Source organism: Taudactylus pleione, unplaced genomic scaffold, assembly GCF_031769625.1.
Source record: "Taudactylus pleione unplaced genomic scaffold, aTauple2 ptg000109l, whole genome shotgun sequence".
NCBI classification, from domain to species: domain Eukaryota; kingdom Metazoa; phylum Chordata; class Amphibia; order Anura; family Myobatrachidae; genus Taudactylus; species Taudactylus pleione.
Genome location: NW_028284511.1, coordinates 3,756,694 through 4,019,494, shown reverse-complemented (window position 1 = coordinate 4,019,494; position 262,801 = coordinate 3,756,694). Strand labels below are relative to the sequence as shown.

General features: G+C 42.5%; 1 protein-coding gene across 1 annotated transcript; it reads right to left on the bottom strand.

Moving 5' to 3' along the window:
* Positions 1 to 19,895: 19,895 nt before the first annotated feature.
* Positions 19,896 to 261,800, bottom strand: LOC148525218 (uncharacterized). Its single transcript, XM_088471028.1, has 14 exons — positions 261,321 to 261,800; positions 251,835 to 252,413; positions 242,349 to 242,927; positions 232,269 to 232,847; positions 229,868 to 229,905; positions 221,852 to 222,380; positions 203,120 to 203,704; positions 193,576 to 194,160; positions 183,090 to 183,656; positions 146,896 to 147,261; positions 89,115 to 89,146; positions 49,862 to 50,027; positions 27,609 to 27,732; positions 19,896 to 20,813 (listed from the first exon to the last, which is right to left on the bottom strand). Exons 1-14 carry the CDS (start codon positions 261,523 to 261,525, stop codon positions 20,636 to 20,638), a joined length of 5,112 nt encoding a protein of 1,703 aa, XP_088327154.1. The 5' UTR covers positions 261,526 to 261,800; the 3' UTR covers positions 19,896 to 20,635.
* Between the last annotated feature and the right edge of the window lie 1,001 nt (positions 261,801 to 262,801).

Sequence of the window (262,801 nt, the reverse complement as noted above, 5' to 3'; positions counted from 1 at the left end):
GAAACTAGAATATCATCAGTGTCAGGTCATGTGTCCAAACATGATGGGATATCAGTGTGCAGTGTATCATACTCGCAGTTAATGGGAATGGAATCATATTGTTCAAACACTTAATTTTCAGCTATTGTGCACATTTATTCTGTCTGCTAATGAACACATAATGATTGATCATGCCAATATAGAAACATGTTTGTAATGAAAAATACAATATACTTTAAAGCAACTATTTCATTGTCTCTGTCTTTTTAAATTGTGTAACTTTCACTACATGTATTTCATATTCTCTGAAATTGGGGTTAAACACATGTACTGTATTAATAGTGGCTTCAGCGGTGAGCTCAGGGCCTTATTCAGCAGTGCACATTAGTGATTAGGAATCTGCTAAGCACGCATGACCCATTCTGCGCATGTGCAGTACGGGTCTGCGATCCCGCACGGAGACTGGCAGCAGACTGTCAGTGATTGACAGTCTGCTGCCATTTGTGGGTGAGCAGGGTGCGGCATGCCCTCCGTTTTCCAAAACAGAGGCGTGTAGCTGCTGTTGGGGGGGTGGGAAGAAGCCAGGATCTCCATCGGCTGATGGAGATTTCCTGGCAATTTCCTTTCATCTGCGGTGGCTGGCTACGTGACCCCATGGGTCACCTTAGCCGGCCGATGTTCCGCAGAGTATCCAATGCTGCGTTGGACAATGCAGCTCGGATATGTAATGCAGCAGGAGGTGTGATGCCTCATGCCTCATGACCATATCTGCACAGACCAAATTGCAAAACTGCTTGCGAGCAGCTTTGCATTTCCGTCTGAAGCTGAATTAGGCCCTCAGTTGGATTCTCTGGCTCACAAGTAGATAGGCTATAAATAACGTTTTACATATGTTTATATTTCCAACAGAAGTCAGCCTATCATTGTATTATATATAGGAGATATACTGTTATTACAAATATTTGTGTGTATTTCTATGTTAATGGTACCAATGACATTGCATGATTGGGATCTATAGAAAAAGGGCAGTAACATCCACAAAAAGTATGTTTCCTTTTAATAAAATTACCTCAACATATTTATTCCAAATTCATTGGAACATAATTTACATACATGACCTCATACTAACATGTTGTCAATACAAGTGTGAAATGTATTCACTTTCGAAATGTAATTGAAGATTTAAAATATGAAAATAGGAAATGCAAAGGCATCAATAACCTGCTAGTAATATGCTAGATAAGAAAGAAAGACATCTAGGGGTAAATATACTAAAGTGAGAGTTATTAGAAGTGATGTTGCCCATAGCAACCAATCAGATTCTAGCTATTATCTTCTAGAAGGTGCTAGTTAAATGTTAAGTAGAATCTGATTGGTTGCTATGGGCAACATCACTTTTAAAACTCACTTCTAAAAACTCTCACTTTTGTAAATGTACCCCCTAGACATGAATGGGGCAGTTGAACTATCTGTGATGTGGGGTGTGCAAATTGGATCATTACTCTAGGTCAGGGGTAGCCAACCTCGGTCCTCGTGAGCTACCCACAGTTCACGTTTTCCAGATGACCTAGCAGGTGCACAGGTGTATTCATTACTACCTAACACATTTGAAAAGATCCACAGGTAGAGCTAATTATATCACTTGTGATTCTGTGAGGAGACCTACAAAACATGCAAAGTTGAAAGCTCTTGAGGACCAGGGTTGGCTACCACTGCTCTAGGTTGATTCTGCTCTAAGGCCAGGACATGTGGGGACTGGGGGTAGAGGCCCCACATGGCTGAATATTCTCTTTGAGAGTTGCCAGTGATGTCAAATCCTTCCATCCAGGAGGCTGCATATGACATCAGGTGCACAGGTTAGTTGAAATAAAAGAATCAGCAAACTGGCCTGGAAGCTCCTGCAGATGGAGGAAAAAACTAAATACTGGTAATTGGTGACCAAAAGAAAGCTCTGTTCTGCATGCAAATTCTAGAACTCATTTATTACAGCAAATGCTACTACTTACTTATCTGTTTTACCCTATGAAAATTTTACCACTGTAAATAGAAGCATTTAAACAGGGCTGGAATAAGATTTATGGATCCCCTACCAATACAATTGTAAACATTATATACTGGTGATGCTATTAACAAATAAAATATGTCAATCAAAGAATTCTTACCTTCTGTTTGCTGGCTGTCAATGCTCCATTGCTGCCCAGGGACAGACAAAGTATTCATAGAGGCGGGTTTTCCAAATGTTAGATTTAAAGAAAATAAAAGCAATCTCGACACAATCAGCCAGTAAAAGACACTTTTATTGTGGTGATCTGTTTGAGTCCCTTGAATATGTATTATGCACTTATTCAAAGTCGATTGGCAAGTAATGTAATAGGATGCGAGTTTTAAAAATGTGCGTGTATAGAGCTATACTCTCCCATTTTTAAAACTTAACCTATGAGATAGGGTGCAATAACATGCAAACTTATATGTTTTTCACACCCCAGCAACTCGCAATGGCAAAACATGCATCCAGATGTTTTGCCATTGTGAGGCTATAACTCAGGCAATGTAATAAAGTGCAAGTGTTTAACTTGCAAACTACTACTGTCTGAAAACTTGAAAAAAACCAGACCTGCTTCAGGATAGCGAATCTAGCCTGAGTAGGTCCGAGGTACACAGAAACATGCACAGATCCGTGAGATCTGTACATGTTCCTGTGTGTAAAAAAAAGTAAACAGTTAAAAAATATGACTTGAGCATTCCCCCCACAAGGATAACCAGTCCCGGGCTCTGTTTAGCCTTTAATGTTTATTAAAATAAGGGTAAAAAATGCGTAGGGTTCCCTTATATTTTAAGAACCAGCGCCAGGTTCTGTTGAGCCAATAATGGTTGTGGAAATACAGGGTACAAAATGAGTGGGGGTCCCCTGTATTCCTGTATTTTCCACAACAAGCACCGGACTCTTTCTAGCAGGAGTGTAAAGCCACAGCCAGGGAACCCATTCAACTGGTCCCCTGGCCAAAGCATTATCTTGACTGCTAGTCAGACCAGGCCAGGGCTCCCTGGGGAGGTGAAGACCCCCAATAAAGGGGTTCCCCCTCTTCAGGGCAAACCAGGCCTGGGCTCATAGCCCGGGACTATCCCCGGCACCCCTGGTCGGTAGGTGTCGGGTTGATTGTGTAAATGTGTGTGTAAAAAAAAGTAAGAATAATATTGTTGTTTACTGTAGATTTAGAGGTCCCAGCAAGCCTCACCCACATGCTGGTACTTGGAGAACAAGTACCGGAATTAGGGGCACTGTTGTTACCTCTAGTTCACCTGCAAAATAAATATAAAAATAACTGCAAGACTCACACACTGTGAAAACAAGAAAATAAAATTTTATTTACACATACATGCACACTCATATTAAAACTCACATTTACACATACTCACCTAAAATCATTTTAGCCATTCACGTCCATTTGTACAGTAACATCAATGACACCTAAAAAAAAAAATCCATACTCACCAATTCCTAGTGTATACCACATCCTCTTTAGTCCAAGTTGGCATCCAATGGGTTCAAATCAAAAGACGGCCACACAAAACCAGGTCAGACAGGAGGAAGTGTATGTGTTTACACATACACTCTCTCCACTTGAATGACCAGGACCAGAGTGACTCCTGTCAATACAGGAGCTCCCAACCAATCAGCGGGTGCCTTTGTATGAGCTGCCTGCTGATTGACTCTGTACGGTCAGCCTGTCAGTCAAACTTCCCCCATAGACTTCGATGGTGGGAAAGCGCCATTAAAGTCTATGGTGGGAACCGCTACATTGTAGCCTATGATGGGGACAGCAAGGTTCACCTCTATTAACCCAACTATTGTGGGGATCCCCGCCACCCAGGTATCCTTGGCTTGGGCTGACTAGTGGTCAGGTATAATGCTTTGGCTGGGGGACCTGGTGAAAGGATACCCTGGCTGTGGCATTACACCCCCGCTAGAAAGAGTCTGTTGCTAATTGACAAAAATATGTGGGACTCCTCATTTGTCTCCCATATTTCCACAACCAGGACCTGCTCACTGAGGCTGGTGATGGCTGATGATTTTACGAGGGATCCCCATATTTTGTCAATCAGGACTGGCTCAACAGAGCCTGCTGCTGGTTCTTGAATACAGGGGAACCCTATACATTATTTCTTCTGTATTTGAAGAACTAGGACAGGCTTAAAAGAGCTCAGGGCTGGTTAAGCTGTTACGGGGGAACCCCACGTCATTTTTTTTTACTGTTTACTATTTTTTTAACACAGTAGCCTTCAAGGATCTCACTGATCTGTGAAGGTTTCTGTATAACTCAGACTTTCTAGTGCTAGTGCATTAAAAGGTTAGAGTTTCCATAGGAGAAAACACACTCGCACAATGTAATAGTCTAAAACTCACAAGTTCCCAGGCTATTACATTTGGCGAGTTATGGGACAAACTCAGACCTTTAAATGTGCAAGAAGGTCCGTGTTTGTTTCATACAAAAGACTCAGACCCTTTTACATCTCATCTGATGTGTTTATTTTAATCAAAGAAAAAAGTAAGACCTGAAAACATGAAAATCTCCATTAGTTTTCTCCTCACATGCCCTCCTGCCTGCTAGCTGTTCTCTGACATGCCCCTTAACTTAAAAAAGCAGAAGCTTTGAATCCGCACTAGATACCTGATAGGTGCCAGCCTTGAGCACAAATGCGTGGGCTCAATATTCGGCAAACAGAAAATCATAGAGAATACCAACTATGGAGAATACTGGAAAATGTAGCATGCGTCTGTAATACCAGTTGGCGGTGCTCCCCTGAGTCAGAATTTACAAGGCATGTATACAAGATAAGAGAAGACTCTTTATTTGGGGCATTCTTATGTGTTAAATGATTTACCTAAAATGTAACTTTTATTAGCTTATTAATAAAAATAGATGAGTCAAAATATTGTGAATCCTTAGTTTAAAATTGCTCAATACACAAGATTGAGTATAGTTTTTACACTTATATCTCCTATGTAGTAGAGATGTGCAGGCTCGGATCGGGTTCAGATTATCTCGCCAAATTTTGGGTCTCAGAAATTAGGCAAAACATCATGTTTCATGGAGAAATATCATCTTTCATGGACTTTTTGCCTCCCGAAATTTGGCAGGAAATATTAATCCTTAAACTCTGTGAGGCTAGTGTATGGAACAATGTATTTATCATAGAGCTTGTTCAACAGTAAACCAACATCATCATATCTCATTAACCTGGATATGTATTAATTTTTCATGAAACATACTAATAGCCATGGAACATATTTGTGGATGATAAGAGTACCTCATATACTGTATGTCATTCTATCTTCTGAAATCAACTGGTTAGTAATAGTCCCTCAATGGTGTGTAATTAGGGATGGTTCAGAGTAAAGAACCAGCAATTCTACCCTCTTCAGAGTGATGCCACATGTATACAGTATACCGTGTATCAGCAGTTAACTTGATATTTCCAACTGCTAGATAATATCCATTAGCTAGCACTGAGGTTTACTGGTCATAAATCTGAGCTTTTAACATATGTCACAGTCAGACAAGCAGGTAATTACTAGGGGTGTGCACCGACCACTTTTCGTGTTTTGGTTTTGGATCTGGATCTTTCTTCGTGTTTTGGATCTGGATTGGTTTTGCCAAAACCACCCTTCCGTGTTTTGGGTTCTGGGTTTTGTGTTTTGGATCTGTATTTTTTTTTAAAAAAAAGCATAAAAACAGCTAAAATCACAGAATTTGTGGGTTTTTCTGCTCCTATGCTATTATTAACCTCAATAACCTTAATTTCCACTCATTTCCAGTCTATTCTGAACACCTCACAATAGTGTTTTTATGTCCAAAAGGTTGCACCGAGGTAGCTGGATGACTATGCTAAGAGATACGAGTGGGCGGCACAAACACGTCGTCCATCTAGGAGTGGCACTGCAGTGGCAGACAGGATGGCAGTTTGAAAAACTAGGCCCCAAACTATACATAATGCAAAGAAAAAAAAGAGGGGCAAGATGGAATTGTCCTTGGGCCCTCCCACCCACCCTTATGTTGTATAAACAGGACATGCACACTTTAACAAACCAAACATTTCAGCGCCAGGGTCTGCCACACGACTGTGGCTGAAATGATTGGTTCGTTTGGGCCCCCACAAAACAAGCTGGCAATTAATCTGTCCCTGCACAAACTGGCTCTACGGAGGCAAGATGTCGTCCTCATCCTCCTCATCCACCGATTCCTCACCCTCTTCAGTGTTGTTTACATCCTCATCCTCACAGAGTATTAATTCGTCCCCCCTGGAATCCACAACCACAGGTCCCTCTGTACGTCCTGGAGGCTGGTCTCCATGGAAGAGTTGATAATTCATTTTATGAACATCATCTTCTCCACATTTTGTGGAAGCAACCTCCTACGCCTTTCGCTGACAAGGTTCCCGGCTGCACTAAACACTCTTTCGGAGTACACACTGGAGGGGGGGCAACTCAGGTAAAATAGAGCCAGTTTGTACAGGGACCTCCAAATTGCTTCTTTTTCCTGCCAGTACAGGTACGGACTGTCTGACATGCCTACTTGGATACTGTCACCGATGTAATCCTTTAACAGACAGACGCACGCTTGTCGCTGCTGCTTTGAGGATGCAAGTACGGCTACAGCCCACACAATTCACAAAGACAGAAAAAAAAGAAGAATATTTTTATTGTTTGTGGAGCGCACTTTGAGGGTGTCACCACCCTTTAACAGACAGACGCACGCTTGTCGCTGCTGCTTTGAGGATGCAGGTGGAATCTAGACGGGATTTGGAACCGGGGACACACTACCTCCATCAATTGTCTAAATCCCACTGCACTAATGGCGGATACCGGACGCACGTCTAACACCAACATAGCAGTCAAGGCCTCAGTTATACGTTTTGCTTCAGGATGACTGCTGTCGTACTTCATCCTCATCGCTAGGGACTGTTGGAGGGTCAATTGTTTAGTAAAAGTAGTGATGTTCCTACTTCCTCTCTGGGATGATGAACAACTCCCAGCAGCAGCAACAGCACTAGGAGGAAGTGGTTCTTGATCTTTCCCTATTTTATTTTTATCGGAGAAAGTTTGGTCCTCCATTTATGTTATATTGATATATATACGTGCGGCTAAAGCGCACACAAACACAGAAAATATTTTTTTATTTTTGCTGGAGAGTAGTGCACTTTGTGGGTTACATCACCCTTTAAGAAATGAGCCAGCCGGCTCTTTACTTATGGGACACAGGCGCACGCTTGGCGCTGCTCCTTTGTTGATGCACGTGCAGCCACAGCGAACACAATTCACAAACACAGAAAATAATATTTTTTTTGGTTTGGACTGGAGTGTACTTTGGGGGTTACAGCACCCTTTAACGGTCAAGCCAGCCGGCCCTTTACTTATGACACAGGCGCACGCTTGGCACTACTTTGTTAATGCACGTGTGGCTACTGCGCACACAATTCACAAACACAGAAAATAATTTTTTTTTTGGTTTGGACTGGAGTGTACTTTGGGGGTTACAGCACCCTTTAACGGTCAAGCCAGCCGGCCCTTTACTTATGACACAGGCGCACGCTTGGCACTACTTTGTTGATGCACGTGCGGCTACTGCGCACACAATTCACAAACACAGAAAATATTATTTTTTTGGTTTGGAGTGTACTTTGGGGGTTACAGCACCCTTTAACGGTCAAGCTAGCCGGCCCTTTACTTATGACACAGGCGCACGCTTGGCACTACTTTGTTGATGCACGTGCGGCTACTGCGCACACAATTCACAAACACAGAAAATATATATTTTTTTAGCACTTGGGGGGAGCACCCCTGATGGACAGAGCACCCCCTGGACAACACTACAGCACCCCTTTAGGACTGGGACACTGCACAGGACTTTGGAGTGGACACAGCCCCTATGGACAACTGACTGCACAACACAGTCCAGCCAGCCCCTATGGACTTTGAAGTAGTGGACACAGCCCCTATTAACAACAGCAGCACAGCACAACACAGCCAGCCCCTATGGACTTTGAAGTAGTGGACAACAGCAGCACAGCACAGCACAACACTACTCTGCACTACACTACACTACACAGCCCAGCCAGCCCTAACTCCCACCCTCCCTCTTCACTGTCTACAGCCGAGTGAGAAAATGGCGCCGACGCGGGTACCTTATATAGGATCCAAAACCCGCGAGACTCGGAAGGCGGGATGATGACGTTTTGCCTCGATTTCAGATCCGAGTCAGGCGGGAAAAGTCGAACCTGACTCGGATCTGCCTCGGATCGGGGGGGCTCGGGGGGGTTCGGATTTCAGAAATCTGAACCCGCTCACCCCTAGTAATTACCTGTATCCATATATAGTTACATTTGGCTTAGGCAGTCTTTTATGGTCTTATAATCCAGTCCTCAAGGTTAATAAGGCAGCCTGATCCTTAGATCATACTGGAGAAGCATGTTAATATATATCAATTGGTATAGTAAATATTCAGTGTACTCACAGGTTTTTTTCAGACCCACATGGAATTTTGCTGCTTCACACTCCTGGCCAGACAATGTGTAGATTAGAGAGCGTAATGTTCGTAACTCAGTCTGGATGTGCTGGCAGGTGGGGAAATGCATTAAGGCTGTATGGTATAAAGGATACTTGGCTGACACTTTTGCCGAATTTTATGACACACCAGCTGGATCATTAAATGTAAGAAACCACAATAGGTTTTTTTCACGTGGACTTACAGAGCACGCACGGTGAGGATAAAAAGTGCTCCGTATTCTCAGTTTTTTTATTCAGACATCCAGACTGATTTACGAGCATTACGCTCTCTAATCTAAGAGTCTTCTTTTCTCTTGTATACATGCCCCTTAACTTGCCAACCTTCCAATTTTTACCCTCTGCCTAGTTCATTTTAACCCACATGCCTCCTTCCCACCAGTTTTACTGCATTCTAGTTGTTCTCTCACATGCCCCTTAGCCTCTCAGTTTATACTCTTTGTCTAGTAACCAGAGCTGTCTTAACAGCAGTGTGGGCCCTGGGCAAAGCAATGCACTGGGGCCCCTACCCACCCATTCACAGGAAAAAAATGTAAATGGTCAATAAAATTAAACCTTTAAATTTAGTAGTACTTTATCAACAAAATCAAACAAAAATGTTAAATAATTGGTGTAAGAATTACATATATGCACAATTTACTTGATCTTAATTTACTAATTATTTTAGTAATTTGTCAGAAACATTTGGCCTAAGGGTGCTGTGAAAAAAATGCTTATACAGTACTCTAGGACACTGTGGGCACGATTCAATTAAACGTGAAGTGAATAGCGCAGGAAATGAGCTCCCGGAGCTATTTAATTCTGCGAGAAATTAGGTCGGGGAAGGCTTGTTCTCACGCCTTAAGCAGGGTGTTTAAGCACGAGAACGGGCATTCTCCAACTAAACTTCCCGGCGCGATGCTGTTTTACCAACGCTAAGGGCAGAAAACAGCATCGTGCCTAGACTTTTGTCGAATTTCTGCTCACATCCCCGGAGGGATGTGAGAAGAAATCCTTAGTCGGGCTTAGCAGCGCAAATAATTTAATAGGTCCGGGAGCTGATTCCCGCCGATTTTCACTTCGCGTTGAATAGAATCGAGCCCTGTGATTCACAAAAGTTTTGGAACCACCGGATTAGTGCAGCACAAATTCTATTAAGAATGAGAGAAATGTTAACACCCAAACAAAAACTCCATACCATTGCTGCTAATATCTATATTCAGGACAATGATGACTAATCCAAGCCAAAACAGCAATATATATAAAATATATATGTTATCAAAACCAAATGCCTTTTTCTTGTGCTAATGTTAATCACACAAAGCTGCACCTCTAGATAAAACCCCCTGTCAGCTAGGGTCAAATGCAATACATACAATATCACAATCACACTCTGTTGTTTGTGAGATATATATAGATAGATAGGTAGATAGATAGATATATCAGGACCGGCGCTGTCCTGTGTTGCTGCCCCTTTCCTCCCCCGCTCCCTCCCTGTGAGTTTACATTATCCAACTAGTGCCGGGAGGCAGGGTGGGCTTTTCCTGCATCCACCGGCTACAATAGTGTTCCGGGCGACAACCTGGCTTGCCTGTGCCTGGAGCCGCCACTGATATATATATATATATATATATATATATATAAATTTTATATACAAAAAAGATACAGGTATTGTGAAATGCGATTTCACACCACTCATTATGGGGACCCCACTCATAAATATGGCTGGCTGCTCATTATGACTATGACTATTAGGACATTTTTGATAATGTAATGTAAGTTACATTACATTATCAAAAATGTCCTAGTCATGACTCATGACATGACAGGTTCACAGTAAGCTGGAAGGTTGCATTCCCATCCCCCTCCCCCATTACCCCATGCATATTAAGAGGAGTCTCCTGATCTGTCACCTGAGTACTGACTCCTGAGAGGAAGCTGAGACCTGACCCCGGGATGACGACGGACGGATTCTCGACTCGTAACTATGCATAGAGTGGAGAAATAACATCATGTGACCTGTTGTCAGGACTGCATCTATAAACCTATAGATAAGGTAACCCTATCAAAGGGGCAGCCTATAAATGGATTTATGATAGTAGTGTTTTAAATGACATAATTACCACCTTTTTTTCACCATTTACCTACATTATTTAACTCCTTAACAGTGCATTCACTGGTTTGATTAACTCTAGTAGAGTTCATCTACCTGACCTGATCCTTGTTTTTTTCTGGATGGGAAAGGTGCTACATGAGGACTAGATTTGTGTTCCCACCCCGTTTTGCGCATCATCAGCTTAATATAAGCACTGACCTGCTGCAGACTGGGGCCTCACCACCTGTCTGACTGACCGGCACTAGAGAGAAAGAGCCGGACTACGTGGCAATCGGCGGTAGCGGCTGAGCGGGACAAGGTGGCGCAGCCAGTAGCAGCTGGTCCGGGCCTGGGCGGAGCTGCTGCGTCTTGCGTATGACGCATGAAGTGACGTCTACATGCGGCATGCGGACTAGTGAGTCAACCGCAGGCAGGGGGCGGGGACGGGTGCCGGTGCCGAGGGGGATCCTTGGTATTGCGGATGGTAATCGTTCGCCACCTGCTGCAGGGGGGAGGCAATCGGGAAGCCGACTGCCTAAATACCGGCAGCCAGCTTCCCGACTGTCTTATCCCGGCAAGGGTGAAATGCCGGGCGTCTAGATGTAGACGCCCGCATTTCCCCGATGCCGGGAGACCGGCGCCCGGCATCACAATCGTAGTGATGCCGGGCGCCACGAGCGGACAGCCGCAGGGGGGGAGGGCTAGGTTTAGGGCTCCCGGGAGGGCTTTAGGGTTAGGCACCCCCCGGGAGGGTTAGGGTTAGGCTAGGGGGAGGGAGGGTTAGGGTTAGGCACCCCCGGGGGGGACTTAGGGTTAGGCACCACCCCGGGGGACTTAGGTTTAGGCAGCGGGGAAGGGGGTGGTTAGGGTTAGGAACTTAGAGGGGGGATTAGGGTTAGGCACTTGGGGGGGAAGTTAGGGTTAGGCACCCCTAAGGAGGGTTAGGGGGGTTATGTTAGGTTAGTATATACTTACCTATCCACGATCGGGATTTCCAGCGTAGTCGGGCTTCCGCTGCGTCGCACTCTGCTCCTGTCGGGCTACCACTGACGGGAATCGAACCGCCGGCCGCATGGCCGGCGGTATTTCATACCGATTCCCTGCGGGGGCGGAAGGGGTATTGCGGATGGTAATCGCTCGTCACCCGCTGGTTGGAGCAATATGCACAGTGCTAAAAAAAAGAAAAAAAACATGTTTACTAACAGGCCAGGGATGGAGGGCCCGTTGAATCTTCGGGCCCTTGGGCAACTGCCCATCAAGCCCAATGAAAGAGACGGCCCTGCTAGTAACTTTTACTCTGCATGCTCCCTTCCCACTAGCTTTGCCCTCACATTCCTCTGTTTACCTAAATATTACAAATTCAGGATGTTTCCTGGATTTATGATCATATTAACTTCATCTCTTTATTACTTTCTACAAAATATGTTTTGACCATATTTGCAATCTCTCAAAAGGTCAAACAGAGTGTTGTTTTGCATAGACCAGTGGTTCCCAAACTTTTTTAAATCACGGCAACCTAGAGTATCGGCATTGTTTTCACGGCACCTCTAAGCCAAAAGTTTGTTATTGAGAAATTCAGAAAAATATGTAGTAAAGTGAAGTAAATTGTGCTAACCTGTTATTCTTAGGCTCAAATATATGGACTAGAAACCTGTCCAAAACCACGTAACTACATTAGATTGACCATAAATAATTTGACTTGGGGCTGGACCAACAACCTGAGGCACCCCTGCAAGTGTCCCGAGGCACCCCAGGGTGCCTAGGTGCATAGTTTGGGAACCACTGGTATGGTATAGACCACAGGTTCTCAAACTCGGTCCTCAGGACCCCAAACAGTGCATGTTTTCCACGTCTCCTCACAGAATCGCAAGTGAAATAATTAGCTCCACCTGTGGATCTTTTAAAATGTGTCAGTGAGTAAGGAAAACACATGTGCACCTACCAGGTGACCTGCAAAACGTGACCTGTGTGGGGTTCTGAGGACCGAGTTTGAGAGCCACTGGTATAGACTATCCTGAAAAGTGGTCTTTAGCATTGTAACATGTTAGATGGACAAAGGACTATTTGGGCTTGCGTGTCACCTGGTCTGCGACTTGTATTTGTCCAGTTACCTGTACTGGGTCTTGGAAGGCAGTATGCTGAAAAAAATGGGTGCTCTCACCAGAACAAAGCAATGTTTTATTGAGCAAGTCCCATCAAGTAAGCATCAATGTTTCAGCCATCTTAGGACCAAAATATTGATGCTTATAACTTGCATGATGGGACTTGCTAAATAAAATATTGATTAATTCAAGACTGGTGAGTGCACCCATTTTTTTCAACTTTGTACTCGGACCATGTTTTTTGGATCTTGGCTAATTTTTTTTACATTTCATTTATTTTGTTTTATTAATTTATCGTATTTTGTGTACTGTTAATAATACATTTTATTAGTGTGTAACCTCCGGCACTGCTTCCGGCATCACTAGCAGCTGGGAGGTTATAAAACAGGAGCTGTGGTGTGCTGGAGGCAGCAGGTAGGGAGAAGAGATAGAAGAGCCTGAGCTGCGCATAGACCACGTGTGCACCAGCAAGACATACAGCGCTCCCCTGTGGCTGAAGCTGCCGACTACAAACAAAGAAAAGTCTAAAACACAGGCGTGTCATCAGTGTTTGGGGGTCTGCCAGCAATTGTGTCTCCTGATGCAAATTCACTGGCCTCGGCAGCTAATTTGCAGTGTACATTCTGAGCAATGTTTGGGGTGGTCAGATGTCCGATGTTCTTTACGATGTTGCCAGTGGTGACCTGATGCTGTGTCTTCCGACGCAGGTAGTGAATCAGAGAAACAAATAGACAAAGTGTTAGCAAACTGCAGACCAATCACAGGTCAGCCTGGGAAGAAGTTACTGGACTGGACCAAGGAGAGAGGGCAGCAAGGGCCAGAGCCAACAGGGAGCCATGGTGGTAGGGGCAGTGTGAGTGAGGAGATGAAAAGGGACAGTCACACTAGTTAGAGACTTACCTTTAGGTGACTGTTTGTCATTAAATATTTGCAGTTTCGAGGGATAACAACAAATATTAAGTATCAACTCCATGTGTTAACCAGTGACCGCAGCATATATCTCCAATATCTGCTACGGTCCTCCAATTTCCAACAGCAGCTGCTAAAGGGGTTGCAAGCTGTCAGATTTACCAAGCTCCTGAATGCAAAGGAATGGAGTTTGGCCCTGAAGATGGTGTTAGCTGTTATAGCCTATGGGCTACACTTTGCAAAATTTACTAGCAGACAACAAAGGTGCTGGAGTCCCAATAGAGGAGTGTAGATACTACTGATGTGGTCACTTCACTCTGAGCATGTTGCAGAGACGTGCTCCTTTCGGTGCCCCTGTCTTTCATGTGCAATTTTATACATGCCAGCTGTATTCTTGCTACGGAGCTTACAGTCAGTGACAGGACTGTAGGAGCATTGAGGGAGAAAGCAGATAGTGGAGGCAGCTGTGAGGGGCAAGCTTCATTCAGTCAGAGTAACTCAGTGTGGAAATCCCTTCAAGCTCATAACCCAGAGCTGAGATAGACTGAAAGCCAGGAGTGGATATCCTCTTTGGGGTCTGCTGGAGGTGCTTGCTGGACCTTCATGACCAATTGGAAAATTGTAATTTGACTAACCTAGCATTGTGTTCTTCCTGCTTGATGAAAGTATAATAAGGGAAATTAGAGATGTGCAGTTTAGTTCCACAGAAATCCGAATCCACACGAATTACATGAATCCGGACAAATCCGAGTCATGGTTCTAATATCCTGAGGAGATCGGATAAGTTGTGGTTCTGATCTTCCAGTGGTTCAGAATTCGGATTTTAAATATGAGTTTCGGGTTTTGGATTGCAAAAATTACATGATGTTTTTGAAAACTTTTTATCATTTTTTTTTTTAAATCCAGATCTAAAAACTAAAACTGAAAATAAAACACGAAGATAAATTCAGATCCAAAATGAAAACATGGGAGTCAGCGCACATCTCTAAGGGAAAAGGGAGGGGTGGTAGGACTGTGTAATTGTGTATATGCCCAATTTGGGTGAACAGGGAGGTTAGGTTTTGGATTGACATCAGTAGAGAGATTACTCAGAGGTTTCTATTTGTTAAACCATTCTCCACCTTATATTCTGCCATCAGCAGGAGCCCATCTATTGGCTATTATATTCATATTCAAAAGCTAAGAGGATCCTGCAGTTTTTTTTAGTGTGTCTTAAAAAGGAAAGGTATAGTGTAATTGCATGGTGAGGGTTATTGCCAGTGTCGGACTGGGGCATGAAGGGCTCACCGGGGGTTTCCCCTGTGGCATAGTCCGACCCTGGTTATTGCCCCAACTTTGCAGGATCTGACTAACTGAAGGAAGTGTATCACCATTCCTGGTTACCCTCTAACAGCGATGGTTATTTATAAAGTGTTACTGCCATGTAATTATTGTTTTACTGTAAGTAGAAATATTGTATGGTTTTATTCTGGTCTCTAAGTTATTGACTCAATAATTTAATTCAAGTGCAGAACCAAAACAAAACAATAAAAATACTAGCATGGTTTCTGTGTGTTAAGATCATTTATTGTGTCTGTATGAGTCGATAACAACTTGGGCAGGGTGTTACTCGAATCTCTCCCTGGCGATTACAAATCCCAGCACTACCAAGGAGACCCACACTTAGAGTAAAGATTTAGGTGAAGGATCCGAATAGTGAAGATGTAAGGGGTACTTACATTAAAAGCTAAAAGGACCCTGCAGGTTTTTAAGTGTGTTTTAAAAAATAAAGGTATACTGTAAATGGATGGTGAGGGTTACATCACTTATTGTACACATCCCACACCAACAGAGACGCAAGGGCTGCTACAATGATTAGTCACAGATTTGTATATTAATTTCTAAGTCTTTTAATGGGATTATTTTGTGTTTATTAGTGGTGCCTACACTTTATTTCAGTCAAAGTGTGAGTATTTAAAGAGAGCGCAAATTCACACTGACTTCTAAGGGGAGATGTTTAGAGAGCATTCTTTGCAAAGTAGGCACACTGACGCACTACGTTTGCGGGGTAGCTTGTAAAGGCATCTGCACACACAGGAGAGTAGTTGAGCACTTTAATGTGTACCTGTTAGACCACCTAGATGCACTGGTGCAAATTCTTACCAATATATAGAATTTTTCTTGTGAGTTTTTCCAGGAACTTATATTTTGAGCAACATCAGTAAATAGATAGATGCCTTTATTTTGTACATGTCTGTCCACATTTTCATTTGTGTTGTTGGTGTATCAGATATGCTTAATACAATTATCTGATAGTCAATATTACACAGTATTCTTAATTACTAGCCAAAGACCATTTTAAATACATTGCATAGTGTTCATATGTTTATTAAGTATTGATGTAACAGAGAATTTTATCTTCTACTTAGGCAATTATAGTATCACTTTTACATTCATCTTTTTGATTTTATTTTTACTTTATTACTCACTGGACACATAAGGGGCAATTCAATTAGACACCAGGGGAGGCAAGTTGCCATTGTAGCAGTGTGGAAAAGCTGATGCATAAGGCATAATGCCATTGGCAGTTGGTAATATACTACATATACAGTCAGGTGCATAAATATTGGGACATTGACAGAATTTTCATATTTTGGCCTCTATTCACCACCACAATGGCTTTGAAATGAAACAAACAAGATGTGCTTTAACTGCAGACGTTCAGATTTAATATGAGGGTAATTACATCCAAATCAGATGAACAGTGTAGGAATTACAACGGTTTCTATATGTGCCTCGCACTTTTTAAGGGGCCAAAAGTAATGGGACTATCAACTCAAAAGCTATTTCATGGACAGGTGTGAGCTATTCCCTCATTATTTCATTATCAATTAAGCAGGTAAAAGGTCTGGAGTTGATTCTAGGTGTGACATTTGCATTTGGAATCAGTTGCTGTCGACTCTCAATATGAGATCCAAAGAGCTATCACTATCAGTGAAGCAAGCCATCATTAGGCTGAAAAATCAAAACAAACACATCAGAGAGATAGCAAAAACATTAGGTGTGGCCAAATCAACTGTTTGGAACATTCTTAAAAAGGAAGAACGCACCGAAGAGCTCAGCAGCACCAAAAGACCCGGAAGACCACGGAAAACAACTGTGGTGGATGACAGAAGAGTAATTTCCCTGGTGAACAAAAACCCCTTCACAACAGTTGGCCAAATCAAGAACACTCTCCAGGAGGTAGGTGTATATGTGTCAAAGTCAACAATCAAGAGGAGACTTCACAAGAGTGAATATAGAGGGTTCACTACAAGATGTAAACCATTGATGAGCCACAATAACAGGAAGACCAGATTAGAGTTTGCCAAACAACATCTAAAAAAGCCATTACAGTTCTGGAACAACATCCTATGGACAGATGAGACAAAGATCAACTTGTACCAGAGTGATGGGAAGAGAAGAGTATGAAGAAGGAAAGGAACAGTTCATGATCCAAAACATACCACCTCATCAGTGAAGCATGGTGGTGGTAGTGTCATGGTGTGGGCATGTATGGCTGCCAATGGAACTGGTTCCCTTGTATTTATTGATGATGTGACTGCTGACAAAAGCAGCAGAATTAATTCTGAAGTGTTTCGGGCAATATTATATGCTCATATTCAGTCAAATGCTTCAGAACTCATTGGACGGCGCTTCACAGTGCAGATGGACAATGACCCGAAGCATACTGCAAAAGCAACCAAAGAGTTTTTTAAGGCTAAAAAGTGGAATGTTATGCAATGGCCAAGTCAATCCCCTGACCTGAATCCAATTGAGCATGCATTTCACTTGATGAAGACAAAACTGAAGGGAAAATGCCCCAAGAACAAGCAGGAACTGAAGATATTTGCAGTAGAGGCCTGGCAGAGCATCACCAGGGATGAAACCCAGTGTCTGGTGATGTCTATGCGTTCCAGACTTCAGGCTGTAATTGCCTGCAAAGGATTTGCAAGAAAGTATTAAAAAGTGAAAGTTAGATTTAGGATTGTTTAGTTTGTCCCATTACTTTTGGCCCCTTAAAAAGTGGGAGGCACATATAGAAACCGTTGTAATTCCTACACCGTTCACCTGATTTGGATGTAATTACCCTCAAATTAAATCTGAAAGTCTGCAGTTAAAGCACATTTTGTTTGTTTCATTTCAAAGCCATTGTGGTGGTGAATAGAGGCCAAAATATGAAAATTCTGTCAATGTCCCAATATTTATGCACCTGACTGTAACTCAATAATGGGGTTTTTCCCTGGGGTTCTATTTCTCTGTATAAAGTTTAATTGCTATTGATTTTAAACCTTCTCAAAAGAACTGGGGGATATAGCTACTAAACAATGGGTTTGGATTTTCCATTGGTTTTGCAATCCACTGATTTACTGAAGCCTAACTGGATGCAAAACTGTCAGAAAGCAACACTTTAGAATAGAATAGAACATCAACATCAATGTTCATAACACTACAAGTATAGAAACACTGTAATTACTAAGCATCGGCTTTTGAAACTGATGAAAAACTGCCTCTTTGATTCCTGAATTTCCTTCCCTCCATTCCCTATTTTGGTATGTAATTTTGTAGGCTTTGTGATTGATTGGTGGGAAAGAACAGCAGTCCAGTAGCCATCTTGGTGCACTGGTGAGATATGCTCTCCTTCAATACACTGGGTAGGCTGATTTCACCCTACTGGTGTCAACAGCTCCACCTGGCCGGGTGGTCTTTGTGTGTGTTATTGGTATGGGAGTTTAAAACCTCTCACTTCTCTGCTGTTGTTGTTAGGGTAATTGGCCCATGCAGATCATGTTCCAAGTGACCTTGCATTAAGTCATGTGGCACCACTTATCAGCTTGCTGTTCTTTTTTCCACCACCATACTATTGTATTTAAATAGTAGAGCTGACCAAATTTCACACCAATTATGTCTAGTGCCGTTAGGGCATTTATGGTGAGGTTGGTAAGCTCTGCAAAACCCAATTTGATCTGAGCACACTGTGGCATAGAGGAAGTTCTTCCCAGATGAGAAACACTACTACTCAGGTATAGGGGGTTGGTATATAATTAATATTTTTATTTTCTGTAAAGGTGAAACTGTTTATAAATGAAAATCAAATTTGGAAAAACAGTTTTTTAATGGTACAATATCTAGAATTGTTTAATTACTTGAAAGAATAGTAGATGATTTCAGTGTGTTCTTACAAAATAACCCCCCCCCCTCTTTTTTTTTAAAGAAAGTATTACATTAATTATATAGAAGCTGAGAGAAAGTGTGAGATTGTTCAGATGCAAAAGAAGAGTTTACTATACTGGCTGTAGTTATACTGTATTAGCAAAACCACTTAGCAATGTGAAAATTAATGACAAGAGACGATCTTAAAATATGTAAAAAATAAATAAACAAGCTCTATGAGTCTGGGATTTAAAGCTTCACTTTATCAGCCTTTATATAGTGGAGGCAAGCAATAGGTTAATGCAGTGTTACCCAACTCACATCCTCAGGAAACCCTAACAGTGCATGTTTTCCATATCTACTTTCTGGAGCACAGGTGTATTTATTATTGACTGACACACTTAAAAAAATCACAAATGGTACTGATTATTTATTTAACTTGAGATTATGTGGAGAAGACCTGGTAAACTTGCACTGTTAAGGTGCATACACACTTAACGGTATCACTCATGGAGCGAATTGTTAAGTGTTTGCCGGGCTCAATGTCGTTAACGTCATTGAGCCTATACACTGAACAATATCGTTAACAATATCATTCAGTGACATTACCAGCAACATCCCTGAACATGCACAACCTAACGATATCGTCAGGATGGCCTGCATGTTCAGGCAATGAAAGATATCTTTAATGATCTTTGGGAGCGCGCATCATAAACAATATCTTGCATACACACTTGTCGATATTGTGAATGATTGAACGATAATGATATAGTTATCTTCAATCGTTCACAATATTGACAAGTGTGTACGTGGCATTAGGGTTCCATGAGGACTGGAGTTGGGAAACTGGATTAATACTTTTTACATTTGGGTCACTTGCTGAAAGGTTACTAATCAGTATTGTCAAAAGCAAAAAGTAATTAAAATAAAAATGACAAGACATAGCTTGAATATCAATATGAATGGTAAATAAAATGAAATGTATTCAATTAGAGGCTTTTATTTGGATTGTGCAATTTACCGTGGATAAAAAGTAGCTAGATAATAACTGAATATAACGTTTACTTTAAATTACATAAAGGAAAACAAGATTACAGTAAACTCAAAACATAAGATAAAACAAAATATATGCTGAGAACCAAGCACATTAGATGGATGATTAAGTGAATTTGAGTTTCCTGTTGAGTGTTGTTAAAGCTTTATGCTACAGTACATTCAAAGCCACAGGGTTGTGTAGTCACACACACTAATACAGTGATAAAAGAACACACCTCGTTCCATGTGCCATTTTAGAATGGAAAGCAATAATAGTTCTATGGCTAACCAAGAGTGCAACTTTAAATATCTTCATAAGGCATTAGGATGTGAAGCTTTATTATTAAATGGAAAACTCTAAGTCCTCTCCACACAATGCAGACAAATAGTGGGATAGAGCAATTTTCATGAGAATATACTGTAGATGTAAGAAACCCCAGGAATCTGTCAATCACTAAAGTGGCTGTCTGTAATATTTAGGTGGCATGTAAGCTTTAAATGATTTCATTTGTTAACCTTGTATAATCGTTGCAGGAACATTACAGTAAAATTATCTTGCAATATGTGCATTTTATTTCTTTAATTAAAAATGTTTTTTTATCAGTTGAATATTAAAGTTTTGTAAGTAGAATTACTACATTATAAGGTGTTTGAAGTGAACATCCTATTCTACGTATACTATTTTTTAGACTAATACCACTGACATAGGAAATAGGTTACTGCAATACATAAGAAATTCAACTTTTCTTGTTTTTACATCATAATCTTTAACTTCATAAGAACAAAATTGTACATGACACATTAAATTATTGGTTTATTTACGCATTTAGGGTCTAAGCAGTCACAATTCTCTATATGAGTGTATGTGTGAGTTATAGCATTGCCATCAACGCATTTCATTTGCACTCGTTTTTCGCTGGTCTTACTTGGTATGCAGCATTTACAATTCTGCTCCAACACATGATGTATTACAGAGTACCTGTGTGAAGTAAAGAATATATATATATTAATATCTTGGATGCATTTTGTCTCAACATGCCATTACTGTACTTTAGCAGCATCTATTTACCCCTTTCAACAACTGTCTCGGCCCCCTTGGTGCCAGGAACCAAAAGTGCAACTGTGACTGGATCACCAGGGCAAAAAAATACACATTAGGAAGCTGTTCTCCTTCTGGTGGCAGAGCCTCCTCCCGTGGAATCACTGCTCTGGGGTGGGACTAGTACAGGGCGATTCATATTAGCCGATATATAATGTATAGTGTATTGCTTTCTAACATATTAGTACCTATTATTATTATCCTTTATTTATATGGCACCACAAGGGTTCTGCAGCACCTTACAAAGTACATAATCAAATGAGCGAACAAGAAAATAGATACTTACAGTACAATACAATGCAGGACAAGGACATGGTTTATAAACATTGCTGCATCAGCGATCATAACGCTAAAATAAGCAGCAGGACGTTAGCAACCAAGTGCTAGGTGCACTTGTGGGGAGTTAGGAGTAGACGATAGTATGAGTAAGTGAAGTAGAAGCACATGAGGGGAGAAGGCCCTACCATGGAGCCTTCAGTACGTATGTATCTGTAATGTTGTTTCTACCTTATACAAGGGATGTCGTTTTTGCACTTTATGGGGGCAATTCAATTGTTGTGTGGGCGGCGATTATAAATGAGCACAGAGTTTTGGAATCAATTGTTCTAGGTGCCCATTAATTATCACAATCTGTACGCCCTGTTAGACCGGGTTTAGTTGTGTAAAATATATGCGATAAACCCGTGGTTAGGGTGCCGAAACAGCAGTTTGGACCCCTAACCATTGGATTATTGCACATTTTTGCTCACACCCTCATGAGGGTGTGAGCAGAAATCAAAATGTTAGGGAAAAGGGGGAAAGTGGGGAGGAATTAAATTCATTGTATGATAGTGTAAAGAAAACCAACAGTAATATAATAACCAAGATAAGAGATCTATCTTTAATCCAATATGGTTGGTGGTGCACCCAGGGGTCAAAAAAAGGTCAATGTATACAAAAAATTCTTGTCAATACAAGAAAAAAAGCTGACTCCATTGTGGGGCACTCCTAATCAAAAATAATTCTGTATTGAGAAATGATGATAATCATGATGATTATTATTTCTGTTTGTAATTAGATATAAAATATCAGGGAGTCCACAATTGACTCTAAATTGCTGATAAATGAGGCGAAAATAATCATAAATGAATACTTCTACAGAAAAACACAATTACTTAATTCCCCAGTGGGATATGTAAGGAGTAATAACTCTCTGTTAAGCACTTGTCAGGTATCACCACTCACAGATTCTTCAACAATGTCATTCAAATGTACAGTTATATAGGAATTATGTAACACATAAGGCACCATCGTGGTTTCATTATATGTGAAGTCATGTAATAATAACCACTAGTACATTATAATTAAACTGAATAATGGTTCAGCTCATAAAACTACAAATGGCTTTCATTTAGCTTTCTAGAATAGTGAATGAAAATGATTTCTTTGCAAGATAAGCTCAGAATTTGATCAATTCAAGGAAGCAAATGGCAACATCAATTATATTGTAACATAACTGTCACAATAAATGGGTACATATGTAACAAGCAATCTAAAATAATTTGAGACAGTTGTTCCCTTCCAGACAGAAGAATGTCAGCATATGATAAACAGTTCCTGACCGTTACTTTCCACAGTATTAAATGAAAAGCCTTTCTTTGTAAGATATTAAGTCAATTCAAGGATGTAATTGGCAACATGAAGTACATTGAAACAGAAATTGTTATAGTAAATACACACAAATATGAACAACGATCTGAAATAATTTTGAAACAATTGTTCCCTTCAGACCGGGAAAGTATAAACATATAACAGATTAAACTGTCAATATGTGGCAGACACTTCAATGACAGAATTGGCAACATGGAATATATTGAATCAGGAATTGTCACAGTAAATATGCACACATGTAACAGCAATCTGAGATAATTTAGAGACAATTGTCCCCTTCAAACTAGTACAATATTACCATGTAACATATTAAACTGTCAATATGTGGCAGACAGTCCTTGATAGTTTGACATACTTGTCCCTGTAATAACCAAAATTACATGAATATATTACCTTGTGTTTAAGTCTTAATCATCATCAAAACTGCAATCATCATGTCTCAATTTATCTGTTATCACATGAGATTGCAGGCAAAGGTATCCCCCATCCTATTGTGGGTATGTTTTAGTTCAAATTGATGTGGACAGTGGGCCTGATTCAGACCCTCTCGCGAGCGCTGAGCACTCGCAAGCGGGTCGATGCTGCCCTAGTGCGCATGCGCACGATGGAGAGAGCTCCGTCGTGCGCATGCGCGAGACCCGGATGGCGACAGCCAAAGGGGGCATGCTGTCGATGGTGAGTGACAGCGCGCCCCCTTTGGTGGACATGCCGGGGGCGTTGCTGCCCAGTCGGAGGCGTTCCCATGGGAACGCCTACCATCTGGGGCCGGCCCCACTGACATCACTAGTGATGTCAGTGGGAGTGCTTTTGGCTCTGATAGAGCCAAAAGCACTCCTGGGCTTGCGGCAGCGAGACCCTACCGCAGGGTCTCGCCGCAAGCCCGATGGTCGCGATGGTCTTGACCATCGCGACCATCTTTTTGGCTGCTCGCATAAGCTGTGGGTGGTCACCCACAGCTATGCGAGTGGCCAGGAGGCCGCTCCAATAATAGGTAGGACGGCCCTGATTCAGAGCGAGCGCTCTTGTCAGAGCGTCCGGCTCTGAATCAGGCCCAGTATTCATTAGGATGGAGTGGATAGAGTACAGTGATTCACAAAGATGTCTCCCCACTTCTGCTATCACTCCCTAAATGGGGTGATGAGAGAGTGAGAGGAACTCATGAGACAACAGAAAAGTGTGGTGACTGTTAAAGATTTCCAAGGTGTTAGGTTGACTCTGTTACCAGAAGCATTGCAGAGTCAAAATGCGCCCAAATCAGTCAGCCTGAACACCTTGAGTGAAAGAAAAGGTGTGTGCTTGTTAGTATGTCGCTTCCAATGGATTAATCCCAGCAGTGGAGGGGTTACTGCAGTGCTATGCTGAGAGTAGGGTTTCCTGATAGGGCTGTAATGTCATCTGTGATCTGAGCTTCCTATGGACACTATATATCAATCAATCAATCAATCAAAGGAGTGTGTCAGGAGCTCAGTGGACATAAAGCCCTTGTGGCTGGGTATACTCATGGACCCGAATCTCATTAATCAGTCAGCCTGGGAGCTGGCGCCGTGATCAGCTGGTCTGCCCGGGGATAGCCGAGCCAACTAGTATAGTCTCCTCAGTTATGTGGTGCTGTATCACACTGGTCAATCAGTGGGGCCGCAATCAGTCAGTCTGCCTGGAGGGAGGGAAGTCGATCAGCACGGCATGGAGACAACCTCCGTCCCACATGTAGTCACAGGTGTCAGCGTGTAACTGCAAGTCAGTATGTGAGTCAGCTGACCCAGCCAACAAGGGTATGCTTGATGCGCGTTTTGCCTATAGCTTGGTCACAAGGAAGGATGCCCAGTGTAGGCAGAAATGTCTGCGCTGGCAGCTATTGCACCCAAATAAAAAAATCAGTTGAATTGCTCCATCGGGTCCCCTAAAAAACTAGCCACCTAAAAAAACAATTGAATTGTCCCCTATGTGACTGTCCTATATGTTAAAGATTGTTTGGAACTATTCCATGAACTGGGAAAATTGTAAATACTGTTATTTAAATTCCTTCATTACTACAAATAAAACTTTGAAGGTTTGTCTCGTTTCAAGTGAAGGAGCTTCAGTTTTCCTGTTAATATTATGTAGCTTGGTTTTGCTACAGTATATGGACAATTATAAGTGTAGCCTTTTTAAATCTCTTCTAGGGAAATTATTACTCTTTTTATGCATGAAACAAAGATGCTTGCTTGGCCTCTTAGCTGTTATTCTAAAGTGAAACATATACTGTATGTTATTATAAAAATTTTGTAGTGCCCTCTTATGTTCTAGAGCACAGGTTCTCAAACTCGGTCCTCGGGACCCCAAACGGTGCATGTTTTGCAGGTCTCCTCACATAATTACTAGTGAAATAGTTTGGTGCACCTGTAGATCTTTTAAAATGTGTCAGTGAGTAATGAATACACCTGTGCACCTGCTGAGTGACCTGCAAAAAGTGAACTGCGTGGGGCCCTGAGGACCGAGTTTGAGAACCACTGTTCTAGAGACACAACAATTAATTTTAATTGTTGTCATAATAATCTATGTAATATATGTACACACAGCAATGATCTCTGACAAAGCCAGCTTTTTACATGAAAGGGAGAAAAAATGAAAAAATAGGCACCTCATGCCCAGGTGTTTCAGTATTCAAATATCTTCATATGAATGAATTTTTTGTATCAAAGTGTCATCATTAATTACCCCCAATATTACACTAATACCTCAACACACGTGCACTACATAAAAAGTATGAAACAATACAGCCAGAGCTCAGTGACCGCCATTAAGCAAACAAACCATCCCAGTGATTGCCATACAAGACAGAGGCCCTGATTCAGAGCCAGACGCTCTGACGGAGCGCTCGCTCTGAATCAGGGCCGGGCTATTTTTTTTTTAGAATGGCCTCCTGGCCGCTGGCATAGCTGTGGGTGACCACCCACAGCTATAGCGAGCGGCCAGGAAGATGGTCGCGATGGTCAAGACCATCACGACCATCGGGCTTGTGACGAGACCCTTGTAGTAGGGTCTCGTTGCCGCAAGGCCCAGAGAGCTTTCGGCTCAAACAGAGCCGAAAGCTCTCCCACTGACATCACTTGTGATGTCAGTGGGGCCGCCCCCAAACGGAGGCGTTCACATGGGAACACCTCCGTTTGGGCAGCCACTCCCCCGGCCTGCCCACCAAAGGGGGCGTACTGTCACTCAACATCGACAACACGCCCCCTTTGGTACGAGACCCGGAGCGACAGATTGCATGTCGCTATCTGGGTCTTGCGCATGCGCACGAAGGAGCATCGACCCGGTTGCGAGCGCACAGCGCTTGCGACTGGGTCAGAATCAGGCCCCGAGTCCACCACACACAATACATGGAGAACTCTAGTTACTGCCATACAATACAAAGAGCACCCTAGTTAGCACAATACAATACAGACTATATTCTAGTGAAAGATATACAATACAGAGAGAATTTTTGTGATGGTCATAAAATACAAAGCACATTTTTGTGACCGTAATACAAAACTGACAGCAGTTTGAGACCACAATACAATACAGTGGTAATTTCTTTTAACGCCACACAAATTGTTCCCAGATCACTCATTAACCCCTCTTGAAAAATCATTAACCTTTTCAGTATCACTGTAACAACTCAATTTTACATAATTAGCCTCTTAAATCATTAACACCCACATCTTAATCATGAATTACTCCTTGCATCGTCAATTAAATTAAAATTCATTAACAACCTCATTACCTCATACATACTAATAAAAAGCATAATAATTAATTCAACTTAATTAACTCTATTAAAGCATTGATACATTTACTCTCATATTAAAGCCTACCATAGCTTCCCCCTCTTAATTATTAACTTCCCTCACCTATACAGCAAAGTAGCAGACAGAGAGACGGAGGGGCAGTACAGAGCAGGGGGTGGGGTGGAACAGCGGGCAAACACTGATGTGACCCGGCATACTAGTACTTAAAAAGTCACATAGTTTCAAACATTTATTTTCATCCAGACTTTTGAGTTTAGGGCTGGGGTGAAGCTAAGCTTTTCTTCCAAGGACAAAGACTAATATTAGCACTCACATCCCCTCTTTCCATCTAGTATATTGTAGTCACCTGTGGCTTGCTTGAATTTAGATGATAACATTGTAAATACTGAAATGTTTTGTATAGTGAGGACAAAACCCATTTCATTAAGGTGACTGCTCAGTTTATTCTGTGGTTATAGGGTGTCTTCACTTTTACATGCAACATACAGGCTTCAGTGTCTCAAGACTTAAATAAGTATTGTTGCCTATTCTGCACAATCTCACCCACCAGAGGTACAGCAGGAGTCAGGGCCAAACCTAGGGTGGTGGATATGTGCCATGGCACAGGGCACTGCAGGACAGGGGGCACCATTCGGTCATGTAAATTTTCTGGTTATAATCATTCTCACTTGTAGCTTCCTCTTTTTTATCCCGGTCATCTCCTCGCCGGCCCTCTCTCCTCCCTGGATGACCTCCTTACATCTGGCCACCTCCCCAAGCACCTTTAGTCACATCACATCAAATACTGATAATATAGGGGAAGGGTTAAGGTACCTATCGACAGGTGTTGGTACCTTAACCCTGTAGGGATGCCAGCATCAGGATTTTGACCCTTGGGATCCTGAGCGCCGGCATCCTGTACCCAACCCAGCTGGAGAGCAGAAAAAGTGTTAGACATGCCCTCTGCAGGTTGACTATCCTCCTGTTGGCACGCTATGTCATAGGACTCTGCTTTCCCTAGAGGGCCCTATAAAATCCTATTTGACACTACTACTCCTGCCAGGTGCTAGTCTTCCATAAACCATGATAATTAATATGAATGGTGATAAAGTGTATAGCAAAAGTTTTCATCTTATATCTACCACAATAATGCCTTAGCTATTGCCCCTTTAGAGATGGCAACAAAAGAGGGATGCAAATGTCATCCTTTAATTACATCCAACCAGAACTTTGCTGTGTCAGCTGTCCACCTAGAAGTTGTTCCTCTGATACTGACCTGGTTGAAGACTTGCATAATCCGCTGCAATAATTCATTATCACAGGCTTCTCAGATGTACATCCGTCAAACGCAATGGTGAGTGCCACTTTCAATAGGGAACAGTGTTTCCTTGTCTTTTTAACTATAAAAAATATATATATTTAAAACAAGGTTTCTCAATTTTTTATACTTTTTCATCCCAAAGTCCTGTACATCAGACATATTCATGGGCTACCTCTGCCAGTTACTGTACATTAAACTCTAAATAACATTTTAGTATATAAGTAATAAAACATAGTCAAAATAAAAATGTTTAGACATTTTAAAGACATAAAAGGAAAATATGTATATATTTGAAATGTGGAAAAAATATAGCTTTTGGGAGTAATTGAAATAAATTCATAAACAATGGGAGATTGTAAAAATAATATTGGTATAAGGGGTTAAATCAGTGTTTCCCAACCTCGGTCCTCAAGGCACACTAACAGTCCAGGTTTTAATGATATCCATGCTTGAACACAGATGGTCAAATCAAAATAACTGCAGTACTAATTAAGACACTTGTGCTCAAGTATGGCTATCTTTAAAACCTTGACTGTTGGTGTGCCTTGAGGACCGTGGTTGGGAACCCCTGGGTTAAATGATACCAAAAAGGTTCAGGAACACCTGTGTAAATTGTACAAAAGGAATAACTGCTGTACTTCATACAGTACCATAATTGCCAACTGTGAATTATCATATTCATCACGATCTGAGACTAAATACACTGAAGTGTGTAAAGGAAAGCACAACCTGCTCTTCTACAGATTACTCCAGGCACAAAGGGTTGTAAGATATACAAAAAGGTGGAGAATCAAGTGTAAAGCTGCATACACACACAACGATTTAGTAAATGAATGATTTTAGTAAACGATTTTCGTTCATTTTTTCAAGGGAAAAATGAACAAAAATCGTTTACTGAAACCGTTCATTTACTAAATGTAATGAACAATATTTTTGAACTACAAACGATTTTTGCATATTCCATTACTGAAAATCGTTGAGTTGGGCAGTCTGACTGAACTACAAACTACAAACTACAAACGTGAACGCGCATGAACGATAATCGTTTTAACTCAGAAAGTGAACGATTTTTTCAACGATTGAACGATAAACAAAATCGTTATCGATAATCGCTCAAAAAATCATTGTGTGGGTATGCACCTTAAATATTAAATAATCAGGGAGCCAGCGGACAAATTATTGCAGTTCTGCTAGTTGGGCAATGGGGCTTGGGATACATTTTCTCATGAGACTGTCATTGTACTTTAATGAAAGGTACAATGGATCATATATAGGAGTAACTGTAATCGCCTTCAGACTGTAGGCATCAGCGAGGTCCGGTGTTTTAAAGTAGAAGTAATTTAAAAGGCAAAACCAAGTTGATTTTACCTTTTTAAATGACTTTAAAACATTGGGCAGTCTCACATGGAAATCACCTATACGCTGTGAATCGCAGTGAGAAATTGTTGTCAATTGTTACAAAACAGGAAAACGATTTTTTTTTAAATGTGTGTGTGTTCACTGGGCCTGATTCAGAGCCGCTCGTAAGCGGCCGCTCGTTCGTTCCGAGCGATGTTCGCACATCTGCGCATGCGTATGGGTTTTAGTACGCATGCGCAAACCAGTCAGTGCGGTCAGAAATCGGGTGCTCGCAATATAGCGAATGCCTGCTAATTTGAGTGACAGAGTGAGGCGTTTGTGGGTGGTAACAGGGGAAGGTGCTTGAAAACGGGGAGTGGAGATCCGAACGCAGGCGTGCCAAATGGTCAAAACGGGCGTTTAATGGGTGTGCATAATTAACAAAGCAGCGTCATCGACCACGTCAGTTGGGTGTCTTTTAGCCAGAACTACTCGCATGATTGCGGTAGGAAAATGCAACCACAAGAATAGCAAGCAGTTCATTCACCTTTCGATGTACTCGATTAATCTAATAAATAGCGGAGATGACGTACAGTATGATGCGAGCGGCCAGGGGGCGTTTTTTACAAAAAAACGTCCGCATGTTTTGTTCGCTCGGTCAGACCTAGAGGCGTCAACAGACCGCAAAGAGCGAACGGTCAATTTAAATAGCCAGCCCCTTTTTCTGAACGAGTGAGCGCAAATAGCGTCCGGCTCTGAATCAGACCCACTGGGCAGTGCGGTGTATACATTATAAAATAACATATAGTAGGTGCAGCCCATCGTTAATATCAATGATGTGTGTAAAAAAAAAAACATAAAAAAATATTTTTTTTGTAAAACTTGTATGTGTTCACTGGGCAAAATGTTATCCAATGGCATATAGTAGGTGCAGTCCACCATTAATATCAGTGCTGTGTCATTTCTTCCAAAATGTTAAAAATAAAACATTTTTATGTATAATATGGGGGGGGGGCCTGCACAACACACCTTCCAACCATATTATACATATGTTTTCGGAGTCCCACGTAGGCGCCAGTATCAGCTCTGTAAAAATACCTGGAAAATGGCAGCCGCGGCCATTTTCCCATCGTTTTACACATGCACAGTACTGGGAAAATCTGCTGTGGCCATAATTTCCTAGTGACCTGCGCATATGTTATAGACTCAGGGCACACTCTAGTGCCCAGAGTCTATCAGTGTGGCCCTGGCAGCGCTGCGCTCAATGCACTGCCGGCCGCCGGACTGAGAGGAGGGGGTCCATGATGGAGACTGCACACGGGCTCTCTCCTCTCATGAAATGCCCCTGGCTCAGTAAGTGCCTTACTACCGTGTTAATAATATAAGTGCTGTGTGACTCGCAGTGTGAAGTGGTTGCAAAATAATTGCAAGCTTGTACTGTAGATCATGGATAGGAAGAACATCTTCCTGCTTGAGGACTAGATTTAAGAGAAAAAACATGGTATTATCCCTCATAGTCAGGCTCTTTGGTGCACCTCATAAATGTACTACAGTGGTGTGTTACCCAATTGGGTTGGGGGAGTAGTAGTAGCCAGCAGGTCAGTCTTCTATTATTAGTTAGTATAAGATTTGGAGTTTGCTGTTCTGAAGTGCAACTATTAATTTTCTTGGCTTCTATTTCAACCCTTGTGGGGAGTCCTTGGCTATTAGCATTGTTTTTTTATGGCCTTAAATGTAATCAATTATAATTAGTTAGTTAATCATTGAATCAATCAGTCAATTAATTAATGCACCACTTTTATTCATTTTGGATGCGTTTTTTAATAGTATTTTCCACTTCTCTGATCATTTGTTTATTAGTACTATAAAAAAAATCAATCAATCAAACAACTCTCTTGAACTACATACTCCACCTCCATTTCCCTGCACTGCCCTCGGGCCTCTGATCTAGTTATTGACTAATGAAAACATTCTATAGCATTGTGTAGATTATTTTAAACTGCTGGCGCTGCAATGATAGGTAGCAGTGCAATGGTAGGAATTGATTAATCTGCTGCCGATGCAGGCCAGGCCAGAGACAGCAGCAGCTAGTGAGTGTGCTTTGGAGATTAACCTCGCTTCAGAGAATCAAAACTAATCTCTTGGATCTTTTCCGGAACAGACCTTTAGCTCAAGGTCTTTTCTGGAATGAAGTTTGATTTAAATAGAGAAAAAATATGGAGATATGCTGTGAAAACAAGCGGTATATATCAAATTATTTTCACATGTTTTACTAAATACAGCCCATTGTCTAAACACATCAATGAGCACATCCCATGCTAAAATAGGGTTCTTTTATCAACATGTTACATTCCATTATACTTTACAAAACACCAAAGGTTTTTGTATTTTCAGTTCAGTCTTTAAACAGTTCATGTTTTCAGGATTTATTTAATCATGTACAAGTGGGATAAATATTGTTTCTGGGTCAGAACATATTTCATTGACATAATTCCAGAACACTATTGAGGGTACTTGAGGACTGGAGTTTAAAACAACTGGAACTCACTATACAACCTAGAGGTATAGTGTTTGGTGTATTCTTTTGAAATGTCAAACTTTAATACAACTTATTAAACTTTTTACTTTTAATGCTTCACAAAGGTGAGTCAATTTATTATCAAAATATATCTCTGTTGTTCTATAGAAAGAATATTATATATATTCATACTATGGGGTATATGTACTAAGCCTTGGAGACAGATAGAGTGGACCAACCAATCATATCCTGTCACTTTACAGGCTGTGTTTGAAAAAGTGACAGTTAGGGGCTGATTGTTTGGTACTATATGTGGTGGTTAGTGTCACCTCTCAGGTCTTAGGGTCATGTTAGGTTGGTCTCCAGATGGTATTTAGAGACGCAACTGTATTGCGTAGATAGGTGTATCCAAAGCTCTGCCAGGGCATACATAAGCTATCTCTGTGTGGGACCGAGCCATTCCAAAATTCTCTACTACTCCAGACAAGGGCCTGCTTATTCTGCATCTGTACCTGTAATTGTCATTGCAGGCACCAAGGTAGTGTTCTCCAGTTTGTTAAAGCCAGATCATCACATACACTTCTCTACTACTCCACACAAGGGCCTGCTAATTCTGTATATGTATATGTACCTATGAATGCAATTGCATGCTCGATAGGGACTTCCTATTGTATTAACACCATCGCTGCAAAGTCAATTTCTAACTGCCCTTTAATTCTTAAACCTGTATTATGTGTCCTACTGTAACTTGCCAGATGAGGTCATAAATAAATTGCAGGTTCTTCAACAATCTCTAAAGATTTGTACCTTCTAGACCCTTCTTCATACAAGGGTTTATTATTAGTTCTGCTTTGTATTCCTATAGTGCTTCCCAGTAGGTAAATTGCATAATGTGCAGGGGTGAGGCAGAGGCGGACAGGAAGGTCGTCCAGGGGCCCCCACACTGCTGCAAATATTTGCCAGAACATGGCCACTCTGGAATCTCCTTGGCTGGCTCCACCTGGCAGCATTACTTACAGGCTCACAGCACAGAAGCACACTCGCTCCCTGCTGGACACACCGTGGTTGCAATGCTGACTGTGGAAGCTCCGCCCCCTGCTCACATAATGCCACGGTTCGCGGCATTATATGAGCGAGGGGGTGAAGCCTAATGATGTGAAGTGCCCGTCCCCATCAGAAAGCTGATGCTGCAGCTGTAACAGCAGTTACTGTGTACGTGTTCTCTGTCCTTTTTTCTACTCTCTCCCTCCATTTTTCTCTCTCCCTCTCTCTCTCTCCCTCTCCCTCAATGTCCCTTCCTCACTCTCTCACACTTCCCCTTTATCTATCTGTCTATAGCTCTATCTATCTATATTGCTATCTATCTATCTCTCTCTATCTATTGTCTGATGGGCGATATCGTCAGCGGGAGCCATGCTGCCGAATGTAGCTTGAGCCCCCACCCTCTCGCTGTCACTCCTGGTATCGGCAATTGTGTATATATTTTCCGAATCTGGAACCCCCGCCTGGTCCCGCCGCATGATAGATCATCTGGGTACACATTGTTAAGTGTGTACCCAGCTTAAGAAGCATAGTAGTCACTATGTGAGGCCGTGGATATGTAGCAAATGGGGTCCACACAATTTAAATGCCCTTTATTATTTCTTTTAAAATTATATTATAAGGGATTGGTGAAATATATATGTAAAATATAAATGTTGTGTCAGGGACTGATATACGGATGAAACTAAGGGATCAAAGAAAATGGTCTAATGGTGCCCTATCCAGTCAGTCTGAGTGTTCTATTTATAAACAACTGGTATCTATTCCGCAAATATTAGTTACATTGAATTCTATTAAAACTGGCAACTATTTTAAAACCCTGCAGGCTAGATTCTACATGGAAACACATTCGTCCATTTATGTATACACAATTCTTTCCAGTAGTCTGTTCATTTAAAAGGACTACAGATCAATAATTTTCCAGTAATACACAGCTCTTAAAGTCGTCTTATGGAAAATGCTGCTGGCTGATACTCAGCCAATATTAAGCAGCATGAATATGTTATTTGGAGCTGTGCTGTGAATATTTACTATATATTCATTGGTTGAGAATACTGTATGTGCTTGAGTTCAGATTGAGACCATCTCTTATGTTAGAACAATATCCTATTCCAAATGCTGCACTGATAATTAGCAGTAAGATAGTCTGTATATCCAAATTAATTCTTAAGCTTAAGATTAACTTATGAAACAGTGACTTCTTCAGTTATCACGTCACCTATCATGACCTCATAAGAGAATACATTCAGCTCTACTGGTTTATAATATACAGTATAATGTATCCAATTGTTTCTGGGTTAACATTGCAATTTATAGCAGATATAATTCATTTACTAGTAACACATGTAGATCCGGGTTACAATTTTCACTAACATTAAATAGATATCTTTTATTTCATTCTCTCTCCACGCAGTGCTGTTATTTCTAAAATTATTATTAATTCTCTCATTAATAGTCTGTCTCTTGACATGGGCATACACTCAGCCCACAGACAATTGTGCAGCAGTAGATGGAGAATGAGTCAAATATCTGACAGGCACTTTCTGCTGCTATGCTGTTAGTTAGCTGGCCACGAGTTAATTGCTGTTGATCTAACTCTGCCACTGACATACAGTAAGCCCATTAATGATATACGGCAGTAAGTTGAACTCTAAATATGATAAAACAAGTAGCAACAGTGGTTATATGGGCATACACTCAGCCCACAGACAATTGTTCAGCAGTAGACGGAGAACGAATCATATATCTGACAAGCACTATCTGCAGCTATGTTGTAAATGAGCTGGTTCAAAAGGTAACTACTGGTGATCTAAATCTGCCACGGGCATACAGTTAGCCCGTTACTTATGTATGGCAGTAGGTGGAACTCTAGTTAGAATAAAACAAGTAGGAACAGCAGCTGTGTTGGTATTTACAAACTGATCGTCTCCTCACACCAATGATCCATCTGTGCTACTGGCATGAAATCAGCCCAGAATGTGTAGCACTAGGTAGAACAAATGTATTGCACAGACAATTAAACAGTATAGGGGCAGCAAATATGCTAGATGGAGAATGTCCCTGGCACACTCTGATGTACTTTTCACCTAAAGCTTATTCATGGTGTGAACCGGAAGAGCGGGTCCAGAAGGATTTTATTTGGTAAACTTCTCCCACTAGTATGTCATATCCCTGCTATTCACATACAGATAAGGATCAAAATTCGAGTGTAGAGAAAAAGAAGAACAAGGATACCAATGAGCATTTAATATTAGGAATGGAATAAAATAATAAATGGAAAATCATAGAAACAATGAAATATATATATTAGTATAAAAACATCATATTATCTTCTATACACACTTATAAATTTGTGATACATTATATAATATCCAATAATATTAATAATCAAATTTATATAATAAAAACCTATTAACACTTAAAAATATAAATCGTGAAATTATTTTATAGTAATGTACATGTAAATACATATGTGATAATTGGATTGTGTAAAAATCATGATTAAATAGAATATAGGAATAGTAAAATTTATATATGTACTGTGTATTATAAATGAATTTAGTAGTGAAAAACATAAGTAAAAAAATATATATGCATAGGGATGTAACAAATATATATTATGTGAAAAATATAAAGTGACAACAATGACAAATTAATATACTGTGGTGAATTAATATACAGTGATGAATTAGTAGAATGATACATAATCTTTAAAATTTGAAAAATATATATTATCTTGATAATCAGTGAATGTAAAAAGTTAATCATTTAAGACAAATATTACTAAAATGTTGTGATTATATAATATTATCATCTATATATAAAAATAATATACAACTCATAATTTCCTAATCTACATATATATTCCCAAAGGTGTACCTCTTAACTGAACAATAATTGAAGAGATATTGCAATCATGTTTTTCATATTTATAAAAGTACCAAATAATCATTCCTATCATTAAATCCACATTATTAAATGATACCTAAAAGAAAATATATAAATACTATTATCTGAAGCAAATAATATTGGAAAAATGTTATATTCCTTATAAAATAAAATTACAATCATTATCAATTATTCTAATCTGGGTACATATTCCTAACAGTTCAACTGTTACCTGATTAATAATAACAGGAATATTACTTAAAAAAGAGTATATTTATAAAAATGCTGAGTAATTATTACTTTAATTTAATAAAAATAGTTGAGTGCTACCCATAAGAAAAATCATATGTGCTTCTCTTCTCAAAAACTGGTTGTTTAAATCTCCACCACAAAAATCATTTTACATTTTTTTCCATTGAACACTTTTAAATATTATGGATTACTCTGATGGTAGGATAGAAAGTGTCTGGCAACTGTTGAAAGGGTTTTAAACTGTTTGCTGATCTGATTCTGCATTGCGTATATTCCCCACATGTTCAAGAAGGCATTTTTTGAATTGTTTACTGGTCATTCCAATATATTTCAAATTGCATGGGCATGTTAAACAAAAAATTACCCCTTGAAATTTATAGTTTCAAATTCCTCGGATTGGTCATTTATGATAATATTTGTCAGTGATTTTTTTAGTTTTAACATGAACTAACAAGCTTTACAATGTCCACAACTAAAGCTGCCTATAATAGATGTTTTTGTTTGGACTCTGGTCTATAATGACTATGAACTATAATGTCCTTTATGTTTTTGGATCTCCTCCAACACACCTCATCTCCCCAAATATTTGCCAAATCTGGATCCAATCTCAGAATATGCCAATGATTTAGTAATATTTGTCTTATCTTATTACCTTCTTTGCAAAATGTACCTACAAATCTAATTGTTTGGCTATCCAGTGTGTTTTCTTTGGGTTTTTGATCTGGATGAATTAATGACTCTCATGTTCTTTTTCTATTCTTGGAAATGGAAACATATTTTGATTTCAATCACTTTCTTCTACAACTATTTGAAATTGTTCTAACCAAGAATTTTTTTTACATTTAATGGAGCCTTTTTCTAACAATTAAGAGGAACAGCTATGGGAATAATGTGTGAGCCAACTTATGCAAATTTGTACATGGGTTGGTGGGAGAAGGAGCAATCTTTACAGAAACAAATGAAAGATACAGTACACCAACAGGCTCAGATTTATAGATGATTTATTTATCATATGGGATGGGGAAACAGAACTCTTTTCTGAATTCATTACATCATTGAATTCCAAAAAATTATTCATTTTCGTGATTTGTCGATTTGTATCACAGATGAAGGGCGTCTTATTTCCCACATTTACAGGAATAAGAGTGCCACCAATAGTATCATTTGTGCAACTAACTCACATCCTCAACCAGTGATTACTGGTATCCCTAAAGGCAAATACTTCAGAACATGCAACAACTATTCGGAGCACAACATCTTTGAGAAATGAGGGTTGAATTAAACATCAAATTAGTAGCTAAGGGATACAATATGAGGTCCATGAACAAGGCTAAGAGAAGAACACGAGAGTCATTAATTCATCCAAAACCCAAAGAAAACACACTAATTTATTATTTGACATGCCCATGCAATTTGAGAGTTGTTGTAATGACCAGTAGACCATTCAACGATGCCTTCTTGAAAAAGTGGGGAATATACACAATGCGGAATCGGATCAGCAAAAAGTTTAAACCTTTACAACAGTTGCCAGACACTTTCTATCCTACCATCAGAGAAAGCCACAATATTTAAAAGAGTTCATAATGGAACAAGTAAAAATAACTTTTGCGGTGGAGATTTAAACAACCAGTTTTTGAGAAGAGAAGCACATATCATTTTTCTTATGGGTAGCACTCAACCATTTGGATTAAATGAAAGGAATAATTACTCAGAATTTTTATAAATATAAAAGTTTTTTTAAATGTAATATTCCTGTTATTATTAGTCAGATAACAATTGAACTGCTAGGAATATGTGCCCAGATTAGAATAACTGCTAATGATTGTCCTTTTATTTTATAAAGAATATAACATTTTTCCAATATTATTTGCTTCAGATCATAGTACTTATATATTTTCTTTTAGTTATCATTTAATTATGTGGAATTAATGATAGGAACTAGGGGTGAGCGGGTTCGGATTTCTGAAATCCGAACCCCCCCGAGCCCCCCCGATCCGAGTCCGATCCGAGTCAGGCTCGACTTTTCCCGCCTGACTCGGATCTGAAATCGAGGCAAAACGTCATCATTCCGCCTTCCGAGTCTCGCGGGTTTTGGATCCTATATAAGGTACCCGCGTCGGCGCCATTTTCTCACTCGGCTGTGGACAGTGAAGAGGGAGGGTGGGAGTTAGGGCTGTGTAGTGTAGTGTAGTGTAGTGCTGCTGTTGTCCACTACTTCAAAGTCCATAGGGGCTGGCTGTGTTGTGCTGTGCTGCTGTTGTTAATAGGGGCTGTGTCCACTACTTCAAAGTCCATAGGGGCTGGCTGGACTGTGTTGTGCAGTCAGTTCTCCATAGGGGCTGTGTCCACTCCAAAGTCCTGTGCAGTGTCCCAGTCCTAAAGGGGTGCTGTAGTGTTGTCCAGGGGGTGCTCTGTCCATCAGGGGTGCTCCCCCAAGTGCTAAAAAAATAATATATTTTCTGTGTTTGTGAATTGTGTGCGCAGTAGCCGCACGTGCATCAACAAAGTAGTGCCAAGCGTGCGCCTGTGTCATAAGTAAAGGGCCGGCTGGCTTGACCGTTAAAGGGTGCTGTAACCCCCAAAGTACACTCCAGTCCAAACCAAAAAAAAAATTATTTTCTGTGTTTGTGAATTGTGTGCGCAGTAGCCGCACGTGCATCAGCAAAGTAGTGCCAAGCATGCGCCTGTGTCATAAGTAAAGGGCCGGCTGGCTTGACCGTTAAAGGGTGCTGTAACCCCCGAAAGTACACTCCAGTCCAAACCAAAAAAAAAATTATTTTCTGTGTTTGTGAATTGTGTGCGCAGTAGCCGCACGTGCATCAACAAAGTAGTGCCAAGCGTGCGCCTGTGTCATAAGTAAAGGGCCGGCTGGCTTGACCGTTAAGGGTGCTGTAACCCCTGAAAGTACACTCCAGTCCAAACCAAAAAAAATAAAATTTTCTGTGTTTGTGAATTGTGTGCGCAGTAGCCGCACGTGCATCAACAAAGTAGTGCCAAGCGTGCGCCTGTGTCATAAGTAAAGGGCCGGCTGGCTTGACCGTTAAAGGGTGCTGTAACCCCCAAAGTACACTCCAGTCCAAACCAAAAAAAAAATTATTTTCTGTGTTTGTGAATTGTGTGCGCAGTAGCCGCACGTGCATCAACAAAGTAGTGCCAAGTGTGCGCCTGTGTCATAAGTAAAGGGCCGGCTGGCTTGACCGTTATGGGTGCTGTAACCCTCGAAAGTACACTCCAGTCCAAACCAAAAAAATATATATTTTCTGTGTTTGGGAATTGTGTGCGCAGTAGCCGCACGTGCATCAACAAAGTAGTGCCAAGCGTGCGCCTGTGTCATAAGTAAAGGGCCGGCTGGCTTGACCGTTAAAGGGTTCTGTAACCCCCAAAGTACACTCCAGTCCAAACCAAAAAAAAAATTATTTTCTGTGTTTGTGAATTGTGTGCGCAGTAGCCGCACGTGCATCAACAAAGTAGTGCCAAGCGTGCGCCTGTGTCATAAGTAAAGGGCTGGCTGGCTTGACCGTTAAAGGGTGCTGTAACCCCCAAAGTACACTCCAGTCCAAACCAAAAAAAAAATTATTTTCTGTGTTTAGCCGCACGTATATATCAAATCGATATAACATAAATGGAGGACCAAACTTTCTCCGATTATAATAAAATAGAGAAAGATCAAGAACCACTTCCTCCTAGTGCTGAAGCTGCTGCCACTAGTCATGACATAGACGATAACATGCCATCAACCTCGTCTGCCAAGGCCGATGCCCAATGTCATAGTAGAGAGCACATACAATCCCAAATGGCAAAGTTCAGGAAAATGACCTTGAAAAAGACATTTAAATCAGCTGAAGAGAAACGTAAACTTGCCAATATGCCATTTACGACACGGAGTGGCAAGGAACGGCTAAGGTCGATCCCTAGTATGTTCATGACTAGTGGTTCAGCTTCACATGATGATGGAAGCCCTCCTCCCACTAAAAAAATCAAAAGAGTTAAGCTGGCAAAAGCACAGCGAAGAACTGTGCTTTCTAAGAAGATATCACAAATCCCCAAGGAGAGTCCAAGTGTGGTGGTGGTTGCGATGCCTGACCTTCCCAGCACTGGACGGGAAGAGGTGGCTCTTTCCACCATTTGCACGCCCCCTGCAAGTGCTGAAAGGAGCACCCACAGTCCACTTGCTGATATGCAAATTGAAGATGTCACTGTTGAAGTACAACAGGATGAAGATACTGGTGTAGCTGGCGCTGAGGAGGAAGTTGGCGAGGAGGATTCTGATGGTGATGTGGTTTGTTTAAATCAGGCTCCGGGGGAGACAGTTGTTGTCCATGGGATGAAAAAGCCCATCACGGTCATGCCTGGGCAGAAGACCAAACATTCCACCTCTTTGTTCTGGCAATATTTCTATCCAAATCCGGACAACAACTGTCTTGCCATATGTACCATATGTAAAGGTGAAATAAGTAGGGGTAGGGACGTCAACCACCTAGGAACATCCTCCCTTATACGGCACCTGCAGCGCGTTCATAAAAAGTTACTGTCAAGTTCAGAAACTTTGGCTAAGACCGTAAGCAGTCCAGGGACACCTAAATCCCGTTGTCCTGTTGTATCCAAGCGCCTGCAAACCACACCGTCAACTCCCTCCTCGTCAATTTCCTCCTTAGTCAGGATCGGAAGTAGTCCTGCAGGCCATGTCACTGGCATGACTGACTCTCCTATCCGGGATTCCTCCGGAGGATCCTGCATTGCTACGCCTACTGCTGCCGCTGCTGCTGTTGCTGCTGCTGGGAGTCATTCATCATCCCAGAGAGGAAGTAGGAACACCACTACTTTTACTAAACAATTGACCCTCCAACAGTCCTTAGCGAGGAGGATGAAGTACGACAGCAGTCATCCTGAAGCAAAACGTATAACTGAGGCCTTGACTGCTATGTTGGTGTTAGACGTGCGTCCGGTATCTGCCATTAGTGCAGTGGGATTTAGACAATTGATGGAGGTAGTGTGTCCCCGGCTCCAAATCCCGTCTAGATTCCACTTCACTAGGCAGGCGATACCGAGACTGTACAGAAACGTCAGAAAAAGTGTCCTCAGTCTCCTGAAAAATGCCGATGTACACAATGTCCACTTAACCACGGACATGTGGACAAGTGGAACAGGGCAGACTAAGGACTATATGACTGTGACAGCCCACTGGGTAGATGTATCACCTTACGCAGCAACAGCAGCAGCGTCACCAGTAGCAGCATCTCAGAAATGCCAGCTCGTTACAAGGCAGGCTACGCTGTGTATCACCGGTTTCAGTAAGAGGCACAACGCCGACAACCTCTTAGAGAAACTGAGGGAAATCATCGCCCAGTGGCTTACCCCACTTAGACTCTCCTGGGGATTTGTGATATCTGACAACGCCACCAATATTGTGCGGGCATTACATCTGGGCAAATTCCAGCACGTCCCATGTTTTGCTCACACAATAAACTTGGTGGTGCAGAATTTTCTGAAAAGCGACAGGGGCGTGCAGGAGACGCTTTGGGTGGCCCGAAAAATTTCTGGCCACTTTCGCCATTCAGCGACTGCGTGCCGAAGACTGGAGCGCCAGCAAACACTCTTGAACCTGCCCCGCCATCACCTGAAGCAAGAGGTAGTGACGCGGTGGAACTCAACCCTCTATATGCTTCAGAGGATGGAGGAGCAGCAAAAGGCCATACAAGCCTATACATCCACCTATGACATAGGCAAAGGAGGGGGTATGCACCTGACTCAAGTGCAGTGGAGAATGATTTCCGTGTTGTGCAAGGTTCTCCAGCCCTTCGAACTTGCCACACGTGAAGTCAGTTCAGACACTGCCAGCTTGAGTCAGGTCATTCCCCTCATCAGGCTTTTGCAGAAGCAGCTGGAGAAAGTGAAGGAGGAGCTAAGATGGAGCGATTCCGCTCGGCATGTGGGACTTGTGGATGAAGCCCTTCATTCGCTTTGCAAGGATTCCAGGGTGGTCAATCTGTTGAAATCAGACCACTACATTTTGGCCACAGTGCTCGATCCTAGGTTTAAAGCCTATGTGGTGTCTCTCTTTCTGGCCGACACAAACCTGCAGAGGTGCAAAGACCTGCTGGTGAACACACTGTCAGCTGAAGCGGAACGTGACACGTCAACGGCTCCTTCTTCATTTTCTCCCGCAACTGCGGCTGCCAGGAAAAAACTTAGGTATCCTAAGCAACCCGCTGGCGGTGATGCAGGGCAGGCAGGACCAAGTTTGGACATCTGGTCCGGACTGAAGGACCTGGCAACAATTTCTGACATGTCTACTGTCACTGCATATGATACTGTCACCATTGACAGAATGGTGGAGGATTACATCGGTGACAGCATCCAAGTAGGCATGTCAGACAGTCCATACCTGTACTGGCAGGAAAAAGAGGCAATTTGGAGGCCCCTGTACAAACTGGCTCTATTTTACCTGAGTTGCCCCCCCTCCAATGTGTACTCCGAAAGAGTGTTTAGTGCAGCCGGGAACCTTGTCAGCGAAAGGCGTAGGAGGTTGCTTCCACAGAATGTGGAGAAGATGATGTTCATCAAAATGAATTATCAGCTCTTCCAGGGAGACCAGCCTCCAGAAGGTACAGAGGGACCTGTGGTGGTGGATTCAAGTGGGGACGAGTTAATACTTTGTGAGGATGAGGATGTACACACTGAAGAGGGTGAGGAATCGGTGGATGAGGAGGATGAGGATGACATCTTGCCTCCGTAGAGCCAGTTTGTGCAGGGACACATTAATTGCCAGCTTGTTTTGTGGGGGCCCAAACGAACCAATCATTTCAGCCACAGTTGTGTGGCAGACCCTGGCGCTGAAATGATTGATTTGTTAAAGTGTGCATGTCCTATTTATACAACATAAGGGTGGGTGGGAGGGCCCAAGGACAATTCCATCTTGCACCTCTTTTTTTTCTTTGCATTATGTACAGTTTGGGGCCTAGTTTTTCTAACTGCCATCCTGTCTGCCACTGCAGTGTCACTCCTAGATGGGTCACGTGTTTGTGCCGCCCACTCGTGTCGCTTAGCATAGTCATCCAGCTACCTCGGTGCAACCTTTTGGACATAAAAACACTATTGTGAGGTGTGAGGTGTTCAGAAAAGACTGGAAATGAGTGGAAATTAAGGTTATTGAGGTTAATAATAGCATAGGAGCAGAAAAACCTACAAATTCTGTGATTTTAGCTGTTTTTATGCTTTTTTTCAAAAAAATACAGATCCAAAACACAAAACCCAGAACCCAAAACACGGAAGGGTGGTTTTGGCAAAACCAATCCAGATCCAAAACACGAAGAAAGATCCAGATCCAAAACCAAAACACAAAACACGAAAAGTGGCCGGTGCACACCCCTAATAGGAACAATTATTTGGTACTTTCATAAATTTGAAACCATGATTGCAATATCTCTTCAATAATTTTTCGGTTAGGATGTACACCATTGGGAATATATATGTAGATTAGGAAATTATGAATTGTATATTCTTTTTATATACAGATTATATTATTATATAATCACAACATTTTAGTATTATTTGTATTCAATTATTAACTTTTTACATTCACTGATCAAGAGACTATATATTATTTTTAACATTTCAAGGATTATTATGTATCATTCTATTAATTCATCACAGTATATTAATTTGTCACTATTGTCACATGTGTTTTTCACTAAATTAATTTATAATATACATATATAAATTTTACTATTTCTATATATTCACGATATTTCACAATCCAATTATCACATATGTATGTACATTACTATTAATATTGGATATTATATAATGTATCACTAAATTATAAGTGTGTATATAAGATAATATGACATTTTATAATAATATATAATTCATTGTTTATATAATTTTTCCATTTATTATTTTATTCCTTTCCTAATATTAAATGCTATGCTTCTTTTTCTCTACATTAAATTTTTGATCCTTATCTGTATGAGATTAGCAGGGATAATACACCTTACATTGAATTCAATGGGTTGGCTAGGACATACTAGTGGGAGGAGTTTAACAAATAAAATCCTTGTGGAGCCTCTCATTGGGTTCGCACCATGAATAAGTTGAATGTGACATGTACGACGGAGCGTGCTGGGGCCGTTCTACATCTAGCATATTAGCGTCCCCTATACTGTTTAACTGTCTGTGCAATACATTTGTTCCACCTAGTGCTACATGTTCTGGGCTTACTGTATGCCTGTAGCACAGATGGATCAGTGGTGTAAGGAATTGATCAGCTTGTAATTACCAACACAGCTGCTGTTCCTACTTGTTTTATTATAACAATAGTTCTACCTACTGCCATACATCATTAACGGGCTGACTGTATGCACGCGGCAGAGTTAGACCACCAGTAGTTAACTTGCATCCATCTTATTTACACCATAGCCGCAGATAGTGCTTGGCAGATATATGACTCATTCTCCGTCTACTGCTGCACAATTGTCTGTGGGCTGAGTGTATGCCCCTGGCTAGAGATGGACTATTTATTCAGTAAGACAATTAGTATTAATTTTAGAAATTACAGCACAGCTGTGGAGAGCATTCTTTGGTGTTGAACTGTATTCCATCTAATGCTGCACATTTTTATAACGGCTGATTGTATGCCCGGAGCGTAGATTTTCACTGTTTTTTTAGAAAATCAGAGGCGGATTTGAACATAACCATTGCAGATATTAACTGATTGTAGATAGAACTACTCTGACACTCTCTATTTTAGTATTGTGATCATCTCTAACTTGATATAGATTATTGCCACACTGATATTATTAGGATATTCAAAGTGATTAACAATGAAATAAAGTTATAGAGGCTCTCTTACAGAACTCACCCAGGGGGTTACATAAGGACAGTGATACTATTAGTGGCGATTAATATAATAATAAAGTTGTAAGCCACAATGATTATGTACACCTATATCTTATGATTATTGAGAATGAAATCAAAGATATCTATATAATGTTAGTGAAAATTGTTACCCGGATCTACATGTGTTACTAGTAAAGGAATTATACCTGCTATAAATTGCAATGTTAAACCAGAAACAATTGGATACATTATATATTATAAACCAGTAGAGCTGAATGTATTCTCTTATGAGGTCATGATAGGTGCCGTGATTACTGAAGAAATCACTGTTTCATAAGCTAATTTCAAGCTTAAGAATTAATTTGGATATGCAGACTAGCTTACTGCTAATTATCAGTGCAGCATTTGGAATAGAATATTGTTCTAACATAAGAGATGGTCTCAATCTGAATCAATAAAATATTAATGCTGCTTAACATTGGCTGAGTTTCAACCAGCAACAATTTCAATGAGAGGACTTTAAGGGCTGTGTATTACTTATTAATTATTGATCTATTGTCCTTTTAAATGAACAGACTACTATAAAGAATGGTGTATACATAAATGGTTTTCAGTGCTGCTAAATAAAGATACAGCCACTACATTATGTACTTTATGGATATGTGGGATTGCTTATTTTGGGCTAATATATATGTCTGCAGTCAGCCTACACAGAGTGATTGTCTGCATTATAACTTCAAATTAAAATGATCAATTGACATCAGTCACTCTAACATATCACGGCACTTGAGAAAAAGACATAACAAGAGTAACCATTAGTGAATACTCCCTAGTACATATTTAATGGAGCAGGGTATTTAAATTAAATGATCTATGGGCAATTATCCCAAGTAACTACCCCCACACCTAGAGATGTTCAAGAAATTTCACAGACTATACAAATATTTATTTCCATATATATTTTTATTATAATAATATAGGAAACGAAGTGCAGAGAATTAATACAGTTCAAATGATAATATAGGGATAAAGAAATACACTCAGCAAAGATGTTGCAACACTATCATTAGTATTTACTGGTTGTCACTCTTGTGAGGACACAGTGATCATAGGAACTAGACTCTGCAACATTGTAGAGTCTAGCCTGCAGTGTTTTGAAACAGTTGCCATTTTTAACAGTGGCCCTCATTCAGAGCCGTACGCTCTGAGCAGAGCGCACGCTCTGCATGAGGGCCGGGCTCCTTTTTCATGGAGCGTCCTCCTGGACGCTCGTATAGCTGTGGGTCACCACCCACAGGCTATACGAGCGTGCATTTTGATGGCCGCGATGGTCGTGACCATCGCAACCATCGAAATTGCGAGCCGGAGCCTGCGGTTGAGGTTTTCAACCGCAAGCTCCGGAGTGATTTTGGCTCTATCAGAGCCAAAATCACTCCCACTGACATCGCTAGTGATGTCAGTGGGCCGGCTTCTGACGGGAGGCGTTCCCGTGGGAACGCCCCCGTCAGGGAGGCACGCCCCCGGCACGCCCACCAAAGGGGGCGTGCTGTCAATCAACATTGACAGCACGCCCCCTTTGATCGGACACAACGAGCGAAGGAAAGTCCTTCGCTCGTCGTGTCTGGCGCATGCGCACGACGGAGCTCCCTCCGTCGTGCCCATGCTCAGTGCAGACCATCGACCCACTTGCGAGCGTACAGCCGCTCGCGAGTGGGTCTGAATCAGGCCCAGAATTCAATGTAACTAATAATTGCAGAATATATACCAAATGTTTATATATAGAATACTCAGACTGACTGGCTTAGGGCACCATTAGAGCATTTTCCTTGATCCCTTAGTTTCTTCCCTATATCAGTCCCCGTCACATAATTTATATTTTACCAAGATATTTCAACAATCCCTTGTAATATAATTTAAAAATAAATAATAAAGGTTATATTTTAAGTAATCTATGTGACCTGTGCACCATATCACTATCCTTTCTCTGTGTGATACCTTGCAAAAGTTCACATGTTACCAAAACTGTATCTGATCAACCACCTGCTCTTAAGCTGGGTGCCCACTAACAGATATATTGGCCGATCAATTTGGTCAGCCAATATATCTGGTGCCCGTCAGCCAGTGTGTACTAACGATATGTCTATGAACGTCGTAGTTCACAGACATATCATGTTGGCTGTGCTGCACAGCTGATGGCAGATTTATCTGCAGATATAGCTGTCCATCGGGCAGCGTGTATGGGCGGTCTACCGACTGCCCAGATACATGCAGCAGAGCCTGCATGGAGGAGGGCTGGATATGCCCCCTGGCTAGCGGGACCCACGGCTGGAGCAGAAGATGGTTGTTCAGTGTTTATGAATGACCATCATTTGCAGATATATCTGTCTAGTGTGTACCCACCTTAAGGGTACTGTTGTTCAATAACTGCATTGTTGTTGATACTATAAAAATAGTCAACTGTACAACTAAACTTTTCAACAAATAAAACAATCTTTGTTTTTGAAGAACAACAAGTCCAGTCGTGTGTCTGTTCACATGGGAAAATATTGCATTTAGGCTTGCCTCACTGTCATAGGTGGGAATTCAATTCAGTGCAATGTTGAATAGCTGTGGGAGGGAGCTCCTGAAGATATTCAATTTACCACGCTGTTTGGGCAGGCAAAGGATTTCTTCTCACACCCCCCTGGGGATGCAAGGAGAAATCTGACAAAAGTGTTGGGCGCGCAGCTGTTTTACTGCTTAGCACAGCGCTAACAGCTGTGTGCCTGGCACTTTAGTCAGAGAATGACGGTTCTTGTGCCTTAACTCCCTTGTTGTGTCGTGAGAACGGGCACTCTCCGACATAACAGCAAACTGAATTTAACAGCTCTGGGAGCTCCCTCCCGGGGCTATTCAATTCGTGTTGAATTGAATTCCCCCCATAGTGTGCTAAATCGAAGAAGATAGGAGGACCCATCCTCAAAGTATAACTAAACCACACCTGAACCTCACCCTTAGTGGTGCATGTCTGACATAGAGAGGCCATTACATTTATCTCCATCCACTTTATCTCTCTCCTGCCACACAAAAGGGGCTATTTATTAGAGTGCTCCTGTCCAGAACAGTACATAGGCAGGATGATCAGACCTCTCAAAGTGCAAATCGGGGAACATATCAGGAATATAAGGAAAGGATCTTCTGAACACCCACTCTCACTACACTACAAAGAGCACCACAACTGTGATCCTGCCTCTCTGAAATTCACAGGCATAATATTCAATTAATATTATTGTGGCCATAGGCCTTATATGCTATTTCCATCTGCTTACCATGGTATTGCATTATTTTAATGTATTTGATTGTTTGTTGAATAAATTGTTTACTGTTTTTCAAACCAGCAGCTGTGAAAAAGCGCTCACATTTATTTTTCTAAGATCACATGATCGCCTCACCACAGCCAACCATTAACTAGCCACAACCACCAACCAATCAGAGAAGCACTCCCTGAATGACAAGTTCACCAACAAATCAGATACCTGTAACTGACAGCCAAGTAAACGCTGACACCAGATCCAAGATGGCTTCTTAACCCCTTTCTTGGCCAGATCCAAGATGGCTTCTTAAGTTTTTTCATTGTTTGTTCTGTTTACATTATGCATGATCACATGATTGCCTGCACACAGCCAACCATTACCTAGCCACAACCACCACCCAATCAGAGAAACACTCCCTAAGTGACAAGATCACCAAACAGATACCCAAAACTGATAGCCAATCTAACGTTGACACTGGATCCAAGATGACTTCTTAACCCCTTTCTTGACTGGCCCACACCACTCATACTTCCTGAGGAAAGCCCGCACAGGGCAGAAATGCTTTGGAGTCACATCCACATCTTCCATACCAAGCACTACACTTTACCACAGCTAGCATGAACACCCACAGTGGGCCATACAACCCACATCCACTGGTCTGAACTGATATCAATGCAGAGCACCACCTATACCAACACCCAGTAGGAATCAACCCACAAAACTTTAGGAATGGGGATTTGTGCCTCATCACACTGTACCATCAATGTACTCAAGAAGGATCAATGCACCATGGTCAGTCTATATTTCAACAAAAAGTATGGTGGTCGCTCACATCAACTTAATGACATTGCACAGGTGCAATAATGTTAGGGACGCTGGTATAGAGGAGCCTTGACGTTTGGCCCAGCGCTTATTCATATATTTGCAAATGTATGTAAACCAATACCTCTGAATTTCTATTATCATGTAGGATTCAAGTATTTTTGTTTTTGCTGCAGTGTGCTGGAGGGAAAATCCCCTTTTTTTCTGTAGCTCAGTCTATATTTCAACTGTTGGAGAAAATATCTTTTGAAGGTCCCCATTGTGTGAAATCAACGTCCAATGCCCACATCTCTCTGCCACACAACCACAAGCATCCAGGCACCAACCACAAGCAACCAGGATGACTAGGCAAGTAAGCAGGATGCCGCCCCTAACTCTGAAAAGTTTACAACACTAGGGGGAAATTAGACCCTGCTTAACCACGTATTAGACTCTCTGAATACCGGAATAGACCATCCTGGGTACTGATAATACCCACTACACCTTCCACTTTACAGCAAACACCTGCAGGACTAACATTGTTACTGGACATTGCCACATTCACTTGTTTTGTTTCAGTTTGTTTTGCATTTGATTTTGTTTTGCTGCATCGTGCATGTCCAAGATTGCCCCAATTGTGTAACTTTGCACATTACAATATTTGTTCATACCAATTAGCCCACAATCTATGATTGCTACATTTCTCTATACAAGCACCAATATTTTGTTTACTGTTGTTGTCTATTGAGACCAGTAAACTATTATCTCTCAACATTTTGTATCCATTCTTCTTTACACATCACCCAATCATTTGAAATAATACCACTTAGCAATAGGTCTGAGAGCTATACATCCCAATTTTCTAGTATACCCAGTGGGGACAGGTATCCTCACTCGTGGCAGCAGCACTTACCTTAGTTACACAAGCACACACTCTGGGCCTGATTCATACACGGCCGATGTTTAGCGACCACGCATGCGCACGCTTCGTACTATCAGAATCTGATCGCAAAAGCAAAGACAGACAAAGTGGGCGTGCTTATGACTTTCCGAGCGAGCGCCTGCCATACCGTCACTTTGCAAAATTTGCATACGCTGGGGGCGAGCGATCGCAACTAGCGAGCGGCTCTGAATCAGGCCCTCTGTGCACAAAGATATCCATCCCAATCACTTATCTCGCTCCAAGACTTAGCATATAGACCCCTATATGTACTATACCATAAAAAAGGTTAACTTACTACACATTTTCTGTTTACAACAAGTATTTTTTGGATCAATGACTTCTTTAATAGTGCCTTCTGTGCAGTTTAGTACTACAGGTGCCGGACAATGGATTGGCAAACATAATGCACCGTAGTCCTCACAGGTGCAGTTTTGACACTTGTCAAACCAGGTATCTCCATGCTGTGAACAGTGAATACAAAACATTTTGTGAGCTTCAACACAATATACAGTAGCATCAAATAAAGTAATGTATTGTTATGGTGTGTGTTTGTATGTGCTGATGCGCGTCTATGTGATATAAACTCATATAATTATTTTCCACCAAAAAAAATAGTTGCAGTAATAATTGCATGAACAAAATGAACACAGTGATAATTCTTGTGTATTTACTGTAATCAATGAATCTAGTAAACATTATAAACTTTGTGTCCAGCAAGATCAGTATCTAAAAACAAAAACAAGTTGTGCACTATAAATTCTGGAAAGAAAAAACATTTGATTTGAGCAAACTTGAAAGAATCATTGACTCTCATGTTTAATTTATAAACACTCAACAAACCTTTCAGCCACATAAATGCTGAATCATGGTAATCTGATGTTTTGTACCATGTTCTGTTTGCTGGAAACTAGCAACTGATAAAATAGAATGTAATGACAGATCTAATTCTGATATCTAGTAAACATAGCATAGCAAACATAGCATAATCTAGACTCTCGTACATACCTTTCCCATAACTCTAACTCACTTATAAGGTTATATTTACTAAAGTGCAGGTTTTCAGAAGTGGAGTTGTTGCCCATAGCAACATATCAGATTCTACCTATTATTTAGCACCTTCTAGAAGATAATAGCTAGAATTTGATTGGTTGCTATGGGAAACAACTCCAGTTCTAAAAATCTGCACATTATTATTATTATTATTATTATTATTATTATTATTATTTATATGGTGCCACAAGTGTTCTGCAGCGCCTTGCAATGTATGTAAAACAAATAAGTAACCAAAGACTTACAGTCAGTGCCAGATTAATGTCCACATGGGCCTGGAGCTGAAATTTATGAAGGGCCTAATGTGTGTCGCCAGGGCGGTGTGACCAGTGTTGTGTGGGTGTGGTCTACACAGGTGGTGTGGCCTGTGCTCCTGAGTGCCGCCTTCGTTTGCCTCATGTATGTATAACTTTATATATATATATATATATATATATATATACACACAGTATATACGCACACATGGTGGAAGCTAGGCTTTCTGTCACCTGAGGCAAAGACTCAGCTTGGCATCCCCACCCATTGGATAGTAGTCACTTCACTGCTTGAATACAGACGTCAGCATTGTAATCTAATACCTCTTTTCCACTGCCCAAAATACCTGGGTTATTGCCGTGTCAACCCGGGCAGCGGCTCAGAGGAAAAGGGTCCTAGGAGGCTGTAATCTCTCTCTGCCCGGTGACAGCTGTCACAGACAGCCTCCCAAATGACTGCCCCCACCAGGAAGGACCCCCTCCCCTGGTGCCTGGTTCGCTCCGGTCCGACATTCAGGGTGGAGTTTCCGGGACTTAGTGATGCCGTCATCGCCAAGTGCCAGCACAGCACCCGGGTGCAGTGTGAACGGAATCGACCGGGTCAACGCCGTAATGGAGAAGGGGTAAATCCCGCATCTGACCCGGCTTGGAACCATGTTCCAAATCCCGTTTCAGACCCAGGATTTTTGTTGGGGTATAAGTTCCTAGTGCATAACCAGAACTACTTCTGCTAATAGAGTATAAATTTAGATGGATATGCTTTAAAAATAAACTAATATAACACTAAGGGGTCTATTTGCTAAGCTGTTTTAAGAGATAAAGTGAAGTGTGATAAGGTACCAGCCAATCAGCTCCTAACTGCCATGTCACAGGTTGTGTTTGAAAAATGGCAGGTAGGAGCTGGTTGTCTGGTACCTTTTCACCGTTCACTTTATCTCTTAACACAGCTTAGTAAATAGACCCCTAAATAGGTAAATTATGAGTAGTTTATCAAATGATGTAGGGGCTTACTTTTCAAATAATATTTGGAGGATATTCCCCGAATACACTAGTTTTTGGGAACTACCCCAAAATATTAAGGATCCCTTGAATGTATGAAGGTTCTTCCATTTCCGACAGCAGCTGCAGCCCCCATATGTTTCTATGGGGCTGTGAAGCTCAGATGAACCTTTCACATCTCGGAGCTTGCCCCGATAGGATAACGGCATCTCCAGATGGCGTTATCCTATAGTAGCCTATGGCCAAAAATTACAGGGAGAGGCCACCTCAGAATTGGCCTCCGCACATGCGTGGTCTGCTGACAGTGCATGCGCAGGACGGCCCCGGATATAGAAGGGAAATTATTCATTTTGCGATCATTTCCCTTCTTTACACATCGCAGGGACGAGCTCCTTTTGGAGTCCCTGTTCCTGCAGTTTACTTTTTTGTACATTTGGGGGAAAGTTAATTTCTTATTGCCGCAAATAGTGGCGATAAGAAATTCTAATTATTGGGTCTGAAACCTGATATGCCCCATAGAAATAATTGTAGATCTTATAGTTAAATAAAAATTAGAAATGTATGTTGTGATGGCCTGATACTGGTATATAAATTACACACTTACGACACAACATATAAGATTCATACAAAATAGTCAAATAAAAAAAATTAAAATATAGTTAAAAAAAGGAAAAGTCCACACACTCAGCCACTCAATAGGATTAGGCAGTGTAGACAGTGCTTAGAAGCTCCTGTAGAACCCTGTTAGTGAATTATACCCTTCTCACAGGTCCCTAATGTATATGTAAAGTGCTCTGTAACTCTGGGCCTGATTCAGAGCTGCTCGTAAGCGGCCGCTCGTTCGTTCCGAGCGATGTTCGCACATCTGCACATGCGTATGGGTTGTAATACGCATGCGCGAACCAGTCAGTGCTGTCGGAAATCATGTGCTCGCAAAATAGCGAATGCCTGCTAATTTGAGTGACAGGGTGAGGCGTATGTGGGTGGTAACAGGGGAAGGTGCTTGAAAACGGGGAGTGGAATTCCGAACGCAGGCGTGCCAAAAGGTCAAAACGGGTGTTTTAAGGGTGTGCATAATTAACAAAGCAGCGTCATCGACCACGTCAGTTGGTTGTCTTTTAGTCTGAACTGCTCGCATGATTGCGGTAGGAAAATGCAACCACAAGAATAGCGAGCAGTTCATACGCCTTTCGATGTACTCGATTAATCTTATAAATAGCGGAGATGATGTATGATGCGAGCGGCCAGGGGGCGTTTTTAACAAAATAACGACCTCATGTTTTGTTTGCTCGTTCAGACATGGAGGCGTCAACAGACCGCAAAGAGCGAACGGTCACTTTAAATAGCCAGCCCCTTTTCCTGAACGAGCGAGCGCAAATAGCGTCCGGCTCTGAATCAGGCCCTCTGGCCCTGATTCAGAGCCGGACGCTCTGACAGAACGCTCGCTCTGAATCAGGGCCAGCCTTCTTGTTTTTTAGAGCGGCCTCCTGGCTGCTCGTATAGCTGTGGGTGACCACCCACAGCTATAGCGAGCGGCCAGGAAGATGGTCGCGATGGTCAAGAGTGGACGATGCCTTTGCCGGCCTGGAGGATAATGTGCTGGGCTGCTGGTGGTGACAGGAAAAACTGTTTCTGTCACCACTGTTACTGTGCACTGCAGGGGATCCTGTGTGGGCCTATTTTCATGGGAGGCTTGGAGCTGAAGCTCCACCCGCCCCATTGTTAATCCGGTCCTGCTTACAGTACAATACAATACAGGACAAGGACATGGATAATATACATTGCCACATTAGCGACCATAACACCTATATAAGCAGCAGAGCTTAAGCAACCAAGGTCAGTATTCAATTTTAGTAAATATACCCTATGGAGTTCAAAATATAGAAACATAGTATAGAAATAATTTTGGCCCTGCTATGTATTTTGGTTTAAACACGTGCACCCAGTGGCGTATCTATAATGGGTGCAGTGTGTGCGGGTCCAGGGGGGCCCCGCACTGCACACCCTGCACCCATATTATTTTAAACTTACCTGTCCGTGGTCCCACGGCGGGTGTCAGCGCTGCTCAGAACAAGAGAAAATGTCCGCGGCGGCCATTTTTCAGGTGTTCTGCGCATGCGCAGTAGACTCTGGGCACACTCTAGTGCCCAGAGTTTACTGTGCATGCACAGATTGCCAGAAAATGGCCGCGGTGGCCATTTTCCTGGCTTTCTGCGCATGCGCAGTAGACTCCAGGCACACTTTAGTGTCCGGAGTCTACTAATGCTCCGGTGGCTGGCCAGCTGCGTTAGTCGGCTGCTGGCCACCAGGAAGAGAGGAGGGGGCCCCGCACGGGCAGTGCATACGGGCCCCCTCCTCTCTTAAGACACCCCTGCGTGCACCTAGAATTCCTACAAGGCTAGGGGTGCCCAGATCTTGGAAGGAGGGGGTATTAATTGCCTTGGCTTGTTGAAGGGGCCCAGGTATTTAGTGATGGCACAGATTACGCCTCCCCATTGATCTGTCCCTTGCTGAGGGGCGCATTATTACTATGTCATACTCTTTTGTAGGGGGTGTGGCCATGTTTGTATGGTTTGGCTCTGCCCCCTACAGCACCGAGACCAGCACCTTTCTCTATAACCCTGCCAAAGGCAGCACATAGTTTAAGAAGAAAAGGCATTTCTAATAGAGTAGATATTTGCACAAGACAAGTTGATGACTGGGTCTGATACAGAGTTATGTTTGCTTGTTTGATTGTTTGCTGTCCTGAGTGAGTCTATAGTCCCACAGAATGGCCGTGAGAATTAAGATGCTGAAACCATACTCCTTGCACATGGACTCGCAGTGACAGGGTGAGACACACCTGCATTCCTTACTACCACTCCCTGTTACCTCCCCCAAATGCTCCCTGCCTGTCAATCACACTGCAAATAAATAGGCACCACAAGTGACTATGGTAACGAACCTTGACACGTAAACATTGCAACTCAGATGTATGCACAGATGGACGAATAATCGCTCAACTGCAAAAACATCGGCATAGTGTACATCTCTGAATCAGGCCCTTGGATGGAGTAAAGGTCTTGCTTGCATAGTATCTATCTACACAGTGCTATTTTCCCAGGGAAGTGCATGTGCCACCTTCCTGAATATAATTACCAGAGATGGTAGGGTGTTGGGGCCTGCTGTTCATAGGTCGGAGATAATATAGAAGAGAAAGAAATGCCCGAAGTGGTGCACGAGAATAATTAAAATATAGCTTTTATTAATTCTATTAATATTGTCAAACAAGACAAGTAAACAGCGAAAAATTAAAACATTGAAAGAGTGAAAAGTAAGGAATTCAGTGAAATAAAATATATGCAGCGCCCCTGTATTTTCGCATAAGCTAATATTAGATCAAAAACTTTTATATATGGCACCTATCTTATATACGTTGTGCCGTATACGCTGATCTTAAATTTCTGTTGTTGATTTTAATCCAACTCTGTATATATTAATGTGTATAGTTTATATACAATAATTAGTTGTAAATACCAATCCTTAAATAGGTACTGTAATTATAATTGAACCATTGAAATCTGTTTTTAAACAGATGGACACAATTGAAGATTAATGAGTATTGTTGAATGATTGCTTGTATAATTATGGTGGTCAAAGAAGATATTTATTAAATTAATTAATGTGTCTCTCCTGTGTCACGTTTATTTGTCCCCGGTTGCGAATACACATATATTAAGCTTGTCACATAAAGCATAAGACTGATTTTGTATGGACTAATTCTTCAGTCTCATAAAGGTGCTCCTGGGAAATATATGTAAATTCTGTGCACAGTATTGGTTCTGATCTCCTTGCTCCTTACACATTCATTAACCAACCCTCCCGGGTGTTTATTAAGAAGCAATGGAGAAATGGCTTTCAGTGTATAGTTACTGAGCCATTACATCCCATACGTTCTATTTTCCGTACTTATTTAGGTGGTTACAAATGGAGTCATGTAAAAAAGAGAACCTTGGATAGTCGATCCAATTATACAACATCAGATATAGACTCTTCCGAAAATGAATCTGTACATGAACGAAACTCTTTTTTAGGCCAACAGAGAGATTTTTTAGGAGGTACTCTCAAAAATATCAGAGACACCCCATGATCAAACCTAAAAGGATCAGAAGGGGAAAGAAGAAGAAAAAGAGAAACGAGGGGATGGAGGGAAGAACCGAGAGACAGGAGACAATACAGAAAGTAGATGAGGCAGATTCTCTAAGGATAATAAATTTGACAGACAGGATCTTAACATCATCACAAACTGAAATTCTCAACAAAGGATTATCCTTTTCACCTACATCATCCTTTGATAGATTTGAATTTGAGAAAGATGTAAATCTTTCTGCTCGTAAATTACTCCTAAAAAATTTTTTTATTCACAAAGAAGATGGTGCAAATAGTCATGAAAATTTCTCCTCTGAAGACAGAATAGCAATAGCTACGTTGGAAGAGTTGAGGGGAACACCAACATCACAAGGAAATCCTGAAATTACTTCTAACACACCAGAAGTTTCAAAAACTCAATGCATCCCACTTAAAAAGAAATCCACATTTACACCAGACTTCTCGATATGTCCACAAGTCAAGATCTATGTGGACTTAGGGCCTGATTCAGACCCACTCGCGAGCGGCTGTCCGCTCGCAAGTGGGTCGATGTTATGGACTGAGCATGCGCACGACGGAGGGAGCTCCGTCGTGCGCATGCGCCAGACGCAACGAGCGAAGGAAAGTCCTTCGCTCGTTGTGTCCGATCAAAGGGGGCGTGCTGTCAATGTTGATTGACAGCATGCCCCCTTTGGAGGGCGTGCCGGGGGCGTGCCTCCTAGACGGGGGCGTTCCCACGGGAACGCCTCCCGTCAAAAGCCGGCCCACTGACATCACTAGTGATGTCAGTGGGAGTGATTTTGGCTCTGATAGAGCCAAAATCACTCCGGAGCTTGCAGTTGAAAACCTCAACCGCAGGCTCCGGCTCGCAATTTCGATGGTCGCGATTGTCACGACCATCGCGGCCATCACAATGCACGCTCGTATAGCCTGTGGGTGGTGACCCACAGCTATACGAGTGTCCAGGAGGACGCTCCATTTTCATGGAGCCCGGTCCTCATTCAGAGCGTGCGCTCTGCTCAGAGCGTACGGCTCTGAATGAGGGCCTTAGTGAGTAAAGATTTGGACCAATTATATAAGAATAAAAAAAGAATACAAGAACATGAATATAACCTCAACAGAGATGAGAGAGAAGCACTTAATATAATGCAAAAATGGGATGACACAATTTTCAAACCTTCAGACAATGGAGGCAATGTGGTTTTGTGGCCTCGTGAAAAATATATCAATGAACTCAATCGACAATTGGATGACAAAGCTTGTTATAAAAAACTAACATTCAATCCCACCAAAGACTTTCTGGAAATGTATAATAAAATTATTGGTGAAGCCAGGAGAAATGGAGTAATATTGAAGAGAGATTTTGAATTCTTGCAAACAGAGAATCCAAAAATTCCTACCCTATATCTTCTGCCTAAAATCCACAAAAATGAGACTAACCCACCCGGAAGACCAATAGTCTCCGGAATGGGTAGTCTCACAGAAAATGCGAGTAAACTTTTGGATTTTTATCTGAGAGATTATGTCCAAGAATTACCATCATATGTAAGGGACACCTCGGATGTGTTAACCAAGATCCAGGATATTATCCTAAATGACAACACCTGGCTGATAACATGCGACGTGGAAAGTTTGTATATGAGCATTTCCCATGAATATGGAATTAGAGCAGTCGAGTATTTTTTGAGTATGAACCGTAATAATGATTTTAACACCTTTCTCATCTCCCTCCTAAGATTTGTACTTACTAAAAATTACTTTGTTTGCAACAACAACTTTTATCTCCAGGTACGAGGAACAGCTATGGGGACTACGTGTGCCCCCACGTATGCTGGTCTCTACCTAGGATGGTGGGAGAGGGAGTGGGTGTTTAATGAGATGAATGATTCCTACACAAACCACATCCTTTTGTGGTTGAGATATATCGACGATCTTCTGATAATTTGGGAAGGGGGAATTAAGCTCTTTGAAGAATTCTTGATGAGACTTAATACTAATGAGTTTAATTTGAAACTAACTCATGAAGCAAGCCAAGAAAAAATACACTTTCTTGATATCACAGACAAATCTCACATTTTCCACCAGTGTTGAAAGGATTACCAAGAGGAGAATTACTCCGTATGAAACGGAATTGCTCGGAGGAAGATACATTCCAAATAAGATCAAAACAACTGAGTACGAGATTAAAATCTCGTGGATATAGTGGAAGAGCTATTAAGAAGGCATATGAAGAAACAAGACCATATACTAGAGATCAACTCTTAGTACCTAAGAAGAAAGATAAAGAACAAGAATGTATCAGGTTTGTGGGAACATTCTGTTATGAATGGAAGAATATCCAAGAAATACTACACAAACACCTGGATATTTTACGTACGGATCAGGATCTAGCTGAGATGGTCGGAGACAAAATCCAAATGAGTTGGAGGAGATCGAAGAATCTGAGGGATATTTTGGTGAATAGTCATTTGGAATCACCAAAAAAACAGCTATACTTTAAAAATGGTTCTAGGAAGTGTGGAACATGTAAAGCATGTCCAACCATGATCACAACCACTACCTTTAGTGACAGATTTAATAAGATCTGGCACATTAAAGAACATATCAATTGTGACACTGCAGGGATTATTTATAATCTTCAATGTCCCTGTAAGAAAATCTATATTGGAAAGACTAAAAGACCATTTAAAGTAAGAGTTCTGGAGCATATAGGAAGCATAAAGAATGCGGAACAAGATCATCAGAAGTTCAGATCTCTGACCCCTATAGCCAGACATTTTCTGAAGTATCATGATGGAAACCCCAGAGGTTTGCAAGCTTTTGGATTAAAAAGAATTAACATGAATATCAGGGGGGGAGATGTGGATATTGAACTCCTAAAACAGGAAACCAAATTCATTTTCCTACTAGATTCATTAAAACCTAAGGGTCTAAATGAAGAAAATAGTTACTCAGCTTTCCTGAGATAATATCATCTATATTATGGACCTTTGATGAATAGTGATTATTACATATCATGTCATATATTAATGGTTGATTATCCAGATATATTGTGACATTTTTTGGAACATTTAATATTATTTACTTGTTGACTGATTAATAATCAAATAATAACAATAACATCTTGAAAGTATTGCTATATTATTCCATTCAATGATATGTAATATCGAATTGATATATCTAATGTAATGATTATGGTTATATCTATAATTATTGCAACTATTAGGGTAAATATTTTATCTCTAAAAACAATCTATACACAATTTACACTTATCATCACATATTTTTTTTTTTTTCACATGATGAGTTTTAATTTTTTCTTTATTTTGACACAATCAATTTAGGATGTAATTGTGCACAATAACACTGATAATTCTAATGACACTTAATTATTTATGTATTTATTATTATATTTCTAATGTTTATAATATAAACTTCACATCACATTTCTCAACATGGATTATTATCAACACTATATTTAGGTTTTCACAATATCTATTATGGGTAATTCAATACATAAAAAATCTTTTTTGGGGTATCACTAAATACTTATCCTATAGATACAAATTTCAGTTTCAGAGAACTTTATCCATAATATGGGTGATAGATTATTGATGTCTTGTTAGGAGCAAATCCTTGATTGTCTATCCATTAGATAAACCTGAATAGACTCCAACCTGATACTATAGAACGATCACGTGATCGCTCTAGACGATCTCTAATGATTCTCTATTTAAATATCTCTAATAGAACATCCTAAATCCATTAACATAAATCCTTAGAGGGATTATGATTGAAAAGACTGGTGAGAAATACTGTCCTTTCTTTATAAAAAAAGATAACAGAGATACCGATCTCTGAGATCGATTACTTCAGCCTGTTAATTATCAGGCTGATTGGAAAGCGATTGATAATTCTTAGACAATCACGTCACCGGCCCTAGTATCAGTGCGAGCTGGAGGGCGGAACTTAGTGACGTAATGTGATGTTATAGGCTCCTTTAGCGTGATTGACATCCCGCTTACCAATGACACGATCGTGGGTATATAAGGGAGTTCCGGTAAGCGGCTCGGCTTACCTTGATAAAGCCTTTAAAGCGAAACGCCGCGTTGGTCAGCGACGCACCCTGTTGCTGCTTATTATGATATACAATATTTCTGTTGGTCCTCATGTGTAAACCCGAGAGGGTCTGTTGTTATTGAACCACCTAAATAAGTACGGAAAATAGAACGTATGGGATGTAATGGCTCAGTAACTATACACTGAAAGCCATTTCTCCATTGCTTCTTAATAAACACCCGGGAGGGTTGGTTAATGAATGTGTAAGGAGCAAGGAGATCAGAACCAATACTGTGCACAGAATTTACATATATTTCCCAGGAGCACCTTTATGAGACTGAAGAATTAGTCCATACAAAATCAGTCTTATGCTTTATGTGACAAGCTTAATATATGTGTATTCGCAACCGGGGACAAATAAACGTGACACAGGAGAGACACATTAATTAATTTAATGAATATCAACTTTGACCACCATAATTATACAAGCAATCATTCAACAATACTCATTAATCTTCAATTGTGTCCATCTGTTTAAAAACAGATTTCAATGGTTCAATTATAATTACAGTACCTATTTAAGGATTGGTATTTACAACTAATTATTGTATATAAACTATACACATTAATATATACAGAGTTGGATTAAAATCAACAACAGAAATTTAAGATCAGCGTATACGGCACAACGTATATAAGATAGGTGCCATATATAAAAGTTTTTGATCTAATATTAGCTTATGCGAAAATACAGGGGCGCTGCATATATTTTATTTCACTGAATTCCTTACTTTTCACTCTTTCAATGTTTTAATTTTTCGCTGTTTACTTGTCTTGTTTGACAATATTAATAGAATTAATAAAAGCTATATTTTAATTATTCTCGTGCACCACTTCGGGCATTTCTTTCTCTTCTATATTATCTTTGATCATTATCCATTGCCCGTGGTAGCACCCCCCAAAAAAAGATTATAAACAATATCGGGGGTTATCATTGTCCTTTATTGAGAGGTACAATGTTTTTCTGGTGCGACTAGTAAACCCTCATCCATGTTCATAGGTCGGGCCAGCTATGCAATGGGCCACTGACGGAGTCAGTGCACTGACTTTTGAAGAGCAAAGTCAACATTAGATTACATTGTACAATGCAACTTAGAGCACATCTATCACATGACCTTCCCATATCTAGGTCACTCTGCACATTTTAAATCTGCCCCATCTGTAGTGCAACATGGTTTTTGAAGCTGCAAATGAGCCCCTTTTTATTACTTTGCTCCCAATTTTGGCAACTAATTGTGTACATTGAGGTGTCCAGGATGGACCATCTACAGTGTATACATAATAATGAGAACACAAGACCTTTATCAGAGTGCATCCCCTACTAGTGTTATTGCGCAGTTTTTTGTCCACGAGTAAATAAAGTACCTGACATACAGTAGGAGCGATTGAGCACTGCATTCTGAATAAAGACAGCACAGACATAAACACTGTACTACTTGGTCCTTAGATACCAAAACAGGTATACAAAATATATACTTTATATAACATATCTGAATGAAAATGTTCGACCCACTGGCTGATAAAACTTATGGATAAAAGTTACTTGAGATCTTACAGCTTTAGCCTCACAAATGCAGGATGGTTATCTTTGTATCTTTAGTGCCATCCGCAAACACTGCTCAGCCAGTCAAAATGATCATATTCATATTCCATGGCAGCCTTGACTCCCAAAGAGGCAGAAAGTACAACACAGAGCAAGCATTGTTTTAAAATAATAAATAAAATATTACAACTAGGAAATATACTCACAGAGGAAGATGGAATACTAGCAATAAATGTACAAAGTAGAAACCAGTTTTGTCTGACTTCACAAATACCTCAGCCTAAACCTGGTGTGATAGAAAGCACATAGTGTTACCTTGGTTTGGCAGTACAAGATTTAGGGCAAAATTTACTAAGCGGCGGGTTCTAAACTCCGGCAGTTTGATGGCGGGTTCTAAATGCCAGGGGGTTTAGGGCGGTTTGGCGGCAGTTTCTAAATGATAGCCCTCCTCTATTATATTCTAGAATTTTTTGATGGCGGTTTTGCAGCAGTTTTGGCCTTAGTAAATCTGTGGATAGCAAAACCGCTGCCAAACCGCCGGGATTTAGAACCCACCACTTAGTGAATTTTGCCCTTAGAGGCAGAGGTCCTTATGGATTCATCAAATAGAGTTGCAGTTTAAATGTTCTCCTTTACAAATGGAAAAGAATCACACTTCATTAATTACTAGTTACAATTACAATGACTAGTTTGAAAATTATAGAACTATTCTCATGAATTACTTTACAGTTGAATTATGGGTCCTGTTTTACCCTGAACTCCTCCATTTTTTTAAATAATTTATCTCAATCCCATCCAAAACTGTGAGAGTGGATAACAACCCTAAATACTCCTTACCACTGCTGTATTCATATGGCAAATTGTATATATTACTTAGATTGGTATTAAGGTGAAGGAAGGGCACCATATGAAATAATTTACTAGATGGTAGTGCCGTTTTTAAATTCTACTTGTGAAATAACTTAACAAAACTATTGTAATTTAACATAACCAATATCTGTACACAAAACTGAACATGTCTCATGAGGGTGTAGTAGGTATTAATCCCGACAGCGGAAGCCCGGCAGAGGTGAAGATCCAGACTGCTAATTAGCTAAGTATTGCTAACTTAATTCCCTACCCTAACCCTCCTTTAGGGGTGCCTAACCCTACCCTCCCCCCCAAGTGCCTAACCCTAACCCCCGTCTAAGTGCCTAAACCTAACCCCCCATCACCGCAGCCTAAACCTAAGTCTCTGGGGGGGGTGTCTAACCCTAACCTCCCCCCGGGGGTGCCGAACCCTAACCCCCACTCCCCCTAGCCTAAACATAACCCTCCCGTGGTGGTGCCTAACCCTAAGTCGCCCCCAGGAGCAATAAAACCTAACCCTCCCCCCTGCGGCTGTCCGCGCCCGGCTTGCCTTCATTCGGTATGCTGGACGTGGGGCTCCCCGTGTAGGTCTTATGACAGGCGTCAGGATTTTGACACTTGTCATTAGTACCTTGCTGGGATTAGACAGTCGGGACGCCGGCGGTCGGCATTCAGACTGTCGGCTTCCTGACTACATCCCACCTCATGATACTATTCAATATCCGAAAATACATTCTGAACAAAGGGCCTGATTCAGCATGGATTGCTAACGCGATTGCGGCTGCGATTACGCATGCAGATCTGCTGCATAAACATGCTGATGTCTGCAATCGCAAATCCGACGCAGACCAGCACTTAGCTCACATCGGTATTACCTTGCAAGTCTGCAAAAACATCAGTACCATCAAGAAACATCGGAGCCTCACACACAATTACAACAGGTCTGCACGCAGTGAATACTCAAGCTGAATTTGCCGTCACAGTGACTAATTTATGCACACCCATGAAACGCCATTCAAGCAGACAGGCATGCCTGCGTTTCTCCGACCCCCCTGCAGTCACCACCCACAAACAATGACTACCTGTCACTCACTCTTCAATTGCATCCATACTCTGCGATCATGCAGTGCGATCGAAGTTCTGTGGTCACACGCGCGCACTGTGATGCATACGCATGCACTGTACGTAACAATCAGCTGTCTGCATACATTGTACATCAATCCGTGCTGACTCGGACCCAATGTTAATATAAACATTTTCACATAAGAACATTGGATAGTAGGTAAAATTGCAAATGTTTCATATATTTATCAAAAGATTTATAAGTAGTCTATATACTAATAACAAGAAAAATTTATTGGGCCTGTTTCAAAGTTGTACACAATGCCGATATTTTCGCAGTAAGTGATTTTCGGTAAACTGCGCAGTCGCAATGTGATTAACAGTTAGGGAGAGTTTGGGGGAGGTAACGAGGAGTGGCGGCAAAAAACAGGGGGCATGTTGTGATCATTTCAGGTGTGTGTCACATCCCGCGCCTGCGATCCCATTTGCAGAAACCATGGCTCTGGGATCTCAGTACACTCAGGAGGCTGACTATCTAAGGATCTGCAACAGATCCAGCAGATTTGTATGCATATACTTGGATCTGTGAAGCCGTAGATGGGCGTCTCAATAAATTTTTTGGCATCTGCAACATTTGCATATTTTCACATAGCAGCTGCATACACAAACAGGCATTAGTGTACAACTCTGAATTAGACCCTTTCTTAAGATTGTGGATGCTCATAATCATTTTAGGAGTATCAATCAGTATAAGACAGACCCCTCAGTGGTGCTGGAACAGGTAGAGGCACAACAGGAAATTAACTTGGTCTCAAATGGAAACCTGAATGGACCTTAGATTCTGTGCTGGATTCCTCCGACACTTTGAGAGCAGTGACCATGAAGTTCCGAAAGGGTAAGGGACATAGAGCCTGATTCAGGTTGGATCGCAAGGCTGAGTTTGCATGCACCCACTCGCTGCAAAAATACGCTAATGAATGCAATTGCACGGCAACCGCAGCACTATACCAAGACACCCACCACTGTATAAAGCCGCCCATTTCCCATGACATGCATCCGCAAGTCAGCAAAAATGGTAACATCAAGAAAACATCGAACCCAAATGCACAGTTGTGGTTGTAACCTGCCGCACAAACTGCTAAACTTCCTGTCGCCAACTAGATCTCTGGCTACATATACAATCACCCCTGTAACGGCATTCAAACGCACAGGCACACCTGCCTTCCATCAACCGCCCCCCCTCTCTTTCCCAAAATGGTCACTTCCTGTCAATCACTGTACACTGGGACTGCCTGCTTACTGCGATCGATTCCTGATCTCAGTGGTCGGTTCGCGCACGTGCACTGGAATGCATCGGAACCTAGCGAACCAACGTGAAACAGGCCCATACTACAAACACCCAGTAGGTAGAGACTAAAGGGCATATTTACAAAAGTGACAGTTATTAGAAGTGGAGATAGTGCCCATAGCAACCAATCAAATTCTAGCTATTATCTTCTAGAAGGTGCTAGTTAAATCTGATTGGTTGCTATGGGCAACATCTCCTCTTCTAAAAACTCTCACTTTAGCAATTATACCCCTAAACATTTTATTTTACATGCACACTCTACCTATTCACATATACAGTAGTCTAATATTGGCCAAGTTACCAACTTACATGCCCTCACATAGTAGCAGTTTCTTGTCTACAGTGTAAACCCCTGGCAGAACAGAGAGTGTAATATTGGAGACACAATAAACTAGATAATACAAATCACTCACAGTTGGTTGTTGAAATGTCCAGGAACTGAGGAAATGCTGACTGATGGTGATGGTCATACAGAAAGTACAGTAGCAAGCAGTAGAAAACAAATCCACATGCAAAGAAGAGGTAAGTGGTAGGCATATAGCACTATCAGTGGCTTGCACTGGCACATGATAGCACCATGCAATCAATGAGCAGCACTTCACTAGAAGTTGGTGTAGTGTGTGTGGGTGGGGCAGGGGGGCAGGAAGGAAACAGGTTGACAGGCAGTGAGGAGGGCGTCTCATGAAAGTGCATTTCCTGAGGGCCAGTGCCTGAGTGGCAGGCTGACTCAAGCAGTACAGAAAGGGAAGGATGAGATATCTGTACCCGTCCGCACACTGATCAGTGAAATAATCCAGGAGGTGATAACCGACACACCACAGATTGGAGAAGGTATAATGAAGAGGCTGCAGCTGCTGCTGGACTACTGGAGCAGGTAAACAGAGCAAATCTGGTGGTGAGCGGGGGTTGACATGTTTGTCACCAGAAAACACAGAGGGGTTGAAATAAAGAAAGGATATTGAGGACAGTGCAAAAAAGGAAAACCATCAGAATGGGGTACAGATAGACAAGGGTGGATTTAGCCACCATGAAAGTGTGGCAGTTCCGACTGGGCTATCTCCCAGTTATCTCCCTTTGAGATAACCTCTTTTCCCTATCTCCTCCTCTTTCACTAAGCTGTACATTTTCTATTGCTTTAAATTTCAGTCCTACTGGATCAGTGTTATGATACCTGCAAAAACATTTTGGTACGGTATGATTATCAACCTTATTTCTAATGCCCCTCACCAGAGCCGGATTAAAGGGGGGGCATAGGAGGCTAGTACCCCCGGGCCCCCCTTTCTTAGGGGGCCCCCTTCCCAGCCATACTCAGAGATACCTTGACCGAGTACTTGCACTGCTGTTCGATGGGACACACTCCTTTTCACACTGGCTGGGGACTGTCACTGCGCTGCCTGCGGTGCTTGCTCGGCACTGCTGCGCATGCGTGGCAGGCGGCAGCTCCTCAGAGCAGAGCTCTCTGACTTGAATCATGTAACCAGGGGCGGATGTGACTTTTCTGCCTTCCACTCAGCTCCCAATCACAGCGAGCTCCTGAGCACCACTGATGGTTAGGTTGGATAGATTCTACTATCAACCCACTGCGGATGCCAGTTCCTCTGTTTCTACCCTGCAGAGACTGTGACTCGCATGCAGCAGCCCCTGCAAGTTAGCAGCCAGTGTCGGTGGGAGACGGTACACTACACAATGCCATTGCTATTGACGTCAGGAGGTGAGTAGTGTGGGCACCTTGCTCCACTGTCTGTCTGGGAGGCGGATTTCCCTCCAGGGTAATGGCTGCAGCATTGTGCACTACCTACAATATGTTCCATAATTCTTCTCCTGTCTCTCAATGAGGTATGTGCTGCTGAATTCCCAATATCATCAAAACCGACCTGATTGGCTACAAGGTAAAAGATAATGTATTTAGCTGCAATCAGTGTGCATGACTTTTCATGTACAGTGTGTGTGTGTGTATATATATATATATAAAATATATATATATATATATATATATATATAATTTATAGGAACCCTCCCCTTCCTGTGTTTGCTTTGCCACAGGTCCAAGGACGATTCTACTCCTTTCCAGCCTCAGCTGCCAGCAGCAGCTCTCCCAGCAGCAACACGACAAAATGGCACGCTGCTGCTGGTGATGGAACCTGGAGGAGGTTTCCAAGTCTGCCCCCGGTGCAGGTAGCACCTGCGCTGCTGCCTCATGAAAGTGTTTGGGGGAGGAGGCACACAGCAGGCAAAGCCAGGGGGCAGTGCTGAGAAGAGGGGGAGGGCCCCTCTGTATTAAATGCCCCGGGCCCCCCAAGGGCTTAATCCGGCCCTGCCCCTCACATGTTCTTGTATTCTCAATTTAATGTTTCTTTTGGTTCTGCCCACATATTTGAGATGACATGGACACTCAATCATATAAATTACCCATGTACAGTTCATTAGACTCTTAATTTTGAAAAGTGTTATTATAATTCGATAATTTACCATTATCGCTGTGAACAAATTTACATGCGTTGCAGCTATTGCACTTAAAAAAGCCTTTACTTTGTTGAATCCATTGCTGTGGTTTCAGTTCTAGGGATTTTAGATTGCTAGGGGCCAAATGATTTTTTAGATTTCTCGCTTTTCTAAAAGCTATTCTTGGTCTGCCTTGAAGCACTTGACCCAGGTTTCCATCTGTTCTTAATATATCCCAGTTTTTATTAAAAATTATCCTTATTTCTTTTTCTCTATGATTATATTGTGTTACAAAGATCACTTAATCATTCTTCATCTCTCTGGTTTTGTATGTTAATAGATCTTTTCTCTCCAGACCCTTGAATTTATTAACTGCTGTTTGTATAGTAGCCTCTGGATATTTCCTGTCCTGGAATCTTCCTGAATACACTTCCAATTGTTCTTTAAATATTTTATCCATACTGCAATTTCTTTGTACATGACAAAATTGTGAAAACGGAATATTAGTCTTCCATCTTTTTATGTGACCACTATTAAAGTGTACATAACTGTTTGTGTCCACATTTTTAATGAAGTATGGCTTACAATTCCATGGTCATCGCTTCCTATAGTTAAATCTAGATATTCAATTTCTGTGTCACTGAATTTATATGTAAAGGATAAATTAAAATCATTTATCTTAAGATAATTCATAAATACCCAAAATTCTTCTTTTGTACCATTACAAATGATTAACATGCCATCTATATATCTAGCATATAAAATTAAGTGATCTTTAAAAAGATAACTTCCATATATATATATTTATGCTCCCAACTTCCCATATGGAGACTGATGAAGCTGGGAGCAAACACAGTACCCATAGCCATGCCCTGTATTTGGATATAAAAGGTATCCTTTAACTTAAAATAATTATGACTCAATATAAAATTTATTAGGTGGCATATAACATTTTTATGTTGTGTATTCAGTGTTTCGTCCTGGTCCAGGAATTCACGACAACTAGAAATCCCCTTATCATGCAGGATGGAGGTATATAATGACTGAACATCGATAGTTGCCCATTTGTATGTATCATTCCATTGGATTTAATTTAAGAACTGGAGAATAGATGTAGTGTCCTTCACAAGGGATCTTTTTCCACATATTCTGAGCATCCAGATGTAAGGGAGTCTATACATGTCACAATGAGACACCCTGGGGGATTGACCAATCCCTTATGGATTTTTGGCAAGAAGTAAAAGGTGAGGATCACTGTATTATTCTTAATTAGAATACCAGTTTCTAATTAAGAAACTGAGGGCATCCGATTGTGGCAGGTATAGACTCCCTTACATCTGGATGCTCAGAATATGTGGAAACATTTCTTAATAATTACGTCAGCACTTTAAGATCCTTTGTGAAGGACTTTTCATCTTTTCTCCCGATCTTAAATGAAATCCAATGGAATGATACATACAAATGGGCAACTATCAATGTTCAGTCATTATATACCTCCATCCCGCATGATAAGTAGATTTCTAGTTGTCGTGAATTCCTGGACCAGGATGAAACACTGAATACACAACATAAAGATTTTATATGCCACCTAATACATTTTATATTGAGTCATAATTATGTTAAATGATTAGATACCTTTTATATCCAAATAGAGGGCATGGCCATGGGTACTGTGTTTGCTCCCAGCTTCGTCATTCTACATATGGGAAGTTGGGAGCATAAATATATATATAGATGACATTTTAATCATTTGGAATGGTACAAAAGAAGAATTTTTGGTGTTTATGAATTATCTTAAGATAAATGATTTTAATTTGAATATCTAGATTTGATTATAGGAAGCGATGACCATGGAATCGTAAGCCGTAACTTCATTAAAAATGTGGATATGAACAGTTATGTACACTTTAATAGTGGTCACGTAAAAAGATGGAAGACTAATATTCCGTTTTCACAATTTTGTCATGTACAAAGAAATTGCAGTTCAGATTAAATATTTAAAGAACAATTGGAAGTGTATTCAGGAAGATTCCAGGACAGGAAATATCCAGAGGCTACTATACAAACAGCAGTTAATAAATTGAAGGGTCTGGAGAGAAAAGATCTATTACCATAGAAAACCAGAGACGTTGAAGAATGATGAAGTGATCTTTGTAACACAATATATTCATAGAGAAAAAGAAATAAGGACAATTTTTAATAAACACTGGGATATATTAAATACAGACAGAATTCTGGGTCAAGTGTCTCAAGACAGACCAAGAATAGCTTTTAGAAAAGTGAGAAATCTCAAAAATCATTTGGCCCTTAGCATACTAAAATCCCTAGATGTGAAACCACAGCAATGAATTAAATAAAGTAAAGGCTTTTTTAAGTGCAATAGCTGCAACGCATGTAAATTTGTTCACACGATAATAGTAAATTTTCGAATTATAATAACACAACATTTTTCAAAATTAAGAGTCTAATGAACTGTATGACGACATGGGTAATTTATATAATTGAGTGTCCGTGTCATCTCAAATATGTTGGCAGAACCAAAGGAAACATTAAATTGAGAATACAAGAACATGTGAGGGGCATTAGAAATAAGGTTGATAATCATTCCATACCGAAATGTTTTTGCAGGTATAATGCTGATCCAGTAGGACTGAAATTTAAAGCAATAGAAAATGTACAGCTTAGTGAAAGAGGAGGGGATAGGGAAAAGAGGTTATCTCAAAGGGAGATGTATTGGATTTTTACTCTTAATACTATGGTTCCACATGGTTTAAATGAAATGTACAAAATCACACCCTTTTTATGAATACATTTTAGTCCCTCTATTATCCTACCTGCTTTATGTATGATTGATATTATGGAATTTCATCAAAATTTTCCTTTCTAGTGGTAAAAAAATATATATGTATATATATTTGTAAGCTACTTGGGGGATGGTTATATGCTCAAGGAATTAACATACTATACTATATATACCTCCCTCTTTTTACATATATTTTATACTTGACATTAATTGTATGAGTTCATGTCAGTTTTGGACAGTTTTTATTTATATTTATGGTGCTATTAGTGTACATTTTTATATGTCTCCATCTGTTAAAAATACACAAGTGTGTGTTTTTTAATATTGATAGATTATCTGCTTTTAATAGTTTTAAACCCTGTATTTATTTAGCAATTTTGCACATAAACCTATATTTAGACTTTAAGAAAATGGCCACCGCATGTGAGAGACCACAGCAAAATGGCCACTATTCTGGAGACATATTGCCTCTTTACTGATACATGGGGATAGAAAGGGCTCAGTGAAAGTTATTATTCGGGCAAACAGCAGTTAATAGCAGGGGACCACTGATGTCCATGGACATTACCCCGAAGGTGTGCTCTATTCTCTATGTGGGCACCGACTACATTTGGCGGAGGTCACCACTCTGTATACACAGTGGGACCTCTCGTGATATTTATTGTTCCCACGCATGTGCAGAAATGTCCAAAATGGTGCCCGATGTCCGAAAACCAGATGTGCTGTTTATGGGCAATGTAGGCTAATTGAACAGGGTATATAGGTCTGGAACTGCTCCTGTATAGATATCCTCCTGGTGAAGTCCAGCCATATAGGCATAAGGGACAAAACGCTGTTGTGACCCCCGCTATCTGGGACTGTTATACCCTTTCAGATAAGCTTTTAAATCACTTTAAAATTGTAATTATGCATTCTTTGGTGTTATGTGCTTGTATTTAAAGTATTTTTAATATACTACACTATGCAAGCATTCTTTTCTCCCCATGTATCATCCTACCTGGAGTGAAGTGATATCCCTATGCAATAAAGGAACGCATTATTGCCGACCCAGGATATATCACTTTATGCCTAATTATTAGGCACACATGGTACGCATTGAAATTCATAGAAGTGTGCAGTAAATTTCATAATATATTACACTATAAGGAGCTCTTTCTCACTTTTTGTATTTCATATATATATAAATACTTTTGTCCATATAGTGTAGAGATATTCTACACTATATGGACAAAAGTATTTGGATGCCTAACCGTCACACCAACAGGGACTTACGGACTTTTATTTACTGTACAGGGAAATACTTTTGTCCATATAGTGTGTATATAGATACACATACACAGTGGGTAAAATAAGTATTGTACACATCAACATTTTTCTCAGTAAATATACTTGTAATGGGGCTATTGTAATGAATTTTTCACCAAATGTCAAAAACAACCCATGCAATCCACACATGCAAAGGAATCAAACCATAGAAGCCCATAAATTAAGTTATGTGTAATAATGTGAATGAAACAGGAAAAAAGTATTGAACACATAAAAAAGGGAGGTGCAAAAAGGCATGGAAAGCCAAGACACTAGCTGAAATCTATCAGTAATTAGAAAGCAATCCTGCCCCTTGTCAATGCAAAGTAATATAAGCTGGTTCAGTCCCAACTGATGGCCTATAAAAAGGTGTCTCATTACCAAGGTGTCACACAAGAAACATCTCAAGATGGGTAAAAGCAAAGAGCTCTCTCAAGACCTTCACAACTTTATTGTTGCAAAACATACTGATATCAATAGTTACAGAAGGATTTCTAAACATCTGAATGTTCCAGTGAGCACTGTTGCACTGTTGGGGCCATAATCTGGAAGTGGAAAGAACATAATTTCACCATAAACCAGGCATGACCAGGTGCTCCTCACAAGATTTCTGACAGAGAAGTGAAAAGAAATATCAGAAGAGTTGTCCAACAGCCAAGGACCACTTGTGGAGAGCTTCAGAAAGACCTGGAATTAACAGGTACAATTGTTTAAAAGAAAACAATAAGTAATGCACTCAACCGCCATTGCCTGTATGAACGCTCATCATGCAAGACTCCATTGCTGAAGAAAAAGCATGTTGAAGCTTGTTTAAAGTTTGCTGTACAACATTTGGACAAGCCTGTGAAATACTGGGAGAATATAGTCTGGTCAGATGATACAAAAATGTAACTCTTTGGATGCCATAATACTGTACACACCATGTTTGGAGGAGAAATAGCAGTGCACATCACCCCAAAAACACCATACCAACAGTGAAGTTTGGGGTTGGGAACATCATGGCATGGGGCTGTTTTTCTGCATATGGTACAGGCATACTTCATATGATTGAAGGAAGGATGAGTGAAAAAATGTACCAAAACATTCTTGATAAAAATCTGCTGCCATCTACCAGGATGCTGAAGATGAAATGAGGAAGGACATTTCAGCAAGACAATTATCCCAAACACAAGCCAAGAAAGAATTAGAGATCAGAGTTCATAGAAGAGGCCCACGGAACCTTCAAGATTCGAAGACTGTTTGGAAGAATGGGCCAAAATCACACCTGAACAATGCATGCAACTAGTTTCTCCATACAGGAGGTGCCTTGAAGCTGTCATTACCAACAAAGGCTTTTTTATGAAGTATTAAATAAATTTCAGTAAGCGTGCTCAATACTTTTTCCCTGTGTCATTTCATATTATTACACATAACTTAATTTATGGACATCTATGGTTTGATTTCTTTGCATGTATGGATTGCATGGGCTGTTGCTGACACTTGGTGAAAATGTCATTACCATAGCCCCATTACAAATATATTTACTGAGAAAAATGTAGATGTGTTCAATACTTATATTACCCGCTGTGTATATATATATATATATATATTAGGGGTGTGCACCGGCCACTTTTCGTGTTTTGTGTTTTGGTTTTGGATCTGGATCTTTCTTCGTGTTTTGGATCTGGATTGGTTTTGCCAAAACCACCCTTCCGTGTTTTGGGTTCTGGGTTTTGTGTTTTGGATCTGTATTTTTTTGAAAAAAAGCATAAAAACAGCTAAAATCACAGAATTTGTAGGTTTTTCTGCTCCTATGCTATTATTAACCTCAATAACCTTAATTTCCACTCATTTCCAGTCTATTCTGAACACCTCACACCTCACAATAGTGTTTTTATGTCCAAAAGGTTGCACCGAGGTAGCTGGATGACTATGCTAAGCGACACGAGTGGGCGGCACAAACACGTGACCCATCTAGGAGTGACACTGCAGTGGCAGGCAGGATGGCAGTTAGAAAAACTAGGCCCCAAACTGTACATAATGCAAAGAAAAAAAGAGGTGCAAGATGGAATTGTCCTTGGGCCCTCCCACCCACCCTTATGTTGTATAAACAGGACATGCACACTTTAACAAATCAATCATTTCAGCGCCAGGGTCTGCCACACAACTGTGGCTGAAATGATTGGTTCGTTTGGGCCCCCACAAAACAAGCTGGCAATTAATGTGTCCCTGCACAAACTGGCTCTACGGAGGCAAGATGTCATCCTCATCCTCCTCATCCACCGATTCCTCACCCTCTTCAGTGTGTACATCCTCATCCTCACAAAGTATTAACTCGTCCCCACTTGAATCCACCACCACAGGTCCCTCTGTACCTTCTGGAGGCTGGTCTCCCTGGAAGAGCTGATAATTCATTTTGATGAACATCATCTTCTCCACATTCTGTGGAAGCAACCTCCTACGCCTTTCGCTGACAAGGTTCCCGGCTGCACTAAACACTCTTTCGGAGTACACACTGGAGGGGGGGCAACTCAGGTAAAATAGAGCCAGTTTGTACAGGGGCCTCCAAATTGCCTCTTTTTCCTGCCAGTACAGGTATGGACTGTCTGACATGCCTACTTGGATGCTGTCACCGATGTAATCCTCCACCATTCTGTCAATGGTGACAGTATCATATGCAGTGACAGTAGACATGTCAGAAATTGTTGCCAGGTCCTTCAGTCCGGACCAGATGTCCAAACTTGGTCCTGCCTGCCCTGCATCACCGCCAGCGGGTTGCTTAGGATACCTAAGTTTTTTCCTGGCAGCCCCAGTTGCGGGAGAAAATGAAGAAGGAGCCGTTGACGTGTCACGTTCCGCTTCAGCTGACAGTGTGTTCACCAGCAGGTCTTTGCACCTCTGCAGGCTTGTGTCGGCCGGAAAGAGAGACACCACATAGGCTTTAAACCTAGGATCGAGCACGGTGGCCAAAATGTAGTGGTCTGATTTCAACAGATTGACCACCCTGGAATCCTGGCAAAGCGAATGAAGGGCTTCATCCACAAGTCCCACATGCCGAGCGGAATCGCTCCGTCTTAGCTCCTCCTTCACTTTCTCCAGCTGCTTCTGCAAAAGCCTGATGAGGGGAATGACCTGACTCAAGCTGGCAGTGTCTGAACTGACTTCACGTGTGGCAAGTTCGAAGGGCTGAAGAACCTTGCACAACACGGAAATCATTCTCCACTGCGCTTGAGTCAGGTGCATACCCCCTCCTTTGCCTATGTCATAGGTGGATGTATAGGCTTGTATGGCCTTTTGCTGCTCCTCCATCCTCTGAAGCATATAGAGGGTTGAGTTCCACCGCGTCACAACCTCTTGCTTCAGGTGATGGCGGGGCAGGTTCAAGAGTGTTTGCTGGCGCTCCAGTCTTCGGCACGCAGTCGCTGAATGGCGAAAGTGGCCAGAAATTTTTCGGGCCACCCAAAGCGTCTCCTGCACGCCCCTGTCGCTTTTCAGAAAATTCTGCACCACCAAGTTTATTGTGTGAGCAAAACATGGGACGTGCTGGAATTTGCCCAGATGTAATGCCCGCACAATATTGGTGGCGTTGTCAGATATCACAAATCCCCAGGAGAGTCTAAGTGGGGTAAGCCACTGGGCGATGATTTCCCTCAGTTTCTCTAAGAGGTTGTCGGCGGTGTGCCTCTTACTGAAACCGGTGATACACAGCGTAGCCTGCCTTGTAACGAGCTGGCGTTTCTGAGATGCTGCTACTGGTGACGCTGCTGCTGTTGCTGCGTAAGGTGATACATCTACCCAGTGGGCTGTCACAGTCATATAGTCCTTAGTCTGCCCTGTTCCACTTGTCCACATGTCCGTGGTTAAGTGGACATTGTGTACAACGGCATTTTTCAGGACACTGAGGACACTTTTTCTGACGTTTCTGTACAGTCTCGGTATCGCCTGCCTAGTGAAGTGGAATCTAGACGGGATTTGGAACCGGGGACACACTACCTCCATCAATTGTCTAAATCCCACTGCACTAATGGCGGATACCGGACGCACGTCTAACACCAACATAGCAGTCAAGGCCTCAGTTATACGTTTTGCTTCAGGATGACTGCTGTCGTACTTCATCCTCCTCGCTAAGGACTGTTGGAGGGTCAATTGTTTAGTAAAAGTAGTGGTGTTCCTACTTCCTCTCTGGGATGATGAACGACTCCCAGCAGCAGCAGCAACAGCAGCAGCGGCAGCAGTAGGCGTAGCAATGCAGGATCCTCCGGAGGAATCCCGGATAGGAGAGTCAGTCATGCCAGTGATATGGCCTGCAGGACTACTTCCGATCCTGACTAAGGAGGAAATTGACGAGGAGGGAGTTGACGGTGTGGTTTGCAGGCGCTTGGATACAACAGGACAACGGGATTTAGGTGTCCCTGGACTGCTTACGGTCTGAGCCAAAGTTTCTGAACTTGACAGTAACTTTTTATGAACGCGCTGCAGGTGCCGTATAAGGGAGGATGTTCCTAGGTGGTTGACGTCCCTACCCCTACTTATTTCACCTTTACATATGGTACATATGGCAAGACAGTTGTTGTCCGGATTTGGATAGAAATATTGCCAGACCAAAGAGGTGGAATGTTTGGTCTTCTGCCCAGGCATGACCGTGATGGGCTTTTTCATCCCACGGACAACAACTGTCTCCCCCGGAGCCTGATTTAAACAAACCACATCACCATCAGAATCCTCCTCGCCAACTTCCTCCTCAGCGCCAGCTACACCAGTATCCTCATCCTGTTGTACTTCAACAGTGACATCTTCAATTTGCATATCAGCAAGTGGACTGTGGGTGCTCCTTTCAGCACTTGCAGGGGGCGTGCAAATGGTGGAAAGAGCCACCTCTTCCCGTCCAGTGCTGGGAAGGTCAGGCATCGCAACCACCACCACACTTGGACTCTCTTTGGGGATTTGTGATATCTTCTTAGAAAGCACAGTTCTTCGCTGTGCTTTTGCCAGCTTAACTCTTTTGATTTTTTTAGTGGGAGGAGTGCTTCCATCGTCATGTGAAGCTGAACCACTAGTCATGAACATACTAGGGATCGACCTTAGCCGTTCCTTGCCACTCCGTGTCGTAAATGGCATATTGGCAAGTTTACGTTTCTCTTCAGCTGATTTAAATGTCTTTTTCAAGGTCATTTTCCTGAACTTTGCCATTTGGGATTGTATGTGCCCTCTACTATGACATTGGGCATCGGCCTTGGCAGACGACGTTGATGGCATGTTATCGTCTATGTCATGACTAGTGGCAGCAGCTTCAGCACTAGGAGGAAGTGGTTCTTGATCTTTCTCTATTTTATTTTTATCGGAGAAAGTTTGGTCCTCCATTTATGTTATATCGATTTGATATATACGTGCGGCTAAACACAGAAAATAAATTTTTTTTTGGTTCGGACTGGAGTGTACTTTGTGGGTTACAGCACCCTTTAACGGTCAAGCCAGCCGGCCCTTTACTTATGACACAGGCGCACTCTTGGCACTACTTTGTTGATGCACGTGCGGCTACTGCGCACACAATTCACAAACACAGAAAATAATTTTTTTTTGGTTTGGACTGGAGTGTACTTTGGGGGTTACAGCACCCTTTAACGGTCAAGCCAGCCGGCCCTTTACTTATGACACAGGCGCACGCTTGGCACTACTTTGTTGATGCACGTGCGGCTACTGCGCACACAATTCACAAACACAGAAAATATTTTTTTTTTGGTTTGGACTGGAGTGTACTTTCGGGGGTTACAGCACCCTTTAACGGTCAAGCCAGCCGGCCCTTTACTTATGACACAGGCGCACGCTTGGCACTACTTTGTTGATGCACGTGCGGCTACTGCGCACACAATTCACAAACACAGAAAATAATTTTTTTTTAGGTTTGGACTGGAGTGTACTTTCGGGGGTTACAGCACCCTTAACGGTCAAGCCAGCCGGCCCTTTACTTATGACACAGGCGCACGCTTGGCACTACTTTGTTGATGCACGTGCGGCTACTGCGCACACAATTCACAAACACAGAAAATAATATTTTTTTTGGTTTGGACTGGAGTGTACTTTCGGGGGTTACAGCACCCTTAACGGTCAAGCCAGCCGGCCCTTTACTTATGACACAGGCGCACGCTTGGCACTACTTTGTTGATGCACGTGCGGCTACTGCGCACACAATTCACAAACACAGAAAATAATTTTTTTTTTGGTTTGGACTGGAGTGTACTTTCGGGAGTTACAGCACCCTTAACGGTCAAGCCAGCCGGCCCTTTACTTATGACACAGGCGCACGCTTGGCACTACTTTGTTGATGCACGTGCGGCTACTGCGCACACAATTCACAAACACAGAAAATAATTTTTTTTTGGTTTGGACTGGAGTGTACTTTCAGGGGTTACAGCACCCTTTAACGGTCAAGCCAGCCGGCCCTTTACTTATGACACAGGCGCACGCTTGGCACTACTTTGTTGATGCACGTGCGGCTACTGCGCACACAATTCACAAACACAGAAAATAATTTTTTTTTGGTTTGGACTGGAGTGTACTTTCGGGGGTTACAGCACCCTTTAACGGTCAAGCCAGCCGGCCCTTTACTTATGACACAAGCGCACTCTTGGCACTACTTTGTTGATGCACGTGCGGCTACTGCGCACAAAATTCACAAACACAGAAAATAATTTTTTTTTAGGTTTGGACTGGAGTGTACTTTCGGGGGTTACAGCACCCTTAACGGTCAAGCCAGCCGGCCCTTTACTTATGACACAGGCGCACGCTTGGCACTACTTTGTTGATGCACGTGCGGCTACTGCGCACACAATTCACAACCACAGAAAATAATTTTTTTTTGGTTTGGACTGGAGTGTACTTTCGGGGGTTACAGCACCCTTTAACGGTCAAGCCAGCCGGCCCTTTACTTATGACACAGGCGCACGCTTGGCACTACTTTGTTGATGCACGTGCGGCTACTGCGCACACAATTCACAAACACAGAAAATAATTTTTTTTTTGGTTTGGACTGGAGTGTACTTTCGGGGGTTACAGCACCCTTAACGGTCAAGCCAGCCGGCCCTTTACTTATGACACAGGCGCACGCTTGGCACTACTTTGTTGATGCACGTGCGGCTACTGCGCACACAATTCACAAACACAGAAAATAATTTTTTTTTAGGTTTGGACTGGAGTGTACTTTCGGGGGTTACAGCACCCTTAACGGTCAAGCCAGCCGGCCCTTTACTTATGACACAGGGGCACTCTTGGCACTACTTTGTTGATGCACGTGCGGCTACTGCGCACACAATTCACAAACACAGAAAATAATTTTTTTTTAGGTTTGGACTGGAGTGTACTTTCGGGGGTTACAGCACCCTTAACGGTCAAGCCAGCCGGCCCTTTACTTATGACACAGGCGCACGCTTGGCACTACTTTGTTGATGCACGTGCGGCTACTGCGCACACAATTAACAAACACAGAAAATAATTTTTTTTTGGTTTGGACTGGAGTGTACTTTCGGGGGTTACAGCACCCTTTAACGGTCAAGCCAGCCGGCCCTTTACTTATGACACAGGCGCACGCTTGGCACTACTTTGTTGATGCACGTGCGGCTACTGCGCACACAATTCACAAACACAGAAAATAATTTTTTTTTTGGTTTGGACTGGAGTGTACTTTCGGGGGTTACAGCACCCTTAACGGTCAAGCCAGCCGGCCCTTTACTTATGACACAGGCGCACGCTTGGCACTACTTTGTTGATGCACGTGCGGCTACTGCGCACACAATTCACAAACACAGAAAATATATTATTTTTTTAGCACTTGGGGGGAGCACCCCTGATGGACAGAGCACCCCCTGGACAACACTACAGCACCCCTTTAGGACTGGGACACTGCACAGGACTTTGGAACTGACTGCACAACACAGTCCAGCCAGCCCCTATGGACTTTGAAGTAGTGGACACAGCCCCTATTAACAACAGCAGCACAGCACAACACAGCCAGCCCCTATGGACTTTGAAGTAGTGGACAACAGCAGCACTACACTACACTACACTACACAGCACTAACTCCCACCCTCCCTCTTCACTGTCCACAGCCGAGTGAGAAAATGGCGCCGACGCGGGTACCTTATATAGGATCCAAAACCCGCGAGACTCGGAAGGCGGGATGATGACGTTTTGCCTCGATGTCAGATCCGAGTCAGGCGGGAAAAGTCGAGCCTGACTCGGATCGGACTCGGATCGGGGGGGCTCGGGGGGGTTCGGATTTCAGAAATCCGAACCCGCTCACCCCTAATATATATATATATATATATATATATAAGTCCAGTATTAGTCCACACTCACGTCTGAAAATCCAATTGCTGGGGTAGCCACCCAAATGGGATCACCTGTATCCCTGCATACAAAAAATGAACAAAGGGGGTGCACTCACCAGTCTTCTAAAATGAGCTTTAATTTCATCTTTTTAAAAAGTGGAGCTTTACTATGATGCTGTAAATTTTTTTTAAAAAGATGAAATAAAAACTAATTTTAGAAGACTGGTGAGTGCACCCCCTTTGTTCATTATATATATATATATATATATATAGTATATATATATTACACACAAGAAAGACTTAGAGGGCACAACTTTATTAAATGTGCTTTATAACACCAATTAAATAATGAATAAGAATTCCTCCTAATATTTGAGAATTCAAAATTAGTTCAAATTGGCACCAATGGAATGCCCCAAAGAGGTTCCCACTAACGTGGGCTCAACTTTCCTATTTTCAGTGCAAACTAAGGGCATTATTTATATATATATATATATATATATATATATATATATATATATATATTGTGATAAAAGCACTGGTAAAGTTTCTGACCTATGTGTTCTAAACCTTCAGAAAATGTCTGTGTCTGCTTGATTAGAGTTTGGGTTTTGAGTAAAAGCTGGATAATGGGTCCTTGGGGTGTCAATGTGAGAGAGAAGGGAGGACTCCATCCACAAGCCCATTTTAGGTTTTGGGGCCTTCAGCATGAGAGCAGTCTAATAAAAGCCTGCAGCTGTGAAAGACTAGTAAAGGCTGTGTCAGGGTTTGGCTGAGTGTCTCATACCTGGGGGAGAGCAGGCAGTCAGGCTGGCTTGTTCAGACACTGATGTACTACTTGTAATGGGGCACATCCATTAGCAGACTTTGAAACGACTGCATGATTATGACATTGTAATCGTGCAGCTGTTTCACAGTCTGTTGCTGTGCCTACACTAAACGTTCAGTTGTTCAGTGTAGGCACATCAATCCTCGGCTAACATGCTCAACCTGACGTTATCATCAGGTTGACCAGCATGTTCGGGCGATGATTGATGTTGGAACTGACCAGCGGGCCGTTTCCGACATTAATGTGCCCGATTCATGCACGATTCATGAGCGATTGAACGATAATGATATCAGTGCATATGCCTTTGAGAGAGGGAATTTATTGTTTATTTAGTGCCCAGATGGGCTAGGTTTTATTTTTATGGTTTCCATTTTATACTGCACAATAAAAATTAGATGCGGCTAGCTTGCAAGAAAATCTTGGACTGGTGTGCTGATTCCTGGCTGCTGTGTGTTATACCTTATGTAGTTGTACATCTAAAGTGAAATGAATGAAGTGTTTCCACTTGCCAATGGGGTAACGACAGTATGATTACAACATTGTAATCGTACAGTCGTTCCTCATCCCCTGTAATGCCTACACTGAACAATATGTCGTTCACTGCAGGCACCCTCCCTCATCCTGGAACATGCCCAATCTGTCATTATCAGCAGATTGCCCGGCATGTTCAGGCGATGATTGATGTCGGAAACAACCAGCGGGAGTGCGCATCGCCCAATTTACGCACGATTACTGAGCAATAGAATGATTACGATGTCATAATCATTCAATCGCTCTGTTTAATCGGCAAGTGGATACACGGCTTAAGAACATCCACCTGAGAGGGAATGTGATGCTGGAGTGATGTCATTAGCCTGACCCATATCAAGGGCTGATTTCATGACAACTCACTCTTAAGATAAGTTAAGTAAAGTAAATGTAAAAGACCAAGTGAAAATGAAGGTAGAAATATTACCCAGAAACAACATTAATTCAAGTGTAAGAGATACAGGTAAGAAAAGAAAACACATGAAAACTCTGAAATAAAATAAATGCACCGGATTAAAAAAATGCCAATTTGAAGATTGGCTAAACAGGGAAATCAAGAAAACAAGCTACAGAAGTCTTGGAAAGGAATAATTCCAGAAAAAAAAGAAGTAATAATCTGGTTCATAATAGCAATAGAAGAAAAAAATAGGAAAATAAGTAGGACAAATATATGTAAAATTGCATATGGGCAAAACCAAGGAAATAATAAAAATACTGAAAACAAATATCTAAAAACATTTTTTTATATCAAAAAATATATCCAAAAAACATAAGAAGGAGTCCCCAATGAGTGTCTGTACAGTGGTAATGCAGGATAAAAGCCATAGTAAGCTGCAATGAAACAAATATCCACCCTAGCAAAACTGTAATGATCAGTGTAGAAAAAGACAAAACTATCAAAGAAAATGTATTATCTTGGGAATCCAGCCAGAGGCTGGACACACCAATATAGGTTAACAACCGACAACTTATACAAGAGATGACTGAGGACACAGCCTTCATTGGAGGTCTCCCATCCAGGTACTAATAAGTTTCTACAATGCTTAGCTTCCAAGATCAGATGAGATTGGGCATATCTACCATGGTAAGAACATAGCACATTTTAACGGGATGCAGTCAGGATGCTGACGGTCTAAATGCCAACCATCGGCATCCCGACTGTTTAATCCTGGCAAGTGTCTAATGACCAGCTTCTAAATACCGCCGCCTGTCACTAGACCTAAGCCGGGAGCCCGACACCAGGCTTACTGATTGAAGGTTAGCGGGCACCGGGAGCGGACAGCCGTAGGGGGGTGGTTAGGTTAGGGGCTCCCAGGGGGGACTTAGGGTTAGGCTCCCCGCCGGGAGGTTAGGGTTAGGCTAGGGGAAGGGGGGTTAGGCTTAGGCACCCCTGGGGGGAGGTCAGAGTTAGGAACCCCTCCTGGAGCGTTAGGCTGCGGAGAAGGAGGATTAGGGTTAGGCACTTGGGGGGAGGTTAGGGTTAGTGGGGGGGAGGTTAGGTTAGTAAATAGAAAAAAATACTTACCTGTCGGGATTTCACTGCCGTGCTTCCGCTGTTGGGATTTGAACTGGCGGCAAATCTTTCTGATCCCATTTTAACCCAAGTCTGGAAGAGCAGGTTACCTAGCCTACCTAGTGCGAGTTGTGTGTTTTTAATGGGAAAACATCTGAATGCAACTTTGCACCATGCGAGTAGTGAAAATGCGAGAAACATGCGAGTTTGCATGTTCTCGCAGCCTACGCTATTTTATATTTAATTTATTGTGCTAAATGTAATATGGTGCGAGTACTGAAAAAGTGTGAGTTTTGCGCTAAACTCACACCTTTTTAGAACTCGCACCCTATTACATTTAGCCCAATAAATTAGATATAAAATCTTGTGTATAATGTAGATATCTCACACTGACAATTGAAAGTCCTTACTATATTTTCACCTTTATGCTAGAGAACATATATCGAAAATGGAATCAATACTGATAATTTATAAGTGACTGTTCCTAAAAATAGAATATTTACTATGTTCTCTCTTTTGGACAATATTTTGACAAACATTTGTAAAAAAAATATATGTGTTATGTTTTTCTGTCTTTGTGTTCCTCATATATTTTAATTGAACTACTGTATACTAAATATTATTGTAATACCCCGCTATGGAAGGTATTATGTATGACACTGTGCATCACGCTACAGCACATGTACATACCGTTACACAGGCAGACCACAATTTCCAGCAGCCTCTGCAGCTGCTGAAGAGGTCAGGAGTAGGTCACATGACCTGTGTCAGGTGGTCAGACATGTGGCAGTTGGTCAGGGCAGAGTCTGAGGTAGCGATCAGAGAGGAGGACACCAGCATTGGAAAAAGACTCCCGACAGTAACCAGCAGCTGTGTGACAAACGGCACTGTTAAGGTCCCCACACACAGAACAATATAGCGACCGATCCGACTGATTGGAATGATATAGCAGCTATATCATTCCGTGTGTAAGCTCAATATCATCCACTGTGCACTCCCGTGGGGTCATCCATCGCTCCTCTAGTTCTTTGTGCATGCACAAGAGATCTGGAGAATCAATGAACAATCCCATGCAGGTCTATGAAGGGGGGGCGGAATATTGGGCAGTCAGGCATTGGATTGCTCCTTTGTGTGGGGACCACCCGATATGTTGGCCATCTGATTGTTGGTCCCATCACTGGGTACACATAGTACCGTGTGTAACCAGCTTTAGTGAGCCGGCCCAGGGCAGTGGACAGTGACGCCATAGATCAGTCCCTGAAGGGGACTCCGGAGGTGTCCATTTAATGAACAGGCTTGCCCTGCTGAGGTGACTTCTCCCTGCTGGAGAGTGATTAGTGAGGGGAGGGGCTCGGCTTCTATACACTGACAGCAGGAGCTGCCAACAGAAAGAAGTACTGAACTGCAGTTATAGCATACGGGGTGACAGTGAGTACAGCAGATTAAACAATAATTCATGTCAGATCAATAACAAAGCAGTTAGTAAAATATATTCTCCTCACCCGCCTCTGCTTGGAGCTTATATAAGAACTCAGTCAGTACACAAGGATGACAGGAAGGCAAACTACTAACAAACCTGGGTTTGCACCATTAGAATGTTCATTTTCATGGAGCAGCTGTTAACTAAGTGTCCCCTCTGAAGAAATCAGCTGGGGAAGAAACGCATTAGAGAGAGACATACACCTGCTTTTAAATCAGATGAGTGCTTACTACACCTTGCTGATTACAGGGACAAGCCGCTTTTGAAAACCTCCCATACGGTGATCGCTATTGCTACCAGCCATCCTGTGCATCAGTGCCACCAATTACCGCATTAAAGATTTCTCCTCACATCGGGACTTATATATAGGGACCAGTGCGCTTCTACAGAGGAGATGGGGGAGCGGCGTTTGCTGTCAAATCCTCGCAGTTGGTGAGCCCTGAATACAGCGCTGTTAGTGCTTAATTAAATTTCATCCTGCACATCTCCTCTGTTTAGATATTCCAGGACTGGGTGAGTAACACTATGTCCCCGTAAGAGAGTGCAGAACTATAAGAAATCTGTTGTATACACTCAGCTAAATCAGCAGACACTTAAGCGACACCGAATGGGATACACATCTCTGCTTTTTACATTCACAATCAGTGTGAACAAGGTGGATACTGGCAATTAACGGATTTCTCTTGGGGATTGTTACTGTATAACATTATTTAGTGATCAATTTTAAAATAACCTACTTAGACGGAAGCGGCAAATTGGTTAACATATTCCAAGGTTCTGTGGATTATAGTGCATATAATTCTTCAATTACAATATAAGAACCTATTCCAAGAGAACTTTTATTGTGACACTCAACAATAGGATTTTTAGCAACCAGCTGATACAATGCATTAATATGTGATTATTATTAATTTATTCTGATATTTAGATTAAAATAATTTGAGACAACACTTGTATTAAATTATTTGTTTATATATGCATTAAATTTATATATTTGTACATTAATTGTTAATCAGTGCTGCTGTTTTTACCACATTAGAGTGTGGTTATTGTTTTCTCTTTTTTGTTAACTAAGTGCCTGGAGCATCCCCTCAGTTACTGCTAACAGCCTGCTTCCATTTTACCTCAGCTAAGTAACAGTAGTTATTGTCCTCACTACTGAAAACTAGATACCCACTGCCATAAATACTGTTCCATATTTATTAGACTGCAGAGGTGACTTAGTATTCATGAAAAGGTACAATTCATAAATCTATGTGCATCGACGAAGAGGACTTGGTTAAAGAGTGTACACTCAATTGAAAGGGATATAGTATAAATGCTACCTTATACTTTTAGGGGTCTATTAACTAAGCTGTGTTAGGAGATCAAATTAACGGTGATAAGGTACCAGCCAATCAGCTCCTAACTGCCATTTTTCAAACACAGCCTGTGAGATGGCAGTTAGGAGCTGATTGGCTGGTACCTTATCACCGTTCACTTTATCTCCTAACACAGCTTAGTAAATAGACCCCTATATCTCTAGAGTCATAATAGTGTGATAGGATTTGTTTACTTTAGGGTTATTATAACAGGGTTTGTTGCTAATTGTAATTGATTGCTGGTGCATAGAAAAGGAAATCGATTGCTGTTGAACATTTACTTATTTCTTTTTTTCGCGTTCTATTGAATTTAAATAAAGAAAAATATATTTAAGGATAAAACTTATTTTTATGTGTCTGGGCAAGTGCTGTACCTTAACCTCTCCGCCAGGGAAGGGCAAGAGGTTACTACTGGAAGAAGCTATCCTTTCTGAACCACTGGACACTATTGCTGAGTAACATTTTAGCAGGGAAGTGTCACATTATGTATTAATAACAACTAACTTTTGACATATATAAGTAGTGCCCCCAAAAGGTGTTTTTGTGGTCTATATTGTATAATATTGTATGTGCTTATCAAACCAGCTTATTAATTGCATATAGCATATCCCACAGCTATTATTTGTAGTTGGCATATTTATTTGCTATTGTATCCAGTTCTTGTAAGGTACAAGGATCCCATTGAGGCTCTTGAACTAAGTACCCAAAAATGTCAACTCACAATTTCATAAATATACAACATTGTGATCCATTCAGGCATTAAATGTTGCATTACTGTATGTCCACAGCCGAATAACGGGATGTAGTTATGAGATTGGCGGCTGCAAGGCTGGCGGTCTAAATACTGACATCCCAATCCCAACAAGGGAGTTAAGATAGGTGTCAAAATACTGATGCCTGTCTTAATCCCAAAGCTGGAACGCCGAAGGACACCAGACCGAATGAGGTAAGTCCAGGGCGCCATTAACGTTAGCTGTAGGGGGTCGGAGGGTTAGGTTTGGGGACTGTAGCGGAGTTAGGGTTAGTTTTTTTGGGGGGGAGATTAGCGTTAGGCATCCCTAGGGTTAGGGTTAGCGTTAGGCACCCCTAGGGTTAGGCACCCCCCCAGGAGGGCTAGGTTTAGGGTGCAGTAGGGGGGTTAGGGTTAGTCACCCCAGGGGGGAGGTTAGGGTTAGGCTCTAGTGGGGAGGTTAGGGTTAGGCACCACTAAGGGAGGATTCAGGTTAGGGGGGGAAGAGGGGTAGGGATAGGCTACTTACCTGTAGGCTGACGGTATCAGGTTATGAATCGGCAGCTATTCAGCCACCGGGACTTCATACCCATTCCCCGAATAACAAATGGAGGGAGCTCTAGTGTAGAGCAAATATTTAATAAATGAATATCTCAAAATTAAAACAATGATTATAAAATTCACAGTGGCAATGAATCTAGTGAAACCATAATATATACAGCCCTGACATCTTGATATATGTAAACCTAATTACTACACCAGAAATCTAATATATAATCTACTATACTAATGATGGAAGAACATTGTGTCTGTCTGTTCTAAGTTGGCACAAAAACTGCTGAACCAATTTTCATGCAAACTGCATCATTTTGTAGTGGAAACTCCTAGAAATAACCTGCACTTTGATTTATCTTGACCTGTCAAGTTTTAGCTGAGCAATAACAAAAACAAAATCTATTGACATAATCAATGCAAGAGATAGGTGTGGCACCATGTGTGCGCAGCTGGTAAGGGGTGTGGGGAGAGGTGCTTTAGGCCCATATTCACTTGATTAGGATAGGCAACATAATAGTCTGTGCACAGGGTACACAGTGACATTGGTGTGAGTGGTGGGTAAAGGCTCTGCTGCCACCAGTCTATATAGCACTGCTGGTCACGTGGGCCACTCTCGCGACAGTGCCCCTATGCAAAGCAATACAGCTATAACACCTCAAATAAATTAAAATGTTGGCAGAAGTGATTTCATTGTGGGAAACAGCTAGTATAATATAGTATATAATAAAGATTGAAGCAGTCTGTCTTTACAATTAGATCATTTTGGTTAGTTAAGCGCAGGATCAGAGTCTTATAAAAGTTAATTGCCAGCAAGAAAATTGGATGTTTGTGTAATTTTTGCAAATTGCAACAACCCAGAAATGAGCTGCAGTAAATACAAAGTGCTAAGTAGCAGTGGCTGGGTCACAACGAGAGTATTACCTCATTACAGATCTTTAGGTATTCAATATTCAAAGGGAAAAAGCCACCTGAGCTAAGTGTTATTTATAGTACATAACTACATACAAATCTTGTAGGCACTCTGTCGGAGGAGGAGCAGTGTGTAGCAGCACCACTGCCAGCAGCAGTTTCCAAAACTCTTCTCTGTGTCCTAGAGAGTTGTACGTTGCTCCCAGCAGCTCTCAAGGTACAAGTCAATATCTCCTAAAGGGTGGCGGTTCCTGATGGCTACCAGTAGCTCTGAGTGGATGTACAGTGGCAACCAGCAGCTGATCAGCAACTTGGTTTGTGGTTCCCAGTGGCTCAATATGGCTGTGTGTAATCGCAGTGTGCAGGCCATAGACACGCTGCTTCCCGGCTCCTGGTCCTAGTCAAAACCGATCAGCTGACAGGTTTCCCGACCAATAGATAAGGTAATTTCATTAGAGGCCTCTTGGTTGTGGAGATCGTCACCCCATTTTTAAGGCGTGCGGTAATTGGGGGGGAAAAGGTTTTTGTTTTTTGCTGAGGTTGGACACCTATACACATAAGAGCCTGGATAATTTTCTTCCATGTGATTATTACTGCATTAACAAACAGCAGGGGGTAAATTTACTAAAGTGAGAGGTTTTAGAAGTGGAGATGTTGCCCATAGCAACCAATCAGATTCTAGCTATTATTTACTAGAAGGTGCTAGTTAAATGTTAAGTAGAATCTGATAGGTTGCTATGGGCAACATCTCCACTTCTAAAAACTGTCACCTTAGTAAATTTACCTCCACAGAACTCTACACCCCTCACTTCCCCTTCATTCCTAACTTTGTTAAATTCTTTCAAGAATGTTAGCACTGATATCAAAAATTATGTGAATATCTGAATTGTGATTAATCAACTGCAGACAAAATTGCCATGGTGTCTATAAATTTTTTACTCTAAATAGTCCAAATTATTCCTTATACAGTTTATTTATAAATCATCTCCATTGGTAAAAGTATAAAAAGAGGAGCTGCACTTCCTGATGAAGCCCTGAGGTGAAACTAGAATTTCACAACAGCCTCTTGTACTGCAACACCAAACTTGGGCTCCATCACACATATTAAACATATCTTTTTATATAAAATTGTTACTTTATAAAATTATTAATTGTTTTTGATCAAACTTATTTTTGTATATTTCCTTGTTTTCATCGTAATTTCGTTACACTAGAAAACAGTACTTCATGTATACGTATTATATTAAAAACAATACTTGCAGTATGTATTTTCTGTTACTTCGAATACCATTGCTGAGGTAGAATATGGAAGGACAGTACATAACTACTGTTTGAAGTTCTTTCATGGATTTGTACTGTCCTCAAAGTGCAAGAAGACTAAAATCTGGATCTCACTACAGTACTTTGTGGAACTCATCAAGATTAGACATTTTCTTACCTTTTTAGGTTCACCATTAGGTCCAATACACTCTAAAAGAAAAACAAATAATTATTATATTTAACAGATTCAAACCTTAGGGTCATATAGAATTGTTATAATTACAGTAGACAATATTGATGCCTAAATTGTTTTAACCAACATCCAGATCTCATGTTCCTCACATGTGATAGGAGATAGGGATTTTGAGAAATTATCTCAATGATCAATGATTTTCTGAGTTCAGCAATGTACATCTGTTACTGTATTCTGTTCCTGAAAAAATCACTCAGATAAGCTGATATGAAGTAAATTTATAACTAACTATAGTCGGGTGTTTGATGACTGAAGGATGGAGATTAGAAATCTCACTTACCCCTCCTCAGCTAATGATGTTAACTAGATATTATTTTCCATGAGTAATCATTATTTTTTAAGGCCGCCCATTGATAAACTTACAAAATCCAATCCCAGAAGGGGAAGCAGGAAGTAACCATCAATCTAGAACTATCCACTACAGATAATACACTCTACTAGGTTTGAAGAGATAAGATCGTGATCAGATTTCTGCATCTAAAGAGCACATCAGCAGCTGAAATTCATTGCCAACTTGTGCACGGTAATAATAGTGTCATGTCATTGAAACAGGTTTGGGTTTGGTGAACTGCCTTTGATAATTGCAGGACAGGTGTTCAAGATGCATCTGTCCTTCTGAATCAGACCTTCAATGTGGCACAAATTGTCATCTATAGTGCACATGCTTGGCCGGCCTGACCACTGCTTATCTTGAAGACTGTTGGCGATGAAGTTTAGCTGCTGATGTGCCCTTTAGACACAGAAATCTAATCACACTATGCACCTCAATGTTTGACCATGTTTCTACCAGCCCCGCCATATTACAACTGATGTTGGGAGAGTTTGACAGATATGAGGTGCAGTCTAATTGCCGTAAGGGGAAGCAGTGGTCTACCTACTCTGGCCTGGTGGAAAATTAGAATGAAATAGAGAACATTACACATGATAGGCTATCTACTCTGGCCTGGGGGAAAATTAGAATGAAATAGAGAACATTACACATTATAGGCGATCTACCCTGGCCTGGTGGAAAATTAGAATGAAATAATGAAATAAAGAACATTACACATGACAGGTATTGTTAGAGTACCTTACTTATGGAACCACCCTTGTGAAAAAAAATTACACATATATATAAATATATATATATATATATATATATATATATACAGTGCATCTGGAATGTATTCACAGCACGTCACTTTTTCCACATTTTGTTACGTTACAGCCTTATTCCAAAATTGAATAAATTCATTTTTCTCCTCAAAATTCTACACACAATACCCAATAATGACAATGTGTAAAAAGTATTTTTGAGATTTTTCCAAATTTAGTAAAAAAAAAACTAAGAAATCACATGTATATATAAGTATTCACCCTTTGTCCAGCATTAAATATAGAGTGATTGATCACATCCCCCCTTTAATAAGAGGTGGCGATCGCGCCACCAAATTACTACAATGTGAAGCTCACTGGATAGCCCGGCTAGACGTCATTTCTCCCAGGGGACTTAATGAAAATATCTAATTTAACAGCTTTTTATAGCCTGTTTATGACCAATCAAGTCGTTATTGAGTAAATATACTTATAGTGTGCCGAGTTACCCTGAGATATTTGATATTTATCTGCATAATCTATTTGATATTTTTCTATATAACCTATCCAATATCCCCAGGGATTGGAATTAACTATTAAGATTGATAATAATCTTACAATATTATTTAATGTATAACTTATTAATGCCTGGTGATTACAAATGTGATTGATCCCGCTTGTTATACCTGAAGGTTGTTATATGTCTGTGCTGTTTTATTTTAGTTTTATATTTGTTATTGTTTATATGGTAGCTATGGTGATGGTGACAAGATCGAGGGAGGCTGAGTCCAGATGCTTAGCGTCATGACCTCATCTTCTGGTGCTGTCAGACGGGTGAGTGGTCCCGGCTCTGGCTCCCGGCTTCACATGTGGTGCTTTACATGTATAAAGGTATGTTTGTCATTTGTATTTTTCATCTTGATAAAGTTCAGTAAGGAACTGAAACATTGATAAACAAATGCTACTCACCGTCTGTTTATTGAATCTATGCCGTGAGTGCAGCACCTTGGCATTTTGTATATATATCTGTTTTGTTGGATAAAGAAGAAACTGCTCCCTATTGCCCTCGTGAATAGACTGGAAGCACAGCTCAGAAAAAAATGTAGGCACGGGACAGAGGCAGCACTTGGTATCTTCTGGTCTTTTAATTTATCCGTGAGGAAGATCCTTGAGGAAGGTATAATATACACACTGAAAAGGCATGTATCTTTTTTTTACAAATATGGCTCTGTGCTATGTGTAAAAAAAAAGGATTTAGACTTTTTTTTGCAAATACATTGGTGTGCAGGCCTCTGTTAGCCATCCTGGAGCTGCAGACACAATGTGCTATTAACTCTTTGACGAGAACCCTCCCATATATTGCTGAAGTGTGTGCAGCTGCATTTTCTCTCTCTCTCTCTCTCTCTCTCTCTCTCTCTCTCTCTCTCTATCTGTAAATAATGAAGGCAATGTGCCCAGGTGCATACCTTAAAGTAAATTTGATAGAGACACAGCAGCAGGTGGCACTCAGTGACTGTCCAGCAGCAGGAAAAAGGTTATTAAAACTGAAACATTGAATTGATAACTTATTGGCCTTATTATTATTAGAGATGAGTGGTTCGGTTTTCTCAGAAACCGAACATACCCGAATATAGCAGTTCCGAATATATTCAAGTCCTGGCTCAGATCTTCCCACTAAGTTTGAATCATAAAACGAGGCAAAATAATCTTCCCGTCATTGGATCGAATAGAAAAGTCACTCTCTTATGATTGGGTGCAAATTCACACAAGAAAATGCGGGAAAGGGTGTGGGCTGGAGCACTGTGTTATTAAACAAATGCCATTAGCATGCCATCAGTATGCAATATGGGTGTCATAAGGATTGGGAATTTGTGTAGGAGAAAGACTGTAGTAGTTGGTAGATGGAGTAGGTGTCTGGGAAGAGTTACTGCAGACATCATCAGGGCCGTAACTAGAGTGGTGCGACATATGCCTTGGCACAGGGCACCACAGGTCAGAGGGCACTATTCGGGCCTGTCAATTTTCTGTTAATAATCATTATCACTTGTAGCTAGCTCTTTTTTTTATCTTCGGCATCTCCTTCCTGGCTGACCCCCCTCCATCTGGCCAGAGTAGAGAAGCATGTGTTTTCATGGTTTCATTGGTGGAGTGTAGAGGGATGGAGGGGTTGTAGTCACAATCCCAGCACATGGGATGTCGACACTTAGAAAACCAGCACCGAAATCCTGACACCTGTCAGAATCCTGGTGCCGGCATCTCTAAGGTAAATAGTGGGGAGAGGGGGAGGGTTAGTGTTAGGGATAGGTAGACGTGGAGCTACAGCATCTGCCCCATAATTTCTGATGGCAGCTCATCAGGCTGCACCCCTTTTTTGGGCATGCGACTTATGTCCCTATTTGAAAAACAGGGAAGGAGGGCGCCAATTCTCTTTCTGGCCCAGAACACCAAAAAGTCTAGTTCCAGCTCTGGGCATCATTGTCAGTGTACAGTATGTATGCACTGCTGAATCAGGTCCTGTGTGCGGTGGTATCATCATCATCTGCACCTCAAAACAATTCTCACAAAGGACACCTGTTTCTCCTATAGCATGAAAACAATTGACAGTGTTTGTGTAATTTTTTTTTAAATTGCATAGTGTGTTTTCCTTCCAGTTTATGTGAGAGTGGGCCTGATTCAGAGGTGTACGCTAACCCGATGGTTAGTGCACATCTCCGATGTTTGGAGGACTGCGCATGCACAGCAAGTGTACTGCGCATGTGCAGCCCTCCGACTGCGAGCCCGCTCGCAGTGTGTCCCAGCCACAGCCTGATTGACAGGGGTTTTTTCTGGCAGCATTCCCGGGAAGGGCAAGGCCAGGGTCTGCGTGGATGCATGCAGATTTTCTGCCCTCACAAGCTGCCAGGACCTGGCTAGGCTGTGGGAAGCTTTAGCTCCCGCAGCCTTGCCTATGGAACATCAACAACAATCGCAAACGATGGTCACAATTGTTTTGATGGTGACCCCAGGCTGTGACCTGGGTCGCAGTGCTGGGATCACTCAAATGAAGCAAGGAGGTGTGTGTCCTGTCCTGCTGCTAAAAATAAAACTAATCACGGATCAGTTGATAGAAGAGCAGGAACAGCAACCCAGTACAAGTGCTGCATCTGATTCCAGTCATAGTACAACATCTACTAAAGGTGGTCAAGGGGAAAGAAGGTTTAAGAAAGGGCACCTAAAATCTAAACAATATTTTACAATGTTAAAAAAAACATCACATCTAACAATAAAGTGATGTCAGTGGGAGAGCTTCCAGCTCTATTGGAGCCAGAAGCTCTCTGGGGCTTGCAACCATGAGACCCTACCACAAGGGTCTCGTCGCAAGCCCGATGGTTGTGATGGTCTTGACCATTGCGACCATCATCCTGGCCGCTTGCAATAACTGTGGCTGGTCACCCACTGCTATGCGAGTGTCCAGGAGGCTGCTCCAAAAAAAAAGCGTCTGGCTCTGAATCAGGGCCTGAGTCTACAAGTGTTATCTTTAAACCATGTAAGTCAGTGCACAAAAAGAGCACTAAGGTTGAACAACAAACGTATGTTCACAAACTGAACAGATCCCTGTCTAAGGGTGTCCATGAGTGCTATGTGTGAGTCTAACATTTCTGAAATTGTAATTATAGAGAAGCCTCTTTACACCATTTCTGCACCCTCTGCAAATGTGAGGATGAGTAGTAGTAAAAGTAATACTGGTGATGTAGAAATTGAGGATTCTACTGTGGAAGTGCAACAGGATGAGGGGGTATTTGTGTGCCTAACACTAATGAATATGTTGATGATGAACGTGTTGAACAGGTAGAAGTTGATAAAATTCATGAGACGGATGTTGTTTGTGTCAAAGTAAGTAAGTCAATAGTGGCAGCAGATCTTGCAGTGATAAGTAGTATACTGCCATGCCAGGGCAGAAGATGAAAAAAGCCACCTCTTTCGTGTGGAATTATTTTTATCCAAATCCTGACAACATTTGTCAAGCCTTCTATACAATTTGTGAGGCAAACCATTTAAAAACATCATCCCTGTTGTTTCACTTGCAGTGAGTTCATGCAAATTATTTATCAAAATCTGGAAAATCTTGTAAACTAATAACAAGCATTCCAGATTCAGCTACCATCAGCAGGGATATATCCCAACACATGCAATCTCCACTGCCACCACCTTCATCATCAACCTTCTCATTATTGATCAGAGATATTCTTCCTGCATTCAAATTGCAAAAGCTACCTGACTCCTCCCCTATCCAGGATTCCCAGGAAGAATCCTTGTGCGCTAGGAATCCTGTTGCTGGGGGTGAATCTTCTTCACAGAAGTGGACTAAGAAGACTAGTAATTTAAACAATGTATCTGGTTTTAGACAAATAGTTAAGGCCATGTGTTCATACTACTAAATTCCATCTCAATACTATTTTGCCAGAACAGCAATTCCTTGCCTGTACCAGGACATTAAAAGTTAAAAAGTTATCCATTGGCTACAAAATATCATTGTAGCCACTATCCATTAAAGATATGTCGACAAGTGGTACTGGTACTGTAACAGCCCACTGGGTGAGTGTCTTGCCTTTAGCAGTAGCAGTATCTAACAAACAACTTCAGCTCATTCAGAATCAGGCTACTCTCTTTATCACCAACTTCATTAGAGGCCTACCTATGTCATCTAGTTGAAAAACCTCAGAGATGTGATGACAAAATATCTTATCCTGTTACATTGTACAAGAATTACAACTGGGTGATTTTCAACATGTACCATGTTTTGCACACACAATAAACTTTGTGGTTCAGAATTTCTTAAAAAATTACAGGTGCATGTAGGAGATGGTGACTGCGGCCCAAAAAATGTATGGGCATTTTTGATATTCAGCCAATGCCTGTAGAAGATTGCAGTGGCTGCAAAAACAAGGCCATTTTCCATGCCACCAACTGAAGCAACAGGTATAAACTAGATGAAATTCCACCAACTATATGCTTTAGCTATTGGAGGAAAAGCAACAAGAGATCCAGGTGAATACAACAAGCCATGACATAGGGAAAGGAGGGAGAATGTACCTTAGTCCATCACACTGGAGAGTACTCTCCCTTTTATGCAAGCTACTAAAACCATTTCAAATAGTAACCAATAAAGTCAATTTAGATACTGCCAGCCTGAGTCGGTGTATTCCTTAACTAAACTCCTGGAAAAGCAGCTAGAGAAACTGAAGGATGAAATAAAATTAAGGTATTCTGCAAAGTATGTTGGACTTGTAGATCAAGTTCTTTATATGTTTCACCAGGACCAAAGGGTTTAGAACATCTAGCAATTGGATAACTACATTTTGGCAACCATACTTGATCCTAGGTTTAAGCTGTACGTAATGTCTTTCTTTCCAATTGACACAGATCTTAAAAGATGCAAAGAGGTCCTTGCCAGTAAGTTGTCAGCTCAAGTGGCAAATTACACAACAACATCTGCTTCAGTTTCTCCTGCAAATGTTACTGTCAGGAAAAAAATTATATTTTTCAAGAGATCCACTGGTGATAAGGATGAGTTAACTTAGCACACCATTGTGACATCTAGCCAGTCTTAAAAGAATTGCCCAAAATTATTGACACCTCTACCATGACTCAATTTGATACAGTAAGCATCTATAGAATGGTAGAAGATTATTTTAATGACAGTGTATAATCGTCCATCTGAATACTGGGAGGAAAAAAAGCAATTTTGAGCCCCTTGTACAAACTAGCTTTGCTTTAGCTCAGCTGCCCACCCTCCAGTGTGTATTTGGAAAGAGTGTTTAGCACAGCCCAGGAAAATTGTGATCAATTGGAGGCTACTTCCTAACATTTGTTTGAATATTCATAAAAATTGTAAATAAATGATATGAGGAAGACATTTGCCATCAATTACAACAAAGTACATATACTTCTGTAAGGGTAGATTCCACTTGGGGTGAACTATTATTGTGCGGTGATGATGATGTTAACACTGATGAGGCTGAGGGTTAGGATGATAATAATGACATCTTCAAACTGTACAGATGATTAACAACACTGTTAGGAGGGGGGAGGGGATTGATTCTGCACAATACCATTTTTTTTTCCAAAAAATCTCATATAGGAACATATGTAGAACCAACATCCAATAATTTTTTGGTTTAGATACATAATATCATTGTGTTGGTGGTGCACCCTTAGGAAGTATCTGAATATATAGTCATAGGGTTCCTCCCAAAAAGCCAGGATGGAAAGAAGAAACCTTTTTTGGGGCGCTCTTTAAAGAAAATATAAGTATAGTATAAAATATAACTTTTATTAAAAATGCATTAAGAAGGGGTCAGTAGCACCCTACTAGTCCCATGTGTGTCCAAACAATATAAGTGTAGTGATCTATGAGGTGAAAATATGTATTTAACACTTACTAGGCTGTTACTCTGCCTTGAGTCCTATGGCCTGTGATTTGCTGTTTGGATTCAGGGCATGAGAAGGAACGTATTTGTCCATATGCATGCAATCGGTCAATTAATTTGCATTGCGCATTCATATGCATCGCAGTGCGGATGTGTGAACTAGCAATTGGTATGGGAACTGAGTTTGCAGAGGCTAAGTAAATTCAAAGCAGAGTGATTGACAGGAAGTGCCTTTTGTGGGTGGTGATGGGGGGTGGTCGGGCGAATTCAGGCATGCCAGTGCATTGCAATGCTGTTGCAAGGGCATGCATAAATTAGCCACTTCGTGGCCATATGCAGCCAGACGCCTCATAGTGTTAGCTGAAGTTAGCAATTGCTGAGTGAAGTCTAACCTGACTTAACTGTGCATATGGGTCCGATGTTACTCGATGTTACAGATTATTTCACTATGTTGCCCAAGTATATGGATGTAATGGGAAGTGGGCGTCTTTATGTCAGGTTGTGATCACAATGCGATTGCAAACATTTGCATTTCGCCGCTGATATTAGCAACTGCGTAGCGTGCATATTAGCAGAATAGCAATCCTTGCTGAATCAGGCCCTCAGTTTCCACTTTCAAAATCTCTTTGGGATTTTGGAAACTTGTTTTTTAATAGTTTGTTTCAATGTCTGTCATTTTTTTTTATTATTATTATTACTGCAAACAATCAATCTCATTGGGATTTTGCATGCTTGTTCCTTAGTAGTGTTTTCCAATTCTCTGATTTATTTTTCTATATAGTTTTATTAGTACTGTAATCAATTTATCAATTAATTTGTATTTAGTATGCTTCTCTTTTTCATAATATTTAAATTTCTCTGATTTATTATAGTTATATTAGCACTGTAATCAATCAATCAATGTTTTACCTGGCTTCCACTACATACTCAACCTCTATTTACCTTTGCTGGCTCAGACATCTGATCTATTCTTTACCAATTAAAACATTCTATATGATTGTATAGTTTATTACATATTGGCAGAGAGATGGCTTTCTAAACTAAGTTACAGAACAGTGGCACAAACACATGGCAGTTTAAAAAAAAGCACATCTATGAAACATAGTGGCACTATCAATCAATTAATGGATGAATGAATCAATCAATCGATGCATTACCTGGCTTCCACTAAATACTCTACCTCTATTTGCCTTTGCTGGCCAAGGGCTTCTAATCTGTTCTTGATTAATGAAAACATTCTATAGGATTGTATACTTAATTAAAAATTGGCAGCGAGCTGGCTGGCTAAACTAAATGTTAGAACAGTGGCACAATAAATATAGCAGTTTAAAAACAATAGTATAGCACATCTATGAAACATAGTGGAACAGCAGTGGTAGACAGGATGGCAGTTTAATAAACTATATGACCCTATAGAATGTTTTCATTAGTCAAGAACTAATAGCCTAAATGTAAAAGCCTAATAAAAAATATAATATATTACCAACAAATTTCTCTAAAACTGCTAGCTCAGATGCTGCTAGCAGCAACAAAATTATTAATTTAAATAAAATGTGTGTTGTTACCCCCATATCAATAATCAGCCCCATGGTTCCCCTTTTTTCTGAATAACCAGCACTATGCTGAACCAGCTGTGGGATTAACGCTATAGCAGGGAGCACAACATGGGATCCCACTGTCATCATGTTAACCAGACCCAAACTGATCAGCCCAGGGCAGGAATTCCACAGAAATGTGGGGACCTCCCAAAAATGGGGTACCCATTTCTGAGGCAGAACCAGCCTTTGTCACGAGCAGGGTTTCTAGGCATGGTGGTCGATGGGTAATACCTGCTAGGTCACTGTGGCGGGGGGTGTCTGGCGGTGGCGCTGGTGCTTGGCGTGGGGAAGTGGCTGTGCGTGGTTCTGTGTGGGCACATTGTCACTCTGGCTGGTGAGGCCTGGCGGCGCTTCCGTTCCTTTCAGCATGGGTGCCGCCATCTTGCCTCCGGCCATGTGATTCAGTTGTCCAATCCTGGTGGGTCATATGCTTTCTCCAGCCAGTCATGGCACTGCACTTGTTATTTAGGAAGGTCCAGAGCCTTCCTTCTTTGCCAGTGCAACGTGTTTCTCAGCAGCAGCTGAGAGAGAGTTCCTGAGCTCGTTACCTACCTTCTTGGAAACGCTACCTAGCCTGTTACCCTGCCTGCTCCAACCTGCTGGACTTTCCCTGCACCCTCCATTTACCTTCTCCCTGCCTGAGTTCCTGAGTCTGCTGTCACCCTGCACCTTGCCTCCACTTACAGTCTGCTGGGCTCACTTCAGCCTGCAGATTCACTTCAGCCTCACCACACCTGCATACTGGACTGTTCCTGCCTGTCACTATCTGGATATTCTCCCATTTGCTTCACTACAGTTCTCAAGTGCACTTCAGTGCTAAACCTGGACTATTTCTTTTGCCATATCCATGTCTACTAAGTCACTCATTAAAAGTTCCACATTTTTATTTAAATCTGCTTCTGTGTCTGCTCCTGTCACCACCCCGGGTCCACAACAAAACCAGAAACTCACAGCCCTGGGCTATTTCCTGCACTCCTAGATGGTGGGAATGGGGTCATAGGTAATAAAATAGTTAATAATATTGTTCTTTAAAGGTGGCCTACAAGTCTCAGCAAGCCTGCCCTTGTATGATGGCGCTTGTGAAACATCAAGTGCCAGCATGCTTGGACATTAAGGGCACACTGGCACCTGTTCTCTGCCTGTATAGTAAAGATACATAAAAAATACACTACACACACTGGGCTAAATTTACTAAGTGGCAGGTTTGGTGTCATTTAAAAACTTCCAGAAACCAATGTCAATTAATGGCGGTTTCATTGTCAAATTGACAGCACTGACTACAGGCTATTAGATGAATATATTGAGCATCCTTTGATAAAAATAAAACAATTCTCAATAACAAACATATTTGATTAGTGAATAATGCAGGAATGAAAGCGCTAAATAAGTATTTGTGACCAGAATTCACAATGCAATAAAAACAGCTGCAACTACATATTAAACAAACATATTGGTATAAATGTTTATTGACTTTTTTAGAAACAGTGATGATTGAACTCTCACTTGTGTTTATGTATGAATGCGGGAGCTATCCCTATCTTACCAGAACAGGTCCAATGCATTGGTCCTACTTATCCACTGGTCTTTTGCAGATCTTCTAACTGTGGGGGTCATTCAGACCCGCTCGCGAGTGAAGGTCGCTCGCTAGCGGGTCGATGTTGGGTGAATGCGCATGCGCATGATGGAGGGAGCTCCGTCATGCGCATGCGCGAGACCTGGCGAGCGACGAGGAATATGTCGCTCGGGGTCTCGCACCAGAGGGGGCGTGCTGTCGATGGTGAGTGACAGCACGCTCCCTTTGGTGGGCGTTCCGGGGGCGTGGCTGGCTGACGGAGGCGTTCCCATGGGAACGCCTACCGTCTGAGTCCGGCCCCACTGACATCACTAGTGATGTCAGTGGGAGTGATTTTGGCTCTGATAGAGCCAAAATCACTCCAGGGCTTGCGGCAGCGAGACACAACCGCAGGGTCTCGTAGCAAGCCCGATGGTCGCGATGGTCTTGACCATCGCGACCATCATCATGGACGCTCGCATAAGCTGTGGGTGGTAACCCACAGCTATGCGAGCGTCCATGAGGACGCTCCAAAAACAGGTAGGAGGGCCCTGATTCAGAGCGAGCGCTCTGGTCAGAGGGCCTGATTCAGAGCCGAACGCTCTGACCAGAGTGCTCGCTCTAAATCAGGGCCCTCCTACCTGTTTTTGGAGCGGCCTCATTAACCCTCGTATAGCTGTGGGTTACCACCCACAGCTATAGCGAGCATCCATGTTGATGGTCGCGATGGTCAAAGACCATCGTGACCATCGGGCGTGCGACGAGACCCTGCGGTATGGTCTCGCTTCTGCAAGCCCAGGAGTGATTTTGGCTCATTACTGATGTCAGTGGGGCCGGACTCAGACGGTAGGCGTTCCCATGGGAATGCCTCCGTCTGGCAGCCACGCCCCTGGCACGCCCACCAAAGGGGGCATGCTGTCACTAACCATCGACAGCACGCCCCCTTTGGTGCGAGACCCCGTGCGACGTATTTCTCATCGCTCACCAAGTCTCACGCATGCGCACGACGGAGCTCCCTCCGTCGTGCGCATGCGCTTTCGCCCAACATCAACCCGCTAGCGAGCGACCTTCGCTCGCGAGCGGGTCTGAATGACCCCCACAGTGTTCAGCTCTAAATCAGGCCCAGTGTCCTAGAGATCCTGTTTATACAGCACAAAGGCTGCTATGGAATAAGCTGAGAGACAGAATATGTCTGTGTCCTGGCGATCATGTTACACAGAATGCAGGCTGCCATGGAGCAAAATGACAGGCAGTGTACTGATAGACAACAGTGATAAGATGGAGTACTGGGAGCCAGCAACAAGATGTCACACAGTGGGTATGTGCGCCAAATGGAGCTAGTGATCAAGCACTCATACAGTATAAAGCTTCAACATTTTCATCATTCAATGACAACACACATCGACTGTTAAATACAGTACATTTATTTAAAAACCCTACACATCTATTTTTTGCCAAGTTTTTTCTTACAAACCCTTTGTTCCATACAGCATCCTGACACTTGAAAAAACAAAAATTCCAAACAGACTGGCTCTGTGCACATTGTGCACTCGCAGTGACTCCATAAAAATGATTGGGGAACTGCTGATTGGCTGAGAGAATCGGAGCAAGTGTCGGGATGCTAAATGGAATGAAGAGGATGTGATCCCTGCATATTGTAAAAATTTAATTGGTAAAAGAGAGATATGTGAGGGGCTGGCACTTTCTGAAGAATTCCTGCCCAGGACTGACCAATTTTGGGGCTAGGAAATGTTATGGTGGAGGGACACTATGTTGTGTATCTCACTGCCAAAGCATTTGCCCCCAGTTGGTACAGCCTGGTGCTATCTGATCTGTGCAGTGCTTTCAGCCCACCCACAGAGGCAGAGCTGTTTTAGGGAGGAATAGGAAGTAGCAGTGCAATTTCCAAGCAGAAACAAGTAGGAATTCAGTTCCTGAACCTCTCATTAACTATGACATAATGTCCTGGGCCAAAATATATTTTTCATAAGATAAGTTTTAGTTTAAAGTGTATATATATATATATATATATATATATATATATAATATATATATATTTGAATAATTGTTTCCTGTAGCTTAAGCCCATTAGCTCCAGCACCAGTTACTGAACCTATTTTTCCAGAAAAATAGCCCTGGGGAGTAGGATTGGAAGGGAGGGATTTACCTGTATATGCAATCCAAAACACACTAGAGACATCATTTCTGGGATCATGACATTTGGCCTTATTTTGAGAACTTAATTTGCTGGGAAGAACCAAACCATGCCTCAGTTAGACTCAATACCCCAAAATTCAGTTGTCGGATTTTTCATTCCTACTACAGCTGGAGTTGGTTTCCAGAGTCCCACTCTTTTCTATAGAAAGGTGGTCCAAAAGTTGTGGAGAGGGATCCAATTGTATCTCTCTGCCACATCTGCACTGTATGCCTTGCTGCTGTGCACATGTGTGAACTCAGCTTATGCACAGTCATCGTTAGCAGTGTCTTCAGCCTGAGAAAAGGATAATTAGTACTTGCACTTGTAAGAGGCTGATAGAAGTGTGTCAGGGGTTTTACTCAGGGTCTCACTACCTGGGGAAAGAGGCAGCAGGCCTGTTAAGAGACATTGTGATTTAATGACCGTGAGTACTGAGCATATGCCCATGTTTGCGGTAAGGGCATTAGGTCCTAACACTGATGAGAGAGGGAACATCTGTGTTAGTTAGAGCCCAGACAGGTTAGGATTTTATATATATATATATATATATATATATATATATATATACATATATATACTGGACATACAACATTATATGGAGGATGAGCACCAGGGAAGTTGTATTTAACGTACAGAAGATTGCTGGACATTTACATTATATGATATATATATATATATATATATATATATATATATGAAAAAGGGGGTTAAAAAGACATGCGCCTGATAGTGTAGTAAATTCAGTAAGGTGATAATTGGTGCTCAAAATTAGTGTGCGTACCAAAGAAAAGAACTTTAAAGCTTATCTGGGTTCCAATGATATAGTTCATATATGGATGGGTAAATGGGATGTCATCTACTGGAACACCTTTGAAGAGGGCTAGTTCAAGCCGGGGAAAGAAAAGGTAATATAGCGTAGTTTGTTTTAATACAGAAGTAGCAAGACAGGACTACAATTAGCTGCATACCATATATCGTAGTAAATCAAGCACGTAGTAGGTACCACCAAGGTATCTCCCAGTATTCCTTTTCCTCCTCAATACTCCTTGGAGGAGTAAAAACTGCGCACAAGCTTTGGGATAGATATAGAAATGGTCCCCCATCAGTGCGTTTTATCAAATGATTTATTTGGATATATTTAACATGAGGAAACAACTTAAAGGGAAATACAAAAAGGGGAAAAAAATAAATAAATGCTTATCTTTCAAAATGGTACCCAGTCCTCTTGGATATGAGTGTCTGCTGTCTAGAGAGCCTGGGTCAGGGTGCCTCAATGCGTTTCATCCAGCATGGACTTCTTCAGGAGTGGTACTATGGCTGGGCAATGTCTGTTATTTATACTCTAAGCAGAGGGAAATAATCTCTGCCAAATTGGACCTAAAAATGGGACTTCTGTGCATGCAACATAAAAGGGAGAGTCTAAAAATATTCAAATTATAGACCTACGACCATGCAATCTATAAAAAATGTCAAATTTGATACTGTCAAATATTGGAAATAACATCAATTTTCAGCAGTATGAACGTATTACAGGAACGGTGCTATTTCATAGCTATCATTCATGCCAGAAGGTACCAAAGTATTCAGTTCAAAGATCCAGTACATTTCCCGTTTCGAAAGTTTATTAGCCAGATCTCCACCTCTCGCGCCCAACTTCACGTGTTCAATGCCTTTGAATGTCAGGAGTTCTGGATTTGAATCATGTGTTGTTTTAAAGTGCTTGGATACTGAATGACTCTCAATTTTATTTTTGATGTTCCTTACATGTTCCTGAATGCGGTGCTTTAAATTAGTTTTTCCCACGTATTTTAATCCACATGGGCATTCCAATAAATAAATGACAGAGGTGGTGTTGCAGTTAATAAAGTCTTTGATGTTGTATTGTCTTGAACATTGTACATTAGTGAATGATTTCCTGTTTGGGTGTAAATACTTGCACATGTTGCATTTGCCACATTTGTATGATCCGACACATTTCAAACGATCAATTTTCTTTGTGTCGGTGTGTCTGAGCATACTAGGGGCCAGTATAACTTTTAAGTTTCTTGCTTTCTTAAAAATGATAGTTGGTTTTTCCGGTAAAATATTGCCTAAGACTGGATCCATTTTAAGTATTTCCCAGTGTTTATTCAGAACTTGTCTGATTTTACGCTCATCATTACTGTACTGTGTAATAAAGGGAACCATGTCCTCTTTGTTCTTTTTATTCGTTTACTTCAGAAGGTTCTCTCTTTCTAAGGCTTCCGTTTTCATTAATGCTTTAGAAATGAGTGTTTCAGGGTAGTTGCGATCTTTAAATCTGTCGGCAAAGGTATCTAATTGTTGCGAACATATTTCCTTATTGCTACAATTTATTTTAATGTGATGAAATTGTGAGTAAGGGATATTATTTTTCCAGCTTTTAAGGTGTCCACTGTTGTAATGAAGATAGCTGTTCATATCTTCGGACTTAATAAATGTTCTAGTTGAGATATGATTTTCGGTCCCTTTCAGAATAATGTGTAAAAATTCAATTTCGTTTTTTTGTAGATTTGAGGTGAATTTAAGGTTAAAATCATTAACATTAATAAAATACATAAAATCCTTAAAATCCCCCTCTTTCCCTTTCCATATAATGATAATATCATCAATATAGCGTTTGTATAAAAAAAAAATTCTTTAAAGGGATTTTTTTCATAAATAAATTCAGCCCCCAATTACCCATAAAAACGTTCACATAACTGGGTGTGAATATTGTGCCCATAGCGGTACCGCATATTTGCAAATAAAATTGATCTAGAAATTTTAAATAATTATGAGTTAAAATAAATAAGATCAATTCACAAATAAAATCTTTGTGTTGGGTATCTAACAGTGGGTCTTCGGCAAAGAATTTTTTACATGACTCAATGCCCTTGGGATGCTGAATGCAGGTAGAAAAAGAGATTGTATGTCTATAGTGGCCAATAAAAAATCATCATTCCAGGTAATGCCTTGTACTAAGTTCAAAAGACTAGTGGTGTCTTTTAAATATGATGGAAGCTCCTTAAAATATTTGTTTAAAAAAATATCTATATACTCTGAGATATGTGAGGTCAAGGAGTCAATACCTGCTATAATGGATTGACCTGGTGGGTTATTTAGATTTTTATGAATTTTTGTTAGATGGTAAAAAATTGGGATCACTGGATTCGATTGCATGAGGTATTGGTACTCATCTTTCATTAGAATCCCTTTATGAAGGCCATTGACTAATGTATCTCTTAAGCAATTGACAAACTCTTCAGTGGGGTCTCTAATAAGGGGTTTGTAAGACTTCTGATCTCCTAAGAGCTGTACAGCCTCTTTAATATAATCAGATTTATTCATCACAACCAAACCACCACCTTTGTGTGCCTGTTTTAAAACCAGATCCTTATTATTTTGGAGGGATTTCAAAGCATATTTTTCTTGGTATGTGAAATATATTCTTTATAGGGACATTGGTTTTGGTATCAATTAGGTCCTTCTTTGCCATCTCAAAGAAAATTTTAATATTTCCGCTTTTTGTTTCTAGTGGATAATATTTAGAGGTGGGTTTAAGACCTGATTTGGAAGTGGAACCAGCGTAATTGGAAATTATTGCTGTATCTTTACGGATAAAGTGCCTTTTTAAAGTTAATTTTCTGATGAACTTGTTCAAGTCTATGAAGGTTTGAAATCTATTGCTTTTTTGTATGGGTGCGAAGTTCAGACCTTTGCTAAGGAGAGATTTCTCTGCGTCTGTCAATTGATGGTCAGACATATTAAAGATACCCTGCATGTTATGGTTCTTTACAACCTGTATGGATTCCTTCTTTTTGGTTCTCATTCCATTTCCTGCTCTCCTCCCTCTATGGGAGGAATTCAATTGATTTTTTGGCGGCATCTCCCATCTAAAGTGACAGGAGATCGAGGGCCGCTATTCAATTGTGCCAGCGTTTCATGCTGATCGCACCCAAAGTGGTCGGGTTTAGCCGTGTAAAACGGCTAACCCTGACCAAAGTGCTGGGCGCGATCGCGAAAAGTGATGTTTGGGCGCCCAAACATGTCACTTTTTGCACATTTCAGCTCTCATCCCCCAGGGGCTGCGAGCTGAAATGTAGTGCTTGGAAGCTGATCCCGCCCGACAGGAGCAAGAATAGAATAGCTCCATCGGTCGTGATAGGGGATGAAAATAATTGAATTCTGCCCTATGAGTCTTCTTTTTAGGGGGGATGCTGGGCGTGAAAATTCTTTGAACATGGTTCTCTTTTGCATTCTCCTTTGATACAGGGTGGGGGTGGGGGATAAAAAATCACTGTCACTGTTTGATTCAAGTTTTTCCAGTGCAGTGAACCTGTTCCTAAGGATAGGTCCTTCCCTGAGGATAGGACTGGGTCGATAGTTAAGTGCTCTGTATTTTTTTGATGGTTTAAACCATTCTCTACTATGGTTGGTCTTATAGCTGGGTTTTTGTTGTTGCTGTTATTAAAACAACTAAAATTTTTGATCTTATTAGTCTCATAGTCAATTTTATCTCTAATTAATTTTTTCTCTTTAATTTTGATGACCTCTTCCTCAGTTCTCTCTAATTTTTTCTGTAAAACGGTTTCATTAATTTTGAATTCTTCCTTATCCTTATGGGAAAGGAATGTGTTTTATTTAAGTTTAATCTGTCGTTCCGTTTTCTCTCGATGATCCTTCTTTTCGTTTATAATTAATTTCATGAGGTTTAATGAACATTCATGAAGAATGCTATCCCATCTCTCTATGAATTTTTGGTTATCTTGACCAAAGCTTGGGGTTTTATTTAGTCGTAACCCCCTAGGGATTCTACTGGCTGATATGGAGCATTCTAAGCCCTTTATATCCCACCATATTTTGGTTTATTTAATTAATAATTTTTCGATGTCTGAGAAAATGCTGTCTATCCCAAAGCTTATGCGCAGTTTTTACTCCTCCAAGGAATATTGAGGAGGAAAAGAAATACTGGGAGATACCTTGGTGGTACTTACTACATGCTTGATCTACTACGATATATGGTATGCAGCTAATTGTAGTCCTGTCTCGCTACTTCTGTATAAAAACAAATATTACTTTTTCTTTCCCCGGCTTGAATGAGCCCTCTTCAAAGGTGTTCCAGTAGATGACATCCCATTTACCCATCCTTATATGAACTATATCATTGGAACCCAGATAAGCTTTAAAGTTCTTTTCTTTGGTACACACACTAATTTTGAGCACCAATTATCACCTTACTGAATTTACTACACTATCAGGCGCATGTCTTTTTAACCCCCTTTTTCAGAAATCACCTAATCCGCTGACCAAAATGGATCACTAAGAAGACTGCTGCCGCCTTTTAATGAAGGATCAGTGACTTTTATTATATTATTATATTTTTTTGATTACATCACATTTACATTACCCCTGTCTACATCCCATTGAGGGAACTACTATATTTGTGTGCTGTCCCTACACACAACTTCACTTTAAATACCCCGGCACTTTCTGGGACTAGCTGCCATAAGAAGTTCCCCTACTGATTAAAACTAAAAGTTTGCATCAAACACACATTTTCAACATGTGTCGGACACAGGGCTTAGGCAACAAAAGGTCCGAGGCCTGTAAAAAAATCTTCAATGAAGACTCAGGTCTTAATTCAAATGAACCAAATGATGATAGAGACAGCATTTTCACTGACATCGAAAAATTATTAATTAAATAAACCAAAATATGGTGGGATATAAAGGGCTTAGAATACTCCATATCGGCCAATAGAATCCCTAGGGGGTTATGACTAAATAAAACCCCGAGCTTTGGTCAAGATAACCAAAAATTCAAAGAGAGATGGGATAGCATTCTTCATGAATGTTCATTAAACCTCATGAAATTAATTATAAACGAAAAGAAGGATCATCTAGAGTAAATGGAATGACAGATTAAACTTAAATAAAACACATTCCTTTCCCATAAGGATAAGGAAGAATTCAAAATTAATGGAACAGTTTTACAGAAAAAATTAGAGAGAACTGAGGAAGAGGCCATCAAAATTAAAGAGAAAAAATTCATTAGAGATAAAATTGACTATGAGACTAATAAGATCAAAAATTGGAGTTGTTTTAATAACAGCAATCAACAAAAACCCAGCTATAAGACCAACTAAGGTAGAGAATGGATAAAACCATCAAAAAAATACAGAGCACATAACTATCGACCCAGTCCTATCCTCAGGGAAGGACCAATCCTTAGGAACAGGTTCACTGCACTGGAAAAACTTGAATCAAACAGTGACAGTGATTTTTTATCCCCCACCCCCACCCCATATCAAAGGAGAACACAAAAGCGAACCATGTTCAAAGAATTTTCACGCCCAGCATCCCCCCTATAAAGAAGACTCATAGAGGGAGGAGAGCAGGAAATGGAACGAGAACCAAAAAGAAGGAATCCATGCAGATTGTAAAGAACCATAACATGCAGGGTATCTTTAATATGTCTGACCATCAATTGACAGACACAGAGAAATCTCTACTTAGCAAAGGTCTGAACTTCGCAATCTTACAAAAAAGCAATAGATTTCAAACCTTCATAGACTTGAACAAGTTCATCAGAAAATGAACTTTAAAAAAGCACTTTATCCGTAAAGATACAGCATTAATTCCCAATTACGCTAATTCCACTTCCAAATCAGGTCTTAAACCCACCTCTAAATATTATCCACTAGAAACTAAAAGTGGAAATATTTCAATTTTCTATGAGCTGGCAAAGAAGGACCTAATTGATACCAAAACCAATGTCCCTATAAAGAATAATCTCACATACCAAGAAAAATATGCTTTGAAATCCCTCCAAAATAATAAGGATCTCGTTTTAAAACAGGCACACAAAGGTGGTGGTTTGGTTGTGATGAATAAATCTGATTATATTAAAGAGGCTGTACAGCTCTTAGGAGATCAGAAATCTTACAAACCCCTTACTACAGACCCCACTGAAGAGTTTGTCAGTTGCTTAAGAGATACATTAGTCAATGGCCTTCATAAAGGGATTCTAACAAAAGATGAGTACCAATACCTCATGCAATCGAATCCAGTGATCCCAATTTTTTACCATCTACCAAAAATTCATAAAAATCTAAATAACCCACCTGGTCAACCCATTATAGCAGGTATTGACTCCTTGACCTCACATATCTCAGAGTATATAGATATTTTTTTAAACAAATATGTTAAGGAGCTTCCATCATATTTAAAAGACACCACTAGTCTTTTGAAATTAGTAGAAAGGGATTACCTGGAATGATGATTTTTTATGGGACACTATAGACATGCAATCTCTTTATACCTGCATTCATCATCCCAAGGGCATTGAGTCATGTAAAAAATTCATGGTCGAAGACTCACTTTTAGATACCCAACACAAAGATTTTATTTGCGAATTGATCTTATTTATTTTAACTCATAATTATTTTACATTTTTAGATCAATTTTATTTGCAAATATGTGGTACCGCTATGGGCACAATATTCACACCCAGTTATGCAAACCTTTTTATGGGTAATTGGGAGGCTGAATTTATTTATGAAAAAAATCCCTTTAAAGAATTTTTTTTTTATACAAACGCTATATTGATGATATTATCATTATATGGAAAGGGAAAGAGGGGGATTTTAAGGATTTTATTAATGTTAATGATTTTAACCTAAAATTCACCTCAAATCTACAAAAAAACAAAATTGAATTTTTAGACATTATTCTGAAAGGGACCGAAAATCATATCTCAACTAGAACATTTATTAAGTCCGTAGATATGAACAGCTATCTTCATTACAACAGTGGACATGTTAAAAGCTGGAAAAATAATATCCCTTACTCACAATTTCATCGCATTAAAATAAATTGTAGCAATAAGGAAATATGTTCACAAAAATTAGATACCTTTGCTGAGAGATTTAAAGATCGCAACTACCCTGAAACACTCATTTCTAAAGCATTTATGAAAACGGAAGCCTTAGAAAGAGAGAACCTTCTGAAGTAAACGAATAAAAAGAAAAAGAGGACATGGTTCCCTTTATTACACAGTACAGTAATGATGAGAGTAAAATCAGACAAGTTCTGAATAAACACTGGGAAATACTTAAAATGGACCCAGTCTTAGGCAATATTTTACCGGAAAAACCATCTATCATTTTTAAGAAAGCAAGAAACTTAAAAGATATCCTGGCCCCTAGTATGCTCAGACACACCGACACAAAGAAAATTGATCGTTTGAAATGTGTCAGATCATACAAATGTGGCAAATGCAACATGTGCAAGTATTTACACCCAAACAGGAAATCATTCACTAATGTACAATGTTCAAGACAATACAACATCAAAGACTTTATTAACTGCAACACCACCTCTGTCATTTATTTATTGGAATGCCCATGTGGATTAAAATACGTGGGAAAAACTAATTTAAAGCACCGCATTCAGGAACATGTAAGGAACATCAAAAATAAAATTGAGAGTCATTCAGTATCCAAGCACTTTAAAACAACACATGATTCAAATCCAGAACTCCTGACATTCAAAGGCATTGAACACGTGAAGTTGGGCGCTATAGGTGGAGATCTGGCTAATAAACTTTCGAAACGGGAAATGTACTGGATCTTTGAACTGAATACTTTGGTACCTTCTGGCATGAATGATAGCTATGAAATAGCACCGTTCCTGTAATACTGCTGACAATTGATGTTATTTCCAATATTTGACAGTATCAAATTTGACATTTTTTATAGATTGTATGGTCGTAGTTCTATAATTTGAATATTTTTAGACTCTCCCTTTTATGTTTATAATATCTCGTATGGTTTTACTACTCGTTTTTTAGCATAGCAGTTATATATTTTTATTGTAGTCATAATAGCTAATTTATGTGCTTATGTATTTTATTGTGATGTTGATATATCATGCTGAACCATTCTCTTCATCACTCTCTCTCTCTCTCTCTCTCTCTATATATATATATATATATATATATATATATTAAATGTATTTCTTATTTTTAAATCAATATTATTGTTCAAAGTAATTGTGAATATGTTTTATCTTACAAAGTGGCTGCTATTGTTTTAATTAACTGTCCCAATGTCTGCTTCACAAACAACCAACAAGAAGGCCACTGTTACACTCATTTATTAGTCAACTAGAAACCAACAAAATGGCCACCACCATGCTGGTGCAAGGTTTTTTCAAACCAACAAAATGGCCGCCACCAATTTTAAACAGCGATTCTTCATCTATCGCTGCAGCTGTTAATAGGTACATACATGCAGCTGGACTAGTGGACTAGTTGCCGGTGTATGTATTATAGCATTCTCCAACATCTTCAGCTCCGTAGATAGCGCTTAAAATAAACTAGCGCTGCTGACATAAATGGTGACGTCATCCAAGATGGCCGCTGTACACTGCGCATGCGCGGAAGTCCCGTTTTTTGGCGAAATTTCTCAGAGATCATTTCTCTCTGCTTAGAGTATAAATAACAGGCATTGCCCAGCCATAGTACCACTCCTGAAGAAGTCCATGCTCGACGAAACACATTGAGGCACCCTGGCCCAGGCTCTCTAGACAGTGGGCACTCATTCTATATCTATCCCAAAGCTTGTGCGCAGTTTTTACTCCTCCAAGGAATATTGAGGAGGAAAAGGAATACTGGGAGATACCTTGGTGGTACTTACAACGTGCTTGATTTACTACGATATATGGTACGCAGCTAATTGTAGTCCTGTCTCACTAATTCTGTATTAGAACAAACTACGCTATATTACCTTTTCTTTCCCCGGCTTGAACGAGCCCTCTTCAAAGGTGTTCCAGTAGATGACATCCCATTTACCCATCCATATATGAACTATATCATTGGAACCCAGATAAGCTATAAATTCTTTTCTTTGGTACGCACACTAATTTTGAGCACCAATTATCACCTTACTGAATTTACTACACTATCAGGCGCATGTCTTTTTAACCCCCGTTTTCAGAAATCACCTAATCCGCTGGCCAAAATGGAACACTAAGAAGACTGCTGCTGCCTTTTATTGAAGGATCAGTGACTTATTATATTATTATATGTTTTTGATTACATCACATTTACATTACCCCTGTCTACATCTAATTGTGGGAACCACTATATATGTGCGCTGACCCTACACACAACTTCACTTGATATATATATATATATATAATATGATACCCCCAAACCATTTTTGGATATATCCACAAATATTGAGCAACTCCTGAATGAATGTACATATTGGGGTACCACAGCAGATATTGGTCCCCCACTTTAAATTGCAATTGAAATGTACCTAGCCAAAGCTAATACTGATAGCGAATGTGATTCTGGTTCCACAAGTAAAGTCAGAATGAATGATAATCCACAGCATATGTGGCAGAACTATAAAGAGTGTCAGAGCATTGTCAGTTTTTGACAATGGACATGCTTGTATGGTTGTTTACGATCTGTCACGATCAATGGTTTCTGCATACTTTCATTCATACAGTACGAATGAAAGTATGCAGAAACCGTTGATCATGACAGATCTCATATTTCAGCAACATTTCAACAGTTCAAGTAGCAGAGACCATGGAATTGAATGCCAAATATACCCTAGCACTATAGACAGGAGGCAAAATGGTGTCTCAAACAAACAAAATGGCAGCAATGCCAACTCTGCAGCAGGCAAATAACACCTCACCAGATGTCTGTTTTCACTGTGGTAATGGGGTCCATACACCATGGAAATGCAAGTTTAAAACTGTATTCTGTAGGAACCATTGCAAGAAAGGACACATTCAAAGAGTCTGTCGATCTGAGTCAAGCCAAGCAGTGTCAGCCAATCAAATTGAATTGTTACCTAAGGTACAGTATCAGTGGCAAACACAGGATTTTGAAAGGGGGGTTTCCAATAATTATTTACAAACCCAATGACAAAAATATCTAACCAGAATAAGCCTGCAACATACACTTTATTGTGTGCTTCAAGTGTTTTAATATAATTAAATAACAAGGCATCAGGTGGCTATAGGCTGCTCTGATAGACATGATATACTGTATGTGAAGCAACCTGTGGATATATTTTTTCTGTTTCAAATGTGTAATAGAGAGTAATGTTGATGTTCTAACAATACCCAAGTTCCAAAAAGGTCTGAATGTACTTTTGACACCATAGTCCAGACACCACTCAACCTAGTTTTCATTATCTACTTATTGATTTGTACCCCTTTGTTTAGATATTTTCTACAATTATTATATATAGCTTCCATTATGTTATTATTTATTTTTACCCTTTTCATCTGTATGTTTCTCTCCATGTTAGGTAAATGCCATCATTTATATTGCCTTCGACCTCTGCATTTCATCATCTCTACTTATATCTTACAGCAGCCATTTTGTCCTTTCCTATGCCAGTACTTCTTTCACTATAATTACTGACATGCAGGGCTGCCATCAGAAATGATGGGGCCCGGTACTGACAAATTAGGCAGGGCCCCCCTTACCCCGAGGTATGGGGCAGAAGTGGGCGGAGCTGTGGATGTGGGTGGAGCTACTTTCGGGGTGAGAGACCGGGAGGGCTGGACCTATTGGGGGCACAGATTAATCCTTCGTAAGTTCTATTATATGTTATAGTAATTGCTGTTCTGACATTTTTATTTGCATGTTTTTAATTTAATATATCTAAGCACAAGATATTTTGTGTGTGTATATATATATATATATATATATTATACATACACAAACAAAAGCCTTTGGTGCTTAGCTATATTAAATTAAAAGCATGCAAATGTAAGTGTCAGCACAGCAAATAATATAACAGCACTTACCCACATGTATGTGCGTGATTTTATACATATATATATATATATATATATATATACATACAAAAACACACTATATACTGTATATATACTGTGTATATATGTATATATATATATATATATATAATACATAAATTAGGCACTCCCTCCCTACAACAGAGCCCAAACTTACCTGGACATTCGGCCATTTCCATGACTCTGGGAGCTCAGAAGACAGCCAGCGCAGAGTGATGTGAGGTACCGCGTGTCACTGGTGGAATGCACTGACAGCTGCCAGAGAAGAGGAGAAGAAAAGTCTCAGTGTCATTTAATACATGGAGCCATTCGCAAGCCAATCACAGCTCGCGGAATGGCAGCCATCCTATCAGCAGCGGCCGCTGCTGACTGGCTGAATGCTGTTCCACGAGCTGTGATTGGCTCGCGGAACTGCAGCCAACTAGCAGCGGCCGCTGCTGATTGGCTGGCTGCCGTTCCATGAGCTGCTGTGATTGGCTTTGCGGCCGGCTCCATGTATTAAATGCCACCAAGTCTCTTTACTTCTTTGGCTGCCCCTGGTGCATTCCAGCAGTATTGTGCGGCACCGCACATCACTGCATTTCATGCCTCCGCTACCCTGGCCCCCTCCCTCTCTGGGCCCAGGACTGGAGTCACCGCAGTCCCCCCCTGATGGCAGCCCTGCTGACATGCCGAAATGTTCTCGCTCCCCCCCCTCCCCCTTAGCCTGCACACTACACTGACACAGACAGATACACACAAACACACACATTGATAGAGACAGACACACACACTGACAGACAGACTGACACATGCACTCACCTAAAAAAAACATAAATGCAGAGCCAAAATACATAAAGCAGTGATCAATCATTTATTAAATATTATCTCCCCCCCCCCAAATACATACAGCAGTCATTTGGCATAATTTCATAAATATTGTCGTCCCCCCCACCCCCAAATACATGCAGCAGTCATTTGGCTTCATTTAATAAATATTATTCTCTCCACCCCCCGGCAAATACATACAGCAGTGAATCCTCTGGCATCATTTTGTAAAGATTGTCCTCCCCCCTATCCCCCTGGCACCTAAATATTATCCCTCCCCTAGGCCATCTGGCCCCCTGCAAATATATACAGCAGTGAGTCATCCTCTTGCATCTTATCCTCCGCCACCGCAGCCGTCCTTTCCCCCCCCAATACATATACATACAGAAGTCATCTGGCTTCAATTTATTAATAAAGTTCCCCGCCGGCATCCCCACCTACCTCGTGCGTCTCCTGGACTCGCTGCGCTTGCAGTAAAAGACAAAGAGTCCCAGCAGCAGGCGCTCTCTCACATTGCCGGCCGGTCACAGTACCCCTATAGGAAGTGACTGGGAGGGGCAGCTCCCCCTACAACCAGCCCATGATTTGCAAAAAAAACAAGTAATATTGTTTAGTAGCTCGCCGGGCCGGCGGCGATGGAGCAATGAGCAGGGGGGGTTTCTAGGTACACAGAACCCCCCCCTGTGTGCACGGGTGAGAATACCTTTGAGCTTGAAGAAGGCAAATCAGAATAAGGGCCGTATTCAATTAGCGGCGAAAACAGATGTTTTTTCGCCATAGGTGAAAATGTCTGTTTTTCTAAAAAAAAAAATCTGCAATATTTTCACCAAAAAACAGGCAAAAACACAATTGGCAAAAGAAAACTGGAGAAAGTTTTCTCCATCCCAGACCAGGCGAAATAAAATGCAAAATCCCTATTTTTGGCTAAAATGTGGGGATTTCTTTCAGAACCCTTTGGACATCTCCCCCCTAATGATAAATTACCCCAAAAAGTTTTGTAAGTTGCGCACTTTGGCGAAAAACGACCACACAATTTTGGGTGAAAAAAATAAAAACCGTTAGGAAGGATGCCGGCCCTTAGGCTGTGTAGGGCATAATTATAATAAGTACATAATTTGTAAAAGTGCATTTCTTACCAAATTCGGCATTATACCGGCATTATTAGATGACATCATCAGCTGATATTGACTGAGAACTGACACCTATTTCTTCTTAATTGGCAGGTAACCTCATCATTGTTGCAGAACATCTAATTTTGAATTATTTGCAAAGTGAATAGATTACTAGACCTAGTTCTTAGCTTTGTGGTATTCCCTGTTTGTTTATGTTAGGACATTTATTTCTAGCTATATTAGTGGGAGGGTATTGGGGGTTGATTGGATTCATTGCATACACATGCAAGCACTGACTATTTAAGTTTCATAGGAAGGCTGCAGGCCCTTGGGCTGTGTAGGGCATAATTATTATAAGTGCATAATTTGTAAAAGTGCATTTCTTACCAAATTCAGCATTAAACCGAAGTTATACTGAAGGAGACCACTCTAGCCTTAAACCAGTGGTTCTCAAACTCAGTCCTCAGGACCCCACACAGTTCATGTTTTGCAGGTCACCCAGCAGCTGCACAGGTGTACTCATTACTCACTGACACATTTTAAAAGATCCACAGGTGAAGCTAATTATTTAAATTGTGATTCTGTCAGGAGACCTGCAAAACATGCACTGTGTGGGGGTCCTGAGGACCGAGTTTGAGAACCTGTGCCTTAAACCATTCTTTAACAAGAACATATGGACAAAGTATAATCAAGAAATGTAAGTTCACAATATCTACACTACAAGCAACTGCTGTCTGTATAACCTGGACAATCCTCACTGGCCTCTGTTTGCTCACTATAAGAACTTACACTTGCTATTATTTGTACTGGCTCGTTTCACAAACATTTCAGAGCTTACTACACAGGTTCTCAAACTCGGTCCTCAGGACCCCAAACAGTGCATGTTTTCCAGGTCTCCTCACAGAATCACAAGTGAAATCATTAGCTCCACCTCTGTATCTTTTTAAAATGTGTCAGTGAGTAGTAAATTCACCTGTATAGCTGCTGGCTGACCTGGAAAATGTGAACTGTGTGGGGTCCTGAGGACCGAGTTTGAGAACCACTGGCTTACTGTATTCAGTGCCAAATACAGTTTATTTCTTAGTAATAATGTATTCCCACCTCTTTTCATTCCCTAGCCTGTCATCTGTCTTCTAATTCAGTTTACTTTAATATTCAATTTCTCCTCTTTTCCTCTGGTCAATAATAGTTTGGAATTTTGCAGGCACATTTTCCTCCATTGTACTATTACTTGCTTCTCTGCAAATCTCTTGTACTGTCTCTAACACTCATACTTTCTAGTTCGGATCCCCCTATTCAACTCATCCACACCATTGTCATGTGTACTTACCCCTCCACTCATTGTCTACCTAATCTTCTACTCTACCACATTTTTCCACCTATACCATTTCCCCCTTGTCTCCTCCACCTCCTCCTTTCTTTATCTCCCCTCCTCTGTCTGCCATCGTCCCTCTCCTCTCCCACTACTACACTTTCATTCTCTTCTACCCCTCCTATGTCCTACTACTCCACTGATAATCCCTCCTCCAAACCTCCTCTCCATATCACCCCACCCCACCCAATCATATTAATCTCCCTCCCTGCCAACCACCTACAGGTTCCCTTCCCAGCACTGGTCCCCGCACAATCTCTCCACTGCATTCATCTCGGCCACCATATTAAACTCACCGTCTCACTACAGCAACCCAAATAATCTAATTCACATCTCTCCCACAAACACTGTCCCTCTATCCTGTGCCCTCTGGAATGCCAGATCGGTATGTAACAAACTCGTATCCACCCACGACCTTTTCATCTCTAAAAACTTGTATCTCCTAGCCACTACTGAAACCTGGATTTCACCCTCTGACACCACTTCCCCTGCTGCTCTCTCCTCTGGGGGCCTTAACTTCTCTCATACCCCTTGGCATAGGGGTCGCCATGGTGATGGGGTAGGGGTCCTTCTTTTCCCTGGTTACTCCTACCAACTTCTACCCTCTGAACCATCTCTTACTTTCTCTACATTTGAGTTTCCTGCTATACACCTCTTCCAACCAGTTCACCTTAGAGTCGCTGTCATCTACCATCCCCCTGGCCCTCCTTCCAAATTCATTGACAACATTGCTTCCTGGCTCCCTCACTTTCTCTCCTCTGACCTTCTCTCTATTATCCTAGTTGAGTTCAATATTCCTATTGATATCCCCACAGAAGCCTCGGCCTCCAAACTCTTTACCTTCACATCTTCATTTGGTCTCCCACAATGGACCTCCTCACCCTCCCATGTGAGTGGGCATTTGCTTGACCTGGTCTTCACTCACTGTTGTGATATTTCTGATTACTCCAATTCCCCATTCCCCCTCTCTGACCATCACCTTCTCTCTTTTAACCTATCCCTCTCTCCTTCCCTTCCTCTACCTCCTAAGGCCACCATCACTAAGCGTAACATTGAGGCTAGTGACACCATTTCTTTTTCCTCCCAGCTTGACTCACTTCTCTACCCTATCCTGTCTCTCTCCTGCCCTGAACAAGCCATTTCCTTATACAATACTTCCCTTACTTCTGCTCTGGACTCTGTTGCTCTGGCGATCACTATTCACCCTCGCAGATTTACACCTCAACCCTGGCATTCCAAATGCACCAGATACCTGCAAACGTGTTTGTGAACTGCCGAGCGATAGTAGAGAAGATCACGCTCTAAAGCAGATTTTCTCCATTTCAAATTTATGCTCTCATCATACAGTGCTGCCCTTTCTCTCTCTAAACAATCATATTTCAAGAACCTCATCTCCTCTCAGTCCTCAAATCCCCAAAGTCTCTTCACCACATTCAACTCCCTCCTCCGCCCACCCCCTCCTCGCCTCCCCTCCTTGTTCTCTGCCCTTGACTTTGCTACCTACTTTACATCTAAAATTTACTCCTTACATCAGGACATCATATTCCATCAGTTCCCCTGCTATCCACCTCCTCCATTCCCAGATCACCTCTCTAGTTCCATTTTACCGACTCTAACTTTCTTCTCCCCATATCTGGAGAGGAAGTAATGTCCCTCATCCAGTCCCCCCCCTTCCACCTCCCCCCTTGACCATATCCCTTCACATCTCCTCCACTACCTCTCTTCTTCTGCCTGCTCCCATCTTGCCCACCTCCTTAATCTCTCCCTATCATCAGGCACTGTCACGTCTGTATTCAGACATGCCCTTGTCTCCCCCATACTGAAAAAAACCTACCCTTGCTTCTAACACTCTCTCCAACTACCGTCCCATCTCTCTCCTCCCTTTTGCCTCCAAGCTCCTTGAGCATGTTGTTTACAACTGCCTTACCATCTTTCTTTCCTCCAACTCCCTCCTTGACCCATTTCAATCTGGCTTCCATTCTCTTCACTCCACTAAAACTGCCCTCACAAAAGTCAGCAATGACCTCCTTGCTGCTAAATCCAAGGGCCACTACTCTCTACTCATTCTCCTTGACCTCTCTGCTGCTTTCGACACTGTGGACCACCCTCTCCTTCTGCAAATCCTTCACTCCCTTGGTCTATGTGACACTGCCCTCTCCTGGATATCCTCCTACCTCTATGACCGATCCTTCCTTGTCTCCTCTCATGACTCCTCTTCTCCCCTACATCCTCTTGCAGTAGGTGTTCCCCAAGGTTCTGTTCTTGGACCTCTCCTTTTCTCACTCTATACATCCTCACTAGGTGAACTCATCAGCTCTTTTGATCACCAATATCATCTCTATGCTGATGATGCTCAGATCTACCTTTCCTCCCCTGACCTCTCTCCCTCTCTCCTAACTCGTGCCTCCAACTGTCTCTCTGCCATCTCTTCCTGGATGTCCCAACGATTTCTTAAACTTAATATGTCTAAGACTGAGCTAATCATCTTCCCACCCCCCTACATAACCACAATTCCCACCATTTCTTTATCAATTGATGGCACAACTATCTAATCTAGCCCCAAAGTGCGCTGTCTTGGAGTTATCCTGGACTCCTCCCTCTCCTTCAAACCACATATGCAGAATCTTTCACAGTCATGTCATTTCATCTTAAAAATATTTCCAAGATTAGACCCTTTCTCACCCAGGATGCCACGAAAACCCTCATACACTCATTGGTCATCTCCAGATTGGACTACTGTAACCTCCTCCTATCTGGTCTCCCCAACTCCCTTCTCTCCCCTCTCCAGTCTGTCCTCAATGATGCTGCTCTGCTCATCGTCCTCTCAAAATGCTCTGCATCTGCCTCCCCTCTCCTACAAGCTCTCCACTGGCTCCCCTTCCCTTTTAGAACCCAATTTAAGGTTCTCGCACTCACTTACAAAGCCTCAGCCATTCCTCTCCTATTTACATCTCTGATCTCATCTCCCTTAACTCTCCTGTCCACCCTCTTCATTCAACAAATGCATGCCACCTCTCATGCCAATTGATTACTTCCTCACACTCCCGCCTCCAAAATTTTGCCCGCACTGCTCCCCACGTTTGGTACTCTCTCCCACTTCCCATCAGGCTCTCAAGACCCACTATTTCATCAAAGCCTTCCAGCTCTCATCTTATCTTGCTGCTACATACTCCTTCCTTCCTGCCTACCCCATCTGTGTCACCCCTGTTTGTCTGTCCCTCCCCTTTAGAATGTAAGCTCCTATGAACAGGGCCCTCTAGCCTCTTGTGCTTCTCCTTAATCTACCTTCATCTACTTCTTACTCTCTACCAGGGCAGCTAACACTTGGTTGCTTTGCATTGTTGCTTATCTGGGTGTTATGGTTGCGAATGTAGCAATGTATATTATCATCCATGTATTGTACTGTACTGTAAGTCACTGTAAATCAACCTATTTGTTTATGTACTTTGTAAGGCACTGTAGAACACTTGTTGCTCCATATACTGTAAATAAACTATAATAATAATAATAATAATAATAATAAAAATTATACAAAGCAATTTTTTTTCCAGGAAATTAGTGTTCCACGTAAATTGGGGGTACAGTAAAATGGGTACAAGTATATTTTCATGTCATAATAACGCAATTTTAAAAACCATAAAAAAACACCAGCTGCAACCGCGTGCGATGTTTAAAACACTTCACACATCCATGGCGCCCCCCAAAAAATCAGACCCAATACTGTACATTAAAACCATTTTCAATGTATTTTTTTTTTACCCAAAATTTGCGCAGTAGTTTTCCTCCAAAGTGCACAACTTACGATTTCTTTTGGGGTAATTTATCATTAGGGGGGTGTGCAAAGGGTTCTGAAAGAAATCCCCAAATTTTTAGACAAATATAGGGATTTTGCATTTTTTCCACCTGGTCTAGGATGGAGAAAACCTTTCTCCAGTTTTTTTTCGCCAATTGTGTTTTCACCTGTTTTTTTGCGTAAATACCGCCTTTTTGTTTGCGAAAAATGGACGTTTTTGCCTATGAATATGGCCCTATGGTGAATATGGCATGGTCAGTTCAGTTAACAGCTATTTAGTGTTGTAGGATGTGACAAAACCACCCTTTGGCTCTATCCACATATGAATGGGGATGCGTTCAGCATCCTGGCAGTCGGGATGCTGATGCTTATATGAACAGCACCGAATTCCCGATGCCGGTCAGAATCACGGTCCTGGCATCCCAACCGCCGGGATGCTGGAGGTAAGTGTTGGGGTTGGGGTGAGACTTAGGTTTAGGGGTTAGGGTTAAGCACTAAGGGGGAGGGTTAGGTTTAGGTTGTGGGGAGGGGGTGGTTAGGTTCAGGCACTGGCACTAGGGGGGATTTTAGGGTTAAGCACCAAAGAGGGAGGGTTAGGGTAGGGAGAGGGTGAGGTTAGCATACCGACCAACAAGTGCCGGTATGTTAACCCTGTCAGGATCCCGGCATCGAGATTCTGACCACTGGGATTCCGACTGTCAGTATTTTATACCTCGATGAATGGTCAACACATAGACTTGGAAGTGGACACTGGTTCAGCTGTGTCAGTGATGTCACAAATAGAGTTTGAACAACATTTTAAGGGCATATAGCTGCAGGAAACTTTAGTGTTATTGAGAACATGGGAGAGGAAATTGTAACACATGGAGTATTATCTGTAACAGTGTGCTATCATAAACAACACTTGCTGGACTTATAATTGTAAAAAAAAAAGAGTATCCCGCATTATGGGGATCAGACTGGTAGTGGCAAATACATCTGGATTGGAAAACAATCAAGAGTGTAAAGGGTAAACTTACTAAAGTGAGAGTTTTTAGAAGTGGAGATGTTGCCCATAGCAACCAATCAGATTGTCGCCATTATCTTTTAGGAGGTGCTAGATAAATGTTAAGTAGAATCTGATTGGTTGCTATGGGCAACATCTCCACTTATAAAAACTCTAACTTTAGTAAATATACCAATAAATGTGATGCAGGACCCTTCTCTAACGTGTGCTGGTGCAAGGAGCTGTAACTGAGTTTCATATTGCACGGCCTGTACCCTATGCTATCCGAAAGTGGAAAGTGGAAATGGAGCTAGACCATCTTAAGAGTGAGGGGATCTTGGCTAAACTGGAGTGGAGTCCCAGGGTAACGCTGGTTGTTCCAGTTGTAAAGAAAACAGGAGTAAGAATGTGTGGGCACTTTAAGGTTACTGTAAAGCGAGTCTTACAAACAGATCAATACCTCTTATGACGGATAGAAGATATCTTTGCAAACCTGGCAGATGGGCAAAAATTCTGATAAATTGACCTTGCAGATGCCTAACTACTGTACACACAAACAATAAAACACTAGCACTCCCCTACTATGCAGCAGCAATCATAAATCACAACAATGGTTCTTTGTTTTTGTTTTTATTTGCATATATGCCATCAGATTATGATTTCAGTATTGCCACTTGGCATACACTTATAAACATGCTGCCTCTGGGCGAGCATATATTAACATAAAATATTTTGAGCACTCTCTCTCTCTCTCACTCTCTCTCTCTCTCTCTCTCTCTCTCTCTCTCTCTCTCTCTCTATATATATATATATATATATAAAACTCCAAGGTAGAACCGCACACACTTTGGTGAACAACACAGGGTGCCTTAGCTACTTAATAGCATATATACAAAAGTGAGACCAGATCTGGTCTCACTTTTGTATATATATATATATATATATATATATATATATATTAGATGCCTAACTACAAATGGTCATGGAGGAAAACTCTAAAGTTCTGCTATTAAACAAGCCACACACGGACTATTTTGATATAATTGGTTGGTGTCTGGCATCACCTCAGCAGCTGCACTGCAATGTTCCTTAGGCCAGGTGTTGCAATGGATTATGGGTATGCAATGTTATCTAGTTGACTTTATTGTGACAGGTGCATCAGACACAGAGCATCTGCAAAACCAGGCAACATCTGGAACAATATGGGCTGAGAGCAGTGCCGGAATACCAAATAGGCAGAGTAGGAACTGGCCTATGGGACCAGCTCCCTTTAGGGGCCCCGCGACCATGGATCAAAATAATATTTATTTGATCTTGATAGAAAATTACAATCAAGCTTTCTTAAATTGTTTCCAAAAGATAGAAAAAGAATCAACTCATAAAACAAAAACTTTACATTAAAGACTCTAGAGAAAATGATTTGTATGTGATTTCTTTATGCTTCCATTATATTTTGTGGGCACACTATCGATGCTGAAGGGCTACACAAATTTCAGGACAAAATAGCTGCAGTGTTAAAGGCTCCCTTGCTCAAGTACATTTGCCAATTATGGCCCTCATTTAGAGCCGCTCGTTAGCGGCAGTACGCTCGTTCCGAGCGATGTTCGCACATCTGCGCATGCGTACGGTTTTTAGTACGCATGCGCGAACCAGTCAGTGCGGCTGAAAATCGTTTGTACGCTATATAGCGAGTGCCTGCTATTTTGAGTGACAGAATGAGGCGTATGTGGGTGGTAACAGGGGAAGGTGCTTGAAAACGGGGGAGTGGAATTCAAACGCAGGCGTGCTTAAAGGTCAAAACGGGCGTTTTAAGGGTGTGCATAATTAATCCAGCAGCGTCATTGACCACGTCACTTTGTTTTTTTAAACTCAGAACTGCTCGCAAAATAGCGGTTGAAAAAACCAACCACAAGAATAGCGAGCAGTTCATATGCTGTACGATGTACTCGATTAATCTAATAAATAGCGGACATGACGTATGGTGCGCGCGGCCAGGGGGCGTTTTTATCAAATAAACGAGCGTATGTTTTGCTCGCTCGTTCAGACTTAGAGGTGTGAACAGACTGCAATGTGCGAACGGATCATTTGAATAGCCACCCCTTGTTTTTGAACGAACGACCGCAAATAGCGAACGGCTCTGAATGAGGGCCTATGTTTCTTTTTGGGATTTGAGAAATATTACCACTTCATAAATTATTGCAGCAGGGTCAGAAGTAGCAGTGGTCCACATGTGCACTTTTTTGAAAAAGCAAAAGAACTGATGATACCGATGCCTGCCTCCTCCAATTTTCCATCCTAACTCAGGAGCCTGCACCATCACTACACTCTCTTAATCTCTATCCCCCAAATTTATCTCACCTCCATGCTACAGCAACCCTGATAATCTCATTTGTATTTCTACTAACTTTATCCCTCTCTCCTTTGCACTCTGAAATGCCAGATCTATCTATAATAAACTTGTCCCCACCTTTTCATCTCCAAAGCCCTGAATCTGCAAGCCATTACTGAAACCTGGATCTCCCCCTCTGACACCACTTCTCCTGCTGTTCTCTCCTCTGGGGGCCTCACATTCTCTCACATCCTCTGGGCTACGGTTCACCATGGTGATGGTGTTGGGGTCCTTCGATCCCCAGCTAAACCTACCAACTCATTCCCTCTGAACCATCCTTGATGTTTGCTACATTTGAGGTTCATGCTATACACCTTTACCAATGTATTCACCTTCAAGTACCTGTCATTTACTATCTGCCTGGCTCCCCTTAAAATTCATTGACAACTTTGCTTCCTTGCTCCCTCACTTCCTTCTATTACCTTAGGTGACTTCAATATTCCTATTGATATCCCCACAGATTCCTCTGCATCTAAACTCCTTACACTCACATCATCATTTGGTCTCTCCCAATGGACCAACTCACCCTCCCATGGTAGTGGACACTCACTTGACCTGGTCTTCACTCACCATTGTGATATCTCTGATTTTACAAATTCCCCATTCCCCCTCTCTGACCATCACCTTCTCTCTTTTAAATTAAGTCTCTCACCTTCTCCATATCTGCCTACTAAGGCCACTATCACTAAGAGTAACATTGAGGCATTTCCGAACCCTTCCTGCTTGACTCACTTCTATCCCCTAAGGTCTATCTCTCCTGCCCCTTACTTCTGCTCTTACCTCTGTTGCTCTGGCAATCACTACTCACCTTCACAGATCCACACCTCAACCCTGGCATTCTAAATGCACCAGATATCTACAAAAATGTTCACGTACTGCTGAGTGACAGTGGATGAAATCTTGCTCTAAGGCAGACTTCCTCCATTTCAAGTGTATCCTTTCATCCTACAGTGCTTGCCTTTCCCTCTCTAAACAGTTATATTTCAATAATCTCATCTCCTCCCAGTCCTCAACCCCCTGGCATCACTTTCAACTCCATCCTCTGTCCATCCCCTCCTCATCTCCTCTCCTGCCCTTGACTTTTCCACCTATTTCACATCTAAAATGGACTCTATACATCAGGATATCATATCCCACGAGACCTACAGCACTCAACCCCCTCCTTTTCCTGACCACCCGTCCCCATCTATCTTACTAACTCTGACATTTTTCTCCCCTGTATGTGGAGAGGAAGTCATGGCTCTCATCTGGTCTCCTTCCCTTCCACCTCCCTCTTGATCCTATCCCTTCCTGCCTCCTCTGCCACCTATCTCTTTCTGCATGTTCCCATCTTGCCCACCTCCTCAATCTCTCCCTCTCATCAGGTACTGTCCTTTCTGCATGTAAACATGCCCTTGTCTCCCATATTCTTAAAAAACCTACCCTTGACACAAACACTCTCTCTAACTACTGGCCCATATCTTTCCTCCCTATTGCCACCAAAATCCTTGTGTGTTGTTTGCAACCTCTTTCTTTCCTCTCACTCCCTGCTTGACCAATGTCAGTCTAGCTTCCGTTCTCTCCACTGCACTGAAACTGCCCTCACAAAAGTCAGCAATGACCTCCTTGTTGCCAAATCCAAGGGCCACTACTCTCTGCTTATTCTCCTTTATCTCACTGCTGCTTTTGACACTGTTGACTACCCTCTCCTCCTGCAAATACTTCACACCCTTGGTCTACTGTCCTCTCCTGGCTGTGCTACCTCTCTGACCATTCCTTCTGTCTCCTCTCATGACTCCTCTTCACCCTCACTTCCACTAAAGGTAGGTGTTCCCCAAGTCTTTAGGTGAACGCATCAGATCTTTTGGCCTCCAATATCATCTCTATGCTGATACTTAGATCTACCTCCCCTTCTCTTTCCTCTTCCCCTCTTTCTCCTCACTCATATTAACCCATGTATTAGATAATAAAAAAGAGCACCCAATAGCTTTTGTATCAAAGGCATTGTCCAAACCTGGACAAAACTGTAATAAGATAGACTGTGAAGCCCAGAGCTTGGTGTGGGGCATGAAGCAGTTCAATCAATACCTTTATGGATAAAGATTCACGCTAGTGACTGACCACCAACCACTCTTATTCATCTTCCACCCCAGAAAGGCATTCATGTGATGACTGCTCTAAGAATGTAATGCTGGGCCCAATTTCTAGATAGCCATTGTTACAACATTGAATTTAAATTAACTGCGCTCCACGCCAATGCTGATGTGTTGACTCATTTGCCCATATGGAAACCTCCACAAGGGAACGAGAGCACAGACACTTGGGATGTTGTCACAACAACTCAAGTGGAAAGCTTGCTTATCACAACTTATCTAACACAACTTGACCCAATAATATATCAAGTGCTCACCACAATAAAGAAGGGGTTGATAGGACCAGCACAGAGGCAACTGCTACCATTCAAACACTGGAGATAGATACTATCTATTGATTTAGGATATCTTCTGTGGGGACTGAGAATTTTTGTGGCTGCTCAACTAATAGAGAGACTTCTGAAGGAGTTGCATGTATTGTAGAGTACCTGGGAGTGGTCAAAACTAAAGCCCTGGCCAGAAGTTTTGTTTGGTGGACTTGTTTGGGTCAACAGCTAGAAGACATTGCCAAAGGATGCCCAGGATCTCAGCTCATACAGAGCACACTTTCATCAGCACCTTTACATTAATTGGACTGGTCAACTACTCCTTGATATTGGGTACATGTAGACTAACCTGGGCCATTCATTGGGGCCATGATTTTGGTGGCAGGGGTTGGTTGTTCGAAATGGGTGAACGTATTGATTGTTCCATTCATGACCGCCAGCTTTACTAGTGTTGGGGAACTTGATTGCTAGAAATAGGGTTCTGGTACAGCTTGCGAGAGATAATGGGCTAAAGTTTATTGCAGAGGAGTTTAATACATTTATGAAGAGAAATGACATACATCATATCACCTCTGCATCATAACACCTGATTCAAACATGGTGGCCAAATGTTTTGTACAGACACTTAAGCAAGCATGTCATGCTAGGGACAATGATCCAGGTACATTGCAGTAGAAACTGGTGTATTTATTGTTTGCCTACCGAAAAGCCGTGCACACTACCATTAATAAAACCCCAGCACTGTTGTTCCTTGGAAGGAGCCTAAGATCAAGGCCAGACTTGCTTAAACCAATTCTAAGTAGCTTAGTTCGAGATCAGCAATTTAAGCAAGCAGGCAACCAGTGCAATATGCAATCCGGACATTATGTGTGGGTCAAATTATGTTGGCATGGGACTATTGGGGAGACCAGAAATGGGCTGGGGGAAAGGTAATGCATTGCAAGGGTCCACTGACATACTGTACATAAGAGAAATACTTTCTGGTGTGTTCAGAATGAAGCTACTGCAGGTGTTGCTGTGTCAGCACCAATTCCATCGCTTTTGGATGATGCACACGATGGACTGTCAGAGGTGGCCAATCTCTTTGAACTGATTTTACTGTTGGAGATACTGCAACAAATATAGGGGCTGAAAAAACATCTGTTTCCATGGCAATAGACTTACCTGTACCAGTTGCAGAAAGACATTATCCCCATGAGTACAAAATCCACAGCAGCAACTGGATCTGTAAGTTACTGTCTATCTTGGTGTGAGGGAAATGTTATGCATTGAAATCAGGTCCTCAACACTATATTTTATTCCATTACAGGTTCTGTATTGGCCACCGGTTTGCATTTTTGATATATGTTGTGTCAAGGAAATATGGATTCATAAGAAGTGAAGTTGAATGACTAAGGGCCATATTCAATTAGGCTGCGAAAACGGGTTATGATGTCATTTTCGCCATTTTCACTTATCCCCATATTCAATTTCAAAGTCTTTTTGCAGGTGCAAAAAGTCTTTGTTAAAAAACGGGGATAAGTTTTCACCACTGAACAGGTTTTGTAAAAAAGTGGAGAATTGGGGTTTTGGTGTGCAGACTTAAAAAAAGTACCCTGCACCTCTTGGACAGTCCCCCTAAGATATTCTGTGTCAAAAAATTCTCAGGACACCACAAAAAATGTACTTTCATTTTGGGGGCGAAAAAAATATATTGGGGGACAAACTTCTAAACTATCAAAATCGACTACGGGGGGGTTCCCAAGTATGCAGCAGGTGTTTTCTAGAATGCGGGTGATTGCAGCAGCTGGATTTTTGAAGAATTTTAAAAGTTCACTTGAGGGACTTCAAAATATGCATGCAACCATTCCATGTACCCCAAATTTGATGGGACTAGTTTTTTTTTTTTTTTTTTAAATGATGCTAAATGCTATTCTTCACCCATTCTTTAAATAGGCATAAAAGCAACTGCCACGGCCATTTAAAAACCCCAAATACCCTTTGCAGGCCAATTCGGGGGGTACCCATAGTGATCCCCCATGTCAGACCATCTTTTGGGTTGTGACAGGCTGATTTCCCCAAAAGTGACAGGACTTTTCGATACTTACCTTTCCACCGGGTCCCGTTTTCACCGATTCCAAATTGAATAAGGGGATACGTGGGCCTGCGCCCAATGCTTTATCCCCAGGAAAAGCTGCAATGATGGTGACAAGTCCAACCTCTGACTTTTCGCCTTAAATTGAATATGGCCCTAAGGGTTAGTTCTTTCCAAGCTGTATTATGGAGAACAGAAAATGACCTTCTATATGGGGTGAATTTACTAAGAATTGAGTTTGGGTGAGATTGCAATCTCACGTGAGTTTAGGCATGTTTTTCAACTTGCAAATTTACTAAAGACAAACTCGAGTGAGTTTGGAAGTGAATTCTCTGTTTTCACTGTTAAAACTCATGTGACATTGCAAACTCGAATAAACTCACCATCGGCCATACTAGGAAGTACTTTACATGAAAAATATACAACTTAAAAACTTACTAAGAATCAAGATTACAATCTTGAGTGAGATTGTAGCAAATTTACTGATAAATTGAAGTTTCAAAGAGACCACCTCCTGAGCTGAGAGTTTGCCAGAAACATACACAGGTCAGTGTAATTTGTGTATGTTTCTGCAATAAAGTGTAATAAAGGGGGTAATAAAGTGTAAAATCAAAGTAAACTATTGTATTTTGCAGTGGAACTACAGGTGACAGCATGCCTGCCCTTTCGCACTTGTGGAACTACAAGTGCCAGCAGGCGGCTGGCACCTGTACCCACACTGTAAAATAAATAGTTAAATAAAGACAGTACACACACTCTATACAGTAAAAGTTTAATACACACATACATCAATCACACATACTTACCTATACCAGCCAGTCTGTCCTCTTCTCCAAGTAGAAATCCGTGTACATGGACCTGCAATAAAGATCGTATACTCACCTCCATCCTTGATCTGGTCTCCGCATAATCCAGGGGGTCTTTGCAAAAAATAAACCGAGTATGCAATCCCTGTACTTTCCATTAGTGGTATATGTGACCACATACACCGCTAACCGGCTCCCAACTGTTCAGTGAGAACTGTCAGCAGCCATCAGCCAGTCAGCAGCCACTCTACAGCTAGTGGCTGCTGATTGGCGCCGGCTCCTGACAATTGCCACGTGGGTTGATTTAGTGTTTCAGGAGCCAGAAGCCAATCAGCAGCCGCTCTACAGTTAATGGCTGCTGATTGGCTTCCGGCTCCTGACACACAGTTCCCACGTGGGTTGGTCGGGAAGAAATCGGGAAGCCGACAGATGAAATCCCAACTGCCGGCTTTCCGACTGTCTAATCCCAGCAAGTGTCTAATGACAGGCGTCGAAATCCTGACGTCTGTCATTAGACCAATGCCGGGAGCCCGACACCCAGCTTACTGATCGAAGGGAAGCCGGGCGCGGATAGCCACATGGGGGGAGTGTTAGGTTAGGGGCTTCCAGAGGGGAACTTAGGGTTAGGCACCCCCAGGGGGAGGTTAGGGTTAGGCCCACCCGGGAGACTTAGGGTTAGGCTGCGGGGAAGTGGGGTTTAGGTTTAGGCACTTGGGGGGGCAGTTAGGGTTAGGCACCCCTAAGGGAGGGTTAGGGTTAGGGGGAGGTTAATTTAGAAAATATACTTACCTGTCGGGATCTTCACCGCTGGGCTTCTGCTATCGGGATTTGAACCAGAAATTATACCGATCCTTGGTTGGTCGTGTGTCAGGAGCCTGAAGCCAATCAGCAGCTGTTAACTGTAGAGCAGCTGCTGATTGGCTTCCGGCTCCTGACACATTGACAAGCCCACGTGGGAACTGTTAGGAGTCAAAGCCAATCAGCAGCCACTAGTTGTAGAGCGGATGCTGACTGGCTGACAGCTCCTGACAGTTCTCACTGAACAGTCGGGAGCCGGTTAGCGGTGTATGTGGTCACATACACTGCTAATGGTAAGTATATGGATTGCGTACTCGGTTTGTTTTTTTTGCAAAGATTCCCATGGATTCTACGGAGACCAGCACAAGGATGGAGGTGAGTATACAATCTTTTTTGCAGGTCCATGCACATAGATTTCTACTTGGAGAAGAGGACAGACTGGCTGGTACAGGTAAATATGTGTAATTGATGTACAGTATGTGTGTAATAAACTTGTACTATATACTGTGTGTGTAATGTGTCTTTATTTAACTATGTATTTTACAGTGGTGGTACAGATGCCAGCTGCCTGCTGGCACTTGTAATTCCACAAGTGCCAAAGGGCAGGCATGCTGGCACCTGTAGTTCTACTGTAAAATACAATAGTTTACTTTGATTTTACACTTTATTACCCCCATACCCAGAGCCCAGGGGTGCGGGGAAGAGCCCCGGGCTTCAGACCAAGCCTGTGGTTTTGGGAGAGAGGGGACTCCTTTTTTTCAGGGGTCCCCACCTCCCCTGAGATCCCTGGCTTGGCCTGACCGACTTGGGGAGAGAATGCTTTGGCCCTGGAGACCCAGTAATAGGGTCTCCTGGTGGTGGCATTACACCTGGTCAGTTTGGGTCCATTGCTGGTTTAAATATTTTTTTGCCCTTATATTTAAAACCAGGACTGGCCCTGCAGCCTGGTGCTGGTTCCTAAATTACAGTGGACCCTACCCGTTTTGTTCCATGTAATTTCTGGAACCAGGACTGGCTGACAAGTCCGGGGCTGGTTATACTTTTGGGGGAGACCCTACGTAATTTTTTTAGTATATTTTAACCTGTTTTTTACAGGTATAACACACAAGCAGCTTACACATATCTCACTGATATGTGCAGGCTGCTTGTTTGGGTGAGTTTGGCAGAGAGAAACACTGCAATCTCAGGTGAGCAATCTCATCTAAACACGCAACTAGGGGAAGAAATCTCAATCTACTTCACCATCGGAAAACTCACTTTCAGCTAAACTCACTTCTTAGTAAATTTGCGAGTTGAAAAACGGTAAACTCATCCGAGTTTTGGTGAAGTAAAGAGTGTTAAAAAAAACAAAACTCGACCAAACTCGATTCTTAGTAAATTTACCCAAAAATATCTATTCCCATGATGTCTTAGTATCTCTTACAAAGGGCTGTAGCAGTTTGTTGTTACAACTTATTCTATGTTAGACTTACAAGGGCATATCTAAGGGTCAGATGTATAGAAATGATGAATAACATCTCCTTTTTAACATGTGGCCTTGCTTGATCATTCCTGTTGTCCGCCATTTTAATTATAAATCAAATCAATGTATTAATGTGTTTAGCAGAAAGTCAAAGCTCTTATTAAGGAATGATGTGTAATTAGTGAGGCTCACATATGTTACCATACAGTATGTGGAATGGACAATGTCTATTTAAACTGTTGCCTGTTTGTATCCAAATTGTCCCTTAGCCATCCTGTGGCTGAGGCACACACATGCATGTGAATATATGAGCTATGCTTTTTCATCACACAACATATGCTAAACATTCAACACCGCATCAGCACCATATTTCATACTGAATATTAGATTGATAATTAAGTTATGATCCATCCAATGTTGAATGCAACTTCTATAATAATACTATTCCAAATAATGGGCCAAATGTAATAGGGTGAGAGTTTAGAAAATGTGAGAGTTTAGCAGTAAACTCTCACACTTTTTAAACTCGACCAATGTAACAGAACATGCAAACTCGCCTGTTTTTAGACTAAAAAAACTCTCACAATTTAATCTGTCATCAAAATATTTTCCCATTTTTGAAGATAAAATTCAACCAATATGAAAGTTTACTGCTAAACTCTCACATTTTCTAAACTCTCACCCTATTACATTTGCCCCATGTGTGTTTATAAATGTCTCAGGTCACCTGTGTACTTTCAAATAGGGGTAGAGGGGAAGAGAATGGACAATGCTGAACCAGCCAGGCATGTTATACATGAATCGAAGAGCAGGGGAAAAGTACGGGTGCTGCAACTGTCTATATAACCTGCTTATGTTGCCAGTACTACTATAAATAGCAAAAGGATGTCTCTTTCAAAGACTTCTTTCATTTTAGTGCTAGTGACCTCGCTCCTCAGCTGCCTAAAGCTGCCTAATGGCAGCACCGGCCCTGCACTCGCCAGCTTTGTGGAGCTCCCTGGGACTGCAAAGAGATGAGAGATGAGGCAGCAACAGCTGAGCCTCGCTTCTGTATAGTCAGATACTGCTTGCAGAACTGTAGGTGGAGACAACACCATGGGCAGGAAGCTGCACAGAAAGAGCTAATAAAAGCATGCCTCTGTGAATGGGGGGTGTGCCTTGAGCACTGATGGAAACCAAGTATGTGTCATGTGACCAGGAAGTGCACTGCAGTGTTTAGAGATCAGAGCTTAGTCAGCAGCAGCAAGAAAAGACATAGTGATGCAGGTAGGAGAATCAATGGACTCTGAAGCTTAGTGTAGTGAGGGGAGAGTTACAGTGAGTAGGGGGGTGATACAAGCTCCCAGCACTCAGACCCATCTCCATGTGTTCCTTCCCAGCCATTGATCTTACTGACCCATCTCCATGTGTTCCTTCCCAGCCATTGATCTTACTGCACATGACTGATCTCTGTGTCAGCCTGAAAGCCAGTGCGCACATACACTACATTCAATACCAAAGATAAGAGTATTTTATGCTTTTATCTTTCAATGTATGCTGTATTATAGCAAAGGTCTTTACTAAACTTTCTATAGTTGAGGGATGGTAATCCTAAGCATAAGGGTATGAAAATGAATATTAGGTTTTATAAAAGTGAAATAGTTAATGTTTTTAAGGTGAAGGTTAATGGAGGTAATTTGGATTAAGAAATATGAATTGAATTAAATGATTATGTGGGGGTTATTATGCATGAGGCAATTAGTGGTTATAAAAAGTTTTACTATGTTGAATGCCATTGTTTTGATGACGCTGAAGACATTAATCATTATTGAGTAGATGTTAATAAATTATAAAGGAATGATATCACGTGGCAATCACCAGGATGCTACCTGTAGTGTCTGGTGGTCACTAGAATACACTCTGTATTTTAATGTGTGTACAGAGATCTATGGTGCTCATTCAGACCCGTTTGCAGTGCAGTACACTTTCACAGCCGACAGGGGCCAGGCATGCAAATTCCGCGATCGCACGGCCAGGCTTAAGGACGCCCTCTATGTTTTAGAGAGCGACGGCAGAGTGATCACACACCAGTGTAATGATGCCCACTTTTCTTTCTTAGCACACGTCATCTCCAGGAAGTGTATGATTAATCAGTAACATCGAGAGCCATTGGAGCTGCTCGCAGCCCTTGAGGTAGACCCTACCCCACCGCAAGCACTGCGATCACTGCAGGCTGAAATACAACCAAGTGACGTGTACAATGATGCTTCCATGCTAATTATGCATGCCCAAAAAATGCCGATTTGACACTCAGACATGCCTGCGTTCGCTCATCCACTGCCCAGTTTTCCTGGACCTTCCCCTGTTACCACCCACAATTGGCACTATCTGTCAATCAAACTAGCACTTTGTCTTTGTGCTACGAGCGCACAATTCCTGATCGCAGTGACTGTCTCACACATGAGCACTATGACGCATACACATGCGCAGATGGGCGACTATCGGCCATAGCATGCGATCGCGGCTTAGCGAACGGGTCTGAATCAGGCCCTATGCTCTAACCTTTCTGACTTTTATGTTGGAACCGCTTACAGTTCATTTGGTCCCACCTAAACTATTGTCACTTTGAGTTCACAATCCACCCCTGGCTCTGCTACTAATCTGACATATGCCCTGCTGGTTGGTGTGTAGTTGACTTGTCGACAATCATATCAGTGGCGTAACTAGGGCAGGGCGAGCGTGCCCTGGGTGCCGTTAGACCGGTGGCGCGGGGGGGCACCGCCGGCCACGGTACCGGCCCGCCCGTCCTAGTTAGCCAGTGTAGCGCCGACCGCAATGAGTGCGGTCAGTGCTGCACATTTACACAGGACCGGCGCTAGGCTTCCAGCGCCAGTCCTGTGCTTCACAGCTGAGCCCGTTCCCTCCCCCTGAGCGCTTGCCCAATAGCGCCAGGAGGCGGGCTCAGGCTGTGCATAGCACACGCTTCGCCGCCAGCGCTGGCGGCGATGCATGTGTTAAACAGCAGCCAATAAGAGTCAGATAGACTCTCATTGACTGCTGCAGCACCCACTGGAAGAGCCGGGCTTCCATCTGGCTCCTGCAGTGGGTAATGGGACAGACGTCATGACATCATGACGTCTGTCCCATAATGCTGAGCGCGCTAGCCCGGGAGGGCTGGCAGGCGGCGGCGGCAGTGGTAGCGGCATCGCGGACCGAAGCAGCAGCAGTGTGGATTCAGGTAAGTATATTTTTATATATATATATTTTTTTAACCTATCTGCAATACTGGGGGCACAACGGGGAAGGGGGGTGGCTACTATTGGGGGGACCTCTACTGGTGGTGGGGGCACAACGGGGGAGGGGTGGCTACTACTGGGGGCACCATTATTGGGAGGACCTCTACTGGGGGGGCTACTACTGGGGGCACTTAATCTGGAGGGGGAACCTCTACTGGGGACTACTACTTGGGGGGGGACTACCACTGGGGGCATTATAAAAGGGGCCTACAACTAGAGGCACTGCACTCGGGGGACCACTACTGGGGGCAATAATAGGAAGGGCCACTACAGGGGGCACTGGATAGGGGGGATCACTACTGGGTGCCTGCATAAGGGGACCACTACTGGGAAAACTGCATGGGGGGGACTACTGCTGGGGGCACTATATAAAGGGCACTGCATAGGGGGGGACTACTACTGGGGGCACCATATAAAGGGCACTGCATAAGGGGATACCGCTACTGGGCGCACTGCATTGTGGGGACTGCTACTGGTGGCACTGCATAAGGGGGAACACTACCTGGGGCACTGCATTTGGTGGTACTGGGGGTACTGAGTAAGGGGAACTAATTGGGGGCTGTATAAGGGGGACCACTACTGGGGATACTGTATAAGGGGCACTACTATGGGCCTGCATAAGAGGGACCACAACTGCATACTGGGGGTACTGTATAAGGAGTACTACTGGGGTTAAGGTGCATATGGATAGGAATGTTCAGTGTGAAAATAAAGGGGTTGACACACCCCATTTTTAAGTGACCATGCCCATTTTTTTGCCGCTCGCTCCCTCGGCGCGCGCACATCGGGGGGGGGGGAAAGCTCCCTTTTCATATTTGCCCTGGGCTCCAAATACCCAAGTTACGCCACTGAATCATATATTTATTTTTCTTTAATAAAATTGTTGTTTTAAAAACCGCTAGGAAAATTATTAGAAAACAGTAATTTTAAATAAAATGGCTTTATTACTTATTAAATCTGTCTTCTCCTTTTGCGTGTTTTATTTTTGTCACCTCTTTGTTTGCCAATCTCCATCTCTTTATACCTTAATTCAGTGTTTCCCAACTGCAATCCTCAGGGAACCCTAACAGTGCATATTTTATAGACCACCTCAGTTTCACATGTGATATATAGTTTTATATGTGGATATTTTAAAATGTGCCATCCAATACACCAGTGTGCCAACTAGGATATCTATAAAACATGCACTATTAGGGGCTCCTGAGGACTGGAGTTGGGAAACACTGTTCTAATCATATATATCCCTTCACTGTCTTCCAGTATCAGATTAAGGTCCACATGGGTCTGGAGCTGACATTTAAGAAGAACCTACTGTGTGCTGCTGCAGGAGGTGTTATCAGCACAGCGCGGGGGGGGGTGACTAGTGATGTGAGGGCCAATGCTATGGGGATGTGGGCTGCATAGGGAGTGTGGTCTGTGCCATTGGGTGTGGATAGCACCCTATTTTGGTTATATAAAGCATACACCACCTGTTATATTATTGACCACTGAATAAAATAAAATATATATGTGCTAGCATTGCGTGATGCATTTCGTCACTTCGTCAGTGGGTGTCCATAGTGTCATAGTGACATAGTGACGAAGTCCATAGTGACGAATCACATCTGGGCAGTATTGCATGGAGACATACTGGCAACATCTTCAAGGGTTGGAACTAGGGATGTGCAGGCTCAGATAGGTTCGAGTTTGCACGCCAAGTTCGGAATGATGATGTTTGTCCATGCAAGATGACGTTTTGCCTCTTTCTGAGTTCCGTTTTTTGGAGGGAAAAATCCGAACTCGGCGTGCAAACTCGTTTAAACTAGGGGTGTGCACCGGCCACTTTTCGTGTTTTGTGTTTTGGTTTTGGATCTGGATCTTTCTTCGTGTTTTGGATCTGGATTGGTTTTGCCAAAACCACCCTTCCGTGTTTTGGGTTCTGGGTTTTGTGTTTTGGATCTGTATTTTTTTGAAAAAAAGCATAAAAACAGCTAAAATCACAGAATTTGTAGGTTTTTCTGCTCCTATGCTATTATTAACCTCAATAACCTTAATTTCCACTCATTTCCAGTCTATTCTGAACACCTCACACCTCACAATAGTGTTTTTATGTCCAAAAGGTTGCACCGAGGTAGCTGGATGACTATGCTAAGCGACACGAGTGGGCGGCACAAACACGTGACCCATCTAGGAGTGACACTGCAGTGGCAGGCAGGATGGCAGTTAGAAAAACTAGGCCCCAAACTGTACATAATGCAAAGAAAAAAAGAGGTGCAAGATGGAATTGTCCTTGGGCCCTCCCACCCACCCTTATGTTGTATAAACAGGACATGCACACTTTAACAAATCAATCATTTCAGCGCCAGGGTCTGCCACACAACTGTGGCTGAAATGATTGGTTCGTTTGGGCCCCCACAAAACAAGCTGGCAATTAATGTGTCCCTGCACAAACTGGCTCTACGGAGGCAAGATGTCATCCTCATCCTCCTCATCCACCGATTCCTCACCCTCTTCAGTGTGTACATCCTCATCCTCACAAAGTATTAACTCGTCCCCACTTGAATCCACCACCACAGGTCCCTCTGTACCTTCTGGAGGCTGGTCTCCCTGGAAGAGCTGATAATTCATTTTGATGAACATCATCTTCTCCACATTCTGTGGAAGCAACCTCCTACGCCTTTCGCTGACAAGGTTCCCGGCTGCACTAAACACTCTTTCGGAGTACACACTGGAGGGGGGGCAACTCAGGTAAAATAGAGCCAGTTTGTACAGGGGCCTCCAAATTGCCTCTTTTTCCTGCCAGTACAGGTATGGACTGTCTGACATGCCTACTTGGATGCTGTCACCGATGTAATCCTCCACCATTCTGTCAATGGTGACAGTATCATATGCAGTGACAGTAGACATGTCAGAAATTGTTGCCAGGTCCTTCAGTCCGGACCAGATGTCCAAACTTGGTCCTGCCTGCCCTGCATCACCGCCAGCGGGTTGCTTAGGATACCTAAGTTTTTTCCTGGCAGCCCCAGTTGCGGGAGAAAATGAAGAAGGAGCCGTTGACGTGTCACGTTCCGCTTCAGCTGACAGTGTGTTCACCAGCAGGTCTTTGCACCTCTGCAGGCTTGTGTCGGCCGGAAAGAGAGACACCACATAGGCTTTAAACCTAGGATCGAGCACGGTGGCCAAAATGTAGTGGTCTGATTTCAACAGATTGACCACCCTGGAATCCTGGCAAAGCGAATGAAGGGCTTCATCCACAAGTCCCACATGCCGAGCGGAATCGCTCCGTCTTAGCTCCTCCTTCACTTTCTCCAGCTGCTTCTGCAAAAGCCTGATGAGGGGAATGACCTGACTCAAGCTGGCAGTGTCTGAACTGACTTCACGTGTGGCAAGTTCGAAGGGCTGAAGAACCTTGCACAACACGGAAATCATTCTCCACTGCGCTTGAGTCAGGTGCATACCCCCTCCTTTGCCTATGTCATAGGTGGATGTATAGGCTTGTATGGCCTTTTGCTGCTCCTCCATCCTCTGAAGCATATAGAGGGTTGAGTTCCACCGCGTCACAACCTCTTGCTTCAGGTGATGGCGGGGCAGGTTCAAGAGTGTTTGCTGGCGCTCCAGTCTTCGGCACGCAGTCGCTGAATGGCGAAAGTGGCCAGAAATTTTTCGGGCCACCCAAAGCGTCTCCTGCACGCCCCTGTCGCTTTTCAGAAAATTCTGCACCACCAAGTTTATTGTGTGAGCAAAACATGGGACGTGCTGGAATTTGCCCAGATGTAATGCCCGCACAATATTGGTGGCGTTGTCAGATATCACAAATCCCCAGGAGAGTCTAAGTGGGGTAAGCCACTGGGCGATGATTTCCCTCAGTTTCTCTAAGAGGTTGTCGGCGGTGTGCCTCTTACTGAAACCGGTGATACACAGCGTAGCCTGCCTTGTAACGAGCTGGCGTTTCTGAGATGCTGCTACTGGTGACGCTGCTGCTGTTGCTGCGTAAGGTGATACATCTACCCAGTGGGCTGTCACAGTCATATAGTCCTTAGTCTGCCCTGTTCCACTTGTCCACATGTCCGTGGTTAAGTGGACATTGTGTACAACGGCATTTTTCAGGACACTGAGGACACTTTTTCTGACGTTTCTGTACAGTCTCGGTATCGCCTGCCTAGTGAAGTGGAATCTAGACGGGATTTGGAACCGGGGACACACTACCTCCATCAATTGTCTAAATCCCACTGCACTAATGGCGGATACCGGACGCACGTCTAACACCAACATAGCAGTCAAGGCCTCAGTTATACGTTTTGCTTCAGGATGACTGCTGTCGTACTTCATCCTCCTCGCTAAGGACTGTTGGAGGGTCAATTGTTTAGTAAAAGTAGTGGTGTTCCTACTTCCTCTCTGGGATGATGAACGACTCCCAGCAGCAGCAGCAACAGCAGCAGCGGCAGCAGTAGGCGTAGCAATGCAGGATCCTCCGGAGGAATCCCGGATAGGAGAGTCAGTCATGCCAGTGATATGGCCTGCAGGACTACTTCCGATCCTGACTAAGGAGGAAATTGACGAGGAGGGAGTTGACGGTGTGGTTTGCAGGCGCTTGGATACAACAGGACAACGGGATTTAGGTGTCCCTGGACTGCTTACGGTCTGAGCCAAAGTTTCTGAACTTGACAGTAACTTTTTATGAACGCGCTGCAGGTGCCGTATAAGGGAGGATGTTCCTAGGTGGTTGACGTCCCTACCCCTACTTATTTCACCTTTACATATGGTACATATGGCAAGACAGTTGTTGTCCGGATTTGGATAGAAATATTGCCAGACCAAAGAGGTGGAATGTTTGGTCTTCTGCCCAGGCATGACCGTGATGGGCTTTTTCATCCCACGGACAACAACTGTCTCCCCCGGAGCCTGATTTAAACAAACCACATCACCATCAGAATCCTCCTCGCCAACTTCCTCCTCAGCGCCAGCTACACCAGTATCCTCATCCTGTTGTACTTCAACAGTGACATCTTCAATTTGCATATCAGCAAGTGGACTGTGGGTGCTCCTTTCAGCACTTGCAGGGGGCGTGCAAATGGTGGAAAGAGCCACCTCTTCCCGTCCAGTGCTGGGAAGGTCAGGCATCGCAACTACCACCACACTTGGACTCTCTTTGGGGATTTGTGATATCTTCTTAGAAAGCACAGTTCTTCGCTGTGCTTTTGCCAGCTTAACTCTTTTGATTTTTTTAGTGGGAGGAGTGCTTCCATCGTCATGTGAAGCTGAACCACTAGTCATGAACATACTAGGGATCGACCTTAGCCGTTCCTTGCCACTCCGTGTCGTAAATGGCATATTGGCAAGTTTACGTTTCTCTTCAGCTGATTTAAATGTCTTTTTCAAGGTCATTTTCCTGAACTTTGCCATTTGGGATTGTATGTGCCCTCTACTATGACATTGGGCATCGGCCTTGGCAGACGACGTTGATGGCATGTTATCGTCTATGTCATGACTAGTGGCAGCAGCTTCAGCACTAGGAGGAAGTGGTTCTTGATCTTTCTCTATTTTATTTTTATCGGAGAAAGTTTGGTCCTCCATTTATGTTATATCGATTTGATATATACGTGCGGCTAAACACAGAAAATAAATTTTTTTTTGGTTCGGACTGGAGTGTACTTTGTGGGTTACAGCACCCTTTAACGGTCAAGCCAGCCGGCCCTTTACTTATGACACAGGCGCACTCTTGGCACTACTTTGTTGATGCACGTGCGGCTACTGCGCACACAATTCACAAACACAGAAAATAATTTTTTTTTGGTTTGGACTGGAGTGTACTTTCGGGGGTTACAGCACCCTTTAACGGTCAAGCCAGCCGGCCCTTTACTTATGACACAGGCGCACGCTTGGCACTACTTTGTTGATGCACGTGCGGCTACTGCGCACACAATTCACAAACACAGAAAATAATTTTTTTTTAGGTTTGGACTGGAGTGTACTTTCGGGGGTTACAGCACCCTTAACGGTCAAGCCAGCCGGCCCTTTACTTATGACACAGGCGCACGCTTGGCACTACTTTGTTGATGCACGTGCGGCTACTGCGCACACAATTCACAAACACAGAAAATAATTTTTTTTTTGGTTTGGACTGGAGTGTACTTTCGGGGGTTACAGCACCCTTAACGGTCAAGCCAGCCGGCCCTTTACTTATGACACAGGCGCACGCTTGGCACTACTTTGTTGATGCACGTGCGGCTACTGCGCACACAATTCACAAACACAGAAAATAATTTTTTTTTTGGTTTGGACTGGAGTGTACTTTCGGGAGTTACAGCACCCTTAACGGTCAAGCCAGCCGGCCCTTTACTTATGACACAGGCGCACGCTTGGCACTACTTTGTTGATGCACGTGCGGCTACTGCGCACACAATTCACAAACACAGAAAATAAATTTTTTTTAGGTTTGGACTGGAGTGTACTTTCGGGGGTTACAGCACCCTTAACGGTCAAGCCAGCCGGCCCTTTACTTATGACACAGGCGCACGCTTGGCACTACTTTGTTGATGCACGTGCGGCTACTGCGCACACAATTCACAAACACAGAAAATAATTTTTTTTTTGGTTTGGACTGGAGTGTACTTTCGGGGGTTACAGCACCCTTAACGGTCAAGCCAGCCGGCCCTTTACTTATGACACAGGCGCACGCTTGGCACTACTTTGTTGATGCACGTGCGGCTACTGCGCACACAATTCACAAACACAGAAAATATATTATTTTTTTAGCACTTGGGGGGAGCACCCCTGATGGACAGAGCACCCCCTGGACAACACTACAGCACCCCTTTAGGACTGGGACACTGCACAGGACTTTGGAACTGACTGCACAACACAGTCCAGCCAGCCCCTATGGACTTTGAAGTAGTGGACACAGCCCCTATTAACAACAGCAGCACAGCACAACACAGCCAGCCCCTATGGACTTTGAAGTAGTGGACAACAGCAGCACTACACTACACTACACTACACAGCACTAACTCCCACCCTCCCTCTTCACTGTCCACAGCCGAGTGAGAAAATGGCGCCGACGCGGGTACCTTATATAGGATCCAAAACCCGCGAGACTCGGAAGGCGGGATGATGACGTTTTGCCTCGATGTCAGATCCGAGTCAGGCGGGAAAAGTCAAGCCTGACTCGGATCGGACTCGGATCGGGGGGGCTCGGGGGGGTTCGGATTTCAGAAATCCGAACCCGCTCACCCCTAGTTTAAACGTATCTGAGCCTGGACATCCCTAGTTGGAATGCGCTCGATGTTAGTGTGAGTCCAGAGCTCTGAGCAGTGGTGCTTTACACAACATGTAGCCCTCATTAGAACGAGTAATAACAGAGGAGTTGGTGGAGGACAGCAGCTTTGTGCATCACCTTCCCTTGAACCACTTATGTGACAGGATCCTGGTTATCAGCAGAGTGGTGGATTGCTGGTTGGTTATGCAGATTATTTTTAACTTTATGGATTTTTATGTTAAGAGCCATTGCATGTGTAAATCTATTAGATCCAATTGGCATATTGTATCTTCTGATAGAGATCTTGGTGGATTTAAAATAAAAATACACAATGCCATATTTTGCCACTAGGGGACACTCACTGACCTCTATGAGACACATAATAGTGGACCACATTCCTTCGCTATCCAGAGGAGCGGACTGCAGTGAACTATTGCTCCAAAGGGAGATAAGTTGGATCTTCCATCTTGACTCACTTACCCCAAAGGGTCTCAATGAATCCCATCCTCTGTTCTATTGCATATTTTTGATCATTGATTCAATATTGACAGTTAACATTTTTCGGTGATTATTCTTGTTTTGGTCACTAGATGGCAACATTTTACTATTTATAATGCCACGTGCTATTACGTTATGATGTCAATATCATATATATTCTCTATGAATTCTGCATGACTTTGCTTGTTTTTTAGTGCCCATATTTTTCCCTTACCTGTTGCCTCGAGGAGGCTATTTGTATTATAGTTGTTTGAATCAACTTTATTGTAGCTCTTAGTCACTTTGTTCAGTGACCATGGTGATGGGTGCACAATGGTGATGTCATCGGTAGCGCTCCCACTGGTGGGACCAAAGGGAGGAGGCATTTCTGCATGATGTGGGGGAGCTTTTAAATACCAGATGAGTGTTGTATTTAATTTCTATCCTTAAATAAGATACAATCCATTGAGTGGAGGGACTCATATGCATTCCTGACTCTAGATGTATCCGCACTTTACACACACAATCCTCATCAATTAGGTTGTAATGTAATTTGCAGATGGTTGCTCTCGGATAACTACCTCAGTGACACACATCAGTCCTTTCTTCTTGTTCCATTTTTTTTTGTCACACAATTATTTTCACTTTCAAGGCACATACTATCTACAGTTGATGTGGACGGCCATGGGAATCAAATTTGCGCCCAGCTACACTAACATAAACATGGGCGAGTTTGAAGACGCCCATGTGTGGGGTGGCGGGTGGGGTGCTTCTCTAGTCTACTTTAGCCTTTCTATAGATTACCTTTTTTTTAATTTGGGGTGGGGATCTATCCTCTGCCACTTCTTTAGTCACTTCCCTCAACTCTAAATCCTATAATTTATCTTTCACTCATTGCTATTATAACACCACTGTTAACTTCATGGTGACCCTCAATATTACTGACAACAAAATTGCAACCTCTAATTATGTGAAAAATGTAAATACATATTCATATTTACATTATGATAGTTCACATTATGGTACATGGAAGAAAAACATCCCTAAAGGTCAAGTCATGCGTCTTAAACTCAATTGTACACATTTTGGAGCATATTCAATTGGGTGCAAGGTTTAGCGAGGAAAAAACCTTGCACCCCTCACACCGAATTTTGGATTACCGTGGGTATGCATGCTCCCGATAACTGCGGTATCCAATTTAAAAAAAGTGGTTGGGGGGTTTTCAGCTCTGAAAACCCAGCGCTGCGTAATTAAAAAAAAATTCTGCACTTACCTGCCGGGGGTCTCCGGTGGTCTCCGCAGCTCCCGGCGGCCTCCCCTCTATATTCTCACTGAACAGGGGGCTGCTGGGAGTCCTGGGGGCTGCTGGGAGGCTCAAGGGGCTGGTGGGAGGGGCAAGGGTTGCTGGGAGATGTAGTTCTCCCAGCACCCATTCCGGGGGGCACACAGACACTGGGGGGTCACACACACCAGGGGTCACACATACACAACACTCATACACACACACACTTACAAACACTAACAAACACTCACACACACTGACATACTCACCCTGCTACAGAAGACCCGGCTTCCGACGCTGGATGCAGAAGACAGTGCTGCAGAAGGTAAGTAATTTTGGACTAATTAGGCTAATTGGAAACTTTCAATTGCTTAATTAGTCCTCAGGTGGGGTACCGCTGGAGTGCCAGAGCAAGTCCCACTGATTTTTCTTAAAATTAACGATTTTAGAAAAAAATCACACTTGCTCTGGAGGTGCGAGAATAAAAACCTCCCGCCACGCAAAAAATGTAAAAAAAAAACTACACATAATTGAATAGCAAAAATCCCGCACCTGCTTTTCTCGCACCCAATTGAATATGCCCCTTTGAAACCTTTGCGGTACAGACACAAGATATGTTGAATGCCTTTAAGAACAAGCTTATACTGAGGTGAGAATGATGGAGAGAGAAACATTACTCCAATATAAAACATTACAAAATTATAATAAAAATAGAATTAATAATAAAAATAATAAACATCTAGCATTTATTTGCAAATATAATAATTGAGCCGCAGATATTAAGAAAATTATGAAATGTAGTCATCAGATCCTAAAACAAGATCATATACTTGGGGATCTCCTAACCTCTAACTCTTTAGGTCATATACAGAAAGAATAGGTTAATTAAAACAATGCTGTCACCTAGTCATCTAAAAACAGAAAAGCAAGGCAAATGAGAGGGGGGTTTAGATTGGTTAATACAAAGGCCATCTTTTTTTTTTTTAAATGTGAATAAATCCAGATCTAACATGTGTTCCCACATGGATAGAAGGACTACTAATATTTTTATACCAACATAAAAAAGATAAGTATACTCTGAGGAGTTTTATGAATTGTGATACAAGTTTTATTGTCTATGTGCTTACCTGTAGATGTGGCCTACATTATGTGGGCTGCAACACTAGGTCTTTATGAACATGATTTATGGAACATAAACAAAATATTCTAAAGAAATATACAAATGATAGCATCCCGCAACATTATAATCAGGTTCATAATGAAAACCCTAGCTGTCTCTCCATTGTGGGCATTGAAACAATACCCCACACAGCCAGAGGTGGAGATAGGTTTAATAAACTCTGCCGACAGGAAGTCTTTTGGATACTTCAGTTTAATTCATTGTATCCAGTTGGTCTAAATGAGACTATAGAGTTAAATTCTGTGATATTATTTGTTATTGTACAACCAGCCTAGTTTATGAGAGTTGACTCATTTGTATACATTATTAGAATTTGGATCCTCTTTGTTGGTCTACTAATTAAGATCATCTATAATGAAATCGGCAGGCTTTCTTTGTTTCTTTGTTTCTTTTATGTCAATCTTTATGTCAATTTGGAATTTTCATAAATATGTGGGTTATAGTTCTTTTATTCAAATGGGAATGTATATTTGTAATATAGTGGATTTTGTAGGAGGTCCGGATTGACATAGGGATTGAACATTTAAACCTGCATTATAAATTTTTGATGTGTCTTTTTGTATGACTGTTATGCTAATTATGAACTTAGGTTGTGCAGTTGGGTTTATATGTATATTATTAATATTTGTACACTTGATAAATCATATGGTATGTTTTCATAATAAGATCAAATTGTTATCAAAGTTTATTTTCTTATATATATATATATATATATACACAGTATATATATATATATATATATATATATATATATATTCAGAAATATGAAGATTATGGAAAAGATCATGTTTTGTTATGTTATACAACAACATATAATCGGAGATAAAACTGTAATTTAATAATGATAACAGTAATTCATAATAGGATGTCCCACATCATGTGATCGGACATTAGATCAAGTGACCGAGAAAAAACATCCACATTATATAGCCGAGATATAACCACTACCCGGAAACTTTGTATACTCATAATGGCAGCTCACAAGTGGCTATCCCGGATCACGCAGTCGAGTAGTATGCCACATGATCAGGATAACATAGAATAACAACTAATATATTAACAGCTTCCGTATGAGCGGTTACTTAGTAACCACATAAACAAGAGGATGGGGATTCAATAACAGCTCACAAATGGCTATACTGGATCACCTGGTCGTGAAGTATGTCACGTGATCGGGACATGGAGCGGGGAAGGCTGGTGAAGCCTTCCACTGCGCCGCCATGTTTATCCAATCTATTGTCTACTTTTTTTAAATACAATTCTCCCAACTGCACATGTATGAATCAGTCATAAGAGCTCACACGTTCAGTGCTCGCTCCACCACTCTTACCACTGCTACCCAATATCACCAGGGAGTTGAGTATAACACAGCTGCCTTGATGACATCTGTTTTTCTACATTTTTAGGTAATCATCCTGACTTAAATAATAGACCCCATTGTATCTTTGCTTTATAAAACATAAAACCTCATCCTAGAAAACATTTTGAATTTTCATTACCGATTTTACAGAATATCATGCATACTATTATTTTTTTTAGTCTTACACAGGAAAATATGTTTGATCATTTGTTTTTAACTTACTTGGAAGTGTGAACTTTGTAATTGTGGCGGTTTGGGTAGTTGTAGATAAGCAGAAATCTGGGAGTGGGCGACAGCAGTACACCTGTATCTCATAGTCGTAACACATAGACTTCAGCTCAGGTTGGTCACTGTTTCTACAGATGAATCCAAATGAGACATCACACATCACATTCTGTCCAAGCTCTTCTAGTGATTTATCTGGCTTTTCCGTTGCTCGGCAGGAAATGTTCTCTGGCTTTTCACACATCTCATATCCTGAAAGCCTGATTTCATCATATATTTCATAATCTCCACCATTGATTTCATCTGTAGGCTCATTCAAATCAAACCACTGTGACCAAGAGCACTCTGGGACACAATCATGTGCTGCAGGAGAAATAAATATATCAGATATATTTACAGTTGTGTGAAATTGCATTCACCAATGAAAGTCTAGAATACTTATTTGATCGTTTCAGTATAACTTGCAAATGAATAAGAATAGAGGCAAAATATTATACTTACACTGATGCAGATATCTAATTCAATCAGAATGTAGTAGCAGAAAAATAACATAGGGGCCTATTAATCATCACTAATGGGCTCATTATATATGCGGAAATGCTAGTTTGGGCATGTTTTAAGTAACAGGCCCATGCGTTATGAGGGGGCCTGATGAGCTGCTTAGTATTCAGCAAACTACAAAAAGTAAAAGTTTTTGGAGTTTACATGCGGGAACCAAAGGCATCTTCAGATTAGAGATGTGTGCAGACTAGATATGTGCATGGACCCCATTGTGTTGATTTTGGTTGTGCCAAACCAACCTTCAAATGTTTTGTTTTTGGATCTGGATTTCTTATAAATTTGATAAAACTGCTAAACTCATGAAATGTGGACCTGTTTTTGTTCCCATAGTATTATGAACATCAATAAAATTAATTTCCAGTAATTTCCAGTCAATTTTGACCATCTCCCAGCTCACAATATTGCTTTTACCCATATTGGCCAAAGGCTGCAGCGAGCTGACTGGCTACACTAAGTGACAGAGCAGCGGCAAAAACATATGGTAGTTTGAAAGAATATACTGCAGCACATCTATGAAACATAATGGCCCAGCAATGGCAGACAGGATGGCAGTTTAATAAACTATATGACCCTATTGAATGTTTTCATTAATCAAGAACTATTACCATAAGTAAAAGCCTAGTAGAAAATATAACGTATTACCAAAACAATTCTCCAAAACCCCTAGATTAGACACTGCTAGTAGCAGTAAAATAATTACATTTGAAAAAAAAAAATTGCATGCGGTCCCCACAATATTAGTAACCAGGCCCAGACCTCTCAGCCTGGTCTGGTATTGGAAAATCAGGGGAAAAAATGGTGTGTGGTTACCCCTATTTCCCCCAAAACAGCAATGAGTTGAACTATTTATGGGGGTAACACTATAGCAGGGAGACACATAGGGCTAGATTTACTAAGAATCATGTTTGTCCGTAATTACATTCATGGGTGTGTTTGGCCATTTTTTAAAGCTCGGAAATATACTAAAAGCAAACACAGGTGTGATTTCATTATTCTCGCTGCAAAACATGGGTGAACACACAAAAATTATTGCAACTCGAGTCCAGGTGGCTTTTTCTGCTTGATACTGTGGCCTCTAGGGGCCTGAATGAATGTTTAGGGTTTTTTTTTTTAATTCTTTTGCAATTGCTTCTTCTTTGTAGGTTATCTCAACACTTACCTTTTTTCTGACTTTTGTAGAAACTTCTGATTGGGAGCAATAATACCACTTTATTTAAATAGACATATGATGTGCTTCTAGTTATTTAATAGTCTGGGTGGTACTGGTGCTCACGTATTCAGCTTTTATTCATTTTGTGTTTGCTATTTTCAATGAGTCATGTTGCTTTTTTTATTATGTATTGTACATATATTATTGATAGAAAACTGCTTCATGCTGCTTTTTATGAGCCATACAGTATAGACATGATGTTTAAATTATTCATCTGTCATTGCCATATATATTATATATAGTGAATTTTACGTCTATCTTATATATCTATCCGAGGTAGTGCATATATATGTGCCTTGTGTTTATTATATGTGTACATTTTATGTTTGTTTATATGTTTTCTAGCTGCAGCAGGGTGCATGTGCTAGGCTCCACAATGTTTGGTTGGTTGCCATAACTACATCCCCCTGGGCTGCTAAGAGAGTTGTCATGTGTGACAGCGGCGCTTTTGGGTGATGTCATGGGGTAGGTGCAGACTTTCTCCGGTGGCTCCTTTGGTTACTGAAAGTGTGGGTAGTGTCCCGGGCTCTCGAGGAGGTGGGATTGCAGGGTTTTTCAGGTATTTAAGGTTGTTATGTGTACTATTTCATTTGTATGTCAGTGTCTTGAGAAAGGAGGTTCTGCCCCCAAAACATTGACCATTAAAACACACTTTTCTTTGAAAGTCTCTGAGTGCCTCCTTCATTAGATGCACATATATATATTTTTATTATATTACCAGTTATTTATATAGCACACACATATTCCGCAGCGCTTTACAGAGAATATTTGGTCATTCACATCAGTCCCTGCCCCAGTGGAGCTTACAATCTATGGCCCTCATTCAGAGCCGGATGCTCTGAGCAGAGCGCACGCTCTGAATGAGGGCCGTCCTCCATAACTATGGAGCGTCCTCCTGGACGCTCGTATAGCTGTGGGTCACCACCCACTGCCTATATGAGCGTGCAGCTTGATGGCTGCGATGGTCTTGACCATCGCGACCATCGAAACTGCGAGCCGGAGCCTGCGGTTGAGGTTTTCAACCGCAAGGCCCGGAGTGATTTTGGCTCTATCAGAGCCAAAATCACTCCCACTGACATCACTAGTGATGTCAGTGGGCCGGCATCTGACGGTAGGCGTTCCCTTAGGAACGCCCCCGTCAGGGAGGCACGCCCCCGGCATGCCCACCAAAGGGGGCATGCTGTCAATCAACATCGACAGCACGCCCCCTTTGATCAGACACAACGAGCTAAGGACTTTCCTTCGCTCGTCGCGTCTGACGGAGCTCCCTCCGTTGTGCGCATGCTCAGTGCAGAACATCAACCCACTTGCGAGCGGACAGCCGCTCACGAGTGGGTCTGAATCAGGCCCTATGTTCCCTATCACATGTGCACACACATACACACTAGGGTTAATTTCTGTTGGAAGCCAATTAACTTACCAGTATATTTTAGGAGTGTGGGAGGAAACCGGAGTACCCGGAGGAAACCCACTAAAGCACAGGGAGAATATACAAACTCTGCACAGGTAGGGCCATGGTGGGAATCGAACCAATGACCTTAGTGCTGTAAGGCAGTAATGCTAACCATTACACCGTCTGTGCTATATATATATATATAATATATATATATATACTGTATATTTACTTGCGCTTTGCCATAATCATAAAAGGCAACACTAAAAAACTTTTAGATAGCTCTATTAATAAACAACAAAATACTGACTTTTGATATAAACATGAAAGTTGCCACTGTTAAGTGATAATTAGATATGTGGGGGTCTGTTTCTAAGAACAGACAACAACCGAATTTCGGGGTTCCAAGTCCAAGTTCGGAACCATTTTGGGGTATCAAGTCAAACCGATTCCCAGTTCTGGTCTTTTCGCGGTTCGGAACTCAGATTTAAGAATCAAACTCTGGTTTTGGATTGCACGCTAACAGGAGAAAATTACGACATTTTTGCTGGGTTTTTTTTTTAGTTTTTTTTTTTCAAGTACAGATCCAAAACCAAAAGCAAAACAGGGGGTCTTCGCACATCTCTAGTGATAACACTGCTATCTGGTGAAGGTTTCCCAAAGTCTTTGCATGTAGAATTTTATTTTATATTAGCATTGCAGCAGAATTTTTGCCGCAACTTTACATGTTCTGCTAGCGCTATCTTAGGAAGGCAATAATAGATTACATTTTGGGAAGAGGAAGAGTGGTGTGGTTATGGGCGTGGGAAAAAGCATATTCTATGTAGAGATGAGCAGTTCGGATTTTGAGGAATCCGAACCGCTCCGAACAGGTGGAATCCGAGTCCATCTGAACGCAAGTTATGGTGTTCACGCCTGACTCGGATTCCACTTCGAGTCCGAACGTCACCCGGCTGGTGTGACGTTCCGCTTCTATAAAAGGTGTGGCGCCCGGCACTCGGCTCCATTTCGCAGAGAGTGAGACAGTGAGACAGAGGACAAATGTATTAGTTACTAGTTAGTATTAATACTAGTTCTTCCAACTTCTTGCTGCTGGACTTTCAAGGGCTTTAGCCCTCTGACTGTGATATAAATAAATAACCTCCGTGATTTTACCTGGCATAAGCCCACTGTGTGTGTTCGATGACTGGGCTATATAAAAGCTCCGTGACTGGGCATATAACTCTGTGACTTTACTGGGAATAAGCCCACTGTGTATACAAGCTCCATGACTGGGCATAAGCCAACTTTACTGGGCATAGGCCCACTGTGTGTATACTAGCTCCGTGAACGGGCATAAGCCCACTGTGTGTATAACTATATACAAGCTCCGTGACTTTACTGGGTATAAGCCCACTGTGTGTATACAAGCTCCGTGATTGGGCTTTAGCCCACTGTGTGTATAACTATATACAAGCTCTGTGACTTTACTGGGCATAAGCCCACTGTGTGTATAGTATACCAGCTCCGTGACTCCAGTTCACAGTGATAAATTAATATGGATCACGACAACGAACTGAGAGGAGAGCAGAAGCAGCAAGCAAATGCTAGCACTGCAGCTGCTGGAAGTCCATCACTATTATCTAAAGCTGATGCTCAAGGGCATAGAGGCTTTAAAAAATTAGGGTATCTGAAATAAAAGAAATCTAGATTTCACAGGGGTAAAGACAAAAAAAATCTCTAAAGACTACTACTAGTGCAGAAAAACAGAAAATTGGCAACTTACCATTCACCACACATAGTGGCAAGGAAAGGCTCAGGCATTAACCTTTATTTCTGAGTGGTGGTTCTGCAACTGTCAGTGAGCCATCTTGTGCCTCTCATGACAATAAGAGACCTTTCAATTTGACTATAGAAGAAGTGTAAAAAAATGTAAAACTAATAAGGCAGTATTTCAAATATCAGAAATTCCTGAGGAGAGTCTAAGTGGGTCCACGAGTGGTATTGCTATGTGTAAGCCTGGCCTTTCAGAGAAGCCACCCTCCACAGTTTTTGTTCCATCTGTATTTGTGGGGATGAGCAGTATTGCCAAGGACATAGAAATTGAGGATGCCAACGTGGAATTGCAAGAGGATGAGGGGAATATATGTGCAGCTGACCCTGGCACTAATGAGGATGTTGAGGATGAGGATATTGTTTGTATAAGTCAGGCACCAGAGTGAAGCAGCTCTTGGCCAAGATAAGAAGGCCATTGCCATGCCTGGGAATAGAACCAACAAAGCCACATCTTTTGTGTGGAATTATTTTTACCCAAACCCTGACAACGTTTGTCAAGCCATTTGTAGCCGTTTTGGGACCACAGTTAGTAGAGGTAGGGACGTTAAGCATCTAGGAACCTCCACGCTATTACGTCATCTGCAGCAAGCTCATGACAGGTGTTTGATAACATCAGAAACTACTGCTAAAAAAATAACAACAAGCAGTCCAGCATTAGCTAGGTGCCTTCTCTCTACTAAATCCCAGCACCTGCAATCTCCGCCGACAACACCTTCATCCTCAATATCCTCAGGAATGATCAGTGGTAGTCCAGCATCCAATTTGTTAATGTTAAGTCACGGTGACTCCTCCACTTTCCAGCACACCTCAGAAGAAACTGAATCTTTGAGTGCTATGCCTGCTGCTGCTGCTGGGGGTGGATCTTCATCCCAGAAGTGGACCAGGATGACTACTAGTAGTAGTTTACCAAAAAAAACAATTGACTGTTAAAGAATCTCTTGCAAGGGGAAGCAAGAATGACAGCTCTCATCCTGTCGCACAGTGGATCACTGACGCCATGACGGCTATGCTAGTATTAGATCTGCGTCCAATATCCACAAATAATGCAGTGGGATTTGCAGAGTTAATTGAGGTCCTGTGTCCCCGGTACCAAATTCCATCTCAGTTTCATTTTACCTGAAAAGCCATTCCTCGGCAGTACCAGGACGTTAAACAGAGCCTATTTATTGGCCTGCAAAATGCTATTGTACCCACTGTCCACTTAACCACATATATGTGGACAAGCGGTAGTGGGCAAACTAAAGATTACATGACTGTGACGGCCCACTGGGTGAGTAAATCGCCTTCAGCAGCATCAGAAGCAGTATCTAACAAATAACACCAGCTCATTCAGAGGAAGGCAACTCTGTGCATCACCGTATTCAATAAGAGGCATACCGCTGACAAACTCTTAGAAAAACTAAGAGATGTCACAGAAACATGGCTTACCCCACTTGGACTCTCCACGGGATTTGTGATTTCTGACAACACTACAAATATTGTGAAAGCATTACAGCTGGGTGAATTCCAACACATCCCCTGTTTTGCTCACACAATCAACTTAGTGGTGCAGGGTTTTTAAAAAAATGACAGGAGCATGCAGGAGATGCTGTCTGTGGCCTGAAAAAATTCAGGTCATTTTCAGCATTCAGCAATTGCAAGCAGAAGATTGCAGCACCTGCAAGAGCAGTTTAATTTGCCCTGCCATCAACTGAAGCAAGAAGTGGTAATGAGGTGGAACTCCACCCTTTATATGCTTCAGCGGATGGAGGAGCAGCAAAAAGCCATCCATTGCTATACGACAAGCCATGACATTGGGAGAGGAGGGGGAATGTACCTTAGCCCAGCACAGTGGAGAGTACTTTCTGTTTTGTGCAAGGTGCTCAAACCATTTGAAGTTGCCACATGTGAAGTGAGTGCTGACACTGCTAGCTTGAGTAAGGTGATTCCCCTGATTATGCTTTTGGAAAATCAGCTGGAGAAATTGAAGGAGGAGATTAAACAAAGTGATTCCACGAAATATGCTGGACTGATAGATCAAGTCCTTTATTCGCTTTGCCAGGATCCACGGGTGGCCAAGATCTTGAAATCTGATCATTATATTTTAGCAACCATGCTTAACCCTAGGTTTAAGTCATATGCTGTGTCTTTCTTCACAACTGACCCAATGGCAATGATGGTGACATCTTGCCACTGTAGACCTGTTGCCTTTATCCTATTGATAGCTTTTTTTGTGGGGGCCCAAATAAACCAAGCACTTCAGCCACAAAGTGGCAGTCCCTGTCGCTGAAATGTTTGGTTTGTTAAAGTTTGTATGTCCTTTTTAATATCCAACTTAAAGGTGGGTGGGAGGGCCAAAGGACAATTCCATCTTGCACTACCTTTCATATCTGCCACTGCTGTGTGGCAATGTGTCATAGATATGCTTTAAACTGTGGTGTCCGTGCCGCTGCTCTGAAGCTTGGTAACCAGTCAGCTCACTACAACCTTTGGCCAATAATGGTGAAAACAATATTATAAGCTGTGAAGTGGTCTAAATTGACTGTAAATGACTGGAAATTAATGTTTTTTAGGTTAATAACACTCTAGGAAGAAAAAAAAGCCCAATTTATGTGATTTTAGCTTTTTTGTACATTTTTGTAAAAAATCCAAATCCAAATTTAAAGCCAGACGACGAATTAGAACCAAATCCAAATCCGGCAAAAATGGTCCGGCACACATTTTTTAGGTACCAGATAACCTGGGCCGATTTTGCCATTACAGCCATTTATTTTTATCTAAAAGGCAACAACTAAGAAAGCAGTTAATTTATTAATTTACTGCCATGGCTAGGAATGTGGGAACACATAGAATATGCCAATAACCAATTAACAATTATTTTTTTATTGATCTACAAGGTAAACCAATGTTTCCCAAACTCATTCCTCAGGAAGCAGTAAAGCTGGCCACACATCTAAAGCTGGCCATCCACTATACAATTTTCTGTCAGATATCTGACCAATCTGGCTGGTTGGAATGAAAACCTGGTAATGTATGGGAGCAAATGACAGTCAATCATATGGTTTTAAACACTGAAAAAAGGACAAAAAAATATTGTTCGAATTGGTTAAATTTGTGTGTTTTAACTAGGGGTGAGCGGGTTCGGATTTCTGAAATCCGAACCCCCCCGAGCCCCCCCGATCCGAGTCCGATCCGAATCAGGCTCGACTTTTCCCGCCTGACTCGGATCTGAAATCGAGGCAAAACGTCATCATCCCGCCTTCCGAGTCTCGCGGGTTTTGGATCCTATATAAGGTACCCGCGTCGGCGCCATTTTCTCACTCGGCTGTGGACAGTGAAGAGGGAGGGTGGGAGTTAGGGCTGTGTAGTGTAGTGTAGTGTAGTGCTGCTGTTGTCCACTACTTCAAAGTCCATAGGGGCTGGCTGTGTTGTGCTGTGCTGCTGTTGTTAATAGGGGCTGTGTCCCCTACTTCAAAGTCCATAGGGGCTGGCTGGACTGTGTTGTGCAGTCAGTTCTCCATATGGGCTGTGTCCACTCCAAAGTCCTGTGCAGTGTCCCAGTCCTAAAGGGGTGCTGTAGTGTTGTCCAGGGGGTGCTCTGTCCATCAGGGGTGCTCCCCCCAAGTGCTAAAAAAAAAATATATTTTCTGTGTTTGTGAATTGTGTGCGCAGTAGCCGCACGTGCATCAACAAAGTAGTGCCAAGCGTGCGCCTGTGTCATAAGTAAAGGGCCGGCTGGCTTGACCGTTAAGGGTGCTGTAACCCCCGAAAGTACACTCCAGTCCAAACCAAAAAAAAAAATATTTTCTGTGTTTGTGAATTGTGTGCGCAGTAGCCGCACGTGCATCAACAAAGTAGTGCCAAGCGTGCGCCTATGTCATAAGTAAAGGGCCGGCTGGCTTGACCGTTAAGGCTGCTGTAACCCCCGAAAGTACACTCCAGTCCAAACCAAAAAAAAAATTATTTTCTGTGTTTGTGAATTGTGTGCGCAGTAGCCGCACGTGCATCAACAAAGTAGTGCCAAGCGTGCGCCTGTGACATAAGTAAAGGGCCGGCTGGCTTGACCGTTAAGGGTGCTGTAACCCCCGAAAGTACACTCCAGTCCAAACCAAAAAAAAAATTATTTTCTGTGTTTGTGAATTGTGTGCGCGGTAGCCGCACGTGCATCAACAAAGTAGTGCCAAGCGTGCGCCTGTGTCATAAGTAAAGGGCCGGCTGGCTTGACCGTTAAAGGGTGCTGTAACCCCCAAAGTACACTCCAGTCCAAACCAAAAAAAAAATTATTTTCTGTGTTTGTGAATTGTGTGCGCAGTAGCCGCACGTGCATCAACAAAGTAGTGCCAAGCGTGCGCCTGTGTCATAAGTAAAGGGCTGGCTGGCTTGACCGTTAAAGGGTGCTGTAACCCCCGAAAGTACAGTCCAGTCCAAACCAAAAAAAAAATTATTTTCTGTGTTTGTGAATTGTGTGCGCAGTAGCCGCACGTGCATCAACAAAGTAGTGCCAAGCGTGCGCCTGTGTCATAAGTAAAGGGCCGGCTGGCTTGACCGTTAAAGGGTGCTGTAACCCCCAAAGTACACTCCAGTCCAAACCAAAAAAAAAATTATTTTCTGTGTTTGTGAATTGTGTGCGCAGTAGCCGCACGTGCATCAACAAAGTAGTGCGAAGTGTGCGCCTGTGTCATAAGTAAAGGGCCGGCTGGCTTGACCGTTAAAGGGTGCTGTAACCCCCAAAAGTACACTCCAGTCCAAACCAAAAAAAAAATTATTTTCTGTGTTTGTGAATTGTGTGCGCAGTAGCCGCACGTGCATCAACAAAGTAGTGCCAAGCGTGCGCCTGTGTCATAAGTAAAGGGCCGGCTGGCTTGACCGTTAAAGGGTGCTGTAACCCCCAAAGTACACTCCAGTCCAAACCAAAAAAAAAAATATTTTCTGTGTTTGTGAATTGTGTGCGCAGTAGCCGCACGTGCATCAACAAAGTAGTGCGAAGTGTGCGCCTGTGTCATAAGTAAAGGGCCGGCTGGCTTGACCGTTAAAGGGTGCTGTAACCCCCGAAAGTACACTCCAGTCCAAACCAAAAAAAAAATTATTTTCTGTGTTTGTGAATTGTGTGCGCAGTAGCCGCACGTGCATCAACAAAGTAGTGCCAAGCGTGCGCCTGTGTCATAAGTAAAGGGCCGGCTGGCTTGACCGTTAAAGGGTGCTGTAACCCCCAAAGTACACTCCAAACCAAAAAAATATATATTTTCTGTGTTTGTGACTTGTGTGCACTGTGGCTGCACGTGCATCAACAAAGGAGCAGCGCCAAGCGTGCGCCTGTGTCCCATAAGTAAAGAGCCGGCTGGCTCATTTCTTAAAGGGTGGTGTAACCCACAAAGTGCACTACTCTCCAGCAAAAATAAAAAAATATTTTCTGTGTTTGTGTGCGCTTTAGCCGCACGTATATATATCAATATAACATAAATGGAGGACCAAACTTTCTCCGATAAAAATAAAATAGGGAAAGATCAAGAACCACTTCCTCCTAGTGCTGTTGCTGCTGCTGGGAGTTGTTCATCATCCCAGAGAGGAAGTAGGAACATCACTACTTTTACTAAACAATTGACCCTCCAACAGTCCCTAGCGATGAGGATGAAGTACGACAGCAGTCATCCTGAAGCAAAACGTATAACTGAGGCCTTGACTGCTATGTTGGTGTTAGACGTGCGTCCGGTATCCGACATTAGTGCAGTGGGATTTAGACAATTGATGGAGGTAGTGTGTCCTCGGTTCCAAATCCCGTCTAGATTCCACCTGCATCCTCAAAGCAGCAGCGACAAGCGTGCGTCTGTCTGTTAAAGGGTGGTGACACCCTCAAAGTGTGCTACACAAACAATTAAAATATTGTTCTTTTTTTTTCTGTCTTTGTGAAATGTGTGGGCTGTAGCCGCACCTGCATCCTTAAAGCAGCAGCGACAAGCGTGCATCTGTCTGTTAAAGGGTGGTGACACCCTCAAAGTGTGCTACACAAACAATAAAAATATTCTTCTTTTTTTTTCGGTCTTTGTGAATTGTGTGGGCTGTAGCCACACTTGCATCCTCAAAGCAGCAGCGACAAGCGTGCGTCTGTCTGTTAAAGGGTGGTGACACCCTCAAAGTGTGCTACACAAACAATAAAAATATTCTTCTTCTTTTTTCTGTCTTTGTGAATTGTGTGGGCTGTAGCCGCACCTGCATCCTTAAAGCAGCAGCGACAAGCGTGCGTCTGTCTGTTAAAGGGTGGTGACACCCTCACAGTGTGCTACACAAACAATTAAAATATTGTTCTTTTTTTTTCGGTCTTTGTGAAATGTGTGGGCTGTAGCCGCACCTGCATCCTTAAAGCAGCAGCGACAAGCGTGCGTCTGTCTGTTAAAGGGTGGTGTAACTCTCAAAGTGCTCCAAAAAATAAAAAACTATTTTTTTAATGTGTTTGTGATTTGTGTGCGATGTAGCCGCACTTGCATCCTCAAAGCAGCAGCGACAAGCGTGCGTCTGTCTGTTAAAGGGTGGTGACACCCTCAAAGTGTGCTACACAAACAATAAAAATATTGTTCTTTTTTTTCTGTCTTTGTGAAATGTGTGGGCTGTAGCCGCACCTGCATCCTTAAAGCAGCAGCGACAAGCGTGCGTCTGTCTGTTAAAGGGTGGTGTAACTCTCAAAGTGCTCCAAAAAATAAAAAACTATTTTTTTAATGTGTTTGTGACTTGTGTGCGATGTAGCCGCACTTGCATCCTCAAAGCAGCAGCGACAAGCGTGCGTCTGTCTGTTAAAGGGTGGTGACACCCCCAAAGTGTGCTACACAAACAATAAAAATATTCTTCTTTTTTCTGTCTTTGTGAATTGTGTGGGCTGTAGCCGCACCTGCATCCTTAAAGCAGCAGCGACAAGCGTGCGTCTGTCTGTTAAAGGGTGGTGACACCCTCAAAGTGTGCTACACAAACAATTAAAATATTGTTCTTTTTTTTTCGGTCTTTGTGAAATGTGTGGGCTGTAGCCGCACCTGCATCCTTAAAGCAGCAGCGACAAGCGTGCGTCTGTCTGTTAAAGGGTGGTGACACCCTCAAAGTGTGCTACACAAACAATAAAAATATTCTTCTTCTTTTTTCTGTCTTTGTGAATTGTGTGGGCTGTAGCCGCACTTGCATCCTCAAAGCAGCAGCGACAAGCGTGCGTCTGTCTGTTAAAGGGTGGTGACACCCTCAAAGTGTGCTACACAAACAATAAAAATATTGTTCTTTTTTTTCTGTCTTTGTGAAATGTGTGGGCTGTAGCCGCACCTGCATCCTTAAAGCAGCAGCGACAAGCGTGCGTCTGTCTGTTAAAGGGTGGTGTAACTCTCAAAGTGCTCCAAAAAATAAAAAACTATTTTTTTAATGTGTTTGTGACTTGTGTGCGATGTAGCCGCACTTGCATCCTCAAAGCAGCAGCGACAAGCGTGCGTCTGTCTGTTAAAGGGTGGTGACACCCCCAAAGTGTGCTACACAAACAATAAAAATATTCTTCTTTTTTCTGTCTTTGTGAATTGTGTGGGCTGTAGCCGCACCTGCATCCTTAAAGCAGCAGCGACAAGCGTGCGTCTGTCTGTTAAAGGGTGGTGACACCCTCAAAGTGTGCTACACAAACAATTAAAATATTGTTCTTTTTTTTTCGGTCTTTGTGAAATGTGTGGGCTGTAGCCGCACCTGCATCCTTAAAGCAGCAGCGACAAGCGTGCGTCTGTCTGTTAAAGGGTGGTGACACCCTCAAAGTGTGCTACACAAACAATAAAAATATTCTTCTTCTTTTTTCTGTCTTTGTGAATTGTGTGGGCTGTAGCCGCACTTGCATCCTCAAAGCAGCAGCGACAAGCGTGCGTCTGTCTGTTAAAGGGTGGTGTAACCCTCAAAGTGTGCTCCACAAACAATAAAAATATTCTTTTTTTTTTTCTGTCTTTGTGAATTGTGTGGGCTGTAGCCGCACTTGAATCCTCAAAGCAGCAGCGACAAGCGTGCGTCTGTCTGTTAAAGGATTACATCGGTGACAGCATCCAAGTAGGCATGTCAGACAGTCCGTACCTGTACTGGCAGGAAAAAGAAGCAATTTGGAGGTCCCTGTACAAACTGGCTCTATTTTACCTGAGTTGCCCCCCCCTCCAGTGTGTACTCCGAAAGAGTGTTTAGTGCAGCCGGGAACCTTGTCAGCGAAAGGCGTAGGAGGTTGCTTCCACAAAATGTGGAGAAGATGATGTTCATAAAATGAATTATCAACTCTTCCAGGGAGACCAGCCTCCAGAACGTACAGAGGGACCTGTGGTTCCAGCAGGGACGAATTAATACTCTGTGAGGATGAGGATGTACACACTGAAGAGGGTGAGGAATCGGTGGATGAGGAGGATGAGGATGACATCTTGCCTCCGTAGAGCCAGTTTGTGCAGGGACAGATTAATTGCCAGCTTGTTTTGTGGGGGCCCAAACGAACCAATCATTTCAGCCACAGTTGTGTGGCAGACCCTGGCGCTGAAATGATTGGTTTGTTAAAGTGTGCATGTCCTGTTTATACAACATAAGGGTGGGTGGGAGGGCCCAAGGACAATTCCATCTTGCACCTCTTTTTTTTCTTTGCATTATGTACAGTTTGGGGCCTAGTTTTTCAATGCCATCCTGTCTGCCACTGCAGTTTCACGCCTAGATGGGTCACGTGTTTGTGCCGCCCACTCGTGTCGCTTAGCATAGTCATCCAGCTACCTCGGTGCAACCTTTTGGACATAAAAACACTATTGTGAGGTGTGAGGTATTCAGAATAGACTGGAAATGAGTGGAAATTAAGGTTATTGAGGTTAATAATAGCATAGGAGCAGAAAAACCTACAAATTCTGTGATTTTAGCTGTTTTTATGCTTTTTTTCAAAAAAATACAGATCCAAAACACAAAACCCAGAACCCAAAACACGGAAGGGTGGTTTTGGCAAAACCAATCCAGATCCAAAACACGAAGAAAGATCCAGATCCAAAACCAAAACACAAAACACGAAAAGTGGCCGGTGCACACCCCTAGTTTTAACCAATTTGTCTAAACAACTATTTTTAGCTATTTTCCAGTGTTTGTGAGCAAATTGATGATTGTCATTTACTCCCATACATTACCAGGTTTTCATTCCAACCAGCCAGATTGGACAGATATCTGACAGAGAATTGTGTAGTGGATGCCCAGCTTCAAGATTATCTGTCCAACCAGCCAACTTGTTGATTGGTTGGAATGAAAATCTGGTAACATATGGGAATAAATGATGATCAGCAACTTGCTCCTAAATGCCAGAAAACAGATGAAAATAGTAGTTCAGACAAGTTTGTTAAATGTTTGATCTAAACAATTTGTTCAAACAACCGTTTTTGTCCATTTTCCGGCGTTTGGGAGCAAATTGCTGATTGTCATTTGCTTTAATCCCTTACCAGATTTTCATTCCAACCAATCAACAAGTTGGCTGGTGGGATGTAAGTTGGTCTAGTGTGTGGCCAGCTTAACTGTATGTTTATAGGTCTCCTCACAGAATCACAAGTGAAATAATTAGCTCCACCTGTAGATGTTTTAAAATGTGTCAGTCAGTAATAAATACACCTGTGCACCTACTAGGAAAAATGGAAACCATGCACTGTTAGTGCTCTCCAGGCTTGAACTGGCCCAGCGGGGAGCTGGGTAATTCCCCGGTGGGCCCTACTGCTCCGAGGCCATGCCCCTTTCAGTGAGGAGGCAGGGCTTAGTGGGCCGTGATCACGGGAGCTGGGATGGAGGGGGAGGCCGGGTGATGCTGCACAGCATGTGTCCTGGACACTGTCTGTGTCAGAAGTGCAGCGGATGAAAAATAATAGGCTGTATACATTACTGCTTGCTGCTTGTGATTTCTAGTCCAATCAACAGCAGAGATTAAAGACAGGCATGCCTGTCAGCCATTTAGCACAGGAGGGGGAGTGGCCTCAGCACAGGATGGTGTGGGACGGGTCCTCTCCTATGAAAACCTGCAGACCAGGCAGGCGGAGAGAGACAGTTCAAGTTGAGAAAGAAAGTATTTGTATGCAGAGTCCTAGCAACAGTGAAATTGCTCACTAGCCAATTGGCAATAGGTGAAGCACACAGTGGCCACATTAGAGGTTACCGTTAGACACATACTGAGGGTGCAACAGGGGAGATCCCTGCTGCTGTGACAGACAGCCTGTCCTGTCTGCATCAGTCTTAGTAGCCAGCAATGTTGTCCTGCAGCCCTCAGTGACCTGACTCCCTCCCACTGTGAGCACTACACAGTGTCTTGTCCATCTTGTCTCATGGCTGCTCCTCCACCTCCCAGCTGAGGGACCTGTTACCTCTTTCAGCCTGCCCAGTGGCTGCAGCTGAAAGATCCTTCTCCAAGAGGAGAGTGTGGGTTTGGGGGGGTGGTGGTGTTAGAATTGAGGCATTAGGTATACTGTATATAGTGAGGTCTGTGTATTGATGTAGGTATGTTGTTATACATGTAAAGCTTATTTTATGCACTAGTATGATATATTCTTTGTTATATATGTGTATGTGTGCTGGGTGATACATGTGTATTGTCTAGTGTGATCTGTATATTGTTATATATGTTTATATGTATTGTACACTAGGACCTTTGCATTGTTATGTGATTTTGTAGTGTGACCTTTGCCTTGTTATACAGTATATGTGTATGCGTGCTGTACACTCTAGGACAGACTTGCCGACAATCTGGCTGCCTCTTCTGGGAGAGAGACAGCTTGGCCTAGTAAGGGGGGGAGTGACGCGGTTTTGTGGGCGGGGGTGGGTGTGACCACAGGTTCACATCATCGAGGCCTCACCTTCACTTCACAATGCTGAGATTACGGCAATGTGTAGGCGGGAGCAGGGCCACAATGATGCGATTCTGCATGAATCGCATAATCAGTTCCCACCGGACCGTCCACCTATGCAAGGTGAGAATGGTCACTGGCGGGGGGTGCGGCTGTGTAGTAACAGCTGGGAGACTTGCACACTCTTCTAGGGGGGCAGGAGTGACACACTATTTTTGGGAGGCTCCCGACAATTTCGGGAGTGTAGTCAAGTATGCTCTAGTGATACCTATGCATTGCTAAGGTGTTTATGTTGTGTACTTTCTCTAGTGTGTCCTGCTTATTTGTATTGTGATTGTGTAGTGTGTAGTGTGACTTGCCTATTGCTATAGATGTGTGTTGCTGCACACTGTGTAGTGTGTTCTGTACAATCTATATATATATATATCTATATATATATATATAGTGTATTGTGGCAGTATCACCAGAGGTGGTACTTGGTGAGCAGCAGATTCTGTGTGGGGCAGGGGAGATCAACCCACACAGACTAGAAATGCCTTGTGGGAAGATGCCTAATTGCTGCCTTGTGGATAGAGCTCAGGTGTGGGCTGATGAAAAGGCAGACCAGCCAGGCTGCTGTGGGAAACAATCTATGTGGGATTGTGGCAGCCAAATAGCCCAGTGAAGCTGAGCGAGCCATTGGGGACCAGGATGCCTGTGTCTGGACCTTGCAGGAGGCAAGGGGGGACCACAAACTCTTGGACTGTGTGACAGTGGAGCAGTAAAGCTGCAGGCTGAGGAAGCCAGGGCCTATATCTGTATGATACAGGGAAGGCCACAAGGATTGTTATTGGCAGACTAGCTGCACCATTGATAGAGAGGGTTCAAGAAGCGAGCTAGTGCCCTAGGTTGTTTTTTATTTTCTATTCTTATTTCCTGACAATCTTGCTGAAGTAAAGCACCTAAACACTGCACCAATACACCCTCTGCTGAGATAATTAACCCCAAGCCATCACTATATATATATATATATATATATATATATACACACCTTTGGATTGTCTGTTGTGCACAGTCTATTGTGGCCTGTGCATTGTCATAGTGTTGCTATTTAAAGTGTAGTAGGGATGGACATCAGAATGCAATGGTTGTAGACCATCAGTGTTTTTTGATGATGTTTTGATGGTAACCTTTCCTTTTTAGGGAGCAGTAACTGGGTACAGAGGAACAGTGACGGGGCCTAGAGGGGACAGCTACCGGGCACACAGTGGGTCACACTGCTGCGCTGCTATACCTGCTGTACTCTGGCAGAGGGGAGGAGACAAGAGATGCTTGGAATGGACTGTTCTATTACACAGACGCAAGGCATGCTGGGAGTTGTATTGTTTCCATACTCTGCTCACAGTTCTAGGAAGTAGTGTTGTCTGGGTGTAAGAACAACAACTCTGAGAGCTATGTGCATACACAGATAGCGACACAGTGCTTCAGTCACACACTACTGCTGTCTGCCCAGAAATAACCATGCTGTGGGAGTCTGACTGGGACCTGCGGACAGAAGCAGGCACACAGCAGCAGGCACATAGTCACTGCTTTGGGCTGTGTGTGTGCGTGTGGTGCTGGGGATTGTATTCATATTATCTGTGTTATATTATGGGTCACTGATGGCATTAACTGCGTGCTCCCTAAATTATATGGCAATAACTGCTCTCTGGATAATATGGTCGTCACTGCGTTGTCTCTGTTTTATATAACGGCCACTGCAATGCACTCTGTGTAATATTGATATTGTAACCCTTTCTGCCACGCCCCCTCAATCTGCTAGCCCATACCTCCCAACTTTTATCCCCGGGGAGTCAGGACGTGCGTGCACCCAAAATGGGGGGCATGGCCTAATCATAAAGGGGGCATGTCCTTGTGACATGCCCCGGTTTACATCACTAAGTGGTGTGCCCAGCATCTCCGAGATGCTGGGCTGACCCCGGGCTTTCCCCCGTGCTGTGAATAGATGCTGTGCACATGCGCATAGCATCTATTCTCGCTCTGCATACCCGCTGCTCTGCATAGCAGAGCAGCGGTGTATGCTTCCCCCAACTTCCCCCCCCAACCACGGGACACTGTGGCCCGCGGGCGGGACAGTCCCAGAAAAACTGGACTGTCCGTCTGAATGCGGGACAGTTGGGAGGTATGCTAGCCACACCTTCAGCTTTATGCCACCTCACTCCAGTGGGCCCTACCATTGCATTCCCCCTGTGGGCCCTTCATGACCCAGTCGGACACTTATGCTCCCTGAAGAATGAGTTTGGGAAACACTGATCTAAACTATTCTAGCAGTCAATGCTCTCCATGAAGATAGTCACACCCACAACACAGGCCACACATCCTGTATTGACCGCACTCCCATATCACTAGTCACGCCGATGCAGCGCTTTTCACACATCCTGCAGTGACACACAATAGGCCCTTCATAAATTTCAGCTCCAGGCCCATGTGGATAATAATCTGGAACTGACTGCGTCACTCATCTGAACACACACTTCTTGAAATACACAATATTATTTTTAAATAAAATTCGAAAAAACTGCAGTAAAAAACTCAAAACAAGGAGATTATCTTAGGGTGCAGCAGCCGCAGACACAGTAGAGTATTTTTAGGCAGATAAACAATATACTATCCTGCAGTGATAGATTTCCTCAAGAGAACAAAAGGTGCAGGTTCACTTTAACAAACAAAAAGAAAATAAACAGCACCACATACAGTAGTCTGTTTGTTTGCAGTGTAGTCATTGAGTGTGCAGTTAGTGGGACAACCAGTGGTGGATCTACATTTTAGGGCCCTGAAGCTTGAACTGTCATGGGGGCCCCTTTGCAACCAGCAACAAATGGGCAACACCCAAAAAGGTTGATAGGGCATTGCTGCCCTTGCAAGGACAGTAAGGATAGCAAGGACCTTGAGTCCCAAATGGTGGAGATATAGAATCCCTCCAGAGAGTGAGACACTATAGATAGATTGATTGATGTAGAAATCTCTCAAAAAGTGATACTGTAGATAGATAGATAGATTAGATGTAGAAACCCCTCAGAGAGTGACAGACTGTAGATAGATAGATGTAGAAACCCCCCAGAGAGTGAAAGACTGTAGATAGATTTAGAAACTCCCCAGAGAGTTAGAGACTGAAGATAGATAGAGTGATGTAGAAACCCCCCAGAGTGAGATACTGTAGGTAGATAGATGTAGAACCCCCTCAGAGAGTGAGACACTATAGATATATAGATAGATAAATGTAGAAGCCCCCAAAGAGGGAGAGACTGTAGATAGATGCAGAAATTCCCCATAGAGTCAGAGACTGTAGATAGATGTATAGATAGATAGGTGTAGAAACCCCCCAGAGAGTGAGACACTGTAGGTAGAAAGATGTACAAACCCCCAGAATGGGAGACACTGTAGATAGATTGATTGATATAGAAACCCCCTAGAGTGAGACCCTATAGATACAGTGATAGATTTAGAAGCCCCCAGAGAGTGAGACTGCATATAGAGATAGATATATAGATAGATGTAGAAACACCCAGAGAGTTATAAGCTGTAGATAGATAGATGTAGAAACCCCAGAGAGTAAGCGACTGTAGAGAAATAGATGCAGAAACCCCAGAGAGTGGGAGACTAGATAGATTGATGGATAGATGTAGAAACCCCCCAGAGAGTGAGAGACTGTAGATAGATGTATAGATAGATAGATTTAGACACCCCCCCAGAAAGTAAGACACTGAAGGTAAAAAATATGTAGAAACCCCCTAGAGAGTGAGACACTGTAGATAGATGTAGAAAAACCCCAGTGAGAGACTGTAGATAGATGCAGAACCCCACCTCAGAGAGTGATACAATGTGGATATATAAATGTAGCAACCCCACAGAGAGTGAGACTGTATATAGATATAGATAGATGTAGAAACCCCCAGAGAGTTATAAGCTGTAGATAAATAGATGTAGAAACCCCAGAGAGTGAGCGACTGTAGAGAGATAGATGTAGAAACCCCAGAGAGTGAAAGACTAGATAGATTGATGGATAGCTGTAGAAACCCCCCAGAGTGAGAGACTGTAGATAGCTGTATAGATAGATATATTTAGAAACCCCCCAGAGAGTAAGGCACTGAAGGTAAAAAATATGTAGAAACCCCTTAGAGAGTGAGACACTGTAGATAGATAGATGTAGAAACCCCCCAGAGAGTGAGACACTGTAGATTTATAGATAGATGTAGAAACCCCCCAGAGAGTAGATAGATAGATGTTGAAAAACCCCAGTGAGAGACTTTAGATAGTTAGATGCAGAATACCCCCTCACAGAGTGATACAATGTGGATATATAGATGTAGCAACCCCCCAGAGAGTGAGAGACTATAGATATATAGATGTAGAAACCCTCAGAGAGTGATAGATCGATATAGATATAGAACCCCCTCCCCCCCGAGAGGGAATACTTATAGTACCAAAATTTAACTTACTTCCTCCTTAGGATTCCAGTTATTGATCCTCCTGAGTGGGATCTCTGGAATCCCCCCTGAGTCAGGTCTCTCCCCCATGCTGTGTGCCATCCCTTTGTCAGCTGAGCTTTCAGTTTGTGGTCAGCACTGCAGGGCTGACGTCTGGCATATGGGACAGCACAAATGGAGGTGTGAGCATCTAGTGGCACCTGGCAGTACTGCACTCAGCAGTGACACTGACAGCAGCTCTCTATTTTATGCCTGGATGGCTGATAAGAGCCATCCTCTGGTTGGAGCTTTAGATAGAGTGTCTGCTGACCATCAGAGACGGGGGATTCTGGGTACTCAGAATCCCCCCTACATGCACTACTGTAGAGCATATTCTAAGGTCAATATTAAGTACCTTAACCCATTGGCTTATGATTCTTTCACTAAAGAAACCTTATTTGAATAAAACACACTTCAATTGATTTTGTTGAAAAAATTAACTCATAAAAAAATATGTTCAGTGCTCCTTCGAGGTTTGGGGCCCAGAAGCTTCAAATCCATTAGTTTCACAGTAGATCTGCCTCTGGCGACAACAAACACACATACATTGACAAAGATGCCTGCAGTTACCCTTTCCATTCCAGGCACCTACTCCAGCTAGTGCTACTACTACTATTAAAGTATTAATTAGAAAACTATTTGCACTTTACCTAAACTACTCCTAATGATGGCCTGATGGCATGCTAATGGTGTATTTTTTTAGAGCTACAGCCCACAGTCCCACACCCTCTCCCTTCACTCTACTATGTGAAATGGTGCCTTATCAGGAGGGAGGGTCTTTCATATACAATCCAAAACATGCAAGTCTTGAGGAACCTGTTTTCTAAAAATAAGGTTCTGGAACAGCTTGTGAGTGATAATGGGCTACAGTTAATTGCAGAGGAGTTTAAGACATTCTTGAAGAGAAATGGCATATGTCACATGACCTACGCACCAAATCACCTGGCATCAAACGGGTTGGCCAAACATTTTGTGTAGACAATTAAGCAAGCAGTAATGCTGGGACCAATGATTCAGGTACATTGTAGCAAAAACTGGTGTATTTCTTGTTTGCCAACCGAAATGCCATATTTGCTACCACTAAGCAAACCCAAGAGCTGTTATTCCTTGAAAGGAACCTGAGATCGAGGCTGGACTTACTCAAACAAATTCTGAGTGGCTTATTTTGAGATCGGCAAATTAAGCAAGTGCAATGCTGCAATCTGGACATTATATGTGGGTCAGATTACATTACAGTATGTTGTCATGGGACTACTGGGGAGACCAGAAATGGGCTGGGGCAAAGGTGTTGCATTAAAATGGTCCATTGACTTACATCAGATAATTATATCCTTGTGTGTAGTTGTACAGACATATTGATCAGTTACAGGAGCACATTTTGCCAGTTAATCACAGTCAGAATTGGAGACGAGCTCAGAGAACTGGACCCACCTGAACAGTGCAGATCCAACAAGATCTGAGTCAGGGACAGTTGAATGAGTGACAGGAGATGCCATTTGTGGGTGGTAACAGGGGCAGGCCACTAGAAATGGGGGAGTGGAGGAACAAACACAGGCGTAGATAGAAGACACAGAAAAAAATCTGGCGCTCCAGAAAAGGGAAGCTGAGAAATACAAATAGAATTGCAGCTCACCACTAAGGGGATAGGGGATAGGCAGACCCCTCAAAATACTAGTTAGGTAAGATAGAAAAACACGTGTGGGAGCACTAACAATTGTTAATGAAACATATATATAAAAAATTAATGAGGATAAGTAATGAGGATAAGTAAGTTATAAATTCACATTTAATTTTGCAGATAAACATGTAAAAAAATAAAAGACAGAATGGAGTCTATTCATATACAGCAAATGTAAAATGAACATGAAATAACATATAAAAGAATATTGATGTATATCAAAAATAGTAAAAAATAGAAATGCGCATATATTCCTAATAGAGAAAGAATATCCTGGTAAGTAGTGAGTCTGTTAATGAATGAGTCAATTGGTCCTCAAAAATGGGACACCAATATCTGCATGCAGTGAAAATGTAATGGGATAATAAATAGTAATGTTAATGTTCCAGAATCCAGTCACCAGATACGATGATCAAATATAGCCAAATAAACGTGCTGGATCTTTCCAGTGGCTTACCCGCTCAATGCAGTTTATAGTGTGGGTGTTCAGTGGCAGAGGATCTGGATAATGAAGCCGCTCGTGGGTCCCGGCCGGGAAGGAAATGATTAGGCAGAGTCTCGTGATGCTTGTTAGCGGTGTGGCTCTAATATAGGGCGGCTGAATAGTGTGCCGCTCTTGCAACCAGCGACATCTCGCTAACTGGCTCCCTGCTAAGAAAGCTGACAGGCAAAAGGTCATACTGACCATTGCTAAGAAGCTAAGAAGCTGACATCAGTCCAGCCGGGGTCTATTTTCAGCAAATGCCCCGATAAAGAGCTGCTGATTCCAGCTCCACAATTGTTGCCAATTCACTGAGAGGCCACTCCTGACGGCTAGCAACAGTTAGCGAGACGTCGCTCATTGCAAGAGCGGCACACTATTCAGACGGCCTATATTAGAGCCGCACCGCTAACAAGCATCAAGAGACTCTGCCTAATCATTTCCTTCCCGGCCGGGACCCACGAGCGGCTTCATTATCCAGATCCTCTGCCACTGAACACCCACACTACAAACTGCATTGAGCGGGCAAGCCACTGGAAAAATCCAGCACGTTTATTTGGCTATATTTGATCATTGTATCTGGCAAATGGATTCTGGAACATTAACATTACTATTTATTATCCCATTACATTTTCACTGCATGCAGATATTGGTGTCCCATTTTTGAGGACCAATTGACTCATTCATTACCAGACTCCATACTTACTGGGATACTCTTTCTCTATTATATATTATATATATATATGCGCATTTCTATTTTTACTATTTTTTTATATACATCAATATTCTTTTATATGTTATTTCATGTTCATTTTACATTTGCTGTATATGAATAGACTCCATTCTGTCTTTTATTTTTTACATGTTTATCTGCAAAATTAAATGTGAATTTATAACTTACTTTTCCTCAATCATTTTTTATATATATGTTTCATTAACAAATTGTTAGTGCTCCCACACCTGTGTGTTTTTTTCTTTACAAACACAGGCGTGCCTGAGTATTTCAATGCCGTTTCAGAGGCATACATAATTAACAGGCAGTATCATAGTACATGTCACCTGGTTGTATTTCACACTGAAGTGATTGCAGTGCTTGCGGCAAGGTATAGTCAACCTCAAGCCCTGCAAGCACATCCGATGTTGTACCAATGTTTTCATGCACTTCCAGGAGATGATGTGTGCAAGTGGACATCTTATGAATGGCTGGTGGGCATCTGCATACACCAAGTGATCGCACACCAAGACATAGTGGGCATGCTAATGCCTGCTGTACAATCGCCTGCCTTGCTGGGTGTGCATTAGATTTGCATATGCTGGGTGCGAGCAAATGCATCTAGTGAGCGGGTCTGAATCAGCTCCACAGATCTGAATAGATGCAAAGATCTGTTGATAAACAAATTGTCAGCTCAAGTGGAACGTGATGCAGCAATCGCTCCTCTTTTAGTTTCTCCAGCAAGTTCTGCTGCCAGGAACAAACTGGTGATGCAGATGAGCCAACACAACCAAGTTTTGACATCTGGTCAGGTCTAAAATATTTGCCTACAATTAATGAGACCTTTACCGTAACTCCATCTGATAAATTCACCATTCAAAGAATGGTAAGGATTATTTTAATGATAGTGTCCAAATAGGCATGTCAGACAGTCCGTTTGACTACTGGCAGGAAATAAAGGCAATTTGGAAGCCCTTGCACAAACTGGTTTTGCTTTACTTAGCTGCCCACCATCCAGTGTGTACTCAGAATTAGTTTTCAACACAGTTGGGAACCTTGTCGGTGATCGGAGTAGGAGGCATCTTCTTCAAAATGTAGAAAAGATGATGTTCATCAAAAAGAACTACAAATTCCACAAGGAAGACCTTTACCACCAATTACATCCAAAATTTACAGAGGCACATGTAATGGTGGATTCCAGTAGGGACAAATTAATATTGTGTGAAGAAAGATGATGTAGACACTGATGAGGGGGAGGAATAGGATGATGATGGCAACAACATCTTGCCTCTGTAAAGCCAGTTTGTGCACACATGTAGAGATCATTGCGAGCAATGTCAGCTGCCCATTTGTAGCTTGTCTTCTGGGGGCCCAAACAAACCAATCACTTCATGATTGAGGATATTGTTGATGAAGGTGTTGGTGGTGAAGAGGGCAGGTGCTTGGATCTAGCAGAAAGAAGGGAGCTACAGTAGGTGACACTGCACCGCTTGTTGTTATTTTTTTATCCAACGTTTCTGAATTTTACAAAACTTTCTTGATGGATGCACTGCAGATGATGTAACAAGGAGGAGGTTCCTAGATGTTTAATGTCCTTACCTCTACTTACTCTGTCTTTACAAAGGGTACGGATGACTAGACAATTGCTGTCAAGATTTGGGTAGAAATAATTCCATACATAAATGGAGTTTTTTGTCTTATGCCCAGACATGACAATGGGATTTTCCTTATAATGGGCAACAACTGTTTCTTCCACTGGTGCTTGATTTACACAAACAACATCCTCATCAACAACATCCTCATCATCAACATCCTTATTAGGGTCAGCTACACAAATATCCTCCTCGTCCTGGTGCACTTCCACAGAATCATCCTCTATTTCTATGTCAGCATGTTAACTTGTGCTTACATCATCATAAGAGGCAGAAACACCAGTCATAAATAAGGGCCAAGGCTTTAGTCTTTCCTTGCCACTTCGTGTGGTGAAAGGCATATTGCCAATTTTATGTCTTTCTGCAGTTAACTTTCCCTTTGATGTTTTTTCGTTACCACTATGAAAAATTGGTTCTTTGATTTTAGAGGCCCTGACTTAAGCCACCTATGCCCTTGGGCATCGGCTTTAGTAGATGACGTAGACGTACTAGTATCATCATGATTGGTAGCACTGGCAGCAGCTCCAGCACTAGAATATGGTTCATGCTCTACTCACAACTGATCATTCTCCATATAAACAATCATGGAGGATGTGGGGTAAATCACACACATCAATGTGAACCAATTTAATATAATACACTACAGTATCAATGACCTACAGTGAAGAATGACATACTCTTCTACCACTTTCAGTGTCACAAGATTTTTTATGAATAAGAAAAGAATAACACACTTCGCTACCACTTACAGTGTGCCAAAATTTATTATGAATAATAAAAGAATAACAACAAGAATAACTACACTGGGGAAGAGCACCCCTGGATGAGGCAGCAGCCCCTGGATGAACAACACAGCACCCCTGTGGAGTGTGGACAGACCACCTGCAGAGTTACAAATACATGGATGATAAACTATGGCCAGCCCGGCAGTGTCACCAAACAATAATAGCATAGCTACTAGCTAGCACACATGCACAAAAAATATATATTTTATTTTTATTTTTTGAGCAATGATAAATATTAATTTTAACTTTTACTTTTTTATTACACTGGGGAAGAGCATCCCTGGAATGACAGAGCACCCCCCCTGGACAACACAGCACTCCTTTATGAACTGCAGCCCTAGCCCCTTGATAGACCGGACAATACAGCAGCAGCAGCCCTGTATGTACTGCAGCCCCAGCCCCTTGATTGACAGGACAATGGTGACACAGCAGCACCCCCTTATGTACTTATTAGTGAAGCACCCCTTTGTGTACTGCAGCCCCAGCCCCTTTATGGGCAACACAGCAGCAGCCCTTTATGTACTGCAGTCCCAGCCCCTTTATTGATAGAACAACAGTGACACAGCAGCACCCCTTTATGTGCTGATGACTGAACTGCAGCCCCAGCCAGTAGATAAAGAGAGCGCCACTCTAGGCTGTCATATGTACTGCAGTAAAAAAGAGCTGCAACTTTGAACAATTCTTTACTCAGTTGGAGGTTCTCTGCAGTACTGATCTGTTTAATATACACTGCATTAAAATCCAAATGAAAGTAAATATTATTGAAGTTATGATTTGGGGGGTAACGTGTGTGAAGCAGTGGTTATAAAGGTTAATTACATTAAATGTGGTTGTTATTGTTATGATACTGAATACATTGATGATTTTTGAGTAGAGGTTAAAATCATACTGTATAAAGGAATGATATAATGTGGCAATCAATAGGATGTTCTCTGTAGTGTCTGGTGGTCACTAAGATTCCCTTTATATTTCTTTGTGGTCTCTCTCTCTCTCTCTCTATATATATATATATATATATATATATATATATATATCTGTATATTGTGATAGAAGCACTGGAGAAGTGTTGAATGGCTTCTATGTATGTCCTAGGTTTCTGTCATATGTGTTCTGAAACCCCCAGGAGAAGTCTGTTTGGGAAAAACAGACTAGAAATGTCGGCTTTAGAGAAAAGCCGGTTTGGTTCCTGGGGGTGTGGATGTGAGGAGAGGGAGGGCTCCATCCACAGGCCACTCCAGGTTTTGGGCCTTTCAGCCTGGTAACAGGATCATTAGGGCTTGCAGCTGGAAATGGCTAATATAAGCAGGGTTTGTTTGTGGCTGAGTGTTTCACACCTGGGAGAGCAGGCAGACTAGCCTGTTCAGAGACACTTGGTGATAATCCTTGTCAGTACTGTGCACGTGTTTTGTTGATGGTGAGGGCAATAGGCCCTACCATTATTATAGAGAGGGAATCTGCTGTGTAGGTAAGTGCCCAGCTGGGCTAGGACTTATGTTTATGATTTGTTTATGTTCATATTTATTTGGCACAATAAAGACTGGTGCCGACCAGTTTGTACGAGAACCCCTGACTTGTATCCTGTTTCTATGGCTGCTGTGTGTAGAGGGGAAGTTCATCTACCCCAGGAGAGGGACCCCTATCTTGACTGTGTCACAATATAGGGTTTTTCTGAGAGGGGGCTTGGTGTTTGAGGGGCTACACCTCAAAATTATTGGACATACTTTAGCATGGACGCGTAGAATCATCGCTCTGTGCTGTATGCCAAATTTCAGGGCTAAAAAACAAACAAAAGACATTTGAACTAATCTAAGGTTGAAAATGATGGTGTTTTCTTTCCACTTCCTATTTGCTCAGAACTGCCACTCTTTAGTTTTGGTATATGAGGTATTTTTGGGAAGGCATAACTCAGGGTAGTGGACGATTTAAGACTTGGGGTAGTGGAGCCCAAAGAAACCAATCAGATTCTACCTAACATTTATCTAGCACATTCTAGTTGATAATAGCTGGAATCAGCGCCATTTCAGGTAAAGGTTTTTGGGAAAGTTACAGTTTTTTTTATCAATTAACCAAAATTTGCTCCATTTTAGAGATAGGAATTTCAGTTTGTTGCGCATGTCAAGTAGCCGCATGCATGGCGTGTACTCAGAGTTGCTTCACTTGACAGCCGCAAAATGGCAGACTTCTTTCCGCTTCCAGTCTTTATTCTATAACAGCAGGGGAATTAACTATTCGCATGACATACAGTTGACCACGGCCAGCTGTTAGGAAGTTAGCATAGGCGGTGGGTGCCACTTCAGAGACTTCAAACGGAAGCAGGGAATTCAAAAGTGCTTTGCTGCAGCTTTGAAAAGCATTTACTTACGAACACCCAGGTGGTAACCTATTGGATCTGTTCTCCTGGCTTTCTCCCTTCCCTCATTTCTGGGGCCTCTTTCCTATGGATTGTTCCTGTGTAACTCTGAAGGTAAGCCCTGGTGTGTGCCGCTCATGCACCTGCGGGCGCTCAATCTTTGTTCATGGTCCTTCAGCAAGTGAAGCTGCTCCTCCAGCACCTGGGTGCCTGGTGCAGGTGGGGTGTGCATCATGTGATGTGCCTCCAGCACCTGGGTGCCCAGGGGAGCCAGGTGCAAGCATCACACCCTGTACAAGCCAAGAGCATCATTTGTAGTTGACTGTACTGTAATTTAATCCTTCCTTTTTTCACAATAACCAGTATTCACAACACCCCCCCAGGGTGTCTGTCCTGTATTATATATAATTTAAATATGTTCTTTCTTCTACAGTCCGTCAAGAGTGTGTGAGTACATTTTCCGTAGCCACATATACAGCCGCTCTGCTATAACATACCCGGCAGCATCTGCAGTGCTGCTATAAAATGCATCACAGTGTGCGAAGACTCCACTGCGATCTGGACTGCGATCACAGTGACTATGCAGACCCATCGCAGAGTGATTGACAGGAAGTACCATTTGGGGGGCATGAGGGGGGGTGGTTGGTAAAACACAGGTGTGCCAGTGCATTTGATTACCGATCAGAGGCGGATTTAGGCGTCATAGGGCCCTAAGCAAGATACAAATTTGGGGCCCCCCTTCTTCAAACAATTCCCCTCCCAGTCAGTCTGCATATGCCAAATCCCCCACCCCACCAGTCAGTCAGTGTATGCCTAATCCCCGCCCCTCCTTCCCAGGACTGGAACATTTTCAGATATGTGGATATTACAGAGAGGGACTTATGTCTACATTAACTTATGTGCCAGGTTTAACCCCTCCCCCCACAACACCGGACTGCACGCACACCACCCCCAACTACCCAATTGTACCAGGTGAATGTAGGTGAAAGCTGGAATCAGTAAGGGTGCCTGCCAGTGTGATGAGGGGGTAGGGGTGTTGCCGGCCCAAAGCACCCTACCTCCCCCCCACACTGGCAGGTGCCACAAACCCCACACCTGCGCCACCTCCCGCTTCCCCCAGCAGAATCAAAGGCAGCAGATGCACCTCACTTTGTACTCTACTATCCACTTTGGGAGGCAGCACACCTCAACTTCTATCTTCTCGGCTTCCCCCTCTCTCTGTCACGTCACATGCAGGCAGACAACACAGTGGAGAGCAGGAGAGGAGACAGAGCAGAACCCGGCACCTGTCCCGAATTGATGAGCTGACAGTCTGCCGGGGCCCGGAAGTAAAAATGCACACGGACACTCCAATAAACAGCACTGTCACCGCAGTGGCAGAACGGAAGTATGATTCCGTTCTGCGGCCGTCGGTTCAAATCCCGACTGCTGAAGCCTGGCAGGGGTGAAGATCCCGACTGCTAATTAAGGTAAGTACCACTAACCTAATTCCCTACCCTAACCCTCCTTTAGGGGTGCCTAACCATAACCTCCCCCCCAAGTGCAAAATGCTAACCCCCCCTCTAAGTGCCTAAACCTAACCCCCCCTTCCCTGAAGACTAAACCTAAGTCTCCCGGGGGGTGCCTAACCCTAACCTCCCACGGGGGTGCCTAATCCTCCTTCCCATAGCCTAACCCTATCCCTCTCGGGGTGGCTGCATAACCCAAAGTCTCCCCCAGGATTCCCTAATCTAACCTCCCCCCCCCCCCGGCGGCTGTCCGCACCTGGCATCCCTTCGATCGGGATGCTGGGCGTCGGGCTCCCGGTGTAGGTAAAATGACAGGCGTCTGGATTTCGACGCCTGTCGTTAGACCTTTGCTGGGATTAGACCGTCGGGATGCCGACGGTCGGCATTTAGACCGTCGGCATCCCGACTGCATACCGGCAGAACTAGTGAGTGGTGGGACAATATGTGAGTGGGTGCAACAATATGCTTTGGGGAACCCACCCCACTGCAAGCAAGGGACTATGGCCCTGATTCAGAGCCGGACGCTCTGACAGAGCGCTCACTCTGAATCAGGGCCGGCCTTCAGTTTTTTTAGAGCGGCCTCCTGGCCGCTCACATAGCAGTGGGTGACCACCCACAGCTATAGCGAGCGGCCAGGAAGATGGTCGCGATGGTCAAGACCATTGCCACCATCAGGCTTGCGACAAGACCCTTGTGGTAGGGTCTCGTTGCCGCAAGCCCCAGAGAGCTCTCCCACTGACATCACTTGTGATGTCAGTGGAGCCGCCCCCAGACGGTAGGCGTTCCCATGGAACGCCTCCGTCTGGGCAGCCACGCTCCCAAAGGGGGCGTGCTGTCACTCAACATCGTCAGCACGCCCCCTTTGGTACGAGACCCGGAGTGACGGATTGCCCGTCGCTATCCGGGTCTCGCGTATGCGCACGACAGAGCCGGCTCCATCACGCGCATGCGCACTGGCCTACCATCGACCCGGTTGCGAGCGCACAGCGCTCGCGAATGGGTCTAAATCAGGCCCATTGTGTGCGCCAAAGACGCACAACCAAAAAAAGAGGTGTGGTCTTGTAGTGAAGTCTCATATAATGCAGAAAGCTTCACAGTGACAACCATATAAATGCAGAGAACATCACAAAGCATTGCAGTGAGCACAATACAATGCAGAGAGCGTTGCAGTGAGCACCATATAATGCAGAGAGTGTCACAGCGAGCACAATATAATGCAGAGAGTCACAGTGAGCGCCATATAATGCAGAGAGTCACAGTGAGCGCCATATAATGCAGAGAGCGTCACAGTCAGCGCCATATAATGCAGAGAGTATCACAGTGAGCACAATATGATGCAGTGAGCGTCACGGTGAGAACCATATAATGGAGAGAGCGTCTCAGTGAGCACCATATAATGCAGACAGCATCACGGTCAGCGCCATATAATGCAGAGAGCGTCACCGTAAGCGCCATATAATGCACAGAGCGTCACAGTAAGCACCATATAATGCAGAATATCACAATGAGCGCCATATAATGCAGAGAGTGCTGCAGTAGCCAGTAAGCGCTATATAACGCAGAGAACATTGGTAACCCACATTTAAGTTATAAAACAAATCAGGTGTATGAATACACCTCTTACACATACAGAATATCAATACACCCCCCACACACACATTACATTAATACACCCCAATCACAGATAGAATTAAAACACATTCCAACCCCCCCCAAATAAAATAATACACTCCTTCCCATTATATACATATACCACCCCCCCTAGATGACACTGGCACTTACTTACTTCAGGATCTGTGTGATCCCTGCTGGTCTCAAAGGCACAGGAAAGGAAGAACTGAAGGAGAGAGACACTGGGCCAAACAGAAAAGGGGCGGGGTCTCGTGTTAGAGGGCGTGGTCTCGGGCATTGTTCATAGATAGGAGGGTCGAAAGTGACTTATAGAATAGACATAGGAGGGGCGGGGACACATGGAGAAGCGGCGGTCTTGCCATTAGGGGGCGTGGTCTCGGGCAGCGTTAAGGGATAGGAGTGGAGACTATAGAATAGACAGAAGAGGGGGCTGGGTCTCGGGCATACTAGTGACAGGTAGAGCGATAAGAAGGGGAGAAGCCCCTCTCCTCCGCCCAGACCTGCTCCTCCTTCCTTACAGCCAGCTGTCAGCCGCAGAATACTATAATAATGAATCAGTGTGACAGTACTGCTTGGCTGCCGACCCCTTCCTTGCTGCGGGCCCTGGTGTAAGCTGCCGATGCTGTGGGCCCCCTGGGACCCGCCGGGCTCTAAGCGCCCGCCTTGGTAGCCTAGCGGTAAATCCGCTACTGTTACCGATACAGGGACGTGCATAAATTAGCCACTGCAATGCTATACGCAGCTTGAGCTTTTATTGCGTGCGATGAGGTTAGCAATTTCTGAGTAAGGTCAGACCTTGTGGAAGTGTGCCTGAGGATGCGATGGTACTCGATGTTACCGATGGTTTTACAGACTTGCTAAGTATTACAGATGTGTGTAAGTAAGGTAAAGGGGGCGTCCTTATGTTAGGCTGCAACAGCACTGTAATTGTAATGATTAGTAGATCTTTGCAGTAAGACTCTGTGCATAAACGCTATTGCTATCGCAATAGGGATCCTTCCTTGATCAGGCCCATTATCTGCAGCCACCTATACATATCAGGAACCCAGCGGCTCCTAATATCAACCACAGCTGATCTGCTATAAAAAGTGCTTCTAGGAAAGAACAGTCACAAGAGACCCACTCCTGGTATGTATTTGTAAGGAGTGTACCTCAGTACAAGGCCTTGTGCATGGAGGACCCACTGTGTATGGATCACAATCCCCTCTTCTCTTGTTAGTTACCTGCCTTCTACCAAGCCTGCACCAGTAGCACTTATGGTGCAGAAACAATGCATGCTGTACTGAGTGATGGCTGAGTGCGAGCTGCAGCAGCTCCACTAAGCAGAATTCCACTTGCCCACCCCCTGTGCTCCCTATATGATGGTTTCTGCTTGTGACTGTACAGTTACTACAGCTGTTGGACCCAGCTGAGTCCCCAGACGACTGCCATGCTTGAGGACCCTTGGAAAAATCTGAGCAGATATGGCAGGTGACCACCCACTGTGCACTGGAAAAAAAACAGTCCAATGGATAAAGTTACGGCAGCACTGCCAGATCCCCCCAGAGTGACCTGACATATACAAACAAAAAGAAAAAAGTAGGTATAATGGGTACACACTAACTCTTCTAAAACATATCATTATTAAATATATTATATAAAAATAGCAGCAATATATTAAAATGGATAACACCCTGACGGATCAATAGCGACATGTACTTTGGTATGTAGCTGTGTGCTTGTCAACTTCTATAAAAGTATTCATATGCATTCATATGTATTTTTACAGTGTGTTAGTTAGGATTGCAGAGATTGGGGTAACCTGAGAGAAGATAGTAATAGATGACCATACCTCTTTGTGCAATGTTTAAATCGAAGTGAGTGTCTTTGTTTCACCGGTTGTGACATGGAACAGCTCATTGATATCCAGCAGCGGCTGTATTCACTCCTATTCACAGGAGGCATATACAGCAGTTCCCTATGTCCAAATATTGACTAAGATTACTGTATGTAGCACGTAGTGACTGCACAGAGTGATATACAGTAGCACTGACTGCTGACAATCAATCTCAGCACATACATACAAACATACTGCAGTGTGTTTATAATTAGCAATTTTTTCTACAGTGTCATTGTATATAATATTTATACTACTCTACAATTTAGGAGCAGCTGCACAAATGTGCAAGAACATTGACCACTGACAATGTGGTCAGTGGTCAATGACTACTAGGTGGCAATGATTACTAGGTGGCAGTTCACAAGTGATAAATTAGATAGTGCTAAACTAAAAGCCACTCATCTCCTAACTGTCATGTTACAGGCTGTGTTTGAAAAATGACAGGAGCTGATTGGTTGGCAGTTTTTCAAACTCCAATTTATCACTTTCCAGTTATTAGTACATCTGCCCCGTGTATACAACACTTTCTTATATTCTAGGTTCACTAGTCAGATTTATTGTTGTATGTGAAGAGGTGACTATAAGCAAAGAAATATTAGGGCGGCATTGATCATGCTAAGTCAGTCGGAACTCTTACAGTAGAAGAGCTTGCACACAGCACTCTCATCTCACACATTACTATTCACTACATATACTGTATATTTCCACTGTGCAAGCATTGAGGATTAGTGATTTTAGTCAAATTAGTTGAGAAAAGAGTACCACCTACTGTAGATAGATTTATTGCACTCCTATGGAACACACAACGGCTGCACCCTCTTGTATCAGTGCTCAGTGACAGGTAAGTAATAAGATTTTTATTTACAACATTCACTAACTCTGACTGTTCTACTAATTGTCCATCTGAGAAATGAGACAAACATTACACTGGGATATACTGTACATTAAGTGCATCAGAACTAAAGATACGCTGGTACTTGATTTCTGAAATCTGAACACACCTGAATTTAGGGGTTCTGAGTAGAGCTGGATCAAGGTTTGGATTCATTTTTGTCGAACCCTTGTTGAACAGAGTCCCGGTTCAGATCTGTTGCCTGTTCAGAACTCGGATTCAAAAAACCAACTTGAGTTTTGGATCCGGACATTTTAGCTGTTTTTAACGATTTATTAAAACCAAAAGAGTTGAGGGTTGTTTTGCAAAACCAAAAAACACAAAGATAAATCCAGATCCAAAACTAAAACACAGGGGTCCGTGCACATCTCTAATTAGAATACTGATATTAATTATGTTATTGAGAAGACCCTACACATTTTTGGAGGGTATTCTACTGATCTTATTTATCTATTATCTAACAGTCCATTTTAAAAACCACATTTCTGGACCACTTGTATTGGGGACAGAATGACCTTACTTAATTTCCTGATTATCGTGCGCAGGACCCATTCTGCAGAACGGGTCCTGCGTAGTTGCACTCAAGCCCTTGAATGCCACTGCCTGGTTGATAGGCAGAAGCATTTAAGGCACGGGGTCGGCCGTCATTCCCGGAAATGGGGGGGGTGTACTCCACTTTTTTTTGGGAGTGGCTAGCCCAGGATCTTCATGGATCAGTGCAGTTTCCTGGGCTCGCAAGCTGGCTAGATTGTCGCAATGATGATCCCAGCCTGCAACATCCGTCACAGTGCTGGGATTGTAAGGGCAGCAGGGGGTGTCATACTCCTCCTGCTGCATTTGCATTATTGCAAGGATCACATTTGCAAAGCTGCCTGCGTGTAGCAGTGCCAGGGGTGCAAAAACACAGGCCCACTGAGAGGTTGTGGAGTGGGTACCAATTACCCAGGCCCGTGCTTGTTGGAGGGACCTGGGTCTGATGCCGCCCCTCCTTTACCTGTCAGCAGCAGCCTCAATCCCCAGCCCAGCACGGTACGGTTCAGATTTTCCCACCAAGTTCGGATATTTCCTGCCAAAACTCAGGTCTCAGAAATAGGCAAAACGTCATCTTTCATGGACCAAAGTCCATGAAAGATGATGTTTCTCCATGAAAGATGATGTTTTGCTTCTTTCCGAGACGTGAACTTTGGCAGGAAAAATCCGAACTTGGCAGGAAAATCCAAACTGAGCCGAGCCTGCACATCTTTAATTTTGATACACACTGCCCAGTTGCTGCCCAGAAATGAAAGAAGCAGCATGCACGCACCTACAGTACTGGCGACTACTTACACATCGTACGGCACATGGCTCACCAGGCTTTGCAATTCAGACATATGTTATGTAGGCTCAAAAAATGAAGTTCCATCTGTTTTCACAAACACATCCAAATCAAATCCAAGCCCTTAGAGCCTACATCTTTGAATTGGATCCATAAATATGTCTCTAACAGGTTACAACACATAAAAGCTGAATTGTTCATTTCTTTCTCAAATCAGTAATTATTATTGTCCTGGAAACTCAATAAAGATAGTTTACATGACAAACAAATGTCCCAATTGAATTCTTTCTGAGATCACTCTGAGATCTAAAGGCAAATAGATGGAGTATGGCATGAATTCAACTCTACTTGTCATACCACCTAGATGATATAATGAGGCAGAAAGAATTGCCTGCATGGAAAACAATATGTATATCATTGCCGATAGGCAGATTTATACACATCTCTGCTGACACACCATTCTTGTTCCTACAATTGGGTTGGTACCCATCATCATCATCAGTGATCACTAGAACTATGCACCTGCATATTTATTTGTGGGTTTTTTGCACAAACTACTCTATAAAGACCACAATACCATCTACATATCCACACTGAATTTAGCCTACAGTATGTGAGAACACATTCATGAAGCCCAGTTACGCACCTTCAGTTGCATGAGATGCCACTAAAATGTGTACAATGCTACATCCTCTGTACTAGCGTGTACTTGTGCAATGCAAAACATGGAGGTAACACTCCACAAATGAACTTACATTCAGCACATTATAAGCTCATATGTGACCAGCTCTGGAACATATTCATTTACCTGGAAAGTGATTATTATTCCCTAATGTCACACAACATATAAAATGTAAAACTTTGTATCTTTGTTTGATAAAAAACATGATATTTCTTCTTTAAATAATGAAGTTTTCTTGATTTCAATACAGTTTTCTCAGAATAATGTGTATATTACTATGTTTAAACCTTGTACAAATAAAATACAATTTAAATCCCGTTTCATTCTTACGTGTAGTTGGTGTGGACTCTGTTGTAGTAGTTGAAGTTTTTGGAGTAGTTGTAACCTCAGTAACAGTGGCAGTTGGGGATGTAGTCACAGATGTTGTACTCTCAGTAGTGGTTGTTGTGGTCTTTGTAGTGGTAGTAGCAGATGTCTCTGGAGTAGTTGTTGTTACCTCAGGAGTAGTTGTTGTCATCGTAGTAACCGTGATTGTTGGTGTTGTTGTAGCTATTGTGGTGCTTTCAGAGGTTGTAGATAAGCAGTGAGCTGGGAGTGGGAGACAGCAGTACACCCTTATCTCATAGTTGTAACACAAAGGTATGAACCCATCTTGGTCTTTGTTGTTACAGATGAGCCCATAGGAGACATCACATGTCACTTTCTGCCCCAGGTCCTCCAGTGATGTATTCAAGAATTTCTGTGCTCTGCAGGAAATGTTCTCTGGCTTCTCACACAAATCTTGGCCGGCATTCTTGATGTTCTCATAGGTCTCATAATCTCCTCCATTGGGTTCATTTTTAGGATAACTCACATCAAACCACTTTGACCATGAGCAGTCAGGCACACAGTCAGGTGCTGAAAAAAATATAAATACATTAGATATATTTGCTGTTTATATCTGTGAAATTGTATCCACCAACTGAGGTGTAGTTTTAATTTTTTCGATGAAAATGTTGGCCAAATTTTTTTTGAGGACTGAATTACAACAGTAACAAAAATGCAAACATTTTAATAATGAAAATTATGACTAAATCTGTGTTCAGTTTTAATCATGCGACTAAGACTAAACTAAATTAATAATCCTTGTCAAAATATTATTCTGGGAGTTGCCCAGCGAAACTCCAGTGTGGAGCACCCTCACTCTGATGGGAGATATTGGAACACATTTCATCACAAAACTAATGCTTTGTGACCTGAACCAGACTCCTGGACTTTGTTCTTTATCTTGAAAGTGGATAACGGTTGAACTGAACGTACACAAATCTCCAAGATATTCCTCATCTTTACCACTCCAAGGAGTCTGCTAGAGCGAAATTGTTGTTCCGCTCATCTACAAGGACCTTTAACAACGTGAGTTGGTATGAGACTGTACATTCTAACTGGATTTACCACTAAGCCTATAACACTTGTTGTTCATTATTAAGGAGTCACATAGGAACAGGACAGTTCCATCATTTATCAAGTCCATTGAACTTTTATATTCAGAGTTAAGGTGCACAATGTCAAATGTTTGTTGAAATTGCTATATATGTAGCAATTTATGTAGCAAAAAGACTGCATATAGCAATTTATGAAGCAAAAAGACTACATATAGTTGATTCTGCATTTTAATCCACTAGAAAATAAATTATTTACTAATTGTTCATAATACACTTCATCTGGTTGTGCTTTGTTAGATAGATAGAACACCCTCACTATTAACGATGTTCATCTATTAGCCATTTGTCGTAAAATTAACACTGGTTTCTAACAAACGTAGGGGCATATTCAATTAGACGTGGAAAACCATTTTACGTGGAAAAGTATTGCGGATGATGTCATTTTGCCAGGCAAAAATGTCTCCACAAATTCAATTCCAAAGACTTTTTGCGTAAGCGGAAAGTCAATGCAATGGAATAGGCGTAAAAAATTTGCCTATGAAAGCAGGCAGAAATAAGTGCAGATTTGTGGTTTTGGGGTGCAAAGGTGGGGAAACCACTCTGCACACTTGGGACAGCCCCCCAAAGGTTAACTGCGTCAAAAAAATCCTAAACAATATTATAAAAATGACTTTTGGGCGGTCTGCAAGTATGGGTGTGGTGTTTTTTTGATTGTAGGTGCTTGCTGAAGGTGCATTTTTTTTGTTTTTTAAAACGTCACTTTTGCGAATTTTAACCAAGCATGCACCCATTTTCATGTACCCAAAATTTGCTGGGACTAGTTATTTTCTTGGAAAAAAACTGCTAAATGCTATTCTTCACCACTTGTGCAAATACGCAAATAAGAGCGCACTTGGAACAGGCACAGCAGAGGGTATACAACTGCAATGCTCGCTTACGCAACTTTGCTCCTGGGGACAGAGTGTTGGTGTTGGTTCCCACAGTAGAAAGTAAACTTTTGGCTAAATGGCAAGGACCCTTTGTAAAAGTGGGGCAGGTCAATTATAAAGTTTACCAGCCGGGGAAAAGAAAGTCAGAACAGATATACTGTAAATCTTATAAAACCCTGGAAGGAAAGAGCAGCACTGTCAGCCATTAGAGTCCCTCCAGTAAACCCAGGGCCCATGGTACCTGAAGTGACAGTGGCAAAAACCCTGTCAGCCAGTCAACAGCAGGAAGTTAAGGAATTTCTGATCAGAAATAGGGTGCTGTTTTCTGACCTACCAGGGAAAACCACGGTCATCAAACATGACATAATCACTGACTCAGGGGTTAAGGTTAACCTAAAGTCCTGTAGGTTACCAGAAGCCCAAAGAGAATCAGTGTTGAAGGAAATTAAAAAATTTTTAGAGTTGGATGTAATTGAAAAATCACATAGTGAGTTGTCAAGTCCCATTGTGCTCATTCCAAAACCTGATGGGAGTGTGTGATTCTGCAATGACTTCCGGAAATTGAACAGTGTGTCAAAGTTTGATGCCTACCCTATGCCTAGGGTGGATGAACTAATTAAAAGGCTGGGGACAGCCATGTATTTAACTACTCTTGACTTAACCAAAGGGTATTGGCAAGTGCCGTTAACTAAGAACACCAAAGAAAAGACAGATTTTTCTGCACCAGAGGGGTTGTTTCAATACAAAATGTTGCCCTTTGGGCTACATGGGGCACCTGCTACCTTTCAAAAAATGATGGATAGGATTCTAAGGCTCCATAGACAGTATGCTGCTGCTTATCTGGATGATGTGGTCATTCATAGTCCTGATTGGCAGTCTCACTTGCCCAGAGTGCAAGCAGTGTTGGACTCCATCTATAAGGCAGGTTTGACAGCCAACCCAAAAAAGTGTTGTCTGGGGATGGAAGAAGTAAAATATCTTGGGTACACCATTGGCATAGGTTTGATAAAGCCACAGCGCAATAAGATTGAGGCAATCCAAAACTCGCCACAACCCCTGAATAAAAAGCAGGTGAGAGTCTTCTTAGGGATCACTGGGTATTATAGGAGGTTATACCCAATTTTGCCACCATTGCAGTCCCACTGACTGACCTTACCAAAGTCAAACAGAAAGTCATGGTGGAATGGGGTCCTGAAGCAGAGAAGGCTTTCCAGGAGTTAAAAATAGCGTTATGTACCCAACCAGTTCTGATGACCCCTGATTTTGACAAAGAGTTTGTTGTACAAACTGATGCATCAGATGTAGGCATCAGAGTGGTCCTGTCCCAAAGCAGAGAGGGTGAAGAACACCCGATTTTCTTCTTAAGTCGGAAATTAAATGTATATGAAAAACTATGCTACAGTCGAGAAAGAAGCATTGGCCATAAAGTGGGCGTTAGAGACTCTCAGGTACTTCTTGGTGGGAAGAAAGTTCAGATTGGTCACTGACCATGCCCCTTTGAAGTCAATGTCAGAAAACAAGGACAGTAATGCGACAATAATGAGATGGTTCTTGGCATTACAAACCTTTAAATTTACAGTAGAACACAGGCCAGGAAGCCAGCTGGCCAATGCAGATGCTTTGTTATGTGCCCATTGTTTGGGGGCTGCAGTTGTTCCGCCCCACAGGTCAAAACAAAGGGGGTGATATGTGATAGAAGCACTAGAAAAGTGTGGAATGGCTTCTATGTATGTCCTAGGATTCTGTCATATGTGTTCTGAAACCCCCAGGAGAAGTCTGTTTGGGAAAAACAGACTAGAATGTCAGCTTTAGAGAAAAGCCAGTTTGGGTCCTGGGGATGTGAGGAGAGGGAGGGCTCCATCCACAGGCCACTCCAGGTTTTGGGCCTTTCAGCCTGGTAACAGGCTCATTAGGGCTTGCAGCTGGAAATGGCTAATATAAGCTGGGTTTGTTTGTGGCTGAGTGTCTCACACCTGGGAGAGCAGGCAGACTAGCCTGTTCAGAGACACTTGGTGATAATCCTTGTAAGTACTGTGCACGTGTTTTGTTGATGGTGAGGGCAATAGGCCCTACCATTATTATAGAGAGGGAATCTGCTGTGTAGGTAAGTGCCCAGCTGGGCTAGGACTTATGTTTATGTTTTGTTTATGTTTATATTCATTTGGCACAATAAAGACTGGTGCCGACCAGTTTGTACGAGAACCCCTGAATTGGATCCTGTTTCTATGGCTGCTGTGTGTGTAGAGGGGGAGTTCATCTACCCCAAGAGAGGGACCCCTATCTTGACTGTGTCACAATATATATAGAATATAGTCATGCCCTTATATTAAGGCTGAAGCAAATAAACATAATTCTCCCATAGGGTTTTTCTGAGAGGGGGCTTGGTGTTTGAGGGGCTACACCTCAAAATTATTGGACATACTTTAGCATGGACGCGTAGAATCATCGCTCTGTGCTGTATGCCAAATTTCAGGGCTAAAAAACAAAAAAAAGAAATTTGAACTAATCTAAGGTTGAAAATGATGGTGGTTTTTTTTTCCACTTCCTGTTTGCTCAGAACTGCCACTCTTTAGCTTTGGTATATGAGGTATTTTTGGGAAGGCATAACTCAGGATAGAGGACGATTTAAGACTTGGGGTAGTGGAGCCCATAGAAACCAATCAGATTCTACCTAACATTTATCTAGCACATTCTAGTTGATGATAGCTGGAATCTGGGCCTTTTTAGGTAAAGGCTTTTGGGAAAGTTACAGTTTTTTTTATCAATTAACCGAATTTTATTCCATTTTAGAGATAGGAATTTCAGTTTGCTGCGCTTGTCAAGTAGCCGCATGCATGGCGTGTACTCAGAGTTGCTTCACTTAACAGCCGCAAAATGGCACACTTTTTCCCACTTCCAGTCTTTATTCTATAACAGCAGGGGAATTACCTATTCACATAACATACAGTTGGCCACGGCCAGCAGTTAGGAAATTAGCATAGGCGGTGGGAGCCACTTCAGAGACTTCAAACGGAAGCAGGGAATTCAAAAGTGCTTTGCTGCAGCTTTGGAAAGCTTTTACTTACGAATACCCAGGTGGTAACCTATTGGATCTGTTCTCCTGGCTTTCTCCCTTCCCTCATTTTTGGGGCCTCTTTCCTACGGATTGTTCCTGTGTAACTCTGAAGGTAAGCCATGGTGTGTGCCGCTCATGCACCTGCGGGCGCTCAGTCTTTGTTCAGGGTCCTTCAGCAAGTGAAGCTGCTCCTCCAGCACCTGGGTGCCTGGTGCAGGTGGGGTGTGCATCATGTGATGTGCCTCCAGCACCTGGTTGCCCAGGGGAGCCAGGTGCAAGCATCACACCCTGTACAAGCCAAGAGCATCATTTGTAGTTGACAAAACCAAACAGCACTGCTCTGCTACAGTCAAGATGCCAGCATGTGAGGACATTTTCCATAGACACCTATACAGCTGCTCTGCTATAATATACCCAGCAGCATCTGCAGTGCTGCTAGGAAAGAACAGTATGCATCACAGTGCGTGAAGACTCCACTGCGAGCTTGACTGCGATCACAGTGACTATGCAGACCCATCACAGAGTGATTGACAGTAAGTGCAGTTTGGGGGGAGTGAGGGGGGGTTGGTAAAACACAGGTGTGCCAGTGCATTTGAACACCGATACAGGGACGTGCATAAATTAGCCACTGCAATGCTATACGCAGCTTGAGATTTTATTGCGTGCGATGAGGTTAGCAATTTCTGAGTAAGGTCAGACCTTGTGGAAGTGTGCCTGAGGATGCGTTGGTACTCGATGTTACCGATGGTTTTACAGACTTGCTAACTATTACAGATGTGTGTAAGGTAAAGGGGGCGTCCTTATGTTAAGCTGCAACGGAACTGAAAATTTAATGATTAGTAGATCTTTGCAGTGAGACTCTGTGCATAAACGCTATTTCTATCGCAATAGGGATCCTTCCTTGATCAGGCCCATTATCTGCAGCCACCTATACATATCAGGAACCCAGTGGCTCCTAACATCAACCACAGCTGATCTGCTATAAAAAGTGCTTCTAGGAAAGAACAGTCACAAGAGACCCACTCCTGGTATGTATTTGTAAGGAGTGTACCTCAGTACAAGGCCTTGTGCATGGAGGACCCACTGTGTATGCATCACAATCACCCCTTCTCTGGTTAGTTACCTGCCTTCTACCAAGCCTGCACCAATAGCACTTATGGTGCAGAAGCATGGCATGCTGTATTGAGTGATGGCTGAGTGCGAGCAGCAGCTCCACTATGCAGAATTCCACTTGCCCACCCCCTGTGCTCCCTATATGATAGTTTCCGGTTGAGACTGTACAGTTACTACAGCTGTTGGACCCAGCTGAGTCCCAAGAAGTCTGCCATGCTTGAGGACCCTTGGAAAAATCTGAGCAGATATGGCAGGTGACCACCCACTGTGCACTGGAAAAAAACAGTCCAATGGATAAAGTTACGGCAGCACTGCCAGATCCCCCCAGAGTGACCTAACATATACAAACAAAAAGAAAAAAGTAGGTATAATGGGTACACACTAATACTACTTTTCCACCAAAAACCCAGGTCCGACCTGGGTTTTTGGACATGGTTCCAACCCTGGTCAGACCCAGGTCAGACCCATTTACACTGCACCTTTGATCTGGGTTACTCCCAGGTCAGCCCTGTTCACACTGAACTCAGGTCTGCCCTGCTAAACCTGTGAGGTCATAAAAAGTGGGAGGTGAATGCTCCACAACCACCAATCCTCTCATTTTAGGCATGATCCAGGTCAGATTACCCGGGTTGCACCATTTACACTGCACCATTACCTGGGTCCATCCTGGGTCCAACCCTGGTAGCTACCTGGGTTGGATTGCAGGGTCACTTGACCCAGGTTATTTTTCAGGGACCCTTTTACACTAAGCTGCGACCCGGGTAGACCCAGCAAAAACCCAGGTTTTTGCTCTGGTGTAAAAGGGGTATAACTCTTCTAAAACACATCATTATTAAATATATTATTTAAAAATAGCAGCAAATATATTAAAATGGATAATACCCTGACGGATCAATAGCGACATGCGCTTTAGTATGTAGCTGTGTGCTTGTCAACTTCTATAAAAGTATTCATATGCATTCATATGTATTTTTACAGTGTGTTAGTTAAGATTGCAGAGATTGGGGTAACCTGAGAGAAGATAGTAATAGATGACTTGTGTATTCTGCATACTTCTTTGTGCAATGTTTAAATCCTAGTGAGTGTCTTTGATTGACCCGTTGTGACATGGAACAGTTCACTGATATCCAGCAGCGGCTGTATTCACTCCTATTCACAGGAGGCATATACAGCAGTTCCCTATGTCCAAATATTGACTAAGATTACTGTATGTAGCACGTAGTGACTGCACAGAGTAATATACAGTAGCACTGATTGCTGACAATCAATCTCAGCACATACATACAAACACACTGCAGTGTGTTTATATTATAATTAGCAAGTTTGACTACAGTGTCATTGTAAAATATTTATAATACTTTACAATTTAGGAGCAGTTGCACAAATGTGAAAAACATTGACCACTGACAATGTGGTCAGTGGTCAATGACTACTAGGTGGCAGTGATTACTAGGTGGCAGTTCACAAGTGATAAATTAGATAGTGCTAAACTAAAAGCCACTCAGCTCCTGACTGTCATGTTACAGGCTGTGTTTGAAAAATGACAGGAGCTGATTGGTTGGCAGTTTTTCAATCTCCAATTTTTCACATTCGAGTTATTAGTACATCTGCCCCGTGTATACAACACTTTCTTATATTCTAGGTTCACTAGTCAGATTTATTGTTGTATGTGAAGAGGTGACTATAAGCAAAGAAATATTAGGGCGGCATTGACCATGCTAAGTCAGTCGGAACTCTTACAGTAGAAGAGCTTGCACTCAGCACTCTCATCTCACACATTACTATTCACTACATATACTGTATATTTCCACTGTGTAAGCATTGAGGATTAGTGATTTTGGTCAAATTAGCTGAGTAAAGAGTACCACCTACTGTAGATAGATTTATTGCACTCCTATGGAACAAACAAAGGCTGCACCCTCTTGTATCAGTGCTCAGTGACAGGTAAGTAATAAGATTATTATTTACAACATTCACTAACTGTGACTGTTCTACTAATTGTCCATCTGAGGAATGAGACAAACATTACACTGGGATATACATTAAGTGGGGCTATTATAATTTAAGTGTATCAGATACGCTGGTACTTGATTTCTGAAATTTGAACACACCTGAATTTAAGGGTTCTGAGTAGAGCTGGATCAGGGTTTGGATTCATTTTTGTTGAATCCTTGTCGAACAGAGTCCCGGTTCAGATCTGTTGCCTGTTCAGAACTTTGGTTAAAAAACCGAACTCGAGCTTTGGATTCGGACATTTTAGCTGTTTTTACCGATTGATTAAAACCAAAAGAGTTGAGGGTGGTTTTGCAAAACCAAAAAACACAAAGATGAATCCAGATCCAAAACTAAAACACAGGGGTCCGTGCACATCTCTAATTAGAACACTGATATTAATTATGTTATTGAGAAGACCCTACACATTTTTTTAGGGTATACTACTGATCTTATTTATCTATTATCTAACAGTCCATATTAAAAACCACATTTCTGGACCACCTGTATGGGGGACAGAATGACCTTACGTTATGGTAATTGCAGAATCCTGGTTATCGTGCGCAGGACCTATTCTGCAGAATGGGTCCTGCGTAGTTGCACTCAAGCCCTTGAATGCCTCTGCCTGATTGATAGGCAGAAGCATTTAAGGCACGGGGTCGGCCGTCGTTCGAGGAAATGGGGGGTGGCTAGCCCAGGATCTGCATGGAACAGTGCAGTTTGTCGCAATGATGATCCCAGACTGCAACCTCCGTCGCAGTGCTGGGATTGCAAGGGCAGCAGGGGGTGTCATACTCCACCTGCTGCATTTGCATTATTGCAAGGATCACAATTGCAAAGCTGCCTGCGTGTAGCAATGAAAGGGGTGCAAAAACACAATCCCACTGAGAGGTGGTGGAGTGGGTACCAATTACCCAGGCCCGTGCTTGTTGGAGGGACCTGGGTCTGATGCCGCCCCCCTTTTACCTGTGAGCAGCAGCCTCAATCCCCAGTTCAGCTCGGTATGGTTCGAATTTTCCCACCAAGTTCGGATATTTCCTGCCAAAAATCAGGTCTCAGTAAGAGGCAAAACGTCATCTTTCATGGACAAAAGTCCATGAAAGTTGATGTTTCTCCATGAAAGATGATGTTTTTCTTCTTTCCGAGACCTGAATTTTGGCAGAAAAAATCAGAACTTGGCAGGAAAATCCAAACTGAGCCAAGCCTGCACATCTTTAATTTTGATACACACTGCCCAGTTGCTGCCCAGAAATGAAAGAAGCAGCATGCACGCACCTACAGTACTGGCGACTACTTACACATCGTACGGCACATGCGCTCACCAGGCTATGCAATTCAGACATATGTTAAGTAGGCTCAAAAAATGAAGTTCCATCTGTTTTCACAAACGTATCCAAATCAAATCCAAGCCCCTAGAGCCTACATCCTTGAATTGGATCCACAAATACGTCTCTAACAGGTTACAACACATAAAAGCTGAATTGTTCATTTCTTTCTCAAATCAGTTAAAAATAATTATTATTGTCCTGGAAACTCAATAAAGATAGTTTACATAACAAACAAATGTCCCAATTGGATTCTTTCTGAGATCACTCCTTTAAATGCAAATAGATGGAGTATTGCATGACTTCATCTCTCCTTGTCATACCACCTAGATGATATAATGAGGCAGAAAGAATTGCCTGCATGGAAAACAATGTGTATATCATTGCCCATAGGCAGAGTTATACACATCTCTGCTGACACACCGCCCTTGTTCATACAATTGGGTTGGTACCCATCATCATCATCAGTGATCACTAGAACTATGCACCTGCATATTTATTTATGGGTTTTTTGCACAAGGTACTCTATAAAGACCACAATACCATCTACATATCCTCACTGAATTTAGCCTACAGTATGTGAGAACACATTCATGAAGCCTAGTTATGCACCTTCAGTTGCATGAGGAGATGCCACTAAAATGTGTACAAGCTACATCCTCTGTACTAGCGTGTACTTGTGCAATGCAAAATATGGAGGTAACACTCCACAAATGAACTTACATTCAGCACATTATAAGCTCATATGTGACCAGCTCTGGAACAAATTAATTTACCTGGAAAGTGATTATTATTCCCTAATGTCACACAACATATAAAATGTAAAACTTTGTATCTTTGCTTGATAAAACATGATATTTCATCTTTAAATAATGGAAATTTTCTTATTTTCAATACAGTTTTCTCAGAATAATGTGTATATTACTATGTTTAAACCTTGTACAAACAAAATAAAATTGAAATCCCCTGTTTCATTCTTACGTGTAGTTGGTGTGGACTCTGTTGTAGTAGTTGAAGTTTTTGGAGTAGTTGTTATCTCAGGAGTAGTTGTAACCTCAGTAACAGTGGCTGTTGGGGATGTAGTCACAGATGTTGTACTCTCAGTAGTGGTGGTTGTGGTCTTTGTAGTGGTAGGAGTAGATGTCTCTAGAGTAGTTGTTGTTACCTCAGGTGTAGTTGTTGTCATCGTTGTAACCGTGGTTGTTGGTGTTGTTGAAGTTGTTGTGGTGGTTTCAGGTGTTGTAGATAAGCAGTGAGCTGGGAGTGGGAGACAGCAGTACACACTAATCTCATAGTTGTAACACACAGGCGTGAACCCATCTTGGTCTTTGTTGCTACAGATGAGCCCATAGGAGACATCACATGTCACTTTCTGCCCCAGTTTATCCAGTGGTATATCCGGGTATTTCTGTGCTCTGCAGGAAATGTTCTCTGGCTTCTCACACACATCATGGCCGGCATTCTTGATGTTCTCATAGGTCTCATAATCTCCTCCATTGCGTATATATTTAGGATGACTCACATCAAACCACTCTGACCATGAGCAGTCAGAGACACAGTCAGGTGCTGAAATAAATATAAATGCATTAGATATATTTACTGTTTATATCTGTGAAATTGTATCCACCAACTGAGGTGTAGTGTTAATTTTGTCAACGAAAATGTTGACTAAAAGTAATTGACTAAATTTTTTTTGAGGACTGAATTACAACAGTAACAAAAATACAAACATTTTAATAATGAAAATTATGACTAAATCTGTGTTCAGTTTTAATTATGCATCTAAGACTAAACTAAATTTAAAATACTTGTCAAAATATTAATCTGGGAGTTGCCCAGCGAAATGCGTCAGTGGAGCACCCTCACTCTGTTGGGACACTTTTCATTGCAAAACTAATGCTTGGTGACCTGAACCAGACTCCTGGACTTTGTTCTTTTTTTTGAAAGCGGATAACGGTTGAACTGAACGTACACAAATCTCCTAGATATTCCTCATCTTTACCACTCCAAGGGGTCTGCTAGAGCGAGATTGGTGTTACACTTATCAACAATGACCTTTAGCAACGTGAGTTGGTATGAGACTGTACATTCTAACTGGATTTACCACTAAGCCTATAACACTTGTTGGTCATTATTAAGGAGTCACATAGAAACAGGACAGTTCCATCATTTTATCAAGCCCATTGAACATTTATATTCAGAGTTAAGGTGCACAATGTCAAATGTTTGTTGAAATTGCTATATATGTGTTAAGACTGCATATAGTTGATTCTACATTTTAACCCACTAGAAAATAAATTATTTACTAATTGTTCATAATACACTTCATCTGGTTGTGCTTTGTTAGATAGATAGATCACCCTCACTATTAGCGCTGTTCATCTATTAGCCATTTGTCAAAAAATTAACACTGGTTTCTAACAAACGTAGGGGCATATTCAATTAGACTTGAAAAACCATTTTCCGCAGAAAAGTATTGCGGATGATGTCATTTTGGCAGGCAAAAATGTTTCCCCTTATTCAATTCCAAAGACTTTTTGCGTAAGCGGAAAGTCAATGCAATGGAATAGGCAAAAAAGATTCGCCTATGAAAGCAGGCGGAAATAAGTGCAGATTTGTGGTTTTGGGGTGCAAAGGTGGGGAAACCACTCTGCACCCTTGGGACAGCCCCCCAAAGGTTAACTGCATCAAAAAAATCCTAAAAAAAATATAATAATAACTTTTGGGGGGTCTGCAAGTATGGGGGTGGTGTTTTTTTTATAGCAGGTGCTTGCTGAAGATGCGTTTTTTAAAACTTCACTTTTGCTAAATTTAACCATGCTTGCACCCATTTTCATGTACCCCAAATTTGCTGGGACTGGTTATTTTCTCAGAAAAAAACTGATAAATGCTATTCTTCACCACTTGTGCAAATACGCAAATAAGAGAGCACTTGGAACAGGCCCAGCAGGCACAGCAGAGGGTATACAACCGCAATGCTCGCTTACGCAACTTTGCTCCTGGGGACCGAGTGTTGGTGTTGGTTCCCACAGTAGAAAGTAAACTTTTGGCTAAATGACAAGGACCCTTTGAAAAAAGTGGGGCAGGTCAATTATAATGTTTACCATCGGGGAAAAGAAAGCAAGAACAGATATATTATGTAAATCTTATAAACCCTGGAAGGATAGAGCAGCACTGTCAGCCATTCGAGCCCCTCCAGTAAACCCAGGGCCCATGGTACCTGAAGTGATATTGGCAAAAACCCTGTCAGCCAGTCAACAGCAGGAAGTTACGGAATTTCTGATCAGAAATAGGGTGCTGTTTTCTGACCTACCAGGGAAAACCACGGTCATCAAACATGACATAATCAATGACCCAGGGGTTAAGGCTAACCTAAAGCCCTGTAGGTTACCAGAAGCCCAAAGAAAATCAGTGTCAAAGGAAATTAAAAAAATGTTAGTGTTGGGTGTAATTGAAGAATTACATAGTGAGTAGTCAAGTGCCATTGTGCTCATTCCAAAACCCGACGGGAGTGTGCGATTCTGCAATGACTTCCGGAAATTGAACAGTGTGTCAAAGTTTGATGTCTACCCTATGCCTAGGGTGGATGAACTAATTAAAAGGCTGGGGACAGCCATGTATTTAACTACTCTTGACTTAACCAAAGAGTATTGGTAAGTGCCGTTAACTGAGAACGCCAAAGAAAAGACAGCTTTTTCTGCACCAGAGGGGTTGTTTCAATACAAAATGTTGCCCTTTGGGCTACATGGGGCACCTGCTACCTTTCAAAAAATGATGGATAGGATTCTAAGGCCCCATAGACAGTATGCTGCTGATAATCTGGATGATGTGGTCATTCATAGTCCTGATTGGCAGTCTCACTTGCCCAGAGTGCAAGCAGTGTAGGACTCCATCTATAAGGCAGATTTGAGAGCCAAGCCAAAAAAGTGTTGTCTGGGGATGGAAGAAGTAAAATATCTTGGGTATACCATTGGCAGAGGTTTGATAAAGCCACAGCTCAATAATATTGAGGCAATCCAAAACTGGCCACAACCCCTGAATAAAAAGCAGGTGAGAGCCTTCTTAGGGATCACTGGGTATTATAGGAGGTTTATACCCAATTTGGCCACCATTGCAGTCCCACTGACTGACCTTACCAAAGGCAAACAGAAAGTCCTGGTGGAATGGGGTCCTGAAACAGAGAAGGCTTTCCAGGAGTTAAAAATAGCATTATGTACCCAACCAGTTCTGATGACCACTGATTTTAACAGAGAGAGTTTGTTGTACAAACCGATGCGTCAGATGTAGGCATCGGAGCGGTCCTGTCCCAAAGCAAATAGGGTGAAGAACACCCGATTTTCTTCTTAAGCCGGAAATTAAATTTACATGAAAGAAACTATGCTACAGCCGAGAAAGAAGCATTGGCCATAAAGTGGGTGTTAGAGACTCTCAGGTACTACTTGGTGGGAAGAAAGTTCAGATTGATCACTGACCATGCCCCTTTGAAGACAATGTCAGAAAACAAGGACAGTAATGCGACAATAACGAGATGATTCTTGGCACTACAAACCTTTAAATTTACGGTAGAACACAGGCCAGGAAGCCAGCAGGCCAATGCAGATGCTTTGTCACGTGTCCATTGTTTTGGAGCTGCAGTTGTTCCGCCCCACAGGTCGAAACAAAAGTGGGGGATATGTGATAGAAGAACTGGAGAAGAGTGGAATGGCTTCTATGTATGTCCTAGGTTTCTGTCATATGTGTTCTGAAACTCCCAGGAGAACTCTGTTTGGGAAAAACAGACTAGAAATGTTGGCTTTAGAGAAAAGACGGTTTGAGTACTGGGGGTGTGAATTTGAGGAGAGGGAGGGCTCCATCCACAGGCCACTCCAGGATTTGGGCCTTTCAGCCTGGTAACAGGCTCATTAGGGCTTGCAGCTGGAAATGGCTAATATAAGCTGGGTTTCTTTGTGGCTGAGTGTCTCACACCTGGGAGAGCAGGCAGACTAGCCTGTTCAGAGACACTTGGTGATAATCCTTGTAAGTACTGTGCACATGTTTTGTTGATGGTGAGGGCAATAGGCCCTACCATTATTATAGAGAGGGAATCTGCTGTGTAGCTAGTGCCCAGCTGGCCTAGGACTTATGTTTATGCTTTGTTTATGTTTATATTAATTGGCACAATACAGACTGGCGCCGACCAGTTTGTACGAAAACCCCTGACTTGTTTCCTGTTTCTATGGCTGCTGTGTGTGTAGATGGGGAGTTCATCTACCCCAGGAGAGGTACCCCTATCTCGACTGTGTCGCAATATATATATAATATAGTCATGATCTTATATTAAGGCTGAAGCGAATAAACATAATTCTCCCATAGGGTTTTTCAGAGAGGGGGCTTGGTGTTTGAGGGGCTACACCTCAAAATTTATTGGACATACTTTAGCATGGATACGTAGAATCATCGCTCTGTGCTGTATGCCAAATTTCAGGGCTAAAAAAGAAAAAAAAGAAATTTTAACTAATCTAAGGTTGAAAATGATGGTGTTTTTTTTTCCATTTCCTGTTTGCTTGGAACTACCACTTTTTAGCTTTGGTATATGAGGTATTTTTGGGAAGGCATAACTCAGGGTAGAGGACGATTTAAGACTTGTGGTAGTGGAGCCCATAGAAACCAATCAGATTCTACCCAACATTTATCTAACACATTCTAGTTGATAATAGCTGGAATCTGATTGGTTGCTTTGGGCAACAATTCCACTTCTAAAAACCCACACTTTAGTAAATATATACCCCTTTGGGTTTGTTTTGTTAGATAGATCTTGTTCCAGTGTAGGGCCTTTTTAGGTAAAGGTTTTTGGGAAAGTTACAGTTTTTTGTCAATTAACCAAATTTTGCTCCATTTTAGAGATAGGAATTTCAGTTTGTTGCGCATGTCAAGTAGCCACATGCATGGCGTGTACTCAGAGTTGCTTCACTTGACTGCCACAAAATGGCAGACTTCTACCCGCTTCCAGTCTATATTCTATAACAGCAGGGGAATTACCTATTCGCATGACATACAGATGGCCATGGCCAGCTTTCAGGAAATTAGCATAGGCTGTGGGTGCCACTTTAGTGACTTCAAATGGAAGCAGGGAATTCAAAAGTGCTTTGCTGCAGCTTTGGAAAGCTTTTACTTACGATCACCGAGGTGGTAACCTATTGGATCTGTTCTCCTGGCTTTCTCCCTTCCCTCATTTCTGGGGCCTATTTCCTACGGATTGTTCCTGTGCAACTCTGAAGATAAGCCCTGGTGTCTGCCGCTCATGCACCTGCGGGCACTCAATCTTTGTTCAGGGTCCTTCAGCAAGTGAAGCTGCTCCTTGTTCACCTGGGTGCCTGGTGCAGGTGGGGTGTGCATCATGTGATGTGCCTCCAGCACCTGGGTGCCCAGGGGAGCCAGGTGCAAGCATCACACCCTGTACAAGCCAAGAGCATCATTTGTAGTTGACAAAACCAAACAGCACTGCTCTGCTACAGTCAAAATGGCGGCATGTGAGGACATTTTCCATAGCCACCTATACAGCCGCTCTGCTATAACATTCCCGGCAGCATCTGCAGTGCTGCTAGGAAAGAACAGTATGCATCACAGTGCGCAAAGACTCCACTGCGATCTGGACTGCGATCACAGTGACTATGCAGACCCCTCACAGAGTGATTAACAGGAAGCACCGTTTGGGGGGAGTGAGGGGGGGTGGTTGGTGAAACAGAGGGGTGCCAGTGCATTTGAACACAGATACAGGGACGTGCATAAATTAGCCACTGCAATGCTATATGCAGCTTGAGCTTTTATTGCGTGCGATGAGGTTAGCAATTTCTGAGTAAGGTCAGACCTTGTGGAAGTGTTCGTGAGGCTGCGATGGTACTCGATGTTACCGATGGTTTAACAGACTTGCTAAGTATTACAGATGTGTGTAAGGTAAAGGAGGCATCCTTATTTTAGGCTGCAATGGCACTGCGATTTTAATGATTAGTAAGGCATGGCATGCTGTATTGAGTGATGGCTGAGTGCAAGCTGCAGCAGCTCCACTAAGCAGAATTCCACTTGCCCACCCCCTGTGCTCCCTATATGATACTTTCCAGTTGAGACTGTACAGTTACTACAGCTGTTGGACCCAGCTGAGTCCCCAGACGCCTGCCATGCTTGAGGACCCTTGGAAAAATCTGAGCAGATATGGCAGGTGACCACCCACTGTGCACTGGAACCACCAGTCCAATGGATAAAGTTACGGCAGCACTGCCAGATCCCCCCAGATTGACCGAACATATACAAACAAAAATATAATAGTAGGTATAGTGGGTACACACTAACTCTTCTATAATTATTACTTATATTATTGAAAAAATAGCAGCTAATATATTAAAATGGATAATACCCTGACAGACCAATAGTGACATGCGCTTTGGTATGTAGCTGTGTGCTTGTCAACTTCTCATAAATGTATTCATATGCATTCATATGTATTTTTACAGTGTGTTAGTTAGGATTGCAGAGATTGGGGTAACCAGAGAGAAGATAGTGATAGATGACTTGTGTATTCTGCATACCTCTTTGTGCAATGTTTAAATCGTAGTGAGTGTCTTTGATTCACCCGGTTGTGACATGGAACAGATCACTGATATCCAGCAGCTGCTGTATTCACTCCTATTCACAGGAGGCATATACAGCAGTTCCCTATGTCCAAATATTGACTAAGATTACTGTATGTAGCACGTAGTGACTGCACAGAGTAATATACAGTAGCACTGACTGCTGACAATCAATCTCAGCACATACATACAAACACACTGCAGTGTGTTTATAATTAGCAATTTTTACTACAGTGTCGTTGTATATAATATTTATACTACTCTACCATTTAGGATTTGACCACTGACAATGTGGTCAGTGGTCAATGTCTACTAGATGGCAGTGATTACTAGGTGGCAGTTCACAAGTGATAATTAAGACAGTGCTAAACTAAAAGCCACTCAGCTCCTAACTGTCATGTTACAGGCTGTGTTTGAAAAATGACAGGAGCTGATTGGTTGGCAGTTTTTCAATCTCCAATGTATCACTTTCCAGTTATTACAACATCTGCCCCAGTGTATACAACACTTTCTTATATTCTAGGTTCACTAGTCAGATTTATTGTTGTATGTGAAGAGGTGACTATAAGCAAAGAAATATTAGGGTGGCATTTATCATGCTAAGTCAGTCGGAACTCTTACAGTAGAAGAGCTTGCACTCAGCACTCTCATCTCACACATTACTATTCACTACATATACTGTATATTTCCACTGTGCAAGCATTGAGGATTAGTGATTTTAGTCAAATTAGCTGAGTAAAGAGTACCACCTACTGTAGATAGATTTATTGCACTCCTATGGTACATACAACGGCTGCACCCTCTTGTATCAGTGCTCAGTGACAGGTAAGTAATAAGATTATTATTTACAACATTCACTAACTGTGACTGTTCTACTAATTGACCATCTGAGGAATGAGACAAACATTACACTGGGATATACATTAAGTGGGGCTATTATAATTTAAGTGTATCAGAACTAAAGATATGCTGGTAGTTGTTTCTGAAATTTGAACACACCTGAATTTAGGGGTTCTGAGTAGAGCTGGATAAGGGTTTGGATTCATTTTTGTTGAACCCTTGTCAAACAGAGTCTCGGTTCAGATCTGTTGCCTGTTCAGAACTCTGGTTAAAAAACCGAACTAGAGTTTTGGATTCGGACATTTTAGCTGTTTTTACCGATTTATTAAAACCAAAAGAGTTGAGTGTGGTTTTGCAAAACCAAAAAACACAAAGATGAATCCAGATTCAAAACTAAAACACAGGGGTCCGTGCACATCTCTAATTAGAACACTGATATTAATTATCTTATTGAGAAGACCCTACACATTTTTGAACGGTATACTACTGATCTTATTTATCTATTATCTAACAGTCCATATTAAAAACCACATATCTGGACCACCTGTATGGGGCACAGAATGACCTTACTTTATGATAATTGCAGATTCCTGATTATCGTGCGCAGGACCCATTCTGCAGAATGGGTCCTGCGTTGTTGCACTCAAGCCCTTGAATGCCTCTGCCTGATTGATAGGCAGAAGCATTTAAGGCACGGGGTCGGCCGTCGTTCCCGGAAATGGGGGGTGTACTCCAATTTTTTTGGGAGTGGCTAGCCCAGGATCTGCATGGAACAGTGCAGTTTCCTGGGCTCGCAAGCCGGCCAGATTGTTGCAATGATGATGCCAGCCTGCAACCTCCATCGCACTGCTGGGATTGCAAGGGCAGCAGGCGGTGTCATACTCCTCCTGCTGCATTTGCATCATTGCAAGGATCACAGTTGCAAAGCTGCCTGCGTGTAGCAATGAAAGGGGTGCAAAAACACAGGCCCACTGAGAGGTGGTGGAGTTGGTACCAATTACCCAGGCCTGTGCTTGTTGGAGAGACCGGGGACTGATGCCGCCCCCCTTTTACCTGTCAGCAGCAGCCTCAATCCCCAGTTCAGCTCGGTATGGTTCAAATTTTCCCACCAAGTTCGGATATTTCCTGCAAAAATCAGGTCTCAGAAAGAGGCAACACGTCATCTTTCATGGACAAAAGTCCATGAAAGAAGATGTTTCTTCATGAAAGATGATGTTTTGCTTTTTTCCGAGACCTGAATTTTGGCAGAAAAAATCCGAACTTGGCAGGAAAATCCAAACTGAGCCGAGCCTGCACATCTTTAATTTTGATACACACTGCCCAGTTGCTGCCCAGAAATGAAAGAAGCATCATGCACGCACCTACAGTATTGGCGAGTACTTACACATCGTACGGCACATGGCTCACCAGGCTTTGCAATTCAGACATATGTTAAGTAGGCTCAAAAAATGGAGTTCCGTCTGTTTTCACAAACGTATCCAAATCAAATCCAAGCCCTTAGAGCCTACATCCTTGAATTGGATCCACAAATACGTCTCTAACAGGTTACAACACATAAAAGCTGAATTGTTCATTTCTTTCTCAAATCAGTTAAAAATAATTATTATTGTCCTGGAAACTCAAAAAAATATTTTACATAACAAACCAATGTCCCAATTGGATTCTTTCTGAGATCACACCTATAAATCCAAATAGATGGAGTATTGCATGACTTCATCTCTCCTTGTCAAACCACCTAGATGATAAAATGAGGCAGAAAGAATTGCCTGCATGGAAAACAATGTGTATATCATTGCCCATAGGCAGAGTTATACACATCTCTGCTGACACACCGCCCTTGTTCATACAATTGGGTTGGTACCCATTATCATCATCAGTGATCACTAGAACTATGCACCTGCATATTTATTTGTGGGTCTTTAGCACAAGGTACTCTATAAAGACCACAATACCATCTACATATCCACACTGAATTTAGCCTACAGTATGTGAGTACACATTCATGAAGAATAGTGTGTATATTACTATGTTTAAACCTTGTACAAACAAAATAAAATTGAAATCCCCTGTTTCATTCTTACGTGTAGTTGGTGTGGACTCTGTTGTAGTAGTTGAAGTTTTTGGAGTAGTTGTTATCTCAGGAGTAGTTGTAACCTCAGTAACCGTGGCTGTTGGGGATGTAGTCACAGATGTTGTACTCTCAGTAGTGGTGGTTGTGGTCTTTGTAGTGGTAGGAGTAGATGTCTCTGGAGTAGATGTTGTTACCTCAGGTGTAGTTGTTGTCATCGTTGTAACCGTGGTTGTTGGTGTTGTTGAAGTTGTTGTGGTGGTTTCAGATTTTGTAGATAAGCAGTGAGCTGGGAGTGGGAGACAGCAGTACACACTAATCTCATAGTTGTAACACACAGGCATGAACCCTTCTTGGTCTTTGTTTTTACAGATGAGCCCATTGGAGACATCACATGTCACTTTCTGCCCCAGTTTATCCAGTGGTATATCCGGGTATTTCTGTGCTCTGCAGGAAATGTTCTCTGGCTTCTCACACACATCATGGCCGGCATTCTTGATGTTCTCATAGGTCTCATAATCTCCTCCATTGCGTATATATTTAGGATGACTCACATCAAACCACTCTGACCATGAGCAGTAAGAGACACATTCAGGTGCTGAAAAAAATATAAATGCATTAGATATATTTACTGTTTATATCTGTGAAATTGTATCCACCAACTGAGGTGTAGTGTTAATTTTGTCAACGAAAATGTTGACTAAAAGTAATTGACTACATTTTTTTTGAGGACTGAATTACAACAGTAACAAAAATACAAAATTTTAATAATGAAAATTATGATTAAATCTGTGTGTTCAGTTTTAATTATGCATCGAAGACTAAACTAAATTTTAAATCCTTGTCAAAATATTAATCTGGGAGTTGCCCAGCGAAATGCGTCAGTGGAGCACCCTCACTCTGTTGGGACACATTTCATTGCAAAACTAATGCTTTGTGACATGAAGCAGACTCCTGGACTTTGTTCTTTTTCTTGAAAGTGGATAACAGTTTAACTGAACGTACACAAATCTCCAAGATATTCCTCATCTTTACCACTCCAAGGGGTCTGCTAGAGCGAGATTGCTGTTCCGCTCATCTACAAGGACCTTTAACAACGTGAGTTGGTATGAGACTGTACATTCTAACTGGATTTACCACTAAGCCTATAACACTTGTTGGTCATTATTAAGGAGTCACATAGGAATAGTACAGTTCCATCATTTATCAAGCCCATTGAACATTTATATTCAGAGTTAAGGTGCACAATGTCAAATGTTTGTTGAAATTGCTATATATGTGTTAAGACTGCATATAGTTGATTCTACATTTTAATCCACTAGAAAATTATTTACTAATTGTTCATAATACACTTCATCTGGTTGTGCTTTGTTAGATAGATAGATCACCCTCACTATTAGCGCTGTTCATCTATTAGCCATTTGTCAAAAAATTAACACTGGTTTCTAACAAACTTAGGGGCATATTCAATTAGACGTGAAAAACAAATTTTCCGCGGAAAAGTATTGCGGATGATGTCATTTTGCCAGGCAAAAATGTTTCCCCGTATTCAATTCCAAAGACTTTTTGCGTAAGCGGAAAATCAATGCAATGGAATAGTCGAAAAAGTTTCGCCTATGAAAGCAGGCGGAAAAAAGTGCAGATTTGCGGTTTTGGGGTGCAAAGGAGGGGAAACCACTCTGCACCCTTGGGACAGCCCCCCAAAGGTTAACTGCGTCAAAAAAATCCTAAAAAAATTATAAAATTGACTTTGGGGAGTCTGCAAGTATGGGGGTGGTGTTTTTTTTTATTACAGGCGCTTGCTGAAGGTGAGTTTTTTAAAACTTCACTTTTGCAAATTTTAACCATGCTTGCACCCATTTTCATGTACCCCAAATTTGCTGGGACTAGTTTTTTTCTTGGAAAAAAACTGCTAAATGCTATTCTTCAACACTTGTACAAATACTCAAATAAAAGAGCACTTGGAACAGGTACAGCAGAGGGTATACAACCGCAATACTCGCTTACGCAACTTTGCTCCTGGGGACAGAGTGTTGGTGTTGGTTCCCACAGTAGAAAGTAAACTTTGGCTAAATGTCAAGGACCCTTTGAAAAAAGTGGGGTAGGTCAATTATAAACTTTACCAAACGGGGAAAAGAAAGTCAGAACAGATATACTATGTAAATCTTATAAAACCCTGGAAGGATAGAGCAGCACTGTCAGCCATTCGAGCCCCTCCAGTAAATCCAGGGCCCATGGTACCTGAAGTGATAGTGGCAAAAACCCTGTCAGCCAGTCAACAGCAGGAAGTTAAGGAATTTCTGATCAGAAATAGGGTGCTGTTTTCTGACCTACCAGGGAAAACCACGGTCATCAATCATGACATAATCACTGACCCAGGGGTTAAGGTTAACCTAAAGTCCTGTAGGTTACCAGAATCCCAAAGAGAATCAGTGTCGAAGGAATTTAAAAAAAATGTTAGAGTTGGGTGTAATTGAAGAAACACATAGTGAGTGGTCAAGTCCCATTGTGCTCATTCCAAAACCTGACAAGAGTAAGCTATTCTGCAGTGACTTCCGGAAATTGAACAGTGTGTCAAAGTTTGATGCCTACCCTATGCCTAGGGTGGATGAACTAATTGAAAGGCTGGGGACAGCCATGTAATTAACTACTCTTGACTTAACCAAAGGGTATTGGCAAGTGCCGTTAACTGAGAACGCCAAGGAAAAGACAGCTTTTTCTACACCAGAGGGGTTGTTTCAATACAAAATGTTGCCCTTTGGGCTACATGGGGCACCTGCTACCTTTCAAAAAATGATGGATAGGATTCTAAGGCCCCATAGACAGTATGCTGCTGCTTATCTGGATGATGTGGTCATTCATAGTCCTGATTGGCAGTTTCACTTGCCCAGAGTACAAGTAGTGTTGGACTCCATCTATAACGCAGGTTTGACAGCCAACCCAAAAAAGTGTTGTCTGGGGATGGAAGAAGTAAAATATCTTGGGTACACCATTAGCAGAGGTTTGATAAAGCCACAGCTCAATAAGATTGAGGTAATCCAAAACTGGCCACAACCCCTGAATAAAAAGCAGGTGAGAGTCTTCTTAGGGATCACTGGGTATTATAGGAGGTTTATACCCAATTTTGCCACCATTGCAGTCCCACTGACTGAACTTACCAAAGGCAAACAGAAAGTCATGGTGGAATGGGGTCCTGAAGCAGAGAAGGCTTTCCAGGAGTTAAAAATAGCTTTATGTACCCAACCAGTTGTGATGACCACTGATTTTGACAGAGTTTGTTGTACAAACCGATGCATCAGATGTAGGCATCAGAGCGGTCCTGTCCCAAAGCAAAAAGGGTGAAGAACACCCGATTTTCTTCTTAAGCCGGAAATTAAATGTATATGAAAAACTATGCTACGGTCAAGAAAGAAGCATTGGCCATAAAGTAGGCGTTAGAGACTCTCAGGTACTACTTGGTGGAAAGAAAGTTCAGATTGATCACTGACCATGCCCCTTTGAAGTCGATGTCAGAAAACAAGGACAGTAATGCGACACTAACAAGATGGTCCTTGGCATTACAAACCTTTAAATTTATGTTCGAACACAGGCCAGGAAGTCAGCTGGCCAATGCAGATGCTTTGTCATGTGTCCATTGTTTGGGGGCTGCAGTTGTTCCACCCCACAGGTCGAAACAAAGGGGGGGGGATATGTGATAGAAGTACTGGAGAAGTGTGGAATGGCTTCTATGTATGTCCTACATTTCTGTCATATGTGTTCTGAAACTCCCAGGAGAAGTCTGTTTGGGAAAAACAGACTAGAAATGTCGGCTTTAGAGAAAAGCCAGTTTGGGTACTGGGGGTGAGGATTTTTCTGAGAGGGGGCTTGGTGTTTGAGGGGCTACACCTCAAAATATATTGCACATACTTTAGCATGGACGCGTAGAATCGTCGCTCTGTGCTGTATACCAAATTTCAGGGCTAAAAAAAGAAATTTGAACTAATCTAAGGTTGAAAATTATGGTGTTTTTTTTCCACTTCCTGTTTGCTCAAAACTGCCACTTTTTAGCTTTGGTATATGAGGTATTTTTGGGAAGGCATAACTCAGGGTAGAGGACGATTTAGGACTTTGGGTAGTGTAGCCCATAGAAAACAATCAGATTCTACGTAATGTTTATCTAACACATTCTAGTTGATTATAGCTGGAATCTGATTGGTTGCTTTGGGCAACATTTCCATTTCTAAAAACCCACAATTTAGTTAATATATACCCCTTGGGGTTTGTTTTCTTAGATCGATCTTGTTCCAGTGTAGGGCCTTTTTAGGTAAAGGTTTTTGGGAAAGTTACAGTTTTTTTATCAATTAACCAAATTTTGCTCCATTTTAGAGATAGGAATTTCAGTTTGTTGCGCATGTCAAGAAGCCGCATGCATGAAGTGTACTCAGAGTTGCTTCACTTGACAGCCGCAAAATGGCAGACTTCTTCCTGCTTTCAGTCTTTATTCTATAACAGTAGGGGAATTACCTATTCGCATGACATACAGTTGGCCACGGCCAGCTGTTTGGAAATTAGCATAGGCGGTGGATGCCACTTCAGTGACTTCAAATGGGGAATTCAAAAGAGCTTTGCTGCAGCTTTGGAAAGCTTTTACGTATGAACACCCAGGTGGTAACCTATTGGATCTGTTCTCCTGGCTTTCTCCCTTCCCTCATTTCTGGTGCCTCTCTACTATGGATTGTTACTGTGTAACTCTGAAGATAAGCCCTGGTGTGTGCCACTCATGCACCTGCGGGCGCTCAATCTTAGCTCAGGGTCCTTCAGCAAGTGAAGCTGCTCCTCCAATATCTTTGTGCCTGGTGCAGTTGGGGTGTGCATCATGTGATGTGCCTCCAGCACCTGGGTGCCCAGGGGAGCCAGGTGCAAGCATCACACCCTGTACAAGCCAAGAGCATCATTTGTAGTTGACAAAACCAAACAGCACTGCTCTACTACCGTGAAGGTGCCAGCATGTGAGTACATTTTCCGTAGCCACATATACAGCCGCTCTGCTATAACATACCCGGCAGCATCTGCAGTGCTGCTATAAAATGCATCACAGTGTGCGAAGACTCCACTGCGATCTGGACTGCGATCACAGTGACTATGCAGACCCATCACAGAGTGATTGACAGGAAGTAGCATTTGGGGGGCATGAGGGGGGGTGGTTGGTAAAACACAGGTGTACAGTGCATTTGATTACCGATCAGAGGCGGATTTAGGCGTCATAGGGCCCTAAGCAAGATACAAATTTGGGGCCCCCCTTCTTCAAACAATTCCCCTCCCAGTCAGTCTGCATATGCCAAATCCCCCACCCCACCAGTCAGTCAGTGTATGCCTAATCCCCGCCCCTCCTTCCCAGGACTGGAACATTTTCAGATATGTGGATATTACAGAGAGGGACTTATGTCTACATTAACTTATGTGCCAGGTTTAACCCCTCCCCCCACAACACCGGACTGCACGCACACCACCCCCAACTACCCAATTGTACCAGGTGAATGTAGGTGAAAGCTGGAATCAGTAAGGGTGCCTGCCAGTGTGATGAGGGGGTAGGGGTGTTGCCGGCCCAAAGCACCCTACCTCCCCCCCACACTGGCAGGTGCCACAAACCCCACACCTGCGCCACCTCCCGCTTCCCCCAGCAGAATCAAAGGCAGCAGATGCACCTCACTTTGTACTCTACTATCCACTTTGGGAGGCAGCACACCTCAACTTCTATCTTCTCGGCTTCCCCCTCTCTCTGTCACGTCACATGCAGGCAGACAACACAGTGGAGAGCAGGAGAGGAGACAGAGCAGAACCCGGCACCTGTCCAGAATTGATGAGCTGACAGTCTGCCGGGGCCCGGAAGTAAAAATGCACACGGACACTCCAATAAACAGCACTGTCACCGCAGTGGCAGAACGGAAGTATGATTCCGTTCTGCGGCCGTCGGTTCAAATCCCGACTGCTGAAGCCTGGCAGGGGTGAAGATCCCGACTGCTAATTAAGGTAAGTACCACTAACCTAATTCCCTACCCTAACCCTCCTTTAGGGGTGCCTAACCATAACCTCCCCCCCAAGTGCAAAATGCTAACCCCCCCTCTAAGTGCCTAAACCTAACCCCCCCTTCCCTGAAGACTAAACCTAAGTCTCCCGGGGGGTGCCTAACCCTAACCTCCCACGGGGGTGCCTAACCCCCCTTCCCATAGCCTAACCCTATCCCTCTCGGGGGGGCTGCATAACCCAAAGTCTCCCCCAGGATTCCCTAACCTAACCTCCCCCCCCCCCGGCGGCTGTCCGCACCTGGCATCCCTTTGATCGGGATGCTGGGCGTCGGGCTCCCGGTGTAGGTAAAATGACAGGCGTCTGGATTTCGACGCCTGTCGTTAGACCTTTGCTGGGATTAGACCGTCGGGATGCCTACGGTCGGCATTTAGACCGTCGGCATCCCGACTGCATACCGGCAGAACTAGTGAGTGGTGGGACAATATGTGAGTGGGTGCAACAATATGCTTTGGGGAACCCACCCCACTGCAAGCAAGGGACTATGGCCCTGATTCAGAGCCGGACGCTCTGACAGAGCGCTCACTCTGAATCAGGGCCGGCCTTCAGTTTTTTTAGAGCGGCCTCCTGGCCGCTCACATAGCTGTGGGTGACCACCCACAGCTATAGCGAGCGGCCAGGAAGATGGTCGCGATGGTCAAGACCATTGCCACCATCAGGCTTGCGACAAGACCCTTGTGGTAGGGTCTCGTTGCCGCAAGCCCCAGAGAGCTCTCCCACTGACATCACTTGTGATGTCAGTGGGGCCGCCCCCAGACGGTAGGCGTTCCCGTGGAACGCCTCCGTCTGGGCAGCCACGCTCCCAAAGGGGGCGTGCTGTCACTCAACATCGTCAGCACGCCCCCTTTGGTACGAGACCCGGAGTGACGGATTGCCCGTCGCTATCCGGGTCTCGCGTATGCGCACGACAGAGCCGGCTCCATCACGCGCATGCGCACTGGCCTACCATTGACCCGGTTGCGAGCGCACAGCGCTCGCGAATGGGTCTAAATCAGGCCCATTGTGTGCGCCAAAGACGCACAACCAAAAAAAGAGGTGTGGTCTTGTAGTGAAGTCTCATATAATGCAGAAAGCTTCACAGTGACAACCATATAAATGCAGAGAACATCACAAAGCATTGCAGTGAGCACAATACAATGCAGAGAGCGTTGCAGTGAGCACCATATAATGCAGAGAGTGTCACAGCGAGCACAATATAATGCAGAGAGTCACAGTGAGCACCATATAATGCAGAGAGCGTCAGTCAGCGCCATATAATGCAGAGAGTATCACAGTGAGCACAATATGATGCAGTGAGCGTCACGGTGAGAACCATATAATGGAGAGAGCGTCTCAGTGAGCACCATATAATGCAGACAGCATCACGGTCAGCGCCATATAATGCAGAGAGCGTCACCGTAAGCGCCATATAATGCACAGAGCGTCACAGTAAGCACCATATAATGCAGAATATCACAATGAGCGCCATATAATGCAGAGAGTGCTGCAGTAGCCAGTAAGCGCTATATAACGCAGAGAACATTGGTAACCCACATTTAAGTTATAAAACAAATCAGGTGTATGAATACACCTCTTACACATACAGAATATCAATACACCCCCCACACACACATTACATTAATACACCCCAATCACAGATAGAATTAAAACACATTCCAACCCCCCCCAAATAAAATAATACACTCCTTCCCATTATATACATATACCACCCCCCCTAGATGACACTAGCACTTACTTACCTCAGGATCTGTGTGATCCCTGCTGGTCTCAAAGGCACAGGAAAGGAAGAACTGAAGGAGAGAGACACTGGGCCAAACAGAAAAGGGGCGGGGTCTCGTGTTAGAGGGCGTGGTCTCGGGCATTGTTCATAGATAGGAGGGTCGAAAGTGACTTATAGAATAGACATAGGAGGGGCGGGGACACATGGAGAAGCGGCGGTCTTGCCATTAGGGGGCGTGGTCTCGGGCAGCGTTAAGGGATAGGAGTGGAGACTATAGAATAGACAGAAGAGGGGGCTGGGTCTCGGGCATACTAGTGACAGGTAGAGCGATAAGAAGGGGAGAAGCCCCTCTCCTCCGCCCAGACCTGCTCCTCCTTCCTTACAGCCAGCTGTCAGCCGCAGAATACTATAATAATGAATCAGTGTGACAGTACTGCTTGGCTGCCGACCCCTTCCTTGCTGCGGGCCCTGGTGTAAGCTGCCGATGCTGTGGGCCCCCTGGGACCCGCCGGGCTCTAAGCGCCCGCCTTGGTAGCCTAGTGGTAAATCCGCTACTGTTACCGATACAGGGACGTGCATAAATTAGCCACTGCAATGCTATACGCAGCTTGAGCTTTTATTGCGTGCGATGAGGTTAGCAATTTCTGAGTAAGGTCAGACCTTGTGGAAGTGTGCCTGAGGATGCGATGGTACTCGATGTTACCGATGGTTTTACAGACTTGCTAAGTATTACAGATGTGTGTAAGTAAGGTAAAGGGGGCGTCCTTATGTTAGGCTGCAACAGCACTGTAATTGTAATGATTAGTAGATCTTTGCAGTAAGACTCTGTGCATAAACGCTATTGCTATCGCAATAGGGATCCTTCCTTGATCAGGCCCATTATCTGCAGCCACCTATACATATCAGGAACCCAGCGGCTCCTAATATCAACCACAGCTGATCTGCTATAAAAAGTGCTTCTAGGAAAGAACAGTCACAAGAGACCCACTCCTGGTATGTATTTGTAAGGAGTGTACCTCAGTACAAGGCCTTGTGCATGGAGGACCCACTGTGTATGGATCACAATCACCCCTTCTCTGGTTAGTTACCTGCCTTCTACCAAGCCTGCACCAGTAGCACTTATGGTGCAGAAGCATGGCATGCTGTACTGAGTGATGGCTGAGTGTGAGCTGCAGCAGCTCCACTAAGCAGAATTCCACTTGCCCACCCCCTGTGCTCCCTATATGATGGTTTCTGCTTGTGACTGTACAGTTACTACAGCTGTTGGACCCAGCTGAGTCCCCAGACGACTGCCATGCTTGAGGACCCTTGGAAAAATCTGAGCAGATATGGCAGGTGACCACCCACTGTGCACTGGAACCACCAGTCCAATGGATAAAGTTACGGCAGCACTGCCAGATCCCCCCAGAGTGACCTGACATATACAAACAAAAAGAAAATAGTAGATATTATGGGTACACACTAACTCTTCTAAAACATATAATTATTAAATATATTATATAAAAATAGCAGCAAATATATTAAAATGGATAATACCCTGAAGGACCAATAGCGACATGCGCTTTGGTATGTAGCTGTGTGCTTGTCAACTTCTCATAAATGTATTCATATGCATTCATATGTATTTTTACATTGTGTTAGTTAGGATTGTAGAGATTGGGGTAACCTGAGAGAAGATAGTAATAGATGACTTGTGTATTCTGCATACTTCTTTGTGCAATGTTTAAATCGTAGTGAGTGTCTTTGATTCACCCGGTTGTGACATGGAACAGATCACTGATATCCAGCAGCGGCTGTATTCACTCCTATTCACAGGAGGCATATACAGCATTTCCCTATGTCCAAATATTGACTAAGATTACTGTATGTAGCACGTAGTGACTGCACAGAGTTATATACAGTAGCACTGACTGCTGACAATCAATCTCAGCACATACATACAAACACACTCCAGTGTGTTTATAATTAGCAATTTTTACTACAGTGTCATTGTATATAATATTTATACTACTCTACTATTTAGGAGCAGCTGCACAAATGTGCAAAAACATTGACCATTGACAATGTGGTCAGTGGTCAATGACTACTAGGTGGCAGTGATTACTAGGTGGCAGTTCACAAGTGATAAATTAGTGAGTGCTAAACTAAAAGCCACTCATCTCCTAACTGTCATGTTACAGGCTGTGTTTGAAAAATGACAGGAGCTGATTGGTTGGCAGTTTTCAATCTCCAATTTATCACTTTCCAGTTATTAGTACATCTGCCCCGTGTATACAACACTTTCTTATACTCTAGGTTCACTAGTCAGATTTATTGTTGTATGTGAAGAGGTGACTATAAGCAAAGAAATATTAGGGCGGCATTGATCATGCTAAGTCAGTCGGAACTCTTACAGTAGAAGAGCTTGCACTCAGCACTCTCATCTCACACATTACTATTCACTACATATACTGTATATTTCCACTGTGCAAGCATTGAGGATTAGTGATTTATGCATCCGAATACTTAATTAAGTTTGAGGATAGATAAGCACCCTGTTTGATATTTAGTTTTGTTAGTTAGTTAAGGGTTAAGGCTTGGGCGAAGGTGTGGTTATGGTAGTGGTCATTTGGGGGAGATAGGCCTATCGTAGGATTTGTGGGAGTGTTCAGGGTACCCATATAAATAGCCTGGTCAGAGGAGCCATTTTCCTCTTTTCCAGTTTCTGCAAACAGGCTGGCTAAGTATCATACAGTTTCTTATATAGCTTTATTTCTTTTGTCCAATTCTTCTTTTTATTTCACATCCTATCTATCTTTTTATTCTTCTCTTTCCCTTACTTCTTTCCTTTCAGCTCCTTTCCACTCCCCCCCCCTTTTTTTTTTTTTTTTTTCCACCTCATCCCTGCTTTGTTTTATCCCCCCCCTGTCCAACTCCCCCTCCCTCATCCCTGCATTGCATTGTGCCCAGGCTCGCCGTTCAGCGCCACCCCTTCGCCGCTTTATGTAGGCTTCCAGGCCGCTCACATTCGCGGCCTCTCCCCCAGCCTGGCGCGGGTCGCGCCATGCTGCAGGCCGCGATTCCGCACCCGCTCGCGTGCATGTACGCGCGCCCTCCGCCGGCCCCCGCTCCCTGTCCTCCCCTGCTGCCTCTCCACAGCTGATGGCCGCCCGGCTCTACGGCGGCACCGCGGGCGGCCGCAACTCAGCGCCTTTCCCCCCACAGTTCACAGCCAGCCCGCGCCCTGTATCGGCGGTTGGCCCCGCCCACAGGGTCGTGGCGGCCATTTTAGCCCCGGACACCGCACAGGGAGCCCTGCACATCCCTGCATCACCCCCCTCCGCCCCCACTTCTTCAGTAGCAGGGGGGCCTCCTCCTCCTCAACCCTCACCATTACTTTCCAGCCACCAGGGTTCCCCCAGTAGTGTAGGATCAGCTGCAGGGTCCATTATATCTAAGGCCCTAAGTGTCCCTCCCAGCGCATTATTTCCTGATGCCCCCCCCCTGCATCTAGGAGCGGGGGTCCTACCCCTTCGCCTTGGGAGGGTGTTAATGTGCAGCAACCCCCCCCCCCTTTCAACTCTTTAGCAGCGCAGCAGCCCAGCTGGTCCCCATATTTCTATGCCCCTGGCCCCCATCCTCCTCATCCTCCCCCCCCCAATTTTCAAATACACCCACTATGTTCCAGTATGCCCCCCCCGCAACAACCCCCGGGCCCGCCCCCTTTCGTGAGGGTTCAGGCCATATTACCAAGTCCTGTCGCCACCTTTTTACCTTCCCCTGGCCACTTTGGCTGCACATACCCAGTCCATGCATACCCCCCCTCCCCCTTTCCATTCCGCCCCCCCTGCTCCCCCAGCCACCTGCAACTGTCCATACACCCCTGCCACCCGCACTCCCCCATGCCCCTCGTTCCACGGAAGGAGTTGCTGTGCGGTCTGAGTCACCAGTGATTGTGTCAAGTCCCCAGGTCGCAGCTTCTGTTCATTCCAGTCGGGTTGTTGAGATCCTGAGGACGGACGGTGAGGTGGCATCAACGAGTCAAGTCGTGGTGGGCGCACCGCGCAGCGAGGGACTGTTGGCGAACACTCAGGAGGAAGTGGCCGGTCCTTTGGCAGCAGTTTCCGGTGAGCATGTTTTTCCATGTTGCACAGCACACACTCATTTTCCACTGATTATAGCGATTCTGTAAGTTCATCACAGAGGCCGCGTAAGCTTATGCGATACGTAGCGCACAAGATTAAGGGAAAACGAAGTCCCAAGAGGGCCAGCACAGTGTCGGCAGCTAAGGTTCCAGATGCTATGGGGGATATGGTACACTGTGCAAACACGGCCATCCTTAGGGGTTTGCGGTCTAAGGTTAGGGAGAGGCGCTGAGGGAAACTTCCATTTGTTCCAAAATTGGGAGCAGGGATGTTTGTTTTCGCAGCTTGCTACCTTGAATCACGCCCGGGGGAGTACATGAATGTCCTCAAGTGTATGCATATGGTGCGTGGTATGCACTCGTCAGGCAAGAGTACAGCTTGGAGGCATTACGACGAGACATTTCGTAAAACACAGGAAGGACAGGCAGTTTTTTCAATGCGGCTTCAAGGACGTAGAAGTTTGGCTCGAAGTCAACCAACTGCCTGGCGCGCCTTCGGAGCCTTCGGCGGTACGCAAGCAGCCCTTTCTGGCCCGTACAGGTGGTGCCAGAGCCAGCAGAGGGAAATGCTATGCATTTAATAACGCCCAATGTAATAAAGGATCGGGCTGTCGGTATAGGCACATATGCAAGCTCTGTGGGAGTGGGCACCTGGCTAAAGATTGTGGGCAACTCGGTGGTACTACGGAGAGTCGGGGCGATCAGCGCGATGAGCCGTGAGGCGGTGTTAAGTAAAACACCTTCGCCGGTCGTCCTAGGGGCTTTGAAGAGTTGGTTGGGTCGTTATCCTCTCAGGGAGGCCTTTTTGTTACATGCGTTTAGTAAGGGTTTTAGGTTGCCTTTGACACAGGACATCTCAGTTGTTGCTAAGAGAAATCTTAAGTCGGCCCGCGTCCACCCGGACGTAGTCCGAGCTAAGATTGAAGCCGAGGTCGGGTTGGGGCGCAGGTTGTGGCCCCTTTTTCTTCCCCCCCCTTTGGAGGGTTTGTGCGTATCGCCTTTAGGGGTTGTACCAAAGAAGGAACCGGCTAAGTTCAGGCTGATACAGCATCTTTCTTACCCAGAGAGAGGGTCGGTCAACGACGCGCTAGATCCATTGGATTGCCGGGTCGTTTATCAATCCTTTGAGTAGGCTCTAGATATAGTACAGATTTTTGGTAGGAGCACTTTATTAACCAAGGTGGATATCGAGTCCGCTTTTCGGCTGTTGCCCCTTCACCCCGAATCTTTTAAGTACATGAGTTTTAGAGTTGCGGGGCTCTATTATGTTGATAGAGGTTTGCCGATGGGATGTTCCATCTCGTGTTCCTTTTTTGAATGTTTTAGCTCCTTTTTGCAATAGTGCTTACAGGTGGGTACAGAGCAAGCTGGTGTGTCCCACTACCTAGATGATTTTCTGTTGGTGGGGCCAGCGGATACCCAGGTTTGCGAGGATTTGCTGTTTTCCTTGCAGGCCTTGTTCGCAGTGGTAGGTGTTCCTGTTGCCAAGGACAAAATGGAGGGTCCGGTTACACGCTTATCGTATTTGGGTATAGAAATAGACACCGTGCTAGGTTTATGCAGTTTGCCGATTGAGAAGGCGCGACGTTTGGGAGAGTTGCTGAAAGCATTTGTTTTAGCGAAAAAGGTCTCGCTGAAGCAGTTGCAGTCCTTGCTAGGCCTCCTTAATTTCGCATGTAGAGTCATTCCTATGGGACGGGTTTCTGGTAGGCGGCTGGAAAGAGCCATGGAGGGGGTTAAGAAGTCCCATCACCTCGTTCGCATATCCCAAGATCTGAGGGAGGACCTTCGCATTTGGTTGCTGTTCCTGTGTAATTTCAATGGCTTTCGGATATGGCCCAGGCCCCTGTAGCTTATTCCGAGCTTCAACTATTTACGGACGCGTCCGGTTCCGTCGGGTTTGGCGCCTTTTTCGAAGAGGACTGGTGCGTGGAGCCTTGGCCGGAAGCTTGGGGGGGTTTTAGGCCTTACTAGGAACATTCTGCTTCTGGCTGTTCCCTATTGTGGTGTCTGTTGAGCTGTGGGCCCACAGGCTTTGTAATAGGCAGATCCTTTTCTGGTGCGAATTTGGGCGTGGTTCAGGCGGTGAATAATCAGAGGGCGGAATCGTTGTTGGCTTTGAAGTTGTTGAGGCACTTGACACTTCTTTGCCTGCGAAGGAACATTGAGTTTAGGGCGCAGCATGTTCCGGGTGTTTCCAATGAGATAGCAGATTCCTTATCTCGTTTACAGTGGGACAGGTTTCGTTCGCTCGCTCCTTACGCTTCTCTTCATGGTTTAACCTGCCCCTCCCATGTCGGGCAGATTGTTGTGCCGGCATCAGAGTCTTCGCACTGAGGTCTCTGGCCCCTGGCACATTAAAGACCTACAAAGCGGCTTGGGACGCTTGGCAGGGTTTCTTGGCTTCCAAGCGTGGGGGAGGTAAGACGGTTTGATGACTGTATGGCAGAGTTTATTTGGAACTGGCAGGAAGGGGGTCGTTCTAAGGCGGCTATGTCTGCAGCGCTATCTGGTATCGCTTACTTTTCTAAGTTGCATGGTATGGCAGATCCCACAAATTCGTTCCTTCTAATCAAGGCGATGAAGGGGTGGGCGAAGGAACACCCTAGCACAGGCGATGCACATAGACCAGTTGACCCGGCCCTACTTAAAGATTTGATTGTGGCAGTATCGGGGGTTGCGTTAGGCGAATATGAATCGCCCCCTTTTTAGTTTAGAATTTTCATTAGCATATTTTGGGGCGTTTAGAATCGGTGAGCTCGTGGCATCTAATAAAACTTCCACATCGACGGGTCTAATGTTTAAACACGTGGTAATTAAGCCGACATTGATATTGCGTAAAATACATAGGTCCAAGACAGATCAACTTGGTGGGGGGCGTTGGATTTCTATCACAGAACATTCAGATGTAGTAATTTGTCCAGTTGCTCTGGCGGGGCGATTTAATACTCTTCGCCCGCCAGGGGGTGCGCAGTGACTTATCCATGTTAATCTTACACCTTTGTCCAGGTTTCAGTTTACAAGGCTGTTTCAGAATTGTCTTATTTGTTTTAGGCTTGCCCACAGAACATTTTGGGACGCATTCATGTAGGATAGGGGCAGCAACTTGCGCAGCGGTTGATGGTGCTTCGGTCGACACCTTACAAAAGTTGGGTCGGTGGAAGTCATCAGCTTATAAAACTTATTTATGGGGGGATAAGTTGCTTAAGTAGCTGCGCTTCTTGCGAGTTTGTTGGGAAACCCAGGGGCCTTATGCCTACTGCCGCTAGGGATTCTGAAAGGATTTTCAGCTTTTTGCCCTCAAAGAGGTTTTGCTGTTTTTCATCTTCAGATGGGTCACCCAACTATTTGTTTCCCTTCCCGCGGGTTAGTTTGTTATTATGTAAGAATGAATTTCTGGCTGGGTAACTTTTCTTGCAGGGTTGCCCAGGAATGCTAACTGTCGGGTGTGATCATTCAAATTTTGGGCACCCCTTAGCATTGCAGGCCCCGCATTTGTTGGGTGCAAGTGACGTCCATTGGCTGGGTTTCGTGGTAAGCGCCGTAAGCGCCTGCTGGATGCCTTATGGATGGCAGAAGATGACTGGGTGGTCATTCACTTGGGGGGGAGCGATTTGGGCACGTGCAAGGGCATTGAGCTGATACACTCTATTAGGAATGACTTGCAAGTGCTTGTTAACCTTTGGCCCAACGTCAGCGTCACATGGTCGGACATTGTCCCATGTCGATTTTGGCGTGGACCCCAGACTGGCAAGGCATTGGATGGAGTTCGCGGAAAGGTCAATATGGCAATTGGCCGTTTTGTCCTTAGCATGGGGGGCCGCGTCATACGTTGCGTTACAAGGAGAGCTTCTTTAGGCCTGACGGGGTACACCTCACGGGAGAGGGGCTAGAGCTCTTTATCAGCGACCTCTGCAGTTTCCTGTAGGTCTCAAAGGGTCACAGTTTGGTGGCGGGCCTGGTTCTATGAACCGGGCTTTGGCGGGAAGCAGTGCTCCTGGGTGGCCTATTATTCAGCGCAGGAGTGCCTGGGGAGCATTCTTTCCTTTGAGAGCGGCAAGTTGGTCACCGCCCAAAGGGGGGACCTGGTCCCTGTCCAAGGGAAGGGCCGAGGCTGTGCCAATTAAGGTGGGATGGTACTTCCTCAGGTCGGGCTGCGCAGGGCGGGGATCCGCCCCTGTTATTTATTATTGATTTCCATAGGGCTGTGGCCTCGGAGCACTGCTTTCTTCCTGCCACCTATTTCTAATTTCAATTCGATCAATAAATTCTGGCTGTGACCTCTTTAATTGCATTACATTTGTCAGTGTGTTCATTTCTAGGCATAGGTTAAGATAAGTTAACAAAAAGAATGGTAAAACAAATGGGTGACTTATAGTCAAATTAGCTGAAAAAAGAGTACCACCTACTGTAGATAGATTTATTGCACTCCTATGGAACACACAATGGCTGCACCCTCTTGTATCAGTGCTCAGTGACAGGTAAGTAATAAGATTATTATTTACAACATTCACTAACTGTGACTGTTCTACTAATTGTCCATCTGAGGAATGAGACAAACATTACACTGGGATATACTGTACATTAAGTGTATCAGAACTAAAGATATACTGGTACTTGATTTCTGAAATCTGAACACACCTGAATTTAGGGGTTCTGAGTAGAGCTGGATCAAGGTTTGGATTCATTTTTGTCGAACCCTTGTTGAACAGAGTCCTGGTTCAGATCTGTTGCCTGTTCAGAACTTGGGTTAAAAAAACGAACTTGAGTTTTGGATTCAGACATTTTAGCTGTTTTTACTGATTTATTAAAACCAAAAGAGTTGAGGGTGGTTTTGCAAAACCAAAAAACACAAAGATGAATCCAGATCCAAAACTAAAACACAGGGGTCCGTGCACATCTCTAATTAGAATACCGATATTAATTATTTTATTGAGAAGACCCTACACATTTTTTTAGGGTATACTACTGATCTTATTTATCTATTATCTAACAGTCCATATTAAAAACCACATTTCTGGACCACCCGTATGGGGGACAGGATGACCTTACTTCATTTCCTGATTATCGTGCGCAGGACCCACTCTGCAGAACGGGTCCTGCGTAGTTGCACTCAAGCCCTTGAATGCCTCTGCCTGATTGATAGGGGTCGGCCGTCGTTCCCGGAAATGGGGGGGTGTACTCCCCTTTTTTTAGGAGTGGCTAGTCCAGGATCTGCATGGATCAGTGCAGTTTCCTGGGCTCGCAAGCTGGCCAGATTGTCGCAATGATGATCCCAGCCTGCAACCTCGGTCGCAGTGCTGGGATTGCAAGGGCAGCAGGGGGTGTCATACTCCACCTGCTGATTTGCATTATTGCAAGGATCATAATTGCAAAGCTGCCTGCGTGCAGCAGTGCCAGGGGTGCAAAAACACAGGGCCACTGAGAGGTGGTGGAGGGGGTACCAATTACCCAGGCCTGTGCTTGTTGGAGGGATCTGGGTCTGATGCCGCCCCTCCTTTTACCTGTCAGCAGTAGCCTCAATCCCCAGCCAAGCTCGGTATGGTTCAGATTTTCCCACCAAGTTCGGATATTTCCTGCCAAAAATCAGGTCTCAGAAAGAGGCAAAACGTCATCTTTCATGGACAAAAGTCCATGAAAGAAGATGCTTCTCCATGAAAGATGATGTTTTGCTTCTTTCCGAGACCTGAACTTTGGCAGGATAAATCCGAACTTGGCAGGAAAATCCAAACTGTGCCGAGCCTGCAAATCTTTAATTTTGATACACACTGCCCAGTTGCTGCCCAGAAATGAAAGAAGCAGCATGCACGCACCTACAGTACTGGCGACTACTTACACATCGTACGGCACATGGCTCACCAGGCTTTGCAATTCAGACATATGTTATGTAGGCTCAAAAAATGAAGTTCCATCTGTTTTCACAAACACATCCAAATCAAATCCAAGCCCCTAGAGCCTACATCCTTGAATTGGATCCACAAATACGTCTCTAACAGGTTACAACACATAAAAGCTGAATTGTTCATTTCTTATCAGTTAAAAGTAATTATTATTGTCCTGGAAACTCAATAAAGATAGATTGCATTTCTAACAAATGTCCCAATTGGATTCTTTCTGAGATCACTCCTTTAAATGCAAATAGATGGAGTATTGCATGAATTCATCTCTCCTTGTCATACCACCTAGATGATAAAATGAGGCAGAAAGAATTGCCTGCATGGAAAACAATGTGTAGATCATTGCCCATAGGCAGAGTTATACACATCTCTGCTGACACACCGCCCTTGTTCATACAATTGGGTTGGTACACATCATCATCATCAGTGATCACTAGAACTACGCACCTGCATATTTATTTATGGGGTTTTTGCACAAAGTACTCTATAAAGACCACAATACCATCTACATATCCTCACTGAATTTAGCCTACAGTATGTGAGAACACATTCATGAAGCCTAGTTATGCACCTTCAGTTGCATGAGGAGATGCCACTAAAATGTGTACAAGCTACATCCTCTGTACTAGCGTGTGCTTGTGCAAGGCAAAACATGGAGGTAACACTCCACAAATTAACTTACATTCAACACATTATAAGTTCATATGTGAACAGCTCTGGAACATATTAATTTACCTGGAAAGTGATTATTATTCCCTAATGTCACACAACATATAAAATGTAAAACTTTGTATCTTTGCTTGATAAAAAACATGATATTTCATCTTTAAATAATGGAAGTTTTCTTATTTTCAATACAGTTTTCTCAGAATAATGTGTATATTACTATGTTTAAACCTTGTACAAACAAAATAAAATTGAAATCCCCTGTTTCATTCTTACGTGTAGTTGGTGTGGACTCTGTTGCAGTAGTTGAAGTTTTTGGAGTAGTTGTTATCTCAGGAGTAGTTGTAACAGTGGGGATGTAGTCACAGATGTTGTACTCAGAAATGGTGGTTGTGGTCTTTGTAGTGGTAGGAGTAGATGTCTCTGGAGTAGTTGTTGTTGCCTCAGGAGTTGTTGTCATCGTAGTAACCGTGGTTGTTGGTGTTGTTGTAGTTGTTGTGGCGGTTTCAGGTGTTGTAGATAAGCAGTGAGTTGGGAGTGGGAGACAGCAGTACACCCTAATCTCATAGTTGTAACACAAATGTATGAACCCATCTTGGTCTTTGTTGTTACAGATGAGCCCATAGGAGACATCACATGTCAATTTCTGCCCCAGGTCATCCAGTGGACTATTCGGATATTTCTGTGCTCTGCCGGATATGTTCTTTGGCTTCTTACACACAACATAGCCGGCATTCTTGATGTTCTCATAAGTCTCATAATCTCCTCCATTGGGTTCATATTTAGGATAATTCACATCAAACCACTTTGACCATGAGCAAAATATAAATACATTAGATATATTTGCTGTTTATATCTGTGAAATTGTATCCACCAACTGAGGTGTAGTGTTAATTTTGTCGACGAAAATGTTGAGTAAAAGTCATTGACTACATTTTTTTGAGGACTGAATTACAACAGTAACAAAAATACAAACATTTTAATAATGGAAATTATGACAAAATCTGTGTTCAGTTTTAATTATGCGACTAAGACTAAACTAAATTAAAAATCCTTGTCAAAATATTATTCTGGGAGTTGCCCCGCGAAATGCGTCAGCATGGAGCACCCTCACACTGTTGGGACATTTTGGAACACATTTCATCGCAAAACGAATGCTTTGTGACCTGAACCAGACTAATGGACTTTGTTCTTTATCTTGAAAGTGGATAACGGTTGAACTGAACGTACACAAATCTCCTAGATATTCCTCATCTTTACCACTCCAAGGGGTCTGCTAGAGCGAGATTGTTGTTCCGCTCATCTACATGGACCTTTAACATCGTGAGTTGGTATGAGACTGTACATTCTAACTGGATTAACCACTAAGCCTATAACACTTGTTGTTCATTATTAAGGAGTCATATAGGAACAGGACAGTTCCATAATTTATCAAGCCCATTCAACATTTATATTCAGAGTTAAGGTGCACAATGTCAAATGTTTGTTGAAATTGCTATATACTGTATGTGTTAAGACTGCATATAGTTAATTCTGCATTTTAATCAACTTGAAATTAAATTATTTACTAATTGTTCATAATACACTTCATCTGGTTGTGCTTTGTTAGATAAATAGATCACCCTCACTATTAGCGCTGTTCATCTATTAGCCATTTGTCAAAAACTTAACACTGGTTTCTAACAAACGAAGGGGCATATTCAATTAGACGTGAAAAAACATTTTCCGCGGAAAAGCATTGCGGATGATGTCATTTCGCCAGGCAAAAATGTTTCCACGTATTCAATTCCAAAGACTTTTTGCGTAAGCGGAATGTCAATGCATGGAATAGGCGAAAAAGATTTGACTATGAAAGCAGGCGGAAATAAGTGCTGATTTGCGGTTTTGGGGTGCAAAGGTGGGGAAACCACTCTGCACCCTTGGGACAGCCCCCAAAAGGTTAACTGCATTAAAAAATTATAAAAATGACTTTTGGGGAGTCTGCAAGTATGGGGGTTGTGTTTTTTTGATTGTAGGTGCTTGCTGAAGGTGCGTATTTTATGTTTTTTAAAACTTCACTTTTGGGAATTTTAACCATGCTTGCACTCATTTTCATGTACCCCAAAGTTGCTGGGACTAGTTATTTTCTTGGAAAAAAACTGCTAAATGCTATTCTTCAACACTTGTGTAAATACGCAAATAAGAGTGCACTTGGAACAGGCACAGCAGAGGGTATACAACCGCAATACTCGCTTACGCAACCTTACTCCTGGGGACAGAGTGTTGGTTTTGGTTCCTACAGTAGAAAGTAAAATTTTGGCTAAATGGCAAGGACCCTTTGAAAAAAGTGGGGTAGGTCAATTATAAAGTTTACCAAACGGGGAAAAGAAAGTCAGAACAGATATACTATGTAAATCTAATAAAACCCTGGAAGGATAGAGCAGCACTGTCAGCCATTCGAGCCCCTCCAGTAAACCCAGAGCCCATGGTACCTGAAGTGACAGTGGCAAAAACCCTGTCAGCCAGTCAACAGCAGGAAGTTAAGGAATTTGTGATCAGAAATAGGGTGCTGTTTTCTGACCTACCAGGGAAAACCACGGTCATCAATCATGACATAATCACTGACCCAGGGGTTAAGGTTAACCTAAAGTCCTGTAGGTTACCAGAAGCCCAAAGAGAATCAGTGTTGAAGGAAATTAAAAAAATGTTAGAGTTGGGTGTAATTGAAGAATCACATAGTGAGTGGTCAAGTCCCACTGTGCTCATTCCAAAACCTGATGGGAGTGTGCGATTCTGCAATGACTTCCAGAAATTGAACAGTGTGTCAAAGTTTGATGCCTACCCTATGCCTAGGGTGGATGAACTAATTGAAAGGCTGAGGACAGCCATGTATTTAACTACTCTTGACTTAACCAAAGAGTATTGGCAAGTGCCGTTAACTGAGAACGCCAAGGAAAAGACAGCTTTTTCTACACCAGAGGGGTTGTTCCAATTCAAAATGTTGCCCTTTGGGCTACATGGGGCACCTGCTACCTTTCAAAAAATGATGGATAGGATTCTAAGGCCCCATAGACAGTATGCTGCTGCTTATCTGGATGATGAGGTCATTCATAGTCCTGATTGGCAGTTTCACTTGCCCAGAGTACAAGAAGTGTTGGACTCCATCTATAAGGCAGGTTTGACAGCCAACCCAAAAAAGTGTTGTCTGGGGATGGAAGAAGTAAAATATCTTGGGTACACCATTAGCAGAGGTTTGATAAAGCCACAGCTCAATAAGATTGAGGTAATCCAAACCTGGCCACAACCCCTGAATAAAAAGCAGGTGAGAGTCTTCTTAGGGATCACTGGGTATTATAGGAGGTTATACCCAATTATGCCACCATTGCAGTCCCACTGACTGAACTTACCAAAGGCAAACAGAAAGTCATGGTGGAATGGGGTCCTGAAGCAGAGAAGGCTTTCCAGGAGTTAAAAATAGCATTATGTACCCAACCAGTTCTGACGACTACTGATTTTGACAGAGAGTTTTTTGTACAAACTGATGCATCAGATGTAGGCATCGGAGCAGTCCTGTCCCTAAGCAAAGAGGGTGAAGAACACACGATTTTCTTCTTAAGCCGGAAATTAAATGTATATGAAAAACTATGCTACAGTCGAGAAAGAAGCATTGGCCATAAAGTGGGCATTAGAGACTCTCAGGTACTACTTGGTGGGAAGAAAGTTCAGATTGATCACTGACCATGCCCCTTTGAAGTCGATCTCAGAAAACAAGGACAGTAATGCGACATTAATGAGATGGTTCTTGGCATTACAAACATTTAAATTTACAGTAGAACACAGGCCAGGAAGCCAGCTGGCCAATTCAGATGCTTTGTCATGTGTCCATTGTTTGGGGGCTGCAGTTGTTCCGCCCCACAGGTCGAAACAAAGGGGGGGATATGTGATAGAAGCACTAGAGAAGTGTGGAATGGCTTCTATGTATGTCCTAGGTTTCTTTCATATGTTTTCTGAATCCCCCAGGAGAAGTATGTTTGGGAAAAACAGACTAGAATGTCAGCTTTAGGGAAAAGCCGGTTTGGGTCCTGGGGGTGTGGATGTGAGGAGAGGGAGGGCTCCATCCACAGGCCACTCCAGGTTTTGGGCCTTTCAGCCTAGTAACAGGCTCATTATTGCTTGCAGCTGGAAATGGCAAATATAAGCTGGGTTTGTTTGTGGCTGAGTGTCTCACACCTGGGAGAGCAGGCAGACTAGCCTGTTCAGAGACACTTGGTGATAATCCTTGTAAGTACTGTGCACGTGTTTTGTTGATGGTGAGGGCAATAGGCCCTACCATTATTATAGTGAGGGAATCTGCTGTGTAGCTAGTGCCCAGCTGGGCTAGGACTTATGTTTATGTTTTGTTTATGTTTATATTCATTTTGCAAAATAAAGACTGGTGCCGACCAGTTTGTATGAAAACCCCTGACTTGTATCCTGTTTCTATGGCTGCTGTGTGTGTAGAGGGGGGGTTCATCTACCCCAGGAGAGGGACCCCTATCTCGACTGTGTCACAATATATATATAATATAGTCATGATCTTTTATTAAGGCTGAAGCAAATAAACATAATTCTCCCATAGGGTTTTTCTGAGAGGGGGCTTGGTGTTTGAGGGGCTACACCTCAAAATTTATTGGACATACTTTAGCATGGACGTGTAGAATCATCGCTCTGCACTGTATGCCAAGGTTCAAAATGATGGTGTTTTTTTTTTCCTCTTCCTGTTTGCTCAGAACTGCCACTCTTTAGCTTTGGTATATGAGGTATTTTTGGGAAGGCATAACTCAGGATAGAGGACGATTTAAGACTTGGGGTAGTGGAGCCCATAGAAACCAATCAGATTCTACCTAATATTTATCTAGCACATTCTAGTTGATAATAGCTGGAATCTGGGCCTTTTTAGGTAAATGTTTTTGGGAAAGTTACAGTTTTTTTTATCAATTAACCGAATTTTATTCCATTTTAGAGATAGGAATTTCAGTATGTTGCGCATGTCAAGTAGTCGCATGCATGGCGTGTACTCAGAGTTGCTTCACTTGACAGCCTCAATATAGCAGACTTCTTCCCACTTCCAGTCTTTATTCTATAACAGCAGGGGAATTACCTATTCAAATGACAAACAGTTGGCCACGGCCAGCTGTTAGCAAATTAGCATAGGCGGTGGGTGCCACTTCAGAGACTTCAAACGGAAGCAGGGAATTCAAAAGTGCTTTGCTGCAGCTTCGAAAAGCTTTTACTTACAAACACCCAGGTGGTAACCTATTGGATCTGTTCTCCAGGCTTTCTCCCTTCCCTCATTTCTGGGGCCTCGTTCTTACGGATTGTTCCTGTGTAACTCTGAAGGTAAGCCCTGGTGTGTGCCGTTCATGCACCTGCGGGCACTCAATCTTTGTTCAGGGTCCTTCAGCAAGTGAAGCTGCTCCTCCAGCACCTGGGTGCCTGGTGCAGGTGGGGTGTGCATCATGTGATGTGCCTCCAGCACCTGGGTGCCCAGGGGGGCCAGGTGCAAGCATCACACCCTGTACAAGCCAAGAGCATCATTTGTAGTTGACAAAACCACACAGCACTGCTCTGCTACAGTCAAGATGCTAGCATGTGAGGAAATTTTCCATAGCCACCTATACAGCCGCTCTGCTATAATATACCCAGCAGCATCTGCAGTGCTGCTAGGAAAGAACAGTATGCATCACAGTGCGCGAAGACTCCACTGCGATCTTGACTGCGATCACAGTGACTATGCAGACCCATCACAGAGTGATTGACAGGAAGTGCCGTTTGGGGGGAGTGAGGGGGGGTGGTTGGTAAAACACAGGTGTGCCAGTGCATTTGAACACCGATACAGGGACGTGCATAAATTAGCCACTGCAATGCTATACGCAGCTTGACCTTTTATTGCCTGCGATGAGGTTAGCAATTTCTAAGTAAGGTCAGACCTTGTGGAAGTGTGCCTGAGGATGCGATTGTACTCGATGTTACCGATGGTTTTACAGACTTGCTAAGTATTACAGATGTCTGTAAGGGGGCGTCCTTATTTTAGGGTGCAACGGTACTGCAATTGTAATGATTAGTAGATCTTTGCAGTGAGACTCTGTGCATAAACACTATTTCTATCGCAATAGGGATCCTTACTTAATCAGGCCCATTATCTGCAGCCACCTATACATATCAGGAACCCAGCGGCTCCTAATATCAACCACAGCTGATCTGCTAGAAAAAGTGCTTCTAGGAAAGAACAGTCACAAGAGACCCACTCCTGGTATGTATTTGTAAGGAGTGTACCTCAGTACAAGGCATTGTGCATGGAGGACCCACTGTATATGGATCACAATCACCCCTTCTCTGGTTAGTTACCTGCCTTCTACCAAGCCTGCACCAGTAGCACTTATGGTGCAGAAACAATGCATGCTGTACTGAGTGATGGCTGAGTGCGAGCTGCAGCAGCTCCACTAAGCAGAATTCCACTTGCCCACCCCCTGTGCTCCCTATATGATAGTTTCCGGTTGAGACTGTACAATTACTACAGCTGTTGGACCCAGCTGAGTCCCCAGAAGCCAGCCATGCTTGAGGACCCTTGGAAAAATCTGAGCAGATATGGCAGGTGACCACCCACTGTGCACTGGTACCACCAGTCCAATGGATAAAGTTACGGCAGCACTGCCAGATCCCCCCAGAGTGACCGAACATATACAAACAAAAAGAAAAAAGTAGGTATAATGGGTACACACTAACTCTTCTAAAACACATCATTATTAAATATATTATATAAAAATAGCAGCAAATATATTAAAATGGATAATACCATGACGGATCAATAGCAATATGCGCTTTTGTTATGTAGCTGTGTGCTTGTCAACTTCTATAAAAGTATTCATATGCATTCATATGTAGTTTTACAGTGTGTTAGTTAGGATTGCAGAGATTGGGGTAACCTGAGAGATGATAGTAATAGATGATTTGTGTATTCTGCATACCTCTTTGTGCAATGTTTAAATCGAAGTGAGTGTTCTTGATTCACCCGGTTGTGACATGGAACAGATCACTGATATTCAGCAGCTGCTGTATTCACTCCTATTCACAGGAGGCATATACAGCAGTTCCCTATGTCCAAATATTGACTAAGATTACTGTATGTAGCACGTAGTGACTGCACAGAGTGATATACAGTAGCACTGACTGCTGACAATCAATCTCAGCACATACATACAAACATACTGCAGTGTGTTTATAATTAGCAATTTTTACTACTTTATAATATTCTACTATTTAGGAGCAGCTGCACAAATGTGAAAAACATTGACCACTGACAATGTGGTCAGTGGTCAATGACTACTAGGTGGCAGTGATTACTAGGTGGCAGTTCACAAGGGATAAATTAGATAGTGCTAAACTAAAAGCCACTCGGCTCCTAACTGTCATGTTACAGGCTGTGTTTGAAAAATGACAGGAGCTAATTGGTTGGCAGTTTTTCAATCTCCAATTTATCACTTTCCAGTTATTAGTACATCTGCTCCGTGTATACACTTTCTTATACTCTAGGTTCACTAGTCACATTTATTGTTGTATGTGAAGAGGTGACTATAAGCAAAGAAATATTAGGGCGGCATTGACCATGCTAAGTCATACTTACCAACTCTCCCTCATTGTCAGGGAGACTCCCTGAAATAGTAGCAATCTCCCTATCTTCCTGAAGAGGCTAGAAATCTCCCTCATTTCATCCTTACCCCCATTATGAAGCTGTTACATTAAAAAACAGAGATATATACATTCAAATGGGATCATTAGTGTCATTTCCTTGCATTGGTTATTATAAGGCACAATGATCCCTATGAATTTCTGAAAAGAATTCGTGTGTTTTCATCAACAAACAGATCTTACTAACTGATTTTGGGCTGGTTTACATTTGGATGTAAGTCAGGTTTAGGACACGCCTCTCAGATGTAGCAGTACACGCCCAATGTAACACGCGCTCATAGGTGCTGCTTTCACAATCTCACTGAAATGATTTTTCAAAAGTAGGCAAGTATGTGCTAAGTCAGTCGGAACTCTTACAGTAGAAGAGCTTGCACTCAGCAATCTCATCTCACACATTACTATTCACTACATATACTGTATATTTCCACTGTGCAAGCATTGAGGATTAGTGATTTTAGTCAAATTAGCTGAGTAAAGAGTACCACCTACTGTATATAGATTTATTGCACTCCTATGGAACACACAACGGCTGCACCTTCTTGTATCAGTGCTCAGTGACAGGTAAGTAATAAGATTATTATTTACAACATTCACTAACTGTGACTGTTCTACTAATTGTCCATCTGAAGAATGAGACAAACATTACACTGGGATATACTGTACATTAAGTGGGGCCATTATAATTTAAGTGTATCAGAACTAAAGATATACTGGTACTTGATTTCTGAAATCTGAACACACCTGAATTTAGGGGTTCTGAGTAGAGCTGGATCAAGGTTTGGATTCATTTTTGTCGAACCCTTGTTGAAGAGTGTCCCGATTCAGATCTGTTGCCTGTTCAGAACTCGGGCTAAATAAACGAACTTGAGTTTTGGATCCAGACATTTTAGCTGTTTCTACCAATTTATTAAAACCAAAAGAGTTGAGGGTCTTTTTACAAAACCAAAAAACACAACGATGAATCCAGATCCAAAACTAAAACACAGGGGTCCGTGCACATCTCTAATTAGAACACTGATATTAATTATCTTATTGAGAAGACCCTACATATTTTTGAATGCTATACTACTGATCTAATACAGTATATCTATTATTTAATAGTCCATATTAAAAACCACATTTCTGGACCACCCGTATGGGGGACAGGATGACCTTACTTAATTTCCTGATTATCGTGCGCAGGACCCATTCTGCAGAACGGGTCCTGCGTAGTTGCACTCAAGCCCTTGAATGCCTCTGCATGATTGATAGGCAGAAGCATTTAAAGCATGGGGTCGGCCGTCATTTCCGGAAATGGGGGGGTGTACTCCCCTTTTTTTGGGAGTGGCTAGCCCAGGATCTGCATGGCTCAGTGCAGTTTTCTGGGCTCGCAAGCTGGCCAGATTGTTGCAATGATAATCCCAGCCTGCAACCTCCGTCGCTGTGCTGGGATTGCAAGGGCAGCAGGGGGTGTCATACTCCACCTGCTGCATTTGCATTATTGCAAGGATCACAATTGCAAAGCTGCTTGCGTGTAGCAATGCCAGGGGTGCAAAAACACAGGGCCACTGAGGTGGAGTGGGTACCAATTACCCAGGCCCGTGCTTGTTGGAGTGACCTAGGTCTGATGCCGCCCCTCCTGTTACCTGTGAGCAGCAGCCTCAATCCCCAGCCCAGCTCGGTACGGTTCGGATTTTCCCACCAAGTTCGGATATTTCCTGCCAAAAATCAGGTCTCAGAAAACATCATCTTTCATGGACAAAAGTCAATGAAAGAAAGAAGATGATTCTCCATGAAAGATGATGTTTTGCTTCTTTCCGAGACCTGAACTTTGGCAGGAAAAATCCGAACTTGGCAGGAAAAATCCGAACTTGGCAGGAAAATCCAAACTGAGCCGAGCCTGCACATCTTTAATTTTGATACACACTGCCCAGTTGCTGCCCAGAAATGAAAGAATCAGCATGCACGCACCTACAGTACTGGCGACTACTTACACATCGTACGGCACATGGCTCACCAGGCTTTGCAATTCAGACATATGTTAAGTAGGCTGAAAAAATGAAGTTCCATCTGTTTTCACAAAAGCATCCAAATCAAATCCAAGCCCTTAGAGCCTACATCCTTGAATTGGATCCACAAATACGTCTCTAACAGGTTACAACACATAAAAGCTGAATTGTTCATTTCTTTCTCAAATCAGTTAAAAATAATTATTATTGTCCTGGAAACTCAATAAAGATAGTTTACATAACAAACAAATGTCCCAATTGGATTCTTTCTGAGATCACTCTGACATTTAAATGCAAATAGATGGAGTATGGCATGAATTCAACTCTCCTTGTCATACCACCTAGATGATATAATGAGGCAGAAAGAATTGCCTGCATGGAAAACAATGTGTATATCATTGCCCATAGGCAGAATTATACACATCTCTGCTGACACACCGCCCTTGTTCATACAATTGGGTTGGTACCCATCATCATCATCAGTGATCACTAGAACAATGCACCTGCATATTTATTTATGGTTTTTTGCACAAAGTACTCTGAAAAGCCCACAATACCATCTACATATCCTCACTGAATTTAGCCTACAGTATGTGAGAACACATTCATGAAGCCAACTTATGCACCTTCAGTTGCAGGAGGAGATGCCACTAAAATGTGTACAATGCTACATCCTCTGTACTAGCATGTACTTGTGCAATGCAAAACATGGAGGTAACACTCCACAAATGAACTTACATTCAGCACATTATAAGCTCATATGTGACCAGCTCTGGAACATATTCATTTACCTGGAAATTGATTATTATTCCCTAATGTCACACAACATATAAAATGTAAAACTTTGTATCTTTGCTTGATAAAAAACATGATATTTCATCTTTAAATAATGGAAGTTTTCTTATTTTCAATACAGTTTTCTCAGAATAATGTGTATATTACTATGTTTAAACCTTGTACAAACAAAATAAAATTGAAATCCCCTGTTTCATTCTTACGTGTAGTTGGTGTGGACTCTGTTGTAGTAGTTGAAGTTTTTGGAGTAGTTGTTATCTCAGGAGTAGTTGTAACCTTAGTAACAGTGGCTGTTGGGGATGTAGTCACAGATGTTGTACTCTCAGTAGTGGTGGTTGTGGTCTTAGTAGTGGTAGGAGCAGATGTCTCTGGAGTAGTTGTTGTTACCTCAGGAGTAGTTGTTGTCATCGTAGTAACTGTGATTGTTGGTGTAGTTGTTGTGGTGGTTTCAGAGGTTGTAGATAAGCAGTGAGCTGGGAGTGGGAGACAGCAGTACACCCTTATCTCATAGTTGTAACACAAAGGTATGAACCCATCTTGGTCTTTGTTGTTACAGATGAGCCCATAGGAGACATCACATGTCACTTTCTGCCCCAGGTCCTCCAGTGATGTATTCAAGAATTTCTGTGCTCTGCAGGAAATATTCTCTGGCTTCTCACACAAATCTTGGCCGGCATTCTTGATGTTCTCATAGGTCTCATAATCTCCTCCATTGGGTTCATTTTTAGGATAACTCACATCAAACCACTTTGACCATGAGCAGTCAGGCACACAGTCAGGTGCTGAAAAAAATATAAATACATTAGATATATTTGCTGTTTATATCTGTGAAATTGTATCCACCAACTGAGATTGTTGTTCCGCTCATCTACAAGGACCTTTAACATCGTGAGTTGGTATGAGACTATACATTCTAACTGGATTTACAACTAAGCCTATAACACTTGTTGTTCATTATTAAGGAGTCACATAGGAACAGGACAGTTCCATCATTTATCAAGCCCATTGAACATTTATATTCAGAGTTAAGGTGCACAATGTCAAATGTTTGTTGAAATTGCTATATATGTGTTAAGACTGCATATAGTTGATTCTGCATTTTAATCCACTAGAAAATAAATTATTTACTAATTGTTCATAATACACTTCATCTGGTTGTGCTTTGTTAGATAGATAGATCACCCTCACTATTAGCACTGTTCATCTGTTAGCCATTTGTCATAAAATGAACACTGGTTTCTAACAAATGTAGGGGCATATTCAATTAGACGTAGAAAACCATTTTACGCGGAAAAGTATTGTGGATGATGTTATTTTGCCAGGCAAAAATGTTTCCATGTATTCAATTCCAAAGACTTTTTGCGTAAGCGGAAAGTCAATGCAATGGAATAGGCACAAAAGATTTGCCTATGAAAGCAGGCGGAAATAAGTGCAGATTTACGGGTCTGGGTGCAAAGGTGGGGAAACCACTCTGCACACTTGGGACAGCCCCCCAAAGGTTAACTGCGTCAAAAAAGTCCTAAATTTTTTTATAAAAATGACTTTTGGGGGTTCTGCAAGTATGGAGGGGGTGTTTTTTTGATTGAAGGTGCTTGCTGAAGGTGCGTATTTTATGTTTTTTAAAACTTCACTTTTGGGAATTTTAACCATACTTGCACCCATTTTCATGTACCCCAAATTTGCTGGGACTAGTTATTTTCTTGGAAAAAAACTGCTAAACGCTATTCTTCACCACTTGTGCAAATGCGCAAATAAGAGCGCATTTGGAACAGGCACAGCAGAGGGTATACAACCGCAATGCTCGCTTACGCAACTTTGCTCCTGGGGATAGAGTGTTGGTGTTGGTTCCCACAGTAGAAAGTAAACTTTTAGCTAAATGGCAAGGACCCTTTGTAAAAGTCGGGCAGGTCAATTATAAAGTTTACCAGCCAGGGAAAAGAAAGTCAGAACAGATATACTGTATATCTTATAAAACCCTGGAAGGATAGAGCAGCACTGTCAGGCATTAGAGTCCCTCCAGTAAACCCAGGGCCCATGATACCTGAAGTGACAGTGGCAAAAACCCTGTCAGCCAGTCAACAGCAGGAAGTTAAGGAATTTCTGATCAGAAATAGGGTGCTGTTTTCTGACCTACCAGGGAAAACCATGGTCATCAAACATGACATAATCACTGACCCAGGGGTTAAGGTTAACCTAAAGTCCTGTAGGTTGCCAGAAGCCCAAAGAGAATCAGTGTTGAAGGAAATTAAAAAAATGTTAGAGTTGGGTGTAATTGAAGAATCACATAGTGAGTGGTCAAGTCCCATTTTGCTTTTTCCAAAACCTGACGGGAGTGTGCGATTCTGCAATGACTTCCGGAAATTGAACAGTGTGTCAAAGTTCGATGCCTACCCTATGCTTAGGGTGGATGAACTAATTGAAAGGCTGGGGACAGCCATGTATTTAACTACTCTTGACTTAACCAAAGTTTATTGGCAATTGCCGTTAACTGAGAATGCAAAGAAAATACAGCTTTTTCTGCACCAGAGGGGTTGTTTCAATACAAAATGTTGCCCTTTGGGCTACATGGGGCACCTGCTACCTTTCAAAAAATAATGGATAGGATTCTAAGGCCCCATAGACAGTATGCTGCTGCTTATCTGGATGATGTGGTCATTCATAGTCCTGATTGGCAGTCTCACTTGCCCAGAGTACAAGCAGTGTTGGACTCCATCTATAAGGCAGGTTTGACAGCCAACCCAAAAAAGTGTTGTCTGGGGATGGAAGAAGTAAAATATCTTGGGGACACCATTGGCAGAGGTTTGATAAAGCCACAGCTCAATAAGATTGAGGTAATCCAAAACTGGCCACAACCCCTGAATAAAAAGCAGGTGAGAGTCTTCTTAGGGATCACTGGGTATTATAGAAGGTTTATACCCAATTTTGCCACAATTGCAGTCCCACTGACTGACCTTACCAAAGGCAAACAAAGTCATGGTGGAATGGGGTCCTGAAGCAGAGAAGGCTTTTCCAGGAGTTAAAAATAGTGTTATGTACCCAAACAGTTCTGATGACCCCTGATTTTGACAGAGAGTTTGTTGTACAAATCGATGCATCAGATGTAGGCATTGAAGCGTTCCTTTCCCAAAGCAAAGAGGGTGAAAAACACCCGATTTTCTTCTTAAGTCGGAAATTAAATGTATATGAAAAACTATGCTACGGTCGAGAAAGAAGTATTGGCCATAAAGTGGGCGTTAGAGACTCTCAGGTACTACTTGGTGGGAAGAAAGTTCAGATTGATCACTGACCATGCCCCTTTGAAGTCGATGTCAGAAAACAAGGACAGTAATGCGACAATAACTAGATGGTTCTTGGCATTACAAACCTTTAAATTTACAGTAGAACACAGGCCAGGAAGCCAGCTGGCCAATGCAGATGCTTTGTCATTTGTCCATTGCTTGGGGGCTGCAGTTGTTCCGCCCCACAGGTCGAAACAAAGGGGGGGATATGTGATAGAAGCACTAGAGAAGTGTGGAATGGCTTCTATGTATGTCCTAGGTTTCTGTCATATGTGTTCTGAAACCCCCAGGAGAAGTCTGTTTGGGAAAAACAGACTAGAATGTCAGCTTTAGAGAAAAAACGGTTTGGGTCCTGGGAGCGTGGATGTGAGGAGAGGGAGGGCTCCATCCACAGGTCACTCCAGGTTTTGGGCCTTTCAGCCTGGTAACAGGCTCATTAGGGCTTGCAGCTGGAAATGGCTAATATAAGCTGGGTTTGTTTGTGTGGAGAGCAGGTGGCCTAGCCTGTTCAGAGACACTTGGTGATAATCCTTGTAAGTACCGTGCACGTGTTTTGTTGATGGTGAGGGCAATAGGCCCTACCATTATTATAGAGAGGGAATCTGCTGTGTATCTAGTGCCCAGCTGGGCTAGAACTTATGTTTATGTTTTGTTTATGTTTATATTCATTTGGCACAATAAAGACTGGTGCCGACCAGTTTGTACGAGAACCCCTGACTTGTATCCTGTTTCTATGGCTGCTGTGTGTGTAGAGGGGGAACTCATCTACCCCAGGAGAGGGACCCCTATCTTGACTGTGTCCCAATATATATAGAATATAGTCATGCCCTTATATTAAGGCTGAAGCAAATAAACATAATTCTCCCATAGGGTTTTTCTGAGAGGGGGCTTGGTGTTTGAGGGGCTACACCTCAAAATTATTGGACATACTTTAGCATGGACGCGTAGAGTCATCGCTCTGTGCTGTGTGCCAAATTTCAGGGCTAAAAAACAAAAAAAAGAGATTCGAACTAATCTAAGGTTGAAAATGATGGTGTTTTTTTTCCACTTCCTGTTTGCTCAGAACTGCCACTCTTTAGCTTTGGTATATGAGGTTTTTTTGGGAAGGCATAACTCAGGATAGAGGACGATTTAAGACTTGGGGTAGTGGAGCCCATAGAAACCAATCAGATTCTACCTAATATTTATCTAGCACATTCTAGTTTATAATAGCTGGAATTTGGGCCTTTTTAGGTAAATGTTTTTGGGAAATTTACAGGTTTTTTTTTATCAATTAACCGAATTTTATTCCATTTTAGAGATAGGAATTTCAGTTTGTTGTGCATGTCAAGTAGCCGCATGCATGGCGTGTACTCAGAGTTGCTTCACTAGACAGTCTCAATATAGCAGACTTCTTCCCACTTCCAGTCTTTATTCTATAACAGCAGGGGAATTACCTATTCACATGACATACAGTTGGCCACGGCCAGCTGTTAGGAAATTAGCATAGGCGGTGGGTGCCACTTCAGAGACTTGAACGGAAGCAGGGAATTCATAAGTGCTGTGCTGCAGCTTCAAAAAGCTTTTACTTACGAATACCCAGGTGGTAACCTATTGGATCTGTTCTCCTGGCTTTCTCCCTTCCCTCATTTCTGGGGCCTCTTTCCTACGGATTGTTCCTGTGTAACTCTGAAGGTAAGCCCTGGTGTGTGCCGCTCATGCACCTGCGGGCACTCAATCTTTGTTCAGGGTCCTTCAGCAAGTGAAGCTGCTCCTCCAGCACCTGGGTGCCTGGTGCAGGTGGGGTGTGCATCATGTGATGTGCCTCCAGCACCTGGGTGCCCAGGGGAGCCAGGTGCAAGCATCACACCCTGTACAAGCCAAGAGCATCATTTGTAGTTGACAAAACCACACAGCACTGCTCTGCTACAGTCAAGATGCTAGCATGTGAGGACATTTTCCATAGCCACCTATACAGCCGCTCTGCTATAATATACCCAGCAGCATCTGCAGTGCTGCTAGGAAAGAACAGTATGCATTACAGTGCGCGAAGACTCCACTGCGATCTTGACTGCGATCACAGTGACTATGCAGACCCATCACAGAGTGATTGACAGGAAGTGCCGTTTGGGGGGAGTGAGGGGGGGTTGGTAAAAAACAGGTGTGCCAGTGCATTTGAACACCGATACAGGGACGTGCATAAATTAGCCACTGCAATGCTATACGCAGCTTGAGCTTTTATTGCGTGCGATGAGGTTAGCAATTTCTGAGTAAGGTCAGACCTTGTGGAAGTGTGCCTGAGGATGCGATTGTACTCGATGTTACCGATGGTTTTACAGACTTGCTAAGTATTACAGATGTGTGTAAGGTAAAGGGGGCGTCCTTATGTTAGGGTGCAACGGTACTGCAATTGTAATGATTAGTAGATCTTTGCAGTGAGACTCTGTGCATAAACGCTATTTCGATCGCAATAGGGATCCTTACTTAATCTGGCCCATTATCTGCAGCCACCTATACATATCAGGAACCCAGCGGCTCCTAACATCAACCACAGGTGATCTGCTATAAAAAGTGCTTCTAGGAAAGAACAGTCACAAGAGACCCACTCCTGGTATGTATTTGTAAGGAGTGTACCTCAGTACAAGGCCTTGTGCATGGAGGACCCACTGTGTATGGATCACAATCCCCTCTTCTCTGGTTAGTTACCTGCCTTCTACCAAGCCTGCACCAGTAGCACTTATGGTGCAGAAGCATGGCATGCTGTACTGAGTGATGGCTGAGTGTGAGCTGCAGCAGCTCCACTAAGCAGAATTCCACTTGCCCACCCCCTGTGCTCCCTATATGATAGTTTCCGGTTGAGACTGTACAATTACTACAGCTGTTGGACCCAGCTGAGTCCCCAGAAGCCTGCCATGCTTGAGGACCCTTGGAAAAATCTGAGCAGATATGGCAGGTGACCACCCACTGTGCACTGGTACCACCAGTCCAATGGATAAAGTTACGGCAGCACTGCCAGATCCCCCCAGAGTGACCGAACATATACAAACAAAAAGAAAAAAGTAGGTATAATGGGTACACACTAACTCTTCTAAAACACATCATTATTAAATATATTATATAAAAATAGCAGCAAATATATTAAAATGGATAATACCCTGACGGATCAATAGCGACATGCGCTTTGGTATGTAGCTGTGTGCTTGTCAACTTCTATAAAAGTATTCATATGCATTCATATGTATTTTTACAGTGTGTTAGTTAGGATTGCAGAGATTGGGGTAACCTGAGAGAAGATAGTAATAGATGACTTGTGTATTCTGCATACCTCTTTGTGCAATGTTTAAATCGAATTGAGTGTCTTTGATTCACCCGGTTGTGACATGGAACAGCTCACTGATATTCAGCAGCGGCTGTATTCACTCCTATTCACAGGAGGCATATACAGCAGTTCCCTATGTCCAAATATTGACTAAGATTACTGTATGTAGCACGTAGTGACTGCACAGAGTGATATACAGTAGCACTGACTGCTGACAATCAATCTCAGCACATACATACAAACACACTCCAGTGTGTTTATAATTAGCAATTTTTACTACAGTGTCATTGTAAAATATTTATAATATTCTACTATTTAGGAGCAGCTGCACAAATGGGAAAAACATTGACCACTGACAATGTGGTCAGTGGTCAATGACTACTAGGTGGCAGTGATTACTAGGTGGCAGTTCACAAGTGATAAATTAGTGAGTGCTAAACTAAAAGCCACTCAGCTCCTAACTGTCATGTTACAGGCTGTGTTTGAAAAATGACAGGAGCTGATTGGTTGGCAGTTTTTCAATCTCCAATTTATCACTTTCCAGTTATTAGTACATCTGCCCCGTGTATACACTTTCTTATACTCTAGGTTCACTAGTCACATTTATTGTTGTATGTGAAGAGGTGACTATAAGCAAAGAAATATTCGGGCGGCATTGACCATGCTAAGTCATACTTGCCAACTCTCCCTCATTGTCAGGGAGACTCCCTGAAATAGTAGCAATCTCCCTATCTTCCTGAAGAGGCTAGAAATCTCCGTCATTTCATCCTTACCCCCATTATGAAGCTGTTACATTAAAAAACAGAGATATATACATTCAAATGGGATCATTAGTGTCATTTCCTTGCATTGGTTATTATAAGGCCCAATGATCCCTATAAATTTCTGAAAAGTATTAGTGTGTTTTCATCAACAAACAGATCTTACTAACTGCTTTTGGGCTGGTTTACATTTGGATGTAAGTCAGGTTTAGGACACGCCTCTCAGATGTAGCAGTACATGCCCAATGTAACACGCGTTCATAGGTGTTGCTTTCACAATCTCCCTGAAATGATTTTTCAAAAGTAGGCAAGTATGTGCTAAGTCAGTCGGAACTCTTACAGTAGAAGAGCTTGCACTCAGCACTCTCATCTCACACATTACTATTCACTACATATACTGTATATTTCCACTGTGCAAGATTTGAGGATTAGTGATTTTAGTCAAATTAGCTGAGTAAAGAGTACCACCTACTGTATATAGATTTATTGCACTCCTATGGAACACACAATGGCTGCACCCTCTTGTATCAGTGCTCAGTGACAGGTAAGTAATAAGATTATTATTTACAACATTCACTAACTGTGACTGTTTTACTAATTGTCAATCTGAGGAATGAGACAAACATTACACTGGGATATACTGTACATTAAGTGGGGCCATTATAATTTAAGTGTATCAGAACTAAAGATATACTGGTACTTGATTTCTGAAATCTGAACACACCTGAATTTAGGGGCTCTGAGTAGAGCTGGATCAAGGTTTGGATTCATTTTTGTCGAACCCTTGTTGAACAGAGTCCCGGTTCACATCTGTTGCCTGTTCAGATCTCGGGTTAAATAAACGAACTTGAGTTTAGGATCCAGACATTTTAGCTGTTTCTACCGATTTATTAAAACCAAAAGAGTTGAGGGTGGTTTTACAAAACCAAAAAACACAAAGATGAATCCAGATCCAAAACTAAAACACAGGGGTCAGTGCACATCTCTAATTAGAACACTGATATTAATTATCTTATTGAGAAGACCCTACATATTTTTGAATGCTATACTACTGATCTAATAAAGTATATCTATTATCTAATAGTCCATATTAAAAACCACATTTCTGGACCACCCGTATGGGGGACAGGATGACCTTACTTAATTTCCTGATTATCGTGCGCAGGACCCATTCTGCAGAACTGGTCCTGCGTAGTTGCACTCAAGCCCTTGAATGCCTCTGCATGATTGATAGGCAGAAGCATTTAAAGCATGGGGTCGGCCGTCATTTCCGGAAATGGGGGGGTGTACTCCCCTTTTTTTGGGAGTGGCTAGCCCAGGATCTGCATGGCTCAGTGCAGTTTTCTGGGCTCGCAAGCTGGCCAGATTGTCGCAATGATGATCCTAGCCTGCAACCTCCGTCGCAGTGCTGGGATTGCAAGGGCAGCAGGGGGTATCAAACTCCACCTGCTGCATTTGCATTATTGCAAGGATCACAATTGCAAAGCTGCTTGCGTGTAGCAATGCCAGGGGTGCAAAAACACAGGGCCACTGAGGTGGAGTGGGTACCAATTACCCAGGCCCGTGCTTGTTGGAGGGACCTGGGTCTGATGCCGTCCCTCCTGTTACCTGTCAGCAGCAGCCTCAATCCCCAGCCCAGCTCGGTACGGTTCGGATTTTCCCACCAAGTTCGGATATTTCCTGCCAAAAATCAGGTCTCAGAAAGAGGCAAAACATCATCTTTCATGGACAAAAGTCTATGAAAGAAGATGATTCTCCATGAAAGAGAATGTTTTGCTTCTTTCCGAGACCTGAACTTTGGCAGGAAATATCCGAACTTGGCAGGAAAATCCAAACTGAGCCGAGCCTGCACATCTATAATTTTGATACACACTGCCCAGTTGCTGCCCAGAAATGAAAGAATCAGCATGCACGCACCTACAGTACTGGCGACTACTTACACATCGTACGGCACATGGCTCACCAGGCTATGCAATTCAGACATATGTTAAGTAGGCTCAAAAAATGAAGTTCCATCTGTTTTCACAAAAGCATCCAAATCAAATCCAAGCCCTTAGAGCCTACATCCTTGAATTGGATCCACAAATATGTCTCTAACAGGTTACAACACATAAAAGCTGAATTGTTCATTTATTTCTCAAATCAATTAAAAGTAATTATTATTGTCCTGGAAACTCAATAAAGATAGTTTACATAACAAACAAATGTCCCAATTGGATTCTTTCTGAGATCACTCTGACATCTAAATGCAAATAGATGGAGTATGGCATGAATTCAACTCTCCTTGTCATACCACCTAGATGATAAAATGAGGCAGAAAGAATTGCCTGCATGGAAAACAATATGTATATCATTGCCCATAGGCAGAATTATACACATCTCTGCTGACACACCATTCTTGTTCATACAATTAGGTTGTTACCCATCATCAGTGATCAATAGAACTATGCACCTGCATATTTATTTATGGGTTTTTTGCACAAAGTACTCTGGAAAGCCCACAATACCATCTACATATCCTCACTGAATTTAGCCTACAGTATGTGAGAACACATTCATGAAGCCAACTTATGCACCTTCAGTTGCAGGAGGAGATGCCACTAAAATGTGTACAATGCTACATCCTCTGTACTAGCGTGTACTTGTGCAATGCAAAACATGGAGGTAACACTCCACAAATGAACTTACATTCAGCACATTATAAGCTCATATGTGACCAGCTCTGGAACATATTCATTTACCTGGAAATTGATTATTATTCCCTAATGTCACACAACATATAAAATGTAAAACTTTGTATCTTTGCTTGATAAAACATGATATTTCATCTTTAAATAATGGAAGTTTTCTTATTTTCAATACAGTTTTCTCAGAATAATGTGTATATTACTATGTTTAAACCTTGTACAAACAAAATAAAATTGAAATCCCCTGTTTCATTCTTACGTGTAGTTGGTGTGGACTCTGTTGTAGTAGTTGAAGTTTTTGGAGTAGTTGTTATCTCAGGAGTAGTTGTAACCTCAGTAACCGTGGCTGTTGGGGATGTAGTCACAGATGTTGTACTCTCAGTAGTAGTGGTTGTGGTCTTAGTAGTGGTAGGAGCAGATGTCTCTGGAGTAGTTGTTGTTACCTCAGGAGTAGTTGTTGTCATCGTAGTAACTGTGATTGTTGGTGTAGTTGTTGTGGTGGTTTCAGAGGTTGTAGATAAGCAGTGAGCTGGGAGTGGGAGACAGCAGTACACCCTTATCTCATAGTTGTAACACAAAGGTATGAACCCATCTTGGTCTTTGTTATTACAGATGAGCCCATAGGAGACATCACATGTCACTTTCTGCCCCAGGTCCTCCAGTGATGTATTCAAGAATTTCTGTGCTCTGCAGGAAATGTTCTCTGGCTTCTCACACAAATCTTGGCCAGCATTCTTGATGTTCTCATAGGTCTCATAATCTCCTCCATTGGGTTCATTTTTAGGATAACTCACATCAAACCACTTTGACCATGAGCAGTCAGGCACACAGTCAGGTGCTGAAAAAAATATAAATACATTAGATATATTTGCTGTTTATATCTGTGAAATTGTATCCACCAACTGATTTGTAGTGTTTATTTTTTAGATGAAAATGTTGACTAAAAGTCATTGGCTACATATTTGTTGAGGACTGAATTACAACAGTAACAAAAATACAAACATTTTAATAATGAAAATTATGACAATCTGTGTTCAGTTTTAATTATGCAACTAAAACTAAATTTAAAATCCTTGTCAAAATATTATTCTGGGAGTTGCCCAGCGAAATGCGTCAGTGTGGAGCACCCTCACTCTGTTGGGACATATTGGAACACATTTCATCGCAAAACTAATGCTTTGTGACCTGAACCAGACACGTGGACTTTGTTCTTTATCTTTAAAGTGGATAACGGTTGAACTGAACGTACACAAATCTCCAAGATATTCCTCATCTTTACCACTTCAAGGAGTCTGCTAGAGCGAGATTGTTGTTCCGCTCATCTACAAGGACCTTTAACATCGTGAGTTGGTATGAGACTATACATTCTAACTGGATTTACAACTAAGCCTATAACACTTGTTGTTCATTATTAAGGAGTCACATAGGAACAGGACAGTTCCATCATTTATCAAGCCCATTGAACATTTCTATTCATAGTTAAGGTGCACAATGTCAAATGTTTGTAGAAATTGCTATATATGTGTTAAGACTGCATATAGTTGATTCTGCATTTTAATCCACTAGAAAATAAATTATTTACTAATTGTTCATAATACACTTCATCTGGTTGTGCTTTGTTAGATAGATAGATCACCCTCGCTATTAGCGCTGTTCATCTGTTAGCCATTTGTCATAAAATGAACACTGGTTTCTAACAAACGTAGGGGCATATTCAATTAGACGTAGAAAACCATTTTACGTGGAAAAGTATTGTGGATGATGTCATTTTGCCAGGCAAAAATGTTTCCACGTATTCAATACCAAAGACTTTTTGCGTAAGCGGAAAGTCAATGCAATGGAATAGGCAAAAAAGATATGCCTATGAAAGCAGGCGGAAATAAGTGCAGATTTGCGAGTCTGGGTGCAAAGGTGGGGAAACCACTCTGCACACTTGGGACAGCCCCCCAAAGGTTAACTGCGTCAAAAAAATCCTAAAAAAAATTATAAAAATGTCTTTTGGGGGTTCTGCAAGTATGGGGGTGGTATTTTTTTGATTGTAGGTGCTTGCTGAAGGTGCATATTTTATGATTTTTAAAACTATACTTTTGTGAATTTTAACCATGCTTGCACCCATTTTCATGTACCCCAAATTTGCTGGGACTAGTTATTTTCTTGGAAAAAAACTACTAAATGCTATTCTTCACCACTTGTGCAAATGCGCAAATAAGAGCGCATTTGGAACAGGCACAGCAGAGGGTATACAACCGCAATGCTCGCTTACGCAACTTTGCTCCTGGGGACAGAGTGTTGGTGTTGGTTCCCACAGTAGAAAGTAAACTTTTGGCTAAATGGCAAGGACCCTTTGAAAAAAGTGGGGTAGGTCAATTATAAAGTTTACCAAATGGGGTAATTGCAGTCCCACTGACTGACCTTAGCAAAGGCAAACAGAAAGTCATGGTGGAATGGGGTCCTGAAGCAGAGAAGGCATTCCAGGAGTTAAAAATAGTGTTATGTAGCCAACCAGTTCTGATGACCCCTGATTTTGATAGAGAGTGTGTTGTACAAATCGATGCATCAGATGTAGGCATCGAAGCGGTCCTTTCCCAAAGCAATGAGGGTGAAGAACACCCGATTTTCTTCTTAAGCCGGAAATTAAATGTATATGAAAAACTATGCTACGGTCGAGAAAGAAGCATTGGCCATAAAGTGGGCATTAGAGACTCTCAGGTACTACTTGGTGGGAAGAAAGTTCAGATTGATCACTGACCATGCCCCTTTGAAGTCGATGTCAGAAAACAAGGACAGTAATGCGACAATAACTAGATGGTTCTTGGCATTACAAACCTTTAAATTTACAGTAGAACACAGGCCAGGAAGCCAGCTGGCCAATGCAGATGCTTTGTCATTTGTCCATTGCTTGGGGGCTGCAGTTGTTCCGCCCCACAGGTCGAAACAAAGGGGGGGATATGTGATAGAAGCACTAGAGAAGTGTGGAATGGCTTCTATGTATGTCCTAGGTTTCTGTCATATGTGTTCTGAAACCCCCAGGAGAAGTCTGTTTGGGAAAAACAGACTAGAATGTCAGCTTTAGAGAAAAAACGGTTTGGGTCCTGGGAGCGTGGATGTGAGGAGAGGGAGGGCTCCATCCACAGGTCACTCCAGGTTTTGGGCCTTTCAGCCTGGTAACAGGCTCATTAGGGCTTGCAGCTGGAAATGGCTAATATAAGCTGGGTTTGTTTGTGTGGAGAGCAGGTGGCCTAGCCTGTTCAGAGACACTTGGTGATAATCCTTGTAAGTACCGTGCACGTGTTTTGTTGATGGTGAGGGCAATAGGCCCTACCATTATTATAGAGAGGGAATCTGCTGTGTATCTAGTGCCCAGCTGGGCTAGAACTTATGTTTATGTTTTGTTTATGTTTATATTCATTTGGCACAATAAAGACTGGTGCCGACCAGTTTGTACGAGAACCCCTGACTTGTATCCTGTTTCTATGGCTGCTGTGTGTGTAGAGGGGGAACTCATCTACCCCAGGAGAGGGACCCCTATCTTGACTGTGTCCCAATATATATAGAATATAGTCATGCCCTTATATTAAGGCTGAAGCAAATAAACATAATTCTCCCATAGGGTTTTTCTGAGAGGGGGCTTGGTGTTTGAGGGGCTACACCTCAAAATTATTGGACATACTTTAGCATGGACGCGTAGAGTCATCGCTCTGTGCTGTGTGCCAAATTTCAGGGCTAAAAAACAAAAAAAAGAGATTCGAACTAATCTAAGGTTGAAAATGATGGTGTTTTTTTTCCACTTCCTGTTTGCTCAGAACTGCCACTCTTTAGCTTTGGTATATGAGGTTTTTTTGGGAAGGCATAACTCAGGATAGAGGACGATTTAAGACTTGGGGTAGTGGAGCCCATAGAAACCAATCAGATTCTACCTAATATTTATCTAGCACATTCTAGTTTATAATAGCTGGAATTTGGGCCTTTTTAGGTAAATGTTTTTGGGAAATTTACAGGTTTTTTTTTATCAATTAACCGAATTTTATTCCATTTTAGAGATAGGAATTTCAGTTTGTTGTGCATGTCAAGTAGCCGCATGCATGGCGTGTACTCAGAGTTGCTTCACTAGACAGTCTCAATATAGCAGACTTCTTCCCACTTCCAGTCTTTATTCTATAACAGCAGGGGAATTACCTATTCACATGACATACAGTTGGCCACGGCCAGCTGTTAGGAAATTAGCATAGGCGGTGGGTGCCACTTCAGAGACTTGAACGGAAGCAGGGAATTCATAAGTGCTGTGCTGCAGCTTCAAAAAGCTTTTACTTACGAATACCCAGGTGGTAACCTATTGGATCTGTTCTCCTGGCTTTCTCCCTTCCCTCATTTCTGGGGCCTCTTTCCTACGGATTGTTCCTGTGTAACTCTGAAGGTAAGCCCTGGTGTGTGCCGCTCATGCACCTGCGGGCACTCAATCTTTGTTCAGGGTCCTTCAGCAAGTGAAGCTGCTCCTCCAGCACCTGGGTGCCTGGTGCAGGTGGGGTGTGCATCATGTGATGTGCCTCCAGCACCTGGGTGCCCAGGGGAGCCAGGTGCAAGCATCACACCCTGTACAAGCCAAGAGCATCATTTGTAGTTGACAAAACCACACAGCACTGCTCTGCTACAGTCAAGATGCTAGCATGTGAGGACATTTTCCATAGCCACCTATACAGCCGCTCTGCTATAATATACCCAGCAGCATCTGCAGTGCTGCTAGGAAAGAACAGTATGCATTACAGTGCGCGAAGACTCCACTGCGATCTTGACTGCGATCACAGTGACTATGCAGACCCATCACAGAGTGATTGACAGGAAGTGCCGTTTGGGGGGAGTGAGGGGGGGTTGGTAAAAAACAGGTGTGCCAGTGCATTTGAACACCGATACAGGGACGTGCATAAATTAGCCACTGCAATGCTATACGCAGCTTGAGCTTTTATTGCGTGCGATGAGGTTAGCAATTTCTGAGTAAGGTCAGACCTTGTGGAAGTGTGCCTGAGGATGCGATTGTACTCGATGTTACCGATGGTTTTACAGACTTGCTAAGTATTACAGATGTGTGTAAGGTAAAGGGGGCGTCCTTATGTTAGGGTGCAACGGTACTGCAATTGTAATGATTAGTAGATCTTTGCAGTGAGACTCTGTGCATAAACGCTATTTCGATCGCAATAGGGATCCTTACTTAATCTGGCCCATTATCTGCAGCCACCTATACATATCAGGAACCCAGCGGCTCCTAACATCAACCACAGGTGATCTGCTATAAAAAGTGCTTCTAGGAAAGAACAGTCACAAGAGACCCACTCCTGGTATGTATTTGTAAGGAGTGTACCTCAGTACAAGGCCTTGTGCATGGAGGACCCACTGTGTATGGATCACAATCCCCTCTTCTCTGGTTAGTTACCTGCCTTCTACCAAGCCTGCACCAGTAGCACTTATGGTGCAGAAGCATGGCATGCTGTACTGAGTGATGGCTGAGTGTGAGCTGCAGCAGCTCCACTAAGCAGAATTCCACTTGCCCACCCCCTGTGCTCCCTATATGATAGTTTCCGGTTGAGACTGTACAATTACTACAGCTGTTGGACCCAGCTGAGTCCCCAGAAGCCTGCCATGCTTGAGGACCCTTGGAAAAATCTGAGCAGATATGGCAGGTGACCACCCACTGTGCACTGGTACCACCAGTCCAATGGATAAAGTTACGGCAGCACTGCCAGATCCCCCCAGAGTGACCGAACATATACAAACAAAAAGAAAAAAGTAGGTATAATGGGTACACACTAACTCTTCTAAAACACATCATTATTAAATATATTATATAAAAATAGCAGCAAATATATTAAAATGGATAATACCCTGACGGATCAATAGCGACATGCGCTTTGGTATGTAGCTGTGTGCTTGTCAACTTCTATAAAAGTATTCATATGCATTCATATGTATTTTTACAGTGTGTTAGTTAGGATTGCAGAGATTGGGGTAACCTGAGAGAAGATAGTAATAGATGACTTGTGTATTCTGCATACCTCTTTGTGCAATGTTTAAATCGAATTGAGTGTCTTTGATTCACCCGGTTGTGACATGGAACAGCTCACTGATATTCAGCAGCGGCTGTATTCACTCCTATTCACAGGAGGCATATACAGCAGTTCCCTATGTCCAAATATTGACTAAGATTACTGTATGTAGCACGTAGTGACTGCACAGAGTGATATACAGTAGCACTGACTGCTGACAATCAATCTCAGCACATACATACAAACACACTCCAGTGTGTTTATAATTAGCAATTTTTACTACAGTGTCATTGTAAAATATTTATAATATTCTACTATTTAGGAGCAGCTGCACAAATGGGAAAAACATTGACCACTGACAATGTGGTCAGTGGTCAATGACTACTAGGTGGCAGTGATTACTAGGTGGCAGTTCACAAGTGATAAATTAGTGAGTGCTAAACTAAAAGCCACTCAGCTCCTAACTGTCATGTTACAGGCTGTGTTTGAAAAATGACAGGAGCTGATTGGTTGGCAGTTTTTCAATCTCCAATTTATCACTTTCCAGTTATTAGTACATCTGCCCCGTGTATACACTTTCTTATACTCTAGGTTCACTAGTCACATTTATTGTTGTATGTGAAGAGGTGACTATAAGCAAAGAAATATTAGGGCGGCATTGACCATGCTAAGTCATACTTGCCAACTCTCCCTCATTGTCAGGGAGACTCCCTGAAATAGTAGCAATCTCCCTATCTTCCTGAAGAGGCTAGAAATCTCCGTCATTTCATCCTTACCCCCATTATGAAGCTGTTACATTAAAAAACAGAGATATATACATTCAAATGGGATCATTAGTGTCATTTCCTTGCATTGGTTATTATAAGGCCCAATGATCCCTATAAATTTCTGAAAAGTATTAGTGTGTTTTCATCAACAAACAGATCTTACTAACTGCTTTTGGGCTGGTTTACATTTGGATGTAAGTCAGGTTTAGGACACGCCTCTCAGATGTAGCAGTACATGCCCAATGTAACACGCGTTCATAGGTGTTGCTTTCACAATCTCCCTGAAATGATTTTTCAAAAGTAGGCAAGTATGTGCTAAGTCAGTCGGAACTCTTACAGTAGAAGAGCTTGCACTCAGCACTCTCATCTCACACATTACTATTCACTACATATACTGTATATTTCCACTGTGCAAGATTTGAGGATTAGTGATTTTAGTCAAATTAGCTGAGTAAAGAGTACCACCTACTGTATATAGATTTATTGCACTCCTATGGAACACACAATGGCTGCACCCTCTTGTATCAGTGCTCAGTGACAGGTAAGTAATAAGATTATTATTTACAACATTCACTAACTGTGACTGTTTTACTAATTGTCAATCTGAGGAATGAGACAAACATTACACTGGGATATACTGTACATTAAGTGGGGCCATTATAATTTAAGTGTATCAGAACTAAAGATATACTGGTACTTGATTTCTGAAATCTGAACACACCTGAATTTAGGGGTTCTGAGTAGAGCTGGATCAAGGTTTGGATTCATTTTTGTCGAACCCTTGTTGAACAGAGTCCCGGTTCACATCTGTTGCCTGTTCAGATCTCGGGTTAAATAAACGAACTTGAGTTTAGGATCCAGACATTTTAGCTGTTTCTACCGATTTATTAAAACCAAAAGAGTTGAGGGTGGTTTTACAAAACCAAAAAACACAAAGATGAATCCAGATCCAAAACTAAAACACAGGGGTCAGTGCACATCTCTAATTAGAACACTGATATTAATTATCTTATTGAGAAGACCCTACATATTTTTGAATGCTATACTACTGATCTAATAAAGTATATCTATTATCTAATAGTCCATATTAAAAACCACATTTCTGGACCACCCGTATGGGGGACAGGATGACCTTACTTAATTTCCTGATTATCGTGCGCAGGACCCATTCTGCAGAACTGGTCCTGCGTAGTTGCACTCAAGCCCTTGAATGCCTCTGCATGATTGATAGGCAGAAGCATTTAAAGCATGGGGTCGGCCGTCATTTCCGGAAATGGGGGGGTGTACTCCCCTTTTTTTGGGAGTGGCTAGCCCAGGATCTGCATGGCTCAGTGCAGTTTTCTGGGCTCGCAAGCTGGCCAGATTGTCGCAATGATGATCCTAGCCTGCAACCTCCGTCGCAGTGCTGGGATTGCAAGGGCAGCAGGGGGTATCAAACTCCACCTGCTGCATTTGCATTATTGCAAGGATCACAATTGCAAAGCTGCTTGCGTGTAGCAATGCCAGGGGTGCAAAAACACAGGGCCACTGAGGTGGAGTGGGTACCAATTACCCAGGCCCGTGCTTGTTGGAGGGACCTGGGTCTGATGCCGTCCCTCCTGTTACCTGTCAGCAGCAGCCTCAATCCCCAGCCCAGCTCGGTACGGTTTGGATTTTCCCACCAAGTTCGGATATTTCCTGCCAAAAATCAGGTCTCAGAAAGAGGCAAAACATCATCTTTCATGGACAAAAGTCTATGAAAGAAGATGATTCTCCATGAAAGAGAATGTTTTGCTTCTTTCCGAGACCTGAACTTTGGCAGGAAATATCCGAACTTGGCAGGAAAATCCAAACTGAGCCGAGCCTGCACATCTATAATTTTGATACACACTGCCCAGTTGCTGCCCAGAAATGAAAGAATCAGCATGCACGCACCTACAGTACTGGCGACTACTTACACATCGTACGGCACATGGCTCACCAGGCTATGCAATTCAGACATATGTTAAGTAGGCTCAAAAAATGAAGTTCCATCTGTTTTCACAAAAGCATCCAAATCAAATCCAAGCCCTTAGAGCCTACATCCTTGAATTGGATCCACAAATATGTCTCTAACAGGTTACAACACATAAAAGCTGAATTGTTCATTTATTTCTCAAATCAATTAAAAGTAATTATTATTGTCCTGGAAACTCAATAAAGATAGTTTACATAACAAACAAATGTCCCAATTGGATTCTTTCTGAGATCACTCTGACATCTAAATGCAAATAGATGGAGTATGGCATGAATTCATCTCTCCTTGTCATACCACCTAGATGATAAAATGAGGCAGAAAGAATTGCCTGCATGGAAAACAATATGTATATCATTGCCCATAGGCAGAATTATACACATCTCTGCTGACACACCATTCTTGTTCATACAATTAGGTTGTTACCCATCATCAGTGATCAATAGAACTATGCACCTGCATATTTATTTATGGGTTTTTTGCACAAAGTACTCTGGAAAGCCCACAATACCATCTACATATCCTCACTGAATTTAGCCTACAGTATGTGAGAACACATTCATGAAGCCAACTTATGCACCTTCAGTTGCAGGAGGAGATGCCACTAAAATGTGTACAATGCTACATCCTCTGTACTAGCGTGTACTTGTGCAATGCAAAACATGGAGGTAACACTCCACAAATGAACTTACATTCAGCACATTATAAGCTCATATGTGACCAGCTCTGGAACATATTCATTTACCTGGAAATTGATTATTATTCCCTAATGTCACACAACATATAAAATGTAAAACTTTGTATCTTTGCTTGATAAAACATGATATTTCATCTTTAAATAATGGAAGTTTTCTTATTTTCAATACAGTTTTCTCAGAATAATGTGTATATTACTATGTTTAAACCTTGTACAAACAAAATAAAATTGAAATCCCCTGTTTCATTCTTACGTGTAGTTGGTGTGGACTCTGTTGTAGTAGTTGAAGTTTTTGGAGTAGTTGTTATCTCAGGAGTAGTTGTAACCTCAGTAACCGTGGCTGTTGGGGATGTAGTCACAGATGTTGTACTCTCAGTAGTAGTGGTTGTGGTCTTAGTAGTGGTAGGAGCAGATGTCTCTGGAGTAGTTGTTGTTACCTCAGGAGTAGTTGTTGTCATCGTAGTAACTGTGATTGTTGGTGTAGTTGTTGTGGTGGTTTCAGAGGTTGTAGATAAGCAGTGAGCTGGGAGTGGGAGACAGCAGTACACCCTTATCTCATAGTTGTAACACAAAGGTATGAACCCATCTTGGTCTTTGTTATTACAGATGAGCCCATAGGAGACATCACATGTCACTTTCTGCCCCAGGTCCTCCAGTGATGTATTCAAGAATTTCTGTGCTCTGCAGGAAATGTTCTCTGGCTTCTCACACAAATCTTGGCCAGCATTCTTGATGTTCTCATAGGTCTCATAATCTCCTCCATTGGGTTCATTTTTAGGATAACTCACATCAAACCACTTTGACCATGAGCAGTCAGGCACACAGTCAGGTGCTGAAAAAAATATAAATACATTAGATATATTTGCTGTTTATATCTGTGAAATTGTATCCACCAACTGATTTGTAGTGTTTATTTTTTAGATGAAAATGTTGACTAAAAGTCATTGGCTACATATTTGTTGAGGACTGAATTACAACAGTAACAAAAATACAAACATTTTAATAATGAAAATTATGACAATCTGTGTTCAGTTTTAATTATGCAACTAAAACTAAATTTAAAATCCTTGTCAAAATATTATTCTGGGAGTTGCCCAGCGAAATGCGTCAGTGTGGAGCACCCTCACTCTGTTGGGACATATTGGAACACATTTCATCGCAAAACTAATGCTTTGTGACCTGAACCAGACACGTGGACTTTGTTCTTTATCTTTAAAGTGGATAACGGTTGAACTGAACGTACACAAATCTCCAAGATATTCCTCATCTTTACCACTTCAAGGAGTCTGCTAGAGCGAGATTGTTGTTCCGCTCATCTACAAGGACCTTTAACATCGTGAGTTGGTATGAGACTATACATTCTAACTGGATTTACAACTAAGCCTATAACACTTGTTGTTCATTATTAAGGAGTCACATAGGAACAGGACAGTTCCATCATTTATCAAGCCCATTGAACATTTCTATTCATAGTTAAGGTGCACAATGTCAAATGTTTGTAGAAATTGCTATATATGTGTTAAGACTGCATATAGTTGATTCTGCATTTTAATCCACTAGAAAATAAATTATTTACTAATTGTTCATAATACACTTCATCTGGTTGTGCTTTGTTAGATAGATAGATCACCCTCGCTATTAGCGCTGTTCATCTGTTAGCCATTTGTCATAAAATGAACGCTGGTTTCTAACAAACGTAGGGGCATATTCAATTAGACGTAGAAAACCATTTTACGTGGAAAAGTATTGTGGATGATGTCATTTTGCCAGGCAAAAATGTTTCCACGTATTCAATACCAAAGACTTTTTGCGTAAGCGGAAAGTCAATGCAATGGAATAGGCAAAAAAGATATGCCTATGAAAGCAGGCGGAAATAAGTGCAGATTTGCGAGTCTGGGTGCAAAGGTGGGGAAACCACTCTGCACACTTGGGACAGCCCCCCAAAGGTTAACTGCGTCAAAAAAATCCTAAAAAAAATTATAAAAATGTCTTTTGGGGGTTCTGCAAGTATGGGGGTGGTATTTTTTTGATTGTAGGTGCTTGCTGAAGGTGCATATTTTATGATTTTTAAAACTATACTTTTGTGAATTTTAACCATGCTTGCACCCATTTTCATGTACCCCAAATTTGCTGGGACTAGTTATTTTCTTGGAAAAAAACTACTAAATGCTATTCTTCACCACTTGTGCAAATGCGCAAATAAGAGCGCATTTGGAACAGGCACAGCAGAGGGTATACAACCGCAATGCTCGCTTACGCAACTTTGCTCCTGGGGACAGAGTGTTGGTGTTGGTTCCCACAGTAGAAAGTAAACTTTTGGCTAAATGGCAAGGACCCTTTGAAAAAAGTGGGGTAGGTCAATTATAAAGTTTACCAAATGGGGTAATTGCAGTCCCACTGACTGACCTTAGCAAAGGCAAACAGAAAGTCATGGTGGAATGGGGTCCTGAAGCAGAGAAGGCATTCCAGGAGTTAAAAATAGTGTTATGTAGCCAACCAGTTCTGATGACCCCTGATTTTGATAGAGAGTGTGTTGTACAAATCGATGCATCAGATGTAGGCATCGAAGCGGTCCTTTCCCAAAGCAATGAGGGTGAAGAACACCCAATTTTCTTCTTAAGCCGGAAATTAAATGTATATGAAAAACTATGCTACGGTCGAGAAAGAAGCATTGGCCATAAAGTGGGCATTAGAGACTCTCAGGTACTACTTGGTGGGAAGAAAGTTCAGATTGATCACTGACCATGCCCCTTTGAAGTCGATGTCAGAAAACAAGGACAGTAATGCGACAATAACTAGATGGTTCTTGGCATTACAAACCTTTAAATTTACAGTAGAACACAGGCCAGGAAGCCAGCTGGCCAATGCAGATGCTTTGTCATTTGTCCATTGCTTGGGGGCTGCAGTTGTTCCGCCCCACAGGTCGAAACAAAGGGGGGGATATGTGATAGAAGCACTAGAGAAGTGTGGAATGGCTTCTATGTATGTCCTAGGTTTCTGTCATATGTGTTCTGAAACCCCCAGGAGAAGTCTGTTTGGGAAAAACAGACTAGAATGTCAGCTTTAGAGAAAAAACGGTTTGGGTCCTGGGAGCGTGGATGTGAGGAGAGGGAGGGCTCCATCCACAGGTCACTCCAGGTTTTGGGCCTTTCAGCCTGGTAACAGGCTCATTAGGGCTTGCAGCTGGAAATGGCTAATATAAGCTGGGTTTGTTTGTGTGGAGAGCAGGTGGCCTAGCCTGTTCAGAGACACTTGGTGATAATCCTTGTAAGTACCGTGCACGTGTTTTGTTGATGGTGAGGGCAATAGGCCCTACCATTATTATAGAGAGGGAATCTGCTGTGTATCTAGTGCCCAGCTGGGCTAGAACTTATGTTTATGTTTTGTTTATGTTTATATTCATTTGGCACAATAAAGACTGGTGCCGACCAGTTTGTACGAGAACCCCTGACTTGTATCCTGTTTCTATGGCTGCTGTGTGTGTAGAGGGGGAACTCATCTACCCCAGGAGAGGGACCCCTATCTTGACTGTGTCCCAATATATATAGAATATAGTCATGCCCTTATATTAAGGCTGAAGCAAATAAACATAATTCTCCCATAGGGTTTTTCTGAGAGGGGGCTTGGTGTTTGAGGGGCTACACCTCAAAATTATTGGACATACTTTAGCATGGACGCGTAGAGTCATCGCTCTGTGCTGTGTGCCAAATTTCAGGGCTAAAAAACAAAAAAAAGAGATTCGAACTAATCTAAGGTTGAAAATGATGGTGTTTTTTTTCCACTTCCTGTTTGCTCAGAACTGCCACTCTTTAGCTTTGGTATATGAGGTTTTTTTGGGAAGGCATAACTCAGGATAGAGGACGATTTAAGACTTGGGGTAGTGGAGCCCATAGAAACCAATCAGATTCTACCTAATATTTATCTAGCACATTCTAGTTTATAATAGCTGGAATTTGGGCCTTTTTAGGTAAATGTTTTTGGGAAATTTACAGGTTTTTTTTTATCAATTAACCGAATTTTATTCCATTTTAGAGATAGGAATTTCAGTTTGTTGTGCATGTCAAGTAGCCGCATGCATGGCGTGTACTCAGAGTTGCTTCACTAGACAGTCTCAATATAGCAGACTTCTTCCCACTTCCAGTCTTTATTCTATAACAGCAGGGGAATTACCTATTCACATGACATACAGTTGGCCACGGCCAGCTGTTAGGAAATTAGCATAGGCGGTGGGTGCCACTTCAGAGACTTGAACGGAAGCAGGGAATTCATAAGTGCTGTGCTGCAGCTTCAAAAAGCTTTTACTTACGAATACCCAGGTGGTAACCTATTGGATCTGTTCTCCTGGCTTTCTCCCTTCCCTCATTTCTGGGGCCTCTTTCCTACGGATTGTTCCTGTGTAACTCTGAAGGTAAGCCCTGGTGTGTGCCGCTCATGCACCTGCGGGCACTCAATCTTTGTTCAGGGTCCTTCAGCAAGTGAAGCTGCTCCTTCAGCACCTGGGTGCCTGGTGCAGGTGGGGTGTGCATCATGTGATGTGCCTCCAGCACCTGGGTGCCCAGGGGAGCCAGGTGCAAGCATCACACCCTGTACAAGCCAAGAGCATCATTTGTAGTTGACAAAACCACACAGCACTGCTCTGCTACAGTCAAGATGCTAGCATGTGAGGACATTTTCCATAGCCACCTATACAGCCGCTCTGCTATAATATACCCAGCAGCATCTGCAGTGCTGCTAGGAAAGAACAGTATGCATTACAGTGCGCGAAGACTCCACTGCGATCTTGACTGCGATCACAGTGACTATGCAGACCCATCACAGAGTGATTGACAGGAAGTGCCGTTTGGGGGGAGTGAGGGGGGGTTGGTAAAAAACAGGTGTGCCAGTGCATTTGAACACCGATACAGGGACGTGCATAAATTAGCCACTGCAATGCTATACGCAGCTTGAGCTTTTATTGCGTGCGATGAGGTTAGCAATTTCTGAGTAAGGTCAGACCTTGTGGAAGTGTGCCTGAGGATGCGATTGTACTCGATGTTACCGATGGTTTTACAGACTTGCTAAGTATTACAGATGTGTGTAAGGTAAAGGGGGCGTCCTTATGTTAGGGTGCAACGGTACTGCAATTGTAATGATTAGTAGATCTTTGCAGTGAGACTCTGTGCATAAACGCTATTTCGATCGCAATAGGGATCCTTACTTAATCTGGCCCATTATCTGCAGCCACCTATACATATCAGGAACCCAGCGGCTCCTAACATCAACCACAGGTGATCTGCTATAAAAAGTGCTTCTAGGAAAGAACAGTCACAAGAGACCCACTCCTGGTATGTATTTGTAAGGAGTGTACCTCAGTACAAGGCCTTGTGCATGGAGGACCCACTGTGTATGGATCACAATCCCCTCTTCTCTGGTTAGTTACCTGCCTTCTACCAAGCCTGCACCAGTAGCACTTATGGTGCAGAAGCATGGCATGCTGTACTGAGTGATGGCTGAGTGTGAGCTGCAGCAGCTCCACTAAGCAGAATTCCACTTGCCCACCCCCTGTGCTCCCTATATGATAGTTTCCGGTTGAGACTGTACAATTACTACAGCTGTTGGACCCAGCTGAGTCCCCAGAAGCCTGCCATGCTTGAGGACCCTTGGAAAAATCTGAGCAGATATGGCAGGTGACCACCCACTGTGCACTGGTACCACCAGTCCAATGGATAAAGTTACGGCAGCACTGCCAGATCCCCCCAGAGTGACCGAACATATACAAACAAAAAGAAAAAAGTAGGTATAATGGGTACACACTAACTCTTCTAAAACACATCATTATTAAATATATTATATAAAAATAGCAGCAAATATATTAAAATGGATAATACCCTGACGGATCAATAGCGACATGCGCTTTGGTATGTAGCTGTGTGCTTGTCAACTTCTATAAAAGTATTCATATGCATTCATATGTATTTTTACAGTGTGTTAGTTAGGATTGCAGAGATTGGGGTAACCTGAGAGAAGATAGTAATAGATGACTTGTGTATTCTGCATACCTCTTTGTGCAATGTTTAAATCGAATTGAGTGTCTTTGATTCACCCGGTTGTGACATGGAACAGCTCACTGATATTCAGCAGCGGCTGTATTCACTCCTATTCACAGGAGGCATATACAGCAGTTCCCTATGTCCAAATATTGACTAAGATTACTGTATGTAGCACGTAGTGACTGCACAGAGTGATATACAGTAGCACTGACTGCTGACAATCAATCTCAGCACATACATACAAACACACTCCAGTGTGTTTATAATTAGCAATTTTTACTACAGTGTCATTGTAAAATATTTATAATATTCTACTATTTAGGAGCAGCTGCACAAATGGGAAAAACATTGACCACTGACAATGTGGTCAGTGGTCAATGACTACTAGGTGGCAGTGATTACTAGGTGGCAGTTCACAAGTGATAAATTAGTGAGTGCTAAACTAAAAGCCACTCAGCTCCTAACTGTCATGTTACAGGCTGTGTTTGAAAAATGACAGGAGCTGATTGGTTGGCAGTTTTTCAATCTCCAATTTATCACTTTCCAGTTATTAGTACATCTGCCCCGTGTATACACTTTCTTATACTCTAGGTTCACTAGTCACATTTATTGTTGTATGTGAAGAGGTGACTATAAGCAAAGAAATATTAGGGCGGCATTGACCATGCTAAGTCATACTTGCCAACTCTCCCTCATTGTCAGGGAGACTCCCTGAAATAGTAGCAATCTCCCTATCTTCCTGAAGAGGCTAGAAATCTCCGTCATTTCATCCTTACCCCCATTATGAAGCTGTTACATTAAAAAACAGAGATATATACATTCAAATGGGATCATTAGTGTCATTTCCTTGCATTGGTTATTATAAGGCCCAATGATCCCTATAAATTTCTGAAAAGTATTAGTGTGTTTTCATCAACAAACAGATCTTACTAACTGCTTTTGGGCTGGTTTACATTTGGATGTAAGTCAGGTTTAGGACACGCCTCTCAGATGTAGCAGTACATGCCCAATGTAACACGCGTTCATAGGTGTTGCTTTCACAATCTCCCTGAAATGATTTTTCAAAAGTAGGCAAGTATGTGCTAAGTCAGTCGGAACTCTTACAGTAGAAGAGCTTGCACTCAGCACTCTCATCTCACACATTACTATTCACTACATATACTGTATATTTCCACTGTGCAAGATTTGAGGATTAGTGATTTTAGTCAAATTAGCTGAGTAAAGAGTACCACCTACTGTATATAGATTTATTGCACTCCTATGGAACACACAATGGCTGCACCCTCTTGTATCAGTGCTCAGTGACAGGTAAGTAATAAGATTATTATTTACAACATTCACTAACTGTGACTGTTTTACTAATTGTCAATCTGAGGAATGAGACAAACATTACACTGGGATATACTGTACATTAAGTGGGGCCATTATAATTTAAGTGTATCAGAACTAAAGATATACTGGTACTTGATTTCTGAAATCTGAACACACCTGAATTTAGGGGCTCTGAGTAGAGCTGGATCAAGGTTTGGATTCATTTTTGTCGAACCCTTGTTGAACAGAGTCCCGGTTCACATCTGTTGCCTGTTCAGATCTCGGGTTAAATAAACGAACTTGAGTTTAGGATCCAGACATTTTAGCTGTTTCTACCGATTTATTAAAACCAAAAGAGTTGAGGGTGGTTTTACAAAACCAAAAAACACAAAGATGAATCCAGATCCAAAACTAAAACACAGGGGTCAGTGCACATCTCTAATTAGAACACTGATATTAATTATCTTATTGAGAAGACCCTACATATTTTTGAATGCTATACTACTGATCTAATAAAGTATATCTATTATCTAATAGTCCATATTAAAAACCACATTTCTGGACCACCCGTATGGGGGACAGGATGACCTTACTTAATTTCCTGATTATCGTGCGCAGGACCCATTCTGCAGAACTGGTCCTGCGTAGTTGCACTCAAGCCCTTGAATGCCTCTGCATGATTGATAGGCAGAAGCATTTAAAGCATGGGGTCGGCCGTCATTTCCGGAAATGGGGGGGTGTACTCCCCTTTTTTTGGGAGTGGCTAGCCCAGGATCTGCATGGCTCAGTGCAGTTTTCTGGGCTCGCAAGCTGGCCAGATTGTCGCAATGATGATCCTAGCCTGCAACCTCCGTCGCAGTGCTGGGATTGCAAGGGCAGCAGGGGGTATCAAACTCCACCTGCTGCATTTGCATTATTGCAAGGATCACAATTGCAAAGCTGCTTGCGTGTAGCAATGCCAGGGGTGCAAAAACACAGGGCCACTGAGGTGGAGTGGGTACCAATTACCCAGGCCCGTGCTTGTTGGAGGGACCTGGGTCTGATGCCGTCCCTCCTGTTACCTGTCAGCAGCAGCCTCAATCCCCAGCCCAGCTCGGTACGGTTCGGATTTTCCCACCAAGTTCGGATATTTCCTGCCAAAAATCAGGTCTCAGAAAGAGGCAAAACATCATCTTTCATGGACAAAAGTCTATGAAAGAAGATGATTCTCCATGAAAGAGAATGTTTTGCTTCTTTCCGAGACCTGAACTTTGGCAGGAAATATCCGAACTTGGCAGGAAAATCCAAACTGAGCCGAGCCTGCACATCTATAATTTTGATACACACTGCCCAGTTGCTGCCCAGAAATGAAAGAATCAGCATGCACGCACCTACAGTACTGGCGACTACTTACACATCGTACGGCACATGGCTCACCAGGCTATGCAATTCAGACATATGTTAAGTAGGCTCAAAAAATGAAGTTCCATCTGTTTTCACAAAAGCATCCAAATCAAATCCAAGCCCTTAGAGCCTACATCCTTGAATTGGATCCACAAATATGTCTCTAACAGGTTACAACACATAAAAGCTGAATTGTTCATTTATTTCTCAAATCAATTAAAAGTAATTATTATTGTCCTGGAAACTCAATAAAGATAGTTTACATAACAAACAAATGTCCCAATTGGATTCTTTCTGAGATCACTCTGACATCTAAATGCAAATAGATGGAGTATGGCATGAATTCATCTCTCCTTGTCATACCACCTAGATGATAAAATGAGGCAGAAAGAATTGCCTGCATGGAAAACAATATGTATATCATTGCCCATAGGCAGAATTATACACATCTCTGCTGACACACCATTCTTGTTCATACAATTAGGTTGTTACCCATCATCAGTGATCAATAGAACTATGCACCTGCATATTTATTTATGGGTTTTTTGCACAAAGTACTCTGGAAAGCCCACAATACCATCTACATATCCTCACTGAATTTAGCCTACAGTATGTGAGAACACATTCATGAAGCCAACTTATGCACCTTCAGTTGCAGGAGGAGATGCCACTAAAATGTGTACAATGCTACATCCTCTGTACTAGCGTGTACTTGTGCAATGCAAAACATGGAGGTAACACTCCACAAATGAACTTACATTCAGCACATTATAAGCTCATATGTGACCAGCTCTGGAACATATTCATTTACCTGGAAATTGATTATTATTCCCTAATGTCACACAACATATAAAATGTAAAACTTTGTATCTTTGCTTGATAAAACATGATATTTCATCTTTAAATAATGGAAGTTTTCTTATTTTCAATACAGTTTTCTCAGAATAATGTGTATATTACTATGTTTAAACCTTGTACAAACAAAATAAAATTGAAATCCCCTGTTTCATTCTTACGTGTAGTTGGTGTGGACTCTGTTGTAGTAGTTGAAGTTTTTGGAGTAGTTGTTATCTCAGGAGTAGTTGTAACCTCAGTAACCGTGGCTGTTGGGGATGTAGTCACAGATGTTGTACTCTCAGTAGTAGTGGTTGTGGTCTTAGTAGTGGTAGGAGCAGATGTCTCTGGAGTAGTTGTTGTTACCTCAGGAGTAGTTGTTGTCATCGTAGTAACTGTGATTGTTGGTGTAGTTGTTGTGGTGGTTTCAGAGGTTGTAGATAAGCAGTGAGCTGGGAGTGGGAGACAGCAGTACACCCTTATCTCATAGTTGTAACACAAAGGTATGAACCCATCTTGGTCTTTGTTATTACAGATGAGCCCATAGGAGACATCACATGTCACTTTCTGCCCCAGGTCCTCCAGTGATGTATTCAAGAATTTCTGTGCTCTGCAGGAAATGTTCTCTGGCTTCTCACACAAATCTTGGCCAGCATTCTTGATGTTCTCATAGGTCTCATAATCTCCTCCATTGGGTTCATTTTTAGGATAACTCACATCAAACCACTTTGACCATGAGCAGTCAGGCACACAGTCAGGTGCTGAAAAAAATATAAATACATTAGATATATTTGCTGTTTATATCTGTGAAATTGTATCCACCAACTGATTTGTAGTGTTTATTTTTTAGATGAAAATGTTGACTAAAAGTCATTGGCTACATATTTGTTGAGGACTGAATTACAACAGTAACAAAAATACAAACATTTTAATAATGAAAATTATGACAATCTGTGTTCAGTTTTAATTATGCAACTAAAACTAAATTTAAAATCCTTGTCAAAATATTATTCTGGGAGTTGCCCAGCGAAATGCGTCAGTGTGGAGCACCCTCACTCTGTTGGGACATATTGGAACACATTTCATCGCAAAACTAATGCTTTGTGACCTGAACCAGACACGTGGACTTTGTTCTTTATCTTTAAAGTGGATAACGGTTGAACTGAACGTACACAAATCTCCAAGATATTCCTCATCTTTACCACTTCAAGGAGTCTGCTAGAGCGAGATTGTTGTTCCGCTCATCTACAAGGACCTTTAACATCGTGAGTTGGTATGAGACTATACATTCTAACTGGATTTACAACTAAGCCTATAACACTTGTTGTTCATTATTAAGGAGTCACATAGGAACAGGACAGTTCCATCATTTATCAAGCCCATTGAACATTTCTATTCATAGTTAAGGTGCACAATGTCAAATGTTTGTAGAAATTGCTATATATGTGTTAAGACTGCATATAGTTGATTCTGCATTTTAATCCACTAGAAAATAAATTATTTACTAATTGTTCATAATACACTTCATCTGGTTGTGCTTTGTTAGATAGATAGATCACCCTCGCTATTAGCGCTGTTCATCTGTTAGCCATTTGTCATAAAATGAACACTGGTTTCTAACAAACGTAGGGGCATATTCAATTAGACGTAGAAAACCATTTTA

Excerpts from the sequence above, each read along its gene's own strand:
- LOC148525218 (XM_088471028.1), bottom strand. The coding sequence starts at position 261,525 with ATGACAACAACTACTCCTGAGGTAACAACAACTACTCCAGAGACATCT. Across the intron at positions 232,848-242,348 it reads AGAGTCCACACCAACTACAC|CACCTGACTGTGTGCCTGAC; the intron begins GTAAGAATGAAA and ends TATTTTTTTCAG. Across the intron at positions 50,028-89,114 it reads CTAATGGTGAACCTAAAAAG|CATGGAGATACCTGGTTTGA; the intron begins GTAAGAAAATGT and ends CACTGTTCACAG.